Source organism: Nyctereutes procyonoides, unplaced genomic scaffold (genome assembly GCF_905146905.1).
Source record: "Nyctereutes procyonoides isolate TBG_1078 unplaced genomic scaffold, NYPRO_anot_genome, whole genome shotgun sequence".
Lineage (NCBI taxonomy): Eukaryota > Metazoa > Chordata > Mammalia > Carnivora > Canidae > Nyctereutes > Nyctereutes procyonoides.
The window spans coordinates 5,460,922-5,749,279 of NW_026575032.1; the positions used below are offsets into that span (position 1 = coordinate 5,460,922).

At 35.0% G+C, this 288,358-nt stretch overlaps 2 pseudogenes; one reads left to right on the forward strand and one right to left on the reverse strand.

Moving 5' to 3' along the window:
* Positions 1-89,275: 89,275 nt before the first annotated feature.
* LOC129504330 (60S ribosomal protein L13a-like) lies at positions 89,276-195,717 on the forward strand (annotated as a pseudogene).
* Positions 195,718-283,227: 87,510 nt separating this feature from the next.
* LOC129504448 (U2 spliceosomal RNA) lies at positions 283,228-283,329 on the reverse strand (annotated as a pseudogene).
* Between the last annotated feature and the right edge of the window lie 5,029 nt (positions 283,330-288,358).

Genomic DNA, 288,358 nt, shown 5'->3' on the forward strand with positions numbered 1-288,358 from the left:
AGGAGATATTCTTGCTCGTAAGGTCATGTAGCAGCTATAAAGTGGCAAAACTGTCTCTGAGTAACTAACTGCTTTATTACCAGTGACGCTCCAAGACCCACTTGGTTATAATCCTCTGTCACTGGGGATATCCAGTTGTTAAACCACCCTCACCTCATGGCAGCAGCCATCTCTACTTTATCTTCCTTCTTCAGATCTTGTCACAGAAACAACTAACCTACGCTTCCTTTAGTCTCCTCCCCAGAATACCTCAGAGGGAATTCAAATAGTACGAAAGATGTTTTCCTCCTTCCTCTTGTTCAGTGCTATTCCATGGTTCCCCTGGAATGTCCTCCTTCATTTCAGAGTCAATAAATCTGAGTTTGTCAGGGTACAAGCTAGTGCCTAGTGGGTCTTTGGCATTAGTAGTTTCCTCAGATTATGAGTTGTCATCATGCACATTAATGCTTCTCACTAACTCAGACAACCACTACTCAATTCCCTCCCATGATAGACTCCTCCATTCCATCACCGCTTCATCCAGTTCCCATTCTCTCATACTAAGCACTCGCTTCTACTTGTCTTTGACTCCCATAATTGCATTAGATTATTAAAGGTTGTTTGGCAAAGCCATCGCCTCTATTCTCTGATATCATGAAGCTCTTTGGTCTTTTCTGCTGTAAACCACTTTGAATTTCCTACTTGACACCTCATCTTGAATATCTCATAAGCACCTAAAACTTGATATGCCAAAATGTAAAGTCTTGAGTTTCCAACTGGGATTTGATTTTATTCAGTCTTTCCCATTTTAGTTCTACTCTATATACTTGGTCAAGCTAAACGCCCAATGCTTTCCTGAAGCTCAGTCTCTCTTCACTACCTCCAAACCAAGTCTGCCAACTCTAGCTGTAGAAGATAGATCTTGAAACATCCCCTGTCCCCCAACTTCCCTGCACTGTCCAAGCCACCCTTTTTTCTCACCTGGTCTTTTAGACGTTCTCAATTATATTTCTGATTTATTTTAGTTATCTCACATACAGATTTTTAACTTAAAAATATTTATATCATTTTTAATTAAATAAATTATAACTTTTAAGATTTTATTTCTTTATTCATGAGAGACACACACAGAGAGGCAGAGACACAGGCAGAGGGAGGAGTGGGCTCCCCATAGGGAGCCTGATCCAGGACTTCATCCCAGGACCCTGGGATCACAATCTGAGCCAAAGGCAGATGCTCAACCACTGAGCCACCCAGATGCCCCAATCTTTTTTCTTTATGTTTCAATCTCTGTGATAGATACTTTAACAGACACTACAGGTACATGATGAAGTGGTATACTTTCCCTATCCACTGGATCATAGAGAAGTCAAGGATTAGAGCATGAGAATACAAAGGGATAAATAACTGAATGTGTAATGCAAAAATGTGTAAATGCAGGTGAAATACAGTAGGAATATTTATAAGGATACTTAGAGGGAAGCTAATGAAGCTCAAGCTAAAAGACTTCTCACTCACATAAGCCCATTTCAAAGCCCTATGAGGGTATTCTAGAAATCTGTTTGCATGGTCATATGTTTTTGTAAAATGTGCAGAAGTAAGATATTTTAACCACGAATGTAAAGACCACTGACTCTTCCATTCAGACTTACCTCAGACACACATCTTTCATCTAAGGTAGCACAGCAGTGGCCACAGACACTTTGGGGGATCTGGTAATAGGAAGTTGGGTTGGAAATACATTGTTTTAGTTAAGTGGGATATATTTTTGTGGTTCACACTTATTTCAATGTATAGTTATATTCTTGCAAGCCATTATGCAATAATAATGACTGCAAAGAATGCACTTCCCCTTCACTATGCCAATTCACCCATCATCCTGATATAAAAATCAGGACTACAGATTTTGCCATATATATATACTGAATTTTAGCAAATTAAGCTTAAAATAAATTCAATAAAAGGGTTCCCAAATTTAGATCATAAAAATTACATGACATTACCAACAACAAATTTTAAAGTAGAAAACATTTCAAAATGTCAATGATAATAATTTTAAAAGAAATTTGTAATTATTTTCTACTCTTATAGGAATTTAAGATTATTACCATATGAAGAGGCAATCAAAGAGGCTGAAACTTGATTGTTTAAAAAGTATCATAGATTTACAACAGTTAATTATTGTATTATTTTTACAAATACTGTGATATTTATAGTATTAGCCTTTAAATTTTTGTTTTCATTCCAAAGAACTGTAATTATGTCTAATAGACAAGTAATGGAGGAGGGGGCAAGGAATCCAAACTATCATTTCAAGAAGCACTAGACAGTTGTCACAGGAAAGAGAAAAGAAAGAATCACATTGTGGATGACAGAGGAGGATACTGAGGAAGTTCTTACTTTATTTTCTAAGAAAATGGATAGCTATTCCTATTCACTAAAAATAGAGAGGGAACTTAAAAAGTAATGATGTAGCACCATATTGGAAGAATAAATGCTTGGAGTCTCTGATATATTACCAGTCAGGAGTGAGAACCAGATCTTTCCATGTTTGTATGATTTTTCTTCACAATTCTTATGAACTGTGGTAGGAGACTATTAGTTATGGATTAGAAAGCAAAGGGAAAGTTTGAGAGTAGCTAATAGATTGTGAAAATATTTGAGTCTCAGGGTGGCTAATTGTAGATATTGGAGATATAAAAATGAGTTAATAAAAGCAGAGAGAGTGGTTAAAATGAAACATTAGAATATAATTTTCAGAGTTGGCTAAATTAAAGTTATTGACATGATTGAAGTTGTTCATAAGAATTAATAGCCAAAGGATGTCAATTCAAGTCTTAGTGGTAGATAAGGAAAGGATATACCACACAGACAAAAATTGGATGAACAAAGGCTTATTCCATTAAAGAAATGTGTTCCTTCAATTGGTCTCATCTCATTTCCCACTTGGAAAATTAGATAAATAAAATTATTTAAAATTTTAATTTTTTAATGAACAAAGACTTTAGACCAATATTTTATTTACTTTTCAGCATGATGAAATTTAAATAGGATGTGACATTATTCTAGGGAACCCTAATTTGAATATTTTGTTCTCATTAGCTCTGATATTTTAATTATTAAATTATTGAAATATTGAGCTTCTATTATATTTGCCAAACATGAAAATTGCCTCTCTGAGGTCTCTAATATCTAAAATTTATCAGAATTGCTTACTACATGCACAGAATACCTTCAAAATCATCCTCCCTAGATCTAGATGTAAGAGTTAGTCTCTATATGCAGTAGATACAATCACATATGAATGAACAAGAATGCCAAAGGAGGTGATACATAAGATGCTACAAGAACTGAAAATTCAAATTACTGTTTTGTGTTTACTGTTATAATGATTTCCACTAGTATTTATCTTATATTGAGTTTTGTTGTTTCAAATTTTTTATGTCCCTGTAAATTTAAACTTTTCAATTAGTGAAAATGGTTTTGTCTAGAAAAATGGTTCCCAACTTTAAAACCTGGTCATTAAAAAAAGTTAATGTATCTCAAAACTCTTAGATTTTGAATAAGCAGGGAGAAAGGTCCTACTGCTGAAAGAATTTAGGGCTGAATAGGTTGGATAAATGCAAATTAAGAAGAAATACAGTATATTCAAAACCTTTGGTTTTAGTTTGAAAGTAATGTTAATGACAAATATAAATCTCTGTGAATTTTCATATCACATTTTCGGTCAATTGTCTTAATGAGAGCATCCCCTATGATGTTAATTTTGCCTTTGAAGAAATGTTAAATATTAGGGAATTTCCAATATATCGCAATGGTGAAGAAGCCTTTGCTGTCTGCTCTTTGAAGGTAGGTAAGCTGAAAAAGTTGTGTAGCTTTCTGACTATTCTTGATTTTATTTTCAAGTCTGCATCTGGGAAGAAATCTTCCAGAGAAGTATGATATACAACTTGGTCAGGAATCAAAGCACTTTGAAGTGGCTCCTGAGCCAGTGAAAGAAACCATCTGTCTGTGAAATATCTGTGAATGATGTCTGACAGTAAATATCAGGGAAGTGACTGTTATATGGCAACATATAGCCACACACAGTTACAGTACACACTAAAATTTCCTTCTGTATGCACATTCAGATGGACATCTAATTTTACTGATGAATAGCAGTGATTGCTTGGCAGATCTAACCCATCACCAAATGTTTTTTGGCATCTGGGTTGGGATTTATGTTGTTTAACCTCTTTAGAATGATCTAATGGGAGTGGACAAGAGCGAATGTGGAGAAATTAAGCCTGCTAGACCAGATTATTGAAGGAGCTGTCCAGGTCAAGAGCCTCTCAAGAGGTCCATTCCTTTTGATCAATAGATTCCTATACGTAGTTCAACACCTACACTTGGTGATGATGAGGAGTGCTTCTTCATCTTCTTCATTCTATATTAGAATCCCTTAGTGCTACATTTGGGAAAAAAGTCCTTATTTTACTTCCAGAGATAAACCTCATTAATATGTTTGTAAAATATCTTCTGGTTTTCAATATATGTAAATACACACACACACATATATATATGATACAATATATATAATTTATATAATATGCTTTTCTAAGTATATTACTTTTAAATAAAAAGGCATAAATATGTATGGAATAAGTATTTGTAACTTTTTCATACAACATTATATGGAATATATTATACTATCGTATTATTTAAAAAATATAATTTTAATGCCTACAAACTATATATTTAATATTTTACTTAACTATTTTTTCTTTCCCTGTTATTAAATATTGTAAATATTTTATCTGATAACTTGCATAACCATATTTCATAATATCATGAAAAATATTTTGATCATTTTTTCAATTATGTCCTTAAGGTAGGATACTAGAAATGAATAAATTAGTATTTGATATGACTCTTAAAAATTTTAATAAACATATATTTCTAATAGTAACATATGACATTGTTTTATATAATTATTCCAAGCCTAACTGTATTTTAAATTTCTGCCAAATTATAAGTAATATTTATTGATACAATTCTCATTACTATGAATATTTGTGAGGTTGGATAACTTGGCTTCTTTCATTTCTTTTCATGGGTAGTGTTAAATCATCATTTATAGATATGCATAATATGATACACATATAACTCACACAACATAGTATTTATTTTCTGGGCATTGTTCCATTTTATCAGTGTAACTTTAAATATTTGTGATGATAATACATTATTTGCCAATTGTATTTATACGTTTTAATATTTGGTGATATAAGTATCTCCCCATTATTTTCTTATAAGATTATCTTGGTCTGGGACACCTAGGTGGCTCAGCAGTTGGGTGCCTGCCTTCAGCTTAGGTCATGATCCCAGGATCCAGGATCAAGTCCCAGATCAGGCTCCCTGCGAGGAGCCTGCTTCTCCCTCTGCCTATGTCTCTGCCTCTTTCTCTCAGTCTGTGTCTTTCATGAATAAATAAATAAATCTTTAAAAAAAATAAAAGGATTATCTTGGCCTGTTTTGCTCATTATATTTTTCTGGAATTCTTTAAAGTTCAATTTCACTTTTTATAAAAAAACTTACAATCAATCCATTATAGGATATTTAGGCTATTTCCAGTTTAGAGATATTATGAATAAAGGCGCTATAAACATTCATATATGAGTTTTGTAAGAATATGTTTTATTTCTTAGGAATGAATGTCTCAGATTTCAAATATTGGGTCATATGATGGATGCACTTTTAGGTTCCTTATGAAAACTGTCAAATAATTTTCCAGAATGATTTGGAGTATTTTATATTTTCACCAGCAATTTTCTCTGCATCTTCACTAGAATTTGGAGTTGTCATTATTTTTAAACTCAGCCATTGTGTTAGGTATACAGTAAAGTACTAGTATGTCATGGTGGTTTTAATTTGCATTTCTCTAATAGCTAAGGATGTTGAACATTTTAACATGTGCTTATTTTCCCCATCTGTATATCCTCTGTAGTGGAAGTTTTCTTCGTGTTTTGTTCATTTTCTAATTGGAATGTTTGATCATTTTAATGCATTTGAGTTTTGAGAAGTGTTTTATATATTGCAGATAATAGTTCTTTGTCAGGTAGGTGATTTGCAAATATTTTTCTCCCAGAGCTCCCAGGAAAAGCTCATTTTTTCATCATCTTAGAATCCTTCACAGATCAAAAGATTTTAATTTCGATAAAGCCCAATTTATCAATATTTCCCTTTATATATCATATTTTAGTATGAAGTCAAAGAATTATCCCTAGCCCAAGATTCCAAAGACTTTTTAATGTTTTTCTCTTTAAAAAAAAACATTTTTTTGTAATGTTACTCATTAATCATAGTAAGTAGCCTTCTATTTTGCAACCTTTTATAGTGCTCTCTCCTCTGCTTGGAATACCTACCCTTTTAGATAGTAACAAGCCTCAAGGGCCCTATAAGTATTTGCTCAACTATCACCTTCTCAGTGAGGTCTTTCCTGTCCATCCATTTAAAGTTTAAAATATATTTGTATGACCTCTGACCTTCCTTATTAACCTTTCCTTTTGTATTTTTCTTACAGTACTTATAATTTATGAAATAGTATGTTATTAATTTATTTTGATATTCTTATGACCTTCTGTGATAATATAAACTCTTATTTACTAAATTAAATTCCCAGGGCTTAGTACAATGTCTGTTACTTAGCACAATATCAAATATAATAAATAATCTGTTGAATAAATAATGATAATGTCTTAATGATAAAAAATAAGTTGATGGCAATTAAAAAAAATTTCTACATATAAATCTCACAGTCATCTCATAGATGCAGGTCCCTTGCCTAAGACTTGGCCATGACTCTTAAATACCCTTCCTTCCTATTATTGGAAAGTACATTATCTCATAAAGATGAGTGCTGGCCTTTTTATGTGCAATATTGATTGAATGAACTTAGGAATTCTTAATGGATGATTAAATTACCGTCTCTTTATGAACTGTTGTTATTGTCTGTTCTAGGTGTGGAGGGTAGAGAGAACTGTGAAATGAAGCACTGTCATGAAGGACAGCATATTATAGAGTATGCTACATCAAACACTTTTGTGCTTAAATGTAAACGTTCTCTGTTATTTCATCATTTCCAGTTGCTTATTTTGCAAATATTAGTGAACTTTCTGGGAAAATATATAATATCTTAAAATGCTAAAATATAGATAAATGCCTTTTTCTTCCAAGGAGATAAGCTTTTGACAGAGTCCAAAATATAGCAAGTATTATTATGTTTAAATCATGATTTATCATTGTATGTGGGTGTACGTGCATGAGAGAGAGACAGAAAGAGAAAACCACTGATGTATAATCGGTAATACTCATGCAGTATGGAAATGGGAATCTAAGACTTCACCCAAAAAGAACATAATTATTTTGCATGTCTATTATCCATTATATTAATATTCTGGGAGACAGTGCTGTTTTACAAAGGAAAGAGAGTCTCTTTTGCCTTTTATTGTATCAAAAACTAAGTCACATATACAATAAACTAATAAGTTTAATTTTATGCCACAGTTTAAACCAAAAATTTTTTTCAAAACATTTTAATTTTCTTAAGTCCTTGTAACAACATATGAGAGAGATACTTTACTATTCCTATTGGCAGTAGCAAAGTCACCAAGTTGTTAAACTGGGAGCCTTGGGTTGAACCCATGCAATCTGATCCCCATGCAGTTGTCTACTATACTATACTGCCTCTTTTACCCCCTAAAAATATATTATCAAAATTAAATAACAAACATCATTATACTTTTGTATTTACTGGTAAAAAATAAGAATAAAATAATTCTTTAAGCTAACTTTATAGCAATAAGCCAGAGTCTTTTGATCAACAGTGGACATTTCAATCTGGTTCTGCGTGTATGTGCATATGCATGTGTGCACACACATACACACGAATGCTTGTGATAAGCCAGAGTTATAAAATAAGGTAGAGAGGGATGAAGACTTGGAAAAATAGCATAAAAATATAATCCAATATGATAAGGGTTCTTTGTAGGTTTTCCAAGGTGTTTTATATTTACAAAAATATAATAAATAGATGTTTATGGGTAATCTTCAATGCTTGTTTTATTTTATTAATTATTATCATATATCAGATATTTTATCACATAAGTAAAGAACTCTGTCACTATGATAAAAGCAAGTAGTCAGTAATATTAATAGGGAAAAATAAATTTTGTTTTCATATTCTAACCTTGTTATATCGTGTGCCTATTATGTAAGTCATACATCATGGTGTTCTTGGGGTTTCTAAGACAATTAGCTAGCTCTGACAAAGTATAATGCTTATATATTTTCACAGTGGTCATCTTACATAAGTCTATAGGGAAACATAGTCATCTTCTCTGTGTGGATTATTGTGCCTTATGTATATCCTATCAAATCCAATCAATATCTTTCCATAATCTGTCACATATAAAACTGCTGTTTTTTTCAATTCCTTGTTTTGAAACACATGTTAATTGCTAAATTAGCCAATAATTCTACCTACCTGATTTTCTCTACTTATGAGAAAATGGTTTTTACCAAAAATGGACAGAATAAGCCAATGAAAGTTTTCCAGGCTTTATGTTTTGTATCATGTACATTCCGCTTACATGATAAATTGTAACATGTCACATGATATAAATTGGGCTTTATCAAAATTAAAATCTTTTGATCAAAATTAATGATAATCTTCTATCGTTCTAAGGAAGTACTATTTTGAATATTTCTTTATTGTTGAGACAAATAGTCAAATGAAGTATGACACAGATGTAATAAAATGTATGTAACAAAATACATTTTATATCAATCCCTTTTCATTAAACTCAATTATTATAAATTATATAAATTCATCAATTGTATAATCTTAAATTACAAGTATTGTTACTCAATGCTTTTTTCCCAGATTCTAAAATCTCTGGGGAACAAGGATGCCTGGGTGGCTCAGTGGTTGAGCATCTGCCTTCAGCTCAGGGCCTGATCCTAGGATCTGGGATCAAGTCCCACGCAGGTCTCCCTCTGCCTATGTCTGTCTGTCCGTCTTTCTCTCTCTCTTTGTGTGTCTCTCATGAATAAATAAATAAATCTTTAAAAACAAATTTCTGGGGAACACTTCAACTTTATAGGTAATTCAATATAGGTAAAACCCATGACACTAAGAACTTGATACATGTTATGTGCACCATATTTTCAATCTTGGTACTTCACTGTCTCAGTACTTCCTGCCAGAGGAATCTTGGCAGCTTACAAAACACATATACATAAAATAATGACACACCAGAAAGAAACAAAAATTTCAGACCAAATATCAAAATACTGGCCCTGGAATAAAGTCAGATTTCTGTTTAAAGTTGTAGATGAAGGGCCTCACATAAGTGTTATAGTTCAGTTTTATATTAAATTCTGAGTTTCTTGGCAACCAATACAAAATACAATTTATTATATGGGGCTCCACTTAGGAGGGCACTAATTGAATAGCGGAAATCTTACAGCAACTGGAAGAATGAATTGAACGTCACTACATTTTAGAGATCTTCAGAAGAAAAACCTACAGTAACAACACCAACTCACAGCACAGTAAAAAAGATTATTCAGGAAATTATGAAAAGATGAAGTTAGTTATTGCTACAGAAATCATTCTCACTGGGGCATTTTTAAATTTGTAGAGCTGAAGGAGACATATACTGGTGTTTTATAGAAAGAGGCTAGGGATAGCAGACATGCTCAAATGTACACAGCAGTCGTGCACTATAAAGAGTTAGGCAGAAAGCTATCTGAGTTGTAAATGCCCTGCTGGACACTCACCTACATGGGACATGTATTTGTTGATACATTTAGTTTAGATGTTAACTATGTGTTACATAAAAATGCAAAGTATTTTTCACAATTTACTCTGCACAGAAGGTAATTACTGTTAAATCAATAGAAAATTTTGTTTTGAAAACATATTAAGAATTGTTTTTCCATTTTGGGAAAAGCACATCACCATGTCAAAAAAATATCTGAATCGCCAACCTCAAATTTGCATCAGTCTGGGTCTGTACCTGTTCCATTTGCCCTAGTTTCTGGCTCAGTGAGAGGTACAAATGTGTGCCTTCTTCATTATATCTCCCAGTGTAATCATGCCTACACATTTGCACACTTAAAAGTATTAATTTATTATGGATCACTTCTTTTTTATTTATCCTTTATGTTAGAATTACAGCTTTATATAGGGCTTATTCCTTTTTTAAGTTATATCAGAGTAAAGTTACACTATCTAGTAACTTCAGTAAGGTGTTTGCTACAAAACATTTGATGTGAGAAGGAGGCTTTTGCTCTGTTGAGCTTGAGAATCACTGAGTTAACTTAGTAATATTTTTCATTTTTTTGATACTTAGCTGAATATTAAATGCAGAATACACAATAAAAAATGTAGGAAAGTGCACATTCTTACAGTGATTTCCCCAAGGTATGCCCACATGGCTCACTCAGTTGGGCATCTGACTCTTGATTTCGCTCAGATCATGATCTCAGGGTCATGAGATCAAGCCCTACATCGGGCTCAATACTCAGCAGACTCAGCAGGGAGTCTGCTTGAGATTCTTTCTCTCCTTCTGCCCCTTTCCCACTCCTCCAAAAAAATAAATAATAAATATGTTTTAAATTTTTTTTAAATAAAGTGACTTCTCCAAATTATCATGTCTTTCAGTTTTTAAATAAGGTTTAGGTAACTAATAATTCAAATAAATATTTTCTATTAAGTCTAGAAAGTTATGTTCTCTCTTGCTATTGAGGGAAGATTCATCTGTTTCAATAATATTAGATTCAGTTCTGTGAGCAATAATAATCAAAACTACTGAAAATAACAAACTTGAAAATGTGCAAATATGCTTAGCAGAATTAGAACGTGACGCTTAATGGAGATATTCACCATTGAAGAAGATTCTGAAAACAAATCATATAATTTGATTTAAATTATTATTTCTTCTCAAATATTTCCTTTTCCAGAATTAGTACTTTTTCCATAAGATTATCTGATACACTAGAAATAAAATGACATAAAAAATAATGGATAACTGTTAAGTATATTTAGAAGGGGCAATTTTCATTTCTGAAATTTTCAGCTCTCTTTATCCAGACATAAGTTTAAATCTTAAGAATTAATAATTTCCTAGGAAATGATCCTAGGACTGTCTCATTTCCAAGAAAACCATTTTTAAAAATAAGATTATAAGAACTGTCACAAATGCAAAACTGTGTATCTTCAATGTTCACTCATAATAGCACAAATTTAATTGTTCCTAAAAATAAATGTGCCATGTTTCCTTTTTCAAAATTTTCTCTCAACTGTGGGCAAGTATGGAGTTTTCCACATTCAATTTTAAAGTTCATTGGAATGTTTGGTTAGAAAATGTAAAGAAAGTATAAATCTTTGACATGGACATGCACAGATGTTTTCAATAAGTGTATTGACATAATAAATGATAATTAAATTTTCTTTGGGGGAAAGGTTTCCTGTGCTGCTATTATTATTATTTCTTAATAGTTAAACTTAGGTCCTAGGGTATGAGCAGGTACCCAGTAGGGAGTTCCAGCAATTGAGCCTTGCAGAAATAACTGGGTTTATTGTTTTAATTTTTATTTTTCTTTAAAATGTGAAGGTAAAAAATAAAAAATAAAATGTGAAGGCAAATACATATAGTATTCAATCATGTATCAAATGCTACTTTTTATTTTTAAAGCAATAAATGACTCCATTCTTGGATCAAATAATCAAATAAGTAAAAGAGGCTCTACACACAGAGCCACATATCCTTCACACATACTGTACTATGTGTGATATTGTGAATAATATTTTGTAATGTAAACTTAAATTATACTCTGAAAATTCCCACATTTCCCCATAATATGTATTGGTTATAATCAATTCATTGTAAAATTGGCTAAGAAACTAAAATAATAGTTTAGAGTTTCTAAAACCAATATCATTAGTTTTTCCAAAATTATGTAACTTAGAATTTCTGCCAGAAAATATAGGTAAAGCAATCTTGAAGTTCTCTTAAGGATGGGAATTGTTTGTGTATCCATAAGCCAGAGTTCAATGACATCTTAAAACATGGGGCATTGGGTAGAGTCTTCAAATGAGCATTGCTTTAGTAGTTAAGCCAAATTAATCTTATATTAACAATTGATCTGAACCAGCCTAAAGAAGCCTTAAGACAAATCTTAAAATAAATGAATTGTATCCAAGTAATTTAAGTACATATCTGAACAACCTAAACATTTAACAGGTACAACAAATTTCAGGAATCAACAATTTAAAATTACAATGCCTGGCATTTGGTGAAAAACAACTAGAAGTGAAGTGAGCAAGAAAATACAACACAGAAAAATATAAAAATAGTATAGGTGATGAAATTAGCAGACAGCAGTGTAAAAACAGCTACTATATAGACTGCATATATTAATGAGGTAGATGGAAAAATGAATATGATGAGAAAAAAAATGTAAAAACTAAGACCTAAGGAGAAGTTCCAAAATGAAAAGCATAATTACTAAAATAAAAAGAATTAATGGAAATAGTGCATATATTAAACAACATTTTTCAGCAAAATGGAAAATTATAAAAATATAAAAAAAGAAATATAGACCAAAGACTTAAAAAATATAAACCTAGATACCTGTGGATGATATTGAATATTCTAATACTAATTTATTTGGAATCCCTAAAAGGGGAAGGGAGAACATAGCACATATGCTTAACAAATGAATGACAAAAAAGTAAAATCTTCAAATTAAATAAAAATTACAAAAAAAATTATAATCTCACAGATCCAAATATTTCAATAAGCTCCAATCAGAAAGAATAAAAACAAAAACCTCAAGATGGATTAAAGACTTGAACATAAGATCTGAAATCATAAAAGTCCTGTAAGCTGCCTGACACAGGTCGTAGGGATTTTTTAAAATCGGAAACCAAAAGCAAAAGCAACAAAAGCAAAAATAAATAAGTGGGACTCTATCAATAAGTTTTTGTACAGCAAGGACAACCATCGACAAAATGAAAAGGCAACCTACTAAATGGGAGAAAATATTTGCAAATCACCTATCTGTTAAGAAGCTACTATCCAAATATATAAAGAAGTCATTATTATCATGTGTGGAATATAAGAAACAGCACAGAGGATCTTAGGGGAAGAGAGGGAAAAACAGAATCGAAAGAAATCAGAGAGGGAGACAAACCATGATAGACTCTTACTATGGGAATGAAACAGAGTTGCTGGAGGGGAGGGCATAGGGAGATAGGGTAACTGGTGAAGGAGGGCATTTGATGTAATGAGGACTGAGTATCATATGCAAATGAATTACTGAACTCTATATCTGAAACTAAATATGTTCTATATGTTGGCTAATTGAATTTAAATAAAAAAAAATAACTCAATAGCTCAACAGCAATAATAATAATAATAATAACCCAATTGAAAAGGAACAGGAAAAAAACAGGTGAGAGACCTGGATAATTTTGCAAAGAAGACATACAAATGGCCAACAGGTACATGATTTCCACTACATCTCCATTAACCTTACCTATATGGCTTTGTAGAAGACAGGTGGATCTTAGAGAATCACCGTGAATTATCATAAGCTTAACCAGTGAGTGACACCAATGGTAATCATGTACCAGGTGTGATTTTATTGCTTGAGGAAGTTAACACATCCTCTGGTTGCTGGTATGAAGCTATTGATCTCCCAGCAATATACCTTCACAGTGTTCCATCAGAGACCTAAATCATAATTTAGTTTGCAGAAATCTTAATTGCCTTTCACTTCCACAATATATCACACTGGCCCATTACACTGATGGCATGCTGAATGAACTGAGAAAGCAAGAAGTAGCAACTGCTCTAGACTTATAGGTAAGACATTTGTGTGACAGAGGGTGGGTAATAAATCTTACAAAATTTCAGGGGCCTTCTTCTACCTCACTGAAACTTCCAGAAGCACAGTAGCATGGGACATATGGAGATACAACTTTGAAGGAAATTTTTGCATCTGGCCCTTCCTACAACCAAAAAAAAAAAAAAAAAAAAGGATAACATCTAGCAATTTTCTTTGAATTCTGGGAACAAACATACTCTTCATTTGGATGTATCAGCCAGGCTCATTTACCGAGTGACCCAAAAAACTGCCAGTTTTTTAGCTCTAGAGTAAGAGAAGGTTGTACAACAGGTCCCAGCTGTTATGCAAACAGTTCCACCACTGTTTGGAATGCTATTTAGAGCTTTTAGAAAGCCCCTGTAGGGTGATGGAAGTACAGGTCCCTACGATCTTGGAACAAAGCTCCGCCATCCTCTGCTGATAACTATTCTCTTGAGTAACAGCTTTTGGCCTGCTACTAGGCCTTGTAGACTAAATGTTTAAACATGAGCCACCACCAAGTTAAAGACATACATTAAATCTTACTGGTTCTGTTTCTGTGGAGAACCCTGACCAATACACAAGATGTGTATTACAATACTCAAAATAACTTTATTTAAATTAGTTAAAAACTGGAAGCAAATCAACCAATGAATGAATAAACAAATTGCAGTGAGATATTCTCAGCAGTTAAAAGGAACGGACTGTGAAAACATGCAACAGTCTTGATGAATCTCAAACACATTATGTTCAGAGAAATAAGTCAGACACAAAAGATTACAAACTATATGATTTCATTTATATGGCATTCTGAAGAAAGCAAGACTATAATTAGAAATCAGGTAAGTGGTTGCCATGGGGGCTTAGGGGAGTAGATTGACTCTAGGGGGACACATACAACTCACAGACTGATAGGAATGTTCCATATCTTGATTCTGGTAGCAGATACATAGCTTCATACCTCAGTCAAAACTCTTTGAATCACACATTTAAAATGGTAAATTTTATTGTATGTAGATGGTACTTCAAAAAAGAAACTTTAAAGAGTTGTTCCCAAATTTCACATAGAAAAAAAAATGAAAAGTTTAACTAGCCAGTTAAAATAAAAATATATTTTTTAAATTAAATTGTTAGGGATTTTTAAAGTATTGTTCATAAATTTCACAAAGTCATTTACCAAAAAAATATTCTCCATTTATGTATAGCTGCATTTTCATCATTTTTAGGGATAGTATTTAAAAGTGAAAAAATATATCTTTTTACATAAATGACCAAAACTGAATTGGCAAATCTGAGTAAAATTAATTGCAGGAAGTGAAATGGATCAATATGATGCTAACTCAGGGCAAGTCATGTCATCTTATGTGCCCCAACTCCCTAACAAAAGTCAAATATTGCAGGATGGGCCGAGTCAGTTTAAGGGAGAAAAAAAAAAAGATTATTTGGTATGTACTTTGGCAGGATGTGGGTAGCATTCTAGAATAACACTATCTATAAAACTAGTTGGCAGTATTTATAAGGAAAAATATCTGCCATTTTAAATTATGTTATACATTTCTTTTAAGAATGCCTATAACAGAATGTAATACTACTTGCCTTTCAGAAATTGCCCAACAGATGCTTTATATTTATATTTTGTTCAAGTACAATATTTCATTCATTCTTAATTAAATGTTTATATGGCTCGAATTTAGGTTAACTTGAAATTATGTGTTTTATTTGAATCCTGAGAGTAGGCAATGCCCCATCCCATCATAGCATAATGTAAAAGGCAAATTACTTCAAATATTTTCTAGTGAAATAAACCTTTGTGTTCTGCACAGAGCGTTTTATTAGCACTTACTGAGTACCATGCTCAGCAATTAAAATTCTCTATTTCTGTGAGCATTATAAAGAATTGTAATGATTATTTTAAATCTGTCAACAAAAGGTTATTTTAATATGTCATTTTTGACACTTAAAAAATAAAAGTTCTAGAACTCTAGACAACATGTGGACACCACAAGGCAGAGTCAAACCGAATTTTCAAATTCAAGCTTAATTTAACTTAGAAGGACTAAATTGGTGAAATTTATGAATACTCATTTCTTAAAAGTTTCATGGCAATGCCGTTACATGGTGTCCTTATAAATAGCTTTCCGTGAGAATTGCAGATGATTTGGAGGGGAAATAAATGAAAACAAATAGTGAAAGTAATCATGAGGGTCCTTATAATAAATTTGGTGAGGAAATTTAGTTTCTTAAAGTGGATCCTCAAAATCTGTCCAGATAGTATACAATACTTTCATTCTAGTAACTCCTCTTGGAAGATACTTCAGTAGACCTTGCTGAGCAACAAGTATGTACTATGGTGTTTCAAGGAGGGGAAAAAGGGAACTATATAGTGAGTATGATAATCATCTTCCTTTTAGAAGTGGAAATGGGTTTTCTTTTCTGTTTCAAGTATAAGCAAATAACAGTGAGATGAGATATAAGAATGACAAAGATCCGGGCCATTAAACACATGTGTGTGTAACATGCTCAATCCCACAGCTCAGAAAAGCAACAGGTTTAGTCTATCTCACCTGAATAATAAAAGAAAAATTTTAAATTAACATTTACATGACATTATTACATCTTTCCTTTTATGTGACTAGATCTGTCATTGCAGTCTTTACTCAGCTTCAGATAGAATATTACTGTAATTATCTTAAGTAATATTTAGAAAATCTTTACATTCTGACCCTGCTGTCCTGATAGAGATATTATAACTAATTGGAAACAAAGAAAATAATTTACACTCTCTCTGTTCTTGTCTCCCTTTATATCTTCCTTTGTATGTGTGTGTGTAAGTGTATGGGTGTGCTATAGAAACATACAAGCTAACTAACTGAATTTAATAAAAAGTTGAAAAAAATGAAAAATGTATCATTCTTGAAAAAGAAAAAAAAACAAGCTAATCACTTGAATGCAAAGAGAGATTTTTTACAGAAAAAGGAAAGGTCTCATTCTAAAGGTGTTTATTAAAGGGCAAAACTCCCAAAGTTCTGTTGGGTGAGGAATAAGCTATAAACGTGGCTGAATTAGTAAAGCAAAATATAACACACAAGAGCAGAAGGATTTGATGCTAGACTTAACCTGGGTGATAAGCTATTGTAAACATCACTTGTAGAACTAGGAAAACAGACAAAAGCAACGAAAGTAAAATGCACTGCTCTCTTGGCAGTCAGAAGATCTCAAAATGGATTCATATTGGATTTGGCTACCACTCTCATACAATAAATCTTCAGTTTTTGTTGACAATTTAGAGTCTATCATTCAAAACAAACTAAAACAAAGAACCAAAATGCTATGATATGGGGTTTTTTGTTATCAGTATAAAATAGAAGCACATAAAACTTCTTCCCCCCAAATTGCTTCTTACATTGATTGAAAAATATCAGAGCAAAAGAACCAGGTAACCTTATGATAATGTTTCTACTGATTATAAAGTTGGTAGTAGTTTAGAAAGAGAGGTTAACTGGAGAAACTAGACTTGAGGAAATGAACTTTTGTTATAGCTTTAGATATTTTGCCAAAAATAATATAATGACTTTTTTCCCCAGGAAAATGGCAAAGAATTTTTTTCTAGCTATTCTTTTTATTGCATTTACTATTTTTAAAGATTTATTTATGTATTCATGAGAGAGAGAGAGAGAGAGAGAGAGAGAGGAAAGGACATAGGCAAAGAGAGAATCAGGCTCCTCGCAGGCAGCCTGAAGTGGGACTTGATCCCGGAACTCCAAGATCAGGCCCTTGAGCCAAAGGCAGACACTCAACCACCGAGCCACCCATTATTTCTTTACTATTGATCATTCTGTCATTTTATGGGGGTAGTTTCTCAGCTACTTATAAATACCAAAAATTATTTACTCAACTAATTATTTTTCCTGGAATACATTTTCTTTAAAACATATATAATTAATTGCTTGCCATGTTTTTTCTCCTCTGGGCTTCTGAAAAGAAAAGAGAAATTTGAATAATCCAAATATCCTCCAACTAGAGACTGGAAAAGTCTTTCTTCAAAATGGTATGCATTGTCTTCATGGTCCTCTATTAATATCAGCATTTTCTGATTTTTTTTCCTTAATGAGAAACTTAAATCCCCCCCAAAAAATTCATCGCAACTTAAAAACATAGGCAATAATTTATAATTATTATAAATTACCTACTTAAAATCATCTCATACGTTCCAGTATCTTGTCATTGAAAGAAAAATAAAACATATAAAAAATAGCATTGCCAGAAAAAAATAGAATAATAGAACAGATCCTGTGATTACCAGAAGGCAACATTTAGGAAATAATGTTTTCCAGACAGAACAGTAGCCTACTGCCATTTGGAAAAGAGGAAAGAAAGGAAAAGCACTTGTAATATATGGCAGTATGTATAAAAACATGAAGAACTGTATCATGTTGGATGTTGTTCTGGTTAGTTATTGTTATAACAACGAATGATTCCAAAATTTAGAGACTAAAAACAATGAAAAGTATTTTATTTCCACTCATGGTTTCTATTGGATGGGTTTGGCTGCAATCTCTGGCTCGGGGTCTCTCACATAGTAGCTGTCAGATGGCAGCTGGAGCTGGGACAGTAGAGAGGGATGTAGAGGAACAGGGTCTTTCCAAGCACCTCTTTTTCCTCCAGAGTTCTCTGGACTTCTCCATTCAGTCTCTCTGTGGGGGCTGGTTGGGACTTTTTCACATTCCAATCCTCAGGACCATCAGACTCCTCACACAACAAATCAGGGCTCTAGTGCAAGTATCTTATGAACAATGTGGTAGATGCATGCTTTTTTATGACTTGCATTCAGAATTCATCTCACATCATTCTCTCTATACTATACTCCTGGAAATAGTCATAAAAACCCACTGAGTCCTGACTGTCAACTTCACACTGTAGAAGAGCATGTAGGATGGCAGTTATACATAAGAAGAGCATGTGGTATGGCAAGTTATCTTTGGAAAATACAACTTTATTAAAAATTTGTTCATTTTTTTGTTTTATTAAAAACTGATGTCAATTTATAAAAGGTTTTACTTTGATCTAAAAGTAATCCAAAGAGAAATTCTAAAAATCCCAGCAGAAAATAATATGTCAAAGAACCACAAATGTCATGATGAACTTTTTATTTCAAAAGTCAAAAGTACTGACAGACTTACTGGGCATTAGCATGCCTTGACTAGTAGTTTCATATTTTTGTTTGGTGTTCCCCTTTCAAAAATTACAATATCCACCAATTGTTGCAGAAACTGTGCATTATAGCTCCAAGACAAATTGTTACACACATCCTCATTCAGTCTTCATTGCTTCCTTCTGAAGTAAGTAATGTACCAATGTTTATAAAATAAGTAAAGGGAGGCGGAGCAGGTAATTGTGAGTCCCTAAAGGCACAAAGTTGGAAAATGGCAGAGATTGGATTAAAATTTAGATAGTTCTGACTTTAAAGAATAACTCCTAATTCCAGGGTCACCAAAATGTGATATGGAGAAATTATTTTAGGTAGCACATAGACACATACTCTAAGACTTTGACTCAGAGAACCTGAAAATGATTTGTGTTTTACTTCTCTTTATATCCTTCTGTATTAGTAGTCAAGGAAGGAGCCATGGCATGAAAATACCTGCCTTACATACCTCTCTAATACATGATAACTCCCCTTTCTGGGAAAGAAATAGAAGACCTCATACTAGAATTTTTGGTAGGGAACAGGATCTATAAAAATGTTTTTATTTATTTCATTTTATTATATTTATTTTTGGGTATATTAGTGGGTATTGGAATTAGTCTTCTTTTTGCCAAGAAAGCATGCATTACAATTTTCAGGTCTCAAACAAGTTAACCTAAAGGAAACTACTAAGTAAGTGGTAATGAAGGTGGTATGTGCACATGTGAAATGACTGGAGAAGAAGGATTCACCTGACTGCAGCTCAGGCTACCCTACTGCCTTACATACAGGGCGAGGAGGGAAGTAACTATCAGAAAAGAGCCTTAAAGAATCTCCAAACATTCACATTTTCTGTCAAATATCATTTTATAGTTTTACTTAACCCTCTACCCTAGATTTTGTACACTTAAGTGTTTCCCATTGTCTTCCCTCTTTAACAATGACAAATGCAGCATCTACCCTGCAGCCAGGAGACAGATGGATGGAATCTTCTTGGACTGCTATAGTCCTCATGAATAGTAGTCTCCGGAAGGAATGCCAGGAAACGCGGAAATCAAGTACTATGCATACACTTTTCTCATTTGGCAAGCTCCCTGAAGTCAGAGACCATCACCAATTTAGCAGTCATGGAATTAGGAGGAAAAAGAGGGAAAGAAAAAAAATGTGATCGTTCCTATGATGACTATTTTATAAAATAATAATAGTAATAATGCATTAAAAAAAAAACAAATAATTCCTATCATTCACTTGCCAAGGAAACAGTTGGCTTGTTTAAAGTCCTGGCCATCCTTTCCTGTAATTATTACTTTCACTTGTATCTTTAGAAAATAATTGCTTGATATATTAATTTTATAAATTACCAAGGATTATAGTAGTATACATCTCAAAGCATCATATTTATTTTAAGAACATTGACATAAGAGTTAGTTCTTAATTGAAATAATCTCTAAGTTCCAAAAATGTGAACATCAATTTTGGATGTTCACAACCATAAAATGCCCCCAAGCTTTCATAGTTACCAATGCTGTATGTGTGATCTGGTCCTTTTAGAGCCCCTCATATTTAGAATACAGGACGTTGGAAATTACCTGCTTGAGATCAAGGTCAGATTGACAATTTACTGAAGTATTTTTTTGTTGTTGATACATTACAAAGTTAAGCATTGGATCTTAAGTTTGGTGGAAGTTCTTCCAATTTCACCTTAAAACAATAATAATGACAAAATAGATAATTATTACAAAAATATAAATCACTTACTTATCTATAAATTTTGTGGATAGTTCTAAGCAAAAGTTCTTCACTATTTGAGTTCACATTGAGCATATTTATACTCTCTACCCTACTCACTCCTGTAGCAGAAAATATATGAGATGCCAAACATCTAATGTGAAAGGAATTTAAATATTCTAAAAATACAAATGTACAAAATACGCTATACATATTTCACATGGAGCATTTATAGAACACTGTTCATCGCAAAATGTTTACAGGTTATTACTGTAAGACAGTCCTTAATATATAGAACATAGGTGGTCAATAAATTATTTTCCTAAGCCTTGTGAATGACGTACAGAAAATCCACCGTGAAAGACCAGATGGCTCAGCAGATTGGCAATTTATGAGCTAACTTTAATCTCTCACTGGACAAAATGACTAAAGGTCATTGTCATCTGCCATCTGCCATGTGGCATGTGAATAATGAAGTGGTGGGCTTAGTCTTGTTACCATAGACAGGTGCCTACCATAGAAGAAATGAGTCTCTTTCCGATTGGAAATAATTTATTTACATCTCCAAAGAAAAACTTTTGATAAATGGTGAAAGCTGTGTCTCTTGACCAAAGTTGAAAAAATCTCCAGGTTCAATTTAATAGAAAGTGAGGGACCAACAAAAGTGATTCTAAACTTTATATTTCAAAAGAGGATATCTATTTCCCCACATATTTTCATGACATTAAGTCCATACATCTTCAGAACAGGAAGTTATGATTTACAACTTAAACTTTTAATTTGGTACAACATTTTCCAGAGTAATTATGTATAGGCACTAGATTTATATTCAGGAAACATGAGGTATTAATCTGTGTGGCATAATATATATTACTTTATTTTTTTAAAATATTTTTAAAGATTATATTTATTTATTCATGAGAGACACAGAAAGAGAGAGAGAGGCAGAGACACAGGCAGAGGGAGAAGCAAGCTCCATGCAGGGAGCCCAACATGGGACTCGATCCCAGGACTCCAGGATCACACCCTGGGCCAAAGGTAGGTGCTAAACTGCTGAGCCACCCATGGATCCCTATTACTTTAAATTTTAAAATTTTATTTCAAATATACATGTATGTAAGTGAGATTTCTAACTATGTATGATTAAGAAAAGGAAAAAATGCATGCTTGAGAGAATGAGTGAGAAGGAGAGAGAAAAACAGAAGAGAAGAGATTTGATGGAAAATTTTCATAAACATAATCTTGTTACCCAAATTTGAAAAACCCAAGTATTTAAATGTATTTGCCAACATATGAGTTTTTAATGTTATAATTAAAGATAATAACCCTAAATATCAACTATTGGAAAGAATCTTGCTAATATTTGAAAGAAAATGTTGAGTAGAAAATTTGTGGTTAGGATTTCTCTGTCTGTTATTCATTTTTCCTTGAACCTAAAGTGATTAAATTTTGCATGCACTGAGGCATCTTTGCTCCGTGGATATCCTGCCAAAGTGGGTTCTGGTGATTCTGGAGAAGATCTTAGGGGATGCAGAATCATTGTACTTAAATAACTTTGAACTACAGAGCTAAGAAATTATTTATTTTCAATCCTTCTGATTATATAATGGGGAAACTCATTAGTATTCCTCTAAACATGTGCTAATCTCCTCTTTTAACAGAACAACAACTAGGGTAATGTGACAGTAAGGAAGTGGGAAAATGGGAGAAATTGACTTAAGTAGGGTGGTCTTAATAAAAATGATGATTTGGATAATATAGGTATACCTTGCTCAGTTGTGCTTTACTTTATTGTACCCTGCAGATATTGTGTTTCTTAATAAGTTGAAGGTTTGTGACAACCCTGCATCAACCAACTCTATCATTTTCCAACAGCATTTGCTCACTTCATGTTGCTGTCACATTTTTGGAATTCTAACAATATTTAAAACTAAAATATTATTATATTACATATTTTATTTCATGATTATAGTATATTATTACATAGTTCAATAATATTATATATTATCATATTATATTCATTATTATTGTATCTGTGATTGGTGATTATGACTTAGTATAAAAGCTCAAATGATGGTTATCATTTTTAGCAATAAGATATTTTTAAATGAAGGTATGTACACTAGTTTTTATAAACATAATGCTACTATACACTTAATAGACTACAATTTAGTGTAAATATAACTTTATATGAACTGGGAAACCAAAAAATCCAATTGATTTGCTTTTCTGCAGTGATCTGGAACCAAACCCAGAGACTCTTTTTCAGGCCTTGAAGAACTTCATGGAAAATGAGTTTCATATATATTCAGATGGGTGCTACCAAATTTTTAATTGAAGGCAAATAAATTTATTTAGCATTTTGTCAGATAAAAACCAAATAAAATGAGGATTCTGTATACCAAAATTTGCAATCTAATAGGGTTATCAAGATACGTAAGTAGAAAAAAAATCAGCATCTTAAAATAATGTCCAACCAGTTATACACATATACATTTACCCTTACAAATGCACAACTTAAGATTTAAAAAATGTTAAAAGAAAAGTGATACAAAAGGCTAGTTATAGCACTGGAAGACAGAATAAGAAACTCTTCATGTACAGATCAGTTCTAAGTGGCAGAAACACATCAACAAGGCAAGTATAATGAGAACATGTAGGACGTAATTACTAAAGGTACAGAAAAATAAAAGCATAATTTCTGTCCAGAAGTTTTATGTAAACCATTTGGATAGTAAAAGAAGAATTCAAATGGTATAAAGTGTGAATTAAGCAAAGCAAAGTAGCTCTGATAGGTTGGTGCTTAGAATAGGTATTGCATATATCCATTACATATACATTAATTTTAGATACTTATAAAAATAAACACACAGTGAGGTGATCTGATGATTCAAATTCTTTAGAGACATTTTCTCAATATATAAAGTCTGTAAAATATGCATTAAATACCTAATATCTAATTTTAGAAAATATAAATTAATGTCCTTTATAAAAACATATTAAAAGAAAAAGCTAGAGAAATCCTCTTTAGTAACTCAGTGTGCAAATGTAGCTCAGGTGATTAAAAGCCTCCAAGAGTCAGTAGTTACATATCTAAGATTGTCTTGAATTACTTCTATGTGACTATTTTAAGAAGATAAAAGTTGGAGAATGATATATAATGGAAAAGTGCATTGTTCTTGCCCAACCCTCAAAATATGACACTGAAAGATCATCAGTACCTGTTCTAAGACTATGTGCAGGGCTACTAAAAAGGAAGGAAAACAATAGCCTTAGGATCATTGAGCAAATATACCCAGTCATTCTCAGTGACTTCAGTAGTCTTCAGGGAAAATACATTGTGTTTTTAAGAATAATAAGACATCATGGCTTAAACCATTAAGTATCTATAAACTATTTTTACCTATGTGTAGTAAAAGATAGAACTAAACCTATGTTTGAAATATTACAGTTTAATTGAATAGGGATAAAAATTAGGACATTGTAATTCTCAGTGGTTTATCTAAATGGGAATATTAAATCTATGGTTCAGATACCATTAAAAAAAAAAAGTCAGGAAATTAGACTTACTGAATATTCCCAGGGTGATATAGCCCATTTCTTAAAAAAAAAAAAAAAAAGTAAGCTCTAGTAGCTTTTATTCCTTGAAAACTATTATTTTCAAGAATTATTTTTACAGGGATCCCTGGGTGGCGCAGCGGTTTGGCGCCTGCCTTTGGCCCAGGGCGCGATCCTGGAGACCCGGGATCGAATCCCACGTCGGGCTCCCGGTGCATGGAGCCTGCTTCTCCCTCTGCCTGTGTCTCTGCCTCTCTCTCTCTCTCTCCCTGTGTGACTGTCATAAATAAATAAATTAAAAAAAAAAAAAAGAATTATTTTTACAAATACTAGGATTATCTTAGTTAAAAAAATAAACTGGTGAGGAAAGACTTTTTTTTTAAGGATTTATGTATTTTAGAGAGAGAGTGCAGGGGGTGGACAGAGGGAGAGGGAAAAAGAATCTTAAGCAGACTCCTCACGTAGAGCCCAACACAAAGTTGCATCTCAGGACCCTGAGATCCCAACCTGAACCTAAGCCAAGAGTGGGGAGCTTAACCACCTGTGACACCAAAAGGAAGGGCTTTTTTGATGGATGGATGAATAAAAACAACAATCATCACCACAACCATGACAAACTTTTATAAGGCTTTCAGGCATAACCAACTGCTTTTGCAGCTGCTTTGCATTTGAAAAAAAAAAACATTAAAAATATTTGCATATGCATTCATTTATTCAATAAATATCAAGTACCTCCTATGTGCCTGGCAGAGTTGTAGGGACTAAGAATCAAATGGTAAGAAGAGAGCATCCCCTGCTATTATAGCAGTTATAGTGCTATTGTGGGGAGACAGATAGGAAATAAGCAACCAAGCAATTTCAGACAGTGACATACCTTCTCTGCATACAATTAAACATATTAAAACAGAATGATTGGGATAGGGAAAGAAGTACTTCCTGACTTACAAACTGGTGCAGAAAGCATTGTTGAGGATGTTAAGGGAAGAGAGTCATCCAAGAGAAATTCTGAGAAAAGAAAGTTCTGGGTTGAAAGAAGCCCAAGGGCCAAAGTGGGAGTTAGAGATGAGCCTGGAATGGTCAAGAAACACGGAGTATTCCCACATGGTTGAAGTGCAGTAAGCACGTGAAGAATCTTATGAGGCTGAAAAGATAGGCAGGTGCCAGATAATCCAGCTGTAGGCCTCACTGTGGAATTTAGATTTCATTCTACAAGCTCTGGGAAGTTGGGAAGAGACCCCTAATTGCCACCCATCTATGTACTTTACACTTCATGGTGAGAGAATGCACAACTACCCAAATGTTAAGGGGATAGATTTATCAGTCTCTCTGGCAGCTAAATAGAGCCGTGAAATAAGTTTGCACCAATGGGATATAAGCAGCTTCATCAACTGGTAGTTCAAGCAACCTGCCTTAAAAAAATAGATGTTTCATGTCTCCTCCTTTTCTTCTCAGTTTCTTTTTTTCTCCTAGTGGCTGGAATATAGATGTGATGACTAGAGCTGGAGAAGCCATCTTCGACCGTGATTGATCAATCTGAGATTTTGAAGTCACCCACTTTATAATAAGAAAGAACAAAGGAGGGTTCTGAGGGCTTTGTGAGACCAGTCATGATTCAGCTTGGACCCCCCTTACCTTTCTACTACTGCCTGAGATAAAAACTAAATTTGCTCTCATTTAGCCTACGGATATCATGAGGCTTTTTTACTCACACACAAATCTAATCTTTTTTCTTTGAAGTGTATGATTTCTACGTCTGCCAGCATAGTAAAATGTCATAGTTTGAATGAAGCCTTAAGTCAAGAATGATATGTCTCCAAGTATCTCCTACAAGTTAGGTGCTGTTCCACTTTATTTGTGACTTGGCAAAAATGACAGAAAACTGTTTTATCAACACACATTTAGGGGAACAAATGGATTGATGTTGAAAGATAAGAGAAAGAAAGAGAGGGTGTCTTTGGATTCTGTGATACTGTTGGCAGTTTGTTGTTGCTGACTGATGCTTCCAAGTGGATGAAAATGCTTCCTTCAAAGGACAGTGGAAGCAAAGTATGTGTGATTGTTTCTTGGGAGAACAAGACACTCTACTATCGTCTTAAATATTATTAAGCTGGAGGGTGATAACAACCCAACAGGATGGGACACCTGGGTGGCTCAGCGGTTGAGCATCTGTCTTTGGCTCAGGGCGTGATCCGGGAGTCCTGGGATCGAGTCCTACATCGGGCTTCTGCCTGGAGCCTGCTTTTCCCTCTGCCTATGTCTCTGCCTCTGTGTGTATGTATCTCATGAATAAATAAATAAAATCTTAAAAAAAAAAAGGAACCCAACAGGAATGATAATTTGTGTGGCCTGAACCACTGTTTGCTCAGATCTTAATGTTTTTATTATTAAGGAGCAAATGAAAGGAAAAATAGAATCATTCAAAATGTCAGAGGAATTATAATTAGACTTTTTCAGTGAGGACATTTCTGGGGAACTTTGAAAGTGCTCTACTAAAGAGTAAGACCTAAATCCTGCCAGGAGAGCACCTAGAACAGGTTACAATGCTGTCAGTGAAGTCAGACCTCTCTTGCTTATTGCTTCTCTTCCTTTCCGTGATCTAAATCTGGAGGATCCAAAGGTAGTTGACGGTAGGAAGAGAAGAAGAAGTAGAGCCACAGAAGGCAAGACAGTGAAGACTCCTTCCAGGTCCCATGCTGCTGCTTATTGCATGAAGCAAACCCCAGGATGAGAGAGAGAAGAGGCTTTTCAAAAATACTGTTTTGAGTTTTTACTGGCTATTTTGATAACTACACTTAAGAATTCTTATGATTAAAACTGACATTCTCTCATCTAAATGTGACCAAAAAAATATGAAGCCTAATTTAAAACTGATTCAAGGTATAGGATGGATCTAACTTGAAGAAGAATTTAAAGAACCAGGTACCTTGGTATTTGCTGTGTGTGTGCTGGGAGGGAGGATGTCTATGTATCCACATGTTTGGAAAGGGGACAGAACTGTTTTTTGGGGTTTTCTTCACTTGCATCCTATTGACCTCTGGTCTTTCAACACATAAATAATCTAATTTTTAAAAGCACATGTTGAGGGATGCCTGGGTGGCTCAGTTGTTGAGCATCTGCCTTTGACTCAGGCCGTGATCCTGGAGTTCCAGGATCGAGTCCTGCATCCGGCTCTCCAAGAAGAGCCTGATTTTTCCCTCTGCCTGTGTCTCTGCCTCTCTCTCTGTGTGTCTCTCATGAATAAATAAATAAAATCTTTAAAATAAATAAAATAAAAGCACATGTTGACTGCTTGGACTGTAGGGTTGCATCAGTAAGAGCTTCAAGACAATTTCTAAGAGTCCATGGGAGCGACCAGGGCAGTTTGAACTTTAGAGAAGGCAGGCAGTAGTGGAGGGAAGTAAATTAATTCAGTGCATGTTTTAGAGGTGGTACCCAGAAGATTTTTGGATACAGAGTCTTCACAGCAGCCTGTCTCACCAAATCTGACACAGTTTTCCCTTAGGGAGATATGCTAACCACTCACCCCCTTTTCCATATTTTTTCAGTCATTTTAACATAGACAGGAACTACATATTTACCATTCTATTATACTTAATTCCTGTGGATCCTAGTACTTTGTCATACTCCTTTTCCAAAGCGATTCTTGGATGTGAATTTCTTATCATACATTCAAATAGTAATAGATAAGTTTTCTTTTGGATGGTTTTGAGAAAGACTTTCTTAATATTTAAGAAAATCAGTTCATAGATGAACATGAACAGTGGAATAAAAATTCCGTATATATATATATATATATATATATATATATATATCATATATTATATATATATTGCCTACATGCATTATCATACAGAGAAAATTACAAATGAATAAAATGCAAAGACAAAAAATCTTCATAATTTACTACAGTGCAGGTTACACGGAACAAAGTTATTTTTGAAGAAAATTGTTACCCAGAATTTAAAAAGCCCTTTTGTTTTCACAATGTTATTCTTAAAAACAGTATCTGAATATAAAACTATATTCCGAAATCTATTATAAAAACAAAAACAAAAACCTGACCCATCAAAAAGCTGGGAAGTAAGATACAGGAAAACTTCCAACTCTATTCTAAAATAACAAAACACCCAAATTATTTCTTTTAAATAATAGCATCTTTGAATAATCTTTTTCATAGAATATGCAAAGCTGTTCAACATTTTATTTTTCATCTCAAGGACATGTGAGCCAACTGTTATGTATGATGTATCTTATAGGGATTTTGAGACTAGCATGACTTATGTTCATAATATTTGGATGGTTTGTATTTTTCTTGGACTTATCTACACATTTGTGTCAGTGGCAGTAAGGGAAAGGGTGAAAAAGAATTTGATCCTCATTCTTTAATGTTTAAAGTTATAACCATTCTGGTCCTTTGCTTTCCTGTTGCAGGACAGAATGTCTATTTTTTTCATTGAGTGAACTAGGTGTATGTACAACTCTAACAATGTCAGCCTAATGTGAAGGGCATACACCTAACAGCAGCACCAGGGCACAGAGAACATGCTGCTTTTGACTGACAATGGCAAGAAGCTAACAAACCATCCTTTTGTCTAGACACTCTCTTCCTCCCAAACTTCAGAATAAACAAACTCAAGACGTGCAGCTGCACTGGCGCTACATACAGACAAGATGGTAAACACAATCAGACTTTCTCCCTGTCAGACTAGGCACAAATACCGAAAAACACGTTTCCTATGCTGTACATACCACATTTCATCTGCCAAAGGAAAGACCCAAAGAACAATGTGCTCATGCCTCTGTGTGTTATGTGGACACATGCCACATATTTCTACAGGATTATATTCTCTCCCATTCATCATAGATGCACTCACCACATTTACATTGTTTTAATTCACCAATATTAAACCAAGAGCCTGCTTAGAATCAAGATTGCTTTTATATTTTTCTGACATCATTCCTTTTGGGATGAAAGAATAAGCAAATTGAATTGGACAGAACAAAATTCCACCTGTCTTTGTAGAATATATGTATTTTCTCTCTGTGTATAGATAGATATTGATATAATAGATACAGATAGATTATATATTATTGTATATATACACGTACATACATATAACAAATCTGGGAATATGGCAAACTGAAATATTATACTCTAATTTGTCATTCCATTGTTAATGTAAACATATTTACTTATATTTTTCAGCAGTATTGTCCGCAATCTTAGGAAATACATCTTGCTGCTATAAGACTAACTAGGGATAAAAGCACATGGTCATTTTGCATAAGTGATTCCAAGTTCATTTTATTTTTTTAAAGACATTATTCACTTATTAGAGAGAGAGAGAGAAAGAATGAGTGGTGGGGAGGGGCAAAGGGAGAGAGATAGAAGTAGACTCCCCACTGAGCAGGGAGCCCAATGTGGGGCTTGAGCCCAGAGATGCAGAGATCATGATCTGAGCTGAAGGCAGGTGCTTAACTAGCTGAGCCACCCAGATGCCTCAGTGGTTCCAATTTTAAACACAAATTTTATGAATGGAGGAATTTAATTTGAAGTGCACATACACACACCATAGAGGTTTCTAATATGTAATCTCTAGTATTTTATGTTTTATCACATATTTTATTAATATATTTAATGTATTTTAATAACCGGATGTATACATTTGATTATTGAGATGATGCTTTTTGTTCTCCATGTCACATACTCTTCGAGCCACCTTGTAATTCAACTCTGCAGGAGCGTGGACAATTCTGAATGTGTAAACAGTACCTCATCACCAGCATGCGCTGTGGCTCCCTGCTTTTCTGCATTGGGGCCTTCTGGGAAAATAAAGCACATTCATCCTTCCAGTGGCTCCAACCCAAGAAGGCAGTGTGACAGATGAATGTAACACCTCTGAGGACAATTTTCGATTTTTGAGAGATGATGGAAGTCAGTATGGAGGAGGCAGAAAAACATTTTGTATATTTCTCAGTAAGTCCCCACAGAGTCAAGCACTTGTGTGTTACTCATAAAGTGACTCTGACAACAAATCTTTCACTTGGCTTTTCTTCTTCCCTGTCTCACTCCCCCAATTCCCTCACCTACTTCTCTGATCAACTTTCAAGACAGTACACATTTACTCAAGTCATCTAACTCTCTCCATTTGTGAATCCCAAACTAGGACAGTTATCAGTGAGAGAATATGCTACACAGAGCAGGGTAAAATATACATCTCATAATAATCCACTTAATTTTGTATCAGTAAATTGTGGTATGTATCATTAATGCATATTAGCCCTTTGAGACTCTTAAACAGCACTTGAGAATCTTTTTTTTTTCGCATATCATCCATTTTATAGCACTTGAGAATCTAAAAAAATATATAGACCCTCTGCAGAGAAAATTTATCAGGAAGTCCCAAGAATATTCCATAAATATCAAATTGAGAACTTCTGCTCTAAAACTTTATAATTTTTTCAATAAAATGTTAATTGTTTATTACTGTCTGCTACATTTTGCACTGTGTAAGCAAATTCCTGAACAAAATGTCAAGAAGCACATTTTTTGGCAAACACTGATATAAAGATGACACTATGTTGTCCTTTGTGGGGAAGGCCGCAAAGATAGTCTCTCTTTCCCTATATCTTCCATATCCCCCATGTATTGGCAAAGTGAATACTCTCCCCCAAAGGCTAACACCTGAGAATCAGCACAGGAGGCCCCTCCCCCAGCAGACCAGCTAGACCGACAGGGGAAAAACAAATTATTGACCAAGCAGCACTGGAAAGTTCCAGGGGAAGTCAAGGGATTTACAGTATACAGAATCAGAGGATACTCCCCCTTGTTTTTTTTTTTATTTGTTTGCTTCCCCCCCACTTTTTTTCACTCTTTTCTTCTCTTCTCTTTTTTTTTTCCTTTTTTTTTCTTCTTTCTCTTCTCTCTTTTTCTCCTTTTCCCAATACAACTTGTTTTTGGTCACTCTGCACTGAGCAAAATGACTAGAAGGAAAAACTCACCTCAAAAGAAAGAATCAGAAACAGCCCTCTCTCCCACAGAGTTACAAAATCTGGATTACAATTCAATGTCAGAAAGCCAATTCAGAAGCACTATCATAAAGCTACTGGTGGCTCTAGAAAAAAGCATAAAGGACTCAAGAGACTTCATGACTGCAGAATTTAGATCTAATCAGGCTGAAATTAAAAATCAATTAAATGAGATGCAATCCAAACTAGACATCCTGACGAGGGTTAACGAGGTGGAAGAACGAGTGAGTGACATAGAAGACAAATTGATGGCAAAGAGGGAAACTGAGGAAAAAAGAGACAAACAAAAGATCATGAGGATAGATTAAGGGAAATAAATGACAGCCTGAGGAAGAAAATCTACATTTAATTGGGGTTCCCAAGGGCACCGAAAGGGACAGAGGGCCAGAATATGTATTTGAACAAACCATAGCTGAAAACTTTCCTAATCTGGGAAGGGAAACAGGCATTTAGATCCAGGAAATAGAGAGATACCCCCCACCCTAAAATCAATAAAAACCGTTCAACACCGCGACATTTAATAGTGAAGCTTGCAAATTCCAAAGATAAAGAGAAGATCCTTAAAGCAGCAAGAAAAAAAATATATATATATAAAAAAAAAAAAGGCAGCAAGAGACAAAAGATCCCTAACTTATATGGGGAGAAATATCAGATTAACAGCAGACCTCTCCACAGAGACCTGGCAGGCCAGAAAGGGCTGGCAGGATATATTCAGGGTCCTAAATGAGAAAAACATGCAGCCAAGAATACTTTATCCAGCAAGGCTCTCACTCAGAATAGAAGGAGAGATAAAGAGCTTCCAAGACAGGCAGGAACTGAAAGAATATGTGACCTCCAAACCAGCTCTGCAAGAAATTTTAAGGGGGACTCTTAAAACTCCTCTTTAAGAGGAAGCCATATGGAACAATCCACAAAAACAGGGACTGAATAGGTATCATGATGACACTAAACTCATATCTTTCAATAGTAACTCTGAACGTGAATGGGCTTAATGACCCCATCAAAAGGCGCAGGATTTCAGACTGGATAAAAAAAAACAGGACCCATCTATTTGCTGTCTACAAGAGACTCATTTTAGACATAAGGACACCTACAGCCTGAAAATAAAAGGTTGGAGAACCATTTAGCATTCAAATGGTCCTCAAAAGAAAGCAGGGGTAGCCATCCTTATACCAGATAAACTAAAGTTTATCCCAAAGACTGTAGTGAGAGATGAAGAGGGACACTATATCATACTTAAAGGATCTATCCAACAAGAGAACTTAACAATCCTCAATATATATGCCCCGAATGTGGGAGCTGCCAAATATATCAATCAATTAATAACCAAAGTTAAGACATACTTAGATAATAATACACTTATACTTGGTGACTTCAATGTAGCACTTCCTATACTCGATAGGTCTTCTAAGCACAACATCTCCAAAGAAACGAGAGCTTTAAATGATACACTGGACCAGATGGATTTCACAGATATCTACAGAACTTTACATCCTAACGCAACTGAATACACATTCTTCTCAAGTACACATGGAACTTTCTCCAGAATAGACCACATACTGGGTCACAAATCAGGTCTTAACTGATACCAAAAGATTGGGATTGTCCCCTGCGTATTCTCAGACCATAATGCCTTGAAATTAGAACTAAATCACAACAAGAAGTTTGGAAGGATTTCAAACATGTGGGGGCTGAGGACCATCCTGCTAAAAGATGAAAGGGTCAACCAGGAAATTAGGGAAGAATTAAAAAGATTCATGGAAACTAATGAGAATGAAGATACAACCATTCAAAATCTTTGGGATACAGCAAAAGCAGTCCTGGGGGGGGGGGGGGAATACATCGCAATAGAAGCATCCATCCAAAAACTGGAAAGAACTCAAATACTAAAGCTAACCTTACACCTAAAGGAGCTAGAGAAAAAAACAGCAAATAGATCCTACACCCAGCAGAAGAAGAGAGTAATAAAGATTCGAGCAGAACTCAATGAAATAGAGACCAGAAGAACCGTGGAATTGATCAACAAAACCAGGAGTTGGTTCTTTGAAAGAATTAATAAGACAGATAAACCATTAGCCAGCCTTATTAAAAAGAAGAGAGAGAAGACTCAAATTAATAAAATCATGAATGAGAAAGGAGATCACTACCAACACCAAGGAAATACAAACGATTTTAAAAACATATTATGAACAGCTCTACGCCAATATATTAGGCAATCTAGAAGAAATGGATGCACTTCTGGAAAACCACAAACTAACAAAACTGGAACAGGAAGAAATAGAAAACCTGAACAGGCCAATAACCAGGGAGGAAATTGAAGCAGTCATCAAAAACCTCCCAAGACACAAAAGTCCAGGGCCAGATGGCTTCCCTGGGGAATTCTATCAAATGTTTAAAGAACAATACCTATTCTACTAAAGCTGTTTGGAAAGGTAGAAAGGGATGGAGTACTTCCAAACTCATTCTATGAGGCCAGCATCACCTTAATTCCAAAACCAGACAAAGACCCCACCAAAAAGGAGAATTACAGACCAATATCCCTGATGAACATGGATGCAAAAATTATCAACAAGATAATAGCCAATAGGATACAACAGTACATTAAGAAGATTATCCATCTTCATAACTATCTTTAAAAGACAGTTTGATACAGTATCTTCCAGGATTGCAATGCCCATCAGTGAGTAGAAAAGAGAGTTAATGAAAAGTGTGCCTACCTAGGCATTAAAGTTCTGAGTCAAAACTTTCTTTTTTTTCTTTTTTTCATTTTCCTTTCCTTTTTTTTTTTTTCCAAATTCCTTTGTTAAGGTTGAGGAAAATAAAATAAGAGACTTCTGAACAAGGAGAATTCTGAACTGTCAAGGTATTGTTCTACAAAGAGCTTTTATTTTAACTATTACTAAAAAAGAACATCTTCCTCCTCAACCCTGAAGTTTGCTTATAACCAAGAATCATAAACCTAACTTCCGCTACCATATTTTAGTGAAAGAACAACATTGTTCTAAAAATTTTATTTGGTTCTTGGTAAAGACAAACACTATTTTCTCACAGTCAAAATGTGGAAATTCTAAAATATAATGGCTCTGTAACAGCCACAAGCCATTTGATGTGTCATCAAACTGAAATTGCAGAAATTAAGACACATGACAATGTTTGTCTTCCAAACATTTAGATTATACTGTTCCTAATATATTCCCATAAAATTCATATTGAGAACTTCTGGTCTCAATTATTTTTATAATTTTTTAAAATAGGAATGCCTGGGTGGCTCAGTGGTTGAGTGTCAGCTCAGGGCGTGATCCCAGGATCCCACATCAGGCTTCCTGCATGGAGCCTGCTTCTCCTCCCTCTGCCTATCTAGGTCTCTGCCTCCCTCTCTGTGTCTCTCACGAATAAATAAAGTCTTTAAAACAAAACCAAAATAATATTTTTTTAAAATAAAATTTTAGTTGTGTATTCTTGTCTGCTTCATTGTATGCTGTGCAGACAATTCCTACACGGTGTAAAATAAAATGCATGCAGGAAACACTTGGTGTGAGAAGCAGAAGTATTTGGTGTGAGAGGTTTGGGATTGTACAGGCTGAAGTTGACTGTTATTCCGAACTGAACAAGCTAAGATTGGTAAAATATGTTACTGAGAAGTGTAGGGATCCTCCAGAGGTTTCAGTCCATGTGAGTAGGATGAAAGATGTCCCAAAAGGGAAGGAAAATTAAAATGGCAGAAAATCATTTTGAAGTCAGGCAGATCTGAAGGTAAAAGAAGCAAGGTTAAGAACCTAGAGCTATGAGGACCTTCATAAAGCACATTAAAAAGAAATTATCTTCCCAAATAATTATTTCCTTTAATTACATGAAACCCTTGATTAATGTCTGATGCAGCTGTAGAGCCAAATGTAAATTATTTTGATGAATAAAGAGATTAAATATTAGAAGGAAGCATGGTCTAAAATGAATCAAGGGATTAGCTTTCAGACAGAAGAATAGCCTGGGATGCTTCGATGGCTCAGTGGTTGAGCGTCTGTCTTTGGCTCAGGGCAAGATCCCGGGTCTGGAGATGCATCCCACATTGGGCTCCCAGTGAGGAGCCTGCTTCTCCCTCTGCCTGTGTTTCTGCCTCTCTCTCTCTCTCTCTCTGAATAAATACATAAATAAAATTTTTAAAAAAGAAGAAGAATAGCCTTTGCCACATTTTTCTTTGCATCATTCCTCTAGGGAGAGATCACCATCCTATGCACCGACATGCCCAGGGGTTTTAGACATGATAATCATTGATATAGTGCTTATAAGCAACACGTTAGTTTACACCTAGAAGTCTTTTAATTGATGCAAAATATATTAACTTCACTTTTCATTCTTAACCTGAAGGAAACGTGGGAGAGTAAAAAGGGGAATAAAATTGATACTGTAGCATGCTTAATTAAAATGTGGTCCCTTAGAAATCCATCAGATTTGAAATCCAAGGTTGGAGTAAAGGTTTATGCAGAAAGCATGAGAAATAGCATGGCCCCGATGGGTTGTAAGCGTGGGGAAGCACAGGGAAGGCACAGACTTGTGTTTTCCAATTTTGCTTTAGGTTCCTCTAACCCTTTGATTTTTAAATTTGAGATTTTGTGCATTATTGAAGGAATTTCCGTCTTCAGATTGCAACTTTTAATTTTGTCAGATCAGGATGTTAAAATCATTCAACCAATCAGTTAAACAATTGAATTAAGTAAATACTTAATAGATACCATCATTTCATTAAAAATAAGATTTTTAACCATTGCCATATTGATATGTGTGTATTCATACAATCAAAGTTAGTCTTTAAAATTTACCTTTAAGAATCATCATCCTCTTGTTTTCTGTATTTGTCACTGAGTAGATAAAAAGTATCACAGATCAACATCAGTCCTCAAACTGAAATTTAGAAATCATTGCACAAGCTGAAGTTCTTTCTCAAATTATGAATGTAAATCATCTTTGGCATTTCAGCTTCTAGACATCAGGGATTATAACAACTTGAACTCAGGATAGGCCCTCCTCACTGAAGGAGAGTGAAGAGCGTGAACTCATGTTGCATTGAGTAGTTTGAATATTTAAGTCAAGTTGCTTCAAAGTTTTAAGGTCAGCAGGTGAAAAACAACTTAGATAAGTTTGGAATAAGGAAAACTGTATATCACATCGTAAGTCCTTATTATGTAGGAATGAATAACAGTGAGGTGGGGAAGTACAGGTAGATATAGACTCAGAACAATTGACATTTTGAACACCAGCCAAAACTATTTTTCTTACAGAATTTTCTGTAAGAATTTTCTCTAAGCACTCTGTAATTTTAAGAAATACTTTAATATATGTTCTTTCTATACTCATCTCTGAAGAGCTCATTTATCCAATGTAGCCTCTATCCTTTTCTTTGGTTTCATGCCATGTGATTTCTGAAAAATAAAATCACCCAATAATGAGCTCATTTCATACATCTATAACTAAACTCTCTTCTATGAATAACAAATGGACCCTTCTTGTAGCAAATCTTGAACATAAGGGATATTGTTATGATAGGTTTCCTGTGGTTGTTTTATCCTCTGTACTCCATACATATCGTTTTTAAAGGATTCAAATTACTTTAAATAATAGAGGTATTGGCTGTTCATAAAGAAATCAAACACACTTAACTGCTATTTTCAAGTTTATTTTATTATTTTACAGCTCATATTTCTTTTTATCCAGAGTAACTCATGCCAAAAATTTCAAAAGCACTTTTGGCAGATATGTAAATACTTTGGGGAGCAAATATCCAATTAATAAATTTTGGCAGATAGTCTTTGGAGCAGCTTGAGAAAAGAAGGATATTTTAATATCCTTGACCAGTTCATTACTACTGACATGGTTCTGCCCACACATAGCAAACCCTCCAGGTTTTATTTCAGGGGAGCGGGACTCGGAAAATCAGGCCGCTACCAAAGCCTAAATGTTCGGATAACATGAAAGTGGTTTTCTTCCTTTCAACCATCCTACTTCTTTCTAAAAATAAATTAAATTAACTTTTTGTTCATTTACTTTCTTCTGTCTGAACACTGTTCTTATTTTTGGTTACATATTAGAGGATGAAAACTATTTCAGTTGCCGAGGTCTCACATCTGAGAGGCAGCCAAGGACAGGAACCCAACTGTTTGTTCTCAGAGTCCTTTCTCTTCCCAACCCTGCTCTTTGGTTTCATAAATCTGTTCAAAGCACAGACTGTTAGCTGCCTATGTGGTGACCTAATACAAAGTATTTGTTTTTTAATTAAATGTATATCAATTACAGATCCAAAAAAACCCTGTATTATTTAATCCACTAAACGCTACCTCTTCAACTTATTTCATTGCTTTGTAAATCATAAGCAGTGCTTTTCATCCACTAAATTTGAGTTCCTTCACAGATAGAAATTATTGTAAGAAGTGAAATAAAAAGATAATAAAAAGAAGTTGAAGTCATAAAAAAAAAAAAGCCATTGCTTTTTTCAGGAAAAAAAAGCAATGGCTAATACTTATAAGCTGAAACAAGATGACCCAGTCCAATTGTTTCCTCTTGTGGAGGAAATGATGAGACCTGGAACAATTCCTGAAACGGAAAAGCCAAGACCTCACCTTTTCAGTGAAAGGAGTTAATGCCAAAGCTTAATTTACAAAGAGAGCCTCCATTATTGAAAATAACTTTTTAAAATTCAGTCTCTTAAAAAGCATACAGAACTTCTGTCAGAGGTGGCCACTTTATGCAAAGCATCTAACAGAATTTTAGTTTGCTATTTTTTGCCTTTCGCTGCATTAATAGCTTCTGAATGCTATATGCAGAGGTCATTTTCCAATATTATGAGAACTAATTACTTTGAGTGTTCCTGGCTACCTCTAAGAGGAAGAGAGCATTGGACACTGTGAGAGTGAGTAGTGAGACTCCGCAGAAGCCCCATGTGCTTGTGTCTTCAGCAGACCATCAAATCTGAGCAGCCTTCCGGTCATCTGACTACTTCACTAAGACTACAGAAGCCCCTCCTCATTAAACCTTGATCCTTTAAACCATAATGAGTGTATGTGGGGACAGTACACGGGCAAAACTCTTCTCTCTAGAATCCACTGTGGTAATGGAATTTTGACTTGTTTCTGCCTAATTTACAACCACATCTAAAACATCACTTGTATATTTTAGGTTCTACTGCTCCATCCGTTGTAAGATGTTTCCTGAGGCTGTGGAAATGCATATATATACAACATGCACACACATGCGCATATACATCCATGCACGTCTCTATCACACACAGTATGTTTATAAAGTACATTTTTGTTTGTATGTGTTTATATACATAGCTATACACATTTCATCAGTCAAATAATTTCATGTTCTGCGATTGTAATCATTACTGAGTAAGGATCTTATTTAATCATTCTTAAGTTAAACAAATATTGAGGTCCTACTTTGTATCAGTCCCTTTTTTAAGCAGCTTTATTAAAGGCTCATTTACATTCCCTAAAATTCACCTATTTTAAGGGGAAAATTAAATTATTTCTAATAAATTTACAGAGTGTGCCAAAATCATCACAGTCCAGTTTTTGAACATTTTCATCCCCCAAACATCTCTTCTGCCCATCTGTAGTCCACCTCCAGCCTTAGGCAACTTCTATCCAACTTGCTGTCTCTTTTTTGAACATTTTATATAAATGGAATTGTACATATGGTATCTTCTACACCTGGCTTCTTAGCATAGTTTTTCTAGGTTGATCCATGTGGTAATAGGAATCAATAATGCACTCCTTTCTATTGCTAAATCGTATTCCACTTTATGAATATAGTATATTTTATTTATATATTTACTAGCTGATTGACATTTGGGTTGGTTCCAACCTGGGGCTCTTACGGATGATGATGCTATGAACATTAATATACATGTCTTTATGTAGACATATGTTTTTATTTCACTTACATATATACCTAGGAATAAAATTGCTGGGTCATATGGTAAATTTAACGTTTTAAGAAACTGTCAAACAATTTTCCAAAATCATTGTACCATTTTACATTTCCACCAGAAATGTATGAGAATTTCAATTTTACCACATCCCACCAACGCTTGCTTTTTACATCATCATGATTATAGCCATCCTACTTAGTGTGAAGCAGTACTTTGTGATTTCGAAATGCATTTCCCTAATGATTAATTTTGAAATGCAATTCCCTAATGTTGAGCATCTGTTCATGTGCTTATTAGCCATTCATTTATCTTCTTTAGTTAAATGTCTATTCAAATCTCAGCCACTGCTTTACATTAAGGGATATAATACAGAATAAAATAAATGCCCCATCCTCACAAAGCTCACATTCTAATAGTAGAGAAACAGACAACAAAAGCATATTACTATGTCAAATGGTGTGTTATGCAGAAAGGGAAAGCAATGTAATGTACATTAGAGCATCCCAGATTGGGTGTGTGATAACTTAAATAAGATTTACATGGAAATTCTCAGTGATAAGTAAGTTGCATAAGGACCCTGAAGAAAGTGAGGAATGGATCCATATATATTTATGGTGGGTAGATGTGCTTGTTTTCCCATTTGCATTAAAACAGGTAGTATCGTGAGCAACTATTTAACCTAGAGATCAATATCACTTTCAATCCTCCTGCCAACTATACTGTAATTTAAAGGATCACTTGAGGGGTGACTGGCTGGCTCAGGTACTAGAGCATGAGACTTGATCTCCAGGTTGTGAGTTCATGCCCACATTAAGCATAAAGATTACTTTAAAAAAAAAAAAAGGATAGCTTGAGCTATTGATAGAAATACCACCATTATTCTGAGCTTGGATTTTTAGTGCTTTTTAGAATCACTTCAGCAACCGCACATAGCAAATTATTGTAATATTTATGTAATCTACATTACATTGTTAATGAAGTGACTGAATTTTCTCAAGTTATTGCTGCCGTGTGTGCATTGCTTTTTAATTCTGTGTCATGGAAATATGATAGCTTACATTCCATTAGATAGTAATCCATTTCTTATACTATTAGAAAGTGATCTCTTCTCACTAAAACAGCTACAAACTACTCACATAATACCCACCACAGTGTCATGATGAAAGGGATCTTGGATAACCCAGAAGGATGCATGCATAGAGGTTCTATTTAGATATTAGAGCACCACACCAATTTTGTTGTTTATTAAAAACATATCAAGTTTATTAAAAATTATCAATGTTCAGGACATACTAAGGAACACATATTGTTCTGTGATAAAAGTTCAGAATTAGAATTACACTTAGAATAAGACATATGCCAAAAAATTCATGTAAGGTTAATAAGAAGACACTAGACACTCCAGCACTGCAGAAGCAACATGTGTCCTACATAGGAGACTAAACTCTGGGCCAAAGATCTATTCCATTATCTGCACCCAGAAAGGGTTAAGCAGTATTGGCAGTTTGGCATTTAATTCCTGACTTCAAATCATCTCTCCTCTACTTGCTGAGATTTTCGAGTTTGTTTTGTTGTTGTTCTTGTTTTATTATTATTCTTTTTGAGACCGAGAATGCCTGTAGGGGATCCCTGGGTGGCGCAGCGGTTTGGCGCCTGCCTTTGGCCCAGGGCACGATCCTGGAGACCCGGGATCGAATCCCACATCGGGCTCCCGGTGCATGGAGCCTGCTTCTCCCTCTGCCTATGTCTCTGCCTCTCTCTCTCTCTCTCTGTGTGACTATCATGAATAAATGAATTAAAAAAAGAAGAAGAAGAAGAAAGTGCATTCCATGACATGATGACTATGTAATTACTTGACCTCTTGGACAGATGTTGGCACCTGCCTCTAGTGTCAGGAGGAAACTTCCAGCATATGCCAACCCTCTGGTTCTTGTTTTCTTTTCCCTTGGGGCTCTCCAGATGGTTATCAGTGACTGAAAATGCTGCATGACATTTTGCTGCTCATTTTGGCCATTACTGTGTACAACAAAAGGATCTGGTTAAAGTTAGTCATATGCATCCAGCCACTGCCCATGCAACAGTAATTTGGGATCAAAAGCATTACCCACACTGAGCATCATATTTTAAGGATAAGAAGGATGAGAATGGCAGAGAGAGGGGAAGGATGTACAGTAAAGTCCTTAATTTTTAGTTAGTAAGGCTAGGAAAGGATTGAAGTATAGACTAAAGTGGCAGTAATGTATGTCACAGACAAAAAAAATTGGATAAAAATTCTGAAACCCATAGGCATTATACTGAATGTATACCATTGAAAAATATGGGCATGGTCCCTGGACTAATAAAGCTTATAACCCAGTATATAAGACAAGCAATAAGGAATCCAGAAAAAGAAACCATATTAATGCTGGCTGTATTACTTTCTCTGAAGGTAACAACTGAGTAATATAAAAAGTAGTAGTCAAGCCATCTAGATTAGACTATGGAATCAGAAAAATCCTGAGTCATGGACTAACGATGGGGCCTAACAGGTGAAGAGCTAGGCTGATTGTTCAATGCCGAAGGTACAAAAATCCTCAGGAATAAAAGCATTTGAATTGTGCCACGAATGAAAAAAAAAAAAAAAAACAGGCTGATGCAAGGAAAGCACATATAGAGAAAGCACATATAGAAAGCATGTATATAGTAGTATAATGAGTACTGGATCATGCACAAACGATTAACTAATGAGAAGCATTTGGGATTTCATTTTAAATTCAATCAGAAATAATTGGATACTTTTAAGCTAGGCTAACATAACCTTCATTATCTTTAACCAAGATCATCCTAGTTGCTGGGTGAGAAATTCATTAGACAGAGGCCCTTAGGAGTCTCACACAATACCTCAGAGGAGAGAGGACAATGATGTGGACTAGAGGGAAAGCAGAGAAAATGGAAATCAATTGAAGGATTTGATATTTGCCTTGGAAGGGAACTCAACAATACCTGGGGATGAGCTGTGGGGTAAGAGACAGGCAATGGAAAGTAAAATTGCCAAGTTCTTGGTTTATGACATTGATGCCAATTAATCCTGAAATGGGGGAAGTCTAAAAGAATCTCAGACTTGAAGGGGAGGGTCAAGAGCACCATTTGGGGCATCTGAATTTTGAAATGTCTCTTAGTCATTAAAACAGATATCAGGTTTACCATTTAGATATAAAAATGGAAGTCAGAAGAAAAATCAGAGAGAAATTATAACAAAAGTTTTCAAAAGTAGACTGTATTTTTAAGACATAGGAATTGATACACTTCTTTTGAATAAGGGTATGTAATGAGTAAAGACTTGAAAATATCCAAAGATTTTAAAGGATGGAAAATGAGAGGAAATGGAAAAGAAAAATGAAAAAAGAAAAACATTAAAGATACAAAAGAAAAAACAAAAATGGTGTCACATTAGGCACTAAAATGGAGAGTTTTCACAAAGAGAAGGAGAGAGAGAACTTTTTAAATACTTGTGAAAGTTGAGAATACACACAGAGAATTAAAAACTCTACATTGGATTTAGCAATGTTGGACTTCACTCGTGTTTTAACAAGAATGCTTACAGTAGACTGAAGGGATCAAAGGCTAAATGAAGTGGGAAGTAAGGAAGCAGATGCAAATAACTTAAACAACGAACTTTATGAGTTAAATGTGGTGGTAACTGGAAAGATATGATTAGAAAGCATTTCTCAAAAATGAGAGGCAGTGAGTCATTTTAAAATGCTGATGGAAATGACCCAGTAGAGAATAAGCAGATGAAAATCCAGAAGAAAAAACATATTTTGGTTAGAAGTGGTCTGGTATTTAATTGGGCCACACTAAACCTAAAATTGTTTCACTCAGATTGAATCTCCAGATTGGGTCATAAAGGGAGAAAGATAGTGGGACTGACAAAGTATGAACAGTAGTAGCCCATGATTTTACTAATGTCACATAATGGAAGTGCTTCAGAGTTCACTATCTTACTTAGTCCCATCTGATTACTAAAAAATTTAAAAATCTTTAAAACATACAAAGGTGACTGTGAGGTTTTTTGGTGTGAGAACCAGGTATGAACTATAATTGGGAAATACTGCCTGGCTCCTTAGAAGTATTGAAGGGAAAGAATCTTTCCCCCTGAGGGGGAAAGGTGGATGTGGCAAAGGATGCAGGTCAAGTCAAGGGCTTTAGAGAAGATCACTAAAGGGTTGGATGCTAAATCGGCCCAGGGCAGGATCCCTGCATCATGAGTGAGCATTCAGTCTGCCTCCCTTCCCCATACAACCTGGCAGTCTTTCTATCCTTATCCTGGGTTTCTACAATGTCTGTAATTCTCTGCTCCCATATAATAAAAAAAAAGTATATAAAACTAAATTGTGAATTCAACATTTGCCTCCATTATTACAAAGTCTTCACCGAGCTTTTTGAGATGTAACAAGTATAGGTTATGGTGTCTTTAGAGATTTTGCGGTTGTAGACACAAGAAAATTAAAGAGAATTCTGTGTTTTCAGAAATGGTTAAATTGGAGCAATATCTTTGGAGAAACAAATTTGTCATAACAATATGTTCAAGGATGTAAAAATAGAGCTCCTTTTAAAATAATAATAAAACTATAATCAGTAATGAATGGTCTTGAATCACCTGCTGACTCAAGTGATGGATGGAGGTCTTGAGAATGGAAACCTCACCGAACACTTTTTCCCATGAGATTTCCAGTAGGCTTTGGTTTGTGCCTGGCTTGGAATTCCAGGACTAAAGCCTTTTCTGTGGTGGCTCCATTCTGTCTTTTTTGGATGCAGCCAATACCAGGAAATGGACTGAGATGAAGAAATACAGTGTATTTTTGTTGTTGTTTTGGTTTTGGTTTTGGTTTGTTTCGCCTCTGAAAAGCTACCATCAAAAAAAGGAAGGCCGCTCTGTCTCAGAAGAGAGTTTACAAAGGTTAAATGAATTTGTGTGCTCAAAATAGTTCTACGGTACTGAGTTTTTAAATTAAAAAAATAAAATGAAATACCATTTGCCCAGTAGGAGACTTATGAACCCACCAGAATTTGCAGTTGCCAAAACTCTGGAACCTTACACTAGATTTAGCTATGGGGAATATTTGACCTTTGGATTGCTATCTGTATATTAATGTGTAGATATAGGTACTACAGAAGTGTGAATGGAGTTCCCATAGGACCTGATTTAGGGTAAGGAGACTAGGAATACAGTTCTTCTCTGCATCAAGGAATTTAGAAACATCTTCTATTCACTACAATGTGTAATTCTGCTTATTCAAAATGAGGAGAAAATTGAGTTTACTTTCTGTGGTCTGAAGCCCTCCCACTTTGTTCTGGGACCCCATAAGCAGGAAACTAATAGCCTAAAAGTGTCTGTGGCACTCTTTGGACACCCAAGGAGAGTAAGTCTGCTTAGAAAGTGATATTAAAATTTCAATTACAAAGCCATTTTGCAAATAAGTTCTGAGTTTCTGTCCCCAAGCTACGTTAAAGAGGTCACAGTGTTGCTTTAGGTGTTGGGTTTGGGATAAGAGGTAAAATTTGAGGTCTTTTTGCTTTTGTTTTTTCAAGAAAAATAAGGTCAGCTCCTGGTTGTCTAACCACAATCGGTTTCATATTAAATTCCTTCCTGAACTTTCACCTTCTTACAGAGAGGTGCTCTGAAATGGTTTGAATCATATTCCATTTTGGAAAAAGTTGCACGTTTTGAATATTAATTTCTCTACAGTCTCATCTTTGTTTTTAATCTAGGTCTTTGCAGTCCAGTACACATTTTCCAATAGATATGCCATATCAATATTTTATATGTTAGTAACATATTTTATTATCAATACTGTATCATACTGATTTTGATTTTAGCTTACTTTTCCTGTACTTTTAAATTTCCTAGTTTTACTAGGTAAAATTGTGGTATTTTAGTTAAACTAATGTGTTTACATACACACACACACACACACACACACACACATTCATACATAAAACTGAAATCTTGTTAAAAAATCTTTCCATAACAAAATTTTGTCTCGACTTACCAAGATAAACCACTTAATAGAAGCTCAGGCTGGAATGTACTTTAAGCAAGAATATGACTAGTTATATTAGCAAATTCTCTAACCATTTCACTTGCATTATTTGCATATGAGATCCTATTCTCAGCAAATCTTTTTTTCAAGCAAAATAAATATAAAATTTCATTTTCTTAAAAGATTTATTTATTTATTTTAGAGGGGGGAGGAGCAGAGGGAAAGGGAAAGAATCTCGAGCAGACTCCCAACAAAGCGGCAGAGCCCAAGGGAGGGCTCCATCTCATGACCCTGAGATCATGACCTAAGTCAAAATGAAGAGTTGGATGCTTAACTGACTGAACCACCAGGTGCCCCAATAAATCAAAAATTTTAAAGGTATGTTATGTGTATCAAAACAAGGTAGAGATTTTCTTGTAGAAAATGAGAGGGAAGAAGGAGATTGCAGTGTGATCAAGAGACTGTATGAGATTAAGTGCCAGTAAATCAATGTACCTAAAAAAAAAAATTCTTAGCAGAAAATAGAGATTGGACAAGATCGTATTGCAGATCTATTCCAACCCTGAACATTACCTTACTCTTAGCAAATATTGATTTCTTTGCTGTCTTGCTTAGTTTCTTTCTTTCTCTTGCATCATACATGTGTTTATTTAATTTTGCTTTTATGTATTCCTAACATGCTTGTATTGTTTGTGAACATATATTTTAATTTACATCAGTGGCAATATGATATTAGCTCTCCTTTATTATTTCATTCAGTACTGTGTCAGATTCAGCCTGTTTACATCTGATGTTCTGCTCTGAACCACTATACACATAGTATTTCATGATTTAAATTTGGTATATTATACATACTTATTTTTCCAATTATGAACACTCAAAGTTCCCCCAAACTCTTCACCTTCACAAGCATTTCTGCAACCCTGAGCACTCTATAAACACGTGTGAAAATGTCTCGTAGATAAATACCTAGGAATGGAACATCTGGGCGAGGCATAGAGCAGATCAACAATTAGACAGATTAATGCTATGATTTTCTCCAGAATTACTCAAGCCAGAATATACTCTCATTGGCTGTATATGAGTTTCTATTATCCCACATCCTCACCAACATTGGCATCAGTCAACTTTCTAATTTTGGACAATCGAGCAATATAAAGTGAAAGTCTTTATTTAAATTTCTGTTCCTCTCATGACCAATGGGTTTGAACACCATTTCATATTGAACACCACTTTATTGTATTACCTTTCGTAATTCTGTGAACCTATTTGGAGTTCACCATACCTATGGTGATATATTAATAACATATCTTGCCAATAATTTTAAATTAAATGATTTGCCATGATTAGTTTAGATACACAAATAAACTATTTCAATAATACTGCTTCAGAGGATATTCTTTCTCTTACTCTTTATAGTAGTTTTATGGTGAAAAATATTTTTGCTACAAACTCATCTTTCTCTAAGGATGCCAGCTAATTGCTCTCATAAGGTCATTCTGTAGAGGAGAAAGGCCCTAATCTATGCTGGGCACAGTGAGTTTAAACAGCCCAGAGGCGATGAGACATGGGCAGAGAGTCTTTGGACCCCTTAGACACTGAATTACCCATCGTTGCTGCCACTGTCCACCAGACAATCCTACTGCTCAAGGATCAACTTCGAACCCTCAGAAGAAACAAGAACATATTCTAAAAGACAGGGGAATACATATGACTTATCACATTGCCTGTTGGACAGCAGGATCTGATTTTCTGTTATTATCATGGTAACACTGGCCTAGTAGCATGTGAATACTGGCCTGAAAGCCTGATAATAATCACGGATTTCAATGCATAAGAGACAGGTGATAATTACCCCAGGGCAACCTGGGAGAGTTCTACAGGAACATAGAAAGCTTTCTTTCTGTTCCTTCTGCTTATTGTCTTCCTGCTGCCTTCAATTTCTCTCTGCCCCACTTTCTAGCCATCACCTCTGAAAAATAACAGTTTAAGATTACCTTTATTCTGTCCAGGTGCTTCTCAACAGCAAGAACTACACCTGACATTTTACATGGTGTTTCGATTTTCTACAGAGCACACTATTTCTTATATATTAACTCATTTTATTTTTACAGCAATCTCGGTGGTACACAGAGTATTAATCCTAGCTTTACAAACGAAGACACAGAAGCTTGAAAATGAACACAAGGCCATATATGGACATAAAAATTAGGCTTTTTGACTCTGCTGTTGTTTCAGCTATTATTATTGTGAATGATCTTATTATTTTTCTAGATATTAACCGTTTCGTAATTAAAATATTGTAGAAGTACACATAAGAATGTATTCAACATGTTAACCTATAAATTATTTTGATATACCTATTCTAATAGATATGAGCGGGAAAAGATACCTCTGAAGAATTTCCAGATATGCACAAATGATTGAGAGAGCAGAGGATGAATGAGAAAGTGGTAGAGACTGATGTTTCACACAACATTCATAATATTCACATAATCATTTACTAACACACACTTCATACCCAGCAATTACAGCCTGACCATAAATTTGAAATAAAAGGAGATTTTTGTCATGAATAATGTATGTATTCCCATACATATATGTATGCATTCTCATACTCAAATGAATTCCATATTTGGAATATGCATGTATCCCAAAAGTTACTGCATATTTTCCTAATGTGATAAAATTGTGATACATATTCTACTATGAAAACCATAGCTCTGAGATTTTCCTAAGATAGTATATAATCCTTTTAGGCTATGTGTATGTATTTCCATTATTTCTTGTTTCATTACATTTCAAAGCACTGCGTTAGAATTATGTCTTAAAAATCACAGTCTTTAAAATGGTTTTTTTCATATTTTTATGTGCAAATTCAGCAGTAGAAATATTTTTGGTATTATTATAAAGAAAGAACAATCTGTGTATATTTTGTATAAGTTTTCATAAAGTTCTATATACTTTTCTTTTCTCTCTCTCATTCCCTTTCCTTCCTTCTTCCTTTTTCTTTTATTGTCTTTCCTTCTCTGGCTACCTACATGTCTATTGATCTACATACCTATCTACTGCTTATATACTTCATATACAAATAAATGATTTTTGGCATCTAGGGTTAAAAGCCTATGCTAGTATTTAGTCCAAACCAAATGTGTTTGAGTGTGAGGAAAAAAATATTACTATTCTTTTGGCATTGTTTTGATTACCAAGATTAATTCTTAAGACAAAGCTAGCTTCCCATGTTGAATTCTTATAACAAATTTATTACAGTACCAGAATTTAAGAAGGCAAAAACACGGCTGTTTAAGATTATTCAAACTTGTCATAATTTTGACAAAGATAATCCTTTCAGGTTGAAAATTCCCCTGCTGATTCTTGACCATGAGTATTACCAAAAATGAAGATTTTTGGAGTTCAGCTGTCTTTATGTTACCAGCGCGCAAAAATGGAAAACACGATATTTAAGAAGTTTTCATTGTTCTCAGCTTTCTCAACTGTTTATATTTTAATATACATTTGAACACTGGTTGGTGGAAATGTCCTAGCAAGTCTTTAGTCATACTCTGTGTGGCTTTTCAGATACCAACAATATTGCATTAACTTGAGAAAAATTTGCTAATAGAGCTGGTATCTGCTAACAATTTCTGCAGATTTGACTCAGACACAATTATACCCTGATGTGTTTATAAATACCTAATGTTAGGATTGTCTTCTGAAGCATGTTTAAGTACATTTTCCTAAACTATCTATATGATGATTACAATAAAAGTATGGCCCCACACATTGTAATTAAGTCTTCTAAATGATAGTTCACTGATTTTCTTCCATTTATCAGCTCAGCTAATATAGAACATTATAAATTAAAATTAAAACTCTATTTCATGAGTTCTGTCTTGATTTGATTCTCAATTTCAGGTAGCATGATACTTTGATTAGTTTAAATGAACACGTGATCACTTTAGAACTAATTCCACCAGAGAAAAGAGGTCAAGAGTGTGACTGTGCTTAGCTATTGCTTGAGTGACCACCTTGGGTGACATTAAAAGTTCTGTATAGAGCAGCCCGGGTGGCTCAGCGGTTTAGTGCTCCCTTCAGCCCAGGGCCTGATCCTGGAGTCCTGGGATCGAGTCCCATGTTGGGCTCCCTGCATGGAGCTTGCTTTGCTCTCTGCCTGTGTCTCTGCCTCTCTCTCTCTCTTTCTCTCTCTCTCTCTCCCCCGCCCCCATCTCTCATGAGTAAATAAATAAAATCCTTAAAAAAAAAAAAAAAATATATATATATATATATATATATATATATATATATATATATATAATAGGGTTTTCTTTCAGACACTTTGATTTTAAAAAGTAAAATATTTGGGAACATCACAATATTAAAACATACATGGAAGTTATTTTCTAGTTAAATCTGAGTTAAACCTTTATATCAGGAATAAAACCATCCTAAGGACTCTTAAAAGGACAAGTATATACCCTTTGGAGTATGGCTTCCATAAAGTCTAATTACTTTTCCTATTTAGAAGGAATATGTATCAAATTTATGAATCCTTCGGTCATTATCCATGATAGCATGCCAGGTAGTCACAGTTTATCACTGTCATGACAATTCAAAGGTACAACCATGTACAGTGAAGAAATACCTAAGTAGGTTGGAATTTTAAATCCTAATTTTTTAAAAAAGCTATATTCATTTATTCATGAGAGACACACAGAGAGAAGCAGAGACACAGGGAGAGGGAGAAGCAGGCTCCGCCTGATGCGGGACTCAATCCCAGGACCCGGGATCACGACCTGAGCCAAAGGCCTATGCACATACAATCACTGAGCCACTCAGGTGCCTCCAAATCCTAATTTTTTATTTTTTTATGTAAACTCCTATATTTGTCGGCGTGGATGTTTGTTTCACTATTCTGTCAAGAAGTATACAACTCCTAACTATTTTAAGGTCATAAGAAATTTGTAAGTCTAGACAATGATTTTGAGTCATAGCATAGCAAGTATATTTTTATAATTATTTCTAAGACTTCTGATTTATTCTTTTAGTGTAATATCTGTAGAAAGAAAATAGGGTTTAATGATTTGGCAAATACAATGAAACATGTTTGTGTATTTGGTATTTTCCATCATTATCCTCATTTTGAAATCTTTGAAAAATTGAATGAATAGTACTTTTTTAAAAATTCCTGTTCAAAGCATTAGTGTGTGTGTGTGTGTGTGTGTGTGTATACATGTGTAGTTGTGTAAATATATCTAGAGTAAATTTCTAAAAAATCATGGGCATGACAAAATCATTCAAAAAAATGTGCACTCTTGGAATCTAAGACTGAAACAAAAGAACAGCTTCTTTTAAAAGTGACAGGAAACTTGAGAACATTTGGTAACAGCAACCTTGGAAACGCTCATAGGAACACCTTACTCAATCAGATTTGGATCCAAAGGCCTCTGTAGTTCAGGTTTGGGTTGGAATAGATTCCCCACAGATGAAGAAACATTAAAGTAATCCTTCACTGATTTTCACTCACTAGGCAACCACTTCCTAAATCTGACTGCAATACCCTTTGCTATGCCTCATTCTTTCCATGTTACTTTTGTGCATGTTATGTATCAATCCTGCTGTAATAATACTACCTTTAAGTATTTTAAGGAGCCAAAGAATAAACATGCATTGATAGTTTTCTCAATATATCAGTGCCAAGAATCACCACTCCTGAGCAGGTAAGATATGGAAAATCAGAATAAAACTTTAGTGATACATTTAATTTGACTCTACACATATTAAACATCCAAAGTCTGGCCACGGTGGTAGGAATAGGAAATGGAAATCATAGTCCTTTTTTTTCCCTAAAATGTTACAATACAGTGTGTGTACAACTATATAATTTTCTAACGTGATAAAATTGTGATAAATATTCTATCATGAAAGCCATAGATCCAAGATTTTTCTAAGATAGAATATATACCATATTTTCTGTATTAGCTACCCCATCATTAGTTTTTGTACCTTCTATATCTTATATCCAATTTTTGTTTTATAAGTGTATTATTTTTTTTATTTATAAATTAATTTTTATTGGTGTTCAATTTACCAACATACAGAATAACACCCAGTGCTCATCCCGTCAAGTGTACCCCTCAGTGCCCGTCACCCATTCACCCCCACCCCCCACCCTCCTCCCCCTCCACCACCCCTAGTTCATTTCCCAGAGTTAGAAGTCTTTATGTTCTGTCTCCCTTTCTGATATTTCTCACACATTTCTTCTCCCTTCCCTTATATTCCCTTTCACTATTATTCATATTCCCCAAATGAATGAGAACATACACTGTTTGTCCTTCTCCGGTTACTGTGGCCAAGTTCAAAAAGGGTGTTGCCTGAGTTCTCCTCTGGGATTTTGATGGAATCTTGTCTCACATTTAGATCTTTCATCTATTTTGAGTTTATCTTTGTGTATGGTGCAAGAGAGTGGTCCAGTTTCATTCTTCTGCATGTGGATGTCCAATTTTCCCAGCACCATTTATTGAAGAGACTGTCTTTCTTCCAGTGGATCGTCTTTCCTCCTTTATCGTATATTAGTTGACCATAAAGTTCAGGGTCCACTTCTGGGTTCTCTATTCTGTTCCATTGATCTATGTGTCTGTTTTTGTGCCAGTACCACACTGTCTTGATGACCACAGCTTTGTAGTACAACCTGAAATCTGGCATTGTGATGCCCCCAGATATGGTTTTCTTTTTTAAAATTCCCCTGGCTGTTCGGGGTCTTTTCTGATTCCACACAAATCTTAAAATAATTTGTTCTTACATATCTCTACTGGAAACATAAAAGTGTGCTAAGGGTAATTTGAGAAAGAACATACTAAATCCTGCTGAGGGACAACTGAAACCTACAAAAGCTCCTTGGAGGAAGTCAAGTTCACTGTTCAAAAGTCAGCCTATTTAAATAGAGATTGTTTTTCAGGTTTATGTTAGAGAATTTAAACCTCCAGCTACACACTCATGGCTTGATTGTTATTTATGACACTTATTTTTTTTAATAGAAGCAACAACCTAGTTGATGCCACTCAAGTTATGTTGAACTCATATAGTATTTTTAAGGTATTTAGATTCTTCTAATATAAAAAAAATCAATATTTCACTTAGAAACCTGCACTTCTATCTTCATTAAAATCAAAGCTTGTGGCAAAAGAAAACCCTCGTTTCTACTCAGCAAAAGTTGGCCAAAGCGCAGTCCTTCCCATTTGCTTACCTGGTCCATACCACTAATTGCACATGGGCAAGATAGTCATAGGAGTTTTACCCCTGCATGAGAAATACGGGAAGAAGTGTTTGCCTCCTTCATTCAATAATATGTATGTTTTAATTCTACATTATACATTATAATCCCATACTATATATAATTCTATATTATATATTAAAATTATATAATATAATTAATATAATCAATTAGTTATAATTAATTTAGTTAATATAACATTATCTTGTGAAAAGAGTAAAACACTTCCCACAACAAATAAAAGAGGTTGAAGACAGTCTTATCCAAAATGGTAAAGGATAGAGTTACTCACTTATTTGTAATTTCTGAATGTTTAAATTCTGTTTCTGATAATAACTGACCCTAAATAATTTAATGGAGATGGATAGAGTCTCTTTATAAACCCTAGAGAATCTAGTTAAAGAATATGCGAGTAGATGGGAAATAAATGTATAAATAATGTCTATTACAATCAAATAAGTCAGTATATTCATTAGAGAGTTTAATATGATTGGCCTAAATTTAAATTCCCATGATGGAAGCAGGAAGCAAACCCAATTATTTTCAGGTACCAGTATATCATTTGCTAGATGAAAGGCTCAAAATAATCCAAATGAGACAGAAGATTTTCAAAAACACTTAGAATTCATTTTATCTTAATCCCCATGATGTGAAGGCCATTATGTTTAATCTATGGAGCCCCTATTTTGGATCCTTTTTTGCTTCTATTAACCATGGAGACTTAGTTTTTCTTCTAAACTCCATTCCCTCAATCACCAAAAGGGTTTTTATCCCTGCTTTTTGTGTTTTATTGCATCTTCCTGACAAAACTACCTTCCAGGAATTATACACTGGACTTCTCTCCCTTCTATTTTCCATGCTAGCTAGCCAAGGTTTAATTCCCATAACTAAGTGAGCAGTTTATGCCAGCACCCCAGGATCTGCCTAAACACTTTGTCTGTATTACGATGTACTTTCCCCAGGAACATGATTCTATTTTTAAAAAGCACCTTTTTCGGGGTATGATAGTGTTCTTATAATCTCCAAAAATGTATCTAATTTCCCAGGTAAAGCATATAAATTATAAATTGATAAATGAGTTATCAATATGCTGCTCATTAGTTCAAGAGAGCTCAAAACTCAAAGCACTTATTTCTGATATTTTTCTATTAAAGGAAAAGTGTCTGAATTAATGTAGATTAAGACTCATACATTGGGATGCCTGGGTGGCTCAGCTATTGAGCATCTTGTCTTTGGCTTAGGGCATGATCCTGGGGTCCCAGGGTCGAGTCCCACATCAGGCTCCTTGCATGGAGCCTGCTTCTCCCTCTGCCTGTGTCTCTGCCACTCTCTCTGTGTGTCTGTCATGAACAAATAAATAAAACCTAAAAGAAAAAAAACTCATACAGTAATTATTTGCTTTAAAGGTATTTTTATATTTTATTTCTTTAGAAAGTTCATATTAAAGTTTAAATGTTTCAGCAAAAGAAATCTGAAGAGGATCTAGAGTAGCATCTCTTCAAACATGGTTCTTGCAAAGTATTTCTGAAAAATGTTAATCTGTGTTCAGCAAATACAGTTTTTGTACAAAAAGGAAAGAGCTCTGCCAACTACTACTCATCCTAAATAAAACTGATAAATCAGAGGTAGCCATTTTTCAATTCTTTAATTCAAATGAAAAGAAATGAAACTTTTATTACAGGTAAATATGTTAATTTGATTCTTTCCTATCCTTCCTAAAGTCTATCTGAACACACTGCTTAGTGAACCTGACTAATTTTGATATTTCAAATATAAGTCAAATATATTCCTTTAGCCTAAAGATTGAGGGGATTCAATAAGGAGAGAATATTTGATTAAAAAAAAACACGAGACCACCTCTACAATGCTTTCTGTTATAGTCTGAATCTAGAAAAGCACCGCATTATTGAGTTTTCTTATATAGTGGAATTATCTCCTCACTTTCTGAAGTTACAGCATTAGATCACTTGTGTATAAAGCCACAAAAGAGTACATTTGGACATTTGGTATTGAAACATGATGTATAATGTATACGGTTTCTTAAAAAGGTGATATATTAAGTATATATTTGGAAAAAATAAGGAAGGATAAAATATGGGTTTTCTTCTTAGGAGAAACATATCTAATGTATATTTTCTACCTTTATTACATTGTGCAGTTTTTATTCGCGCCATTATTCCATGATCCCAGCTAGGTATCTAAACACAAGGAAGGCAGACTGTTTTCACAGCTGCTCTTACAGTTATACCTATGCACTGGAGACCACACAGGGGGATCACAATTGCTCAACCATTAAAGCGATACCAAGACTCAAATGTATTTAATCGCCCTGCTTAGGGTAATTTCTGTGTACATACACTCATCAGTATGGGAACATATCAGTAAGGAGATTTACTTTGAAGAACTGTATTTTGTACAACATGAAAGAGAGGAACAGTACATAGCAACATTATTAAATAGCTAAAGCCCCGTGTTCTAGAAAGAAAAAAGGTGATTGATCATGTCCGTTGTGCCCAAGAACATGCCCATGACATCTCAAACACACACTTAAGATAAGAAAGAAATAAGTGTAAGCAGAAGCCAGAGTGTCATCATGGAATTTATATTCTGCTTGCCAAAGTAACTTCTCAGTACATTCAAGTGAATCACACCATTTCCTTGTTTATTATTCAGTTCAGATTGTCACATCCATTACACACACACACACACACACACACACAAATACACACCTCTCACAACTGAAACGTATCATCTGTCAATACAGCAAGGGAAACAAAAATCAAAAAATAAACAAAATACACAAATACAAATACACACCTCTCACAACTGAAATGTATCATCTGTCAATACAGCAAGGAAAACAAAAATCAAAAAATAAACAAAATATTGAATCTAATATACATTGAGCATCACTAAAGTCAATATCCATCCCCATGATCAATTGCATCTTCCACTCAGCCTTAGAACAAACATCCCCTATCTTCAAGAGGAGAATGAAAAGCCTTTAGACATTTAAAAGTGTTAAATGGCATGCTCTACTATTTTTTTTAACTTTTAACTTAAGAATATGAAGATATATATATTTCAAATGTAATGTGACTTCTTGAAGGCTGTCTTTAAAAATGGCTTTTAAGGGGCACCTGGGTGGCTCAGTCGTTGAGCATCTGCCTTTGGCTCAGTGGTGATCCCAGGGTCCTGGAATCGAGTTCCACAGCAGGTTCACCACAGGGAGCCTGAGCCTGCTTCTCCCTCTGCCTAGGTCTCTGCCTCTCTATGTCTCTCATGAATAAATAAAATCCTTTTTAAAAAATAAACAATATGGCTTTTAAGAAAATAAGAAATCAATTGATTCGTAGCTATGAAATATCAAAACACAAAAAATAACACTTTGATTTCTATTTCACTATTTCATTGAAGATTCAGGCTGGTTTACAGGCTTATTTGATTCCACACATAAGTGAGGCCAAACCACTAAAGAGGAAAACTATCAACTCACTTTTTAATGCCAGATTGCTTCCCATAATCCCCAAGGAGGCATTATACAAAAAATGTGCAGCCAGACTCATTTGCTTTATTAAGGGCACAAAGAACTCCTAGATCCTAGTCAACTACAACAATATAAAGTTTCTTTGTAAATCAACTTTCCAGTATGGATCTCTCTCTTCTCACCTGAAGAATATAATTGTGTATGTAATTTACAAAGCCTGACAGACATGCTTATTTTTAATCAAAGTAACTGATATTTGTTACATTTTCACCCTTAAGTCTTTTAAATGGACCACCATATTTAATTTGAAAACCTACACGATGAAATATATAAAATTAAAGACAATTTAAAGATGAGAAAGTTGATTCAAAGAAAGCTTAGGTTCTTTCTAAAAGTCATATTGCTAGTAAAGCAGCAGAGTATGAATTTGAACTCAAACAGGCTGGCCTATGAGCCTATGGTCATAACTACAATGCTAATCTGCCTCTCTGATTAGTGTCCACTCTCTCAAAACCCTAACAAAAGATAATGCTAACTGTGGTCTGCAAAGAAAGGCTATTTGATCCATATATATTTATCCTGAACATCAAAAGGATTCTGAATGTGCTCAGAGTTGTATAAAAAAAAAGTGAAATGTTCTGGCTTATGTCTGAAAATATAAATATAAAAGATTAGGATAACCAAAGGCTGGGAGCAACATGCTAAGTCTCTATCTGAATCTAGAGGACTTGTGTAAAATCAAAAAGATATATATGTGAAAAAATGAAAAATAATAGGTAAAATTCAAACATTTTCCTAAAACAGGTTTACACAACATTACTAACATTTTTCAGCCGAAACTATGTAATGGTAATATTTAGAATGACACATATAGTGAGTGCGATGTTTTATAATTTTTTAACTTCATTTACAAATATACCACCAGTGGAGCCTCACAGTTCTATATGGTGGGAAGATGGAGATAAGCCTTCTTACAAAGGTAAGAAAAGAAGTATGAAGACAGTCTATAGCTTACTTGGTAACATATTTTCAATCTTTTATCATGAGTTATTTTTACCTAAAAATACTTTTTGAAAATATAATCCTATGTAGTTTAAGAAAACATAAACATATACTAGGAATAATAAGTAGCAGAGCTGCAGCCATGAACTTGATCCATTTCAGTTTGAATCTTCACAAATTTATTTTGGATTCTTTTACATCAGGAATACACAATATTTTCCCAAAGCGAACTTTCATCAATATTTACTTGTAACTTGATCTCCACCACCTCCTTTTACTTTTTTCATCTTTGTCTAATATAGTTAGATTCATTCCAACAAAAATCAACTTTATACAAAGACGTCTATCCTTAGACTTGAAAACTTCAGAATATTTGTGGGTCCGAAGGAAAATATCTGCAAGTTTGAATTTTTCACATTTCACTTGGATATTTAGCATCATACAGGCATAGCTGGGGATCCCTGGGTGGTGCAGCGGTTTAGCACCTGCCTTTGGCCCAGGGCACCATCCTGGAGACCCGGGATCGAGTCCCACATTAGGCTCCCAGTGCATGGAGCCTGCTTCTCCCTCAGCCTGTGTCTCTGCCTCTTTCTCATCTCTCTCTGTGTGACTATAATAAATAAATAAATAAAAATAAATTTAAAAAAATACAGGCATAGCGGTATTCCAGAGGCATGACAATAATTTTTATTTTAAATATTTTTGTGCCGATTTTTCAATTCTTAAGGAGCCTTTTTTTTCTAAGACCATTTTCTTCCTTTTTAGCTAATTTCAAAGAAGGGTTGTATTTTTACCAACCCAAAGCAGATTGTAATTGCAGAAGTGTTTTTTTTTTATTATTTTAGATCTATCAAGATTTCCTTGTGGGTGTCATGCAAGTAAAAGTGTGCAGAATTAACACCTTTTCTTGTAGTTGAGATTTTTCTGAGATAAAATTTACCTACAGTGAAAAACAGAGAAATTAAATGTGCATTTCAATGAATTTTGAGAAATCTATATACCAAAATAACCAAACTACTGTTTGATATACTGAACAATTGCATCACACCAGAAAATTTGTTTTACCCATTGTTAACCTCCATCACCTACTGACAAACACAATTTTGATTTCTACCACCATATATTTCTGACATCATATAGTATTCCTGAACTTAAGATAATTGATTCTTTTCAAATTAATGTTGAGTATGGAATAAAGTAGGAAAAGAGTGTTGTTTTTTCTCATTCATTTTTCCAGTTTTGTAAGACCCATATGTTAAAAAAAGTCTTTCCTTTTATATTTTGGATATTAGCCCCTTACTGGACATATCATTTGCAAATATCTTCTCCCATTCAGTAGGTTGCCTTTTTGTTTTGCTCTGCAAAAGCTTTTAATTTTGATGCAGTCCCAATCACTTATTTTTGCCTCTGTTTCCCTTGCCTTAGGAGATAGATCTAGAAGAATGCTGCTCCGCCAATATCTGAGAAATAACTGTCCCTGTTCTCTTCTAGGACGTTTATGGTTTCAGATCTCATGTTTAGGTCTTTAATCCATTTTGACTTATTTTTATGCACAATAATAAGAAGTGATCCAGTTTCATTCTTTCATATGTAGCTGTCCAATTTCCCACTACCATTTGTTGAAGAGACTCTCTTTTCCCCCATTGTATATTCCTGCCTCCTCTGTTATAGTTTAATTGAGCATTTCATTGTGGGTTTATTTCTGGGGTCTATATTTTGTTCCACTGTCATATGTATCTATTTTTGTGCCAGGGTTTATTTCTGGGGTCTATATTTTGTTCCACTGTCATATGTGTCTATTTTTGTGCCAGTACCATACTGTTTTGATTACCATAGCATTGTAGTATATGTTAAAATCTGGAATCGTGACACTTCCAGCTTTTGTTCTTCATTCTTAAGACTGCTTTGGCTATTTTGGGTCTTTTTTGGTTCCATACAGACTTTAGTATTATTTATTATAGTTTTGTGAAAACTGCTGTTGACATTTTGATAGGGATTGTAGTAAATCTTTAGATTGCTTTGGGCAATACGGGTATTTTAAATTAAAATGGAAATACCATATGATTCAATAATTCCACTACTGGGTATTTACCCAGATTTGAAAGCTACATGTACCTCTATGCTTATTGTAGCGTTACAATAGCTATGATATAAAAGTAACCATCAATGGATGAATGGATAAGGAAGACTGGCATATATATATATATATATATATATATATATATATATATATATATGCAATGGAATATTACAATCATAAAAAGGATGAGTCCTTGCCATTTGTGACAACATGGATGGACCTAGAGGGCGTTATGCTACATGAAATAAGTCAGACTAAGAAAAATAAATACTGTATGATTTTACTCAAATGCGGAATCTAAAAAAACCAAAGAAACAAAAAACAAAAATATACCCCCAAAACAAATAAACGAAAAGCAGAATCAGACCATAAATACAGAGAATGGGTGGTTGTGAGACAGGAGGGAATAGGGGAATGGCAAAATGTGTAAAGGACAGTGGGAGAAATAGGTTTCCAGTAGAGAATGAATAAGTTATGCGAATAAAAGGAATATAGCCAATGATTTTGTAATAGTGACATATTGTGACAGACGGTAACTGCACTGTGGTAAACATATCTAAGTCATCAACTTGTTAAATCATTATGTTGTACCCCTGAAACTGATGTAACATTATGTGTCAACTATATATATATTTTTTTTTTTTTAAAAAAAGGCTTTCTTTCTTTATAGAACTGACTTTGTGCCTAGGCTAAAAATTGACCGTATAAGGATATACTTACGAATTCTCTATTAGTTTTACTCATCTATTTGTTTACTCTTATGCCAAAAGTACACTCTTCTCATCGTTATAACTTTGTAGTAACCCTTGAAATCATGTAGTGCAATTCTTTAAACCTTGTTCTTATATTTTATGATTATTTGATTATTGTAGACATTATGAATTGAGTTCTTTTAGAATAATTAGCTTGAAATTTTCTATTGAAAAGTCTGTTGGAACTTTGATTGCAGTGACTCAAGTTTCCACATCAGCTGAAAGACAATTAAGTTATTAATAATAAGGAATCTTCTAATTCATGTAATTAGTATTTACTTAAGTCATCTTTAATTTATCTTACCCATTTTCTTTTTATTTTCAGTGTATAGGTCTTACATATATTTCCTAAACTTTACTTAACTATTTCATATATATACTGATGTGCTTTAAAATAGTAATTAAATCACTTCAATTTCCATATGTTCTTTTCTATACTATAGAACTAAAGATAACTTTTCTTTCTTTACTTTTTATCCTATGATTTTACCAAGTTTAGTTATTCCGTATTGGGGGAAGTAGGAAGCAGGAGGCGGGAATTTACTTAAAATATTCTTATGTTAAAAAAAAAAATAGGGATCCCTGGGTGGCGCAGCGGTTTGGCGCCTGCCTTTGGCCCAGGGCGCGATCCTGGAGACCCGGGATCGAATCCCACGTCGGGCTCCCGGTGCATGGAGCCTGCTTCTCCCTCTGCCTGTGTCTCTGCCAATCTCTCTCTCTCTCTCTCTCTCTCTCTCTCTATCATAAATAAAAATAAAATAATAAAATAAAAAAAATATTCTTATGTAACAAATCACATGCTTTTTTTTTTCACATGCTCTATCTATAAGAAGGTGCTAATTTTTCATTCTAATCTTTATGTCTTTATTTTTTCCTTGCTTTATTAACTTGTATACAACTTTACTGTTGGGTTTTTTTTTTTTTTTTAAGATTTTATTTATTTATTCATGAGAGACAGAGAGAGAGAGACAGGCAGAGGGAGACGCAGGCTCCATGCAGGGAGCCCAACGTGGGACTCGATCCCGGGACCCCAGGATCACGCCCGGGCCGAAGGTAGACAGTAAACCGCTGAGCCACCCAGGGATCCTGCTGTTGGTTTTACAGATGTATTTCATCACACTGAGGACATGACCTCTATTTCCAATTTGTTGAGAACGGTTATTAAGAATGTATGGTGAATGCTGTCAAATGCTTTTATCTGTATCTGTTGAAAAGGTAACTTTTTGTTGTTTATATATTTATACTGAAATGTTTTTGAATGGAAAACTAGCCATGTGTTCCTGAATAATCAAATTGGTTATGATAAAAATCCTAAAATTTTATCAAGAATGTCTGTTTCTATAGTTAAGAAAGATGTCACCTTTAGGACACCATGTAAGTTCATGTTTTTCATTTTATATGTTACATGAGATATGTATGCATATGTGTGTGTATTTTTGTTTGTTTTTTTATTTTCTAGTCAGTTTTAATAGTTTCTTAGTCTAATTCTAAGATTAAAACTAGAGCAATTTATTTTTTCAAAATATGGGTTGGTATTTAATAGTCACAGAGCATAATGAATACCTAAGCCAGATGTAAAGTGGATTCAGGGCTTTTCAGGATGGAGTGAGGAAGACAACAGTTGAACCTTAGCCAAAGAAAGGATTTCATGTTCTACCTGAATCTTGATAACAGTGGAGAAAAAAGAGAATGTGAACAAATTAGGTGACAGCGCCTATAGGTCCCCAAATATCTTTGAATCAAACTTTACCATCTACTCCCTGGAGAAAAACAGTTACTAGCCAACAGGTTCCAGAACATGCATCAGTAATGGCCTAAATCAAGATGTGTCTTTTACTACTGTGGAAAAAGACCATCACCTCTCCTGGCTCTTTTCAAGAGGAAAGTGAATTCGAGATTGTGGAATCTGGTCCCAAGGACATTAACCAAGAACTTAGGTCATATCTTCAAAGGTGCCAGGCTGAAAAAGATTGGGATGCCTCCAGGCAAACTGTGACTCACCAGGCATTTTATAAATATACAGCTAAAACCCATCACACATTCACATTTCAATGTTACTTAAATTCAAACAACTGCATTAATGTTAAGTTGTACTTGCCAGTTTCATATCTAAGATGTGAGGATTTTACTCTAGTGTACACTCCAGTGAACAATGAAGAACAGTTTCATACCAAAGCAGATTTTTGGTATTGCTGTAATTTGCTTATTTAGCCAATGCCCCAGATGAGGAAATTAAAAGTGTCCCAGACAATACAGACCTGAGCATACAGGTTTTCTGTTACTTGCATCTGAATGAATGTTGATAAATTCACTTTGTTACTGTAACTGACTGCTTTAGTGGAACCGTGTGCTCACAATGAATAGGCAACATTACACCCCTACAGCCATAAACCTGGGGAGCTAGTCACAGCTGAGGGCTCAGTGTGAATACACCAAGGTGAATACTACTTGCGTAAAACTTTCTGCAGCAGGATAACCATTCTTTAGTCCAGATTCTCTGCTTTGCCTACACTGTTGAACTTTTACTTTACGAAGTAAACACATCTCCAGTAGGAAATTATTTGCAACTACTTTTTTATCTTTTCTGAATATTTACAGAAAGAGCAAGGCATTTTCTTCTATCTCCCTCACACCTACACACATACTTGTTCTTGACCTTCATCTGAACTGGTAAAATAACAAGAATTTTGTAATACCCTCAAAATACAGGGCCTCATTAATTTTTTTTGGTATTTCATTCAGGCTGCAAGCTGTCATTATTGCACCTGTTAGAATATCTTACACACATAGTAGTAGATTTGACATTTTGAAGATAGCTGCTGTCAATAAAAATTATAGATATTTATTTTAAGTAGTATGGTTGGAAAGCATCCAACAGATCTTGGAGAGAACTAGATTAGAATGAAGGCAAAGCATAGAAAAAATACTCCTTTTCCATATGGTGCCAGAAGCCTAAAAAAAAAAAAAAAAAAACCTTAGTACATACATTTTAAGCTTTATTAAGTAATGAATTAAAATTAATCTATACAAAATATTTATAATGACATACATTAATTTTAAAACAGTTTACTAAAATGTTTTTCATTACTTTATCTCTGTTATAGGTAATATTTCTGATATGAAATTAGCTATAATTCATTGAATACTGGCAACTGTCTTCCCTAACCCCTACAAGGCCTGAATATGATTACCTGTCTCAGTATTTGTTGGTGTGGTAGAGGAATACATCATCATTTTGATTTTCTTAACTTTAATTAGGTTTGAGATTAATCATCTTGTATATATTTACTGCCATTTGTTTATTTTTTTCTCCTTCTGTGAATTAAACTAGGAACATTTTGGCCCAATTTTTATTGCAATGTTTATATTATTACTGATTCACGGTAAATCTTTATAAATTAAAGAAACTAGTTCACCTTTTGCTACATTAGGCTCAAGTACTGTTTTTGTATTTGGCTAAGCTTTGTCAATTTCATTGATCTTTCCAAAGAATCACTTTGGTTTTTGTTAATTGTCTATATTCCCTTCCTATTTTTAGTTCCAATGATTTGTAATCTTTATTACTTCCTTTCTTATGCTTGTTTTAGGCTTTTTCCTAACTCTAAGTCCTAAGGTGGAAGCTTTGGTTACTGATTTTAGAGCTTTCTTATTTTCTTATATATGTATCTAAATTTTCCTCTACATACTATTTCCACTAGATCCCACAAATTTTGAAAAGTTATCTTCTCAATTACCCCCTTCCTCCTCATGTTTCTAATTCATCTGGACAGGAGTTTTTAATCATCCATATTTCTCAGTTTACTAGGAGTATGAATGACCATCCTTATTTTCAAGCTGAAGTTTAAAATAAAATAATTTGTCATCATAATTAGACATATATAGAACTATTTACATAGAAATGTCACTGGCTTCCTGCTCAACAGGGAGTCTACTCCTCCCTCTCCCTCTGCCCCTCCCACCCACTCGTTATTTCTTTCTCTCTCTCTCAAGTAAATTAATTAATTAATTAAAATAAAATCTTAAAAAAAAGAAATGTCACTAAAAAATTTTCTGTAATTTCTAAATTGGTCTTTTTAGAAAATCAGTTAAAATGTCAATGTTTCCAAAAACTTTTGTACCTTCAATGAAATATTATTTAAGAATAAATTTTTCTAAAGTAAATTATTTTACCATATGGAACTTCATGATCTCAGGGTCCTGGGATGGAGCTCAGGCTCCCTGCTCAGGGAGGAGCCTTCTTCTCCCTCCCCTCCCTGCTTGTCCTCTCTAGCTATTTCTGTCTCTTTCTCTCAAATAAATAAATAAAATTTTTTTTTTAAATCTGATCAGTGATGGAATTCAGGCTTACAAAAGAACACAAATTGCTAGAGAAATAAAGAATAAAGATGAAAATTCAGATCACAGTAATTTTAACAGGAAAATGAGGATTAGAGTTTGGGAGTTTTCTCTCTACCTTGTACACTTCCAAACTGACTTTACAAATTCAGCTAAGGGTTTATTCAAAAAGTGAAATGATTTTAGGAAAAAAAAAGTTCTGTCAGCATAGGACACATTTGCAGAGAATGCCTTGAACTGGATAAGATCAACTAAAAGAACTAAAATGAAAGAAAGCAATGTTACTTAGGAAAAGGGGATATAAAGGTAGCCACATCCATCTAGCACCACTTGTGAGAAGTAGCTACCATAACAGTATAATATGTACCAAGTTGGCAAAGTATACCTCAAGTTAATAGGCAGTTCCACTATTGGAAATCTTTGTATATTATGTTGAATTTAAGCAGAGTTATTTTTGTAGATTTTTCTAAGAATTCTTATAAGACAGGTGTATAGCTAGAGACATGGCAGGTGTTTAGAGAACTGAAGAATAACTTTCCAAAGGCCTATGTTATCAGTGTGTTACAGACATCATGGTAAGTGTGAAAGGATAGGTCATGGGATTTTAAGGGCCAGCTTCCTAATCTGTACTCAGCTTCCAGGAAAATAATGTCCAGGATAAAGATTTGGGGACAAAAAACAAATTCTTAGAAACATCTTTAATCTTGATGTTTAATTTTGATGTTAACCCATTCAGAAATAATTTTATGCCTTTCACCAAACAGATTTAACCATAAACAACATTATGTTTTACCAATATGTCTTCTGTCACAGTACCGGGCTCTTTCCCTAAGTAGCAAAATAAGCCAGATCCTTAAAAAGGGAGTCTCGAGAAAACCCAAAAGGCCTTAACTGAGTTTATGTTTAGCGCAGAAATTTTCGATTTTAGAGGCAACACACATGGAAGAAACTTTCTCAAAATGCTTCCACATTAACTCCAAGACCCACGCTTAAATCCTTTAGGCAACTGAGTGGAAAATTAGAGAACACAACAATTTCAAACTCAAGTTAAAGAATAGTATCCAATCAAAACTTATATCAAATGGCTTCATAATTAAGGAGATTCTAGCCCTATTATTTTCTATTTGATAACAGGTTTGAAAAAAATTGTTCCAATTTAAAGATAAGTGACAAGAAGAAAAACTAATCCAAATCAAGGCAAAAATTCTTCATCAAGAATTTAGAAAGAAATAGGAAAAATGACATATTTAGATCCCTTTTTGGTGAAAAATAGTATGTGTTCCAGAGAACAAATTAAAATTTTACAAATTGTTTTTAAGTGTCAAATAGGCTAATTGTGGAGGATGAGAAAAATCAAGGCCATTCTACCTCAAGTTTAGCATTAGCACAAGTACAGCCATCTTAGGCCCCTGTGAATAAGAGCTGAACTTTACAGGAAAAACTGCAGAATGTGGCAGGGAATCCCATTATCAGAAAGACAATAGAGCCCACGCCCATGGTAGAAAGTCCCATATTAGAATGAGAACAGAGCTCAATGCCCTTGAAAGCCCCATATCAGAATGTAAACAGAACTTGAGAAATTCCTCCACCCCTTCTGGAGGTCCTCTAGACCAGCCTATAAAAAACCCAGCTGTAACCCACTTCGGGGTCCAAGTCCCTGCTCTGCTGTGTCCAGTATACTTGGACCCAAGCTAGCTTGCAAATAAACCCTCGTGCGCTTGCATCGGTGTCGGCTCCTTAGTGGTTTCTCGGATTCGCAATCTTGGGTACAACATTATAAGACCCCCAAAATAAGATTAAATTAGTCTGTCAGAGTAATGTAAATGAATTAAAAGGGAAAATCTAATAAGAACATCTGATGGGTAAAGCATCTGCCTTCAATTCAGGTCATGATCCTGGGGTCCTGGGGCATGGGGGCTCCTGCTCAGGGAGGAGCCTCTTCTCCCTCTCCTCCCTGCTTGTGCTCTCTTTAGCTATCTCTGTCTCTCTCTCTTTCTCTCAAATAATAAATAAAATCTTTAAAAAAAATCTGATCAGTGATAGAATTCAGGCTACAAAGGAACATGAATTGCTAGAGAAATAGAGAAAGAATAAAGATGAAAATTCAGATCATAGTAATTTTAAGTTTTGTGTGTCAACTTGGCTAGGTTAGAATACTAGGTTATTTGATAAAACACTAATCTAGCAGTTGCTATGAAGTAACTTTGTAAAGGTGGTTAATATCTGCAATTAGTTGACTTTAAGCAAAGGAGATTGTGAGGTGAGGGTCTCATTCAATCAGTTGAAGGCTGTAGAGGCAAACTGAAGCTTTCCTGGGAAGGGGTGGAAAATTTGCCTCAAGGCCGTAGCATCATTCCTCCCAGAGTTTCGAACACGCCAGTCTGCCCTGAAGGTCTGTGACTTGCACAATCTCGAAAGCTAATGCCCTGAAATAAATCTCTCTCCTTGATACTTAAGTAGATAGATAGATACATACATACATACATATATAGACATATAATTGATAGATAGGCAGTCAGTTATCTTCTTATAGGTTTTGCTTTCCTTGATAACCTTGATTGATACCATAGGTATAAAAGATAAGCAAACAAAGACCCAGAATTTTGATTGCCATATCTCAAAAAAATATATATTCAGAGATTCAATAAATACATTTTTTCCTAAAATGAAGGAATGTGTGTGTGTGTGTGTTTCAGAATAATATATCTTATACTGGGTCAGGAAAAATTAATGAAAGGCAATCAAGTAAGAGACATATCCTCATGCAGTTATGTATCAAAATAATGCTGTAAGTATACTAGAAGATTAACTGGATCATTCATAAAGAACAGAAAATAAGAATGATCACAGCCCTTTTAAAAATAGAGATGTCAGAGAAAGTGAGTCAATGTATATAGAGTTCTGATTAAAGCAAATGGTGTAAAACAAGAATTCAGAGACCAAGCTGGTCTTTTTTTCCCCAAGAGATGTGTATTGTCCTGTAAGAAGAAAAAGGAAGTATATTATTCATATACTTTCCCTAAACTATGAAATCAGAGAAAAATCTACACTTAACTATCTGAGCCAATCCTTGTCTTTCTCTGTGTAAAACATCTAAAAACAACCTGTTTCTGTTAAAAGCTAGCTCTGGGGAGCCCTAAATTGTAGATGAATGCCAGAAAATATATACATAAGATTGATAGATTTTATCATTTAAGATAAATGTTCATTGAACCTGTTAAAAAATCTAAGAAAACCTAAAATAATGAACTGGTAAAAAATAATAGTAATCATGTGGAAAACATTTTAATTAGAAAATAGGCAAATACTTTATAGGAAAGAAATACAAGTGAACTCCACAAATAACAACTCTTTAAAACAAAGAAAATCCAAGGAAATCACTGTATGTATCTCTTTTGCTCACAAAATTAAAAACAATAAAATGTTTGCCAACTTCAGGGTTAGCCAGGCTAGGAGGTAATAGAAGATATCTTTGAATTATTAATAGGAATATAGCAGACACAATCTATTTGAAATCTTCTTTTGCAATATTTGTTATCTAAGTTTAAAATGTGAACACTTTTTGTCTCAACATTTCCAATATTAGAAATGAATGCCACTGTAGGTAATAGCATAAGTTGGTAAGGGTGGCTGTGTATAACTGTTCTTTACAGTGCTACTTAAAATAGTGAAAAGTTGTAAATATCAGTTAGTAATTTATTAAATAAATTACAATACAGCCATGAACTAGAGCATAATGTAGGCATATTTATGATGAATACCAATACCTGTTTATGGACATAAGCACAAAAATAGCTTTAAATAAAAAAGATTTGCAAAGCAGCATCTCTGGAAAAATAATATTGCTTAAAATATGTATAAAGTACAGAGATATCTAGAATAATGGTTACCCCATCTCCTTCTGTATGATTTTCATATTGCTTGCATTTTCTATAATGCACATGTATGCTTTTTATGATCAAAACATTTCATTTAAAGAAACTCTAAACACGTTGGAGATGGGACTTGATGATTTAGCTAAGATAATTACACAGAAATTTTATTTCACAATATAAAATATGTGGCTTTCTAAATCTAATCTTGTGAGATTCTATTAAATAGTAAATATTAAGAAGGAACTGCAAGGAACTATAACCTAACATCGTGTTTCAGATGCTTAGTCTTACTGTGATTACAATAATTCTACATTTTGATGGAAAAGTCTCCCAAAATGCTTTCCCAAAATCTGAAATGATGAAGGAAGGGCAATGATATAGAACCAATAGAAAACATTTGAATAGTGACAAAACAATGACTCATGTTGCAAAAATTAATGAGATAATATTTTAGAAGACAAAAAAAAAATACATGACCTGAGAGACCATTGTTTTGGCTTTGTAATTAATTTTACAGAAAGCTCATCCCTGCCTATGACTTTCCTCTATCTTTTTGGGAAGAAAAAAAAGACACAAATTACCTGAAGACCTTTTCAGGACATTAAGATCTAGTATATCTGCTGAGGTTGGTATTCTTATCTCTTATAGTTTAGCAATTTATACCCATCAAAGCACAGTATTAAAATAGAGTCAAACTGGAGCATAATTAAAAAGCTGAAATCTATTTTTATTTTATCACATGCCCACTGGGAGAATAAAAATGATGATTCCAAGTAACAAAAGCAAGAAAATTTCCAGTATTATTCAAGAGTGAGAAACCAAACAGACAAGAATCTTCTAGTTATTGAAGAAGTCAATTTACTGTGAGATAAGATGATTCATCTGACCTCCATACAATATAGTTGAAATATCACTCAAAATTATTCTTTTGTTATACACTAACATCTCAATAAAATATGCTGAGTAATAGAAAGAATGTGTACAGTCACCTGGCATAGAGGTAGGCCTAGAGGGCCTTAAAAATGATAAGTTTTTCACTTATATTTTCAGTAATTTCTTGGTTGATTGAATACCTCTCAAAGGACAACCTTTTTAAATGTTTTGTAACTTGGTCAGGAAGAAGTGTATGGCTGTTAACCACATAAACCACCACCAACAAGTTGTCAGGATCAAGAAAATGTGGCCCACCCATAATAACTTCATAATGACTCGTAACATTGCAGTCCAACCAGATCCTGATATTCCATCTGGACCAGCTGTATGAATGTAAAGGTGTATATTCACAGATCTGGACCAACAACATAAGTAAGCGAAAGAATTCAAAGTCAAATGGGATGTACATTTTCCCTCTAATTTATAGCCTCCTTATATAAGAGGGCAAAAAGAAAGGTGGAAGCAAGTGGTTGGGTTGAATTGGTTTAGTGAGTGTGAAGGTGGCCTCTCACAGAGCAGGGGGTCGGCCAGTAGTCTGGAATCTATGCTGTAACTGTAAAGCAGCCTTTTCACTGTGCCTCAGGGGTCACTTTATAGGTGTTCTATAAACATTTTATAGCTATTCTCTGGCTGTTCCTTTTTTATAACTGCCCATCTTATCCCTCCTGGAGACGCTGACCCAGCAGGGGGTGAGGTAATGACCAGTTATGGAGATCAGAATGGATTGCTTTCTTCACCCATTCACATTTCACCTACTATTTAATGACCACCCAACTATTTTCAGCACAACAAAGAGAAATCAGCAGGAGTAGCTCTGAGAGGAGAAACTAAAGGAGCTTTAGACCTGAAGGTTTCCCCATTGCCACTCACTGAATGAATGGTCCATCCCACTGTGCTTCCTTCAATACAGGCAGGTTTGTATTTAATCTAGAAAAAAATGCAAGGGAATCTGATATGGGAAGAACCATGGGAAGGTACAAAAAAGACTTGATAGGGCTCTCTCCTTTTCATTCTGATAGATAAGTAAAATTCTTTGTGGAGTGCTCACAGTATAGTTAAGAAAAAATCAGCACCCAAAGTGCAATTCTGAGATTATGTGTCTAATCAATCTGTATTACAGAGGGTAAAATCACATTTAAACCCATGACTTCTCTTAAAATACCTGAGAATTTTTAGTTTCTTTCAAATCTAGCCCTGATCCACTAAAAAATTCAGGAAATACCATGGATAAAATGCACAACAAAAAGCAATATTTTGGTTATTGTGATGATTAGTCTTATGTGTCAACTTGAATAGATTATAGTACTCAGTTATTTAATCAGACATTTATCTAGGTATTGCTATAAAGGTATACTGAAGAGATAATTAACATCTATAGTCAAGGAGATTACCCTTGATAATTTGGATGGGCTTCATTCATTCAGATAAAGGCCTGAAAAAGCAAAAATTAGGTTTTCTAAAGAAGAAACTCTACCTCAAGACTTCAGCATAAAATTCCCCTGAGTTTCCAGCCTGTTAGGCTGCCTGATAGGTTTCAGATTTATCAGCCCCCACAACTGCATGAGTCAATTTCTAAAACCAAATCTCTCTCCCTCTATCTCTCCCACCTTCATTCCTCCCTATCTAATTCTGTTGTTGTTGTTGTTGTTGTTGTTGTTGTTGTTGTTTTTCTTAAGAAGCCTGACTGATCTAGCTATTAAATTTTAAATTGATCAAAAATATACATAAATTTCCTTAGGAATAAATTTAATGAAAGTGCAAAATTTATACACTGAAAAAAGTGTTGGAAGAAAGTAAAGGAGACTAAATTAATAGAATAATACCTCATGTTCATGAACTGGAAAACTTAATACTGCTTAGGTACTATATTTCCCAAATTTATCTACAAGTTCAAAACAATCCCTACCCTATCAAAATCCTAGCTGGTTTCTTTGTAGAATTTGCTAGCTAATCTTGAAATTTCAAGGAATCTGGAATAACATCTTGAAAATCAAGGACAAAGTTAGAGGATTCATGCTTCCCAATTTCAAAGCTTATGACAAAGCCATAATAAGTAAACCATTGGTAAACAAAACAAAAGCGAAAGTAAATATGTGAGGTGACAGATGTGTTAATTAACTTGAAGGGGAAATCCTTTCACAATATATATGTAAATCAAATCATCACGTTGTACACCTTAAACATCTTATACTTTTATTTATCAGTTATACCTCAATAGAGCTGGAAAAAAGAAAGATATTAAAATTAAAAGAAAAAGTGGCACTGATATATTCCACATAGTTCAGTGGAATAAAATTCAGAGTCCAGAAATAAACCCTTGTGTTTAGGATCAATTAGTTTTTAATTAATGGTGCCAAGACAATTCAATGAGGAAAGAATAGTCTTTTTAACAAATGGTGCTACGACAACAGGATATCCACATGCAAAAGAACGAACTTGAACCTAACCTCATACTATATAAATAAAATTAACTGAAAATGAGTCAAAGGTGTAAATTTAAGAGCTACAACTCTAAAACTCTTGGAAGAATTTACATCTGTGTAAATGTTCATGTCCTTGGGCTTGGGAATGTTTTTTTTAGATATGATACCAAAGTACATGCACGTGAGAAAATTCAATATTCGAATTGATCAAAACTAAAAAAAAAAAAAATTGCCTCATAAGGTAGTAACAAGAAAGTGAAAGACAACCTATTGGACGAGTAAAAAGATTTGCAAAGCACATTCCTGAGAGAATAGTAGTCTCTCATACAAAAATAACTTATAACTCAAGAGTAAAAAGACATTGCATTTAACAAATAGACAAAGGAATTGAATAGGTATTTCTCAAAAGATGATGTACAATTAGCCAATAAGCACATGAAAAAATATTATCCAGTAACATTAGTTGTCAGGGAAATGCACATCAAAACCACAATGGGATACCATTACATACACTTCATAAATTAAAAGGACGCATAACAGCCATAAAACAAAACAAAGCAAAAAAAACCAGATAATTATAAATGTTGACGAGAGTGTGGAGAAATTTGAAACTTCTGGTGGGAATATAAAATGATGCATCTGCTTTGGAAAATAGTTTGACAGTTCCATAGAGTTACCACATGACTCAATAATGCCACTCTTAGGTATATACCCAAAAGAAATGAAAATATTTGTCTGTACAAAATTTGTACATGAATATTTATAGCAGCATTATTTGTAACAGCCCAAAAAGGGCAAAAAACCCAAAGGTCCATCCTTCAGAAATGGATAATTAAAATGCAATATATTCATATAATAGAATATATTCAGTAACAAAAAGGGACAAAACATACATGCTGCAACAAGGATGAATCCTAAAAACATTATGCTAAGTCAAATACTGCAGACACAAAAGGCTACATATCGTCTGGTTCCCTTTATGTGAAGCACCGAGAATAGACCAATCCGTACTAATAGAAAGTAGTGCAGTGGTTACCAGGGACCGCGGTGTGGAGGGGAGAAGAGGAATGACTGCTAACTGGGCAAGTAGTTTCTATTGATGTTAAAATTAGGGTAAGAAGCATGTCATGATGTTAAGTAATTTCCTGACCTCCGATTTGAGACTTATTGGATAGATTTGTAAATTATTTTAGATGTAGAACAAAGATAAATTCAGTCATACTTGTTATTTTTGTTTTTTTCCGAGTAGACACTTGAAGGCATGGTCATAATATGGCTCTTATTCACACAACTTGGCTTTGATGTGATATTATAGTCTATAAGTTTTCTCCTCTCTTGCCTACTTCCAATTCCACCTCAAAAGTACTCATCATGCAGCTCTTTCTAACACAAGCTGAGGAGAGCAGTAAGACATGCGGGACGTGCCTTGTTGCCTGCTCCAGCTAACCCCCTTCTCCTGAAGTGTTCCTTTACCTTTTTGGAAATAAGAACACAGGGAAAGAAGAGATAATAGAAAGTGATAGAATTAGGTCAAGGGGTTTGAGTTTGAGAGACATGACAGTCAATAGTGGTACATCACAAGCACACTGCTGGCAACTTTTGCAACACAGTAAAGACAACTGTCTCCTTTTTATAAACATTCTGTTAATGGGACACAGGGTCCTCTGCCCAAACTTGCTACATATTTTTATTGTTAGAATCTCTCAGTAGAGGGACGCCTGGGTGGCTCGGTGGTTGAACGTCTGCCTTGGGCTCAGCGCATGATCCTGGAGTTCCAGGATCGAGTCCCACATCAGGCTCCTTGCATGGAGCCTGCTTCTCCCTCTGCTTGTGTCTCTGCCTCTCTCTCTATCTCTGTCTCTCATGAATAAATAAAAATATTTTTAAAAAGATTCAGTAGAGATAGATACAGAGTTTGGGTCATATTAAACAACTGCATTTTCACCTCTCATTTTTCTATTACCTTCCTAACAAGCAATTTAGAAAGACAGATATATACAGATATTTATGTAGAGGTAGAGGGAGATAGATAGGAACAATAAGGGATACTAAAACTGATACAACATTGCTGTCTAACTTGAAACAGTACTAGCAAATACATGAATATCTCTAGTTTATTTATACTCTTAAAAATACATTTATAAGCATCAGAATCACCCTGTTCTACTCTGTGTTCTCTGCCCTAAGGCTCAGCATGGGTCATCTATCTATGACCATGTGTTTGTTCTGGGGCTAAGCACAGGACTATGGTCTCCAAGTCAATGCTATTTTCATCAGACATATGGGAATGGCAGAAATAAGTTTGGTTTTGTTTTTTCCTCATGAATTCCCAACCTCAATTGATTTTACTTGTTGCAAAGCCATGTATTAGAGTAATTGTTTTCATCTTATATCCAAAAATGGAGAATTTCATAGACTAAAAATCTCTGAGTTACTTTCAGTGCTGTATTTTTCTTCCTTTTGTCCTAGTTGTCAGTCTTCCTTTTGTCCAGTTGTCATTCCTCTGTTTTAGAATGCAGGTTTTATTATTATTCTGAGCTAGTGAGGCCAGATCAGGCAAGGAGTGCCATTGAAAAGGCAGTTTGTTATTCACAATTCCCAAGAAGATGGGAGCACATCATGCCATCCAAAGCCATTTAACCTTGCTAAATAGAAAGTAAGGCCAAATGAGACTTTAACAGGATTTAAAAGAAAAAGAAAAAATATAATTTAAATATATTAATAACTCTGTACTCTTTCTTCCCTTCTTCTTTGGAGAAGCACCAGGACTGTCAGGGGACAGAGGGAGCCAGGGGAAAATGTGTTGTGATTTTATTTATTTTTTTATTTTCTAAAAAGATTGTATTTATTATTTGAGAGAGAGAGAGAGAGAGAGAGCACACAAGCAGAGGAAGGGGAAGAAACAGGCTCCCTGCTCAGCGGTCTTGGTCTATTGCAGGGCTCAGTCCCAAGACCCTGGGATCCTGACCTGAGCCAAAGGCAAATACTTAACCTACTGAATCACTCACGTACCCTGTGTTGTGGTTTTAGAAGGAAGGAAGGAGTAAGGCAAGGTAAGTCAGTACCTGACCCTGTGATGATTAAGACAGGGTGATATTGGCCCAGACTATAAGAGGCCTCAAGAAGTGTGTGTATGTGTGTGTGTGTTGGGGGATGGGCTCCATATTGTTTAGTTTGTATACAAAGAGTGTACTTATAGTCTTAGTCCTTTACTATCTCTAGGAATCAGCTAGCCCTGGGAGGGGTAGTCTTTCCAGGGTCCAGAAGGCCCAGGAACTGAAATATAAGAATCCAAATACATAAGTAACACACCCTCCTGTACTGTCTGTACTTCAACATCTACCCTCAAATGCTTTTACTTTAATGTTTAAATGTCTGACATATTAAAATGTTACCATCCCCAGGAGAGAGCACATATAGGCAGATCTCATCAACTAAGTGCATTAAATACTTATTATGTAGGAGGTTCATGCAGAAGCTCCTCACCACTGGAGAATTAGACTGCCCTACTCTGTGTTTCCAAAAATCACAACTAAGGGAATAGTGAACATAGTGTGAAGTGCACTTCAAATATCGCCTTTTTGCTCTGTTTATTTCATAAGTCTTCTTTGCAATGTTTGAAACTTCTTTGTAAATGAGAAGCTAAACCAAATGCAAACCAGCATCCTCAAATAAATACACTGGCAATAATACTAGCCTTATCATTAGTTAACCACCAAGCAAATACTTTAGGTTCTCTTGATGATTTTAGGCAAACACAAACCTTAGGAGAACTAAAAAAAAATATCCCCATGTTTCTGACCCTTCTCTTCTTTTAAAATGTTTGTTACCATGCCCTTTTTGGTAGAGAGCATTTATTTTATTATTTTTTTAAAGATTTTATTTATTTGTTCATGAGAAACACACACAGAGAGAAGGAGAGACACAGGCAGAGGGAGAAGCAGGCTCCACACAGGGAGCCTGACGTTCCTGCTCAACGTGGGACTCGATCCAGGGTCTCCAGGATCAGGCCCTGGGCTGAAGGTGGCGCTAAACTTTTGAGCCACCTGGGCTGCTCAGTAGAGAGCATTTAAAACAAACAAACAAACAAACAAACAAACAAACAAACAAACAAACTTTTTCCCTAAACGCTTTATAAGAGCTTATAGCTACTGAAAATGTTCTGCTACTTCCATGTTCATTTTACTTAAACTTAGAGAATCAGCCCTGGAAAGTATGGCCAACCATAGCATAGCATAACTATAAGAACAAAGTAGATTTGGTTATAGGATGAAAGGCCAAATAAGACTTTAAGAAGATTTAAAGGTCAAATAAAAATTATTTAATACATTACCAACTTTATCCCTTTTCCCAAATAAAAAAAAAATCACACACACACACATATATATATATATGCGCTTCTGTATACACATATTTATATGCTTATGTATTTACATATATATGGTATATATATACATGTATACATACTACAGTAAAAGCCTGCATTCTTGTCCATCCACTGTTTTAATTCTTAAATACAAGACCTTTCCTTTTAATTGTCCACTCATAAAGTTTTAATTAGCCAAATTTCTAAAACATGACAATCACACTGCTGAAAATCAGCCACAGTTTTGATTTACAGGTCTGCAAAGAATTACTTGGTAGCAATCAGAATGAATTGCACAACCTATGTCCAAAGCTTTCTCATATGGTATAAACACAAGCAAATGGTACGGTAATTCTCCTTGATTGCACTAGTTGGGGGAATTTAGCAGAAGCAGCCAAAAGCTAGCTGAAGGTATACTATCTGCTGGGCTACATATCATAAAATAGCTAAGCACATGTACCATTGATTATATATAAAATTAGAGTTTATTTCTAAGCTATATCACTAAGAAACAAGTGCTATTAAGAATGCAGAACCATCTGGTATACAGATACTGAATTTTAAGATTTGCCTGAGCTAAGGTGGAATTTAGCACATTTAGTATAGCTTTATAATTCTCTCATAGCATAGTGCTGTACTTTGTATGATTTTGCTGTTTATAAATTTTGTGGATAGTTAGGGACAACAGAGTAATAAAATGAATAAATGAGAACAGACTATACCATTTTAAAAATAAAACTCTTGCTCCAAATTAAATGTCTATCAATATCTTTTGTAGACAAATTTTATTATTTTTGCATCAAATGAAACTTCTAAAGAGAACCCCAAGTGATGCCCGGCTAGCGCAGTTGGTTTAGCATCCAACTTTTGATTTGGCTCAGGTTTTGATCTCAGAGTCATGAGATCCAGCCCTTTATCAGCTCCGTGCTCACCAGGGAGTCAGCCTGGGACTCACTCTCTCTCTCTCTCTACCTCTACCTCTACCTCTACCTCTGCCCCTCCTGCTTGTGTGTGCTCTCTCTCTTTCAAATAAATAAATAAATAAATAAATAAATAAATAAATAAATAAATAAATCTTTAAAAAAATAAACTAAAGAGAACCCCAAGGTGTTAGCAGCTCATAGCTACCAGGTAAAAAATAATATCTCTAATAATATCAGCATTAATATCTCTAACATAAAGCATAACACTATAAATGCTAATAACACAGTGCTTAGATTCAGAGCAGGATTTTAACTTTCAAAACATATCCCTTATTCATTACCTGGAGTTCTGAAACCTCAGGTTATTCCTTTCAGGAGTCCTTAACAATATAAAAAAGGAGGTTATAGGGATCCTTGGGTGGCTCAGCGGTTGAGCATCTGCTTTCGGCCCAGGGCGTGATCCTGGAGCCCTGGGATCGAGTCCCACATCGGGCTCCCTGCATGGAGCCTGCTTCCCCCTCTGCCTGTGTCTCTGCCCTTCTCTCTGGGTCTCTCGTGAATAAATAAATTCTTTTTTTTAAAAAAAAGGAGGTTAAAATTTCTAAGCCTGGGGATTTTCATATTAGGTTCTAAAATATATCGTAAGCCATAATAGTTATATGATGTTAAAAAACTTCAGGTGAAGTCTCTATCTCCCGTTGGAACTAAGGCTACTTCTAGGATCCTGTGGTGCAGGGGTAGTGGGAATAACATGCGGTAGGAAAAGAACTCTAGCAAAGATTATGGGAAGAATGATTACCCTCCTGTAAAAGATTAAAACAACAACGATAACAAAATATAAGGCAAACATAGTAACCTAAAATAAATGAGCATTTTTTTTAATTTTTATTTTATTATTTATGATAGTCACAGAGAGAGAGAGAGAGAGAGGCAGAGACACAGGCAGAGGGAGAAGCAGGCTCCATGCACCAGGAGCCCGACGTGGGATTCGATCCTGGGTCTCCAGGATCGCGCCCTGGGCCAAAGGCAGGCGCTAAACCGCTGCGCCACCCAGGGATCCCTAAATGAGCATTTTTTAATGCTGAAAATAAACTACTTATCTATTTTTATTCCTTGTGTTTGGGAGAAAAGATCACATCTCAATTTCCTAATATTTAACATGCACAAACTATATCCCAGGCTTTATGCTATGAACATTATAAACATCATATCACTTATTCCTAGAAGAACTCTAAACCATAGGAACTATTAAAGGCTTCTTTTTACACAAGCAGTAATGGAATGCTAGAAGTCCAAGTCCAATCTACTAAGAGATTGAGCCAGGATGTGAAGGGCTCCAAAATTATTATCTAGGGGTGACATCTAAAAACATACCCAAATGTTCTTGACAATTTATACTTCATTAAGAATAAGCTTCGGTGCAATTCTGGAAGGCCTTTTTATATTATTAAATTTTATTTAAAAAAAAGAATACCAGCAGAAATTAGCTTCCTCGAATGCTATGTAAAATAATCAGGTTGAGACAAATCCGTTGTCATAGCTTAAACTCTGAGGAGGCATCTTCAGTAGCTTTTTAAAATAGGTAATTCATTTATGTTCAGCAACCCCTAAGTCAGTTCACTTTAGAAAAACTGTTGGAGGGAGTAGGGGATTGTTTTTCCAGTGGTAGAGGTTACAGAGGAGGGAGGAAACAATAGAAGTTGGAAAGGTTTACCACAATGCTGGTTAATGCCTTATATGGAAAATTTCTCTCTGTATAGGGATGAATTTTGACCAGAGTCAGTACAAAATAACTTTGAATCTTGAGAAAATTACAGGGTTTATCTTACACTCTTGGAAGGTACATCTGTCAGGACACTCAATCAACCCATCATGTTACTGCTATGTCTTGAGGAAAGCCAAGGAAATGAGTATACAGGGATTATGTCAATTTAAGCATAAATTCCTATCCAAAGCTCAAAACTGGAAGAAAACAGTATAAAACTTTCCTCCAGGCAGATGGTGTTTCTACTATAATGGCTAGCTTGACGGTGGAAGGGACGATGTGAAGACAAGGTGAAGGGAAGGTAAACTTTAGACTTTCCTGGTTTGCCGTCACGACTAAGTGTGAAATCTTAGGCAGGATGTTTTTTGATCTGTTAGAACTTTTGTGTCCCTATCTAAAATGAAGTATACACAGTTTTAAAAATTGTTACATATAATACTTCAGTGGATGAGAGCTCCAAAATTAGGAGCTCCAATTATTATTAAGGCAACTGAAGACTTAACTGTACAGCTACTTTTAATGCTTACTTTGGGTCCCTTTTTAACAGTGCTTCCTCAATATTATTTCTCAAAATATTAGATCTCTAAGATAAAATAAGGGTCCTTTAAAATAAAGTTTATATAATAATGTAAATGATGAATTTCCTAAAACAGGAGTATAGAAGAATGATATATAAACGTTCCCAAAATTACTTTAATTGTGATATCTTTTTATTTTTCCTATAGGGTATTGGTTGAACCCTAAGAAAACACAATTGAAATGAGCATATATTACTTTTCCCCAGGAGTCTTTCCTCAATAACCCAGCAGAATAATCATAAATTAACTAAGTGTCTCAGTACACACTGGCAGAAAGTAGGGAATTATATAGGCACAGGCTTAAATCGATCTAGAAGACCCCTAGTCATCTTTGAGAATAAAACTGTGCTAAGCTTTCAAACTTCTGAACTCTGTAATAAAGCAAAGGCTTAGAAATTTCTCTCTTCCTTTCCGTTAATTCATATAACCACTTCTAACAGATATTCAAATAATAGAAGTGGAAAAAAACAATTTCTTGTTCAGAAGCCTAGAGACTTCAGAGTTAAATAAAGGATAAAACCGCTTAAAAGGGTAGAAAAGCTCCTTATCTCCATCCTGTTTACTCACCATATAAGAATATCCTTTGATATAAGCACAAGTCTATCCCAGGGCAGGAGGAGGGAAGAGGAAAAAAAAAAAAAAGAAGGCTGGATGTTTTCTTTCAGCAATGTGTAATTACTGTATGAATTAAAATAAAAAATAAAACTTTTAGTGGAAGATTATGGGAAGAACACGTAACCTATAACACATATTCATTCTTTTGATAAAATCTGAGTGCCTAGTATTATTCTAGGTATTAATCTGAGTGCCTAGCATTATTCTAGAGCAGTTTTGAAAACTGAAGCAGTTTTTGCATGTGCCTAATATCTGCTTATTTTGCTTAGAAACCAGAGGCATAAGGTGAAATAACTAGAAAGATGATCCTTGGGAGAAGAAAGTGGAAAGGTAAGGGTCCTGAAATGTCAATATTTATTTTGTCCTTCATTCATCATTGGGCTTCCCACAGTGTCAAATGTTGCTGAGAGAGAAAGGAGATGAATGAAAGGTGAATTACTGAGAACAGTACTTACTGGGGTGATAGCCCAGAGGCCACTTTGCAGTGGGTTGAAAAGAAAGTGTTAGATGGAGAAGTGGACACATTAATTATGAGCATCTCATTTGAGAAATCTGGCTCTGAAGACAGAAGAAACTAGGGCAGTAACTGGTGTTTATTTTACTTTAACTGGATAAGTGTAAGCATTTAGCAGGGGAATTTGAGACTTAAAAAAGTAAGTGCAGGGAATTGTAGTTGTAAGAGAGAAACTGAATACACTGGAAAGAGAAGGAACAATCTCAGTGTAAATTTCTGAGAAATTAGGAGAAAGAAAAGAAATACACCTTATAGAAATATGCCTCTCTCTGCTTTTCAAAGGAGAGAAAGAAATGATCTGTGCCCTCATTTTAATTCTTTTCTAATTTTAATATCCACAAAAACAGCTAGGAAACCTGTGAAAATGCAGATTTCAATTCAGTAGGTCTGCATTTCTAACACATTCCAGGTGATCTGCCAGTAAGCAGAGCACCCGTGGAGTAGCAAGGCTGCATTTCTATTTGGTACTGAGAAATGAGGAGTTCTCAGCATCTGGCTATAATTTTCTATTAATTAGAAATGGTCATCAAACAACTGGAGGGAGGAGAGCAAGGGTGGTTAGAGTGTTGACATAATTTTTCAGAAACTGAGTGAGTTGATTGAAACTTAAGAAACATGGCAAAAATTGTGAGCAGTATATTGAGTGAGTGGCCATCAATTTCTAACAGAATTTGTCTTTGCTGATGTGCCTCTGCCCATGTGCTCTGCTGCAAGTCCAGAGAAAATGTATGGCGGGGATCATGAGGATTAGGTTGGTGTGGGGAGATACGATATAAAAATAACAGACAAGCAAGAGTGTGTGTTATTACTGAAACTGTATGTAAACTGAGCTGGGTAAAGAGGGAAGTTAAGAACAGATCTATTTTTTGTTTTTGGTTTTATTTTTTACTTTTCACATGTATTCACACTTTGCTATTTAGGTAAGCTGATTAGAGTCTGATTCCATTAGCAGACATTAATTAAGAAGCATAAAGCTGGGAAATTCCCATTTCTGTTCATTAGTAAAGAGCTTGCACCTGAAGACCCAGATTCTAATGTCATTCTGCTCCTGTCGGAATGTAAGAGGTAGAGTCCCAAAAGGAGGTTTTTGGGTTTAGCATTTCTGCTAAAGAGCTAAGACATTGGCTAAATGACTACAGTAGAATACTGGGGGGAAAAGACGAAACTGGTATGATCTCTGTCAGAATCAAGTAAGAGTATTACTAAATTAATCAGCTAAACAGGATTCAGAGTTCATAGTAAAGAATAAAGTTCATTACCTGAAGAGTTGGTTTAAACTTTATTTAGCAGATACAGCTGGGATTATAGATCATGCTATAGGTCAACATACCAAACACCACAGATCTGCTAAAGACCACCAAGGAAGCCTTTGGCCTTCTCTTCTGAGAAGCATTGACCCATGCAGATCATGCGACTCAGACCAGATTGGCTAGCAAAACAAAAGTGGACATCAGAAGAAAAAGAGTACTGCTCAAAAACAAAGTGCCCTCGGTCTACGGCTAATATCTGAAAGACAAGAACTCCCTTTGTGGAAGGCTAGCCACCTGGGATTTACCAATATCTTTTTTCTTCTTTGATGAACCCTTTCTCCAAAATAAACAGACTCCAACCATCACAGAATAGTAGCCATAATTTAACACAAAAAATATTTTATGAATTGATAAACATTTTAAGGCATCACCTAACAATTAGGTAGCCAAAAGGTAGGCTGTATTATTAAATGCATTTAGTTTAAAGGAGAATATTTTCTTTTGTAGTTTTACCTCACTGCTTTCATAAACATAAATAATCAGTACACAGACAAAAGTTGGGAACCATCCCTGATCTGTGTCAAAGAGTCCTAAGATTCTGTCCTAAAGATCTGTGTCCACCAATTAAATTTAAATAAAATATGTTTTCAAAGCCACATGAATGCCTATTCTGTCCCAGCAAAACAACATCAACCTTTCATTCCGAAATACCTTCTTTTGTTTTCCAAAACTCCACACAAGTTTCTTGATTTGAGTCTCTGCTATTTTTCTTTTCTGTATCAATTCCTATGAGCCTAAAAATTATCTGAATGACTGCATTGCACTGGATTAAGAGCAATGATTATCAAGCCAGTCAACCTGTGTTCAAACCTCAGCTCTGCTCCTTCCCGGCAGGATTCATCTTGGGCAATTGGCTTAATCACTCTGGGTCTCAGTTTCTCTTCCATAAAAAGTAAAGGCAAAAACAGTATCTCTTTTATGAAGTTCTGGTTTTCAAAGTCTTGGCAAACTGTGAGTGCTATGTAAGTTTTGTCAAAGCAAAAATTCTATTGGACAAAGTTAAATAGGAAAAGGAACTTTCTTCAAGGCTATTGCAATAGGAGAGAGAGGTTAGAACTCAGTCTGAACTCAACTCTGCTGAAATAAAAGGTGGAAGGGTTTTTAAGTACTGAGGTGAGCTAATGAAATCATACTGGAGGACTTGAGAGGGGGCAATTGGTCAATGAGTTGACTGAGTTGAGTTGCAAAGTTCTTCCTGAGTTTGCAAATAGGTTTTTGTTTTTTCTTTTATTTTTCGTCTATGATTAGACTATCTTTGTTTGCTAATTGTCACCTTTCAAAGTCAGGCTCCAATCTTCACAAAGAGACTGAGATAAGGGCTCCATCAGAGACTGAGATATAGGATTTCTATCTTGTGGTGAGTATTTTTGACTGTTATGGCTCCCTGGCCCTTGAGGAAAATATTATGGGTTGTAAAACTGGCAAGAGACTTTAAAAAAAATATACTTTAGAGGAATAGGGAAAGAATCATAGCAGGTTGTTTAAAGTAATAGAAGTCAGGGTCTATAATTAGGAAGAAACCAGCCTAAAGTTCAGTTCAAGTGAAGGAAACTTTAAGACCTTCCTGACCAGTGTTTATTCTTACTTTGATTATTATTATTATTATTATTATTGTTATTATTATTATTGTCATTTTGAAAGTTTGAACCTCCTCTACCTGGTTACTGAATACATAAAAGTAGGTTTTTAAAATATTTCTGAGATGCTATCAAGTGATATTAATATAACTTTTTTTCCAGGAAACCTAGAAATGTCTGAATTTAGCCTAAAACCCTTATCTTCACTAACATTTCCCAATTTGTGACATAACCATGAAAGACAACGGCAAATGGAAACCAAAATGACACACATCTGTAGGATAAACAACAATCCCAATGACGAGAACTCTGATAAATCAGACTAGGTCTTATGGAGCAACTCATTTCCTAAACAATTAAAACTAAGTAGAATCTAATCAAGGCAGACTAAGCACTCTGAGGACTTATGTTGTCTTTTCCAGCTAAACCTCACTTACCTTTGGGGAAAAAAATTAGTTTACATTTTATCATCTATTGGCCACCACACACACAAAAAAAATACAATTTATGGAAAGGGTTTGGCCTCTTTACAACTCCTGTCATGAGTGACTAAGATCAGAAGAGGAGACAAATCTCTGTGTTCTGGCTTTTGATTCTCAGTGCTCCCTAGAATCTAAAAATGCCACAGCATTTCATCTTTAAAGGGGAGATTATCAGACACTATAGGAATTTGTAGAGCACAGAAAAAAGGTAAAACATATTCTTTAAAGGCAAGACCCCTTGATTAGTATTATTTCTCCTTTTTACCCATTGGGCTAGGTAAAGAAGAGAAATTATTCAGGACCCACTGGCAGTTGATAGGTCAATATTTAAAGAAATGAAGACTTGGCCATCTCCTATTGTTTCTCAAAGAGGGTTAGGCTTGCTTTTAGGCTCTGAAAACCTTTTCTAAGGCTCTCTAGTATTTTATCTCATTAGTGTGTCATCTTCCACTATTCTTCCTTTCTTACATTGTCTTTAGTTTCCCAAATTTATCTAGCCTGCTGGAGTCATTTTCTTCTCAAAAATTAAAATAACAGCTCAAATAACCACCTCATGAACAGTTTTTATTACTCCTAGTAAATATTACCAGCAATAACTGAGGATTCACATTTCTTCTTAGCAATTCAGTCCATGTTTTTATACTCCTACTGTATTTTCAAGCCTTATCTTTTTATTTTATGTATTTTATGTATGTATTTGAGAGAGAGAGAGAGCACAAGCAGAGGGGAGGGGCTGAGGGAGAGAAAGAAGTAGATACCCCACCAAGCCTGACATGGGGCTGCTTCATCCCAGGACCCCTAGATCATGACCTGAGCCAAAGACAGATGCTTAACTGACTGTGCCACCCAGGTGCCCCTCAAGCTCTTTTCTGAAACTAACCATAATTAATGACCCTAAGCTTGAAGATCTCCAAAGAAGACACAGATGATGATGATATAAAAGTAAAAATGGCAAATGTAAATCTAAGCCATTAAAGGATGACTTGTTCCCATCATCAGGGAAGTACACTGGACTATCCCATTTTCCTAAGTTAGTTAGACATAAAAAGTTTTAGTCTCAACATCCAATCTATAATTGGATTAAATATATATGAGACAATCAGACAAGAAATGGAACTTATGAATTGGCAAAAAATCTGGTAAAAGTAATATCTAAACTAAAAACTTAGGAAGTTTCTAAGGCTATGCATTTGTAGTTTTCTAGAACCAGATACAAGTGGAAAAATTGGGAAGAAAAGTGCCATGGCATTTCTTTTGGTGACTATGTTGTAACATAAAGGGACTGTAAAGAGAGTTATATATGATTTAATCAAATTATTTAGAAAATACATAATAGAGTAGCATTTGTGTTGATCAATAAGTGAAAAATGGTTCTGCATAATTCTGTTATCCAATTAAATGCTTTATAATGTTTTTTTATAACATCACAATAATATTAGGTTTAGCTCTTAAGCAGGATATGGATATTTAGAATTTGTACTTACTCTGTAGTAAAAAAAAGTTAAAAGAACACAGTAAGCAGGATATCCTCAACTGACATAGTATATCAAAAGAGAAAGTTACAGTAAAATACAGAGAAATGGGAAAAAGTGAAACCAGAGCTATAAGGGAGGAGATTATACTGGGAGTGCTAGAAAAGAACCACTTTCACTGAGATAAAGCATTAGGGTGGAAACAAATACACATAAGTTGGGATATAAAAGATGGGATTTTTGAGCCACATCCAAACGAAGGCGTATATTTTCTATGTATAGCAGGATGGGGATGATTTGCAGGAATGAAAGCATTAGATATTAGAGAAAAGACCTTAGGAAACCTTAGATTAAAATAGATGGGCAACTGAGAGAAGGATTTGAGAGAGGCGACAAAGTGTTTTATGCATTTTTGAAAATCCACATGAAAGTGCAACTATAAGTTTATCATGAGACAAATCCATCGGCCATGGGCTTATCTCCATTTCAGCTATCAGATTTTGGGGCAGTGTTTCACCAGGAAGGGTGGAAGGTGAACTAGTCATGGTGGGGGTCAGTGAGGATGAAGGAATTTGAAGGTATTGGCAGGAGGAAATGAAAGAATATATGCATAGCCTGGATGGACAAGAAAGTGAACGACAACTGAGAGAAAGAACAGATGGATGCGGTCATCGCAGAACATTAGGGAATAGAATTAGAGCACAAGAAATGGATTGCCCATGTTCAGAGGGTGAGAGAGTAATATCGGAAGTTTCAACAATTAAGTTTCATATTATGGGAATTTGTCTTTTCTTGAATTTATGACTCTCTTCTTATTGATGTTCTCAACTCCCTTCTATGTTGTCTCCTTAGCTTCCTTACAACATTTTCCTCATTTCCCTTGCCAATATTCATACTGTGAGGTTTAAAGGTGAATTCAACTCTTTCATTTGTCAAGAAGTACTTCTTTCTCAAATATGAGCTGATATTTGAATATTAATGAATACTTTTCATACAGAAGGACTAAATATCACAAAAGCAGCAGTATCTCGGGAGTTTAGTATTATCACCAGTTATAATAGCCATATTTTCACGTTTGGCTTATTAGATACTACACCACTGCTGAAAATAATTAAAATACGACAGAAAGCATAAAGCCTTTTCAAATAAATTGACAATCTGGCAAAGGATACTAAGAGGCAAAACAATAACAACATGTGATTGAGAGATGGAAATAGTGTCAAAGGTGGATTTTTCTTTGGGAGATTTGCTGAACCCTGGTGAGTCTTCTTTGCAGGGAGCAGAAAGACAAAACATTCTGGGCTTGCCCAAAGTTGAGGATGCAAAAGGAAACTCCACACTTAACTCAGGATAGAGGGTAAGCTAGAAATATATCTGACCCACATAAAAAAAAAAAAAGCAAGGGAAATTGCTTGTCTTATACCTTGCACAGAGTTAAAAAAAGGAGAGAAGGGGGAAAAAACACCTCTCCCTTGAGAATATGATCCCATATGATGGCACTCACGGATGTTTATAGCTGAATTTTATATAACCCTAGACATTTCAAGCTGATTATTTAGTTTAAAATGGTCAGGGTGTTGTACTCCTAGGAGCACGGTAAAAGATTCTCTCAAGAAAGCCAGCACTGTTAGCTTTAAAGAAGCCCCACAGACCCAGTTCTAAGAATATAATGTGGCATAACACAGGGGAAAATGAAGGCCAATTAGACAACCAACAGAAATAACACAGTTGAACTTTTAAAAACATGCATAAAAAGTTAATTACTTATTTTGTTCTTCTCATTTATATACTAAGATCATCCTCATAGTAATCCTAACAATAGCTTCTTTGGATCCTTAGATCTGGGTTACACATGTTAGCAGATGCAAAACATTTCTGGCTGTACAACACTTTCAGGGCACTAACTGTACTTGGTCCAGAGCATACAGAGATATTGATTTACAAGTATTTTGTTGGGGGGAATATTCCCACAGAGCTATCACACTATTGGGAAGAAAAATGTACACATTAAAATCAAAGTAAATTCAGCATTATAAATAATAAATATGGAAGATTTAAGCTTAAAATTTCTTTTTAAATATCTTCTTTTCTTTTTCTTATTTTATTTAAATTCAAGTTAGTTAACAAAGTTGTATGAGTTTGGCTATTGTAGACATTGCTGCTATAGTGCATATGCCCCTTCGAATCACTATATTGGTATGCTTGGGATAAATACCTAGTAGTGCAATTGCTGGGTGGTAGGGCAGTCTTACTTTTAAGGTAACTCCATACTGTTTCCAAGAGTGGCTGCACCAGTTTGCATTCCCATAAAGAGTGTAAGAGGGTTCCTCTTTCTCTGCGTATGCCAACATCTGTTGTTTCTTCGTTGTTTAAAACATACCTTCTTTTCTATGACTACTGACATAAAGTTAACCTATTGTTCTCCTAGAATCACTGAATAAGTAGACAGACTCTGGAGAGAAAATTGACCAGGTCCATCCTGCTTATTTCTCTTTCCAAAAATAAAAAGGGTAGAATTCCAGTTCTTCAGAATATTTTAAAGGGCCATCCTATCCATCCCAGTCTCCACCTTGCATTTTTGTATATCTTCTTTAATATGACACTACAGGACCAACTAGATGAGTACTTCATGCTCAACTCTGGTAGTTTCTGGTTTTCTCTATCTCTTCCCCAGATCTGGTGCTAACCAAAGTATTAACTAATAGTACACTATACCCTATCACTGGCATTGCACTTTGGCCTGACAAATGACTAGCTCCTTACCCAGCATTCTTGGAAGCAATGAAAGCATCTTAGGTAATCTTTTAAAATTATAGCTTAGGGTTACATCACCAGACTTTACCAGCAAATATTTTTCATGTCATTGAGTCGACTAACAAAACTACATTGCAATATGCTTCTCCTTAGCAAGAGATTCCAGTATTCATTATCCAACTATGCTCCCAAATTAAAGTACTGGTATGCAGGAATATGTAATAGGTCAGAATGTCCTTGATCCTCCCAGTGATATAGCTTCCAGCAGAATAAGAAGAGAGCAGCTCTTTAAACCTTGGAAGAAAAACAGCTTTCCTCTAGGTCATGCATATGGCATGTGTATTGTTTCATTAGGGATGCATTTAATAAACTCATTTTCATTTGCTAAATGAGGTTGAAAAGACTGTCTTTATTTTGTGGATCTTGATCCCTGTGACTCTAAAAGAGAAGGTAACTCAAACATCAGGGATAGTATAGCTCTATGGTAGATAGGATTGCTCTTTCAAAATTCTAGGATCAGGTATGTCTTTGCGTCTAAGGGTGGCATGCTTCTATGGTAATTGAAGGAGCAGGACTAGGTTTTAAACTCTCAGTGTTCACAGCTAGCCTTAGTGCCCCTATTTAGTGAATAAAGGCTGAAAGTGAAACCCTAATTTCTGTTAGTAAACAAACCTTGTGTCACTTCCTTGATGAAATCACTTCCTGATTTTGATTCTTAAGCCAGTTGTCCCCAATCTGGAATTTAGGCTGTTTTCACTAGAGAGTGTAAGTACTGCCTTGCATTTGTGACTTAGAATGAATGGCTAGCCAGTGTGTATTTATTTAAAAATGCCTGTAGCTACCTCAATATGGGTCTCCTGCAGAAGATGAGTATTAGTTAATCCTTGGGGAGAGATTTTCTGTGCCCAAATATCAAGTAACCTTCATTAAGTTCATTAAGTGTTACATCATTACAGTAATAACCTAATTTACTGTTTGAAAATTACTCTAATTCAGGAAGAGACAAATTCTGCTTTTTCCTAGACATCAATAGTTTTCAAAATGTTGCACACAGCCCTAAAGCAATTAAAAATGCCTTAGGGGCTGCTGTGAAAATAAAACAGCCATCGAAGAAGATGAGGTTCCCCCTTGCCCCCATCCCACACACTTCAACCACAAGACCTTTTTTCTTATCTGCTTCATCTGTGCAAGATTTATTTGAATAAAAGATGTCATTGATCACAAAAACAAGTAGAAGAAAAAAGTGAAAACCACTGTTCTATTTAATCAACTAAAATGATATTTTTAAATGAATTATTTGGATAATCGTAATTGTGCAGAGTTCCTTTTGTGTCCAAATAATAAATTTGTAAAGGTTTGTCTGAAACCATAACAACAAAACAAAGCAGCATTGTTGTTGTCCCTAAGTTACCAACGATGACCGACTACGCCTGGTGGGAACATGCTGTATGCATATGTGCGAATGCCTCATACTATACGACTATGATAATGAGAGCCTGCACATAAAGTAATGCATAATAGCAAATTATGCACTAACATTTCTAAATGTGTCAGCAGAGCCAGTAGGTTTTGATGGAACTTACTGGTTGCTGTCTTCTGGTGAAGTATGATGGAGATCAGTGATGACAAACAGATTTTGTAATTTTCACTTCTCGCTTCTATCAAAGGTAGAGATGAATTTTTAGGTAGTCTCTGAGCAAGTTTAGCATATGAGCACAATCTCTTGCAATTGAGATTGAGGCGTACTGTCTAAGAACTCCTCTGAATCTCTCCCAAGCTGTTGTCCAGATTTTGTGGGGTCTTGGAAGACATACGCTCCAAAATCAATCTGATGTTCTTGATTGCTAATGTTTGCTTTATGGCCTTAACACTAAACATGTGTATACACATGTGGCCACTTAACAGTCTAATGTCTCTGCATTTGTGCAGACTGTCAAACTGCACTTAATTCACCTAAGGGGATCTTTCCTGTGAGATGGGTCTTTCATCTTCACAAATTTGAGATGATGGAATTGAATAAGTTGTATGACTGAATTTAAGAGCCCCCCTTTCAAAGTGTTCCATTTTGAAGATCATTTGAGGACAGCATGAATACAATCCTCAGCCTGCACTGATACATGTTAATGAAGAAAATCTGTCAAAGGCTACGTGACTTATCTCACATCTGATTATTTACATTGGCCATTTTCTCATACAAAACTCTATCAACAGTGAACATGCTATGTGCAATACCCCCCAGAGTAAATATTTTAAGTTAAAATAGTGTTACTCTGCAAAATTGCTTCACATTTTAAAAGAAAAGAGCATTTTTAGAATGTTTAATTTAAAGCAAACTGTACTTGCACACTTTCCACATCTTCATTTTCTCCCATTTCTCTTTTGGCTAATAATATCGAACATTCTTTTTGTTATGAGCTAAGTATAAAAATATTGAGTTGTACTATCAATTCTTTTTTTTCTTAAATATTTTAGAACTAATATGAGTTGCTTTACCACGGGATTAGAAATAAAAGCAAACTGCCTTAGTTCACTCCTTTGTTGGCTTTGATGTTTATATCAACTTGACTTCCCTGGTAACATAGAAATATATGATACTCATGTAGAATTTTTATCTCATTCAGTGCCAAATGTATCTCTAAGAGATCAAAAATATATATTCCTATTATAGAATATTGTCTTGTCTTCGTGTAAGAAAAATGATAAATAAATAATTAGTTGCTTTCGATTTGTTTTGTTAAATTTCCTGGAAACGTTCCAAAATGAGTGTACATCTTAAATGTTTGAAAGACTCCTATAACTTCTTTCCTAACCTCTGTTTTCATTGAATTTTCTCTCTATTACTAAAAATATATATGTTTATTTTTGTCTCTTTTATTTTTGGTTTCTCGCAAGTACAAACGTTTCTAAATGACTTACTATTATCCACTTCTTTATTTATATAAAATCTGATGCTTACTCTTTCCTCAAATATAAGAGAATTGTATTTATTTCAGGGTACTCAATGATTTTATCTATTGATTGGGCACAGGTATCCTCAGAGTTAAGTTCTGAATAAATCTGATAGCCAGTGAATCTGATTTCACTCATATCACTGAAGTCAAATCAATTATATGACAGCATAACCTTTATCTGAAGAGATCATAACAGGAAGACTGATATGGTGTAGCACATTCATTGTGTCCATATGGATATAACCTAAGACTGAGAAATCAGATTAATCAGAGAACTTGTCAAATTATCCTTTTCAGATCTTGCATCATTATTTAGATTCAACTAAGCAAGAAAACATGTTGTGCAAACCTTTAAATTGTATTTCTTGAACTTACACTCATTCATGTGTTCATTTACTGAATATTAAATGAGCATTATAAGCACCAGACACTGAACAAGACCTTGGGGATATGTGTGCTATATTTCCTACTCTCTTGGGGTTTATAATCCTGGCCCCACAATGTGTGAACTATTCTTTGTATTACTTAACTTTTCTGCCTTATTTTCCTTATCCTTAACATGTGAATCATAATGGTATCTACATAATTTTGGTAGTTGAGAAAATTAAATGACAATTAATATAAAATGTTTTAGATCAGTGCTGGGATGGAAATGTTAGCTCTTAGTAGTAGTAATAGTGTTAACAGTACCATCTAAGAGAGATAAATATATGAAATAATTATTAATCATAAATGCTAGAAGTGTTATAAAGATGTACAACAGCTTAGGAAGTATATGAGATGATCTCAGAAATATAATTATTCTACTCCAGATAATTTCCCTAAACATGTAAAAACACAAATGAGACTATTGTATATCCATGACAAAATATTAAATGACACTAACATTTATAAATGAAAACATCTGTAGGTATATCTTCATTCATTCATATTGTTTTTTTTTTCTTCTAGAGATTCATCTTTAATTTTTCTCAATTTAACTACTACTGGATAAAGAAAAAAGTCATTATAAGCTTCAGTATGTTGGGGAAAATGATCAGGTTTCAAATACAAAATAAATAAAAGAATATATAAAGACATATTAAGATGGGTTTTTCATAGCCATGGTCTCAATAGCAATAAATAAGCCATAAAAAATCCAGTCAGATCCCCAAGACTCTTAGTAAGTTCACTTCTCTTAGATGTAATTATACCAAAGAAATCAGTGATCTAATTATGTGGAGGAGTTCTACATTTTCCTAAAGTATGTTTGAAAACCTGTTTATGAAAAAAAAAAAAGAAAGAAAACCTGTTTATGTACTGATAGTTCAAAGGGCATTAAATCTCACAAAACATGTCACCACAGTTTACGTATTAAATGCTTAATGAATGTGTGAGTAAAGGAATTATACTTGAATTGCTAATAAAGAAATTTTTAATACTTGTTTTTGAAATAACTTTCTATGTCCAAGATAGAGCCACTCCTGCTGGGAGTGCCTCATCAGCAAACCAAAACTTTTATGTCCCTGTAAATGTCCAGTGAACCAAACCCCAAACTCCAAGCCATCTCTGAGTCTGCTACTCACCCTATACAATGATGATGTGGCCCCAGCCAATCAGATATTTTCTATTTTTCTCTTCTTCATTCTTTATTCTTCACCCTATAAAGGCGTCCTTCATTCTGCCTCATTGGCATTTCTCTAAAAGGAGACTGCTCGCTTCATGAAAAAAAAGTTTATTTTGTATCATCTAAATTATCTTCTTTTATCATTTTTAAAAGATTTATGTATTTATGTATTTTTTATTGAGAGTGTGTGCATGAGAGCATGAGTGGGGGGAGGGGCAGGGGAAGAGAATCTTCAAGCAGACTCCTTGTGAGCTTCGAACCCCAGAAGGGCTTGATATCAGGACCCATGAGATCATGACCCAAGCCGAAAAAAGAGTCAATGCTTAACCGACTGAGTCACCCAGGTGCCCCTTCTTCAATCATTTTTTAAATTTTTGGCTGTGAAGAATGAGATCTGATGTTGACTGCTGAGGGCCTAAAGGACAAGTTGCATAGGCAAGGCACCTACAATTTGAGCTCAGTGTTCCTCTTGCCATTACTGGGAGCTGTGTATAAGTCAGTCTCAGATTGAGTCTCACTTCCTTGTGGGAAGCTCTCTGATAAAAACAAACTTTACTTAAAAAATAAATAAAGAGAAATAGTGGTCCTGGAAAGGTTCTGTGATAGTTTCACTGGGAGTCCACAATAGGTGACAGCCACTAGGGGATTCATGAAGCATCAAGGTAAGTCCTGGAATAAGTCCCTGGAAAACTTGGAGGCAACAAGACAATAAATTTGGACTATTTTCACCATCAAAGTCAAAGTCTAAATAGACACAATTCAGACTATTAAAAGCCATCTGGGTGTATACTACTATAAAGAAGTCTTCTGAAGAAAATAATAGCCCTGTTGCTAAGGGGAATCTGGGAAGCCAATTCCTTTGGTGGGTAGGGGTTGAGCACTCAAGCTCTCAGAGTCCTGGCCACCTAATTCAAAGATACTCACACTAGAATCAGATGGTCACAAAATGGAGTAGATTGATACTAGGTCACTTGCCAACCTCAAGAAAATCTCCATGTAACAAGGTGCACTGTAAAACATCACAAAATCCTCAACCCAGTAGCATATCCCTCATAATTATTAATTCGACTCCAAGACCCAAGACTTAGCTAAAGAAATGAGATCTTCAAGTTTCACAGAACTGAGAACACCACAGCAGGTACACCGGCTTATTTTATGTCTAAGAATATATGGTTCTTAGACATAAAATGGAAAAATCTTTTTAAAAATGGAAAAATCTTACTAAGTCAACCTAAAATTACAATGGACACTATGGGGAATATTCCAGTTAGACAAGATTGTTCATTTAAGAAGTACACCTGAAAGCACGGATTCTCAAATCAAAAATCAGAATGCAACACCTATTTCAATTGGCATGCAGAAGCCACCAAAGTCTTCAAATTTCCCAAGTAGCTTTATCAAAAGATTCATTGCAAAAGGCTAAAAAAAAAGATCCAAGAGGTATCTAAAACAAAAACCCAAAAGACTGATGTGACCCTTGCCACCCCCCTCTATCCTCCTTTACCTGAGTCCTCAGTCTACTAATCCTGTTTGAATTTTAAAAATTAAAATCAGTGGAAAATCTTGCTAAATTCGGTAGACACCAGGGTTACACTCTCTACTTTAAACTTTAAACAAGATATTTGAAAGTTTTCTTTTTCTTTTTGTTTTTCCTTTCTTTTCTTTTCTTTTCTTTCCTTTTTTTTTCACTCTTTTTTCTCTCCTTTTTGAGTAGCTCCATGGTCAGAAGTTGGCCAAATGGGAGGCTGATATTCAAATCAGATAGGATTTTTTAAGGCCTGCTCCCCTAAGCTAAATGAAGCTGTGTAGCTAGAGAAAAAGAAAAACATTCCACTTAACCTTACTGATTCTGTCATCTTGAGTATTTATATTACCGAAAATGTTGTGTTAAAAGATTTTTATCAAGGTGTTTATCATTTTCTCCTTGTAGTCTTGTCAATTTTTTGCCTTATATAATATGTTGAAGATACTTTACTATGTGAATAGAAGTCAAGAATTAGTCGTTCTTTAATGGTAGCCACATTCATTTTAATATACATTTTTAATTTAAGATTAAAGTCTATCTATACATTTCCTTTTCATAAGCAAGAAAAGATATTAGAAGCTTTTATTTGCTTACCCTCTTATACAATGTAGAGATTAATTACTACACAAGATTTTTATGTTTACCTTGTTTTTTAAAATATTATACAAGATTTCAGGTTTGTTTTTATTTTTATCTCTATAAATATGTATGTGAAAATATACATATTAAAATTGGTTAGATTGATCTACAAGTGTTTTTGTTTGTTTTTCACTTAGAAATTCCTTTAATGAGAATTTGTTAATGTGAAGTACCTCAGCACTTTTTGTCTGGGAATATATTTAATTCACCTTCCTCTTGAAAATGTATATGCAGTTATAGATTGACACTTTGTCCTTCAAAGGTACTATTTCACTGCCTTATGTCTTCTTTTGTTGCTTTTAGGAAGGAAACAATACGTGGATAATCTGCCCAATCTCTCTAGCTATCTTAATATTTTTTTTCTTTAGAGTTTTTTTTTTATATATATTTGAAAACTTTCAATATCTTGTTTAAAGTAGAGAGTATAACCCTGGTGTCTACCGAATTTAGCAAGATTTTCCACTGATTTTAATTTTTAAAATTCAAACAGAGGATTAGTAGACTGAGGACTCAGGTAAAGGAGGATAGAGGGGGGTGGCAGGGGTCACATCAGTCTTTTGGATTTTTGTTTTAGATACCTCTTGGATCTCTAATTTTTCTTTAGCCTTTTGCAATGAATCTTCTGATAAAGCTACCTGGGAAATTTGAAGACTTTGGTGGCTTCTGCATGCCAATTGAAATAGGTGTTGCATTCTGTTTTTTTATTTGAGAGCATTATTTCTCTCAATAGTGCCACACCTGCAGTTCCTTTTTTCTCACCTGAGACTTAGATTAGGATATACCAAAACTTTTGCTATTCCATATGTATTAAACTCTATTTTTCCATTCCTCTTTCTCTGTTATGTATTCTTTAGTAACTCAGTCAACTGATTCTTTTAATTGTTGAGTTCAGCTTTATCTCTAAGCTACTACTTAACTGATATGTTCTTTTCTTATCAATCATCATTTTATTTCATTTCTAGAATTTTAACTGCTTCTTCTTCAAATTTGCCCAATTTTTAATACTTTTAATCCTATTATATTTTTTACTTTTCTATAATTCTTGAAGTTGCTGATGATGTGTGCCATATAGATCTAGTTGAAGAGAACTCACAGCAGAAAGCACTCTTGCTGCTGCCCCTTTGGATTCTCTAGAATATTCATACTAATGACATGTTCCCCTATTTGACTGGGTATAGTGGAGTTACTAAACACAGTGCATTATTGTTCTATGAAGGACTCTTCCAATGAGTGACTCCCCATCAGACTAGCAGGGAGTTCCTCACACACTTAATATGGTCTAAGGCTTTTCCTTTTTTTTTTTTTTTAAGGCTTTTCCATATCCAATTCTTCCTTCCCTCTTTTATAGGCATTACACAAGCCTGTTCTTGATCATTCTCCTTTACCCATCATCAGTATTTCCACCCATAAATCTCTTGCATGTCTAAATCTGATTTGGCATTCAAGTTGCAAAGTATATTGAAAACTACAGTATTTGAAGTCTTTATGAATTAAATTCTGTAATATATAGTTATTCTCATTTAATCTGGCTTTTTTCTTTCTGTGTTAGTAATTTTTTTTAAAGGATAAGGATTTTTTGTATTTTCTTTCTTATGATTTTCTTTCCTTTTTTAAAAAAAATTGAGTATAGTTGACACACAATGTTAAATTAGTTTCAGATGTACAACATAGTGATTCAACAACTCTATACATTATGCTATGCTCATCACAAGTGTAGCTACCATTTGTTACCAAGCAATGCTATTGCAATACCAATAACTATATTTCCCAGCTGTACCTCTTATCCCTGTGACTTATTCATTCTGTATTTGGACATCTGTATCTCCCATTCCCCTTCACTAGTGTTGTCCATTCCCTCACCCTCCTCCACTCTGGCTACATTAGTTTGTTTTCTGTATTTACAGATCCAATGCAGCTTTTGTTTATTTTTCTACTCGTTTGTTCTGTTTTTCTGGATTCCACATATGAGTGAAATCATATGGTATTTGGCTCAGTCTGTAAAGCACCTGCCTTGGCTCAGGTCATGATCTTGGTCTTGGGATCGAGCCCTGTGTTGGGCTCCCTGCTCAGTAGGGAATCTGGTTCTCCTTCTACTCCTCCCCCTCTCATGCTCTCTCAGAATAATAAATAAAATATTTTTTTAAATTGACAGAGGATCTGAATAGACATTTCATCAAAGAAAACATACAGATAGCCAACAGACACATGAAAAGATGCTTAGTATCACTCATCATCAGGGAAATGCAAGTCAAAACCACAATGAAATATCACCTAATACCCGTCAGAATGGCTAGAATAAAAAAGACAAGAAGTAACAAGTATTCATGAAAATGTAGGAAAAAAAGTTGTAGAAAAGAAAAAAGGATGTACCTCATGCACTGTAGGTAGGAATATACATTGGTAAAGCCATTGTGGAAAACAGTATGGAGGTTCCTCAAAATATTATAGATGGAAATACAATATGATCTAGTAATCCCACTACTGGCTTTTCCAAAGAAATCAGAAATATTAATTCAAAAAAGATAATGTGCCCCAATGTTTATTGCAACATGATTTACCGTAGCCAAGATATGAAAGCAGTCCAAGTTTTCATCAGTAGATGAATGGATAAAGAAGATATGTTTAGTAATTTTTAACTAACTGCAATTTTAGGTCCCATTCTTACAGTAAACAACTGTGCATTAAATATCCATTTGAGACAGATATTGTCAAGAATACCTAAGTAGGGCCCCACATCCGTCTGTCTCCCTGCTGAGCAGGGAACCTGCTTCTCCCTCTGCCCCTCCCCCTACTCATGTTCTCTATCTTACTCTCTTTTTTTTTTAAACTTTTTTTTTAATTTTTATCCATTTATGATAGTCACACAGAGAGAGAGAGAGAGGCAGAGACACAGGCAGAGGGAGAAGCAGGCTCCATGCACCGGGAGCCCGACGTGGGATTCGATCCGGGGTCTCCAGGATCGCGCCCTGGGCCAAAGGCAGGCGCCAAACCGCTGCGCCACCCAGGGATCCCTCTTACTCACTCTCTTAAATAAATAAATACATCTTTATTTTAAAAAAGAAAAAAGAATACCTCACAGTAGGAGCACATAGGTGGCTCAGTCAGTTATGTACCTGACTATTGATGTCAGCTCAGATCATGACCTCAGGGTTGTGAAATGGAGCCCCAAATCAGGTTCCATGCCCAGCTTAATATTAAGATTCTCTCTCCCCCTTCCTCTGCCCCTCCCCTTACACACTCTCTTTCTTAAAAAAAAAAAAAAAAGGAATACCTCAGTAAATATAACAACAACAACAAAAATCCATGCCTTGTGGAACTTTCATTATATTGGGTGAGGAAAGGGATAGTGGAAAGATAATAAAATAAAATACAAGAAAACTCTATTATATATTAAAAGATAATGTATTCTGTGGAAACAACAAAAAAGGGTAAGGATAATCAGGATCAAAAAGTTAGAAGAAGCTGGTTGCAATTTTTTAAATTGTGGTAAAAAGCATATAAAATTTACTATCTTAACTATTTTAAATGTACAGTTCGGCAGTGTGAAGTATATTCACATCACCTTGCAACAGATCTCAAGAACATTTTATTTTCATACCCACTGAATGATTCTTTGCTTTCCCTTCCCTCCAGTCTCAGGCAACCATCGTTCTACTTTGTTTCTATGAGCTTGACTATTTTTAATATCTCATATAAGTGGAATCATACACTATCTGTTCTTTTGTGGCTGGCTTATTTTATACAACAATAATAAAGCAGCAGAAAGAGACATCAAAGAATTGATATCATTTAAAATTGTACCAAAAATCATAAGATACATGGGAATAAATTTAACCAAGGAGGTAAAAAAATCCATATTTCAATAACTATAAAACACTTACAAAAGAAATTGAAGATGGCACAAAGAAATGAAAAAACATCCCGTGCTCATGGATTGGAAGAACAAATATTGTGAACATGTCTATATTACCCAAAACAATCTACACATTTAATGCAATCCTTATCAAAGGGTTTTTGACAGAACTAAAACAAAAATCCTAAACTTTGTATGAAACCACAAAATACCCCCAATAGCCAGAGCAATCTTGAAAAAGAAAAGTGAAACTGGAGGCATCACAATTCTGGACTTCAAGTTATACTTGAAGCTGTAGTGATCAAGGCAATAAGAGACTGACATAAAAACAGACACAAAAACCAATGGAACAGAATAGAAAACCCAGAAATTGATGCACAACCATATGGTCTACTAATCTTCAACAAAGCAGGAAAGAATATCCAATGGAAAAAAGACAGTCTTTTCAACAAATGGTATTGGGAAAACCAGATAGCAACATGCAGAACAACGAAACAGGACCACTTTCTTACACAATACACAAACATAAATTCAAAATCGATGAAAGTCCTTAATGTGAGATAGGAAACTATCAAAATACTAGAGGAGAACACAGGCAGTAACCTCTTTGACCTCAGTCATAGCCACTTCTTCCTAGACATGTCACCACAGGCAAGAGAAACAAAAGCAAAACTAAATCATTGGGACTTCATCAGCATAAAAACCTTCTGCATGGTGAGGGAGACAACAAAACTAAAAGGCAGCCTATGGAATGAGAGAAGCTATTTACAAATGGCAGATATTACAGTGATATTATAAAATATCACCAAAATCTATAAAGAACTTAATCAAGATCCCCCAAAAACAAATAATCCAGTTAAAAAATAGGTAGAAGACATGAAGAGACATTTTTCCAAAGAAGACATACAAATGGCTAACAGACACATGAAAAGATGTTCAATATCACTCATCATCAGGGAAACACAAATCAAAACTACAATGAGATATCACCTCACATCTGTCAGAATGGCTAAAATCAACAACATAAGAAACAACAGGTGTTAACAAGGATGAAAAGAAAGGAGAACCCTCTGACACTGTGGGTAGGAATGCAAACTGGTGCCGCCACTAGGGAAAAGAGTAGGGAAGTTCATCAAAAAGTTAAAAATAGAGCTATCTTATGATATAGCAATTGCACTACTTGGTATTTATCCAAAGGATATCTGAAGGGACATGTGCACCCTGATGTTTATAGTAGTATTATCAATATCTAAGATATGGAAGCAGCCCAAGTGTCCATCAACTGATGAATGGATAAAGAAGAGGTGGTATATATACACACAATGGAATAATACTCAGCCATCAAAAAGAATGAACTTGTCATTTACAACAACATGAATAGAATTAGAGGGTACTATGCTAAGCAAAATAAGTCAGAGAAAGACATATACCATATGATTTCACTCATATGTGGAATTAAGAAACAAAACAGATGAACATAGGGTGAAAAAGAGAGGCAAAATAGGAAATAGACTCTTAACAATAGAGAACAAACTGAGGGTTTCCTGGGTGGAGGAACCGATTAGATGGGTGACGAGTATTAGGAAGGGCGCTTGTGATGTGCACTTGGTGTTGTATGTAAAGGATGAGTCCCTAAAATCTACACCTGAAACTAAAATTACATACACGTTAACTAACTGGAATTTAAATAAAAATGTGAAACAAATAAAAAACAAAATAAAATAGTATAATGTTCTAAGGGTTCATTACTATTATAGCATGTCATCGGATTTCATAATTTTTAAGGTTGAATAATATTTCATTGTGTATGTAGTGTATGTATATTACATTTTGTTTATCCATTCATATGTCAACGGGCATTTGGATTGCTTCTATCTCATGGCTATTGTATTTTCCACAATAGCTGCAGTGAACACTGTGCAAAATCTCTTTGATATCTGGCTTTCTATTCTTTTGGGAATACATTAAACTTCAAAATGTTGGGGTCTCAAGGAAAGAGTCAACAGAGTTAAAGGCAACCTATGTAATGGGAAAACAACATTTGCAAATATCTAATAAGGAGTTGAAATACAAAATATATAAAGAACTCCTACAACTCAACAATGTTAAAAAAAAATTACCCAGTTAAAAGCAATGAGCAAAGGCCTCGAATAGACATTTCACTAAAGAAGATATACAGATGGTCAATAGGCAAATGAAAAGTTGTCCAACAGCACTGATCATTAGTGAAATGCAAATCAAAACAATGAGCTACACCTTACACCCATTATCATGGCCACTATATAAAAAAAAAGAATAGAAAACAATGTGTGAGAATGGAGAGAAATTGGAACACTTGTGCACTGTTGGGTTTGTAAAATTGCAACTTATATGGAACACAGTACGGTGGTTCTTCAAAAATTAAAAATGGAATTGTTATTGTGATTTAGTAATCCCATTTCTGGGTTACAATTTTAAGTAGAGTGGGTATGATAGAGTTCATTAACAGGTGACATTTAAGCAACAACTTGAAGCTGCTAAGGGAATCAGCCATAAAGTTGTCCGGACAAAGAGTATTTCACTCGAGGAACACCTAATGCTAGATGCTGAAATGCACCTGGAGTCCATGATAACCTTCCAGAAGACCAGAGTAGCTGGAGAGAGTGAGCTAGGCAGCAAGAGTAATAGGGGGTAAGTTCCTAGGAACTGACAAATAACTGATGCTCCTTTGAGGCCTATTAATAATACAATCTTTAAGACAGTCTCTGTGTTGCCTCAGAGAATTGCGTCAGACAGTCATAAGTGAATACTTGCTTGAAGGTTTTCTGGAATCTAGGTACAAGTACACAATTCTTCATGAGGACTCGATTCTTTATATTCCTTAATTATTCATACTTTCTTTTGTTTGATTAAGTAATGCTGCACCAGAGTTCACTGTAGATGTTACAGTAAGTATGATCATTGTACCTTGTTATCTCTATAAACTCTTGCATTTCTGAAAATCAAGATATCTGACTCCAGGGTTTGAGATAAGAGGATAGGAACCTCCACTAAAATGTCTGACTTTTTTCTCTTCATTCCTCTTTCTTGAGATGGAAATGAGTAGTTACTAAATAATTTTATCTCTCAAGCTTTATTTTCTGGGAACCCCAACTTAGACATAACATGTTTTTAAGTTCACTTTCTTATATACTGCACTAATTTACAACATAAAAACCAAGTTAAATTCCTAATCTATGTTATACTATAAGTGATTCTGCCAATAATGATTACACTACTGAATACTGAATCCTGCCGGACTGTTTCATCCTCGTTCAAGGGCAAGAATTTCTGCCCCACTCTATAACTGACCCAGTGAGGAAATATATCAAGAAACTCATCCTTTTAAATAGCTAAGACTTGGACTTCATTGTGTTTCTGAAAATTAGACTAGAGCCAGAATCAGTAACAGGTCCACAGCTTTACAAAGCTTTCTTCTGGGTTCCACCTCCTTTCATAGTTTTACGATTATTCCTCCACCTGGTTCCCCAGGAATATATTCCAGGCCTCTGGCTTGACCTCCATCCACCCACTAGGGCTGGATCCCTTTTCTGAATCACATCCAGCCTCTCTGTGAGCCTGAGCCCTTTCCCAGATGCTATGTATTCCCTTGCATTCAAGACTTGGATCCTTCCCCTGTATAATCTAGCTGGGATCTTTCTCCAATGAGATTACTAACAATTATGCTGTCAAGCACCTTATTAATTATTTCACACGTGCTCAGACTTCCACTCTGATGCCCTCTAACCTGCTCAGATATCCTTGGAGATACATACCAACTCAAGTCACATTTGAGGACTTGTGGCTAACTCCATAGTAAGAGAATATCTTAAATTCTAAGCTTTTCGCATTCCTACTTTTATTCCTTTCTCACAACTTTTAGAGACCCCACACTCCATGGCCCTAAAATAACATGGGTTTTGACATACATATATTTCCAAATAATATCTAAGAGCTAAAGATGTAAAGCCTCTCATACAAGATACATCATTTTCACTCTGTTTAAATATTTATAAATCTCAAATAAGAATGATGTTACCGCTAACAGAGTACTTCAGCATATGACCCTTAGTGATTTGGTAAAGGCCAAAAAAACAAGGAATGGGTCTAACAGACCCCAAGTTGTTTTATGGTATATTTTACAAGATGTGCTATTCAAGTAAGGTTAAACCTGATGTCCCGATCTTTAACCTATGTTAATTTATTACAAATATGTATGAATTTCAAAAAGAAAGTATGAAACAAACTACACTGCAAAGCATAGTTAATGAAGGTATCTTGAAGTTATGCTATGAGAATGAAGTTACACTGTGAGAATACTCTACATGGCAGGGGAGGGGTGTAGACTAGCCAAACTGAATGAATTCACTTCACTATCCAACACTATTTTCAAAATAACCTTTTGCTTATCATGTATCTTTGTCCTAACGATCAGCTTAAGATCTCTTGATTAATAAGAAACATGATTATCCAAGTGATTTTCCAGCTATCCAAATTAGTTTACCATCCTAATCAGAGTACAGTTAGAACCCCATTGGAATTGTCTACAGTCACTACAGAAAATATTGTTATTATTCTTTCATTTAATTGAATGCATAGGAATCAGCTGGATTGTCTCTAGAGCCATGCCTATCTGAGAATATTTGACCAAAACACTTGAAGATATTCAATAAACTTCTTACAATTCTCTTTTGATGAGTAGAGAGAACCATAACTAATCCTTCGTGAATATATATGTCAAGTAAAATCATTACAATTAGTGGTTAATCTTAATATAAAAGAAAACTATCACATAAAGACATTAGTAAATCAAAACCTCCCCAAAGGCTTGATGGAATGGAAACCTGGCTCAGATTTCTGGAGACAAGACACTGTAGTAGTTAAACTTATGGGTTTGGGGATTAGATTAGGTCATTTCAAATCTTGGCATTAGTATTACAGTTATGTGATCCTGAGTAAGTTATCAAGTTCATTTACCATAAATGAGAAAAATTAATGCCTATACCACAATATTCTTAGAAAGTTATATACATGCAATAAGCATTCAATAAGGTGATTATAAAAACTTTTATTAATTTTTAAGCCAGGCTCTTTGCTCTTAACTATTCCATTTACTCTGACTCAGTGATAATATAGTTATATGCCGTCCCTTTTAAAAAGTTACACAGTAATTGTCAATGAAAAGATATATGTTAGAAAATAGTACACATGAAGAGGCTGGCATATATTAAATTATTGATCATATAAAGTGTGGTTACATAACAGATACAGTGCGGAGACACCCTATATCTCCTATTATATTGCCAATCCAACCTCAGTGTGTAATTGTCAACATATTTATTTACATCTGTTCTGTGTTCTAGCACAGATCAGTTTTTGTTTTTTTTTAAGATTTTATTTATTTATTCATGAAGAGACAGAGAGAGACAGAGACATAGGCAGAGGGAGAACCAGGCTCCATGCAAGGAGCCCGACATGGGACTGGATCCTGTGACCCCAAGATCACACCCCAGGTCTAAGGCAGGCGCTAAACCGCTGAGCCACCCAGGGATCCCCTCAGTTTCTCATTGTTCATTTTCTGACTGTGCAATCTTTCTTCACCCTCCTTTGCAGCCATGCTGTGCCACTCGCCATATTACTTTGCATAATAAATAAGTTAAATATAGTGCACATCAAATATATGTATATGTATATTAAGCTGCTGCTATTCTTAATAGGAGCTCTCCAGATTTATGCAAAAAAGAAACTAAACTCTATGTTCTTCAAAATGCTTGATGTCTGTGAAAATTTTATCTAGACAAGCTGTTCAGTCTTGTTATGCTGCCACAGAAGGGATTTTACAAATTTACCAGACTTTTTTGAGGGGAGATATAATTTCTAGGCTGCATATTATTTGGCAAATACCACAAACTGTTGAGATGAATGTCTATGGACATTCTATATTGAATGACTTCTGTTTTCTAGATTTTCATCCCATTGTGTAGACTACATTTACACCTGCTCAAATAGACAGAAGTTTCTTTTCTCTTTCTTTCTTTCTTTCTTTCTTTCTTTCTTTCTTTCTTTCTTTCTTTCTTTCTTTCTTTCTTCTCTTCTTCTTCTTCTTCTTTTTTTTTTTTTTAAGATTTTACTTGTTGGTGTGCCTGAGTGGCTCAGGTTATGATCTCGGAGTCCTAGGATAGAGTCCCATATCCCTGCTGAGCAGGGAGCCCGCTTCTCCCTCTCCTCCCTGCTTCTACTGTGTCTCACTATCTCTGTCACTAACTTAAGATTTTACTTATTTATTTGAGGGAGAGAGAGAGAGAGAGCAAGAGCAGTGGGAGGAGCAGAGGGAGAGAGACAAGCGAACTCCACCCTGAGCACAGAGGCTGTGCTTGGCTCATCTCATGACCCTGAGATCATGACTGGAGGTGAAATAAGAGTCAGATGCTTAACCAGTTGAGCTACCCAGGCACTCCTAGACAGAGTTTTCCATATCGTATTCCAGAAATATAAATCACGCACAAACATGAAGAAAATAAAAATTATTAATTGCTTATTTTTACAAACTTATTAGTAGTATGTGCAAAAAAAAAACTTTACATAGATGAATGCTGCATCTCTAATCTATACCTGGAGTCTGATATGTAGATAATTTGAAGGTAAGATATTTATTTTAAAACTCCATGCTTAATCAAGGTTTTCAAGAAACATAAAGGAAGAGAAACACTTCTGTATTCTATTGTCAATATTTACATCAGTAAAATAAAATTAATTATATGGGTACTATAGTCCCTAGTATCATTTAAAAAATCTTGAGAGTATTTTATCTAAGGTAAACTTTTCTCCAGCCAGAATCAGATAGTCTTTTAAAGAATTTTTATTAGCGAAAGCTAAAGCTCCAATTAATTTGTCATCTGAGTGGACTTCATAAAAACCAGCCAATAATGCAGCTTCTAAAATACATGTTTCACAAACAAATGCATGTTTCAAATATGTCTTTTCCAAAATGCACATTCCTATTCCTTAATTTTTTCAGTTATCAGATACGAGCTCCTTTTGACTAATAAATAATTTTACATTTTCCTTTCTACTATGCTGAAATGAAATTCAGAGATAAAATTAGCCTTTACATATCCTATTACTACCATACGATATGTAATGAAATAATCAAATGCTTTCACCAATTTATAATGGATGTGTTTTTTTATGTAAGTGATAAAGCCCAGAAATTATTCTGCATATGAAATAAAGGAAAACAAAATACAATTAAGTGTATTAAACTTTTATTAAAATAAAATAATTTATCAAACTTTTATTAAAACTTATTAAAATAAGTATTGGTAATCTAATCTTACTTGTACATAATGAGAAAGGGGAAAATAAAAAAGATATCGATTCAAATTTCCATCTTATTTACTACAAAAGTGAAAAAAATTAATATGCCAGTACCCATCTCTGTGGTCAAGTATTAAAAAACTAATAAAAGTAAATATGTATGAAATATTTATCAAATTCTTACCCAATCAGTATGAATATTTCACTTTCTAGTTTACTTACTATTAATGTTATGGCATCAAAGTTATGCACTTACTTATGAACTAGATGTGATGTCTTTAGTGAATTCAAATGTCTAATAGCATCAATCAAATCCCTTTAATTATTTTATCTATATACTGACTTTCTCCTAAAGCAGTAGACTTTATTAAATTTCCTGTAATTTTTGTTATCAGGTGTACAGATGCTTAACTTTTGAGATATGTCTTGGCCACAGCATATTTCTAAGTTGTGTGATCTGTGAGAAAATTTGTTGCTAAGCAAGACTGTTCTATGCATTGCATCCCTGGCATTTGCCCACTAAACGAACCTTTCCTCAATCATTATTACCAAATATCTCACTGGTATTTTCTACATTTCCCTCTCCCATAGGTGTGCTGCCCATTTAAAATCACTCTTCCACCAGACACTGGAAACTGAAAAAGCTGTTAAACATAGGGCAATATCTGACTTGGGATGACTTGCTGGAGTAAGAAAAGACTTTTGAATTTCTTTTTAAACATATGTACTACTTATATATAATTTTATATATGTATTATTTTAATACATATATTTTTATAATTATATATATATTATTTTCATATATATATATATATTCACATCTCACAGAAACAGGATTTGTCAGAGTGACAGAAATTTTTACCAAACACTCCATCCTAGTACTAAACTCTTCCTTCTCTTCGTCCAGTCCAGTGTCTGATTTCTCACCAGCCTTCCTTTACTTGACTTCTTTTCCTTGATACTTTCTAGTTTTCTCTCAATCTGGGCTCAATGTCTTCTCTCCCAAAAGCCACACTATTTGCTTGGCTATCTCCCATGTTCATTCAGATGTCATCCTACAATCCCTCCCTAATAGAGGCCTATTCTGGATCAATCTGTCTTTGGCAGCCATTTTGCCTAATTCATGGCACCTCCTCCACCATCCAACAGTCATTCCCTATCTTATCACCCTATTTTCTTTCTGTTTCAGCATCTACATCATTTTGTTCCTCTCTCACTAGAATGTAAGGAAGGCAATGACCATTCCTGTGTTGTTCAAAACTGTGCCCGCAGTGCCAGGCCTATGTTCCTGGCACATAGGCAGCCCCATAATAGGGACCTAAGTGAATCTCTCACTCTTTCAAGAACACATAATCCCCCAAATCCTATCTACAACTGCTATGTGGTTTTCATTTGGATGTGAAAAAGAGCTACATATGTGGGGATGGGGGTATTGTCACAACCTCCAAATTTATTTTAAAAAGTAATGTTGACATTCATTCCAAAGGTTTCTTTGCCCTCCAAATGTTTGCCTTATATCTTCCTAAAATATACAACTTTTAATTATTTGGATTTTTTTTTCCTAGAAAATGTTATATGGTTGAAACTTCAAAATATGCTGGTGTTATTTATTCACAATTTTGCTTAATATTTTTTTTAATTTTGTTTTGGTATAGTAAAGTAATAAAAAATTTCCCAAAAATAAAATCGAAATATGGCCATTCCTGGTAGTCAACTGATTTTTCACATTAGTTTTCCTTTCCAAATGCCATGGTTTTATATAGTGTAAATGATCCTCTCATTACCAGATGGTATGAGAAAGAAACTGCTTCAGGGAGGTATATGCTGTATAAGCCTGTACATTGAGTAGCTATAAAAAAGCAAAGCTTTGTAAACTATCCAGTAAAGTATCTGAACTCAGCAGTGTGGATTGGGGAATGCAAACACTGAACTCTCCATCTGACCAGATGTGGACATTCCTAATGGATGATAAGTTCAGTCAACCAATAAAATGTTTTCAACTTAAAGCTTAAAGTGGTTATTACAATGCTAATGTTCTCTGCCTAGAAAGTATAACTGAAGCAGAGAGAGATACAAAAAAGAAAAGCAAATTATCTTGCAATCCAAATATTTACCAGATCCTTTATTTAGTCTATTTTTAGAATTCCACAACTTGCAATATGCAAGATATGGAATAATTACACAAAGATGAAGATAACTGTGGATTATATTTCATTATCACTCTAAACCTAATCTGAATCATTAGTTTAATTGCAGTGATTCTAAATGTGATTGTAGAAGAGGGATTTATCACATAACTGTTTATCGAAATAACTCCCAAATATTTGCCTCCTCCTGATTTGAGATATTTTCACGTGAATTTTCTACTATTAACATCAACTTGGCCTGTATACAACTGAATACAATCACCTCTTTCTCTCTGAATAGATTCTTTTGCTGTTCTGTTCATTTTATCATTATCACAGACATAAACTCAAAAAGAAGAGTCATTCTTTGACTCCTTTGCTCCAGCCTTATGCCTTACTTGTCATCAGTGGATTCATTATTCTTTTCCATTTCTTATCTCATTGTTTCATGCATTTAGCTTCTTTTCCACTCTCATTCACGGGGGAGGACTTCATCAGTGGATATTTGAACTACAGAATGAACTTCAGACTTCCAATTTTTTAATGTATATAAAGTGTATTGTTAATTGAACCTTTAAAGCCATGTGATCTTCATAGCATTATTCTCTTCAAGAACATTAATATCTCCCTTTATCTCCCCTATGGAATGAGTTAAAATACACCAAGATCATCAGGATCTGCCACAATCTAGCTCTAAATATTCAATCTAATTTTTCTCCAAAAATCAATGTGGACTTATATCCAAATGTGATATCTCTCTCTTTTTTTTTTTAAGGTTTATTTGGGAGAGAGAAAGTGAGTGGGTGAGCAGGGTAAGGAGCAGAGGGAGAAGGACAAGCAGACTCTTTGCTGAGTGCAGAGCCTGACCCAGGCTCGATCCCACTACCATGAAGTCATGATCCAAGCTGAAATAATGAGTTGGATGTGAAACTGACTGAGCCACTCATGCACCCCTCACATCTTTACTTACTATTTTTAAGCTCCTAGAGATTGGGAATTATGGCTCTTAGCATCTTCCCCAGCACTATAGCATCTAAAGAAAAATATTTATAAATAAGTTACAGTCCTTTTTTCAAGATTTTATTTTCAGGATTTTTATTTTATCTCTATATCCAATATGGGACTTGAAATCACAACCCTGAGATCAGCAATCGAATGCTGTATTGAATGAGCCTGCCAAGTGCCCCCAAATTATAATCCTTTTTGAAAAATTTTATTCCTGTCTATCAATACTAGAGGGGGTATTGAATATATTGAGTTAAAAGCATAAACTAACTTTAACGTAATTTAGTTGGTGCTATGCATTCAAAATACACATTCAAAAGTATTAACTCCTAGATGTGTCAGAAATTATTCTAATCACTAGAAATATAAAGGTAAAGAAGACATGCCAAATTATCATTGCTTCCTGTTGCTATCTACTCTGAGTCTTCATGTCATAGATAAAACCTTGAAATAGATTGATTTCATATATATTTTATATATATGTATATATATTATACATTTATATATATATACACACAATTTTTTTCTGGATTGCAAAAATAAACTGTGTCAAAGGACAGTGTGTTTTTTAGTTCACTTCATCCTTTTTACTGACCAAGTATATTTTATTTACCAAGATCAGCATTTATCATAAAAAATCTTCAGTTGCCACTTTACTTCATTTCCTTATGTTGAATCACAAGTGCATATTACTTTTAAATTTTTTATTCTAATTCACTATTCTTTATAAAATTATCATAAAAATTAAAATATTGTGCAATGACTATCTTGAATGTATGGTCATTAGTTACGTGATTTGAAATATACAACAGAAAATGTAAATGAACTCAGACAAAAATGCAAACTGCTCTAGATTGGTACTAAAAAACAAGAATTTGGATCTATGTCAACATTAAATTTCATTTGGATTTCCAAATTCATTAAGGAGAAAAATATAATATTTATTCAACTAACTTGTTCGGGGAGATACTCTTCCCTATCCCATCCCCATTTGGAATTGGAATAAAACCAACTGTGAATGAGTATTCACAGTACGCATCCCAACCATTATGGAATCCTCACGCATTTTTAAACTCAAATTGTTTCCATTCTGATCCTGTCTATTCTTGGCCATCCATTTCAGGTTCTGTGACTCCTATTCAGATCTTTTTTTTCTGGCCACTTACTTTGTGGACTGATCTAAAATTTTAAAAATTCAACTTAGTAAATAGATTTTACTTTTCTTTCTAATTCTTGGGACCAGTGAAATTAATTCTTTCTCTGTCTCCCAAGTTAAACATAGTCAGGATTTCACCCTACCTGTGCTCCCAAGAGGGGAAGGGACTCACACAATTGATGAAGATCCTATTGATTTAAAAACACAGAAGCCTCCCAGGTAAAATCTAAAACTGGCCCCTGTATATAGAGGGTAAGTAGAAACTGAAGAAAGAATCAGATCACTCAACATTGGTAGGTAGCAAGTTTAATAAGCAAGAGAACTTACATATGAGTTTTGCCTAGGGTAGCCACAGACAAGCTGCCATACCTGCCTGACAAAATCTTAAAAGTTTATATAGAGGCCTTGTCTGGGTTCAGTTATGTATGCCATACAGATGACCTCAAAAACACATTGTTTTCTAAGGCTGTGTCCTTGGAAATGATTCCCACTACAGGAATGGTGGGAAGATCATACGTTTCAAGGAGAAGAGGAGGTTGGAGTTAGGAGCCTCTGGGTCCAGTATGAGGGTCAACCTATGGTCATGTCCTCTCTATAACCTCCTTTACTAGGTATTAAAATGATTCATTTTATACTTCATAAGAGAATCAATTCATTCTTAATTTACTGACTATGCTTCTTACAATTAAGTAGAAAAGTGTGACTACAAATAAGACTTATCAAATCCTTATTAACTTCTTCATTCAGAGTAGACCTTTCATGAAGTTTGTATTCTTTAAATCACTGATGTCTCTGACATAAATGTGGACATTGATAATATTAATAGAAGTGATGGACCATATAATGCTCTCTGGGATCCATTTATTCAACTGAAGAAAAAAAACTTCAAAATAATTAGTTGAACCATAGGGAAGATTATCTATCTAAATAATGATAATTTTATGACTAGCTCAATATTAGTTAATATTTTCAGTCTTTTAAAGTATTTCTAAATGTTAGCAAATTTTATTTAGAGTCAAATTATAGCCCTCAAAAAGATTCATTGATCCTTTTATGCAGGCTGCGGATACTAAAACACAAAGAAATGTACTAAATTATAAGCAAGCTTATAATCTAATTTGGAAAGTAGAATATATATATTTTTTTTAAAAAAACTAAAACCACCAAGAAGACTATTCATCATGTCTATGATGATTTTAAAAACAAATGATAGAGATACTTCTAGAGCAAACATTGGAGAGAGTTCATTTGGGCAGGAAAGTAAGACCTCATTTAGATTTTGAAGTGAGATTTTGAAGTGAGCCTTGAAGGAACATTGTTCATAATTTTTATTTTTTTAAAGAGGGAGATAGAGACAGAATTTCAAGTAGTAGAAGCTGATCTGTTTAATAGGTAAATCTTTGAGATGCTAATCAAAACAGACTTGAACATCACTTATTTATGAATTGAGTTCTCCCTTTTTATTAATTTGAATATATATTTTTAAAATATGAGTTGACCACCTCAATTTTTCCCAGGTGGGTCTCATTTCATCACATAAGTATCTACTCTGACGTACATTGTTGAATTACCTGCTTTACTGAAGCAGAAACAGCACAAATTTCAAATTGCTTCTGTTATTTTAAATTCTGAGAATCCATTTAATTTGGAGGAAGTAAATGGAGTTTGTTGTTTAGATTTTTAAAAATAAAATTGGCTATTTGAATTCTCATTTTCTGATGCTACCTCCTTCTTTCATTGTCATTATACAATGACTTATTCCTTTCCAATTCCCCTTATTGTTTTTAGTAAGCTTAATGAACATAAAAATTTTGACAGAAGTAAAAAAGAAAAAAGTTTATAGAAGTCATACACTTATACAATATTGTAATGTGGGATCCATGTACTCACTGAAGAAAAATAATGCATAAGAATTAGTCAATTCTCAGGGTGACTTTCAATCTGAACAGTCAATTCTAATGCTATGCTTGACAAATCTGTCATAATCAAACAGTGAGAATCAGGAACAAGATTGAAAATAGTTATTAGGTTACACAGTAGTATATGGTTGGGGCTTAAAATACCTATTATTAGTTCTTTCCAAGTCTATGCTTAAAAATAATTTCCATCATCTAAGTTCTCACATTCACTTTCTCAGATCTCTTATTAACCCCAAGTTTCTGAACAATGTTGGATAGGAGGTTAAAAAAAAATAAATGCTAACAAAATTAAAACATTTTAAAACATTTTTTAAATTTTTCAAAGCAAAATTAAAGCATCAATGTCTCATGTAACTTGCAAAGTAAAAAGAAGATAAATACAATGGTTTCTTTTGAGGGGCTGGGAATTTCTATAATTAGAAGGAGCTCATGGTTATAACTCTATGAATCTACTAAAACCTACCAAACTATATACTTTTAAAAGAGTGATTTTTGATAATACTTAAATTGTATTTCAATAAAACTATTACACAAAAGAAGAAAGAAGGAGAAGAAAAAGAAAAAGAAGAACCACCATCACCCAGATATCCAGCTTATGCTTAATTTTAAATGATGGGACCTAACATAAGGATACCACAACATGTCTAGGGTCCAATTACAATGTTTCACCACTATGGTATCTTTCATCTCTTTGTCACATTTAATTCCTAACAAAGGATTTTATTAGGTTGGTTGATTACTATCTGGATATGGGTAGGTCTTGTTAGATGCAAGGAGTATGGCCTATAAGTAGGAATTTTAAAAAGAATACCAAAAGCAAAGTCAAAAACAAGTCTATAAAAACAAAGTGATCTGCTGATATTCTCTCAGATATCAGCAAACTATGGCCTAAACCCAGACTGCCATCTGCTTGGGCAAATAAAGTTTTACTGGAACATAGCTGTAGTCATTTCTCTATATATTACTTGACTACTTTTGTACTACAATTCCTAGGTGAGTAATTAGGGCAGAGACTTCATGGCCCACAAAGCCTAAATATTTTCTATTTATCCCTTTACTGAAAAAATCCACCAATTCTTGGTATATTTTTTGAAACAGTTTAAATTGAATAAAATATATTTATTTTTAACTTGAATTGTCATATCTTCATAACCCATTCTCTGTTCTTGATACCTTTTTTTTTTCTAACTATCTTAGAGTATAGGAAGGATTTGGGACTTTTCACTTGGTCAGTTAGTGGGAACAAGAAAAGTTAGCAGAGTAAGTAGCAACAGAATTCCAATTATCCTGGTTTGTAATTTATAATTCAATTTTTCATTTCGATTCGAACGGTGTCTAAGCAATGCTTAAAAATTTGACCTAAACTCAGCCACACTGTCTCAAGATTGTGTCCCTGAAGTGTCCTCACCAGTGACTGCAACACTTCCATAACCTCAACTATGAAGTTCCTTCTGTGTGATTGGAGCCCCCTGTCCCCATACTTCCTTCCTCCTAAGATTCCACCCCAACAGTTGCCCCCCTCCTCTCCAGTCCCATCATCTGACCCAGTCAGATTTCAGGACCCCGCACATTTTCACACACCTTTACCCTCCTGCTAGCTCTGCCCCCAGGCCTATGGTTTATGACCTCTCATAGTGAGCCCTCTCACACCCACACCATCGTTCTGCTCATTCCCTGGTGTGACTACCTAACTAAATCCCTGTTCTCTGTTAGAGCCCAAGTCTGGGACCCTGGGCAGGCACCTGAGTACTGAACTTGGCTGGAGAAAATCTCAGGTTGTTGGTGAATCCACTTCAAATTGCTGGACAATCCCACACCCGAGACTCAGGCTCTCATCTCCTGTCCCCTGGAACCTCCAGCCACACTTGAAATGTCAGATTATAAATGTTGATACATAATACATTCATGTAGTTAAGTAATAAAAATGTGAAACAGGATAAAAAAAAAGGAAAAGACAAAAAAAATTGACTGACACTGACAAATGTATTAGAACCTAAGTGACAGGAGAAACTAATGCACATTTACTTAGATTCTAAATCTGGTTTCTGATGGTAGAAAAGATGGGCATGTGTCCTGAAAGAAAGAAAAACAAGACCTTTTTTTTCCCTCTGGAATATTCCCTATAATTTCATGTTAATTTTTCCATAATATTGGATCCTGATGTATAAAACTTGACATCAAGTCCTAGGCCTAATCAGTCAACTATTGCACCTTGCTAAGAAGAATGGAAGAGGGTAATATGAAGTATAGTCCCAGGAGAATTACTGCTTTCCTATGGCTATGGTAAATGATTCAATATGTCTTCCCTGTGTTGTTGGGGGTTTTTTTGTTTGTTTTTTAGGGAAAAAAATAACCTTTTAAAGTTTCATGATGAGGACTTTGGAAATTTCTGACATGCTAGACTAATTTAAATCTATTTCTTTAGCAAAATTACAACTTTGGTTGCACGTTTTATAAGGTCTTCTTCTAAATTTAGATGGAATAGTCTTCTATTCCAGGCAAAATCATGTTATACTTCTCAGTTTTCCAAGATGGAATTGTAGCTTGGTTTTCCAAAGCTGAGGAAATAGCCTTACATCATCAGTACAGATGAACAGCTCTTTAGGCCGTAACTAAACTCTGCTATATGGTTATCAGAAATCTGGCTGACAGAATTATTTAGGGAGATGACAAAAGGAATATTCTTTTTCTTTGTTCTTTTAAGTACCTACTTTTATTAGTGGAATTATTTGTGTAGAAGGAATTATACTATATTCGTAGGCCACGTTACCTGAATTTCATAAGCATCATTTTCACTAAAACTTATCCTATAAAAAATCTTAAAATATCCTTGAAAAAATGCTATAGTTCCAGTATTTGATACATACTTACTATAAATACTATATAGTTACAAAACTGGAGAAACTGTCTAATGTGTCTCTTGGCACTGTAGTATCCCTGTGGAAAACTCTCTTGGGCTTAGTATCAAGGAAATTTTTTTCTTCCCTGAGATATCAGCTTGTTTCCTCCTTTATAAAGAGAATAGTGTAACATCACATTTCTCCTTTTTCCTTGACTGCCAGATATCTAAAGTCTCATTCTTAGAAAATCTATTGACTATTAGTGTCAGCATACCACCTTTATATTTTTGCCTATTTTTCCCACATTTATTCACATTTTGATCATGTGCTTTATATGACACACTGGTCACTGTTGGGGTTTATTCTGAAGTTTCCACAAACCCATTTGGAAGTATGGCAGAAAAAAAAGCACAAAATAAAACTGCAAGCAAGTTAAAAAAAATACATGAAGAGTGTGCATTGCATATTAAGTGCCTTTCTAATTCATATGGAGGCTGCATGAAAATGATGACACTTTGATTGACCGTGGTAACAATAAAATAACCAGATTAATGATTGTTTTTTCTTCATAGAACTTTTTAGTCCTAAAAAGAAAAAAAAAATTAGTTCTTGTTTAATTAACACGGAAGCTAAACTTAGAGATAATATCACTATCTTAGATTGAGCGAGAGCATGGAAAAGGAAATGCTCAGTTCAAAGTCTCACTGTCAGGAAATGGCACAGCAGGCGCAAGTGCTTCCTAGGTCAGCACTGTCTTCTCTTATGTACTGTTTTTATTAAATTCTTTATTTAGGGTTTGTAATCACAATCTAAAAGTTATTCTTACCTCTTTTAAATGAAAACAAAATTATCGACCCCATAGGAAATTATAAATTATAAAGTAACTTCAAAACTTCGTTTATTACCGTAGCATAGTCTCAAAATGACCCTCCAAATGCTATATCTACCAACTTTTAAGTTTTATTTTAAACATGATATATTTACATGTTACTTGGCATTTTACATAGAAATATACAAAGGTTTTCAAACCCTGAAACACACCCTTTGCATCTGGAGAAAGTTTATGCTTTTACAATCAGTTTGTAAATAAACTTTCATTTTTTTCTCCTTCTAAAGGAGAAAAAAAGCTAGTTAGCTTCTTATAAAAAAAATTAGAACTCTTTTTGCACAGAAAATATTGGGTAAATATATTTTTAAATAAACTACTTACATATTTTAGTGTTTTACTATACGCTTTGTAATCAGTATTTTAGTATTCTTTTGTATTAGCAATTTTTCAGATACAGTTTTAAATTCACAGAAGTTCTATTAACCTTTTGTGAAAAGGTTAATTGAGAAAAGAATATCTATTCACAATAATATTCACTTGAGTCAAGAAGTTTGAAAGAAGAAAATGACATAATGAATAATGTTCTTTGAAGCAAGATACTGTATAAAGTCTGTGATGCATTTGATCACAATTGTATTAATTGGGTCTTAACAGTGATTTCCCCAAGTTCAAATATAGCTCAAAAGTTTAAAGAGTCTGTTGCTTGAGTAATCTAGTATTTAAAAAGCCTTTGTCAATTTTCAGAAATGGAAAGGAAGAGAGGTAGAAGAAATCTAACTTATAATGATCAGACCCAAGCTCTGTTGGGGACTATATAGGTGCACAAATATCTTGTCATTTAAAATCCTGGTTTGTACACATTTTGAAGACCAATTAGTTGAATATATAGAGTTCATATTAAATGTTTATAAGGATTTGATTATTTGTTATATGATGCTTTAACATAGGTACAATAACAAAGAATATACATCTATAACTACTGCAATTGTTTTAGATATTTTTCTTTCATAATTTATACTGTAAAATGTATACATACATATCTATATACAAAGGAACATACATGTGCACATATACATATATATGAGAAAGTTTTTTAAATGGTCTGAGTATGGGACTCCTGGTTGGATCAGTGGTTGAGCATGATCCTGGAGTCCTAGGATTGAGTCCCACATCACGCTCCCAGCAGGAAGCCTGTTTCTCCCTCTGCCTATGTCTCTGCCTCTCTCTGGGTCTCTCATGAATAAATGAATATAATCTTTTTTTAAAATAAATAAATAAATGATCTGAGTAAATGTAAATTAGATTATGCAATGCAAATTTTAAAACACAGAAAGAGAACTAAGGCAAAGAAAGGAACCTCACCATATCACCTGGTATATATATTTCAGTTTGAAGAGATTTAAGTTTTTAAATCACCCAAAATACATGATCAACTAGAGTAAAGAGCTGTTGAAGATTTTCCAATTTATTATTTTCTAATTATTTCCAAATATTCTGAATGTTTTCAGCTATTTTTTATCACAATGATTTTTTAAAATGCAGTAACAATGATTAGTGTTTACTGAGAACATACAATTTGTTAGACGTAAGTAAATCATATACATTTTCTGATTTTACTGTCAAAACAAATCTTAGACACAGATAACTTTAGCATCCCATTTTAAAGATGAGTAAACTGCACTACATAGAAAAGATATACAATTTTCTCTAGGACACACACTAATGATATTGGATCTATGTACAAATCCTTAAAATCTGGCTAAATCTTATTCTCTGTCACTTCTCCATACAGCTTTCTTGATTATCAGGAGTTTCTGGCTCATTTGATGTTTTATTTTAATAATGCTTAGTGCTCAAACACCACCCTAAAATGAAGAACTACAAAGAGCTAAAATCTTGAGATCCTTTCATCTAATTGATTGATCTTCATCCTATGTGGAGTTAGAATGATGTTGCTATTGTGCAAAATGTGTTTCAAAGGATACCGTAAAAATACAATATTTAAAATCAGGCAGCATAAAAAAGTTTATAACATTTTGTGTGTGTGTGAATTCTGTAGAAAAAAACATATATCCTAAATTAATAACATATAAGAACATGTATCTGCATTGAGGTAGGGATGATTAAGAATGTACACATGCAGCTCTAGATATTTCCTGGAAAGAAAGACTTGGAAGGCTCTGGCAATTAAGAACAGTTCAGAATAAAAAATAAAATCATGAGTTCTTAAAAATACATTGAGGGATATGAAAGAAAGGAAGGAATAATACACTTGCCAGCTCTCTTGTTCAAATAATTGTCTCAGGGTCCAGGATGGTAGATACATATTTTCCCTGAGGGACTTTTACAAATCTTCTCTAAATCTTTACGTACTTATTGTAGGTATTACAGAAAGATAAGAGCAATCCTGAAGTAAACAGAACACTAAAAGAGAATTTACGAAACGCTTCCTTAAAAATGTATAAAATTTGAAACCAGATAAGTGCAAGTGTTCTTCAAGCAAGAAATCAAGCCATAGCCTGAGATAAAAGCAGGTTATGTTAGGAATTTTAAAAGTTGCAAAGTAAATGTTAATAATAATCCTGAAGAGAGAATGCCACCTCTCCTCCAAAACAACCAAACACAGAAATAAAACAACTCAGAAAAAAGAGAAGGAAATAGAGGAAACAGAAATGCACATTGATATGAGTCTGTAACATTGATATTTAGTTCGAGATGATCTGAGGTTTTGCCTACATTCACGGTGGGACAGAATTACAAAATCTTTTCTAGATCTTATTTTTCTTAGAAATATGAGGAAGGGAAGGAGAGGGAAGTTATAGGGCTAAATATTTCCAAAGAGAATGTATAAATGTAGGCCAGGCATGGAAAAACCCATGGTAATTCGGATATTTTGTTTGATGTGATTTGGGGAATGGATACATTCATAAACACATAGTACCAGAATTATGCATTAAAGGATTCTTAGAAGTTGAGAGATTATCTTCCACATAGTCATTCCCACACATACTTAGTTATCCAATAAAGTAAATAAGGCCACTAGAGTTTGGGAGAATTGTCTAAGATCACACAAATGATCAGCTGCACATCTGCAGGGGAACTCACTTTTCCTGCCTGGCCTGGCAGTTTCTTCCAGTGCTTAAGTTGAGGCCTTGAAATCAATCAAGTCTGAACTGTCTTCAAGGCAAGCACCAATCAGCAGATTCCCCCATCAACCTAAAAAGCACCTGGGAGATCCACATTTGTCACAGAATCATGTAAGTCGTTTGGAAATGTGTTTTAATGAGGTGCTTGTCCTATGGGAAGAAGGCTTGATTCTAATTAAAGATGAAGCCAAGATACTTTTTTGCAGTTTCATTTAATGATGACTTGGGAGGTCTTTTCAATTATAAAAGCTACATGACTCTGCATTTGGACAAACTTTAGGCAGGATTTGCAGTATTACCAATATGTACTTAAATGAATATTAAGGAAATTTATATCTTACTTCATGGAGAGAGTGTTCTCAAACAGAAAGTTTTACTGTTCATAGATGCATGTGGATTCTAAATTTTTCAAATTACTGTAATTTGGAGTTTTAAAGATCCAAACCACTAAACTGTTATAATAGCTAATAAATAATAGCTAAAGAAATCATTTTAGAATGTCTTTCATTGGAGTAGAAGCTTGAGCTGTGCAAATTACAAAAATATTTACTTGAATCTCTTACTCTGCTTCTATATTTACCTAGAAAGGACTTTTCAAAAGTTATATTATTCCAGAGCTGAAGACAATTTTAAGATGAGTTCAAATGTTTCAAGCTCATTTCTAACTTTAGAAGCTATTATACTTGTACCATTAGTAACATATTTTTCTCTGGAAAAAGCAGCTCTGCTTTCATACTGTCCTTAACTTTTGTAATTATTGAAATGTATAATATTCTAGCATATGTGGGTCTTTGGTTTTATCTTTTTATATCATGACACACATTTTTAATTTTATTATTGAAAAAAATAAAGAATTAAGAAAAAGCTCAAGAGAGTATCTAATTATCATACAGGTAATTTTACTAGATTAATATCAGTCCCCTGCCAATTTTGTAATTCTTAACTTCATTAAGTATCTGGGCCAATTTTAATACTTCTCTAATTACCACTACCAAACTAGACAACATAAAGGGAAATGCATGTCTTTATAAAGACTTTATGCCCAAAAAACAAAAAACCCAGTCAAGAAATGGGCAGAAGACATGAACAGACATTTCTCCAAAGAAGACATACAAATGACCAATAGAAACATGAAAAAATGCTCCACATCACACAGCATCAGGGAAATATAAATAAAAACTACAATGAGATACCACCTCACACCAGTCAGAATGTCTAAAATTAATAACTCAGGAAATAAAAGATGCTCACAAGGATGCAGAGAAAGGGGAATCCTCTTATACTGTTCGTAGGAATGCAAACTGGTATAGCAACTCTGGGAAACAGTATGGAGGTGCCTCAAAAAGTTAAAAATAGAAATACCCTATGACTCAGCAATTGCACTACTAGGTATTTATCCAAAGGATAAAACAATGATTCAAAGGGGCACATGCACCCAGTGTTTATCGCAACAATGTCCACAATAGCCAAACTATGGAAAGAGCCCAGATGTCCATCAACAGATAAACTGAAAAAGAGGTTGTGGTATATATGAATATGTATATGGGGTGTGTGTGTATATATATATATATATATATATATATATATATATATATGTGATGTATATAATGGAATATTATTCTGCCATCAAAAAGGATGAAATCTTGTCATTTGCAACAATCTGGATGGAACTAGAGGATATTATGCTCTGAAAAATAAGTTAGGCAAAGAAAGAAAAATATCATATGATTTCACTCATATGTGGAATTTAAGAAACAAAACAGATGAACAGAGGGGAAGGGAAGGAAAAATAAAATAAGATAAAAACAGAGAGAGAGGTAAACTATAAGGGACTCCTAACTCTGGGAAACATACTCAGGATTGCTGGAGGGGTGGTGGGTGGGGAGATAGGGTAATTGGATGAAAGGAATTAAGGAGGGCACTTTATGGAATGAGTACTGGACGTTATATGCAACTGATGAATCACTAATAATACACTATACCTTAACTAACTTGAATTTGAATTTAAAACAGATGTTATGAAATAATAGAGTCTCTCACTAATTCATTACAAAATTGCAGCACACATGTTGCTGATTGAGCATCTACCACGTACCAAGCAGCAAGCAGACACTGTGATAGCCACTGGACTTAGAGAAGTTATCTATGATTAAGTTTTTCTACTCAAGGAGTTTAAAACCTAGTGAAGAAGACAGGTTTATACACAAATAACAATTTTTATTAAAGTATATATCATAATCCCAGAAGGTCACAAGAGGATATTTATAAATTATAAGAGAGATTAGAGAAAGCCTCTTGGAAGCAATGATGTGTTACCCAAAAACCGAGTGGGATTTTCCAGAAAGACCATAAGAGAAAAAAACAGGAAGATAAACAAGCAGGTGAGAAAAAGGCAGACACAATAGGGCAGGTAATTTCTTATGGCCTTTTAATTCAATGTGTACATATGATAGCAAACTGACTTTTAAAGTGGTGGGGGACAAATATTACTAATAAATGTGTACTTTATTCTCTGAGTAGTAGGAACATAAATATGACAGGGCAAAATTAGATTGCCCCTGTAGAAAGATAAGCACAGGAATGAGAAGATCGCTCCTGGTGTTTTGGGGAAATCTGGGACAAGAGAACCTAATGTAAAGGCCGTGGAGATTAAAAGAATGAGATCTGAGCTTGACTTGAGTCTGTCTTCACAGGTTTGAGGAGTTCAACACAGAATGGTACATGAAAGAATTCTTTTTCAATAATTGCCACCAAATTTGTATTAAACACCCTACTTTGCTGGGTAGAAAGGCTAATTATGCTTACAAGTCAGTGACATCTAAGTCTATTCCAATAACTTTCCCAACAATTTTAGCTTAAAACTTCAAAACTTCAAAACCTCATTTAAGACCATTCAAAATGTCCTCTCAAAGAGCTTATGTCGAATTGCCCACAAATATAATGAATGAGCAGTTACCTGTAGAAAGAGCTGGGGATGGGAAATATTTCTTGGTTCCTTGAAGGTAGACTTTCTCAGTTATAGTAGAGTACAATGCTATTCTTTGATGTGACCTATTAAGAGGCATTTGCATGCATACTGATGATTTTAGATAACAGGGTTTTCAGATACAGAAAAACATATGCATTTAAAATTATGAATAAAATTATAAGCTGAAAAATAAAAGTTATGAAAAAACATGAGAAGATTTTAAGGACCCAGGCTGATTTCTATAAATGAAGCAATATTAGCCAGAAATTTATAAAATAATGCCACTGTATATGTTAGTTAAGGTTTATTAAGAAATGAAGAGTAACTACAAGTGCTGGTAAATAGAAATTTATTATAGGAAGTATATCTTACACAAATATGGAAGGTGCTAGGAAAGTGAAAGACTGTAAATTGATGTATAATGACAAAGAATTACTGACCCATCTGCCTGAAGCATGAGCACCAGTAGAAAAGCAGGAGTTCAAGGGCAAACCCAAACCTGAAGCATATCAAAGCACTAGATTGGAGACACAAAATGGGAGACCACAGAGCAACTATGGTGAGCCCCTTCTTCTTCTTGTGAGTCCACAGTCAAGCATCCAGTGGCTGGCTTCACATCAGTCTTAGCAGGGCCAGTGTTTGGGAAAACAAACTGGACAATAAAGAGAAAATAAACTGGGACCCACTGACCACCTATGTGCCTGTCTGAGACTTATCTGACCATCTGAGAATGATGACCACTTCCACCCTTAACTTCCACCCTTCCAATGCCCTTATGCATGTTTCTGTTTTTGCCAGCTCTAATTCATACCATACAATCTAGCTATACCAGCTTTGAAGCATTTTTATAATCATCTTTTAACCATATGTAAATCTCCAAAATAGATAACATCAAAATTATATTTCCACCACTTTTATGTGATTCTCTGTCTTACAAACACTAATATGCTGACACTTAGGTAAAGAGATTACATAGAGTCTCACTTTATCCATCCTGAGTAAGGCCCTCCATCTAGTTGAATCATCCTCCTTCTTTGGTAGTCTACAACTCAAATACTGAGATAGAAGGTCAACAGCTCTTAACACATTTCATGTAGTGAAAGAGTGAGAAAGGAAAAAAAAAAAGAAAAAGAACTAGGTAATACACACCCACACACATGCATTCACATCAAAGAATAAAAATAACTACTAAAATTGTTTTTTTATTTTTTCCCTACCACTGGTCACATGGCCATAGGTACTATTTAAATATTGTTTTCTTTGTCCTCAGCAAGCACTTCATGGGCTAATGGTTCACTGCTTGGTATATTTCCAAATATTTATTCCTTTTTTAAAAAGATTTATTTATTTGAGAGTATGGAGAGGGGTAGAAGGAGAAAGAATCTTAAACAGACTCCATGCTAAGCATGGAGTCTGATGAGGAGCTCAATCTCACAACCCTGAGATTACAACCTGAGCTGAAACCAAGAGTTGGACATTTAACCAACTGCACCACCCAACCACCCAGGTGCCCCCAAACCTTCATTCTTGAAGAGTCTGATCCAGCCAAAGTCTTGTCTCTATTTAGTTGTGTTTTTTTCTATTGAAATTTATCACATGATAAATATCATATGGTAAAAAAACAGATGCACTAGGAAGTCTCTCAGAAAAGTCCCTTGCATTCCAGACTCACTCTTCCTTGGCCCCAGAAATGAAATTCGGTGTATTAACAATCCACTTTGCCCTTAGTAACCAGGATGACCTCTTCTAGAAAGTAACTTCCTTTTTTGTTGTTTATTGGTTCAGTGGCATGATAAACCCAAAGCAGGATGGCAGTTTCAGCTTCTAATTTAGTGGAACTATTTCTTTGTCCCTTTGTGAATGTAGTCCTCCCTTGCAAACTAACACTTGTAAACTATCATAGCCCAAAGGTACAAACCCAGGCAGCCAAATTTTTGTTAGAGAATCTTAGGGGTAATTGTGATAAAATCACTCCCTTTGCCATACCAGGATCCCTGAATCCATAGCTCCTGGTTTTGAAAAAAACAATGTCATATATGGTTGCTCATTCGGAGGCTAGACCACACTTTTAAGGACATTATTTTAAACAACATACAGCTTTTCACCTGAAGGCATATATTGTGTCTTCAAAAAGCAATTAAAATATTCTATCAGGCTAACTGCTGCAGGTGATGAGGTACATACACCAGTGAATTATAGGAGTATGAGCTCATTTCTAAAATTCATTGACTTTAAAATAAGCTCCCTGGTCAGAAGCAATTCTCTGTGGATGACCACAGTTATAAACAAGACATTCTATAAGTCACTGATTGGTAATTTTGGCAGAGGTATTGTGAGAAGGAAAGTTATATCCATATCCATAGTAACTGTCTATTTCAGTGAGAACAAAGCATTGCCCTTTTATCATAGAGATGTTCTAGTGCAATCAACATGCTACACATAGCAGGATCAATGTTGGTCCCTCTCGATGGTACATGGGTACTCAACTATGTTTAGGGTTTTGGGGGAGTTTGTTGTCCTTTGGGGGTAAAAAGCCATGTTCCTGAGCCAGTATAAGCAATAAGCTTACTTAGTAAGACTATTAAGCAAGAACAAGGGTGGCTGAGGCAAGAGTCAGAGTAACATCTGCTGAACAGGTCATCTTAACTATCTGATTAATAGCATTCTCTTCCACTGTTTGTTCTCTGGGCAGTACTTTGTTTCATGAAATAAAAATACTTTTAAACTCTGCCCATTTAAAAAAGACCATCCAAGTCATCTTTCTCACACTACCTTATCACAATTTTCCAGTTGTATTCTTTTATGTCTCTAACCATCCAACCAAATCATTACCTACTGCCAATAAATCACTAAAATCTGTATTTCTGGCTCACAGTCCAGATAAAATAAACAATAAACCCATTACTCAAAACTCTGCCATTTTGACAATTTTCTTTTACTATTTGTTTCAGGGCCACCCTTGAGGCAATAGTGTTGAATTTACCCAATTTAGGGTGGAGCCAGCATAACCATGCAGAACCACCATTAAGCTGTGTCTGATGTTTTTTTTTTTTTCTTTCTCAGCCAACTAGTCATAGGAAACTTTCCAGAAGCTATAGCTAAACATTGAAAGAGGAGAGAGTGAAGCAGGAGGAGAGATAGTGAAGAACATGGTAGGAAACATACTTGCTCACATAATTTACTTATAGTTTTCAGTTATGCTCAAGCCTAATCTCATTTATGACACTGCATAGGCATACCCAACTGCATGCTTCATAGATACATCACATACATTTCACAATGAGTCTCTTAGGTCTCATGGGACCTTTATGACTCTTGTTTAAGTGTTGTTTCTACTAAATCACAGTAGTGAGAGATAAGTTTTGTTTTGTTTTGTTTTTTGTTTTGTTTTCCTCAAATGAATAATACCTACAGAGGATAGCATTGGTTTTTTTGTTTGTTTGTTTTTGGGTTTTTTTGGCATTGACTTTTCCATAAAGGTCTGTGTTATTGCTGGCATATAGTGCCAGCCAAAGGCTCTACACAGCATCTTTATTGGTTACTGATACTCCAAACACAATAGTATCTGCTGAAAATATACGAACAAAGTCTCATTGATTGGATTTTGGAGTCCTAGAAAGAAGAGAGAGAGGAGCTAAGGGGAAAATATAAAAAATATAAAATAGATAAAATAAGGGCTGAAAACTCCCCAAATTGGGAGAAAGACATAAATTTATAGATTCAAGATGCTTGATGACCACTAAAAACTAAATTTTTAAAAAAGAAAGAAAAAACATACCAAGTTACATTATCGATACCCAGAAAAACAAAAATCATTACTTCTTAAAATACAGAGGAATAAGCATTCAAATGACCAAAGGGTTCTGATCTTTCAGAATTCTAAACTGCCTGAGAGGCTGAAGGGAGTCACACTGAGGAAAACATCAAAGTCCTGATATAAATTTCATCCAAATCTTTCCGTGATTCCTAAAATGCTTGTACGTAAGATTAGAATCCAAGGAACTTTGCCAAAAGCAATATTTGAAAGGTTAGCTAATCTGAATAGAGAATTTAACAACCACAAGCTGCTGGGGAGAAATAATTTGTTGGAGCCCTGTTGGAGTTTGATTGGCTTAATAAGCATATCATATTTTCCAGTGAAACCCTAGAAGGTATATGCCTCAGGAACAAGAACTATATGGCTAAGGGATATGATATAAGATTAAGGATGCATCTAATCAAAAAGGTTGAAAACCAAACCTCCACAAGATCATGGTGATCCAGGTATATCATTCTGTGCTAGGGCAAAACTAAATACTATTTGAGAGTCTCTATAATGTATCATCTACAAGTCTGGCATATAAAACAAAACTTAGCAACCATGTCAAGGAGTAAAATAGTGTGGCTCATAATCAAGAATAAAAATAGACAATATAAGTAGACCCATAGGCCAATTGGTAACTCAGGAGTTTAAAATGACTGTGTAAATATATAACAAAAAATTACAACAGAAGATCATTATAATGGGTTATAAATGATAAGTAACCTTAGGTTAGTTATAAATCATTATCTCCCTGACAGGAAGAAAAAAAAAAAAAAAGCCTTGAGAGAGTAACTTTTAGAGAAAACTTTAAGATAACTTCACATATGTTCTATATAGTCTCTAACAACAGATCTTTCGTTTGTATTCTAATTTTTCTATACTATACACTTTTCACAAAGATTTAATTTGTGTTATTTATGTTACAATTTTAGATATATTCCAAAACCATCTACAACCCTGAAGATGATTAGCTCTAATTTCCACAAATATATAAAATATGTTTAAGGGCATGCAGAAAAAATGAAGTCCATTATTTTCCTATTTCCATCATATGCCATAAGATAATATTCTATATGTCTTAATAATGGGAAGTATATTAATAATAACAACTCATACTAAGACCACTTTGCTATTTGCTCACTTTGACTCACTAACTTTGAGCAACTCCAAAGTTGATTCCCTTAGTGCTACAGCCTTATTTTAAATCCAGTATATTAATACCATAGCATTCTGATAATTCTTTCAGAAGTATGAGATTGACAAGACAAATTCAAACAAAAAACTAAATGAATTTAGATTAAAAAGGTACATGGATATATTACAAATAAAACGAAACATCATCCCTATTTACTAGCAATCATCACAGTAAAAATATTGGGAAAAAATAAGTTTTCATTAGTAATAACAAGCAGTCTTCTATTTAGATATAAAGTTTATGAAAGCTGTGCTATGAAAAATTAAGTTATAATTTCTTATGGAAAATTTAAAATAAAACATTAATAACTGGATAGACATACCATATTCTCAGCTAGGTATACTTAAGTGCTATACAAATATCTGTTTTTACCATGTTAATTTATAAATTTAACATATTTCACATTAAGTCTTAATGGAATTTTTAATTTACATAACAAAATTCTGAAATTTATAAAAGGGTGAGCAAGCAAGTATATTCAATTTTATTCTGAAGATAAGTAAAATTGTTAGAGAAAAAGAGATGAAGTGAGATTTACCTCAGATTATGACCTACTTTATATGTTTAAATCCAAGTTACACCATGTCGATAGAGAAGATCAATGGAGAAAGGTTGTGAATTTATAAGCAGACTCAATTTTTTGACAAATGGTTACCAAGTAATGAGTAAATTTTGAGAAAAAAATAAATTCTGAAAGGAGTCAAAATTAATAAATCCCATTAAAAAATCTTGATAGTGATACAAGGGGGAAATATACATATTAAACTATAAAAGACTTGTAAAGAGGGGAAATTTTATATATTTTTTAATTTTTTTATATTTTTAAGAGGGGATAATTTTTAAAGTTAAAAACTCAAATGACAGAAATAGAAGTTATATTTCTTACCTTCTTTCTTCTGAAATAAAACGTCTTATTTTATGAATCCAAGTAAAACTGTAACAATCATTGATTGATGAACATCCAATGTATATTCTGAACTTCCTTAAAATAAAAAAGATTATTAGTAAGCTAGGCCATAGCCTTGGGAGATATATATTTATATGTATATATGTGAGGTATATATACTAATATATGCTATATTATACATTATATTAATAAACCACTCAAGAAGAAAAAAGTAACAATAAATGTCTTATTACATAATTTTCAAAGACAAAATATTAAATGCTAAGATAAAAAACTTACTGAGGTATTCTTGTTTTAAAAATTATAACCATTTTTGAATGTTTGAAAACTATTCAAGGGAAAAACAGATATGGCAAAATCTTATATGAGATATAGTGCTGGGATAATAATGAAAAGATGGCTTGATAGAGCAAGCCAAAGCTAAGTCTAAATTAAATGCTATGTGTGAGTGAATTTTTATAATGATGAATTGTGAGAGGTCCATACTGGACTGTAACTGGAAAAGCATTTTTTTGTAAAGATTGTATTTACTTATTCATGAGAGACACAGAGACATAGAGAGAGAAGCAGGCTCCTCACAGGGAGCCCTATGAGGAACTCCATCCCCTGACCAGAATCATGCCCTGAGCTGGAGGCAGATGCTCAACCACTGAGCTACCCAGGTGTCCCTGGAAAAGCATTTCTAAATCAGAAACATGATAATGTGAAAATTAGATAGGTTTAAGACCAGTGAGTGCAACATGTCTCCATATTTCCACTATTTTTTTTTTTGTAAAGCAGAATCACTGTCAAATTGTGAAATATGTAAAATGTTGAGTAGAAATTCAATCTTTCACTCTACAGGAGGAGTAGGAGGATGCTGAGCTTCTCTAGACTCTCAAACACAGCTAAATAGTTATCAAATTATTCTGAACACCCAAGAGGTCAATCAGAGGTCCTGAGAGAACAAAAACTGCAAGTCTACAAATAGAAAAGCGACCACTTCTGGAAGGTAGGAGGTATGGGAGCTATAGCTGTGGAGGTGGCAGCAGGGAGGGAGCCTGCGTACATTGGCTACAGCATAGTATTAGAAGCTGCAGAATGCAAAATCTGAACTTTTAAGTTCATTACCATTGGGGATGTGCCTGCATGAAAGGTGCTCAGGTGGCAAAGAGGGGCAGAAAACCAGAAGTGACAGGGTGGTCTAAGGATCCCCTGGGTTGCAGGAAGAATGAACCACGCCGAGGTGCTGTTCTATTCCCAGGCATAGGAGCGGGGTTGCTGGCAGAGAGCAGTGGGTCCTGGTGCTAGATTTCTGCTATAAACTCCGAATTGCCCGGTGATCAAATGACCACTTGCCTGGGACTGGCCAATAAGTGTGGTGAAACCATCCCCCAGAGGAACTGTGTGAGCCCATGTCATGGGTGTCCCTGAAATTTGGAGTTTTGAAACTCAGTCACACACCTGAGATAAAAAAGGCCTTGGACATGGGCAGGGTAAAGGCACGTTTCAGATGAAAACTGGGGAAACAAATAGGGTGACCAATTTCTTTTCTGTAAGGGCTCACTGAGGAGTGAGGGGCCCAAACTTTCAGCTCCAATGTTACGGAGCCCAGTGCCATCAAATTCATCTAGCCATCAGAGCTGAAAGCTTTCCAGGAGCAAAACAATGCCACCTAGTGGAAGCCAGAGCCACATATAAAGCCCCACCGGCCTGGACCTTGGAGACATATCTCCCCTGAAACAAGTCCACCTGAGAATCAGTGCAACAGGCCCCTCCCCTAAACAACTAGCTCACACTGAGTTTATTAATCATAAAATGTTGCAAAGCTTCAGCTCTAGGGGAAATAGGATCGGCTTCATTTTTACTTTAATTCTTTTATTTTTATTATTCTTTCATTTATTTTCTTGTATTTTCCAATTCCTTTTTGTTTATTAATTTTTAAATTTATATATATATAAATTTATATATATAAATTTCATATTTTTAAAATTTTGTCTATTTTCATTTTATTTATTTTTTGGGGGGAGGAGATCTTTGTTTTAACAAGCAGACCAAAACACACCCAGAATCTAATGGTTTTTTTGGTTTTGTTTTGTTTTGTTTTCTTATTTTATTGCTTTTTTGTTTGGTTGGTTAGTTTGTTTGTTTGTTTGTTTATTTGTTTTATTGTCCTTTTTTTCTCTTTCTTCTTTTCTGGACAAGATGATGATGTAAGAGAACTCACCCCAAAAGAAAGAACATGAGGTAGAACTCAATCAGGGATTTAATCAATACAGACATAAGAAAGATGTTTGAACTAGAATTTAAAACAACAATTATAAGGATACTAGCTGGACTTGAAAAAAGCATAGAAGACACTAGAGAATCTCTTAGTACAGAGCTAAAAGAACTAAAATCTAGTCAGGCCAAAATTAAAAATGCTATAACTGAGATGCAAACACAAACAGAGGCCGTAAAAAAAAAGGTTGGATAAGGCAGAGGAGCAAATCAGTGATATAGAAGATAAAATTATGGAAATAAATGAAGCTGAAAAGAATAGGGAAAGATAAGTAATGGATCACGAAGATAGACTTAGAAAATTCAGTAACTTAGTAATACATAATAACATTCATATTATAGAAGTCCCAGAGATGAAAAGAGAGAAAGAGGCAGAAGGTTTATTCAAACAAATAGTAGCTGAAAATTTCCCTAATCTGAGGAAGGACACAGACATCAAAACCCAAGAAGCACAGAGAACGCCTATTAAATTCAACAAAAGCCAGCCATCACCAAGGTATATCATAGTCAAATTCACAAAATACACAAAGAAAGAATCCTGAAAGCAGCAAGGGAATAAAGGTCCTTAACCCACAAGGGAAGACATATCAGGTTCACAGGGAATCTATCCACAGAGATTTGGCAGGCCAGAAAGGAGTGGAAGGAAATATTCAATGTGCTGAATGGGAAAAATATGCAGGCAAGAATCCTTTATCCAGCAAGGTTATCTTTCAAAATAGAAGGAGACATGGAGTTTCTCAAACAAAAACTAAAGGAGCTCATGACCACTAAACCATCCCTGCAAGAAATGTTAAGGGGGATTCTGAGTGGAGAAAAAAAGAACAAAAGCAACAAATACTAGAAAGGACAAGAGAACATCACCAGAAACATGAGCTCTACAGGTAACACATGGCACTAAATTCCTATCTCACAGTAATCACTCTGAATGTAAATGGACTAAATGCACCAATCAAAAGGGTATCAAAATGGATTAAAAAACCCAAGATCCATCTATATGCTGCCTATGAAACACTCACTTTAGACCTAAAGACACCTGCAGATTGAAAGTGAGGGTTTGGAGAACAATCTACCATGCTAATAGATGTCAAAAGAAGGCCGGAGTAGTCATTCTTATATCAGACAAACTAGATTTTAAAACAAAGACGGGGGACACCTGGGTGGCTCAGTGGTTGAGTGTCTGCCTTTGGCTCTGGGCGTGATTCCAGGATCCCGGGTTGAGTCCCGCATCAAGTTCCCCACAGGGAGCCTGCTTCTCCCTCTGTCTATTTCTTTGCCTCTCTTTCTGTGTCTCTTATGAATAAATAAATGCAATCTTTAAAAATAAAAAGAAATTAAAAATAAAAAATAAAACAAAGACTGTAACAAGAGATGAAGAAGAAGAGCATTATACCATAATTAAGCAGTCCACCCATCAAGAAGATATAACAATTGTAAATATTTATGCCACCAACTTGGGAGCACCCAAATATATAAATCAATTAATAACAAACATAAAGAAACTCATTGATGATAACACAATAATAGTAGGGGACTTTAACACCCCATTTACAGCAATGGACAGATCATCTAAGCAGAAAATCAACAAAGAAACAATGGCTTGGAATAACATACTGGACTGGATGAACTTAACAGATATACTCTGAACATTTCATCCTAAAGCAGCAGAATTCACATTCTTCTCAAGTGCACATGAAACATTCTCCAGAATAGATCACTTACTAGGTCACAGATCAGCCCTCAACAAGTACAAAAAGATTAAGAGCATACCATGCATATTTTCAGACCACAACACTATGAAACTGTAAGTCAACCACAAGAAAAAATTTGGAAAGCCCTTAACTATATGGAGGTTGAAGAACATCCTACTAAAGAATGAATGAGTCAACTAGTAAACTAAAGAATTTAAAATATACATGGAATCAAATGAAAATGAGAGCATGACAGCCCAAAAACTTTGGGATGCAGCAAAAGCAATCCAAATAGGGAAGTATATTACACTACAGGCCTATCTCAAGAAGCAAGAAAAATCTCAAATATACATCCTAATCCCACACCTAAAGGAACCAGAAAAGGAATAGCCAATAAAGCCAAAAGTCAGCAGAAGAGGGGAATAAAGATTAGATCAGAAATAAATCACACCGAAACAAACAAGCAAGCAAACAAACAAACAAACAAAAGCACAGTAGAACAGATGAATGAAACTAGGAGCTGGTTCTTTGAAAGAATTAATAAAATTGATAAACCCGGAGCCAGACTTAACAAGAAGAAAAGAGAAAGGACCCAAATAGAGAAAATCACAAATGCTAGAGGAGACATCACAACCAACATCACAGAAATACAATTATAAGCGAGTATTATGAAAACTTATATGCCAATAAATAGGGCAACCTAAAAGAAATGGACAAATTTCCAGAAACTTGCAAACTACCAAAACTGAATAGAAAGAAGTAGAAAATTTGAACAGACCCATAACCAGCAAAGAAATGGAATCCATAATCAAAAATTCCCCCAACAAATAAAAGTCCTGGGCTGGACAGCTTCCCAGGGAATTTCTACCAGACATTTAAAAAAGAATTAATACCTATTCTCCTCAAACTGATCCAAAAAAAAAAAAAAAAAGAAATGGAAGGAAAACTTCCAAAATCATTTTATAAAGCCAGCATTACCTTGACTCCAAAACCAGACAAAGGCCCCACTCCGAAAGGGGAATTATAGGCCAATACTTTGATAAACATGGATACAAAAATTCTTGGTAAAATGCTAGCAAGTCAAATTTAATAGTAAAAAAATTATTTACCATGATCAAGTAGGATTTATTCATGGGCTGCAGGGGTGGTCCAACATTCACAAATTAATCAATGTGATACACCATATTAGTAAAAGAGGGGATAAAAATAATATGTGGTCCCATCAATAGGTGCAGAAAAAGCATTTGACAAAATATAGGATCCTTTCCTGATAAAAACCCTCAACAAAGTAGAGACAGATGGAACATACCTCAACATCATAAAGGCCATTCAAAAGACCCACAGCTAATATCATCCTCAATGGGGAAAAACTGAGTCTTTCCCCTACAGTCAGGAACAAGACAAGGATACCCACTCTCACCATTGCTATTTTACATAGGACTCGAAGTCTAAGCCTCAGCAATCAGACAATAAAAAGAAATAAAAGGCACTCAAATTGGCAAGGAAGAAGCCAAACTTTTACTATTTGCAGATGACATGATATTCTATGTAGAAAACTCTAAAGACTCCACCAAAAAATTGCTAGAACTCACACATGAATTCAGCAAAGTCACAGGATAGAAAAGCAATGTGCGGAAATCTGTTGCATATCTATATACCAATAACAAAGCAGGAGAAAAAGAAATCAAGGAATCAATGCCATTTGCAACTGCACCAAAGACAATAAGATACCTAAGAATAAATCTAACTAAAGAAGGAAAATATCTATACTCTGAAAACTATAGAACACATATGAAAGAAACTGAAGATGACAAGAAGAAATGGAAAAGCATTCCATGCTCATTGATTTGAAGATCAAACATTGTTAAAATATCTATCCTACCCAAAGTAATCTATACATTTAATGCAATCTCCATCAAAATACCACCTGTATTTTTTCATAGAGCTAGAACAAATAATCCTAAAATTTGTATGGAACCACAAAAGATTCCAAATAGCCAAAGCAATTCTGAAAAAGAGAAACAAAACTGGAGGCATCACAATTCTGGATTTCAAGGTATATTACAAAGCTGTAGTCACAAAGACAGTATGGTACTGGCACAAAAACATATAGTTCAAGGGAACAGAATAGAGAATCCAGAAATGGACCCACAACTATATGGTCAACTAATCTTTGATAAAATAGCAAAGAATATCCAGTGCAAAAAAGACAGTCTCTTCAACAAATGGTGTTGGGAAAACTGGACAGGAACATGCAGAAGAATGAAACTGGACCACTTTCTTACACCATACACAAACATAAATTCAAAATGGATGAAAGTCCTTTTTTTATTTTATTATTTTTTATTTATTTATGATAGTCACAGAGAGAGAGAGAGAGAGAGAGACAGGCAGAGGGAGAAGCAGGCCCCATGCACCGGGAGCCCGACGTGGGATTCGATCCCGGGTCTCCAGGATCGCGCCCTGGGCCAAAGGCAGGCACCAATCCGCTGCACCACCCAGGGATCCCGGATGAAAGTCCTTAATGTGAGACAGAAACCATTAAAAATACTAGAGGAGAATATAGGCAGAAACCTCTTTGACCTTGGCCATAATAACTTCTTACTAGACACATCACCACAGGCAAGGGAAACGAGCAAAAATGAACTACTGGGACTCCATCAAAATGCAAAGTTTCTGCATAGCAAAGGAAACAACCTATAGGGGATCCCTGGGTGGTGCAGCGGTTTGGCGCCTGCCTTTGGCCCAGGGCGCGATCCTGGAGACCCGGGATCGAATCCCACGTCAGGCTCCCGGTGCATGGAGCCTGCTTCTCCCTCTGCCTGTGTCTCTGCCTCTCTCTCTCTCTCTGTGACTATCATAAATAAATAAAATAAAAAAAATAGTTTAAAAAAAAAAAAGAAACAACCTATAAAACTAAAAGGTAGCCTACAGAATGGGAGAAGATACTTGAAAATGACATATATGATAAAAGGTAAGTTTCCAAAAAAAAAATAACCCAGTTAAGAAATGGTCAGAAGACATAGACAGTTTTCCAAAAAAGACATCCAGATGGCTAACAGACACATGAAAAAATGTCCAACATCACTCATCATCAGGGAAGTACAAATCAAAACCATGATGAGATGTCATCTCACACCTGTCAGAAGGGCTAAAATCAACAACATAAGAAACAACAGATGTTGGTGAGGATGTGCTGAAAGGGGAATCCTCTTGCACTGTTGGGAATGCAAACTGGTGCAGCCACTCTGGAAAACAGTATAGAGGTTCCTCCAAATGTTAAAAATAGAACTACCCTCTATATCTATCTAAGTATATCATATATGCAGTCCTAGGTATTTACTCAAAGGATATGAAAATACAGAATCAAAGGGATAAATGTACCCCAATGTTTATAGCAGCATTATCAACAATAGCCAAACTATGGAGAGAGCCCAAATATATGTTGACAGATGAATGGATAAAGAAGAGGTGGTGTATATATATATATATTATATATTATATGTATATATATATATATATAATATGGAATATTACTCAGCCATTAAAAAGAATGAAATCTTGCTATTTGCAATGACATGGATGGAGCTTAGTATATACTAAGTCATGTCTAGTGACAAAAGCCAGTCACAGAAAGACGAATACTGTATTATCTAAGTCATATTGGAATTTAAGAAAGAAAACAGATGGAGGAAAAGAAAAAAAGGAGAGAGGGAAACAAGGTTGATGGAGGTCAGTGGGGAATGGGCTAGATGAGTGATGGGCACTTATTATGATAAGCATTGGTTGTTGGATGTAAGTGATGAGCCACTGAATTTTACTCCAGAAACCAATATTGCTCTGTGTTAACTACTTAAAACTAAAATTAAATACAAAAAAAAAACCCAAATTCAATATTTCACTCAAAAAAAATTAAAAAATGTTGACAATTACAGAATATATATTTAACTGTAAAAATACACATACGCTGTATAGAGTCCTTTGTTAAGGTACCTACTAAGAACTTTTGATTCTACATCTTTTTAATGAATGAATTAATGGGAATTTCAACTTTGGAATTTCCTCACTCTTGCATGCTTAATTTCTCAATGCTAACATTATAACACCAGATCTGAACGGTACCCATCATGAATACTTCTATCTGTTCAACAGGTTTTTAGACAGTAACATTTAACCTAAAAAAAAAAAAGATTTGAGGATGAAGTGGCAAGAAAGCAGAAACAGTGAGAATCTGTTCTGTTGATTAGCTAGAGATAGCTTCATTAATAGTTGGATGAGAATGTGAGAAGGAATAAACAGCCACAGTAATGACAGGAGGTGGAGAAATGACAGAAAATTAATGATTATATATGCAAAATGTGTGAAAAACTTCAGATTGTGGGGGGAAATGTCCAAATGATCCAGGTTAAAAATTAGTATCTGAGATAAAAACACGGGACTTTATATTAATAGACTTACACTGACAAAATAAAGCAAAAGCACCTTTTGGGATAATTTATGTACATGTAAAATAGCTGCCAGGATGAAGTACAGTGCTGATGGCTGGAACCCAGGGAAACTTTTAGAATATCAGTGTGTCTACCTCATGAAGGATTTGGCATAAACAACATGTGGAGGTGCATATATATATGACATACATATATATATATATGACAAACTTTGCTTGTTTTCTGTTTAACTGTTTAAACCAGGAAAGTAAAAATAAATAAAATAAAATAAAATAAAATAAAATAAAATAAAATAAAATAAACCAGGAAAGTGATAGAAAGATTGTATAATTATGGTTTGAACTTATTTGGAGACTGTGGAGATTAATTGGAAACTTTACATTTGTAAAAACTGAGGCTCATAAGAGTTTACTTTCACCCTAATCAGGCCCTTGGAGGAATCCCAGAACAGATGTACATGAAAATGATACCACTTACATAGTTTGATTATGCCGACGGGGGCTTCCTGACTCTTGCTTGGCCAACTCCTTGTCTTATTGGACACTATTCCTTTTTCTCTCAAGCTCTATATGTTCAATATATACATTTAATTTCCATCTCTCTCCCAATAATGATTCAAATGATGAGGAAAAGTTGAACAGGCATCTTAAAGAAAGGAACATGTGCATTAGGATTCAATATCCCAAAGTTGTTGATACAGTAGGAAAATATTCTTAAAAATCATTCACAATTTTTCAAATTTAAAATACTTTTTACTTCTCCTGCAGCCTGTTTCTTGAATTCAATATGGGTAGAATATGTATTGAATTTTTAACTAAAAAAAAAGAAAGAAAAAAGTGTTTGCTTGTAGGTGTATGATGCATTCCAGTGAATTAAAATAAATTTTTTAAATACTGAAAAACTTTTGACAGTAAGTTCTAATATGGAACTTTAAAGTCTAATTTGTTCAAGTGGAACAGGTAATTGCTGAATTTTATCACCAAACTTGCCTTAGCCATCAAAAGAGAAGTGCTTTGAATATAAAATATATTATTTTAGTTATTACCACTATATAAACATTTATTGAAGAGCTGGTGGTTCAGAAACTATAAACAGAAATACAGACTGACATTCGTTGCCACTATAAACCTAAACCATCTAGGGAAAACTATAGAATGCATTAATTGAATGTCTATTTATTCTGTCTAAACAAAATAGTGAAGTAGGCAATGAATGCTTGTCGTGTCCCTTCCTCACTCTTTCTAGATGTTATGTCTCCCTTCAGAAATGGTCAACTCCTTGTTATCTAGGAAGTGTTCTTTCCCTCAGATGCTGTTTGTTTCTATAGCACCGAACAGCATGCTTTTGGAGTTTGCACTGTTCTCTTTCCCTCTAATTATATCCAAGTAATAAAATATTAATTAAATATTCTACTCTTTATTGTGATTACAGAGAAATATTTTTAAATTTAAAAATATCACAATCATTGCTCCCCCAAATTTAAGTCCAAGAGAAGACATATGAATGCAAATAGTTATAACAAATTAAAAAATAAGATCAAAGGTGTTACTGGAAACTAAAGGACAACAACATACAGACTACCAGAGATGAGAAAAGATATGCTAAAATCAGAAAAAGCAAAATAAGTAATATGTGGACAGAAAGATTCAAACTATACATGGAGAATAGATTGGCAGTTGAAGGGAACAGTCAAAGTATGTCTGATACAGTATTCCAATTTTAAATCATAATAGGTCCTGAATATAATAGTGAGGCAATTCAGTTTCTCTTGTAGGCAAAGATAGGTAAATGTTTTTGAGCAAGGAATACAAATGATTAAATTAATGATTTAGTAAGATTTTTCTGGAAACACTCATAATCAACTTGATCACATAAACACAAAATATTTGCTACTGAAATATTTATAACAATTTGGTAATAGCTAATATGAAGTTCTCAAATTACTAGGGGTAGAAAAGGAATGTATGCAATGAATGTGAGAAAATTTCAAAAAGCAAATCCAAAGATAAAAATACAGAAGAGTTTAATGAGCTTCACAGAGTCCCACTAACTCATTGTGTGACTTATGGTAAAACCTGTAAGGGAAGAATTATGCTTCCTTACACTGATTCCACATTGTCTAGAAGAGCATCTTAAACATAGTAGGCATATCAGTGAAAGAAAGAAAGAAAGAAAGAAAGAAAGAAAGAAAGAAAGAAAGAAAGAAAGAAAGAAAGAAAAATGTGGAATGAATTAATCTAGACTATAGTGATGAATGAAGCTTTTATGCTAAATAATATCTAGGTTTCTCTGGACTCAGAACTGTACTAATTATAACCTGATTTTCAAGTTCTCTATCAAATGATTCAAATAAATAAATTACTGTCAAAAGAGTGATACTGACTGTAAGTATAAGCCATTTCTAAGCACTATGGCACAAAGATATCTTAGATAGGCTTTTATGTACTTTTATTGTTATTTAACCTGCAGAAAACTTACATTTTATTTGGTCAGACAAGTCAAACATTTTTATTCATAGTTTATAAAATTAAAATCTTAAGGATAAATGCTACTAGTAAATATCTTTTTAAAAAAATCATAGGTTCCATAGGCAGTCAGGGGTATCTGAATCATGTAGGCACAACTAAGTGTATATATTTCCATCTTTTCTAGAACACATTTGCCTAACAGAGATCAGGAATCCAATCTCTTCCCAAAATAATACCTAAGGACTCGTGAAACTGTTTCCTTCTGTTTTAATTATCATTCTATTAAAGATTTTACTTAAAACCTTGACTCGTATAAGAAATATAAGAGATATAAAATTTCAAAAGAATTATAAGAGTATTTCAAAACTTAATCTCTTAGATTAGTTTGGAGGGCAGAAAAAAAAGGCAATATGGTAAAAGCCAGCTTCCATGCCCCTGCTCCCCCCATGAAGATCAATGACTGGACAGATTCCCTAGCAAAAACAGTTCCAAGGGACCTCTACAAACTAGGACCTTAGCAGCACTGTAGGACAAGCAAGCAAACAAAGAAACAAACAGAGAATAATTAAACATGAAGAGAAGGAAGACAACTTCATTGCCTGCATCATCTCATCCCCTAAACTAACATCGTTTAGCACCAACAAGGAATTTCCCAGCTAGAAAGAATTCCCCTCATCAGGAAAGGAAGAGTAGGGTGAAGAGATAGCTTCTCTACCCTTTTGGGGCACTACACAAAGGTCCTGCTTTGGTTTCATGCTACAGAGACCAACAAAGCTGAGACTCTGAGGCAGCTCAGCCCAAGGGAGAAAAGGGGAGGCTATTATAAGCAGACATGTAGTAGGATTGAGCATAATTCACAAACACTTGCTTTGCAGACAAACTCAGAGATTTTGCCACTCATGAAGCACACAGCACTGCCACCATGGGGCCTCCGTAAATCTTGCTATCTTTTCCTTTACAAGTATTTGCCATCACTGACACTAGCTGCCTGAGTCCCTCTCTACCCCCAGCAGAGCCAAAGAGCTACACTTGGCAACCAGGTTAAGTTTGTGAAGCTGTGCAAGTGCAAGACACCAACGTGGGCCACCTCGGCTGACCCTGACCACTGTGACCATGCTTGAGCTGGTCCTTCCAGTCATGCAACTGCGTGCCATTGGCCTGACATGTGTCATCAGCCTCCACTGAAGCACACAGGCACAGGGGTAGAGAGTGCAGTTATAGGTGAATACTTTAATAGTGAGGGCCCCCGCAACTGCTTGCAGGCCAGGTCAGATCCTGCTTTCTCTCACTGGCCAGCACCACTGCACCAAAGTGTAGATAGTCTCTCCACCTGTACGTCTGCATGCCCCCAGTCCAACCCATTACAGTGTGCATTCCAGAGACAGAATATGTAGCCATAGGAGATGACCAAATCCTCTGCAGCTGTCAGGGAGTCCATAGTTGACCCTGACCCTTACTATCTATCTGTCTTAGCCTCCATCACTGTGAATGTATCTAAAATTGACCCCTGATCCAATCAAAAGAGCAAAAGGAAAAAAGAATGAAAAAGAATTAAGGAAGCCTATAGGACTTATAGGATATACCATCAAAAAAATATGAGGTATAAATCATTGGAGACCCAGAGGAGAAGAAAGGTTTGAGAAAGGGATAGAATGCTTATTTAGAGAAATAATGGCTTAGAACCTCCCAAACCTGGGAAGAGTTCATGAAGCTAATAAATCACCACAAAATTTCAATTCAAAATGACCTACTGCAGGAGGCCTAGGTAGCTCAGTGGTTGAGAGTCTGCCTTTGGCTCAGGGCATGATCCCGGAGTCCTGGGATCGAGTCCTGTGTCAGGCTCCATGCAGGGAGTCTGCTTCTCCCTCTGCCTATGTCTCTGCCTCTCTCTCTGGGTCTCTCAGGAATAAATAAGTAAAATCTTTAAAAAAAAATGACCCACTGCAAGACATATAATAATAAACTATATAAAAACAAAGACAAAGAGATCATTTTAAAAAGAGCAAGAGAAAAAAAATATCATTCATTCAAGGGGACCCCCTAATAAGGCTCCAGTGGATTTCTCAGTAGAGAGCTTGCACCCAGAAAAAAATGGGATGATGTATTCAAAGTGCCAAAAGAAACTGCCAACCAAGAATATACAGGAAAGCTTTCCTTCATAATTGAAGATGAAATAAAGACCTTCCCTAATAAACAAAAGCTGAGGGAATTCATCACCACTAAATGTGCCTTATAAGAAATATTGAAAGGAGTTCTTCAAGATAAAACAAAAAGATGCTAATTAGTACTATGAAAACATATGAAGAAATACAGCACACTGGTAAAGAAAACATAAAGTCAGATTCGAAATGGCCCAACACTGTAATATGGTGATGTGTTGACTACTTCAATCTAGTATAAAGGTTAAATAGATAAGTTTCAACAATTTGTTAATGGATACAAATTACAGAAAGATATAAGTGGTGACATCAGAAATATAAGAGGGGCGGAGTACAGTGATAGTTTTGGTATGTTATAGTTAAATTCATATCAACCTAGAACAGATATACGCATATTTATATAATGTTTTGTGTCTCATGGGAACCATAAAGCAAAAATTTACAAAAGATACACAGAAGATGAAGAGAAGAGAATCAAAACATAAAACTAAATAATAAAATTAATTTGCAAAAGAAGGGAGCAAAAAGGGGGGGAAAAAGAAAACAGAACTACAAAACACCTAGAAAACAATTAAGAGAACTCTAATAAATCTTTACATATTAATAATTATTCTAAATGTTAATGGATTGATCTCTAAATCAAAAGGTATAGAATCGCTGGATGACTAACAAAAAATAAGACCTATATGCTGCCTGTAAGAGATTCAATTAGCTTTAAGTTACATGCTTTAGGCCTAAAATGAAGGGATGACAAAAGATATTTCATGCATGCAAGTGGAAACCAAAAGAGATCGGAGGTAGTTATACTTATATACAATCAAATAGACTTGAAGTAAAAAAAAAATAGTAATAAGAGTAAAAGGTGGTCATTTTATAATGATAAGGGTATCAGTTCATCAAGAAGATGTAACAGTCATATATTCATCAAAATTGGAGCACCTAAATATGTCAATCAAATACTAACAGGTATGAAGAGAGAAATAGACAATTTAATAACTTCAATACCGCACTTTCAAAAATGGATAGATCATCCAGACAGAAAATCAACAAAGAAATGTTGAACTCAAACCATAATTTAGACCAAATGGAGTTAATATACATATATAGAACATTCCATCCAACAGCAGCAGAATACACATTCTTCTCAAGTTCACATGGAACATTCTCCAGGACATATCAGATGACGAGTCACAAGATAAGTTTTAGCAAATTTAAGAAAACTAGAATCATACTAAGTATTTTTTTTTCTGACCACAATGGTATGAAACTAGAAATCAATTACAAAAGGAAAGCTAGAAAATTTTTAGAATACTGGAGATTAACCAACATGCTCTTAAACAAGCAATGAGCCAAAGAACAAATCAAAAGGAAATCAAGAAACATCTTGAAATAAATAAAAATGGAAGTGCAATATATCAAAGCCTATGGAAGGCTGTGATAGCAGTCCTAAGAGGGAAGTTTACAGCAAGAAAGACCTACATTAAGAGACAAGAGAGATCTCAAATAAACAACTTCACTTTATAACTCAACGAACTAGATAAAGAAAAAAAAATAAGCCCAAAGTTAGTATAAGTAAGGAAATCACAAAGATCAGAGGTAGAGAAATCGAAATGAAATCAAGAGTCAGAAAAACAATTTAAGAAACAACAAAGAAAGAAGCTAAGAACTGCTTGTTTTGTTTGTTTTTTTTTTTTTAAGAAAAGAAATAGGCAAAATTGACCAATACTTAGCTAGACTATGAAAAAAAAGAGAGAAGAACAAAAAAATAAAATCAGAAGTGAAAGAAAAGACATTAAACTGATACCACGGAGGGCAGCCCAGGTGGCTCAGTCTGGTTTAGCACCACCTTCAGCCCAGGGCATGATCCCAGAGACCTGGGATCGAGTCTCACATCGGGCTCCCTGCATGGAGCCTGCTTCTCCCTCTGCCTGTGTCTCTGCCTCTCTCTCCTTCTCTCTCTATATCTCTTTCTCTCTCTGTCTCTCATGAATAAATAAATAAAATATTTTAAAAAGTTTTTAAACTGATACCACAGAAATAGAAAGGGGAACTACGGTGAACATCCACTCTTCTATTATGCCAATAAACTGGATAACAGAAAAGTGGATAAATTCCTAGAATTATATAACCTACCAAGACTTAGTCTCACAGAAATAGAAAATCTGAACAGACCAATAATGAGTAAGGATATTAAAGCAGTAATCAAAAACATCCCAACAGGGATCCCTGGGTGGCGCAGCGGTTTGGCGCCTGCCTTTGGCCCAGGGCGCGATCCTGGAGACCCGGGATCGAATCCCACGTCGGGCTCCCGGTGCATGGAGCCTGCTTCTCCCTCTGCCTATGTCTCTGCCTCTCTCTCTCTCTCTCTCTGTGTGACTATCATAAATAAATAAAAAAAATAAAAAATAAATAAAATTAAATTAAAAAAAAAAAAAACAAAAAACATCCCAACACAGAAAAGCCCAGGACCAGAAGATTTCGCTAGTGAATGCTACCACACTTACAGAATTAATGCCAAACCTCAAACTTCTAAACAAAATGGAAGAGGAGCAATTACTTTCAAACTCATTTTATGAGGTCAGAATGACCTTAATATCAAAACCAGGTAAGGTACTACAAGAAAAGAAAATTAGAGAACAATATCCCTGATAAATACAGGTGCAAAAATACTCAACAAAAAATTGGCAAACCAAATTCAATAGCACATTATAAGAATAATTCACCATCGTCAATTGGGATTTGTTCCTAGGATGCAAGAATGGTTCTATATGCACCAATCAATAAATGTGATATACTGCATTAATAGAATGAAAAATAAAAAATCATTTGTTTTAACAATTGAGAAAATATGATATCCTTTCATGATAAAAATACTCAAAAACTTAAATATGTAAAGCACATACCTTAACACAATAAAGACACATATGATAAACCCAGAGCCAATGCCCTACTTAATGCCAAAAAAATCAGGAACAAGACAACAGTACTCTAACCACTCCTACACAACGTTGTATTAAAAGTCCTAGTCAGAGAAAACAGGCAAGAAAAAAAAAAAAGGCATCCAACTAGGAAAAAAAAGGAGTAAAATAGTATTTATTTACAGGTGATATAATCTTACATATAGAAAATAAATTTAGGGACACCTGGGTGGCTCAGCAGTTCGCCATCTGCCTTCAGCTCAGGACGTGATCCCAGTACAGGGATCGAGTACCACATCAGGCTCCCTGTGAGGAGCTTGCTTCTTCCTCTGCCTGTGTCTCTCTGCCTCTGTTTCTGTGTCTCTTATGAATAAATAAAATCTTTTTTTTTTTAAAGAAATCAACTTTTAAAAATTCCACCAAAAACTATTAGAACTAAACAACAAATTCACCAAGTGAACTAAAAAAAACAAACAAACAGAAAAACAGACTAGAATTGTGGTTCCCAGGAATTGGGGAATGGGAGAAATAGGGAGCTATTGGTCAAGGGGTACCAACTTCCAGTTATAATATTAACAAGTTCTGGGGATCTAGTGTACAGCATGGTGATTATGACTAATAAAACTGTTATATATTTGAAAGTTGCTATGAGAGTATATCTTAATTATTATCACCAGATAAAAGAAATGGTAATTATGTGACAGGATGGAAGTAATGCTATGGTGGTAATCATTTTATAATATATAAATGAATCAAATCAACATGTTATACATCTTAAACTTATGACCATGTTGTCAACTATATATCTCAACAAAGCTGAAGAAAAAAAATACAGTCATTTAGTCCGTTAGGGATGCTAAGATATTTTAGCTTATTTTTTCTGTTTTTATGGTAAATTTCTCTGAAGTAGTTTTAGAATGATATTAACAGTAAAATCTACTTTTATTAAAAAAATTATCTCTTCTTCTTGAACTTTATTTGGCAAGTCACCATAAAAAAAAACATAGCATATTTTACAATCTGGTAGTCTTATCATCAAAACCTGATAGAAATAATTGTTACTCAATTGCTACCTTATGGAGTTTGGATTATTGCAGTTCATCAGAATACAAAGGCTAGCTCATAAAACCTCAATAGATAGACACCTTCCGAAAGCTAATGTCTCCATTTAGTTGGATCTATGATGTCAGGGTCTGTTCTCCACTCCATCCATCTAACCACTCATTCACCATGTGCCAGGAATGGAAGGTGCTAAGTATATTGTGTTAAATAAAGCAGGATCCCTGCCTTTGAAGGATTTAGAGTTCAGGTAGTTTCCCCTAAAGACTTCCCTAAGTAACTTTGAACCCTAGCAAACATATGGTTGTTCATAGTCAGTATGATTTCAAAATCTCTCACAGCTAGTTTTATTAAAACAAAGGTGCACTCTTTGAGACTAAATAGAATACTTAATTCTACAATGCTAAAATAGTAGTCCAAGAAGTTCTGCTACCTTCTGGAACTACATATTAAAACAACATTTTAAAAACATAAATCTGAGCAAATAAAAAGAAAGCAAACAGTGGAATGATCTGAAATTCCTTTAGAATAATTCCAGAACTGGAAGGACACTCAGTCCTTTACGTAGAATTAACAATGAAATTATGCAGTACAGGAGATAACTAGAATACCAATAGATTCAAAGATTCTAGCTTGGATCTAGGCTATTTTTTTTATTTATTTATTTATTTATTTATTTATTTATTTATTGGATCTAGGCTATTTTAAATTGACAAAAAGAAAATTCAAAATTTATCTAGTATAAAATTATTGAATAGTCTCAATAACCATCACCAATTAAAAGGTATATAACACGTTACATAGATTATGTGTGTGTCTATACACACACATACACACATATCTGTATCCTGATAAAATGTAGAGTTTTAAGAGAGTATCATAGGCAACATAAGAAACAATATATATTAAATCTAGTGTGCATTTTCCACAAGTAAATCATGAGGAACTCTGTTCTACTGACAATCTGCTTTGCAATGTTTCTGGACTTTCTCAAAAGAACCCTTAGAAAATTCTACCATAGCAACATTATGCAGTGATGCAATTGTATGAATTTTTATTTGTTGTTTCCAACATACAAACTGACAAGTGACTTGCTGGAGAACATACCAAGCATAACTCTAAGTAGCTACCTTCAGAGTACATGAAGAACTATACCCTAGAAATGATTTCAATTATATGACAACCAAAAAAAGCCCAGAAGTACAAACAGATAAGGCTTATAATAGGTTTTAAAATCCAATGAAGGACAGAATTTGTATTGATTGTAGCCACTATCCAGTCATTTTAAACACACATCCTCACAACCTCATCTACAAATGGCAACCTGCACATTTTTGACTATTACATCATTCTGCAGTTATGTTTTATGTCTGGGTTCACTAAAAAAAAAAAAATGCCTGAATTTACCTTTGAAGTTAGAAAATGTTCTGGACCCTATAGATTATTTGTTGAAATCCAGCAAAGGCCTGGAATATTTATTATTATTCCAGTATTATCAGACACTTAACCACCAACCCCCTCTTACTTTGCGGTCTCAAGTGCAATTTCTGGTATTTCACCTAGCACATCACTAGCTACTAACAATCTGGTTTCCTTTTTTTCTTCAAATTTCTCCTACACTTCAGCACTTGGTTTGCTTGCTATCCACAGGCTGATCACCACATGTTAACTGGTAGAGCAACTCCTCTCAGAAGAAGAATTAAATTCAGGAAGTTAGGACTGACAAGGGGATGGAGCAAAGCATTATTCTCCTCTGGCTAAGAAAATCTGTAGGCATGTTTTAAGTTGTGTGTGGAAAAGAATTGTTCTGTGCAATAAGTTTACATGGCATAAGAGAAAAAGTAGGATTTCAAAGAAATTAAGTAAATGTTTCAGAAATTTACAAATATTTGGATTTTAATTTAACATTTTAACATACTACAGGCAAAACAGTTGAACTGCCTTGTTTTACAGACATTTCAAATCCTTTTTAAAAATTTCAAACTACCAGTTTCATATTAAGACTCTGAAAATAAAGCTACATTGATGAAATGCTTAACTAAGTTTGGACCAAGTTTGACGAAAGCTTTCCAAACATTTGTGAAACTTTTTACAATCTTCCTTACATGTGGGATCGGTAGTAAAACCTGATACCAGGGCAGCTTTTCAAGAGATTTCAAAAATAATAAGACCTGTCAGTGTTCCATTTGAATCATTAACTGTGTACATTGTCCCTTCCCATATTTACCAGTGGCTTCCTTGCACACTTGTGGCTACTCCTACTGCTATCACCTCCTACTGCTAAATGCATTCCCACCCCATTATACCCATCTGCCTATTGTAAAATACTTTGAGTTCCCTGGAAATACATTTAGAAGAATCAAAGTAGATTAAGAATATTTTTTTTTGCCTATTGCTAGTATTCAATTTTTCATTCACACATGATCATTCTTTCCAGGTATTGGAATAGAAAGAATACTGAATTCAGAGCCAGAAAACCTGTAGACTATTAATAAGAAGTAAATTAATTATAAATAATAAATGACTCTAAAATTTTTGTGACATGGAAAAAGTCAAACTAGAGTCTTAGGTTTTCAATAGTACATTTTGCACACAGGAAGTGATTGACAGGGGCTCAGGGATGAAATACAATTTTCATTTTGAGTAGCAACCTCAGTCAATGGTTGTGGATGTCTGGGGTGCTGGTCTGCAAACAAATATATTAGGCCCAGGAGCAGGGTCTCAAGACTTATTGCATATGAATCTCATGGGCATGGGCTTGTGAAAGTTGTGGCAATGCTGCCATCTCTGCTCAAGATAATACGTAAGGTTGCTTCCAGCTCGAACAGCCTATGATTCACTTATTCCTCTCTCCTAAATTATTTCTACCACCCGAGGAAGTATTTTTATTCTTATTTTTACAGCTGGAGAAATACTGTCAAAGTATATTTTGAAAGTTATAAAGTACCCCTTGTTCCCTTCTTAAATGGACTTTTAGTGATAATGTTTATACTCAAATAGAAGAGTGAGCTGATTATAAAAAAGTAAAATAAAATAACAGAGGAATAAAAGGCTTTGCCAGTACATGAGCTCAGATAATACTTCCAATTTCCATAATAAAAAAAATCAATTTCTTCCACAACAATTTGGAAACATGGCCCTGCTAACCAAAATTACTTTCCTTTTGCTATAGCAGGTAGATTTGCCTAAATAGGAAATTGGGATAAAGTCCTAAAAATAACTCATTGTAAAAACTGCTGTATCTTTTATGAAAGTTTTTATTTTGACTAATGTATGGATATATATTAAAGGAAAATCATTTTAGCAGACTCCTAATAACATGGAGTCCTCAGAACCTACTTTGGAAAAGATTTATATAAGAAGCAAAATTTTATTCCATGAAAATAATACTAATCTTCACATGAATTCTGATACTAATGTAATAGTGATAGTTGCCCTCGTAAGAGCTCATATTTACCATTTACTTTGTGCTACTGTGCTAAAGGGTTTACATTTATGGATTAATTTTCACAAGTTTACATTCACGGATTTTCACAATAGCCTTAATGTGTTCTAATATCATCATAATTTAAGATGAAGAGTAAAAAAAAAATGTCTCAGATTGTTAAGCTTGTTGAGTTAATGATTGAAATACAGAAATCTGACCCTATGATACTTTAACTGGAAAGACACAGGAAAGGCACAGCAAAAGAAAGGCACGGTACTTACATCTTACGTGATACTTATTAAATTGACATTGGAATAAAAAGACAAAATTGTAGAACTATGGATCTTGGTTTATTCATTCAAGAAATATGTTTTGAGTGCTTGCATTTGTTAAACGTTAAAACAATTGCTACCAATACAATCATGGGATAAGATACAAGATTCCTCATTACACAGAATCTAGAGTCTGATCTACTTCTAGGTAAGATACTAAGCTGAGATGTAGATAAGGAACAGTATACTACCTGCAATATGGTAAAGTATGGTGAAGCAAACTAATATAGAGTAAATTATATAACTACTTACTTAAGCCACACAAAAATTACAGTTTAGTGATCTTAGATTCATAAAGAAAAGAACAGGCCAAACTCTCAAGAGCTTCACCTGCACAATTGGCTACATTTTCTAATTGTGAGACATGTCAGGATCCTAGAAAGAAGCAACTGGGATTCCATTTAGCACAGCACAAATGAAAGGCAACCCAGAGGTGTAGGTAGCAAATGGACAATCTAAGCTGTTTAGTGACTTCAGTCAATGCCTGAACTAAGCAATGTTCCTCTTGTAAGGCTAAGATGGTCACTGAGTTGCTGGAATTCCTAACCTTTCACTCCATTAAATTCTGTTGGAAATAATAACAGTAAAAAAGACCCCACTGCAGTACTTGATTTATTTGGCTCTCCAAAACCATCTTTAGGTAAGGTATTTCCTATATATAATAACTCGATCATGAACCACAATCACTTAGGATAAGAACATGGAGTTTCTGCTTCTGCAGCTTAAGTAATATTGAGTGGGAAACATTAAAGAGGCATTCCTATACCGAGAATTTTGCAAACTTAGTTGCAATATTGGTATTTCTAACACTTTGCAAATAATTACTTCAGTAATGCCACTCAGATTGATGTAGAAATGTCCGTGTGATTTCTGAAACAATGTAAATTCTCATTTTCATTAATAAATACAGTCATCACCTTTATTCGAGGTTTCTCTGTCCACAGTTTCAGTTAGCCAAGGTCAACTGGTGTTGGAAGCAGATAATCCTCCTTCTGACATATCATCAGGAGGTCAATAGTAGCCTAACACTATGTCACAATGCCTATATGATCCCTCTCACTTCACCTCATCACAGTTTATGATCTCACATCATTGCAAGAAGGCTGAATAGAGGACAGTAAGATAGCTTGAGAGAGAAAGATATTATATTCACATAACTTTTATTGAAGTATGTGGTTTTGTTTTATCATATTGTTATTGTTGTCAATCTTACTGTTCCTAATTTATAAATTAAACTTTATTGTAGGTATATATGTATAGAAAAAAATATGGTATATGCGGACATACCTTGGAGATAATCTGGGTTTGGTTCCAGATCACAATAAAGCAAGTATCACAATAAAGTGAGTCAAATGAATTTTTTGGTATCTCAGGGCTTATAAAAGTTATGTTTACACTATCCTACAGCCCATTAAGTGTGCAATAGCATGTCTAAAAAATAATTTACATACCTTAATTAAAAACTTAAAAATAGCTAAAAAATGCTATTGATTATCGGGTTTTTCACCCAGTCCTAACCACTAATGAGAGATTGTCACAACAAATATAATAATAATATAAAAGATGGAGATATTGTGAAAATTACCAAAATGTGATACAGAGACACGAACTGAGCCAATGCTTTGGAAAAATAGAGCAATAGGCTTGTTCAACTTGGGGTTGCCATAAACTTTAAATTTGTAAAAAAAAAAAAAAAAGAGAGAAGAAGTGATGTCTGCAAAGTGTAATAAAGTGAAGTGCACTAAACTGAGGTATGTCATATAGGGTTCAGCACTATCTGCAGTTTCAGGCATCCAGGGGGTCTTGGAATGTACCCCCATAGATAAGGGGGGATATTGTACAGTTCTAGTGCGGGCCTTAAAAATGTGGTAATACAAACATGCTTCAGTGTCTTTCTCTTTGAAGTAGAATTTGAGTTAGAAAAATATATATAGCAATTATTAGAAACAGATGATTTTTTTTGATACATACAGATTGGACCATCACTTAGTTTTCTCTTTTAGCTCTTTCATAATCACTCATGATGTGTCATTCACTGGCACCAGTGTTACTCTGCCATTGTCAGTGACCCACAACTAACCTTTCCCAAAGAAGCTTAGAAACCTCTTTTTTTTTTTTTTCCTTTGGGAAAATCAGAGGTCAGCTGAGAGTTTGCTTTGGTAGAAAGGGTTAAAATTCCACCAGCTAAATCTCCTGAGGGCTTACATAATTCAAAACAAAGGAAGTTAAACGTTCAGTTTACTGAAGTATGTAGAAAAACAGAAAAAGCATTTGTCTAGAAAGAACCCCGTCCCCATGATTATAATCCACTTTCTTGTTGTTGACTGGTACACTGAATGCCTCACTGTAGCCTTTAACTTGCCAAGGCTAAGGAGCAGCCTTCCTAAGAACCCAGACTGTACAAATATAACTTGAAAGCTGGCTGAGACAGAGGGTGTAAATCTCTCCTTCAGCCCACCAAGATGACACCATACCTTCTGCCAAGTCTTAGAAACCCAAGCAGACCTAGGAGATGAGTAGAAATGTAAATTGAAGCTCCTTCATATGTAAGCTCTTTCCTTTATGGTTCTTATTGCCACAGATGGATGAAATTTTTACTATTGGGGAAGAACATTCTTTCTTAGAAACATATTCATGTAACAAAGTTCAAGTCTCACTTCTCCTTCATTTACTCTTCAGGGTCTCTATTTAATATCCACTGCCCTCTCTAAATGTGAAGCTAGCAAATTTGTTCATTTGGGTAGGTTTGGTTCCAAGAACACCAGGGGGCTCTTTGGCCTTGTGTTTACCTTTAAGGTCAAAGCTATGGAAAGCCTGTCACACAGCTTCTTCCTGAACATGTTGCCTCATTTATTTCAAGGGTTCCATATTCCCTGGGAAGTTGTTCTTTCCAAAGTCAATTTTAAGGTTAAGCAAATATTAGTGCATCTAGCAGTATGTCCCATGTGCTTCCTTCTTTGATTTCTTTTACGTGCAAAATCCTAAGACAGTGTCATGAGTTCTATAGAGAAAAGTAGCTCTGTACTTCTAATAAGCCAATTTTCCTTTTAGATCTATTTGTCCACATGTCAGGGTGAATGGATCTTGAAGATGCTTTCAGAAAACTGTAATTGATGGGAGCATAATCCTTGATTTGCTGTATCACTAAAAAATATTAATAAAAGGACTAGATTCCTCATTTTCAGTTGACGGTGATAGATTAACTTATTTACAAAAAGGAGTTTTATTTATGAAAAGCTAGCTAATGCTTTATTTATGTATTGCTATAAGGTTCTTGCGTATTGAAATTAAGGTATCTGAGAAAAGTGATAATCTGACAGCTTTGTCCATTTAATTATCTGGAATGACAATATCCTGAATAGTATTTAGTAACATTAAACCATGAAGAATGCTGCTTACCACAGTGCATACTCCATTTCTTAAAGTCAACAGCTTTCATACTAGATTATCTATATCTATCATGTTTTATAGATATACAGGCAGATACAGATATATGTGCATAGAATATATAGATGCACAATGTATATATAATTATATCCACATGCCTGTATCTATGTATTATTAAAGCACCTATCTCTTATAAATTTATACTTTAAAAATATTTATACGAGGGGCTCTGCTCTACTTGCTAGATGGGATGCTGTCCAATTCATGAATCATTTAATGAAGCCAATTAGATCTTCCAAAAAAATATGTTTATACCTTTAAATGAATTTATGCTAAATATTATCTTAAATATAAACATATTTTGCATTATATATTTTACTCACGTAAGACTGTGTTTAAAGGCTTTGTTTTTAAATATTTAAAGTCAGATGGCCTAGGTTCAGGTCCTTATACTGCAATTTATCAGCTTTCCCTTAGCATTCCTGAGTCTCATTTACTAGCGCCATATTTTGAAATGTTGTCACTATTATCTCTTTTAGATTAAAACTGTGCCTGCCCTACATGTTTGTTGAAGGCCCCAAATTCGATACTAACTTGGGAAAGAAATCATTACATGCTCAAAATGAACTTAAATTTAATTAATCATATACAATCTCTAGCAAACATATTTAACTTTAAAATCATGCATATTTCTATTTTTTCATTATTCCTGAATCACTTTTTAATGACAGTAATTTGTAAAGCATTGATATATTTCTAAAGCAGCGTTTTATCCATGTTTTATAGCCAAAATGTTAGCTTAAGTATTTTCATACAAAGAAACAAAATTCAGTTTTTTGGGTTTTTTTATTTTTTTAAGATTTTATTTATTTATTCATGAGAGACACAGAAAGAAAGGCAGAAACATAAATAGAGGGAGAAGCAGGCTCCCTGTAGGGACCCCAATGTGGGACTCAATCCCAGGACCCTGGGATTATAACCTGAGCCAAAGGCAGACACTCAACCACTGAGCCACCCAGGTGTCCCCAAAACTCAGTTCTTAATATTTTAAATAAATTGTACGTGTTTTGAAGATCTTGAAGGAACATGAAACATAAGTGATAGAAAGAGCTTATCATTCCATTGATTATAACATATATAACATACAGTCCATTTTTTCTGAACCCTGTGGAAAAGATTGCTTCAGAGTCCTCATGAGCTTTTCACCTTAATAAGTTATGTTTCTTGGATACAGCCTCTCTTCCAACTATTGGTCTCAGTTTCCCCAAAAGTCCAGGGCAGAAGACATGCACAAGTAGTCTGGAAGGTATAATTGATTACATAATTCATTAATTAGTACAGAAGTCTGAGGTATAAAGTCGGGTGAGACTTTAGTTATGCTACATGAACTAATATGAATAAAACAACTCTGCTACTGGTAGCAATAAACCAGGAGTTAGCTCTCTTTGTATTTCTCTCCAATATTCCTCAGGCCAGTCCATGCTTTCACCATTTTCTCTTTCAACAAGTACTGCTGTATCATGCCTGAGCATAAAAATGAGCATCAAACTGATTAATTTGTTTACCTTTCCTCAAGTTTTCTCCCAAGTCAATGACTCAATTTAGTTCCACAATATGCAATCAATCATGTCTCTCTTTGGTTTTATTTCTTTCTGTTGCATAACAACATATTAAATGTTAAGATTCTTACATGAGTGTGGTATTGAGATTTTATGAGACCTTAAGTGAGGAAATTCAAATTTATGATTCCTTCAGTAAGCACAAACTGGCTCTATTTGGACAATTCACATATGTACCAGAATGGTTTCTGTATAAAGAGGCTTCAGAGACTCACTTTTTTATACTTTGGAAAATACCAGAAAAAAAACCTTTGTGCTGAAATGATAGACACAGTTTTTGTTTGTTTTAATCATCATCATCACCATCAACAAAATATTATGAACTCTCTAAAACATTTGGAATGTGATCCATTTCAGATTCAAGGTCAGGGCCTATTATGATTTTAAAAGCTATTTATTGGTATTAGGTCATTTCATCTGGGGTGGTGATTAGTATGCTAACCCAGATCTGTCATTGCCTGAACAAATCTCAAAAACAGAGAGCATGAGGACCTTGCTTATGAAGAATCGTTAACTTGTGTTCCGGTTATGGATTTATAGCCTCACAAAGTGTCTGCCCCTTAACAATTTTTGATGAGATATACAGAATAAATGATTTCTCAGACTCCTTCCTTCCTCCTCAAATCAGCTGATTGGTTTGGGGGTTTATATCCTGTATGAGAGTCTATTTCAACACTTCCTATGTTCAATACTGCTGCTTGCTCACGATGCTGACTTGCCGTGCTATATGCCATGCTTTCCAGACTAGCAGTGGTGACTGGCTAGCGTACTGATTAGGATCACCTCAGTGTCTCTGTCACTATGACAATGACCTGATCACTCAGAGTAAACACGTGGAGAGGACACCATCATGAATGTGTGAAGCCTTTTCCAAGCCATTTGAGTGTATCCTGCCTGCTTTCTTTTCTTATACTCACACTCCCATCTCTGTTAAACATTCTGTCCTATCAAAACACATTTTCATGAAAAGATCTGGTTATCTCATCACACTGTGATTTATAAACCGTGGTGTGTTGTCATTCCCAGGTGCATGTGAATTTTAACCTCAGACGAGGAGCTTTAAATCAAAGGAATGACTCTGTAATTAACTTTAATAATTTATGGTCTCTGTGAGCAGGTGAGATGAATGTAAGAAGTTCAGGGGTTTCTTTTTACCCCTGAAATCATATTTTAATAAATGCTTACTCTACCCTCAGTGCTAATTACCATTTAGCTATCAAATCATTCACGTATTTTCTATATCTGTTATGAATGTATAGAAATCTTTGCCTAAGATTTCATAAGGGATGATCATGGGGATAAAGACTTTTATATAATAGTCAAGTCAGAATGAAAGGAAGAGTAAACTCTCAGATTTGAATATGTACATAATGCCTTGGAGTTTCAAAGTTCACATACTTTACCTCAAAAAAAAAATCCTAGATGTCTATGTCTTATCAATTACCCCAATAATAAATAGAAAGACATAAAACTAAAGGTGAATATCTTGCTATCCATTCCCAGGGAAGTCCCCTGCTGGATCTGTTTTCTGCTTGAATGACTAAGTAGAATAACTCTGAAGGGGATCTCTTTAAATTGGATGTTAGGAGAGTTACAAAGTCTAGGTAATAATTTGTTGGTCTTCCAATGAGTCAGTCTCTGGGATATCTGAATAAAGAGATCACGGGGGCTTCACCACAAAGTGAAGACTGTCATGACCCTGTTTATAAATCTTCTGAGACTAATGGTACTTCTAGAATTGGACATCCTAGAACTGTAAGGAGTAACAGTGTCATCTGTGGCAAAAGAAAAAGAAAAGAAAGAAAAAGCAAAAGAACAGAAATAAAACAAGGCCTCACATCTTACGAAAAGCCCTGGAGATCTGATACAAACCCATTCTTGCCATTCCAAAGGTAGAAGTGGAATTTAATTTCCATAGAAGAAATTGAATTGTCTAATTAGGAAAAGCCTAGTATTTTCAATATAGGGATGTCATCCAGGTCAGGGACTTTTGAATCAATAACACCTTATTCCCATATACGCTTTGCTAAAATCTGTCATCACCATTTATTGGTTCTGCTGTGACCATGAGTTAGTTATGTTACAGCCTAGAAACTTAACTTTCTCTACTACAACTGGTGATAATTGTGATTTTACCCACCTTATAGGACAGTTGTGAAAATTAAGTGAGGTAATAATTGGAAACTTTCTGACACATTATAAATGTTCAACATTATTGTTGTTGTCATTTTATCATCCTTATCTCCAAAGCTAATAAATTGGTAAAACATCATTTATCAACTCTTTTAAAGGAAGAGATGAAGAGAAAGTAAAACATCTTTCCTGTTATCACAAGGGTAAACATAATGCTATGTCATTAGTTCAAGTTTAAGCTAAGACTGCTCCAAATTTCTACAATGTTGAAACCATACTTGACTTTGGCATTAGGCAATGTCATTTAATATGTTCATATGGTCCTGCATGCCGTTAAGCATGCACTGTGTATTATTTTATGATGTTTGAGTTGGACTCACACTTTCTGGGTGCCTGTATTTGTTCTTTTTTTTTTTTTTCAGATTCTGTGAAAAGCTGGAGGAAACTGTTTCCAATTTCATGACCGTTTATCACTAATCCAAAATGACTGCAGCATTACCTACAGACCTACAGACAGGAAGCTCTAAGAATTGGTTTTATCATATATTTGCCCAGAAGCTCTGCTAAACCAGTTTTATGCTTACATAGATGAGGGTAACAGTCTGGTGGGAAAATGGACAAAGTATTATACTGAGCTACAGAATGGGAAAAAAAATGTTAACTTATTTAATGCAATGGAAGATTAAAAAAAACATGAGGTTGGTGCTTTCATTAATTGCTTGATTGTTTGAACACTACTGTCTCTCTGTTTCTAATAGTCTCTTTATAATCATCCTCAGCTGCAGTATTCACTCATGATCAGATTTAATATAAAGAAAGCCAAACCATGGTTTTCACTTGGGATAGTTCTCTAATCAGACATAAAATGCATTTTCCCTGGAAAATCTTCAAACAAGTTTGAAAATATTGCAGCTGTAAAGTAATTAAGGTATTTGGAGTTTCTCAAGCAATTTATGTGACTATAATCACAAATGTCATCATGTTAATGCTCAAAAGCAACTTGTGGCATCCTGAAAGGTTCTTCCTTAAAAACAAATATGGTTGATCTATGATGGAAAACTTATTTCAATATTTTCATTCGCTTGGTCATTCACAAAGATATCTGACATATAACTACGTAAATGATCTTTTACTGAAAGCAATTCATTTTTAAAATTTAGCTTAGTTGCTCCATTTTTAAATGTATTCTCCATTAATGATATTTTATAAGCTACTTTATCTTTAAATTCTCAAGGTCTATGACAAGATATTTTTAAGAGTTTAGCTTCCTAAATGTAAGAAAGGCTTTTGTACAGAGATATTCATAGTAGCATTATAGGAATTGGCTAATAAAAAGAATCAAATAAAAATTTAGTAAATATTTGAAAAGGCATTGCCATACTCTGGACTCATAAACATAAAAATGTTTATACAAATTAATTAGACAGGAAAATGCTTATCCTGTAAGGACAATTGAAAACAAAGTACATCCTATACTATGATAAATTTTTGCATTAAAAAGTTAGAAGTGATGCACTCAAATGCTATTTTTGTGGTGGAACTAAAAAACTAGCAAATAATTCTTCTACTTAAAATGCTTCAATGACCTTCTATTTCTTCTAAAACAAACTCTCTATCACTAACTATTCTTGCCTCATTCTCTAACCTGATCACATTGACATTCTTTCCAAGATTCCTTCTTGCTTTAAGAATTCTATTCCAAAAAAAGAAGAAGAAAGAAGAAGAAAGAAGAAAGAAGAAAGAAAGAAAGAAAGAAAGAAAGAAAGAAAGAAAGAAAAGAAAGAAAAGAAGAAAGAAGAAGAAGAAGAAGAAGAAGAAGAAGAAGAAGAAGAAGAAGAAGAAGAAGAAGAAGAATTCTAGTCCAATGTTCCTTATAAATGGAATGCTTTTCCACTCTAGCTGACCCTGACTTCCTTGGGCAGTGAACTTGTAATAACTCTCAAATATTAGTTAATCTTTTATTCCTCTGGAAACCTTTCTAATTCAACTCAGGAGATAAGGTTTCCCTGGAATAAATAGTCTCATGTCCCCTTGAAATTCTCTTTCATAACCCTTTTGACAATTTTAACTAATATTTGGGTATTTAATATCTCTCTCCAACAGAACATATATTCTATTAGATGAGGGACCAATTGCTACCATTTAGCACAGTATCTGATACAAAACTGGTACTCAATATTTCATCTGTTTGAATACAAGCTGTACTTCTGGTAATGATGCAGAAGCTTCAAACAGGAAAAACCTCCTCGAGAAAACAATGATAAACACGGAACAAAATATACATTTACGCGCACACGTGTGCACACACACACACACACGGAGGCAAACAAGAAGCAAGCAGAAACCGGTGAGTAGTGAACACTTTGGCAGAAGAGAACAGCACTCACCAAGTTTCCCATGTTCATAGCTTTTCTCTTGAGGGCAGTTTCAGTCACCACTGTGAAGGCCAAACCTTTGCTAAAAGCCTGATCTCTTACTGGCTTGAAGAATCACAGAGGAAAGAAAGACATCTGGGCTTCCACAGAAGCCCTAGGGTAAAAGGGGAAGGTCCCAGGAGAGAGCAACAGAGGTTGAGCCCACATTTGTGGCTGGTCCCTGAACCCAAAGGGTGCCTGGGACAGACTTGAAACAGCCCAGCTAAGGTAGAAGAAGGGAACATATATTTTAGCCACTGCCCGCTGCAGAAGAGCACAATTTGGAATTTATGATTAGCCAAGGCTAGCTGCCTGCTCAAACAAAAAATCAACACTGTTTTGGCCTGGGATTTATATTCACTATGAAACTGTCTCTGAAGAAGCAGCATTTATGTTGATACATGGGGGTTTGTGGGAGTTAGGAGGAGAGTAAAATGTTTCTTTCAGAAAGAGGAAAAGCATGTGTGAATGTCCAATAACTGGGAAAACTGGGCATATTTTGAGACACAATAAAGACTAATGTAGCCGATGAGTAATAGGGAGGAAGACAGTGACATGTGATAAGGTTCTAGTATTAAGCAGGGGTCTTATTTGTCATGTTACTTATTCTTATTCTCTTCTAAGCACTTCAAAAGATGTCAAGGGTTTTAAGTGGTATAACGGCATGATCAGATTTTATTCTTAAAAGGTCATTCTGGCTATAATATGGATAAAACTCTGCTACAGGGTAGAGGTAGATAAGGAAAAACCAGATTCTATAATTGGATGTGAGGTGGGAGTTGGTAAGGTGGAGTAGAATATAAAGATTGACACCCAGGTTTCTGGCCTGAACATTAGTAGTGCTAGTTATCAAGACATAGAAAACTGGAGGTAAAGAAAGCTCAGGGAAAAGATTAGCAATTGAATATTCAGTATGTTGATGATGTCACTTGAATATATTGGCCTGGAAGCAGTAGGGGATTATGGTTTAACACTATAAATTTGGAAGCCATTGCTATAGCTTGGTATTTGAAGCCATGGAAGTAGAAGAGAGTATAATTGGAAAGCAGAAAGTTGAGACATGAAGCGGACCCAAGAACAATCTCTGAATAATTTTAAATGGAAACAAAGAATTAAGAACTTCTAGGGAGGAAATAAGGGAGCTAAGAGAGTGTAGTGCCACAAAAGCTAGAGGAAGACGGGTTTTACGAAGGGGGAAGAGTATGTGGCTGAAACTCACCTTCCCACAGATGACAACTATAAATTATTAACAATATTGTTTTAAAAACTTGAAGGCATGGGAGACCAGCCAAATATAGGCATTCATTGGAAGAGTCTATCCATTACAGGTGGGAACTGAACTAGTTGAAGGTGGGCAAGGAGGCAGTAAGATACTCTGATTACTTCCAGATATTCTAAATTTCCAATAACATATATATCTGTGTGTATTTATATACTCTTTTAAAAGATTGGCTTATCTCACCATGTTTAAGGTCAATCAATACCTAGGGCATTAAGAGCTGAAGATGTAGGAGAAACCGTGAATTAATGGACAATGGATAGTCCCAGAGTAAGAAGGATACTAGCCAATTGGATTTTATCATGCAAGGATTATAAAATACTTACCACTCAATTAAATTCCTATTTACATTAAATTCCCAAACTTTAGATGCCAGTATGTCTACCTCGTATCCAAAAGGAGCCCATAAGATCAGATTAAAAAAAAAAAAAAACTAACAGGAACACAGGAGAGTTTGATGCAGTATACAATGCAAATGACAAAATTTCAGAGATTTTTCAATTCTTTCACAATAAACATCTATGGAAGATCATCACAATATGAAAAAGCACAGAACCAGAGACTAGCATCCCTATCCCTTAGGAATGTCACTTAGGCAAATGACTTAACTTCTCTAAGTCTCAATTTATTTCTAAAATTGTAATGATACTACTGCTTACCCACCTTCCAAGCTTTTTCGATCTGAAATAATCAGAGTTCCTGATCAGAGTTTAATAAACATGTCAGTGATGATGAAGGTGATTGATAATGATAGCTCTGAGATAAAACTCAGTAAATAGAAATACTATATTTCAAAATGCACACATGCACACACATACACACACATATTCAGACACAGAAGACTGGGAGTAGCAATGAAGAGATAAATAGCGCAAAAATAACCTGTTAAGAGCAATAATTTCCCTCTTTGGTCTGAAAAACACAAATAACAATGTCTAGTAATTAAAAGTCTATTATAATTTAAATGTCATTTAATTTGAACTTTGTGTTCATCATAATTAGATGTTCAAACTCTAGAGACAATTTTTGTGGCTTTAATTTTCAGCTCTGTCATTCACTTGTAAAACCTGGGATATGTATGAAATTCTTTGCACTTTAGTTTCTCATCTGTGAAATGGGGATAATTATAGTACCTATGTTGTGAGAATTAAACAAACTAACAGTAAAGTGGCACAGACTAGCTAGATGTTCACCAACCCTACTCTTAACTTCCTAGGCTCTGAAGATCATATCTTCCAGCTTCCCTTTCATTTAGGTTAGGGTGACACCACCCTAACCTCTCTGCCAAGAGTGTGATTCGAAGTGATGTATTCCCCTTCCAGGTTTTGCCATAAAATGCTTGGCATGGTCTTTGTTCTCTTTGCTTGTTGATCATTTCAGGCAGAGTTGGAAAGAGACAGCATCTTTGATCACAATGCAGAAGGCCGCCTCCTGAAACCCAATTAAACTGTGACATGAATGATAAATACACCTTTATTGTCAAGCCACTGAGACTCGGCAGTTGCTTTTTACAGCGTTGGTAATAATTTCCCTAAGGAAATACCACAGCACTTGGAGCAGTAGCTAGCTAGCACATAGTAAGTGTTCAATAACTGCTAGCATTTAAAATATTGCTGGGCTTCCAAGAAGCCAAATGTCAGAAAATATATTGACTAGGAAATGATGCTCTAAATATCCACAGTAAGATTTCTTAATGCTGAAAACCAAATTTGACCTTGAAACCAAGCATAGAAAATATATTGTGTTATCTGTCATATCAGTAGCAAACTGTATTTATTAAAACAAGGTTCCAACAACAGAAAGGTAAGCTTACAGGTTAGTATTATTAAGTAATTTTATTGCCCCTAGCCATTTGATTCTCTGCTGTGTGCCATATGACTTATTGTGTGGATTATCCTAAATTCAGTAGCCCTCCAGGCTCCACATCTCTTCTAGACATTATTACCATTCACTCACTTATTTTCTCTTTCTCCAGGTAGAAGGAATATGGTTTACATATATTTTTACAAGCATTGAAAATGTATTGCAAGCATGTATGTACAAGTGAGATATATATGAAAATATATAAAAACAATGAAAATGTGCTTATTTGTCTCATATTTAAAGAATATATTGTGGTAGAGCACCAGATATTTAAAAATAAAAAATAATTACTCATGTGATATCACCCAACATCACCCAAAGCAGCATATAAATTTCAAATAAACAGCTTGAGCAGAAAGTCTCTACTAGAGCAGGGCTACACAAATAGATTTTTTCCATATGGGAAGAAATTATGTACATTACAGCCATTTTATTGTTCATTGCAGAGGGTTGTGCAAGCACACTGCATTGAATTTTTTTTTCCTTTAGAAACTAAACCTGAAGTCTTGTTTTTGTTTTTGTTTCTGCAAAAACTGCATATAGATTTAGCACATTCATTGAACCTTTTTACAGGCATCTTTTAACCAGAGCCCATAGCTGTGGACTTCTCTTAATTGCTAACTACTTGATGTGTTTTAATAGGAGACTCCCAGAAGCCATAAAGGAAATCGCCCCTCACTCTCGCTGCCCATGACTGACCTTGACATTCAAATGTCCATGTTTCTATATTCTTTCCCAAAGTGAGGGTGCATGAGAAAGCTTCTAGTCCTCTTGTGTTTTTATTCTTTTGTCTGGAAGCCTCCAAAACCAGTAATAGATTATAGTGATGTTCAGGTAATCACTAACTTCTTCATTAAAAGGGACCCCTCCTAGTGATATAAGTATTTCCATTCCGTTTTAGGTCTTTTTCTCCCAGCTGAACATGTTGGAACTATTCTAAGCACACAGGAAAAATAATCCCGGGTAATTCTACTTCAGAATCTCTGAGTAATGCAACTTTTAATGACATCCCATTACCTCAATATGTTTTTACCAATCCTAACATAAAGGTTAACAACAATTGAAAAACCAAACTTCACGACTAGAACTGAATTTCCCTTATCTCTTTATTAAATATGTATCTGTGCCCTGCATGAAATTCCAAGTATCATTCATTTAACTTACTCCATTAATGAGTATGAGTGTACCTCACACTCCAGAAAATATGCAAATGTGGAAGACAGAACCCTGACCTTCATTGAGCTCACAACTGAATTAGGAAAAAAAAAAAACAGATAAGGAAGTCAGTGATTATTACCCATAGTGACTAATAAGTGATAAATAATATTGTTTGATGAGAATTATAGTAAACATATACAGATAAACAGATATTTTTTTCATCTGGTAAGAGGGAACAAGAGGTCAGAAAAGAGCAATTCTTGAGATCTTGAGATTAAACTCGGAAAATAGAAAGGAATTGCAGCTAGAGCTAGAGCAGTATGTGCAAGTGCACGGCAACAGGAACAAGAAAAATACTCAGGATCTTGAAGTCAGGACCTCTGAGTTAGAGTAAACAATGAATATAGCGTGTATGACAGGAGGAAGGAAGGGGGATCTTACATGACATTTGAGTATTCATTTGAGTATTCAAACTTAAATAAGAAGAGATTTTCCTGAATGTCATATCCTCTTGCTTTTATGTGAAATTTTTTAAAAATACACTCTATTTCTCTAGATAGAGTCTATTCTAGAAAGACAAGAACACAACAGAGATAGCGATTCTATTTGATGGAATGAACCGAGGAGAAAATTTTGAGCCAGGCATAAGGGGCAGAGCATCCGTTCCCAAGATTAGAGAAAGAGGAAAACCAGTATCTTTGCAAAGTTTTGGTATTCCTTTATTTCTCTGATTATGATAGCATAAAGAGATCATTTGTGTACACTGTGCTTATTCATTACAAGTGGGATAGAGTTATGACTTATTTTCATATGTAACTTCTATTCCTTTGACTGCCATTGTTAGACTATACCTGCTTGACATTGCAAAGGACCTGAAGCTTTCTGGCGCCCATCCAAATCCTCCTTTGAAGTCCAAGGCCCTCAAAGAAATAAGGGCACTGGAACCTCCTCCCACATATTCAATTTATTAACTTTAGTCTTTGTAAAATAAAACAGCCTGGGGTAAAAGTGTTATTCTCAAATTAATTTTACTACTATTTCTAGAGGTTTATATTAGTTTGGGTTTATTTTATAATAAGAAAGAATGAAATAAAAACTTATGATCACAATTAAATGTGGTCTCTGGGAATGACAATGAAGTGTTCTTTTGCATGTTACCTTAGTAAACCTTCCCTAACTGGGTTCACTTCCAGTCACTTGGCAACTTCCTCCAAAGAGCCAAGTCAAAAATCATGAAGCTCAGTTGCTGTGACAGTCCATGAAACTAGTATGGTAAGCAGGACAGCTGCAGAAACCACAAATTATGCTGATAAAAGGAATTATTTGCTCAGTAATCTTCAGAAGATAAATCTGGAACAGAAGAAGTAATACTCCATAAATATTGTTTCTTTTATCCTATTATATAGAGTGTCAGTCCTTTGAGAATTTTAAAGACTTTTACCAAAGATGACCTGTGAAATAGGTATTGTCGTATCAGTTTTAAGAGGGGATAGAGCATGCTTCTCAAATATGTGTAGAATTATAGTGCTGGAAGGGATGAGAAATGTATCATGTATCAGGCCCAACTTTCCCTTCTACATATAAGAGTTGAAATGGCTCCCTCCAAGTCACAGAGCAAATAAGCAGAGACAGTCTCAGAACTCAGGTGCCCAGCCTCCTAGTCCCACCACTTTACTATACCCTATAGCTGCACTGCGTCACTAAATATTCTGAAGAATATACAAATTAAACACACAAACACATACGCACTTATCTATACCCTAGCCAATCTGAACTATTTCTCATACATAAAAGCACCTACCTAAGACATCGAAACCATCCTTTTAGGCATATGTTTGCTGCCAGATAGGCAGTTCCCAAAGTACAGTATTTTCCATAGTTACAGAAATAATTATAATTTCAGAAGGCCTCACCTCCTTGAAGAAAAGAGTATTTATTCTAAAATTGTTGAACAACTGGTATATCTTTTGGTGATATAAAAGCATTCTAAAATTTAGATTATAGTATCAGAGCATGAGATTGAAAAAAGTATATTAGATTCCATGGAACTAAGTCATTTCATGTATGAAAAAATATTAGGCCTTGAATTATATACTTATTAGCTAAATTGTGCTTGACATATAATCCTTGTAAACTATTCATGTAATATACTTATTAGCTAAATTGTGCTTGACAAATAATTCTTGTAAACTATTTGTGTAATATAGATGCCTTAATTCAATGTAAATGTTTCCATGGAGTGATAAGTTGTTTCCCATCCCCCTACTTCCATAGAGAAAACATAAGAGTAAAAATGGATATAACTATTCAAGCATAATTTAATCAAATCTAAATCAATTTTTAATTGAAGAAAGTTAGTTTCAGACATTTGGCCCTTAAAGTTTATTATATACCATGACTTCTCTGCACACTTTTTTTTATATTTTCTAGACTCAGCATGCTTTTTTTTTTTTTTTTTGATAATCAGCAGCACTGCTTGAGTTTCCATGATGTATGACATTTTAGGAATGCCAAAAGCATACAATACACACACACACACACACACACACACACAAACTTGTGACTGAAATTAAACACACACACACAAACATACACTGCAGTTTCAAGAATGGAATTTGATTCTCTCCTAATTTGAGTGGTAAATTAATCTCCCTGAATACTAATAAGAAGATCAAGAAGTAACCTGAGTAGGACAGTCTGACCTATATTAACTTTCCTAAAATGTACTTAAAAAAACAAGATCCCTTTATAGTATCAATGACTTAAAATGTTCCTCAAAAAATTGTATGAGCAAATATGCTTTATATTATATCAACTGTTTTGGAAACCCACAATGAATTAGAATATCAGAGTTCTTGAATTGATAATAATGATGAGTAAAAATACTGTTGATTTTTTTAAAAAATTAAGGTTTTCTTGAACTTATTTTATCACAGAATGCTCTTCTTTGTTATCTCTCTTAAACCTAGAATGAAACACTAATTGTGCTACAGAAATTGTGATTGATAGAATACATGGTCAATGCTACTCAATGAAAATGTAATACACTTGAAATTATACAACTGTCGGGACACCTGGGTGGCTCAGCAGTTGAGCATCTGCCTTTGGCCCAGGGCATGATCCTGGAGTCCCAGGATCGAGTCCCGCATTGGGCTTCCGGCATGGAGCCTATTTCTTCCTCTGCCTATGTCTCTGCCTCTCTCTCTGTATCTCTCATGAATAAATTAAAAAAATCTTAAAAAAAGAAAAAGAAATTATACAACTGTCAAAAACTACCTGACAACTTAATTTTGTAAAGAGTATTTCTCAAGCCTCTTTAACTTTTCTTAAACCTTATAATAAGATGTATAGAGAATTGTCAACTATAATTAACTAAATGTCTGACAGGTGGTTCCTAAGACCTATGCAATATAAAACTAAATGCTTCAACTTGAATATGGAAAAGTTTAAATGATTAAATGAAGGTGTGCATTTATTAATATTTGAACTCAGTCTGAATATTAGACTATTATTTGGGTAATCATAAATCACTGTTAAACAGAAGTCGCTAAATAACACTGGAAGTGGCACATGACAAAATATTATACTCAGGGAAAACTGCAAACATTTGATTTAAATCTTAACTGGCTATACAGATTCAGATCCAGGAAAAGAATTTCTTAATGAGTCGGTTTTGCCATTTTGCAGAACTATACCAAATTCTATAAGAATTATAAGGAGATCATTGTAAAGAGTTAAATTTTCAAACATATTATGTACCTATCTATATGGGTACCTAATTAAATACCTAAATATTAAAATATATATAAATATATATCCCCAGTAAATTGTGAGTCTCCCAATTCTTCCATGGTGAAACTAGTAGAGTGAATAAAGGAAAACAATCCTAAAATTGTAATTCTGTAGCTTCTTTAAAAACAAATATTGTTTTTTAATTATATAATCACCTCAAGTAACAATCCCTAAGTCAGATTGCTGCTTATTCAGGCCCTACTATATTTTGGACATTAGAAAAGAAAGGACAAAGATGAAAAAGCATTTGACATAATACTCTCATTGACAAGCTAAAAAGTAAGAATAAATACACGATAAAGTGAAATATAATTGAATCATTTAAAACAGTGATACAGGGGGGAGGGGCAAGATGGCGGAAGAGCAGGGTCCCCAAATCACCTGTCCCCACCAAGTTACCTAGATAACCTTCAAACCATCCTGAAAATCTACGAATTCGGCCTGAGATGTAAAGAGAGACCAGCTGGAACGCTACAGTGAGAAGAGTCCGCGCTTCTATCAAGGTAGGAAGACGGGGAAAAAGAAATAAAGGAACAAAAGGCCTCCGAGGGGGGGGGCCCCGCGAGGAGCCGGGCTGAGGCCGGGGCGAGTGTCCCCAGGACAGGAGAGCCCCGTCCCCGTCCCGGAGGAGCAGGAGCTGCACCAACCTTCCCGGGCGGGCGGAAAGGGGCCCGCAGGGAGGTGGAGCAGGACCCAGGAGGGCGGGGATGCCCTCGGGCTCCCGGGGACACTAACAGACACCTGCGAGCGCAGGAGAGTGCTCCGAGCTCCCTAAGGGCTGCAGCGCGCACGGCGGGACCGACCGGAGCAGCTCGGAGGGGCTCGGGCGGCGGCTCCGCGGAGGGGGCTGCGGGGCGGGAGCGCGAATCCCACAGCGCAGGCCCCGGAGCACAGGGCGCCGGGACACAGCCCAGGATCCGGCCTCCCCCGGGACAGGCAGAGGCCGGGAGGGCCCAGGACAGCGAGGACGCTCCTGCCCCGAGCTGAGCAGATCAGCGGCCCCGCCCCGGAGCCTCCAGGCCCTGCAGACGGAGAACCGAGAGCCCCGAGCCCCGTAGTTCCTGCGGAGGCTGAATCCAGGCTTCCAGAGTTGCCATAGCAACTGCTGCTGTTCCTCCTGGGGCCCCACGGGGTAAACAACCCCCGCTGAGCCCGGCAGCAGGCAGGGGCAGAGCAGCTCCCCCAAGTGCTAACACCTGAGAATCAGCACAGCAGGCCCCTCCCCCAGAAGACCAGCTGGACGGACCAGTGATACTCCCCCGTGTTCCAATACAACTTGTTTTTGGCCACTCTGCACTGAGCAAAATGACTAGAAGGAAAACCTCACCTCAAAAGAAAGAATCAGAAACAGCCCTCTCTCCCACAGAGTTACAAAATCTGGATTACACTTCAATGTCAGAAAGCCAATTCAGAAGCACTATTCTACAGCTACTGGTGGCTCTAGAAAAAAGCATTAAGGCCTCACGAGACTTCATGACTGCAGAATTTAGATCCAATCAGGCAGAAATTAAAAATCAATTGAATGAGATGCAATCCAAACTAGAAGTCCTAACGACGAGGGTTAACGAGGTGGAAGAACGAGTGAGTGACATAGAAGACAAGTTAATGGCAAAGAGGGAAACTGAGGAAAAAAGAGACAATCAATTAAGGGACCATGAAGACAGATTAAGGCAAATAAATGACAGTCTGAGGAAGAAAAACCTACGTTTAATTGGGGTTCCCGAGGGCGCCGAAAGGGACAGAGGGCCAGAACATGTATTTGAACAAATCCTAGCTGAAAACTTTCCCAATCTGGGAAGGGAAACAGGCATTCAGATCCAGGAAATAGAGAGATCCCCCCCTAAAATCAATAAAAACCGTTCAACACCTCGACATCTAATAGTGAAGCTTGCAAATTCCAAAGATAAAGAGAAGATCCTTAAAGCAGCAAGAGACAAGAAGTCCCTGACTTTCATGGGGAGGAATATTAGGGTAACAGCAGACCTCTCCACAGAGACCTGGCAGGCCAGAAAGGGCTGGCAGGATATATTCAGGGTCCTAAATGAGAAGAACATGCAACCAAGAATACTTTATCCAGCAAGGCTCTCATTCAAAATGGAAGGAGAGATAAAGAGCTTCCAAGACAGGCAGGAACTGAAAGAATATGTGACCTCCAAACCAGCTCTGCAAGAAATTTTAAGGGGGACTCTTAAAACTCCCCTTTAAGAAGAAGTTCAGTGGAACATCCACAAAACAAGGACTAAATAGATATCATGATGACACTAAACTCATATCTTCAATAGTAACTCTGAACGTGAATGGGCTTAATGACCCCATCAAAAGGCGCAGAGTTTCAGACTGGATAAAAAAACAGGACCCATCTATTTGCTGTCTACAAGAGACTCATTTTAGACAGAAGGACACCTACAACCTGAAAATAAAAGGTTGGAGAACCATTTACCATTCAAATGGTTCTCAAAATATACCCTAAAAACTACAGAACACTTCTGAAAGAAATTGAGGAAGACACAAGGAGATGGAAAAATATTCCATGCTCATGGATTGGCAGAATTAATATTGTGGAAATGTCGATGTTACCCAGGGCAATTTACACGTTTAATGCAATCCCTATCAAAATACCGTGGACTTTCTTCTGAGAGTTGGAACAAATTATTTTAAGATTTGTGTGGAATCAGAGAAGACCCCAAACAGCCAGGGGAATTTTAAAAAAAGAAAACCATATCTGGGGGCATCACAATGCCGGATTTCAGGTTATACCTCAAAGCTGTGTTCATCAAGACAGTGTGGTACTGGCACAAAAACAGACATATAGATCAGTGGAACAGAACAGAGAACCCAGAAGTGGACCCTGAACTTTATGCTCAACTAATATACGATAAAGGAGGAAAGACGATCCACTGGAAGAAAGACACTCTCTTCAATAAATGGTGCTGGGAAAATTGGACATCCACATGCAGAAGAATGAAGCTGGACCACTCTCTTGCACCATACACAAAGATAAAATAGATGAAAGATCTAAATGTGAGACAAGATTCCATCAAAATCCCAGAGGAGAACTCAGGCAACACCCTTTTTGAACTTGGCCACAGTAACCGGAGAAGGACAAACAGTGTATGTTCTCATTCATTTGGGGAATATGAATAATAGTGAAAGGGAATATAAGGGAAGGGAGAAGTAATGTGTGAGAAATATCAGAAAGGGAGACAGAACATAAAGACTTCTAACTCTGGGAAATGAACTAGGGGTGGTGGAGGGGGAGGAGGGTGGGGGGTGGGGGTGAATGGGTGACGGGCACTGAGGGGTACACTTGACGGGATGAGCACTGGGTGTTATTCTGTATGTTGGTAAATTGAACACCAATAAAAATTAATTTATAAAAAAAAATAAAATAAACAGTGTTACCAACAGAAAAAAAAATAAAAAGAACTGATATAAAATTAAAAAAAAAATAAAACAGTGATACAGGTGCACAGAGATAGAAGTCACCAGCTCACACTAGGGAGGCTGAGAAGGTACATAGTCACTGATATTTGAAATGAATATTGAAATGCAAAGTTCCATGTATATAGGAGCTTCCAAGTAGAGAGCTATTATAAACAATTCAATGTATAGCAAGTATCATTCCAGGAAAGATGAAAACATAAGATCTATAGGAAATTCAGGTAATAGAAAGTGTCTGTGTGTGGCTGAAGTAGGTGAACTACCAGGCAATGGGGCTGCAAATACAAGGTGGAGTCAGATAAGAAAGAACCTTACATGCTATGCTAAGGAGCTTTATCTAGAGAAACTAAGGATACATCATTTATAATCAATTAACTGCCATTTCCTTAGCATTCCTTGAATGTTTCAGAGATCTGTAAAGTCAGGTTGATGCTACTTTCCCAAGTATCTCCTTCATTCTTCTTTCCCTCCTGGCATTATCCAAAATCTGGGATGGGATAGGTATCCCATCCTTACTGCTTTTCAGTCATGGATTTCTGCCTTCTCTAAAACATCAGAAAATCAGATTGATTGATTGATTGATTGATTGATTATTTATTTATTTATTTAGAAGCATAGCTGTCATTGAAGTGTAATACTTCAATGCTAATAGTTAAAAGTTTGCAGGAAATGAAGACAACTCTTTCAAGAGAAGTAAAATGTTCTAAAACTATTTTATTTAGATTTCAGAATTCAATTCTTGAGTTTGGGGAATAGAAATAAGAATCCTGGAAAAGCTATGAAAGTCTATAATCCCTCATGAAAATTTCTTAGTTGCAATGATATACAATCTTGGATTTTTACATTTTAACTATCGCCAGATCCTGATCAATTCATCCCTGCTACTTTAAATTTTTCTAAATCTTTTGGGAAAAAAATCTGGCTGGAGTCTTGTAAAATGTCTTTACATGTATTGCATTACTCTTTCACAGCTTTATATTAAGTTATTTTTCCTTTATGTCTGGAAAGGAGACTGAATTCTGAGAAACATGGGGGTAATATATGAATCTGGCATGATATTAATAAGAGAACTGAGCCAGTCCCAATTCCTGAAGTGGCAATATCTCTTTGGCTTCATGGCACAAGGCCTTGGTCTTTGGCCTCAGAATCCTTTCCAATATGTCAATAACTCAGACATTCATATGTGTACTTTCTTTAATAAAACAGCTAATTAGAGGCAAAAAATGTAACAGTTTTTTTATGAGAGATCTTATAAAGTACCCTAATTGTGGTATGCAATTATTGATACTGACATGTAGATTTTGCTTTATATGGTATCTGGTCTTACATTCACCATAAAGCTCAAATGTTGGGCTTATTCTTTACAAATATAGTGTACAATTACATAATGAGCTTCGCTTATTTTGAATTAAGTAGAATTTTACATTGAATATTATAAAGATAAACCAAAAAAAAATTCAGAGCAAATAAAACTCAAAGGTTTTATACTTTTGCATTTAGTCATTCACCATGATAGATGACTCATGAGATCTCTTAGAACACAAAATACCATAAGCCACCCTTGTGAAATGTTTAACTGATTGTTTCTCATATTCTTTTTTTATTTGTATGATGATAACTTAGGGTAATCTTTTTAAGAAAGCTTCAAACATTAAAAAACAATTACTCAATTTTTTAAAGATTTAATTTATTTATTCATGAGAGATACAGAGAGAGAGGTAGAGGGCAGAGGGAGAAGCAGGCTCCCTGTAGGCAGCCTGATACAGAACTCGATCCCAGGACCCAGGCAGAGGGAGAAGCAGGCTCCCTGTAGGCAGCCTGATCACCCTGGGATCACGCCCTGAGCTGAAGGCAGATGCTCAACTGCTGAGCAACCCAGGTGCCCCAATTTACCCAATTTTTATAACTAATTATCATGCTGTCATATTATAGGAATTGTTACCCCATTAGAGATGAAGTGAGACCTCAACATTTATATATATTCATACATATATGATATATATGTTCATATATATACACCTAAGTTTCTATACATGCATACATACATCATATTCATATATATGAGAGCCACTTTGTATAGGTATCACACAGAGATTTACAATACTTGTAAATTCTTAAGTTTGTTTTTCTGAGACTCTACTTTTTTGTTTTACAAAATCTGTTCACCTCCTATCACTGAGACTTGATAATATCCAGCGCAGTATCTGTGGAAATAGAAATGGGAGCCAGCTAAGGAAGGGACACGGTTGTGGCCTTCCCTGAATTCTCAGAATTATTACAGTAGTAAGAGTCTTTCTGTAAATTAGTAAAGGGGCTTGGTGTAAGCCCATGGAGCTATATTGGAGTGCTGCCTTTATCACTGATAAATTGTGTAACTCTGAGGAAATCAATTAGTCTCCTTAATCTTTATGATTGTGAGAAATAAAGCATTTATGTAAAAGCATATTTTAAATAGAGCCTCCCAACCATGTTAAATTGGTTTGATTATTGAAATTTGGTATTATTTTCTGAGATAACTTCAGAGACAGCAACTATCTTATCTTACAAATTCTTCTTAGTGAATCACCAAAAGCTCATGCTCTATCAGTCATAAAAATGTTCAGGCTATGAATTATATTTGAGTATACAGCTGAAGTCAAATATAATAGATAGATTTCAGTTTTCTGCTACTTGGGAGGCAATATAATTGTGATTCAAGTGTTCTGGGTGGCCTTCTCTTACCCTATAGACTCTTCTGTTAAAGTATCTGGGAAGTCTAGTTGACAGACATTTATTGAGTATTTTTTTTAATAAATTAATTTTTATTGGTGTTCAATTTACCAACATACAGAACAACACCCAGTGCTCATCCCGTCAAGTGTCCCCCTCCGTGCCCGTCACCCATTCACCCCCACCCCCCGCCCTCCTCCCCTTCCACCACCCCTAGTTCGTTTCCCAGAGTTAGAAGTCTTCATGTTCTGTCTCCCTTTCTGATATCTCCCACACATTTCTTCTCCCTTCCCCTATATTCCCCTTCACTACTATTCATATTCCCCAAATGAATGAGAACATACACTGTTTGTCCTTCTCCAATTGACTTACTTCACTCAGCATAATACCCTCCAGTTCCATCCACGTTGAAGCAAATGGTGGGTATTTGTCATTTCTAATGCCTGAGGAATATTCCATTGTATACATAAACCACATCTTCTTTATCCATTCATCTTTCGATGGGCACCGAGGCTCCTTCCACAGTTTGGCTATTGTGGACATGGCTGCTAGAAACATCGGGGTGCAGGTGTCCCGGCGTTTCATTGCATCTGAATCTTTGGGGTAAATCCCCAACAGTGCAATTGCTGGGTCGTAGGGCAGGTCAATATAAACAGAACACTGACCTGAAGACTGAAATTTATACAAGCTGTGCTGTCATTCACTTGAGGAAATTCTAATATTTTTAATAGAGAAATCCATACAAAGCTAGAAAAGGTAGCCTCCTGTGCATTCATTTATTCATCAAGTTATTTGTTCAACAAATGTTTCTTGAGGATATCTCATATATCAGACACTTGGAAAATAAAAACAAGAAAGATATTTCCTTTCCTTGAAAACATTCAGTGGCATAGATAAACTAGCAAGTAATGCCACAAATGCAATATAGCAAGAAGAGTCATTTTTTAAGGGAATAATCATGTAAGTAAAAATTGGACCTATAAGGTCTCTTCCAATTCCAAGGTATTTTAACATCCCTATTTTAATTAAAGTATTATACTTCTTCAAATTTATTTATCTACATTCCAAATAATATTTATGGTAGGCTCTTATAGTCCTTTATACCATGCCCATACACAGAAAAAGTAACAAAAGAGACATTATTTTTTTGAGACATTACTTCTAATTACTCTAAGTTTCTTATTCCATCAAGTTATTAATCTCTATTTTAAAAATATTTTCGGTATTACAAAAATAATATATACACATAATAAATATATTGAATTAAGAAAGCACATATAAAAGTAAAAAGAGCTGTCATCCATATGTCCAGTATCTAGAAATAATCACTATACATATTTTGATATATATCCTTTCAGAGACTTCTGGAAAAAAGGCAGAATAGAAGAATCCTAAACTTACCTCATTCCACAGACACATCTAGATAGCAGTCAACCAAGAAAGTGACTCAAACACTGACACACAGACTTTCTACAGTTAATCCTAGAGAGGAGGCCACATGGAAAGGGTAGAAGAGGAAGAGATGCAGTAGGGAACCAAACTCCTGGAGAAACTAACCACAGATGGAAAGGACACCACAAGCACAGAGAAGAGACAGGAGCAGACTCTGCACTAGGCAACTCAGGCAGGGACCTGGACTAGGAATATGCAGCTTTGAATACCAGTGGGGCTTAACTCTAGACACTTTGAAAATCAGCAGGCTTAGTTCTGGGAGTGATGGAGGGCAATAGGAAACAGACAGCAAAATAAACAACCCCATGGAGATACAGTGTAGAAGAAATAGTTTGAAAAGTACCTGGGGTCTACATAAAGATCTTTTATTTATTAATTGCAGAACATGTGCTGGAGGAGCAGAGATCTTTAGGAGACATCTCCAAGAACAAAAAAGCTTATGGGAACCATTTCTCTCCTCCTCATCCTGCAAGCCTTATAGCCTGACATTTCCAAAACCAGCAAAAACAACCCCCCCCATCTTGCTAACATCACACACACTGCCTGTGTTTTCTCCTACAGATCTGTCCCATTGAACCTGTCCCATCCAGAAGAAGTCCCTCCAAAGGAGCTCTTGTCATGGCTCATTTTCCATGCTGCCCCAGCAGGGACCAGCACCACTCCAAAGTTATTTCCTCCTGGGGAAAGAGGAAGATGGCCCTACATACCAGTCTAACTACAGCCCTAACAGCCGGATCTTATAACTGGCAAAGTACAGAGAATGCCCTAGTGATTGGTGCCTCTGTAGCCCTAGCGGATGGAATGGGGCTAGGCACCTGATCTGGATGTTGGCCCCACTCACCAACAAAAAGCACTCAGGGACAGCATATACCTACAGTTCAGGGTTGCTGTACCCCAAAAGATGGATTGGGTGCAGGCATTTGGTCTGACTGCTGGCCTACCCACCAATGAGAACATCTCAGGGAAGAAGGCAGGGTGAGCACTCTACAGGTGAGTACTACAGCCCCAACAAATGGACTGATGGAGTCTGGCCTAACTGCTGACATTGCCCAACTATAAGCCCATGGTGAACCCAGATCAGTCCCAACCCTGCTAAAGTACCCACAGCAGACAAAGTAGGCCATTGTAACTGACTGGACTAAAGGCAAATGCAGCTCAACCACAACAGTACAGCACACACAACCCCATAGGTGATAATCCTGAAGACCTAGTTCTGGCGAACAGGGGCATTGTGCTACAGGACCATCACAGGACCTGTTCTTCATAAGGCTACTACTTTCAAAATCAGGAGATATAGTTGTCTTGCCTAATACATAGAAACAAACAGAAAGTTAGGCAAAATGAAGAGACAAAGGAATATGTCCCAAATGAAAAAAAATAGGATAAAACTACAGCACAAGAGCTAAATGAAATGAAGATAAGCAATATTCTGGATAAAGAACTCAAAAGTAATGGTCATAAGGGTACTTACTTGGCTTGAAAAAAAAGAGTGAAGAACCTCAGTGAGACCTTCAATGAAGAGAAAGAAATTTTCTAGATCTGTCTCCTTTGGCAAGGACAATAAAAGCAAAATTAAACTATTGGGACTATATCAAAATAAGAAGTTTCTGCCCAGCAAAGGAAACAATTGACAAAAGTCAATGTACCAAATGAGAGAAGATATTTGCAAATGATATAGATGACAAAAAGTTAGTGTCCAAAATATATAAAGAACTTATACAACTCAACATCAAAAATAAACAAACAAAATAATCTGATTTAAGAATGAGGGGTGCCTGGGTGGCTCAGTCAGTTAAGTAAGTGTCTGCCTTTGGCTCAAGTCATGATCTCCGGGTCCTGGGATCAAGCCCTACATCAGGCTCTCCACTCAGCAGTGAGTTTGCTTCTCCCTCCACCCTTCCCCCTGACTCATGTTCTCTCTTTCTTTCCAATAATTAAATAAAATCTTTTAAAAAAATGGGAAGAAGACATGAATAGATATTTTTCCAAAGAAGACATACAGATATACAGATTGTCAACAGACACATGAAAAGAAGTTCGACATCACTAATTATCAGGTGGTAAATGATATAATCACCTATACCTGTCAGAATGGCTAAAATCAAAAACACAGGAAATAACAAGTAGTGGCAAAGATGTGGAGAAAAAGGAAACTTCATACACTGTTCCTGGGAATGCAAGCTAGCATAGCCACCGTGAAAAACAGTGTGGAGGTTCCTCAAAAATACAATTATGTGATCCCTTAATTCCACTATAGCTATTTGCCCAAAGAAAATGAAAATATTAATTAAAAAAGATTCTAACACTCCTGTGTTTACTCCAGTATTATTTACAATAGCCAAGATATGGAAGCAACCCAAGTATAGTCAATAAATGAATGGATAAAGAAGATGTTGCTCATGTGTATATATAACCTGTACATATATATGTATGTATATAAAACTCAGCCATTAAAAGGAATGAAATCTGGTCATTTGTAACAACACGGGTGTACCTAAAGGATAAAATGTTAAATGAAATAAGTCAGACAGACAAATACCATACAATTTGAAACAAAAACAAAACACATGAACAAAAAAGCAAAACACACAAAAAAAGAAGAAAAAAGGCAAAAAAACAACAGCAACAACAAAACCATACTCTTAAATACAGAGAACAAACTAGTCTTCCCAGAGGGGTAGTGGGTGGGATGATGAGTGAAATAGATAAAGCTGATTAAGAGTACACTTATTTTGACGAGCACTGCAAAATTGCATATAAGTGCTGAATCATTATATGCTATACGTAAAGTGAAAATTAAAATTAAAAATCCAAAAAGAGCACCTGAAAAAAAAAACACACACACACACAAAGAGCACCTGGGTGGCTCAGTGGTTGAGTGTCTGCCTTTGGCTCAGATCATGATCCCAGGGTCCTTGGATCGAGTCCCATTACGAGGAGCCTGCTTCTCTCTCTACCTATGTCTCTACCTCTCTCTCTTGAGAAATGAATGAATGAATGAATGAAAAATAAATATATAAATAAATAAAATATTTAAAAATATAAAAATGAAACATAAAAAACAAAAAATATGTGTATCCTTTCAATCACAAATGCACCACACACCCTCATTAACACTCATACACACATACATTGCTAAATTAGAATGACGGTGATAGTAGATATAAGGTTCATGAGGGAGAGCAAAACTACATCTTTATAATCAAAAGATAATATAGAAAGATATCTCTGGCCTCCCTCTCCAAACCTGCTGATTATAAAGTTATAAAGGAAGAAGTACCAATTTTTCTATCACTCTCAACATGTATGAAAAAAAGAGGGATGCTTTACACTAATCTCCAAAGAACCACACTACACATAACATGGACGTAGGTATTGGGCAGTTGATCATAATTTTGGGTTTATTTCTAGTGTAGCAAAAGCTTAAGAGATTTGTGTCAGATATCTCTAGTGAGCAAGTTTATGCAAAAACATCTGTTTTATTATCTTAAATATGCATATATGTCACATTCATTAAGCATGTAATCCCTTTGCCTTTTTTGGAAAGTCTAGATTTAAACAAAAGGCTCCAAGTAATCGGTGAAAAAGATGTATCTCACTGGTCAATATCACTTAATAAAAGAGAGCTTCCAATAATTTCTCAAAGCTGTCCTAATGACCGTATTTACTTTTGCAAAAGATTCATATTGAAATAACAATGCTACAAATTGATCTACTGCTATTATTTGCTAGTGACACACAGGTCTAAAGGAGGAAAACAAATTGTTTTGTAAATATTGAACATAAAAGAAACCTCAGCAGCATGCATTTACCTTGAACATCCTGGAGGTAAGACAAGTAAGAAAGAGAAGAAAAGAGAAAGTATTATTACTGTCCAGATGCTTTTTTCTAAACTCAGATAGGTTTTAAAGCATATAAAACAGGATTTCAATCCCTATCTGCTCAAAATACAATGGAGTAAAGTTTTTCAAGTAAAACACGCAAAGACATTTAAAAGTACCAATTATTTTTTGGTGAGGAAAATTTTAATGATCTGTTTCTGGGATATTATATATAAATTATATATGATGAAGTTTGAAATATAGGTGAGGTTTGGTGGGGTGAGTTCTGAAGCTGATGACCAAGAAAGAATTCTTGAGACATCTTTGGTGCAAAATGGTGGTTTTATTAAAGCACGGGGACAGGACCTGTGGGCAGGAAGAGCTGCTGCCTACAGGGCCTGTGTGCGGAATGGCTGATTATATACCTGGAAGTTCGGAGGGGTTTGAGGATAGGGTACTCTCTAAGGAATTTTGGAAGCAAGATTTCCAGGACCTTGAGGGGGCTAGCTATTATTGGGAAAAGGTCACTTATTACCGTTTAATAAAACCTGAGTCATGAAACCCTTCAGATGTACATCGGTGGGCCGTGCTTGGGGGATGATTGCCAACATGTATCTTGGGGGGTAGAGATAAAGGAAATTTCTAAAGGAATTTTTATATGTTAAAGTAGACTTACAGGATCCTGGGGGTTGGGCTAAGATTGCCTTTTGCCCTTAGCAAAGTATTAGCATCCAGGCAGTTGAGTCCTAGAGGAATGTCACTCTGCCTGTTTCAAGGACTTATCAATGTGCTGCCCTGGGCTCCTGCTTTGTCTTCAATTAGTCTTCTGTTCCCTCATTTTATATATATAATATATAAATATAAATATAAATATATATATATAATAAATTTTCATTTCCATATATATGTATAAAAATATATGTGTGTGTGTGTATACATATATATATATGTAAAAAACAAGATAAGTGATAATCCTTTCAAAATGTTTTGGAATTCACTGCATGCTAAAAAAACAAAAAAACAAAAACAAAAAAAAAAAACACTGAATGCATACATGTTTACATAAAAAAAAAAAATACCTGTTCAAGCCTTGTGTATTTTTTCCCTTGTGTTCCATCTTTAGATCTCATCCTGACAAATTCTTGTTGAAACATTTCCAAGGCACTAACTTTCTCTCTTATCACCTTTATTTTAGAACTCTTTCAGACACTCCCTATTCTTCAGATCCCTGAAATTTACCATCAGGCATCCAGAAATGGACACACTACAGTGCCCTGACCTCAGCATAATTCTTAAGATATCATTCTGATGTATTCCCAAACTCTTTTGCTAGAAAAGGGGAAGTAGTCACAACACATAATACTCTTGATTCTAAACCAGTTAGTTAGTGCTTAGTTTGTTTCATAAAATTTCACAAAAAGTCCACAACTGGTAATATATTCCCTAAATGATTTCTCTTAAATATGGGTTTTAAATAGCAATAAAATCTTATACAAAAAAAATGTCAGAAAAATCAACTTAAAAAGGCAAGAAACAGTGCTCCACTTTGGAGATGTTAATGTACTTATGTTCCTTTATCTCTGATTATGACATTATCCAGAAGTATCAAGGATTATACAGATTGCCAACTTTTTAGATGTTATGCCCTAGTGCAAAGGAAATGTGTTTTCCATATAAAACCACTACATACACTGAGCCATATTTCCAGATACCCTTTACCAGCACTCCACTTTGGCTTTGCATTAAAACAAAATTTACTTAGAGGTCCCACAAATAATAGCTCTCCAGTGTCCAATTATTGCTGCACAATTCAAGGAAACATCTACTTATGGAAAGGCAGTGAGCCAATCACAAGTTCAAGTAAATAGTCTTTGAAAATTCAGTCCTATATTTCGTTAGTTTTCCTATGAAAACATTCAGCAGGACACCAAATAAAGGTTAAAAAGTTACATTGTCATATGCAAAATAACATAAGCCAGGGTAGTATGTTATACACATAAAACTCAATATCAATACTTCCGTGTACATATACATAAATAAACACACATATATGTAACTATAACTAATTAATTATGAGTTTTGAGAAATGGGTAAAACTAAGCCTATGGACTTGGCTTCTAGTGTCTGACAAGAACTAGCTTGAATTGCTGCCTCCCTCCTCAAAAATCTATCACAGAGAAATGTCAATAATTCAAGAACATGAAGAAGCATGAATTTTAGGAACTAATAAGATAAACTGTGAGAATCCACCTTAAAATGTCTACCTTTGAACTTGAGAGGGACAAATGCATTGTCCCAAAATACTGTCAAAGAAGAAATAACAAAATATGTAATCTTGGGTATTTAATTAACAACTTATTAAATGGTAGAATAATCAGGCAATAAAGCAGGAAGTATACAGAATAAATAGCATGATTACTATATTTGACCTAGTTAACAATAAAATAAATGAAAAGTATGTTTCTTTAAAATGCACATAGATATATAATTGAATATATGCTGACTCATAATGCAATACTAAAAAAATTCATTATACTTAAATCACAGAGAATATGCTAATAAACCTGAAATGCAATAATAACAAAAAATTAGAAAATATCCATACATCTGTAAATTAGGCAAAGCAGTTCTTAAAGTGGAGGCTTAAATTACTGATCTATTACTTTTAACTGCATCACCCAAATTTTCATATGTTGAATTTTTATTTTCATTCTCCTAAATTTTCAAGTGTTGAAATTTTATTTTCATTATTTAAATTCCTTTGAATATTCCCATTTGATCTATGCATTCTTTAGAAGTGTGTTTTTAAATCTCCAAATATCCAGCAATTTTTCAAATACATTTCTGTTACTGATTTCTAATCAAATTCAGTTTTCTGCTATAAACATATTCTGTATCCTTTTTTTAAAAAAAAAATTATTTATCTATTCAAGAGAGAGAGAAAGAGAGAGAGGCAGAGGGAGAAGCGGGCTTCATGCTGGAAACCTGATATGGGACTCGATCCTGGGCCTCCAGGATCACACCCTCGGTTGAAGGCGGCACTAAACCGCTGAGCCACCAGAGCTGCCCAGTATCCTTTTATTTTTTTAATTTAAGATTTGTTTTATGGACCAGAATACAGTTTATCTTGGTGAAAGTTCAACATGCATTTGAGAATAGTGTTTGTTTTTTGTTTTGTTGGGTGTGTAGTGTTCTATAAAGACTAATTAGATCAATTGATAGTGTTGTTCAAGTCTTCTATATGCTTACCAATTTCTACATATTTGTTCTATCAGCTAACGATGCTGGAGTTTCAAATCCTCTAATTATAACCATATATATTTTTTTTCAGTTTTATCTTTCTATTTGATATATTTTAAAGTTCTGATTTAGGTGCAAATCACTTACAATTGTCATGTCTTAGAAAAACTGACTTTTATTATTATGTGGTGACTTTATCCCTATTTATTCTTTGTTCTGAATTATGTTTTATCTGATATTAATATAGGTATTCTAGTTTTCTTTTGGCTGGGGTTTGCATTGTATATTTTTTGCCATGCTCTTAACTTTTATTCTATCTATATCTTCATATTTGAAGATAGATTTGTATGGACATCATATAGTTTGATCTCTTGTTTTAATGTAATCTGACAACATCTGCCTTTTAACTGGTATGTTTAGGCCATTAACATTTAATATCATTTTGATATATTTGGCCAAAATTTTTCATCTGTACAGCTGTTTACTATTTGTTCCATCTCTTTTTTTTTGCCTATTTTTTTTCTTTTGATTTAATTGAGCAACAATTATTATTCTATTTTATTGCCTCTATGGATTGCCATTCTTTTAGGGAAAATTAGTGATTTTCTTAGGCTTTACAATACATATATTTAACTAATCAAATTAAATTTTTAAATAATACTTACACTGCTTTACATGTACTGCAAGGGCCTAAAGAAATTTTAAATTTTTCTTATAAAGTATGTCTCTAGCAATAAACTCCCACAGTATCTGTCTGAAAATGTCTTTCTCCGCACCCTACCATTTCTAAAAGGTATTTTCCCGGGGCATAGAATTTTGGATTGATGATATACATTTTTTTTTTCTTTCACCATTTTATAAATGTCTCTTCATTGAGTACTAGCTTTCATTTTTTCTGGAAAAAAAAAGAAAGTCATGGATTTTAAGTAAGACATGGATCAATGAACTAATGACTGGGTACTTAGTGATATATGAAAACTGGCTCACTATATAGAGAAACTAAAACTGGATTTCTATTCCATTTCATGCAAAAATGGTACACACTCCCCAAATCAAAGATATCATAGTGAGAAATAAATCAATAAAGTTAATAAAGATTAATAAAAGGTAACAGATGAAAAGCACATGAATTCACAGCATCCAATGAAGGCTGTGTGTCAAGAAAAAGATATGATGGACAAAGTTAATAAACCTGTTTTCTATTATTCACAGATGATATCTGCAATATCTAAAAGCAACAAAGGTTTAATATCTAGAATATATGAAGAACTTTTGCTAATACATAATAAAAATACAGCAAATCAAAATGAGAAAATAGATACAGGATGTGAACAAGCATTTCACAAAAGAGAAGGCTCAAAAGAAGGCCACTAAGATGAAGACATAATAATTTATACTTAATACAGTGGGAAAATATTAGAAAACTAGATAATTCAAGTGTCTAAGGAAATGGAGATATGAAAAATCTCATGAACTACTTGTGGGAGTTTAAATTGGCCCAGCCATTCTGAAGAATAAGGTGACAATTTTAAGTTAAATTCAATGTAGGGTTATGCTGTGATCTAGATAAAGTCATGTCCTGGATGTATGTTCCAGAAAAATTCTTGCATAAGTGTGAGAAAGTATACATGAATGTTCATCCCAGTGTTGTTTTTAATACAAGTAACTTGAATGCAACCCAGGTGTACATCATCAGGGAAAATGGGCAATAAAATGTGCTGCATGAACACTCTAATACTGTGCATCAGTTAGGGAAAAAAGCTAGATCTAAACACAGAAACATCAACAGATATTTAAAACATGGTTCTGGGTGGAAAAAAATAGAATGAGTTTATAACATAATAGCATTTATGTAAATTAAGTGTATATATGCACATAAGCAAAAGAATATGCAAATAAATTATTCAAATGATAAGAATTCCAATCAAATTATCTCCTACTTAGGGTAAGACAGGAATGTAAGTAGAGAAAGCATTAAAAGAGAAGGAAAAGAAGGAAAGGAGGAAGAAAGAATGGACTGAAGGAAGGGGAAAAGCAAAAGGGCATAATTTTCTAAGTGTCCTAAGAACTTGGAACTATAATCACTCTATCACAAGTCCAAAATAAATTAATAGATGGACTAATAGGTATTAGTTTAAATAGATTTGTAGATAAAGGAGAGCTAGATTAATGCATGTGATTGGTAAGTGAGTAGGTAGGTAGATGGGGGGAGGGATGGATGGATATAGTAGGGTAGATGGATGATACAGACAGATGATAGATGATATAGAGACAGACATACATACAGGTAGATAGAAAGGAGACAACACTTTTTCTGAATTAAGCGCGCAAGTTAGAGCTAGAATAGTAAACTTTGATGAATTATAATACCTCTTAATAATATTTCTGAAATGTAAAATTTATTTTAAATATATATCCAGGGGGCAGCCTGGGTGGCTCAGCAGTTTAGTGCTACCTTCCGCCCAGGGCCTGATCCTGGAGACCCAGGATCGAGTCCCACATCAGGCTCCTTGCATGGAGCCTGCTTCTCCCTCTGTCTGTGTCTCTGCCCTTTCTCTCTGTGTTTCTTATGAATAAATAAAAAAAAAAAATCTTAAAAAAAATATATATATATATCTCCATTGGGAGCCCAATGGGTTAATTCCTCTTCCAAAGGCCTAAGGATATGTTTTTCTAATAAGAAGGTGAACTTTTTCCTTTATAACATTCTTGTATCCCACCCTATATCCATAAACTAGCTCCTAAGTATCTGGCTACAGATTTTACCTACAAGTTGCTAGCATAAACTCCCCCTGGGACAAATAACAGTATTTTCAAAGAATAGCCTGATGAGGTATCTTTTGTAAACATAAAAAATGACTACTTTTGTATACTGCCTTTATTATGCTTTTCTTCAAAATTCTATTAAACATGCAATGCTGCATTAATTTCAGGTATACAATATAGTGATTCGACAATTCCATACATCACCAGTGCTCATTATAAGTGCACTCTTTAATCCTCATCACCTATTTCACCCATCTCCCCATCCACCTCCTCTCTGGTAACAATTGGTTTGTTCTCTATAGTTAAGAATATGTTTCTTGGTTTGTCTCTTTTTTGTTTTTTTTTCCATTGCTCATGTGTTTTGTTTCTTAAATTCCACATATGAGTGAAATCATATGCAATTTGACTTTCTCTGACTGACTTATTTCTCTTAGATCCATCCATGTTATTACAAATGGCAAGATTTCACTCTTTTTATGGTTGAATAATATTCCTCTGTATGTGTATGTGGTATGTGTGTGTGTGTGTGTGTGTGTGTGTGTGTGTGTTTGATATAACATCTTCTTTAGCCATTTATCTATCAATGGACCCTTGAGCTGATTCCAAAACCTGGCTATTGTAAATAAGCTGTTAAAAACATTGGGGTGCATGTAGCCCTTTGAATTAGTGTGGGTTTTTTTTTTTTCCTTTTTTTTTTGGTAGGGGGAATACCCAGTAGTGTGATTAGTGGACCATAAGGTAGTTCTATTTTTAACTTTTGTGGAAACTCCATAATGTTTTTCACAGTGGCTGTACCACTTTATATTCCCATCAACAGTGCAAAAGAGTTCCTTTTTCTCTACATCCTTGCTAACACTTCTTGTTTCTTGTATTTTTTATTTTAGTCATTCTGAAAGGTGTGAGGTGCTATCTCATTGGGATTTTGATTTGCATTTTCTCAATGATGAGTGATGCCGAGCATCTTTTCATGTGTTTGCCATCTGGAGGTCTTCTTTGTAGAAATGTTTATTAATGCCTTCTGCCCATTTTTATTTGTTTTTAGGGAATTGAGTTGTAAGTTCTTTAAATATTTTGGATACTGACCCTTTATCAGATAAGTAATTTATAAATATCTTCTCCCATTCTGTAGGTTGCCTTTTAGTTTTGTTGATTATTTCCCTTTGCTGGGCAGAAGGTTTTTATTTGGATGTGGTCCCGATAATTTATTTTTGCTTCTATTTCCTTTGCCTCAGGAGACACATTTAGAAAAAAAGCTGCTATGGCCAATGTCAGAGAAGTTATTGCCTAGGCTCTCTTCTAGAATTTTTATGGTTCCAGGCCTGGCATTTATATCCTTAATCCATTTTGAGTTTATTTTTGTATATGGTGTAAGAAAGTGGTCCAGTTTAATTCCTTTGCCTCTAGCTGACCAGTTTTCCCAACACCATTTGTTTAAGAGACTGTCTTTTTCCCACCGGGTAATCTTGCCTGCTTCGTTGAAGATTAATTGACTATATTATTCTTTCCCTTTGCTACATTGTGCAAACATGCAATTATCAAGTATAAACATCATAAATATCTTATAAAGGTTCATCATATATGAATATATTTATTACCCACAGGGATGATATAGAAAATTAAAATTCACAAATAAAATTCCTTTCTTCTTAATACCAGAGACCCAAGTTTAACAAAAAAATGTTGGATTATCCTGTTGAGATTGTTTTAACAATGACTGTTTCAATTAATACTACTTGTACTTTCTTTCAATGTGTTTTGTTCCTATTTCTTCCTGTGCTGAACAAAACAGAATGATCCAATTTGAGCTGCATGCCTGTTTAGCTAAATGAGATTATTCAGTGGTCTAGTTAATCTTGAGTCATCAGAAGGCCTCAAATAGAATGAAATAATATATTCTATCCCCACTAGCCCAGCGCCTTTTATTTTTTTCCCAAAGAAGAAAGGTTTATGCTGAGAGAGAAGCAGAAGGTCTTAGATCATAACCATGAAGCACTAGGATAACAGGGGAGACTAGCCCGCCTGTATGTATGAATGTGAAATCCTATCTGTGCAGGTCACTGCCAGCATTGAAGGAGACAAGGGCACCGAATTTGTGCAGGAACTTCACTTTTTACTTCATCCAACTGGGGAAAAAGGGAATGGTGATTATAACCAATGCTACACATGAATCTTCGGTATTTTACTAATCTTTCCACTATGCAGAGGCACTTTCTTTGACCAGCCAACAGACTTTCAATGGTCATGTCCTCTCCCTTCAAATCTCTTTTAAACTGTTAAAGACATAGCCAGCATCCTGGCTCCTATCATCCTCCCACCCCTCTTCTCTTACCTTTATTCTTGGTGAAAGCTAATTTAAGGCTCTCTCTAGTCAAGGGACAGTGCTTTCAGGGAAAACACATTGGGCTGTATATACACTTGATCAAAAACATTTGAAATGTGTACAAAGGCAACCAAGTCCGAAAAAGAAAAGGACAGCTGCATAAAGATATCATACCTATAAAAGAGCTAGTTGTAAAAGCTCTGGCTAACCAAACAGCAAGTTAAACAAAGCACAATTATGGGTATCCTGTCCCCTTTCCCGTTTCTTTCTATCTCTGCATATAAAACTCACTAATTAGCATTGCATCGTCGTCCTAAATTCTAATTTCTCTTCATTTTCCTGACAAGCCTGCTTTCTTTCATGTCTGCCAACATTAAAAAAAACCTCAATTTTCTAGGGTTCTTCCACTTTTCGCATTATTTTACCCACTTTTCTTTCCACAATGTGCATTTTTACGATGATTAAATATTTTAAAATACACATTATGTACCATAACACACTATTCTTTCTCAAAAAATTCACTGATTTTTTTTTAAATGAAAAATATCTAAAGATATTCAGGGACTTCTCTGAATAACTTACTGGCAGACTTCATAAATTATAATTTAGATATAAGCCTAGGCAGCATTATTTCACATTCTATAAGCTTGAAAGAAGCAAACATAACAGAAAAAAAAAACAATAGTTTAGCTAATTTGTCCACAAAATGCCTCAAGGTCATGCTAGGTTGCCTACCAGTACATTCTCATCACTGACACACTCAATAGAGTAGCACTGGACTATGTAGCATGGCAGTCCCAATGCAGCAATGACGCATAGAAGTCTGAGCAGAATATCAATGATTAAATACATTAAAATATAAGAAAGCAAATTCCAATGTGCAAGGCAAGATCTAACATAATAAGGTAATGAAAACATTCATCAACAAGGAAAAACCATGGACTGCTCATGATAGGAAACCAAAGCACAAAGCAACCACATGGGAATAACCTTGAGATCTAGTCAGGCAGGTCTCTAAATCTCAGTCACTGTTGGACTCTTCTTCCTCCTGGCGAAAAACAATCCCAATGATTGTTGCCTTAGCCTCCTTGAGAATAAGGGTAGATGGGTTTGGAAGTCTCTAGGCCTTTCTCTAAAGGGATTTCTAGAGCGATTTCTCTAGAGAGATTTCTCTAAAAAGAGAAACTAACCTGCTACTGTGATCTCCAATATTGTAATTGGAGAAATCTAAATGCACAGAAGTTTTATGATACTCAGAGATACAGGACAACTTTGTATAAAGTCTGCAAGTAAAACATTTATGTACTCAAGATTATCAACTACATACCTACCTACCTACTGACCTACTTACCTAATCTAATCATATTCTCTAAAATGATCATAATTCAGATATTTTTGTCAAAAACACAAAACTACATGACTTTTATTTTGGGATGTTATTCATATCACTAGCTCACATCATTTAATACTTGAAAGAGACACACTGATGTGAGTATACAAAACACAGTTTCTATTCTGGTTATAATCATGAAGATTTGATAATGTCTCCAGTAAATCATCACATGGTGTTTAGATGTGTAATTTTTATGTAGTTTGCATTATTATTTTTCATGTCTATTAATAAACATTTAAAAAATCTATTAACATAAATGTTTGCATTGTTCACATGTAGTAACAAATGTTAACACTTTTTGAATTGACACTTGGACAACCTTGTTTTTTCCTTCTTCATTCAACTTTCATATGTACTTTTGCTTTCAGGAAACATAATATTCTATTTTTAATTCATTATTAAATATTTGACTAGCTGGACAATTGGCTAGTTATGATGAATGTAAAAGTTTTTGTTTCTAACAATATTATAGCATTATTGCATTTGGTTTTTTGTAACAAAAGAAATGTGTTAATATTTTAATGATTTTTAATAGGGTCTACAATTCAAAATTCAAAAGGACTTGAATTATGTAATTTTTGAAGGAATTAGGTTTTTGGATTAATCATTTACATCTTAAAATTATTTTTATTAAAATATTTAAAATCACAATTTCCTCTTCCCCTATTTGAGTAAACACAGTATATTCTTTGGCCTTGGGGTCTTACAGTGCCTTGAGTCATCATTTGTTATCTCTTACATTCTTGCTTAAGAGTATGAGGTTTGGGGCACCTGAGCGGCTCAGTCCATTGATCATCCAACTCTTGATTTTGGCTAGGGTTGTGGTGTCAGGAGTCCTGGGATCAGGCCCCATGTTGGGCTTCTTACTCAACGGGGAGTCTACTTTAGACCTCTCCCTTTCCCTCTGCTCCTCCTTCCACTTGTGCTCTCTAATATAAATAAGTCTTAAAAAAAAAAAAAAAGCATGAGGCTTAATGCATAGTGACCAATAAATCTCTGCCTCGTAGATATATTTTTTAAAAATTGCATCTCTCTCATAAAGAGAATGTCTGCATCTGTTTATACACACACACATAGTAATGTGTACATAAACATCCTTATCCATATTTAGAGACACAGATAATTTATTTCCTAGTTAGCTGGTTTCTAGATAAAGAATTTATACTTGTACATCTTCTAATTGTATATTACATCTCATAATATCCTATGTACCTCACAACTATCATCAGATTTTTCCTAATTATGTATAGTGGTCTATTTCTTAGCCATCACTATGTAGATGTTTTAGGTATGACATAGTTGGTTTCATTCCAGAACCATAAAATGATCCCTGTGAATTTATGTAGTAACATACCTCAGCATTCATTATATATTCTACTACCTTATTGATAATATTTTAATCACTTCTTCTCAATCTCTTTAAGAAGGAAAACAATCCTCTTGAATTGACTACATAAGTGATGATTAAAGTCTAAGCTTATTAAATAGTACTGGATAAAAATTAGAATTGGGGATCCCTGGGTGGCGCAGCGGTTTGGCGCCTGCCTTTGGCCCAGGGCACGATCCTGGAGACCCGGGATCGAATCCCATGTCAGGCTCCTGGTGCATGGAGCCTGCTTCTCCCTCTGCCTATGTCTCTGCCTCTCTCTCTCTCTCTCTCTCTCTCTCTCTCTGTGTGTGTGTGTGTGACTATCATAAATAAAATAATTTTTTTTAATTTAAAAGAACTGAGATAAAATGATAGGCATCCAAGACATAGCAATTAAGATATATATGATGTGACTCTTTCTTAATTTTACAAATTTATTTCATTCCACATATCTCCAAACCTGTTTCTACTAAACCCTGTGTCTTACAATCTTAAAATTCCACCTCATTTTCAATGTTTGGTAAAAATGGCATTTTACTTACAAACCCTTTAAAAGTAAAGTTGACTATTTAATACATTGCTCTATTGATTAGTCATCTGTCTCCCCAACCACACAACGAGCCTTGAAATTATGGATGATATTCTTATCACCTTTCAATCCCAGGCAAGCATTAATAATAGAAGCACAGGAGGCACATATTAGAGAACTATTAAATGAGTGAAAATGAAAAATAAAAATAAAAATAAAAAAATAAATGAGTGAAAATGTTAATAGCTAAATGACATCTAATTCTCTCAAATTTAGATAGGGGCTCTATTTTATAATTTCCAATTAGTGAAAGTATGAGATTGAACTGAGTTTGTCTAAGAGCATATTAACAAATTATAGTTTAAGTGCTAATAAAAATAAAATATCTGTAAAGGAAAAGTATCCTTTTCTTCTAAAAAAGAAAAGCTGTATACTTATTACAAAAGTAATCAATGAGGGTTGTATAAATTCAAACAAAAAAGAGATGATAATGCAAATGTTAATAATGCCCACTCCAATTATACTTTTCTAAGGTAACTAATATTAATAGTTTAGTATGTAGGATTCTATACAGATATAATACCACCTTCTTGGTTATTTTAAAATAGGATATATGCATATATTATTTAATTATGCTGTACTCTGAACAAGTATCACAGTTCCTTCAACCATTACTCCTTGTTGAATAATTAGGCAGGCTGTTTTAAATTATTTTTTTTATATATTTTGTTACAGCTACTATAAAAAAATGTGGCAATGGCACACTTGCATATTGCTTTTGTTGCTACTGAATAGATTTTTAGAAAGGAGTCTGATGTAGCAAAATATATGTGCACATTGACATTTTGATAGTTACTTACAGATTGTGGCAATTCACAATTCTACTAAAACTGTATGACTTTGATTCCTGGACCTTGACAATTCTTTTTGTTTTTTTAAGATTTTATTTATTTATTCATGAGAGACACAGAGAGAGAGAGAGAGACAGAGACAGAGACACAGGCAGAAGTAGAAGCAGACTCCATGCAGGGAGCCTGAGGTGGGACTCGATCCCGGGTCTCCAGGATCAGGCCCTGGGCAGAAGGCAGCGCTAGACCGCTGAGCCACCCAGGCTGCCTGACCTTGACAATTCTTGAATTAATTTATATTATTTTGTGAAGAAGTTTTTTTATTTAATAAGATTTTAAATTTTAGAACAGTTTTTAAGAATTATATCAAAGATAACAGATTTATCCAGTTGTCCCTAATATGAACATCTTGTATTAACATGGTATATTTATAATTAATGAACCAATACTGATACATTCTCAATAACTAAAATCCATATTTTATCTAGATATCCAGTTTTTGTTTTGCATGCTTATTCTTTTCCAGGATCCTATCCAGGATATCACATTACATTTAGTTATCATGTCTCCTTGGGGTTCTCTTGGCTGAGAACTTCTCAGACTTTCCTTGCCATGAGTTCATAATGATACAAATAAATGACTGAGTAAATAAGGGAGGATATGTAATTCTCCCATACAGAAGAATTTCCAAATAACTTATATAGGTATTCCACCCTCAAGTAGGAGGAATAGAACTCTTTATTGCTCCAGAAAGTATTTTTTCCAAAAAGGATTATGAAAAGGGAGGGAGAGAAAAAGACTAGCTTAACTGTAGTAAACTTGACAAAGACTACCTCAAGCTGGGTGATGATAGTTAACATAAACAGTGATAAATCATGCTGATAGCATATACTCTTGATATGATGTGTTGAAAATGGCACTATTCCTCTGTGGTCTCCCCCAAAACCTATAACCCTAGTCTACTCATGAGAAAAACATCAGACAAATCCCCAACTGAATGATATCCTACAGAAGAGCTGATCAGTAGTCCTCAACCTGTCAAATATTCTTAATGTTTTCTAATCTAATCATTGAAAAACAATGATGTTCCACTAGCTCTATTTCTTAGAGCACATAAGATCTGAAAATTGAATTACTGATTTTCATAGTACCTTTCAGGAGGTGAAAATTTATTAAATGGGTGAATGAATAAGCTGTTGCTTAGTACTTCTTAAGGAGTCTGTATCTAATGTGAATTTGTTATGTTTCTATTCTTGTCACAAGTGAACATTTCTAGGCCCTTTAACAACCATTAGGGGGAGGGGTCCTGTTCTTCATCCTAAAGGTTGTAAATCTGATTCCCTTTTAAAGGTAGCTGTAGTATTCGGAATATTTTTTGTAAACTTCAAACTTCTTATATCTATTTGGATATTTACAGGCTGTTCTAAGTACCAGACCGCAAAATACTTGCTTAAAATCATGCACACACATTAAAAATCCCATAAACAAAATTTTCCAGTTTTAAACATACCAAGACACAAACAATATCACATATGGGATAACAAATGGAGAGAGCTTTTGCCAATGCCTGGGGCCTTTGGCAATATTAACACTTGGTACAATCTTTTGAAGAATTCTAAAGCATGTGGCAAACTGTTCCCATGCAAATGTTATATCCAGGGACACAGCGGTACTGTAATGATGGGTCACTTGGAATGTATGTAACTCTCCTCATTCTTCTGATTTACTAAGCAACTTGCATAGTTGTCTCGTATCTCCACTCAAATATCCTCTTACAAAAGGGATATTAAAAAGATGAGTGAAATCGTTTTTGCAAAGTACTTTAGGTTTCCAAACAGAATCACTGGACAAATATAGCTGATTATTATGATTAAAATCACAAAAAATTCACTATCCAGATCCCATTGTAATATTCATAATTATATTTGACTTAATTGTTATATCATACTTCCCACCAGCATAAATATGAACTAGTAATTTTTTTTATATCATAAAGCCAAACTTAAGCTCTGGGTTAACACTTATATATTCATGATAACAGTAGCAGGCTTTTTCATAAAACAGACCCTGAATAATTCTCTTTGTTGTTTTGGCAGTTTCTAAGAGTTTTAGGTGGCTAACTCTCACTAGAACTTAACTGAAGGCCTATTCATTAGTTATGTATTTGTGAAAAATAACAAAAACATCAAACAAAAAGCAAACATTGAAATATGCTGCCAAGAGGAATTTGAAGAAGGAAAAGCTGTTTCTAACATTTTCAAGAGTTAAGAATGATCTCTTTCAATTTGATAAAAACATCATTATTGGTTCTATAGTTTTAGTAAAAATACAGTCTGCATACCTTCTTCCTTTTTCTTTAGTTTGAAAAAAAGCCAAAGAAAAATCTAGAAGTAGTGTCCTATCTTTGCTCGTTTAAAAAAAGTATGTCTCTGGGACGCCTGGGTGGCTCAGCAGTTAAGCGTCTGCCTTAAGCGTCTGCCTTCGGCTCAGGGCATGATTCTGGAGTCCTGGGATCGATCCCCGCCCCCCGCCCCCTCCCCATCGGTCTCCCTGCATGGAGCCTACTTCTTCCTCTGCCCATGTCTCTGCCTCTTTCTCTCTCTTTCTCTCTCTCTCTCTCTCTCTCTCTCGAATAAATAAATAAAATCTTTAAAAAAAAAAAAGTATTTCTTTTAGATTAATGTCTTAGAGGTTCCTGTGTGAGAGGATAAATACACCATCCAGGTGGATGCTAAAGAAAAAGACCTGAAAAGTTGTGCTGAGTTTGTCTCCCTAAAAGACCAGGATTGAAAAGTATAAAAAAGAGCTGGGAGGAGGAAAAACATAATTCCATTTGATCAGATCACCACTGAGGACTTGAATGAAGTCTTCTCAGAAATCAAACTGGTCAAGGAGTATCGCTATTGGCCTGACAAGCCAATTGAAAATTTATAAACTTATTCTGGGGAAAAGCTCTGACCTTCATATTATAAACACTGGATTTTTAAAATAATGATATAAAAATAAATTTTAAAAATTACACAGTAAACATATGTATTATATATGATATAAATATATGTATACACACACACATATATAGTGAAGTGATTACTGAGATAAGTATAATGAACAATCTGACTTAGTGTTGGATTTTCTTTCTTTTGAATATCATGAGACACGTCCAGGGGTCCTGGGCAGGGACAGGTCCAAGTAGTTAGAGTATGGGGTTTCCCAGGAAGATAAATAGGGTGCAATCAGAGTCTGCATGGTGAACTGTATGTCATCAGGTGTAAGTGCAGATCCCAATGGAAGGGCAGGGAGAGGATGTCTGGGATGCACTAAATCTCAAGATTGGGAAACAGAAAGGCAGAGTAAGACCTGAGATACTGCAGCTCCCACAGATCAACCCAATGGAAGCCTAATCTCACAGGATGGGTGGAATCCAAATAAATCCAAAGGGTTTTCAAAGATCACACTTAAGTTTAAAATACTACTTAAGATTCTTTAGCCAATAAAAGATGAGGTGCTAATACGATCTATATTAACAAGTTAATCACAATGTGAAGATCATCCAGCATCACTGACAGATAAAGGAAAATGACTTTTCTAGAATCTTAATAGTGACTGGAATTTTTCACTTCTAGAGTGTCTAGGATTCAGAGACCGGCTATGAACATGGAATAGCTCTCTATTTTCAATATATTTTTTTCTAACAATTAAAAACAAATTTTGTTCATGCTATTTCTATTCATGTAAGAACCACAGGAGGGTACATGAAATGATTTGGAACAGACATGTGGAAAATAAAAAATATCTTACAAACTCATCTGAAGATACTCTTCCTTTCAAACCATGTTCATTTGACCAAAACTTTTATATAACACATAATGGATCAATTTACATGATGGAAATGGTAAACCTATATTTTCATAATTCTATGTATATTTTTTATTTTGAATAAACTGAAAGAAGTTCCAGGTTTTCAATTTTTCTCTCCCCCTGACTCAAAGTACATTGTCATTTAATATAGACTTTTTAAAAAAATCTGCTAGAGTGAAATTTTACATAACACATAAATGTGCTAATATTTCAAAAGCACAAATGTATGTCCAAACTAGGATAATGAAGCAAGAAAAGGAAAGAGAAGGCATCCAAACTGGAAAGGAAGAAGTAAAATTATGTTTATAGGTGACATGATCTTATTTATACATAATTCTAAAAACTCTACCAAAAAAATAATAACCTGTTAGAACAAATAAACAAATTTGGTAAGTTACAGAACACGAATTGATAGATGAAACTCACTTGTGTTTCTATACACACTGAACTATTCAAAAAGGAAAGAATATTATCTATAACAGGATCAAAAAGAATAAATATTCAAGAATGAACATAAGCAAAGAGTGAAAAACTTGTATGCTGAAAACTACTTTGATGAAAGAAATTAAAGACACAAATAAATGGAAAGACATTCTGTGTTCATAGATTAAAGGCTTAATATTGTTAAATGGCCATACTCCCCAAAGCAATCCACAGATTTGATGTTATTCCCATCAAAATTCTAATGGCATTTTCACCACAGAAGACTTAGATAACTATAGCAATCTTAAAAAAAAAAAAAAAAGATGTAAGTATCACACTTCCTAATATATATTACAAAGCTATGGTAACTAAAACAGTATGGTATTGCCTAAAGATGGACATATAGATCAAAGAAACAGAACTGACAATTTAGAAATAAATCTATGCACAATGGTCAAGGGTGCCAAAAATATACAATGGGGAAAGGATAATCTATTCAACAAATGGAGCTGGAAAAATTGGATAAAAAAAAGAATGAAATTGGACCCTTATCTCACACCATAAACAAAACTCAAATCAAAATGGATTCATTATTTAAATGTAAGACCTGAAATATAAAAGTCCTAGGAAAAAACATAGACAGGCAGCATTATGACATTGGTTTTGGCAATTATTTCATGGACATCTCACCAAAAGCACAGGCAACAAAAGCAAAAATAAACAAGTGGGCGACAGCATCTAATGAAAAAGCTTCTGTACAGCAAAGGAAACTCCAGAGTGAAAAGACAACCTGGGAGAAATGGGAGAAAATATTTGCAAACCATATACCCAATAAGGAGTAATATCCAAAATTCAAGAGCTTTTCTTAGGCAGTAGCTGAAGATGGAAGAGGGGCAGTCCTGGTGCTCTATGGCCAAGGCCATCTCCTGGGCTGCCTGGCAGCGGTTGTGGCCAAACAGGTCCTGCTAGGCCAGAAGATCATAGTTGTGTGCTGTGAGGGCATCAACATTTCTGGCAATTTCTACAGACACAAGTTGTTTCTGGCCTTCCTCCACAAGCAACCCATCCCATGGCCCCTATCACTTCCGGGATGCTCAGCCACATCTTTTGGTGGACAGTGGAAGGCATGCTGCCCAATAAAACCAAGCAAGGCCAGACTTCCCTGGACTGCCTCAGATGTTTGATGGGATCCTACCACCCTACAACAAGAAAAAGCAGATGGTGGCTCCTGGTGCCTTCAAGGGCGTGCAACTGAAGACTACATGAAAGTTAACTCACTTGGGGTACCTGGCTCATGCTGGCTGGAAGTACCAAGCCGTAACAGACACTCAGGAGGAGAAGAGGAAGAAGAAGAGAAGAAGGCCAAGATCCATTACTAGAAGGAAAAACAGCTTGTAAGGCTACAGAAACAGGTCTAAAAGAACATGGAGAAGAAAATGGACAAATACACAGAGGTCCTCAAGACCCACAGATTCCTGGTCTGAGCCCAATACAATGTACTGTTTATTCCTCATGCTTGGTCTGGCCTGCCTTCCTCCATCTTGCTGTAGGATATAGGGGACTTCCAGGGGCTGCCATCCAGATGCTATAGGCAGCCTGGGGCTTAGAATGCTGGAAACATAGAAAGGGCCTTAGTAACTGCTATTAAGAAAGGTCTTCTAAGGAGCTTAAACAGTTCTAAGAGTTTTGAGGCATCATTGCCTGTGACCTGAGTATTCGTGAGAGTTTTAAGAAATGTACAGTTGGAATAACTAGTGCAGTTTCACTATTTGCAAAAGAGATCTGGTACATGATTGGAGGGGAACCCTGCACTGTGAATGGGGCATGTGTAAACTCCCCACATGGTCAGGTTCTGTACTCCTCAGCTGGTAGGGCATGAGGGTATTGGGGACCAAGCCTGGTGTTATACAAAAGCATTTCCTGACGTGTATTCTGAGAAGTACAGCCAAGGGGTCACAGGTACTGCCCTCGTGCTTTCCCAGTATTTTGTGCCAAAACTAGTAACTTATTTTTAAAGAAAAAAAATACAAAAAGAACTCCTTCAACCCAATACTAAAAACAAAAAACAACAAAAAACAGATTTAAAATAGGCAAAGGATTTGAATATACATTTCTCCAAAGAAGACAGACAAATGGCCAACAAGTATATGAAGAAGTTCATTCTTCACTAGAAAAGCATTAATAATCACCAAGGAAGTGCAAAGCAAAACCATATTGAGGTAGCAGCACCTCACATCCGTCAGGATAATTTTTCTTTTAAAGATAACTTTAGGTGACATTGTGGAGAATTTGGAACTCTTTCACACAGGTAGTGGGAATGTACAATGGGGCAGCCTTCTCCATTTTATTTATTCTTTTTGGAATTCCTGCTATTCTAATGTTGGACTTTTGGGGAAAGTCATCAAAAGGATGTGACCTCTGATTGACCCATAAGCTGGACCTGGACACCCAGAGGCTCTTCACCCCCACCCCTATTCTTGGGATGTGGTTTCTGCTTGCTTTTCCCACTCCAAGGGACATAGCCTTGAAGTAGTGATGTGGTGTTAACACCTGTATCTGGTGTACCAGACTGAACCCAGTTAAAAGGATATTTATAATAATTCAAAATTAAACTTTTAAGATTTGGAGGGTGGGTGCAGGGATATATTTGTCTCACTATCACCCAAGACAAGCCTCATATGTAGGTTCCTTTTTTCATTAAAACCACCACCTACCAACCTGGAGTGGCCTACCACTTTCTTTGGCCTCTCCCGGCCCTCTAAGTAGAGAGGCCAATTTCAGATTACATCAGAGAAGCTCCTGGAGGGCTGTGAAACAATAGACATCTTGAATTAATCATATTCATGTTTTAGATTTTCTCTCATATTTACTACCCTTGTCTTTTTGCCCTACTTTTCATAAAGCCATTGACTTCATCTATCAATTTCTCATTTTTTAAATTGTTGTGGCTTATTTTTGTTTAATTGCAACATTCATGCATTTAATTTCCATGAAACTTGCCTTATTTTCTGATCTATTTTATAGCATTCTGTATTTTTTTTTATGATAGTCATACATAGAGAGAGAGAGAGAGAGAGAGAGAGAGAGGCAGAGACACAGGCAGAGGGAGAAGCAGGCTCCATGCACCGGGAGCCTGACGTGGGATTCGATCCCGGGTCTCCAGGATCCCGCCCTGAGCCAAAGGCAGGCGCCCAACCACTGTGCCACTCAGGGATTCCAGCATTCTGTATTTTTAAAGGAAGAGTCTCTCAGATTAATGAGACTAATTAGGGAAGAGTTAAGGTTTTTTTTTTTTTTTAATATTCTATTTATTTGAGGGGATCCCTGGGTGGCTCAGCGGTTTAGCCCCTGCCTTTGGCCTCGGCATGATCCTGGAGTCCCGGGATCAAGTCCCATATCAGGCTCCCGGCATGGAGCCTGCTTCTCCCTCCTCCTGTGTCTCTGCCTCTCTCTCTCTCTCTATGTCTATCATAATAAATAAATAAATAAATAAATAAATAAATAAATAAATAAATAAATAAATAAATAAATCTTTAAAAAAATATTCTATTTATTTGAGAGAGAGTGCTGCGTGCATGATGGGGAGAGGAGCAGAGGGTGAAGCAGACTCCCCACTGAGCAGGGAACCCAACATGGGACTGCATCCCAGGATCCTAGGATCGTGACCTGAGAGCAAGGCACACACAACTGCTGAGCCACCCAGGCACCTCAGGGAGATTTTATTTATAAGAATTTTTGACTTTGCTGTTTTTGCTTTTATCTTAATAATATCTTTTCTCCCTAAAATATTTACTTCCTACATGTCATATTTTTCTATCATTTATCTCTGTCATTCTCTCTTATATTCCTACTTTCTTAAAACGAATGGCTATCCTAGGTTATACATTCATATTTAAGAATAAAACAATAACAATAAATGTGTGTGTGTGTGTCATTTGTTTGCTGATGGACATCACCAATCTTGTAAGTATATAAACCTTCCCTCAATTTTGCCAGACCACTAAATAAGAGGACATTGAACTTTTACTTTGGCTGTTAAACAGTCACATAGATTTCACCAAAGTATTCATTAAATTTAAATGATGAAGCCTCTTTGTTTGGATTTAGTTTAGATTAGTTTCACTCTTTTTTTGGAGGGGAATTTTAAAAAATTTCTAAGTGAAGTATATTTGACATATAATATTACCATTTGTTTTAGGTGTACAACATAGTGACTCAAGAATTATATACAAAATACTCACCACATAAGTATATTACAATATTATTCAATATAACCCCTATGCTGTACTTTTCATCCCCGTGACTTATTTATAACTGGAAGTTTGTACCTCTAAATCCCCATTCACCCATCCCACATTCCTCCCCTTGGCAATCATTAATTTGTCCTTTATATTTCACAACTCAACAAATAATCCAATTAAAAAATGGGCAAAAGATTTGGACATTTTTCCAGAGAAGACCTACAGATGGCCAAGAGACACATGAAAAGAAGTTCAACATCATTAATTAGGGAAATGAAAGTCAAAACCACAATGAGATATTGGCTCACATCTGTCAGAATGGCTAAAATAAGAACGCAAGAAATAACAAGTGTTGGTAAGGAAGTGAAGGGAAAGCTCTTGCACTGTTGGTGAGAATGTATATTGAAATTATGTATGTATGTATAATATGAAAAATAATAGAGAAGTCCCTCAAAAAAAAACTAAAACTAGAAGTACCATGTAATCCAGTAATTCCAATTCTAGGTATTTATCCGAAGAAAATAGCAACACTAATTCAAAAAGCTGAATCATTTACGAGCAAAATTTACAATAGCCAAGATATGGAAAATAGACGCATGGATCATCAATAGATGTGTGGATAAAAAAAGATGTGATATATATATATATACACAATGAAATACTACCCATAAAAACAATGAAATTTTGCTATTCACAACAACATGGATGGATCCAGAGGGTATTATGCTGGGTGAAATAAGCCAGACAGATAAAAACAAATATCATTGTATCACTTATATGTGGAATCTAAAAAATAAACCAACAACAGGAGAAACAGACTCTAGTTTCTTTGTTTTGTTTTTTATCTTTTTCTGTCTGTGGGGCAGACTGCAAGCAGAGATTTGTGTCAACTATTCTTCATACAGATTTTCCAAATACTTAATGCCTTTCTCTTCAATCTCATGCATTATTTCTACTCTTCATCCTGACAGATCTATCACTTGAAAGGCTCCTGTGTTCCCCTGGACATGTTACTTCCCTCCAAGACCACGGTAGCATGACTGAGCCATCCTCTCACCAGTTAACACTCATGTATGCAGCTTCTTTTCACCAGAAAGTATCTAAAAGCTGTCTGGTATTTTTATTGCCATGGGGTTTGCAACTCTAGATATTTTCATAGCTGCCAAACAAAAAACTTTCCCAAAGCCAAAGATTTTCAGCCCCCATTCACATGGTTAGAATGTGTCCAGGAGGTGACTCAATAAAGTGAGATATTGCACAAATACATGCCATAATTGGAGCTCTCTGAATCCAGATGGAACAGTCCTGGATATACAAAGGGAAATGGTCTCTATTAGTATACTGTCTGGATTCAGACCGTTGGGTGTAAGAGACCACCACATCCCATTGAACACTCCAAAATTTTTAAGTAAAAATGATGCATATGTGTTGTGAGAGTGTGTTACTCTCTTTCATTTTCCATTGGATCACTTGGTTTAGCCATATAGATTTTCTCAATGTATCACATTCTATATTGCTATTCTCACATTCTATATTGACATCTCTGGTTATTATGGCCCATTAAAGAAAATCTAGCCATTTTGTTCATGTATCTTTTCCTTGCCTAAGATTTAAAAATCCTAGGCAGCCCTGGTGGCTTAGTGGCTTAGCTCTGCCTTCAGCCCACGGCGTGATCCTGGAGATGCTGGATCAAGTCCCACATCCGGCTCCCTGCATGGAGCCTGCTTCTCTCTCTGCCGGTCTCGGTCTCTCATGAATAAATAAATAAAATCCTAAAAAAAAAAAAAAAAAAATCCTAATCTCAATTGCTCTTAGACCCCATTTTAACTCATTAGCTGCTTAGTTTATTCGAATTCATGAATTAGACCTAGTTTCTTTCATTCTTATATAGTAAACTTGTGCTTTGGAAAAAAGCTTCAACCTTCACTACCATCAAGAATTTCTCTCTCTCTTTCTCACAGTAGCATTGGATTCAAATACTCTGGGCTATCAGAATACTTTTCCAACACACTTTGTTGAACAAGGATAAATATAGGGTTATATAATTCTTAGCTACTATGGATGCGACTTTGAAGATAGCTTCAATCTCTCAGTCTTATGTCCTTTCTTTAACACAGTATGTGCATATGTTTCATCTAATACCCCCTCACTAGAAATGCCTGCATCTGGGAAGCTGTAATTTCCAAGAAGCCATTTCAAATTCTTAACTCTAATTAATACTGAAACTTTAATAACTAAAGGGACTTTAAAATTTTCCCTTTGGCTTCTATAGGGATATAGTGAGGAGTTTTTATCACTCTATACATTCTCCTTAAACTTCATTGTTTACTTCCACAAACATATATTGAGCTTCTACATGTAAACACTTTTTTTAAAAAAATTTCTTGAGATCTATGGAAAATCATACAAATCCCTATCCTTTCAGGCTTAGAGTCTTATCATACAAACAGAAAATTGAAAGCGATACAAAAAAACGGAAATATCTAGTTATGTTGTGTGTTATTAAAAAAAAAAAAAAAAGCAAAAGTAAGGGGAGCCTGGGTAGCTTAGTCAGTTAAGTGTCTAACTTGGCTCAGGTCATGATCTCAGGGTCCTGAGATGGAGCCCCACATCCAGATTCCTCCCTCAGCAGGGAGTCTGTTTTTCCCTCTCCCTCAGCCCTTCCTCCACCTTGTGCTCTGCCCTCCCTCTCTCTCAAATGAACAAATAAAATCTTGAAAGAAAGAAAGAAAGAAAGAAAGAAAGAAAGAAAGAAAGAAAGAAAGAGATCTCAGCGGTCAGTCTGCCTCTCATTCTAGGTGAGATGCTAAGCTAATTAGAAGTGTGCAAACCAAGGGAGTGTTGTATTTAGTGTATGTTTTTTTTAAAATCCTTTTTTTTTATTGCTTTGAGAAAAATTGCCTATGGAGGGCAAGATTGGAGGCAGAAAAGTTATGTCTTCTCAAAAATTCAAGAGAAACTATAACGACTTTGATTCTTCTATGTCTGATGACGCTAGTCCAAGACAATGAATGTGGTCATCTTTTGAAGATTAAAACACACTTTGAAAAAAGTTATAGAACTTGCATTTTATATGTTTACAACAAAGTGAGAGGGAAAAAAATGTGGTTTCTAGGATTTTTTCCTGGAGTAACAAGTAGTGCCACTATTTGCTAAAATATTAAAGGGGAGTAACAGGCTTATCAATGGGTCATACACAGTTCTGTTTTAAATGTCCTGAATATTTATTAGATATCTAAATGGAGATGCAGAATAGGGAACATGTAAATACATAGTTCAGTGGTCAGGACTCTAAGATAAATTTGAAAATCATCAACATATAGATATGATATAAAGCCTTACCCACATTAAGATCACATATGTAAATAGAGAATAAAAGACCAAGGTCAAAACCCTGAAACATTAATATTTAGAGGTGAAGAAGGGAAAATACCAGTGAAGATGATAAGGAAGGTAGAACCGAGGAACTTACCTATCAAAAGTCTACTTCAAGATAAAACTTACTTTTTTAAAAAAAAGGGTCTTTCACTTATTTCTCATATAAATTCCGATAATAAAGGACATGAGTTTATATTTCCCTGAGTTCTAATAGAATGACATGGACTCTAAGATCCCCCTATTGGTGTAATTGGTGTAATTTAAAAGTTCATACAAATTTGCAAAACTTACCACAAAGGTAATCAACAGCTGGGATCCAAGCTTTTTAAAAAAAAATTTTAGTTGAAGTACAATATATACACATTAAACACGTGAAGTACATTGATTTTAAGTGTACATCTTGATAACTGTTTATATATATGCAATGTCTTTTTTCCCTGACACCACCTCTAATACCAAATTGTGTGATTTTCTGACACCAGCTCAGTGTCCAACAATTCAGTTCAATTCTGACATAAACTCCCAGAGTTAGCACAGACCCCACGGGTTCAAGATCAGTTCTGCAAGGCCACCCCCACTACAGGTACCAGTCAAAAGGGAGAAGGGAGAGACACCTGTACCTCTGACCAACTAGCTATAAATCAGGAGTTCCCACAAACTCTTTCTCAAGTTCCATAATTTATTAGAGTGTCTCACTGAACTCAGAAAAACACTTCATTTACATGTACTCATTAATCATAAAGGATACTACACAGGAATAGCCAAACGGTAAGATGTGTAGGGCAAAGAATGTAGAGGAAGGAAGTGGTGCAGAACTTTTATGTTCTCTCAGAGCACATCACTCTTGATATGTTCACCAACTCAGAAACTCCTTGAACCCTAACCTTTAGTGCCCTTCTGGAGGTTTCATTATATGGCCATGACTGATTAAATCAGTGTCCAAAGTTTGTTAACTTCAATTCCAGTCCCTCTACCCTCCCTGGAGGTCAGAGGGTGAGGCTGAAATTTCTAATCCACTAATCATGGCTTGGTCTTTTTGGTGACCAGCCCCCTCCCTGAAGCCATCAGCCATTCATTAGCATACAAAAGGCACTGAGCACTGAAAAGACACTGAGCCTTTTAAGAATTGTGCTGGGAACTGGGTAAAAAGACCAAATATTTTATTTTTTATTATACCAACACACACACACTCTGGAAGTAAAACTCAGATCAAGATACAGAATAATTTGGGAACTTGTTTCCCCAGTGTTAATAATTATTTCAGGCCTGCTTCTCTTCTGGCTCCAATATCAACAGTCCCAGCGGGCCTATTAAGTATTCCCCTGACAAAGCAAGACTGAGATTCTAGTGACATCTCAAAAACAAATTTGTGAGAGGTTTTGATTTTATGCAACACCCTACCATACATACTAAATCTCCATTAGATCTTTGGTTGTCTATATTTGATAGAACAAAGAGAATGGTGACAGAAATTTCTCAATCTGATTTTACGCTGCTAAGAAACAGTGTAGTCTACAGAAATATCAGAGCAGTGCGAAAGAATCCTTGTCAACCAAAGATTTCAAACTTATTTAAGGCAAATTGTTAACATAAGGAGACATTTTTATGTTTCTTCCCCCACCCCCAAAGTTCTCTAGACTATTTTCTAAATTCCAAGATTTCAAACTATATCAGATTCTCCAACCATTGTCTCCATTGGTATCTAGAAGAAAATGGACTCCAAAAATGCCCTGAGGCATTCTTTCACTCCAATAGGTCAAACCTAAAAGGAAAAAGATTTTCTAGTGAGCCTTATCTGGTATTACTTCTTCCATAGACACCCCCCCCCCCCAGGCTGTGACTTAACATTAGGAAACAGGAAGGCATTTGAGGATCCTAGAATTAGGAGCAGCATTTCCACCAATCTTGATCCCTTTTGTTCTGTCTTACTATAAGAGCTGTTTTTCATTTTCTCTTCTGATTCATTCTCCACTTTTTTTTTTTTTTTTTAAGGGTCAGGGGGATTTGCTGCTCTGTGACTTGAAATGACAAGGAGGTGTGAACTCAAAGACTACTTCTCCCCCAGTTACATTGCCCTCTGACTTCAAGTTGGGTTCAGCCAATGAAAGTTTGGCATAAGAGGACAGGAGGTCAGAGATGTCATGAGGGCTTCCTTCAATGGCTTAAGGTTTCATAGGCTCTGGTAACCCTGTTTCCATGTATTATTTAGTCTTAGTTGTAGTAATGGTGATACGGGAGAGCTTGGTTCTTGTCTCACAGAGTCAAAGAATGAACCTCGAGGACATGGGAGAGTGAGTAAAGGGATAGAAGTTTATTAAATAAAGATACAGAGAAAGCTCTCAGAAGTGAGAAGGGGTCCCGACAGGGTTGCCACTGAGGGTTTGTAGGGTTGGTCTTTTATTGAGAGCCTAATCAGGCAACCTAAATCCTTTTAACATTATCTATTGACATCATCATTGAGTAAAAATTATTGATAACATCTTCAATGGCTTACTTCTTCTTTGGGGTCTGGTTATTCTTTGTAGGTCAGGGATGAAGGTCATAAAAAGACACCCTCCCTGCCCACACCTAGGGCAAGGTGGTCTAGCCTGTTTCCTGACACCTCAGCATTTTGGGGATTTTTGTAAGCCCTGCTTCTGTGGCCCTCTACCTAGCCCAGCCTAGCCCTGTTTGTCCCTAACTCGATGGCTTTCCATTGTTGCTATTTCCTTGACATCTCCACACCCCTACTGGTTCCCTTAGTCCTTTCCTATTTAAATAAGACTAAATGTGCCTATTGTTTGCTGTTGGGATCTAAAGTCCTCTAGCCTATAGTTAATTCTTTTTCAAATTTCTTATATACCAACATAAGTAGAAATGTTAATGGATCCTGATACCAAGAGAAAATATCATTGATTAAAAGTTCCTTAGTACATTCCCTTATATCATTGGCTCTTATTGTTCACCGTAGAATTATATGCAAAGGTTCATGTGTTGTGATATTCAATCTACCTTACTCTCAAAATCCCCATCCTATCCAAACTGTTCTCCTTCCCTGCAGCTTCTTCTTTAATTTATCTTACCTTACTGTGCTGCATCTTTCCCTTTATGTCTCTAATTAGTGAGGAAAGTGTGATTGACTTCCTGGGCTTGCTGAATTCCACCCCATGGGAAGCATAAACATAGGCAAAACTGATTTCAATTAGTGAAATAACTTGGGACAAAATCTCTTAGATCTAACACACTCTTTCAACAACATCTATTATCTTTCTGATCCTGACAATTATCTTTGAAAGCTTCTTTGCTAAAAGAAAAAAAAAAAAGGAAAAATTATTTTTCTGTGTTTCATTTACTATTTGAATTTTTTTCTTCCCTCTCACATGTTCCATATGTTTGAATAAGATTTGAGTCTTTAGTATTGATAGACTGATAGGGTTCAGGGCAAGCGTCCCCAAAATATGCCACTTTGGCATACTGATTATTTTGAATTAAAATTACTTAAGATATAGTGCAAGAATGTCACTCTGACCCACTCCTTTGTTGCCCTGAAAGCAGGAAATAAATTCACCAGTGAAGAGTACCTTTCCTGCACCTGTCATGGAGAAGGCATCCTTATCACCAGAGATAGGAAATTCAGGGCCAAGAAGATTATATAAACAAACCTTGTTATCCTTCATTAATTTGTTTCCCAAAGCCCAAACTTATTTTGCCAATTTGTCACAAATTGTTTAAAAGATATAAAAACTGTATCCTTTGGTCACTTCTGTAAGTCTCAGATTTCTATGAACTCCTTTATATACAAAATTAAAATTTATTTGGTGGTTGGTGGCTCAGTGGGTTAAGCATCTGCCTTTAGCTTAGGTGATGATCCTGGGGTCCTGGGATAGAGCTCCACATTGGGCTCCTCTGCCTCTGCTGCTCTCCCTGCTTGTGTTCTCTCTCTCTCATTCACTCTCTCAACTAAATAAAATCTTTAAAAACATTTTTAAAAATTTAATTTTTTTTCCTCCTGTTAATCTTATTGGTCAGTTTAAATATGAGGCCAGCCAAAAAAACCTAGAAGAAAGGACAAGTTTTCCTTCCCTACAGTATGATAACATCCAGCACAGGTTGACTACTGTCCAATTAAATCAGCACAACTTGTGATAGTGCATTTGATTTTCATATTGGCAAAGATTGTCCCATCAATTTGCAATGCTCCTTATAGACTTTCCAAAAATTGAAGCAATCCAATTTTATGTTAAGATTCCAGATTACTCAGTGCAGAAAAACCTTTTTTCATAGACAATAGTCCCTGGAAAAATTGAGCTAGATAGGATTCATCATATAAATTCAAATATTAAAGCATAGTCCAAAGGCTCTGACTGAAACATGCATTTTTAGCTTTAGCTCACTTTCCCTTATCCAACCACTTCAAGGGCTCTCCTCTGTTTAGCACATCTGTCTCCACGGTATTTTTCTCCTTGTGAGAGGTTATTCCTATTACCATATCTGTTTATCCTGGACAAATTCCTAGTCTTAGAAATCATCCCAGTGACAGTTTGGTGATATGATATACGGTATCTAGCTTGTTTCTACAGTGAATGCTGATTTAAGCATGCCAGACAATCATACTAATGTCAAAATCCCAAAAGGTAACATTCAAATACACAACGTGATATACAAATTCTGAAAAGATATACAGGTATAGTTCCTACTCAGGAGGGAGGTAAAAAGCAATCTTAACATGAATGCATCACAATCACGCATGGAGCCAGAAGAGGGTCCACGCTTTTCTTTTCTGGATTGTCATTCGTACATAAATAGAAGCCTCAAGTTGATATACAAAAATATCTTCTCCTTTTGGACTGTATCTTCTTCTAGTGCAGAGTTCAAGTCCAGATAGACTTGAAACAGACTTCATTCTGGGAAGGCAGTAGTGGAAAATCACAATAGGTTACAGAACATAATATTTAGGTCTTCACAAGAGAGAGCAAAGGACAAATACTTCTATTATATTAAAAATCCTTATACAGGGGAGCCTGGTAGCTCAGTTGTTTAAGCAGCTGCCTTTAGCTCAGGTTATGATTCCAGGGTCCTGAGATCAAACTGTGCATCAGGCTCCCTGTTCAGTGGGAAACCTGCTTATCCCTCTCCCTCTGCCCTTGCCCTCTGCTCATGCTGTCTCTCCTCCTCTCAGATAAATAAAGTCTCAAAAAAAAAAAGTCCTTGTTCATTCAAAAAAACAGAAAGACCAAAGGAGATTAAGAACATAAATCTCTTGTTTATAAACAACATAGAAATGAATATTATGTCATTTGTTTATAGATCAAATAACTAATTTTATTTAAATTTAATAAATGAAAATTCAGCTTATCTTTCAAATGAACTATCAGTGATTTAATTTTCAATAGTGTACCATATTTAGATTTTAACACCAGTTTTGGGATTAAGGGGAATCTACATCTACATGAATTTATAGTCCCATTACCTATGAATATATCATCACGTTTAGCACAGTCTGCGTATGGAGCAAATCAGTATTCCCAGGGAAATGCTTCAACCAATGGGATATTGAAGCCACTGGGTAAATGCTCACAACTTCTGCAACTTAATGAGTTTCTGGAGATATTTTAGACAGTTTTGAGGAAATCCCAGTAGAATTGAGGTCTCTTGCCACCAGAACAGAATTGATATTAAACTCTTATCTTTTCCTCCCTTTTCTTAATCTCTTGGCCCTCTCACTTCTGCTTTCTAGGATAATCTTCCAGGTATACTACTTGCATCCAAATTATGTTTTAAGCTCTGCTTTGAGTAATGAAGTAGACATAGAAAACAGTTGTTTATAATGAAATTCTAGAAATATATTATTCAATGGGCAGAAAGCAAAAAAGAACTCAAACTAGTAAGTGGGATGATGATAACTCTTATCTTGAAATACTCTAATTATTAAGACTAATTTTACCTTGTGGCAGATTGGGATGATATATAAAGTAAGAGCACTGATAGTTTTTATAAGTATGGATACACATACATTACATGGATTTCGTGAAACTGGCAGGTTTTGCTAACCGCCTAGAAGCAGTGAAGAAGAAGAAGAAGAATGACCATTAGCTGAAGTTAGCCAACTATTAACTCAGAAAATGATGCTAAATCCGGATGCTAAAATCTGGCCAAGGATTTTTTTTTTTTAAATATATTCATGAGAAACGCTGAGAGAGAGGCAGAGACATAGGCAGAGGAAGAAGCAGGCTCCTCACAGGGAGCCTGATGTGGGACTCAATCCTGGATCCCGGGATCATACCCTGAGCTGAACGCAGAGGCTCAACCACTGAGCCACCCAGGCATCCCCTAGCCAAGGATTTCATCTTAAGAGTGACAAATGTACAAAAGGAACTGAAAGTACAACCTTAAATAGTCTTCTATGCTAAAATCAGGGCCCTAGGAAGAAAGAGGTAGAATTCTGAAACCAAAAAAAATGCCTATGTATGTGTGAATAATGAGAGCTCTGAGCCCCTATACTTAGTCTTACCATTCTACCACAGGCAATCCCTCCTCCCTTGCTGGAGGACAATGGCCTGATCTTCTTGCCCAGAGACTGTTCAATGACTTCATCTAAGCCAAACACATTACAAGGGGACTTGCTCCTTAAGATTCAGAGCTCATTGCCTCCAGAGTAATTAAGGGGAATGTCGTCAGCACAGACAAAAGGGGAAATACAGTCTCTATTCTGGGAGTATATAGTTTTCTCACAGATAGAATTATAGGAACTCAGTATGTAGCTACAGAGCTGAAAAAAAAAATGACTAGAAGTGAGTTTGTGGATGTTGCACTAAAGAAGATGAAATATGAGGTGGATAGAAAAGAACAAACAATCCAATGATGAAATGGGCAAAAGACATGAACAGAGATCTCACAGAGGAAGACAGACATGGCCAACAAGCACATGAGGAAATGCTCCACATCACATGCCATCAGGGAAACACAAATCAAAACCACAATGAGATACCACCTCACACCAGTGAGAATGGTGAAAATTTACAAGACAGGAAACCACAAATGTTGGAGAGGATGTGGAGAAAGGGGAACCCTCCTGCACTGTTGGTGTGAATGTGAACTGGTGCAGCCACTCTGGAAAACTGTGTGGAGTTTCCTCAAAGAGTTAAAAATAGACCTGCCTTATGACCCAGCAATTACACTATTGGGTATTTACCCCAAAGACACAGATGCAGTGAAACACCGGGACACCTGCACCTCAATGTTCATAGTAGCAATGTCCACAATAGCCAAACTGTGGAAGGAGCCTCAGGGTCCATCAAAAGATGAATGGATAAAGAAGCTGTGGTCTATATATACTATGGAATATTATTCAGCCATCAGAAAGGATGAATACCCACCATTTGCTTTAACATGGATGGAACTGGAGGGTATCATGCTAAGTGAAGTAAGTCAATTGGAGGACAATCATTATATGGTTTCACTCATATGGGGAATATGAGAAATAGTGAAAGGGATTATAGAGGAAAGGAGGGAAAATGAGTGGGAAAAATTAGAGAGGGTGACAAAACATGAGAGATTCCTAACTCTGGGAAATGAACAAGGGGTAGTGGAAGGGGAGGCAGGCAAGGGGATGGGGTGACTGGATGATGGGCACTGAGGGGGGCACTTGATGGGATGAACACTGGGTGTTATATGTTGGCAAATTGAACTTCAATAAATAAATAAATATATATATATATATACACACACACACACACACACACAAATACATACATATACATATATGAAGGTGGATATAAAAGAGTTTTCCTGGGCACTGCTGGCTAGTTGGTAGAGCATATGATTCTTGATCTCAGGGTTGTGATTTCAAGCCCCACACTGGGCATATAAATTATTTAAAAATAAAATCTTAAAAAAAAAAGTTTTCCCCCATGATTAAATACTCACATGCTGCTGGGAGAGTCCTAGAAACTTGGACATAATAATGGTCTACAGAAAATCAGATAAGATAATTTGCCTTGGCAGAGAATTGAGCTCAAGTAAACAGGAATGTTAAAATGAATCTATTATATAAAATCTAAACACTTTGATGACTATGTTTATTGGGAGTAAGTGGTATCCAAAGATGCTTGCTTTGCTATGGCTATAACGAATTCACTTTGTTGAAAGGTACTGGGGGCTGCCTGGGTGGCTCAGTTGGTTAAGCATCCAACTCTTGGTTTGAGCTCAGGTCATGATCTCCCAGTGGGAAGATCAAACCCCATGCTGGGCTCCCCACTCAGCGAAGAGTCTGCTTCCCCTCTGCCTTTCCCTCCACCTCTGCTCACATATACCCTCTCTCTCAAAATAAATAGATCTTTTTAAAGAGAGAGAGAGAGAAGCATTAGGATCTTTGGTCTAAATGGTTGCTGTCATTTCTAAACTAGAGTTGACATTAGGAAATATTTGTATAGAACTGGACTCCACGTTGTTATTGGAGATTATAAGATTCATGGATTAGTAGACGTCAGGTCATAGTATGTAACTGTCAGAAGAAAGGTAAACTTACTAAAATATTTGGGAAGCAAAGATGAAGTTACAACACAAGTGCCTAGAGCCATAGGAATTTGTGGCAATGAAAAATAGATTAGATTGATAGTGAGAGCAAGTTAGGCAGCAAACAAATAAGATGTTGTCCTTGCATAAAGGACAACAGACAGAGACCAAGAACTGAGGAGATAAACTTGAGGTAAGCTGCAATGATAGAAAAGTGGAATCTCTCATCCAGTCTCTAGATCTGGAATCATTCTGAGATCATAAGCCTTTTACATGAAAAACATGCCAGTTCCCTTTGAGAAAGAAGACTAAAATGCCAAATGGACGTAAAGTTTTCCTTTCCCTAATGGAAGTAAAGCTATTTAACTCAGGTAAAGGAGAATATAAAATTGACAGAGTCCAAACTGATACTGTTACTAGAGTTACACCTACATGGTACACAAATTACAATGGAGGCTTTTGGAGTCCAGTCTTGATTCAAGTCTATTTCAAAGTGAGTCCAGTTAGTCCATGAACTTATCCTAGAATTATTTCTATAGTCCACAAAGTACATAATTGTGTTGTATACATTTATCAAAGGGGAGAGCATTTGATTGTCTCCTGACCTATGGATTAAGAGACATTATGGCAGGAAGGGCCAAGTGGAAGCCCTTAAAATTGCCCCTGCATTAATGCAAGATAGTCCATAGGAAGCAATAGCACATGCTGTAATGGATTAGAGAATTTAGCAACACCCTCATAAACTGAATCGACTCACAAGTGTGGTTCCTGTCATTTGCAGAAAGATTCTGGGGCTGCCATTGAAAATTTATGTAAAATTAAAAATCCCTAGAAAACTGACATTAGAAGAAAAATAAATCTGAATAATCTAACATCCATTGATTATGAAATTATATACATTACAAAGCATTCAACAGGTCCATGTAGCTTCACAGTGAATTAATTATTCAAGAAAGGAATAATACCAATCTTACACAACTTTTGCAGACTTGTTTTTATATGAAAATTATCAAGATTTATTCACATATTTTCATGATTTTAAATCTTAAATTTGTTTACATATAAAAATTTTGATATTTTTGCATATTGGATTTATATCTAATGATTGTACAGCATTCATTTACTAATTCCAATAGATTATCTATAGAATTTATAAATAGATTTTATAAATAGACAATCTTGTTTTTGTTACTGGGTTTTATTTCTTCAAATTCTTAAACCTTTAATTTATTTTTCTTATTGTACCAAGTAGGAACTATAGTAAGATGTCAAACAGATGTGGTAAAAATTGACATCCTCTCTACTATGTCAAGGAAAATATTTAAAATATTTTATTGTAAGAAAGAAATATCTATGGGACTTTACTGATATTCAACAGATTAATAAAGTTCTGTTCCATGTCCAGTTAAGCTCTTTATTATTTTTTTAAAGATTTATTTATTTATTCATGATAGAAATAGAGAGAGACAGAGGCAGAGACACAGGCAGAGACTGCATCTTTGGGTCTTCTTTAATATACATGGCTTATGAAGGTGATTTATAGCCTTTAAAATATTTCAATTTATTACTTATGAGCTTTCATGCATCACTATATCTTCTACCTTACCTTCAAACTTAGCACATATCAAATATTATAATTATGTATGAGAATTCAAATGTCTAATATTTTTCATCAAATTCTCAACAATAGTTCTTCTCAAACCTATAATATAATCTACCAAGTTCACTATTTTATTTGTAATAAAAAGGGTTAAACTTTCGCTAAGAGAATATAGTATTTGATATTTAAGAAGAAAGATGTTATTTTCCATTATATGTAGCTTAAGACTAAAAAATACATTTATTGTATTAATGTAATTTTAAAAACACATAAGGAGAAAGTGGTCACAGATACTTAGATATTTCTTAATTTAATATTTACAAATAAACATTTCCAAAGCTATAAAAATATTTTTTTGACTTTCAAATAGAATTTATACTTAATTTTTAAATTTATTTTAAAAGCATAGTATCATTCCTCTGATAATTTATATCTAACTTTTTCTTAGATTAGCCCACTGATATCAAAGTATTGGTTTCTATTCATGTTGTAGATTTAAAATTTTCAGAGAGATAAATACATATTCTCATTTTGTCATCTGGTGACCAGTATATCAAATGTGCTCTAATCTAGGCATAAAAGTCAAGTATATTGTCCTACCGTGGAAATTCTGTAATGCTTTCATAAAATCAACTAGTCCATTAAGTTTACTTTCCATGACGTTGGCCACATTGGTAAATTTTCTAACCTACATAACTTCATAATTTTAAAACCATCACTGTATTATAAAATCATACAGATATGTTTGATATAGCTGAACATATTTTGTGTGTTATATATATTAATCATAATAGGCTAAATGATAGTATGATAAAAAAAAAAAGCTCAAAATCTCAATCACTTACAAAAATGTAAAAAATTTCTTTTTTGCTCACATCACTGGGTAGCCATTGTTCTCTTTTTTTATCTTAACTCAGAGACCCTAGCACCCTGACCAGCTTCTGAAACAGCCAGTCCTCATGTCATAGGAAAAGAGAGTCATGCTGAACTACATGCTGGCTCTAAAAGCCTCTACTCAGAAGACCCATATCACCTTCATTCATCATTTTTGGCCAAAGCATCAATGGCTGAGTCTTACCTATGTGTGGTGAGAAAAAGGTTCCTCCTGCCAGGCGTATCATAGTGCATTCAGGAAACCATAATGCAACCTTACAACAGGTAAGGTTAATCTCAATGTCCTTGAGATATTTTTAGTGAGTATCACTTAAAAATATCATATTTGCTTATAATAGGGGCAAAAAAAATTACCTAATTATCTTTCTGTAAACTCAATGTATTAAGTTAGGAATTACACTGTTATTTTGTTAGCCTTAAAAAGAGTGCATGTTATATAAACTGTTGTGTTTGTAGTAGTTTTCAGAATTTTTCCATAATAAGTAAAAGAGATCAAAGACTCTTTTTGTGCAAAATAACCTCAAAATTACTGTTTGTAAGGTGTGGTGTGCCTAAACTTTCGTATTATTTAGATAGTGATTTAATAGATACATTTGAACACTGAGGTTGCTTGGGATTGTGATGGACATAAAGGGATAGTGGGATAAGAATTGTGGCTGCTCTAATTTCTGTGAAGCTAAGAATGACTCAATCTTTTTGTTGCATATTATTACTAGACTTTTTTGAATGATAAATATAAATGAATGGAAAAATATGTTTTCATTATAACCCCTAGGCTTTTTCCTCTCCCCATTAAAATTCAATTAGATGATTAGTAATGTACCCCACAACTCATGATGACATTTTCTTTCCTATTGCACTTGCATTCTAAAACAGAAATTCCTGCTGAATTTTAAAAAAATGTGTTTCTTATAACTGAAACAGATATTTCTTCAGTATCCTAAAATGATAAGCCAGACCCGATATGGGGGGGGGGGGAGGAGGAAGAGAGTTACAGCATAAATGTAACTAACAAATGAGTAAAACACTCACCAGACACAGGTCCTATTAGATTTCTGCATCAAAACTCTTCAAAACGTGTGTCCACACAAATTGAGTCTTAATTTCCAGTCCAAAAGAGGTAGTGCAGAAAGACTCTATCTACCCAGGCATCTGTGACCCAGATAAGTCAAAGATGGTGTTAGGCCGACACTGGGCTCAATTTCAATGATTCCATGAGTCAGGATTTTATTATTTCCACTCTTCTTTTGATTATCTTTTTCCATAGAAATCTCAAAGGCATCTATGTTTATGAGATGAGTATGGATTGGCTCTTGTTAATCAATGTAGCATTCCACCAGTATTTTACGCACACAGTACCCATCAGGGAAGAGAGTAATATTAAGAGAACTTTTCATGAGGGCAAGAGTTTTGCCGCAGAAACTGTACTCATAATTAATAAATCTCAATGGGTGGGATATATATGTGTTTAAATAACATTTTATTTTAGTGTAAGGAATCAATGTCTTATAAGGCTGACATGCTTTTAGGAACATAAAGTGCACTATATAGATTGGGAAAATGTTGTAAGCCCCGTAAAACTCATGTTGAAACAATTTCTAATAATTTTTATTCACTCATTATTTCTCATTAGTTATTTGCTCTTTTGGAATATTATTTCATTGTTCTCCATATAATTCTTCTACAGATTGTTTCAGAGCAAGGAAACCTAGAGGTACTAAGGACATAGTGAAATTAAAACCCCATCCAAAAGTAGTTAGCCAACAATGTCATGGAGAGAGTCCTGGAATTATTTTAAGAAGTTGTATTTTAGAACTCCTTTGGAACCCCTTTAAGCAGCCTGACACTGAATTAGCTTTTATTTATTCATTCTTTAAGATCTTGCGGGTCTCATTTTAATACAATACTTTCTGTGGTTAGTATAGGTAGCAGCACCAGAATTGTGTTTCAGGCCCTGTAATCTCTGAATATATGAAGAGTTTATCTGATCAAGATTTTCCAGCTATAAGCCTCAGTTTCATGATAGCTACCATTTCTTGTGCCCTCGCTATTTGTCAGGCTCTGTTATAAATGCTTAATCTTCAAAACAATCTAGGAGATTACTACTCCTATTACTACTATTACTACAGTTGTTTCATAGGTAAGAAAACTGAATGTGTACAAAGATTGCTAGCTAGTAAGTATTTAGCCAGAACTCACAATTGGGTAAATTTGTTCAGGACTGTTAACCACTACCATTTTTAATTATAGAAGATTCTGTACAAATAAAACATTCTATCTAAAATTTTTCTGGGACATTCAAATAAAAATAATAAATATGAAAAGGTAAGTTTTATCATTTATTTCTTATTTCTGACAAAGCATGACTCATTTCTTTTAACCATCTCTTTATATTGCATAATCCCGGAAGGAAAAGTATGCATTACACTATACTAACACATTCAGAAATACAGTAAGTAGAATTATTTAACCATATTGTATTCAGAAGAGACTAAGCACTTATGTGCCAAGAATTTCTCTTCATACAGCTTGGTTCATACTAGCTTTTGCAAACTGTATTACCCATTGAAAACATATCTGTGAATAGTATATAGTGAATAGAAAATATTTTTGCAGATGTTCAGTAGTATTCATAAGTTCCTGCAAACACCCGCAAACACCCACAAATTTTCCCCTGAGTCTTGGCTAATTTTCACTTCACAGATCTGTGAAATATTTTAAAATAAAAGAAACATGTAGGAACTCTTTGTCTGATTCCTTCCTTCTTGGCTCCTGGTATTTTATCTCTTACTCTGTTTTGCCATATTTTTCTGTGCGAGAAATAGGTGTATATTCAGTTTATTTAACATTTTCTTAGGAAAAAATTTCTGACACACAGAAAGTTAAAAGAATTTTAGAGGAAACATCTTTAAATTCATCCCTTATGTTTTGTCATTAACATTTTACTACATTTGTTTCATCACATGCCTTTTCATCTGTTATCCATTCATCAATCTTATTTTTTGATGCAAAGTAAATTGCAGATATCTGTAACTTGCCACTAAATGTTTCAGCATGCATATTAAATGTAATTCAATATTGTTTATAGTGTTTTTCACTTTATGTAAAATTTATATGACAATAAATTCAGAAATCTGTGTTGTACATTTGCCGAGTTTTGACAGTAGACACATTTGTATATTGCAAACTTCTATCAAGAGATTATTACAATCACCACACATGCAAAGCTTTTTAAAAAGTAATTTTAACCTATATTCTTTTTTATCAACCTTCTATGGCCTGTAGCTAATAAGTCTTGAAAAATATATGGTGCTTTTTTGAATACTATGACTAACCAAATTGAGAATTATCTTAAAAATCCTATTGTTTCTCACACAAAAAGCTATCCAAAGGAAAGCCTTAGGAAGCCTAAGTTTATTTCTTGGATGCAGTTCCTGGAAAATAAGAATCTAAATGTGGCCCGGTGATCTCAATGATCAGAGGAAAGAGAGATCAGAGGTGGGAAGGAAAAGATGACTAGGATTTGCGGGACAGGAGAGGGAGTCACAGAGACAGCAAGAATTCCAAAATTCTGCAGGGGAGTCCAATCAAGCCTTTGGCGGAGTACTAATTTGTACATACTTAAGAGAAAACTACCCAAGTTTGGGGAAAGAGCCACTGGAAAATAAGCTGAATAATTCTAGGAGTTCAAAAGAGTGAAGAACAACTTATTTTGTCAACAGTCAGGATAGAAAGATCTTGGGGCACCTGACTGGCTCAGTCAGTGGAGAATGCAACTCTTGATCCTGGGGTTATGAGTTTGAGCTCTTCAGAAGGTGTGAAATTTGCTTAAAAATAAAATCTTAAAAAAAAAAAAAAAAGAATAGAAATACCTTCCAATACATGGGACATGAACAAGAGTTCTCTGAAGGATACCATCTTAATTGCTTGGGTAAATTAGCCTCCAACTACAGGTGTTTTAGGCTCATCTTAATGAAGCTAAGAGACAAGTTATAATAGGGTCAAATTGATTTCAAGTAACTTAACTGCCTTCCAGAAAAAAATCTAAAATCATTTAAGAAATAAATAAAATCTAGTACCCAATATCCCAAATTAACAATGTTTAGCATGCAGTTAAAAATTACCATTCATGCACAGAAACATAACTCAGAGGAAAAAACTCAACCAACCAAAACAAAACCAGAAATGACAAAGAAGATAGAATTAGGAAAAAAAGACCTTAGATAGCAAATATAAATATATTCTATAAATATATCATATTCTATGGTCAAGAAGATTGAATAAATTATGAACATATGATAAAAGAAAGATATTTAAAAGATCCATATGAAGCATATGGAGATGAAAAAACATGTGAAAAATATACTGAATGTAATTAATAGCAGATTAGATATTGCAGAAGGAAAGAGCAGTGAACTTAAAGATATAGCCATAGCCAACTATTCAAAATAATGCTCAGAGAGGATAAAATGATTGACTAGAATATAAACAGTATATCAGAGATCTGTGGGCCAGTATCAAATGTAATGTTATTAACACTTAACTGAACTTCTAGAACAAAAAGAAAAAAATTAAGTAAATGAAGACCAAAAGTTTTCTAATTTGAAGAAAAATTTAAACCTGCAGTTTCAAAAGGCACAACTAAATCCAAGGAGAATAAACTTATTGAAAACAACTCTAAGGCATGTCATAATCAAATCACTGAGAACCAAGAATACAGACAATGCCTGCAAAGCTACCACAGAATAGACACATTATACAGAGAACAAAGATATGAATTACAGCCTTCTTGCTAGAAAAAAAAAATCACATCTTTAAATAATTGAAAGAATACATATCTTTCTATTCCTAGTGCTGGTTTTCTTGAATTCCTAAGAAAACTTTTATTGAATGAAAGAATAAAAAGATGAATAAATGAAAAAAATAATTAAAAGGAAAACACTATCAAATTAGATATCTATATTCAGCAAAAAGCAAAAATTAAGATTAAATACTTCTAGACAAAAAGTTAAGAGAACTCTTTACAATAGACTGTATTAAAAAGAGATGTTAAAGAAGTTATTTAGATACATAGTATCAGATGGAATATAATACCACATAAAAATTTGGATTCATACAAAGGAATGAAGACTGCTAGAAAAAGCAAATATATGGGTACCTGTAAAAGACTTTTTCTTTTTTTTTTTTTGACTTTTTCACATATGTTTAATCTCTGTAAATATTATGTATAGTTTAGGGTGAAATTAAGAATCAATTGTGTATTTGTTAACATACAAAGTGTAAAATGTCTGGAAACAATACAAAGGACAAGAAAGGATCAATGGAAGGGTACAGCTGTTTCTTACACCATATGTGAGGTAGTATATTATTTGAAAGTAAACTGTGATAAGCTATGATGAAAACTGTAAACTTAAAACAACCAATAAGATACAGTAAAAATAAAATGAAATGAAATAAGTAAATTGAAACAGGGAGTTATTACCATGAAGATAGTATTTAAAGGGGAACGGTTGAAAACACAAAAGAGAACCCAGGAACTGAACCACGGGGCCTCTTAACATTAAGACTTTAGGAAATAAGGAGAAGCAGCTGATGGAGAAAGCAAGGGGAAAAAGTAGAGACAAAGGAAGGCAAGATTTTGCTCTATTGAACTCCTGAACTTGAGCATTTGATAATGGTGGTAAAATAATTTCATGGATTCTCTCCCATGAATGAAGGTCTATGTTTTTCTCAAAGGAGTTTTTTTTTCCTGATGTTCTTAGAAAGGGATATGTTTATTAAATATATGTATTTCTATTATTTTATATATATTTGATGTTTCTTATGCTCAAGTTAAAATTATTCTTAAAACTTATAATTGTGTTTAGAGGTAAGTTTGTCCATATTTCTATCATCCTATCAGCTTCTATCATGTACATAAATTTCAGTATCATCTCATGTAAAAAATAAGCATAGTTTCTATAAGTATCATATAAGAAATAATCATTTTAAACATATATCACTTCAATATCAGTTTGGATAATGTTTCAACAGATAACATCAAAGGAACTCAATTCTTTACAAACTACTGATTATAAATTAGTATATATTGTAAAGAAAACACTCAAGACTTCATTGTGAACATGCAGATCTTTATATACATAATGGCTGCTTTTCCATCCTCATTGTAAATTATACATAGTTTGATGAAAGGAAACTCCAAAATGTGTTTAATAATATGATAAAATATGTTTATCCTTGATTAAAAGATAGTCATTCTAATTACCTCTAAAACTATTGTGAAATTTGAAATATTCAGACATTAACAATAAATTCACATAATATGCCTTGTATCACTGTCTTTAAGTTTAATACATGTGATAGCAGCTAATTATGACTTTGAACATAAATAAGCTCACATATCAGAAATAAGTTTTAAAAAGTTATATAAATGAAAGATTCAATATTAGTTGACTATCTAACTCACATATTAACTATACTAAATTCCAAGAAGCATTTTCTTTTTTTAAGAGAAGGAGCAGGGGAGGAACAGAGAGAGGGAGAGACTCCTAAGCAGACTCTATGCCCAGTGTGGAGCCCATCTCCCGGCTTGATCTCACAACCCTGACATCATGACCTGAGCTGAAATCATGAGTCAGATGCTTAACTGACTGAGCCATGCAGGTTCCCCAAGAAGCATTTTTAAAGAAACTAAAGAAGTTCTATTATTTATGTGAAAATATAAATAGCCAAAATAATTTTTTGAAGAAGAAAACTAGAGAACTTATATTAGCTGATTTTAATGTTTGCTAGGAAGCTATGTAAAAAAGAAAAATGTACTATTGGCCAAAAGACAGATAAGACATATGGAATAGGGACACCTAGGTGGCTCAGTGGTTGAGCGTCTACCTTTGGCTGAGGGCATGGTCCTGGAGTCCTGGGATCAAGTCCCACATCAGGCCCCCTGCATGGAGCCTGCTTCTCCCTCTGCCTATGTCTCTGCCTCTCTCTCTCTCTCTGCCTCTCATGAATGAATAAAATCTTAAAAAAAAAAAAAAGACACATGGTACAGAATTTAGAGTTCAAAGCTATGAATGCACTGATACGATTAATTTTTAGCAAAGCATCAAAGCAATTCAAAACGGGGAAAGGAAAGTCCCTTACCTCACACTTTACAAAAAAAAAATTAAGTTGTGATGGATCAAACCTAATATGAAAGATGAAACCATAAAACTAGAAGGAAACACAGATCCTTAAATCTGGACTAGGCAAATATTTCCTAAGGTAAGCAGCAGTTGTAAAAGAAAAAAAATCATAAATTAGACTTCATCAGTATTAAAACATCTGCTCTGCAAAAGGTTCCATTTAAGAAAATTAAGAGTAGATAAATTGCTAAAAGAGTAGATATTAAAAGTTCTCAATACACACAAAAAAGGTAACTATGTGAGGTGATGGATGTGTTAACTAACCTTATTGTGGTAATCATTTTTGTGATATGTATCAAATCATTGCACTATACACCTTAAACTTACACAATGCTGTATGTCAATTATGTCTCCATAAAGCTGGATAAATGGCATTATAAAGGAAAAAAAAGACACGATAAAATTCATAGACATTATATCAGGAGAAAGAAACCACATAAAAAAGAGCACATTCTTTGTAGCTCCATTATTATAAAGTGGTAGAATAAGTAAAGATGTTCTAGGGGGAGAAATAATTAGAAAGCATCAGAGAGGGAACAGACTGGGAAAGGAGATGAAGAAAACTTTCAGGGTGAGGAAAAGTTCTTGGTCTTGAGAGATTTGTGTGTCACATTGCATTGGATATACATATCACCTTAAAAACTACAAAAAAAAAAAAAAACTACAAAAAAAAAAAAAAAAAAAAAAGGAAGCCTGGGCAGCTCAGTTGGTTAAGTGTCTGACTTCAGCTCGGGTGATGATTTCATGGGTCCTGGGATGGATCCCACATCAAGCCCCATTTTGAGCCCCACCTTGGGCTCCAGTTCAGCCTGAAGCCTATTTGTCTCTCTTCCTTTATCCCCACTTGTGCTTTTAATAAAAAATCTTTTTTAAAAAAACTATAAAAATAATGATCAAGTGGGTAGAAGATGCTATAAGTGAAACAAGAATGGTAGAACATTGATAGTTGTTGAAATTGGGTAGATACATAGGGCTTTCTTACACTATTCTGATTTTTATATTTAAAATTTCCATAGGCATTTCCTTATGCTATTGTCTTCTTTGTATTTATATCTTTCAAAGAAAGGCCTTAGTTTCCTTGAAGTTACAAATCAAATTTGTCAAAATTTGAGGAAGAAGCTGAGATTTTATGCATCCAAACTCCATTTAGAACATTTTATTTTGTACATAACGTTTTCACTGCAATTAAATAGCTAAGATCGTAATTCACGTTTGTAAATCACAAATGCTGTTTGTTAAGAATTTTTGACACATTCACAAAACCATGAAAGAGCTCAAGTTTTTTGAGTGACTTGAATTTTTAATCCTAACTAGTAACCTCGGATAAAGCCACTTCATGACTCTGAATATCGATTTGGTTTCTCTATTTGTAAAATTGAGGTGGGACTATCATCAATGATCTTGTTTAATCTTCCAAATGACTTTGCATAGAAAGCAAGTGAAATGAATTTTCAATGTGGTGGGAACATTATAAATATTTAATAAATCTTAGTTTTTTCAAAATTACCAGTGTTTCAATCATTAACTTATTTTCATTTTAACAATATAAATTATGCTCAAATATACTACAGTATTATACTTTGAGATGGGAAGCTCTTGATATTTCAGAGGCAGAAGGTACCATAATTTTTATGTTATATATTCTGTTTTCCCGAGTGGTAGGAAGAAAATTTCTATGATTTACATGTCCAGTGCCTAGACAGAAAACATATAATCTTACACTGGCTAGAATAAGAAATGTACTGTCTATAAAAAATGCAGTCTATTTGAATGCTAATAGAAAAGTTCAATATTTTACTTTATAATAATTTCAAAAGTCCCTTAAATGGCATTAAATGTTTCCTTAAGGTGTGACAAATTTTGCAGAATGTAAATCAGATCATGTTGATTGTCTAGGCTTTTAATAATCCATATAAATGATATATTTTTAGTGTTTAATCTTACTCAGAATCAACTATTTTCAAGTTTCTTTAACCATGATTAGTTCTTGTGATAAGCAAATGCTGCACTGTCTGTAACATTCACTGAAATAACTTGATATACTTTTTTCTTATTCTTCTACTAATAGTAAACCCATAAATCATGACCAACATATTATTTGGCATTCCATTGTTTAATTTTCCAACATTTTATTTTTTTATTTTTGTCTTCATCACTATATCTGATCATTATCTTTTTAAGGATTTTTTTTTCAGAAGAAATTCACACCTTATGATTTTGACAGTTGTAGCAAAATCAATAAATAATAGCAGAAATCTTCAGAAATGACCCTCAATGGTCTCTGCCAAGGGTAATTAATGTCTTACATAATCTCCGTCTTTTAAGTGTGTCCTAGACCTAGTGATTCTCTTCTGAGGAAAACAATATGGCAAAAGTGATGGGATGCCACTTTGGGATAGGGCTACAAAATAACTAGGACATCTATCTTGCTTGTTCACTTTGTATCAGTATAGCCCTGTCTTAGAATTCAATCAATGGACAAAGTTGCTATACTGTAAATGGTTCTATGAAGATGTGCACACAGATGTCTCAGGCCAATAGCCAGTATATACTTTGAGTATTATAAGGACTGTCTTATCTGATCTTATCTGATCTGAGGACTGTCAATAGTCACATGATTGATACAGTTCCTGCAGAGATCTTAACTGCAGCTTCATGAAAGTCACTATGACAGAGACAGATAGCTAAGTCATGCTTTTCCCTTACCCACAGATATCTTTAGATAATAAAGTTTGATGTTTTACTCAGATAAGTATTAGGGTAATTTGTTCTGAGGCAATAGATAACTAATACAGAGGCTTAGAAAGTTGTGTTGATATGCAATGGTGGCAAGTCAACTAGGTTTCAAATATTAGCTAGTCATCAACCTCTAACATTAGCCCTTAGTATCTCTCACTCAAAAAGTTAGGTGTGGAAAAAAAAAAAAAAGTAAGTTTGAGTAAATTTACATATTACCTCAGTTATTAACCTTCAGCAAACATAAGAAAAAAAATTTAAACTATTAACATATTTATCACATCTACCTTAGTCAAAGAAAACATAATTCTTTTCTGATATTTGTTTTTAGAATGCTAAATTTGAATGATAAAAATGAACATGAACAACTTTCTTATATTCAAAAATAAAGCCGTAACTTCAGCTATGATACACTTTAACTACAGCGCCACATATTGGGATTAAAGTATTTTTTATCAAGATTTATTGGATACTAGAAGTGAATTGCACAATGTTCTGTTCAATCTCATTTGTCTGCACCTGCTTCAGTCATGGACACTGGTTATCACTGATTGCAAACATAATGCTCTGTGCTTCATGTATTTCCAGTATGCTTACCTTTAAAACAAAATGACCCCCTACAAGTAGTTGTACCATGATGAACAAGGAAAGTTCCTTCAGTGTTTGCTCTGCTCACACTTTCTCAATCCCTGGAAGTGTTACAACATGCAATAATTTCATTCAAGTGACTTGAACCCAAAGAGATATACAATTTTCCAGGAAGATGATAATTTTGTAATTCTCAAAACTAACTTAAAAATCAAAAGAAAAACTGACAAATGACAAATCAAAAGCTGAAGTGGTTTTAACTTTAAAATACTTAAAAGTTTTTTGTTGTTGTAAAAGACAACAAAAAAACCCCCAGGTTTTGGCATAAATGCAATTTTTCTACCAAGCAAATTCCAAATTCTTCTCTGTGTGGTACTGCCATCTAGTGGGCAGTTCAGTGGGGCTAGCTAATAATCCTATATTTGGTTCGGTATTGGTGAGCAGAACTAGTTCCTTCCACATTTATTGAGCACCTGCTATGGACAAGGCACTTTCTGATTAACGATGGGAAATTTTTTTTAATGATTAAAATAAAAAATGTATACCCTGAGTTCAAATATTCATTTATCGTTTTATCTATAATTTTAAAATCACAACCTGATATATTTTATCTCAGTGACTTGACATTATTTTAAAGGTACTTTCATATTAAAAAGGCAAACCCTTCTAGACCGTATACCCTCCTCCTTTCACCTAGTCTGTCATGAATTTGAAAGAAATTTTGAAGAAAACAAAGAATTATTTTGAGTCAAACCAGAGTTTTGGAGAATCAATGTATAATGTAAATGCTATTAATATTCTAATTTTTACTAGTATCTAGTGACTAGCAAATTTCCTCAAGAAAAGTTCGTTTTTCCCTCAGCAACAAAATCAGATGTGACATTTATTGTGTATGCTCAAGATTCATTTTATTTACAGTGTTTAAATACTTTAAAGAAAATTTAAAACAAAACAAAACAAAAAAACCCTTGTAATGAAAATGAATGTAAACCTTGGAAATGTAGTAAAACCTAAAAGGTGAAATAGATGTATAAGTGAGTGCAGTACAGACAGTGATAACGTTGAGTAATCATTTAAAAAACTGAATTTAAGCTAACATTTTAGAGAAAGTATTGTCACTAGTGATTTTCGTAATAGCTTGCTAGATTTAAAAAAAATCACAAGTTTCTGAGACATGGATACACATTTAAAATTAACAATTATAAAACACTATGGCATATATTTATTTTAATTACATTGGTGGCAGAGTTTTTAGACTGGCCATTGCAAAAATAAAAACCTCTTAATGACCAAAAATAAGAATACTTAGTGGATTCAGAATGAATAACTAAAAATTATTGCATTTATTCATGAGATTATAATAATATGTTTCTGAAGAGATCACTAGAAAAACTTAATTTCTAATATATCTCCATATCACAGTTAACTAAAAACAATAGCTGCAAATTTTATAGTACTTTGCAGCTCATAAAATGATTTCACAAACCTCATTTTATTTACACATCTGCGAGCAGATAGTTTTTTCTAATTTGACACAGGAGATATTTAGATTTCACAAAGCTGACAGGCCAGTATTTCTCTGGTCAATCATAGGCTATTATCTGGAAAACTGTTGTGAGCTTTTCACTAGATTTTCACTAGAAGATGTGATTAATCCTCTTTTTAGTGTAGTCAACGGGCTCACCCAAGAATCAGAGGGAAAGTCTCAATCTAATTGTAAGTACGTTCTTTTTTATATTTGATTTTAAAAACCTCGTTTTACTAACTGTCCTAAACTGTATATCTTATACAGAAGAGAAAAGCTAGCTTTGGGGATCATTTATTTCTTATTGCAAATTCCTCTTTCATCTATCCTTGTCTGCTTTATTGTATGTGCTAGATTTGTATAAGTACAATTCACCTGAATTTCCTGTGAAATAGTTCTGTGATCTCAAACTTACTAAGTCTTTACTTTGAAAGGCTTTATTTAAGTGTTCATTCAAGTGCATGCACAGTTAAATTCAGCTCATCAATTAGCATCAGTTTCCTAACCCGCCTACATTTGTTTTGTTTGTTTGTTTAGGTTTTGGCTTATCTGGTTTTTGCTTCTTGGTTTTTAGTTCTGTGCATGTTCAAGCATGAATTTTAAGTGGCACATGATCCTGGGGTATTTTTCTAATATACTATCAGTTAGTGCTTTCTCATCACCAATACTATCACTAGAAGCACTACACCTTTATGAAAACATAAAATATTTTAGTTAATGTTAAAGTTCTTTCATACACATATACAGTAATAATAATGTAGCATTTGACATAATGATGTCATTTAAAACATCATGGCATTGTTTAATTAAGTTAAATAGGTTCCGTGCCAGGAGATATTCTCACTGTCTATGTGGCCTCTTGTAAGTCATTTTCTCCTCTCGCAGTCATGGGTTCCTTATTCACAAATACAAGATGATAATGAAACATAGGACTTATAGGAGATGAAACTTAAATTATGTCTTAATACAAATATAAAATGATATACAAAATATGCCCTAACAAAATAGTTTATATAAGATATACACCTTTCAGATAATTTTATTATTCATGCATAAGTTTTTAAAATATTTACCACACTTAAATCATGCTTGGAAAAATGGGGTGTTTCAAGCTATGTGTAAGTAGCCTTTCTTATGGTTCTTTTGAATTATTCTTAAAGTATGTTTTCTTCTTAATAATCAAGCATTCCTTTCTTCTTGCTTAAAAATGATAGTCCACTTTGAAAGCAAAGATTTATACAACAGACTCTTCATTTAAACCTTATGTAAAGAAATAAAATCTTTATGTCCACACATTTTGAACTCCTACCTTCATGCATTTATAGTGTGTTACATTTCCCAGCTTTCTCATATTTAATGTTTTATGGCCTGTTCTCCAGATTCAGGTAGTAAAAGGTTAGAAGGTATGTTTAAATAGACAGAAGGGCTACAGAAACATATTTTAATTAAAAATAGCTTGGAATAGAAATCATTGCCCGGTTTCAAAATCGTTTGCACCAAAAGCTAATGAGCAAATAAGAAATCTGATCTGTTCTCCAAAGAAACCTAGACTGATATGCATGTGCTGTTGCATATTGGCCTAAAAATGGCTGCTTGGAATTCAGCCAAATTCCACCAAGTTTGTCTAATCACTGATGAGCAGTTTATCATTTGCACAGATGAAACACAATTGAAGCAAAAAATGTAACTCAAGCCAATATGTTTGGAAGAATAAAGACTGAACTTTGGAAGAATTATTTCTGAAAAATCTTTAGCAGAAGTTGTATACTGAATTAGCCCATCCTCTCCTTTAATAAATCGACGTTCTTCTGTACTCAGATATCTTGTGGAAAATTTCACAAGTGACTGTACAAATTAAAAGTATATCTCAGAGTGGGCTTAGGGCCAGATACTTTGCCTGCGCCGGCCCATTTTGACCTGTATTAGGTACTTAAAGATCAAAATATTAGGTACTGGGGCACCTGGGTGGCTCAGTCCGTTTAAGGGTCTGCCTTCAGCACAGGTCATGATCTCAGGGTCCTGAAATTGAGCCCTGCATGAGGCTCCTTGCTCAGCAGGGAGTCTGCTTCTCCCTCTCCCTCTGCCTGCTGCTCTCTGTGCTTGTGCAGGCTCTCTCTTGTTCTCTGTCAAATTAATAAATAAGATCTTAAGAAAATATAGGACGTACTTAAATGTCCCAGTTCCATGCTCATATGACATTCCTTTATTTACAGACAAAATAAAGAGAGCTACAACTTCCCAATAACCAGTGAGGGCTGGCTTATAAATGAGGAAAAAGCATTCAAGTATGAAACTATATCACACTTTGGGTAGATAGTCCAAACTCCCTGCAAGACTAACTCCTGTCCTGAAAGATGTATTGGTGACCCACTCATGGGAGATTAGATAGCCAGTTAGGCTTAAGAAGGATATTTAACATGCTGATCTCTTGAACAGTAGAGATCTAAAAACTTAGGATTTTGGGGCAGCCATTTTCTGCCATGTGAATCAAGTAATGGAGAAAACTCAAGTGCAAGGAGAAAATTCAGCAGCAATGAGAGAGAGAGGGCATAGATGAGAATCAGGGGGTGTACATTTTACATTCCACACAGGGTTTTATTCCTATTCCTACTCCTACTTCCTGTCAGTAAAGCCCAGTTGCACTTCTGTACTTGAGTTTCATTTAAAATCTTCACAAACAAAAACTCAGCATCCTTAAAGTAGATTTCTTTGTTGGTCTGTTTAAGCTGGCTTGAGTTGACCTCTGATATTTACAACTAGAAAACATTCACACACACCAAACCATGAGACAGAAGTGTGAAAAGCTGGGGATTAAAATGCCTATTCTAGAATTTAAAGTTCCCTTGTAAAAGTAAATCATAACATAAAGAATTAAAAAACAAAACAATATTTTCTCAGAAATTGATATCAGTTTAAGAGATCCATCTATCAACTATTGTATTTAACCTGTTTTTGGAAGCTCTGCTTTCCTCTCATTCTTATTCCACCAAAACCCCATCTAACATTTCTACTTCACAAGTAGTACATTTTAAATTATTAAATAGCCAATATAATATTAATTATTAATATAAGGTATTAATTAGATTTGGGTTAAACAGAGCAAATCATGCACTTACATTACCACTAATATTGGCAAAATTTTTGGTATGTATGTGGCCTATATAGTAGTTAGATGTGATACAGGCTTTTTCAAACACAGGAACATGATTTGACAATACTACATAATGCAATCTTTCATAAATGGACATTAAAAAGTAATGGGATTTACTTGACCATAATGCCCAAGGAGACTGAATACCCAGTGTTCTAAGGTTTGATATTTACATTTTGTTTTAATCTGAATGAACATCAATTATGCATGTGTCTTATGTGGTGTCAAATTTAATTGAAGAATGTGCATAATTTATTAATATAACCTTTAGATTTTTCAAATGACCAATATTTTCAATAATATAATTCACTCTTCAAGAAACATAAAGCCTTCTTTTATTTAAAAAACATTACTACATCTAAATCTCTGGCAAGATAAATTGAGTCCTGTTCTTTAGGTAGCACTTGGTATTTTTTTTTTCAAATAATCAAGAATTCTAGAATCATTCTGAGAAACAATTATATTGCTTAAGTTTACCTTCTGCTATGTGAGCATTCTTTATTATTACCTTTAGTTATTTCTATTTTGTTTTCATTATTGTCCCTTTTCACATTTCAAAAATATGTTTAATACATTTTAGAATTTTTATAATGAGACTTTCAGTAATGTGCTCTTACATAAACATATAGACAGATATTCTTCCTTGTTTAAATAAATTTGATGCAATCAAATCAAACACATTCATGAAATGTGTTTCTGGAGAATTATTAATTCCAGGACAATGTGTTCTATATTCAATAATATATGCATATTTCACCTAAAGGAATATCTTTCATTCATGAAATGTCACTTGAAAATTGGTCTTACCCAGTGCTCTAAGAATTTTCTGTGATGATGGAAATTCTCTATTTGCACAGTCCAGTATATTAGCCACTGGTTACATTTAGCTATTAAGCATTTGAAATATGTCTAGTGTGACTCATAAGATTTTTCATTTCATGTAATTTTCAATAATTTAAATGTAAAAATAAATAAATAAACTAATTAATTAATTAATTAAATGTAAAGTAGCTACAACCTAGTGAGAACTGGAGACATGGACTACAGAAGTATAATCAAGAATATTAGTTAATGTGAAGATAGAAAAACGTTTGGAAAAACTTTGAAAAAAGGCAAGAACCATGGTCTATAAAGTGTGTGTGTGTGTGTATGTGAAAGATGATCATACTGGAAATATTTAGAGAAAGGAAGAATATGAAGGAGTTCATCCAAAAATAAAAATATTTTAGGTATAAAAGACACTATCTCTGATGTGGCAAAAATCTAAAATTTCCAGAAGAAACAGAATCCACAGCAAATAAATTATTTCTCTTGGAATCATCTGAACTTTTCTTTCTTAATGCATGAACATTCTTTCTTTCTGAATGTTAAGGCATGTAAATTTGAAGGTAGAATGAAGGTAGAGGAAGAGAGCTAATGTTGGGTTCTTCTAGCCTATTTTCTAAGAGTCAGGAAAATAAGAGTGGCATTAAAGATTTAAGACTTGCATTTAAAAAACCTGTTAGTGCCTGTATTCTAGGAATTGTATATGAAGGTGGATAATATAACTTTCTTCCAGCACTTCAGGGACTTGTGGTCCAATGATGAAACAGACACTATGCAGCAAAATGCACTGAGAATCACTATCAGAAAGGTGTACAAACTGTGAGGTGGGCAGGGAGGAAGATGAAATTTACTTTCCTTAGGGTAAATAGTTAGGTTGATGGTTAGGATTAAGAAAGTTTAATGGAAGAGGTAACATAAAGTTCCATGAAATACAAATCAAAAAAAAGCAATTCTTATAGTATTAAATAACGTGTATTAAGCTATGGTATAAAGATTCCTAAATGTTATGTCCTAAGAAATGACTATAAAGGCTGTAAAATGTGGTTATTTCCAAGCTTTGGAGAGACTTAGTTTGGATTTGTAAAATTAACACTGAACATAGCAATCACCATTGATTAACTGAGTCCTTGCAATATTTTGGTTTGTACTATTATTATCCCCATTTTACAGATTTCTAAATTCCTTTAACCCTGATTCAGTAGATTGAGGATGAGGCCTAGTCATTGATAGTTTTTTCCAAGCTCCCTATGTAATTGTGTTATACAGACACAACTGGATTTTTTTTCATCAAGGGAAAAATTATAACTGGCTATTTCAGTCAAAAAAGTAGGGAGATGCTTATGGATTTAGGAAAATGAATGGCTCTCAGAAACATCTAAATCATGCTATCATTTATTCATTCAATAATTCTTCCACTAACATACTATGTGCTTGCTGGGCTACAAAGCTAGGCAAGACATTAGCAGAAAATTAAAAGAAATAAAATGCTATCTTTGGTTTCTATGCATATATAATCCATGTTAAAAGGTTACAAAAGTTCTAAGAACTAATCTGCCACTAGGTGCTAAGGTGGGTAAAATATATAACCCAGCATTCAAATTTTAGAAAATAAGAGAGGTCAACTAGGAGTGTGAATATTCATGATGGAGAAAGTTGGGCTTGAGGAAGACCTTAAAAAAAAAAAAAAAGGACTTTAGGCAAGCTGATAAACATAGGCTGGCCATTTCATTCACTGCAAGGAATGATAATAATAACCATGAAGAAATTGGCTTGGTAAAATAACAGATTACCTAAAATAAGAAATATATACCAAAAAATGGAAGATAATTCTAGGTTGATAGATTGAGTCCAGACTGTGAGGTCCATGAACATGGGGCTGAAGGATTATGACTTACCTTCTAGACAATCACACACAAACACATAGAACAGAATCACAGAGCTATAGCTACAACACAATTTTTCAGAGTATTGGTTTAGAGTTAACAAAATACTAGAAATAAACAAATATTATTGAAGTATACATTAACTTTGCTGCATGGCTTATATCCAATCTACAATCAGTCTGCATTCTAAGCCTTCACCTTTCTAATAAGGAACTTGTGATTCTGAGGGCTTTTTCCGACAACCAATCTTTGCTAGCTTTCACAATGCCAAGGAGCTAATACCCAAGAACAACTCTTAGCCAATTACAGAAAAAAAAAAAAAAGTTAGATTATTTACACAGCTTCCACAGTCCTCAGGAAGAATAATTTTTGAGTTGCACTCAATACAGTTTCAACAGAAGGTCCTAAATGGATGGATGTTTTAGCGTTCACAGTATTGGATTTCATCCCTAACCTCCCCCACTTCTCTACCCCTCTACAGATGCCTTCTGGGATAAAATGCCCCAAAAAAGCTATCTGTAACTCAAACTCTTATCTCATGGCCAGCTTCTAGGACCACCAAGCCTACCACAATTATTAGTGGAAGTGGTTCTCAGAAGCAGATTGTGGAATTGGGGCACTTATAACTCATAGGACCATAAGGACCCAATTGCTAATTATAAGTGGGGTAGAAAACACAGAGCCGGGATCCCTGGGTGGCGCAGCGGTTTGGCGCCTGCCTTTGGCCCAGGGCGCGATCCTGGAGACCCGGGATCGAATCCCACATCAGGCTCCCGGTGCATGGAGCCTGCTTCTCCCTCTGCCTGTGTCTCTGCCTCTCTCTCTCTGTATGACTATCGTAAATAAATAAAAAAAAATAAAAAAAAGAAAAAGAAAAAAAGAAAACACAGAGCCAATTTTTTTAACCATTTCTATTAGGTCATGAAGGATTTCACATTATGGATTTTGTACAAACCCTATGTATTAGGTTAGGCTAGATTTTGTTGTGGTAACGAACAACCTCAAATCATAGTGGCTTAAAAGCAAAAGTTTGTTTTTCACTCATGCAGGTCTACAACTGGTATCTTAGATTAATAGAGCATTTAGCATCACAAATGTTGCTGGTCACCATGACAAAGGGAAAGAAAGAATGAAATATACTCAGTGGCCCTTAAAGCTTTCTCTCAAACAACAAATATTGTATTCATTTTATTGACCAAATTAATTCATCTTTCCATAAGTAACTTCAAGAACGTATGAAAATACAATCCTACCATATGCCCTGTGGAAGAGCCAAAACTAGTATTTGGATGACACCAGTGACCATCATGCCTCAGTCCTGACTTCATGATATTTTCCTTTTGCTTCATCCCTCTTTGCCTCTATTTAATCTTTCACCTATTTTTCCACCTTTACAAGTTTTTAAAAAAATATTTATTATTTCTAGTCACCTTCCAATTGGGATTTAATCCTTTCCAGAATAAGGCTTGGTGAAGGAAATATATATATATAGACACATCAAACATATCGCTTATTCATCTTAGTTTTCCCATCCATTAAAAATTATCAAAGATACAGATGCAATGAAACGCTGGGACACCTGCACCCCAATGTTTCTAGCAGCCATGTCCACAATAGCCAAACTGTGAAGGAGCCTCGGTGTCCATCAAAAGATGAATGGATAAAGAAGATGTGGTTTATGTATACGATGGAATATTACTCAGCCATTAGAAATGACAAATACCCACCATTTGCTTCGTGGATGGAACATTTGGGGAATATAAATAATAGTGAAAGGGAATATAAGGGAAGGGAGAAGAAATGTGTGGGAAATATCAGAAAGGGAGACAGAACATAAAGACTCCTAACTCTGGGAAACGAACTAGGGGTGGTGGAAGGGGAGGAGGGCAGGGGGTGGGGGTGAATGGGTGACGGGCACTGAGGGGGGCACTTGATGAGATGAGCACTGGGTGCACTGGGTGTTATTCTGTAATTTGGCAAATTGAACACCAATAAAAAATAAATTTATTATAAAAAATTTAGATAAAATCTTGCCATAATTACAGTCACAATTGAATTGTTCAATAAATGAGAATTCTTATTATGCTAATGAGTCTAACAATAAGAGAGTAAATAACTACATAATGGCTCTTCTATACAATGAAATAAGATAAAATCATTAAAAATTATGATTATGAAGAATAAGGACACGAAACAGTATTCATGATAACATCTTAAAACAATGAGGATTTAAGATTGCATGAAAAACTTTACCTCAATTTTGAAACCTATGCAAGTATATTTGTTAATTTGTATAGAAAAAATACTGGAAGAAAATATATGAAAATATTAAACATGATTATCTCTGGAAAAAAAATTATCAAAGATAATCTTTATTTTCCTTCCATATACATTTCACCTCTAACACCTTTTTAAGTTCACTTTTGAACAGTAAAAATAAGAGGTTCTTTTTCTCTTAGGAATTGATCTTCTTTGTAAGCAAGGGTCAAACAGCAATGTTGGTAGAGTGGTTATACCATTGCAGTAGGACTTGTTCACATAATTTGACAATCTTTTGTCACATACATTGAGACCTATTAACTAGGAACTTCTTATTTATTGGTTTTGCTCAATATGGGGAAAAAAGTTTAGTAATAGGTTTTTAAAAGTTAATAATAGCATGGTTTACATTTGTTTTATTTTTTTTATTTTTTTTAAATCTTTGTTTTATTTTTTTTATTTTTTTTTAATTTATTTATTTATGATAGTCACAGAGAGAAAGAGAGAGAGGCAGAGACACAGGCAGAGGGAAAAGCAGGCTCCGTGCACCGGGAGCCCGATATGGGATTCGATCCCGGGTCTCCAGGATCGCGCCCTGGGCCAAAGGCAGGCGCCAAACCACTGCACCACTCAGGGATCCCTACATTTGTTTTAATAAATACATTGCTCTAACTGAAGGAAAAAGAACAAGCAGCCTCTTTATATTTTTGCTTCATTGTGTTTTTACTCTACACTTGGAATTCATTTTAATCACCTTTACTAAAGGAATTCAAATGCAAATTTTAACTGGCAACTGTCTCTTAAAAGCTGGCTTTCCTCTATGCCCAGGTGCAAGAAGAACTTGGGGTGATAAAAATTTGGAGTACTTACCATGACGGGTATGAGTTGATTATCCCATTTTAACCTTAAGACATATGAGGTAGGCACTGTAAAGGTTAGAATCAGCTCAAACCAATGTTATGGCTCTCGCCTCTCCCAAAATTCATACCATTTTCCCTCACCTGTTTAGGTAGTTTTCAATGTGTATGTTAATTTGTTGGCTGTATACCACTAAAGTAATATCATAATATATTTTTGTACTTTGGGGCAAAACATTTGTAAGGATAAATAATAGTAGGAAAGGAAGCAACAGCTTGGTAGAGGAAATGCAGTATAAACTGCAATCATTGTCCATAGTTTAAGATTTAAATGATAAAATAGAAAACTTTGTTCTGCAGATGTTTTGTAATTTCATTACTGCTATCTGCTAACAGGATGATTGCAAGGACTGTAGTGATCATTCAAAGGATAAACACACACATATGATAGGGTAGAATGTATATGGTGACAATTACAAAAAAAAAAATGTGTGTTTAGTTAGGGTGGAGCTGAGGAGTTAGAAATAAGCAATCAAGGAACCAATGCATTATGCTGACAGTAATGGCAACACTTTGAAGTTTAAAAAGAACACATTTTGCCAGAACACACAACTGCATGTAAGGTCTGATGTTTACCAATCAGTTGATTAAACAATAAGCGCATAAAGACAAGTGATGGAGAAAGGTGAGCTCCAAAGTCTAACAAGGCCCTCAGATACTAAAGGTAAAGCATTCCAGAAAAAAAAAAAAAAAAAAAAAAAAAAAAAAACTATAATAGAATATCAAAATGGTTATCTATAGTTTTGTTCTCTTGGGCACTCTCTGAAAATTGCCTAGGGACTTTTAGGTCACCCATTATTTGATACAATTACGTTCAGCTGGATCACAAGGAAAAACAAATGAAAATGGTTGTTGGGATTTCACAGGCAAACTCAAGGTCCTAATGGAGGCAGCTGTATAACGGGAACTTTATATACCTAGAAGAATGGAATTCCTGTTCCATTTAGGTGTCAAAGTAGTGTGCATCAGAGAAACCAAAAAGAAAACACATTATGGCTAAATGTTTAGGATATCTTATTTTTGGTTGATGATCTCAAGAATTGTCTTCAGTGTAGTTCTATATCCTGTTTGCAGCATTGACAGAAATAGGTCTTCAAAAGAACAAATTCTTCGTAAATTCACATTTCATGTTAATCTTATGGCTTTTACAACATCCTATCTTTCCCTTGTGAACTAGACAGATGTGAGAAACTCCAATGTCAGTAATTATTTAAATAACAACACATACATTATCTGTTATTGTCTTCTTGGCTGACATATATAACATTCCTTCATAAGCCAAGTATACTCCTTCTTGTCTTTTAGAGTCACACGTACTTAATTTCTAGCAAAGATTTTTTTTTTAACACATATGGCAACCTGTCCACCATAGTTTGGGTCTTTCCAAGTCGCCAGAAAGATTTTAATAATGGCATTTTGTAATTAAAATCTGTATCGTAAAATTTTGCAATGTTTTTAGAAAGACAAGATATCTGCTGAGTTGATGGATGCCCTTGTTGTCTGAATGAGGCAATTATATGAATTCTAACGAAGTCAATCAAAAGTCAAATACAAATATAGTTTTGTACCTGGTCAGTCAAGCCTGTGTGTGTATGTATGTGTATGTATATGTATTCTTAACTTATGAAAAGTTAATAGAGAACCCTGAATGCATGCACTGCGGACATTACCTCTTTTCTGATTTGGCTTGGCCTGGCTATCTATCTCCCACTCTGCGTTTCTTCAGTAAACTCCCAAGTACTTACATTCTGTACCTTCAGACTTTTAAACACTGAGTGGTAACAGAGGCTCTGCTATCCACTATGAAACGAGAAGAGATGATCAGCTTGCCCTTCTCTGCCAAAAGACCACTTCACGGACTAACTGAAAACCTTGAAATTGCACACAGGTTTACACAGCTATAAATGTAAAGCACTGGGGGGCCTGGGGTGGCTCAGTCAAGCATCTGCCTTTGGCTCAGGTCCTGGTCCCAGGGTCCTGGGATAGAACCCCATGTTGGGCTCCCCACTCAGTGGGGACTCTGCTTCTGCCTCTGGCCCTCCCCCTGCTCCTGCTTTCTCTCTCTCTCAAATAAATAAATAAAATCTTTAAAAAATATATAATGTAAAGCATTTAAAAAATGCTTGGTGCATAGTTAGCATTCAGTGTCTTAGTATTACTAAAAATACAAATAATAATATTATACATATTTTACTTGTGAGAAAATTATATAATAGTTCATAATGATATTGAATATAAGTAATATTGAATATAATTCTCTCATTTCAACCTTCAACTGAAGGTAGTGAGAAAAAATGCCTTTGTTGCCTCCAGATTGTTCCAGGGATGCAAGATGAAATTGGTGGGTATTTTCTCCAGGCCTATCCCAAAGGGCATGGCAATGTCTAGCAAAATGACACTTTAATATTACTATAGGATTCCAGCTAGGAAATATTCAAAAACAGGCAAAGGAAAAATATATTTTTAGTGATGTATACATAAATGTTAAAACTATTCTAAAAACAAAGTGATTTTTACAGGAGTCAATATAACGGCTGGGATCCTAGAGACTTTTGAGATTCTTTTAACTTCAGTGGTAGTTAGGTATTTTCTAATTATCTTTTAAGTGTACACACGTTTCATGCACTCTTTCACTTCTATATCTCACTGTAAAAAATAAAAACGTGGAGACAAAAAGTATGTTACTTAAACATCACTTCTTTCCCAAACTCTACTTGCCAGAAAGATTAGCCAGTGCACCCATAATCTTTGTCCATACCCTGACCACAAAACCCTCATCTTGTAATTTTTTCTGTCTCCTTCCCTAGACTCTGAGCTTCTGCTAGGAAACAATTACATTTTGGGGCCTTTGTAACTCTGCAGGCTAGGGTAGAGAACAGCATCTTGTGGCCCTTAAATAAATGCTTCTTGTTAAAGTGCATTAATCAAGCGAGCAAGCATTCAGTTTAAAGGAAATGCAGTGATCAAGGCTTAGTGGAAAGATTTTAGAGACAATACTTCCCACCACCTCTACTCAAATTGACAACAGATACCTTGCAGCTTTTGGCAAATTATTTATCTTCTATAAGCATTAGTTTTCTCAAAAGCAAAATGTGTGTAATGCATTTACCTCATGAAGTCCAGCCATTTCAAATGATAAAATATAAAAATAAGGTGACTATATAATTTACTGTCCATCGCAGGACAGTTTTAAGAGTAAAATGAGGCATTTTTTAAAAGTAAAATTAAGTAATTTTTAAAGATTGATTCACAAGGTACTTACTATATTGTTGATGTTACAAAATAGTCCTATTTGAAAACCAATTCCAAATTGAAGGTGCATGTCTATGCACATGAAAGTAAAATTTTAAAAACTTATTTTTATTATAATACAATGAAAAATCGTTATCCTTTTAATATATTTTGTATTTTAGTAAGTTTCTTAGCCACTTGTGATTAATACTGTCACTAGTATTGTTTTGAAGAATATATTACTTCTAGGCAAGAATATACAATGAAGAAAAAGCCTAGTCCCTTCAATAAGTGATGCTGGGAAAACTGGACAGCTACACACAAAAGAATGGAACTGGATCTCTTTCTTACACCATACACAAAAATAAACTCAAAGTGGATTAAAGACCTAAATGTGAGACATCAAGCCATAAAACTCTCTGAAGAAAACACAGGTGGTAATTTATTTGACAGGGGCCTTAGCAATATTTTTCTAGAAATGTTTCCTCAGGCAAGGGACCCAAAAGCAAAAATAAACTATTGGGACTACACCAAAATAAAAAGCTTTCACACAGTGAAAGAAATCATAAAAAAAAATTAAAAAGGAGGGGGCAATCTCCTGAATGGGAGAAGACATTTGCAAATGATATGTCTAATAAAGGGTTTATATACAAAATATAATGAACTTTTATAACACCAAAAAAAAGATCAAATGTTCTGATTAAAAGTGAGAAGCCCTGAATAGACATTTTTCCAAAGACACACAGATAACCAGCAGTGAGAAGCCCTGAATAGACATTTTTCCAAAGACACACAGATAACCAGCAGACACATGAAAAGATTCTCAACATCACTAATCATCAGGAAAATGCAAATCAAAACCACAATGAGATACCACCTTATACCTGTCAGAATGGCTGGAATCAATATAACAAGTGTTGGCAAAGATGTGGATAAAAAGGAATGCTAGGGATTCCTGGGTGGCTCAGCAGTTTAGTGCCTGCCTTCGGCCCAGGGCATAGCCCTGGAGTCTTGGGATTGAGTCCCACGTCAGGCTCCCTGCATGGAGCCTGCTTCTCCCTCTGCCTGTGTCTCTGCCTGCCCCCTCCCCTCTTCTCTCTCTCTCTCTCTCTCTCTTCCCCCCCCCTCTCTCTCTCTCTCTCTCTGTGTGTCTCTCATGAATAAGAAATAAAATCTTTAAAATAAAAAAAAGAATGCTCATGCAGCATTAGTGGAAGTGTAAATTGGAACAGTCACTGTGGACAATATGGTGTTTCCTCAAAAAATTAATAGATATACCATATGATCCAGTAATTTCATTACTGGGTATTTACCCAAGGAAAATGGAAACACTAATTCAAAAAGATATATGCAGCCCCGGGTTTACTGCAGCATTATTTACTATAGCTAAAATATGAAAGCAACCCAAGTGTCCAGTGATAGATGAACAGATAAAGAATATGTGTTACACACACAAAAAAAATTAATAATGGACTCTCACCCATAAAATGGATGAGCTCTCACCATTTGCAACAACATGCATGAGCCTAGAGGGTACTATGCTAAATGAAACAAGTCAGGCAAAAAAAAAAAAAATACTACGTGATTTCATTTCTATGTGGAATCTAAAAAATAAACCAAATAAACAAACAAAAGTCAGAAACAGACCCATAAATACAGATCACTAATGGCTGCCAGAAAGGAAAAGGTTGGGCAAAATGGGTGAAAAAGAAGGGGAGATACAGGTTTCCAGTTATGGAAAGAATAAATCACAAGGTGGAAAGGTACAGCATTGGGAATGTAGTCACTGGTATCCTAGTGGCACTGTATGGTAACAGCTGGTAGCTATACTTACGGTAAGTATTGCATAATGTATAAATTTTTTGAATCACTATGCTGTACATCTAAAACTAACGTAATGTTATGTGTCAGCTATACTTCAATTAAAAGTATTGCTTCCTTTTAGAAATATCATTTTTATCAAATGATATGAACACATTTTAATATAAAGAACATCCATTGAGCATTTAATACTTTATTTTTATGAGGAATAATTTGCATATAGGAAAACGGGCCAACATCAATTGTATTGATGTTGTATCGCTGTTGACATATGTATATACCATATGTACCCTCCTCCTCATGATATAGAATATTCCCATCACCCACTTTGCCTGTTCCTAGTCGACTGCCCTTTCAAACCAGAGGCAGATACTACACTGAATTATTTTTTATTTATTTATTTATTTATTTATTTATTTATTTATTTATTTATGGAATTGTTTATACTACTGAAGATTAGTGCAACCTGTTCTTGAGCTTCAGAACAAGGGAATCCTACTCTTTTATAACCATTTTTTACGTGGGGCTCCCTCCATTCTGAATTCTGTAACATTCGTTCATAGTTACTTATATCATTCACTCATCTTTTTTTAATTGCAGAAAGGAATTTCTTTGTATGATGGATCGTATTTTTCTTTTTACCCATTCTCTTGTTGACTGACATTTGTCTGCAGTTTCAGCCTTTCGGAATAAAGCTGCTGTAAGTATTGTTTTGCAAGTCTTTTAGAGAACATATTACATTAATTTATTTCTCTAAGATACATATTTAGAGTGGAATTACTGGGTGAGAGAGCAAGTGTTCAACATTATTAGAAACTGCAAACAAGGGGATCCCTGGATGGCAAAAGCGGTTTGGCGCCTGCCTTTGGCCCGGGGCGCGATCCTGGAGACCCGGGATCGAATCCCACATCGGGCTCCCGGTGCATGGAGCCTGCTTCTCTCTCTGCCTATGTCTCTGCCTCTCTCTCTCTCTCTTTCTCTGTGACTATCATAAATAAATAAAAATTTAAAAAAAAAAAAAAAAAAAAAAAAGAAACTGCAAACAAATTTTTACAATGTGATGGGATAATTTTATATACCACAAACAATATATGAGAATGCCTGTTGTTCCACATTTTTTTAAAACTATGCTTAACCAAAATCATATTTTGTCTAAATGTTGATATTTATATATTTTGATAAGTAGAGCCTTTTTCTGACTGGGAGAATATGAACTTGTTTGACTAAAATTATGAATTATGCGTTCACTGAAACCATTTCCAAGTTTTCCAGTTTAGTAAGAACATGTTTTTTACACTTGCCATGCTCTGCCATCTATGTACTTGCACTATCACTGAAAACACATGTAATTTATCCTAATATAAAATCTTCAATTGAATTTATAATACCATGTATAATAATGTCAGATATTTTACATTCAACAGAATGACTTTCTAAAAATAGAGGTTTGATTCTATGGTTTGGAATGGGAAAATTTTAATTATTTGAATTAATCTGATTTTCTATCAGAAGCATTTAATGATGCAGATATAAAACTTTGCAAATTTTTCTCTTAATGAGTTCACAACTGTTACATCAATTACTATATATCTACACATGAAAAACAGCTTTGAATAGGGGTGGCTGAGGGATGCCTGGGTGGCTCAGTGGTTGAGCATCTGCCTTTGGCTCAGGGCATGATCCCAGGTCCTAGAATTGAGTCCCACATTGGGCTGAGAAGAGTCTGCTTCTCCCTCTGTGTCTCTGCCTCTCTCTGTGTCTCTCATGAATAAATAACTAAAGTCTTTTAAAAAGAATAGGGATACCTGGGTGGCTCAGTAGGTTAAGCAATCGATTCTTGATTTTGGCTCAGGTCATGATCTCCAGGTCTTTGTGCTGGGCATGGAGACTGCTTGGGATCTCGCTCTCTCTCTCAGTCTGTGTCTGTCTGTCTGTCTGTCTCTCTCTACCTCTCCCCTTGCTCAACCCTTGCTAGCACACACGTGCTCTCTCTAAAGACAAAACAAAAAACACTGAATACAAAATAAGTAAAATTAATTTTTAAACAATTGTCATTTGATCTACACAAAAAGACAGACAAAATGCTATTTAAATATACCCTCTGTAGTAGGCCAGGTTAAATTGTTGCTGTGATCTTCTAAATAATTACTAACATTTAAGTACTGGTTTATGCCTCTTAGGAAGCATCCTGATTTTTGTGTTGTCACTGCAGCCCCTATGTTGGTTGATTAAGGTCAACAAATATTTTGTCAAGTTATACAAATCATCATCAGTTTCCTTGAAAAATCATTATTAAGTTTTTCATTATATAGGCATTTAGGTCTTAAGCATCTTATTGTGGAAAGGATTTATTGCAACATTAAAAAGGTTACTAGGTAATACATACACACATATATTGCAAAGAGGAATGGGGAGGACTGGTCAACTTACATATATTTATTTAACTACATGTTAAAATAAGAACTAACAGAAACTATGACAAAAGCTCAAAGAACAATATCGTAGTTACCAAGCCTATTCTAATACAAATGAATACTATAAGACTGAAAAATCCTTGACAAATGACAAATACCAGGATAATTAGCAAAAATAGGGGTTACCAGAGCAGACCCAGGTGTAAAGTTCACACATATATATACACAAACAAATATATTTATATTATATGAATATATTTATATGTATATTATAAATCTATTTGTACATTATATAAAAATATATTTATATGTATATTTAAACATATATACATATACTCGATTATAGGCTTGTGTTATACAATATATAACCATAGGAGTATAGCAAGAATGTTCAAAGTATTCTTTGTAAGCTTCACAGAAAAACAGCTCAACCCCACTCATCACATATTTCTTATATGCATAACCTATAATTTCCCACACTTCCCATCACTGTGATTACTGGAAGACTGAAATCTTCACGATTTCTCAGGCAATAGCACGTCCTCATGCTCTCAGGGCATGCCCTTATACCATATCCTTTAGAAATTAAATGCTGAGTTTCTTGGCAGCCCAGGGCCTTTATCTTGGGTCCTTGGTTACTAGAGTGTGCTGGCTTTTACTCCCTAGTCATCTGAATGGGACTACGTACCCCCTTGCTCACGCTCTTCATCTCCATCCACAGCTTCCATATGATGCCAACCTCAAGATGAGGGGCCATTTTAATGACCACAAAGGCCTCTCCATTACTTGGACCCAGACAGTGCAACCCTATGCTGGCGAAGGGTTAAAGACTGGATGGTGGGATCCCTGGGTGGCGCAGCAGTTTGGCCCAGGGCGCAATCCTGGAAACCCGGGATCGAATCCCACATCGGGCTCCCAGTGCATGGAGCCTGCTTCTCCCTCTGCCTGTGTCTCTGCCTCTCTCTCTCTCTCTCTCTCTCTCTCTCTCTCTCTCTCTCTCTCTCTTTCTCTGTGTGTGTGTGTGTGTGACTATCATAAATAAATAAATAAATAAATAAATAAATAAATAAATAAATAAATAAATAAATAAATAAGACTGGATGGTACCCAGGTTGTCACTTCAGCACCTGGCTCACACTGGACTGAAGGCCACCAGGACAGCTAACAGTCTAGTTTCCAGTCTTCCTACAAGAACACAAATCTCAACCTACCTCAACCTGTCTTATTTCTCTTTCCTTTCAACCCACTGATGAGGGACTTCTTTGGGACTGCCCACCTCCCACCAATCCACCAACAGGTTCACATATTTTTATAGATATTAGATATATTTCCCAGGCTCAATCACTGTGAAGGGGAAGGGACATTAGTTCCAGGTGCCCTTTTCTACTTATTTTCTTTTGTCTACCCAACATCACATCTTATGGATTATAAATGCTTTTTTCTGCAGCAAATGCTCTCTCTCCCTGCTTTATGGGACTCCTGTAGCAGCAAGAAATTCCAGGTTGTCTGTATTTGGGAGATATGTGAAAATATTACATAAGAGCAAATTCTGCTCGGCTGTCAATATATGACATGTTTTTGGTGATACTAAAAATGAGCAGTTCAATGGGGTTTATTTCTGTGGTCTAAGGATGAAGGAATCTACGTTGCCGCATTAGGTATGATAACTGGATGTCTAGCATTTTCCCAGCAGGAGTGCCTGGCAGCAGCTGGGGTCCTCACTTGTTTCCTTTCTAATAAAATAAAAACTGGTCACCAAACAAAAAACACCTCTTGCCACCACTGGAATAAGAAAGAATTAGCAGGCTCTAGCCATGTACAGCTGAGAGCACTTCATTTTATCAGCAAACTTTGTGTTTCCTTTGAATGAGTAGTTAGTTTGGATCTGTAAAGGGTTGTAAAGTGAGAATGATGGGGGTGGGGCTGGGGGTGGGGAAACTGGTCAACTTGCACGTTTAACTACATATTTAAATAAGACTGATTACTGCCAATGCATCTCAAAATTACCAGCTGAAACTCTAACAGAAGTTCGGAGAACAATGTGAGAATTACCAAACTCATCCAAGCTAATTTTAATACAAATTAGTACTTTAAGATAGAAAAATCTAGGAAAAATGACAAGCTAAATACCAGGATAAGTGGCAAAAATAGGGATTACTGGGGCAAACACACACAGTTGTAGTCACCCTATGCGTAGGGCATCTAGCATCTGCCTCGTAGTACTGTTTTCTATAGATACAAAGAAACAGATCTCATTAATGAAAACCTATTTTGACTATCTCCTCCAATATCCCCAAGAAAAATTTATATTAAATAACTTATTTTAAAATACACAATTTGAGTTAGTCTAAGAACTAAATAAAACCAAGCTCAGATGCTCAGTTTATTGGATTACTTGGATGGACAGTCTGAGAAACGAAAAACTAGCGATAAATAGATTGTTGCAGGTTTTAAAATGACCCAGATATAGAACATGAACTGCCCAGAAAGGTGAGGTCCATGAAGACCAGAGGTGGAATGATATCTGGCAATTTTCAACATTAGCCTGGATTGCATAACCCTTTTTTGTTGAACGGAGCCACAAAGCAGTTTGCCATTTGCCAGAAGTTACACCAGTTAAGAATATCATTTTGAATGTTCTAATGTTGCAAGGAATCTGTTACATTAAAAAAAAAAAAAGTTATTTTCAACTACTCCTTCCAACTGGCCAAGGAGATCTGTGATGCATCAGAGCTGCCCCATCATGTTTGGGATGTGCAGACAGCTCTCTGCAAGTCTTTGGCAGCAGCCTGTGAATCTGTGCTGAAGGGGGATCGTTTCAGGGTAGCCTTCTCTTTATTTTTGTTGTTGTTTCTCCAAATATGCAGTTTGCAGCAGCATCTGCTATCTCAGCTCAGCTCAGACGGTCCAAACAGATGTGCCATTACCTCATGTGATGAGCAAGCCCCTTGAACAAAGCTCCTGCTCTTCCTTGGCAGGTAGTCCTAGACGCTTTGTTCAAACCCCGTTGTAAAAATAGCCTGAATCCGCCAGGGAATGGGAACTAATGAGAGGCAATTTCTCTGCAAACTTGGTGAGGAAGATAATGGACTCCTTCTGAGTCCATGGTTTTATTAGTAGTTCCATTTCAGCAAAATGTGCTTTCGACACAGCTTTCAAATTATCACTGAATTTATCAAGCCTCTTTTACTTGATGTTGATGCGTTTGGTGAAGCAGATCAGGAGATGACTTCACTGGTTCTAAATACATAGTGAGTGTGAAGTGCGAGCAGTCAAACTATGGGATCTTCAGTCTTTGTGTCCTTACCGTGCACATAAAGCCAGCCAGCAGGGCCCATAGGCACAAAGGAGGCAAGGGAGGCAGCTCTACACCAAGGGTGCTGTACTGCCTGCGGATGGTGCTCTTCCTCCCAGAGAGGAAGGCTGTAAATGAGTACAGTGATAATCTCTCACATATACTAATTGTTGAGGAAATAATTTATTACCACCATCAAATTTGTTCCCTTCTGGCTCTCCTGGAAGCCTGTGCTACAAAGCTCCTAGTAGACTGAGAAGATGAACCTATTTGCTCATCCTTTCAGAAGCAGAGTGGTTGGACTTGGGCAATGTGGAAAAAATGGTTTACTCCCTGTGGGCAATGTACTATGTGGTTTTCGATATTTATATATTACATATACATTTACATACATCACATAGACATATACATTTTCTCATTTAAATTTCATACAACATAACTAAGTTGTATATTACTGAGTTTTACTGATGTGGAAACTGACAGGATCTTCTACAAGTTCCCATTTAGAAACTGGCAGAGAGATTAAAAAATCAGTTATATCTAACTCCAAATTACATTTTCTTTCTACCATGTCATCAGCCAGGCAAGGAAGTTTTGGCATATTACTTACAAACTCTGAGCCTCAATTTTTTTTTCCTCCATAAACTGGTTATTTTATAGACAGAATGAAAATATAAACATGCGCCCAGACACATGTGTGCACAAATCCAAAAACACAGGCTCACACTTATGCATAAGCACATATTGCTTAGCATAGACTCGGAGGCAAAAGTGATCATGGTAACTAATTTCAACTTCATATCTATAGTATTTGTAAAGTGTTAATAACTACTAACCACTTAACGCTTATCCATCTTGATGGTTACCTGAACTTAAAACAAGGAGCCTAAAAAGAGAATTATTTATTCCCAAATAATTATATTTTAAAGATTTACCCCCAAACAATGATACTTTTTGGAGACTCGGCTATTGACTACACAAGATTTTTGGAATAGGTCTGCTTCCCTGGAAGGGACGCACTGAGGACATCACCACAATGGCCTTTACGTTGGCAAAGCACCAACAATGGCCTTAGGCATGGAGGTTCATTCTGGACAATTGAAAAGATGTTGTGTCCAGTTGACGGGATGATAGAAAGCTTATTTTCTATTTTGTTTCTCTAGCATGGTGGTGTTGACCATGGGCTCTAAAGCAATTTAGTTGCTGTATAATCTTGAATAAGTTATTTAACAGTGCTAACCTGAAGCTTCTCTTTTTACATCGATAGGAAAAAAACTACCCGTGTATATGAAATGTCAAACATAATAGTATCTCAAATAAAACCAATATTCAGTAAATATTGGCTATTATTTTTATTTACAAATACTATTACTACTACTACTGATAAAATGATTCTTCTTATTTCAGTGATATTTGTTCCTTTCATATCTGTGGAGATTTCAAAGGTGGTCAAATACAGGAATTAAAATCCTCTAAAAAAGAGAAATAAAGTTTTTTTTATGATAGGTATAATTGAAACATAATTGTTTACAATGTCTTAAAATTATATATCCTGTGGCAAAGGGCCAAAACATTGCTGGAAGCAAGAGACAAAAAAAATCATATAATAACACATATCCAAAAACGAGAATTTTAAAAATTAAAGTTATTGTATACAAATATTTTTCCCTTCAGTTGGCCAATGAGAGAGTGCTAGAGAGAAAATAAGTAAGGAAGGCGGGAAGGAAGGGGTGAAAGAAGGAAAGGAAGGAAGGAAAGGAAGAAAGGACCTACAATTAACTTTTTTCTGTTTAATGTCTGCTTGACAATGTGTTTTGAATGATTTGCAGCTGCGTCTTCTGGAACTTCAAACACTTCTGGAAGGTATCTGAATAATAGTTCAGCTTAAGACAGTCTTTTTATGAAATATGACATAATTGAAGCTCAAGGAACTAATTGATTTTCTGAAGATATTTGTTGAAGGGATAGGCAAAGAGACATTTAGTAGGGTGAAGAGATTGGGGTAAGTTTAGTTTTTAAAATGACTTTTAAAATAATGTGGATTTTTGTGTTTTATTTATCAGAGCAAAGAATGACACACATACTCAGTTTAAATATAAGTTGTTATACACACACTTGCTGAGATATTTGGAGTTAAATTGAGAAAAGTACAGTTTTTCTAATATACTTTTTTCACTACCAATAATTCCATTCTGAATAGCATGAAGTTAATGTTTTAGGTTTTGTTTTGTAACATTCCTGGAGCAAGTTTCCTTTCACATATAGTAAATAGGAACATTGTCAAAATTTGTCAGTGGTCAACACAATTTCACACTTCAAAAATATTTCTTAGCTAAAAAGAAAAACAAAAAACCTTGATTACATCCCCTGCCCCCTTTTTTTAAGCCACAGTGTTGTGCTGAGTTATGAACATGGAATATAATCACAATTTTAAAAATACTGTGTTAAATGAGAGAAATCGTACAAAACACTGTTTTTCCTCATTGTAACATGCAAAGAAAAAACTATTGCCCCCCCCTTCAGAAGAGAAAAATAGTCAATAGTATGCCACCATCAAATACCTTCTCCTTGCATTTTGCTGGTATAGTCATAGAAAATAATTTGTTACCAATTATCATAAGAAGTACTTTCTAAGGAGATCCCAAGATTCCCTACTCCATTTTTACCAGCATACTTTGATTTTTTTGTTTTAACTGACCCTTCCCAGGGCTATGAATGTGGCCAGTCCCTGTCCTCCTAGTTTCTCCTCTTCTCACTTCCTTGTCTTCCATAAATGGGTAATTTCTTCCAAAGAACAAGGGTCCCTTCCTGGCATTATAGCATTTTTTGTAACAGCCTATCATAAACTACCAAGATTTTCCTTTTGGGGCACTTGGGTGGCTCATTTAAGTGTCTGACTCTTAATTTCAGTTTAGGTCATGATCTCCGGGTCCTGGGATTGAGCCCCACATTGGGCTCCACACTCATCCAGGAGTATGCTTCAACACTTTCTCCCTCTGCCTCTTGCATGTAGGTGCACTCTCTCTCTTTCTCTCTCTCAAATAAATGTTAAAAAAAAAAAAAAAGAATATTTTTTACAGCACATATTTTTTAGACAAGTTGGTGTAATAAAACAAACAAATGAATTGTAGTATTGTAATATCTGAAATTTTGGGCCAAGTAAGCAACAGAAGTCCTCAGTGAGAAAAGAGGGAGAAGCATCCTCCTAGAGACAACACAACAAATATTGATCACCTACTCTGTTTGGTAAAGTGCCTTCTTGGAGGTTACAAGGTAGTTATAAACAAGTCATTAAGCAATAAATTTAAAAGAAGTATGATGAACTTTAACCCAGCAAAAATGCATTGCAGTATGGGTATGTATAATCGGTAACATTAACTACTTTAGGAATTATGAAGTGATATTTAAACTGACCCCTGGAAAAGGATAGGATATGACAAAGTGAAGGGGAAAGAGAATCAAGTTCCTGTTTGCCAAAATTCAAAGCTAAGATCAGCGTCTATATTGTCAAATCCAGGAGAAAAATATTTAACATTACTCTTTTGACTTAGGGTCATTAACAAACCTTAAATAATTAAAACTTTAAATTCAATTTTACTGTAAAGCAATGAATGAGACAATTTTCACTCCATCTTTGGGCCATTACCCCTTCCTGACTGCTTTGCCTTCACTCCCCATTTCAGATGATTCTTCACCACATTCCTAAACCTTGTTGCTCCTTCCTCAACACCCATTCCTTTTTACTGGAGTGGGATACAGTCGCTCAAATAAAACAAAAGGTTTTCATAAAAATTACCAAGAATTTGCATTACAATTTACACTCAAAGCTACCACTGCAATTTTTATGTCCATACCAATTCCTTTTTTCTTTTTCATACCAATTCTTGTAAACAAAAGGCTATTTTTCTGATAGAACTATATAGCTTTTTTAAAGATTTTATTTATTTTTACGAAAGAGAGAGAGAGAGCAAGCTGAGCATGCGCAAGCATGAGCAGTGGGAGGGGCAGAGGGAGAAGCAATCTCCTTGAGGAGCAGGGAGCCTGATGCAGACTAGATCCCAGGTCCCTAGGATCATGACCTGAGCCAATTGAGCCACTCAGGTACTCTGAAAGAATTATATAGTTATAAGCATGTTTTTAGAATGTTTTCCTTGGAAGTAGCCAGGTTGAAAAAATATAAGGTATAAAAGGTTGAGAACTCACAACTAAATTAGAAGGATGGTAAGTGACTTTTTGCTATGTCAAATGGTAAATATGTAAAACAATCAGATCTAATACTAAATCTATTATAATTTCATGTTTTAAATTCTAAAATAGCCCAGTTTGCCTTTTTTATATTCTTTCACTGCACTCTGCTTAGTCTGTTCCCTTTATCATGCCAGCATGGTTTACTGCCTACATTTTTTTTCTCCCATTTTCATAAATAGTACTGCTGAGCAAACTAGACTTTCCAATTTTTAGTATAAGCCAAGAATTAACATCAATAAGAACAACTTTGGGCCAAAAGCATGATTCCCCAATGAAAGCACATAGTCAAATGGTATTTTCCCAAAATTCTCAGCTTGGAAAACCAAGAAAAATGCAAAGTAATTTATGGGAAGAAGAATCTTTAGTACTTGACATTGAACATTTTAATTAGAAACGCATATGGGCCATATGTTAAAACTATATTTCAATGTCTATCCAAAGAAACCACAGTATCTACCAGGATATAAGTTGAAAAAAGGGATAAATTGTCTTTGCATCTTTTAAAAATTCCTTAGAATCTCTGGAGAGGACATATACAATCCAACTAGATTTGGGTTGATGTAGTTGGACTCTTACATCTAGATATTAGCTCAAGCTTTCATGTTGCAAGTAAGGCACCTCTATCTCCAAGACCTTACTAAAGAATGTGTACAAGCAAGAGTTTTTTCACAGGCAAAGCTCTATGAAGACATGTAATGATATTTCTGCCTATCAACGTATCTCTGTGAAAGTGAAGAATCTATGTTGTTTATATCAACATAATCACACAGTAATCAAAGAGTAAAGGAGTCCACTTTTTCATGAGCGTGGTTGTAAAACTTAACGAATTTAGTAAAGTTTTTGAATCTGAATTCTGGTAAACCAACCTTGCATCTGTTTGACGACATGCTAGTTACAAGGTGGTGACAGAAAGAGCATTGGCTTGAGTTCTGGCAGTGACTTCAAGGTGAAGGACTTTGAGATTCCAGTTTATCCTCTTTGAGATTACGATGTTATACACCGCTGTTTGCCAAGATTCCTTTCTCCTAACAATATCAACCAATTTATGAACATAAAAGCTTTTTGTCATAACTCTAAGTGATGACTGCTCACCACTTACATCAAAATTATCTACCATGGTTGCTAAAAATGCCAATTCTTAAACCCCACCTCATCCTAGTAAGTTGGAGTCTAGAGAAGTAGATTTTTAAAAAATCTATCTTATATAAACATTCCAGGGGATTCTTCTCTATAGTTTGAAAACTATTAGTATATAGTGGATTATTCTGATAGCTCTAGAACATCCCATTATCAGTAGTATGTTTATTTTATAATTATAACAAGAAAAAAAAGACCCTTTCATTTACAAAGAGATTTATAATTACAACTTCAGATGTTTTTCCCCCTCATACAAGGAACTCTTTTCTAGTACATACTTTGTGAGAAAAAAAAGAACTCCTGAGTAGAGAGTAGTGAGACTTTGTGTCAGAGGACACTCAGGTAATGATGAGGCATATGAATGCATGGGCTATTCCACTTGCCTCCCTGCATGCCTCTTCCCCAGGATAAGCTCCACAGCTGAGCTATCAGAGTGAACCCCCAGACCCAAAGATGCCCTTCAACCTAGCTGGTTGTAGTAAAAATTTCAGCAGCCACATACTTGTAGCTACCTCAATCAGAAGTCTCCATGGCATGCTCCAGTGGTAGCACTCTAACACCCACAGCCACCCAGGTTTGGAAACCTTTGACAGTGAATCTTTCTGACAGCCTCTTTGCCACAAGGCAGTCAAGCGGAGGCTTTCTCCCCCTGCCCTTCCCACCCCCACTACTGCACCTGGATATGAAGTATAGGAAGCACTGCACACAGAAGTGGTGGCCCCTGGCTAGGAGGCACCAGTAGGCTTTGAGATGGTCCAGCACCACCGGTATCTGGGAGCGCAGGAAGAGCTTTGAGTACTTCTGGCTTCCCAAAGCTTCCACACCCTGCATACAGGTGAGTGTCCCTTCCAATGTCCTGATTGTAAGAAGTGCTAGAGAAAAAAGGAATACCCGATCAACCACCCGCAGCTCCACACCAGGAAGTGGCCCTTCCACTGTGCCAAGTGCAGCCTCAGTTTCATACTCAAGACAAGTTTTGTCAAGAATGACCATCATTTTGAAATATTTTCAAAATATTTCAGAAATACTTTCAAATACCGTTTCATAGAAGAATTGGTTGCTCATAGAAGAAGAATTGCTCTGCTCGGATATTTTTCAGTAGTCAACTGTTTTGGGTATTGTCTCAGCTACAGAGAGCTGTCTTATCCAAGGTCACATCACTATATCTAATGACTGCTGGAAGCAAGAGTAAAAATACCCAGCCTTTTGAACTGCTGAGTCATGAAAATGACTGATGTCAAGATCAAACCTCTGCTTACTGAGGACTTATTTGGTGGTAACATAATCAAGGATAGCTGCTTTGATGGACATCCTAAAGGGCCATTTGTATCTTCAGAGTGCCATGTGGTAGGGCTGAACTGTCAGACCTTTGTTACTGCTCATCTTTCTCTGCCCAACCCTGTTTCTTTTACCTACCTTCCAAAAGCACTAATTTGTAGTACTATTCTCTAGAAAATATCTGCACATTTAACATCATCTCAGTCTGTCACAGACCCAACCAGTTGATATTAAGAGTGGTCCAAGAAAGCAGGCATTCAGATAGGTCTCAGAGCTGGATCATTTGTCACCAACTGGCATCAAAGACCCATCACCTGTGATACGTAAGCACAGGATAGTCCCTGGCACAAGGTATTGGTTCAACTTGTTAAATATTCACTTGTGGGGGAGGCCAGGTGGCTCAGTGGTTTAGCGCCACCTTCAGCCCAGGGCATGATCCTGGAGACCTGGGATGAAGTCCCACGTCGGGCTCCCTGCATGGAACCTGATTCTCTCTCTGCCTGTGTCTCTGCCTCTCTTTTCTCTGTGTCTCTCATGAATAAATAAATAAAACCTTTAAAAAAATTCACTTGTTAATCAGAACAATATCCCAGTGGAAAGGAATGCACAATTTGTCAGTTGTTTGAAACATTTGGAGAATACAGGAAATTTAAGAAAAATAAAATTGAATTGGGCTAAACTCAATGTATGCCTTATGAAAAGATAACAAAAAGCTGGGATCAATTAACAGACACCTGAAAGTCACTGGCAGCATCTGAAACAGCCCAAACCCACCCTTAACCAGTAGAATATATCAAAAATAGTATTGCCTTGGAGGAGGAGGAGGAGTGATGGAAATACGTATCACCATTAAGGATTTTAAAAATTCCACAGTGTAGGTTCCTACACATCTCTACTTCACCAGTCTATTTCCTACATAAATAGAAAGATACTGTAGAATAAAAATAGATCACTGCAAACCTAACTAAGCAATAGCTCCAATTTCCACCCCCTGCCAGGAGTATTTTCTAGAGTAGATCATCATACAGTCTTCTGGACATGGCATATAATGATTGATTCGGTGAATGTATTCTTTGCTACCTATAACACTATCGGTAAAAGAGTCTCACTAAAACTTCATAATCGCATGGAACAGACAACAGAATACACTCACAGTTTTGCTCAAGGGCTGCCTTAACTCCCCAGTGGGGTGTCATAATAATAGTCCAAAGGGATCTGAACTACTTGGACAGTAGAACATCTCATTGATCCACTACCAGTGGCTTTGTTGAGACACATATATTACAGAGGTGAGACAGATAAACTTTTTTTTTTTTGAGAGAGAGACAGATAACTTGATAAGGATTCAAGATCTGCCCCATCTGCTGTATTTTTAAGGATCCAGTGGTCATGAGCATCCCGGGAAAAATGTTTCATTGTGCACCTCTCAGTTTAAAATAACCTTTTATCTTCCAAGAGCACTGAATCCAAACTCCTTCCTCTGACTTAAAATACAAAACACTGTATGATCCAGAGCCTGCCTCTCCTCTAAATTTCTCTTAAAAACCCCTCCTTGCTTCAGGATTCTGTATTAGTTTTCTACTATAGTGTAACAAGTTATTGCAAATTTAGCCATTTAATACATTTATTACCTTACACATTCAGTAGGTCAGAAGTCTCAGCATAGCATAACTGGCTCCTGGTCAGGTCTTCACAACGCCAGAATCAAGGTGTCAGCTAGGGCTGGGCTCTCATCTGAATCTTGAGCCCTCTATCAAATTCATTTAAATTCTTGGTAGATTTTAAACTCTGTGGTTGTAAGACTTAACTCCCCATTTCTTGCTGCTAAACAGATTGGCTTCTAGCAGCTGAGAGCAATGCTCAGTTCCTATCCATGTGACTCCTGCATAAGCAATTCATAACATGGCTGCTTGATTACTTTCAAGTCGATAGGAAAACCCATGCTGCTTGAAATCTTTCTAGATTCTTTTTAAGGGCCCATTTAATTAGGTCAGGCCCACCTAAAGTACTCTCCCTTTCTTAGAGTCAACTGATTAAGTTCACAGCAGCACCCACTTAGATGTTTGATTAAATAATTGAGAGAAGGTGTGTGTACACCATGGGGTGAGACTCTTGGGGAATATCTTAGAATTCCGCCTATCACAGTAACCAAGACCAACACTTGTCTGAGACTGTTCTCGTTTTAAGCCTGAAAACATCTCACATTCCAGGAACCCTCTCATTCCTGAGCCAAACGTGCCCTTCTAAATTCCCATCATGTTGACCTTCTTTGGTTCTTCAAAAACACTTAGCCCATTTTTCCTTAAGGATTTAACATTAGCACTTGTACCTGTAATGTATTTTCTTCTTGTCCTTCACATTTCATATTAAATGTCATCTTCGGAGTTTATATTCTCTGGAGAGGAGGCAGCAAACAAAGAATAGTTGTAATCAATTAGTAATATGTCATATGTTACAGGATGAGAAGTCTTATGGGGAAAAGTGAAACAAGCTAATGAGGATAGTAGCATTGCAATTCTAAATGAAGTGTCAGAGTGTATCCTTTGAAAAGGTGACATTTGAGCAGATATCTGAAAGGAGCAAGGGCATTAGCCAGGTGGATTTGTGGAGGGAGGATAGTCCATACAGAGGGAACAGCTGATGCTAATTCTAAGGTGGATGCCTGACATAATCAAGAATAGACAAAGAAGAAAATGCAACAGAAGCGGAGTGGGGAAAAGTATACTAGGAGATGAGTTCAGAGATGTAATGGACAACCACATCATGTTAGTCCTCTTGGAATATTGTCAAGATTTTGGCTACTGAGATGGGAAGTTGCTGAGGAACTTTGATCGGAAGAGGGACATGATCTGATTCAAATTTTACAAGATTCCCTCTGGCTTCTATGTTGAGAATAGATTGGGGATGGGGGAAAGGAGGAATTAGGGAGAACATTTAGGAGGCCTGATAATGGTCTGAGTATTTACGATGATTGAGTGTAGTCTGTTAACAGTGTAAGCAATGAAAAGTGATGAATGCAGATAGAGTACCAATTTGATGGTGCAACAGAGATAGGGAGGATGCTAGAATGCTATCCAAGTAGGTGAGAGGGGATAGAATCTAGTCAAAAGTGGAGGCATTGGCTTTAATTAGAAGGACTGTGTGTTCCTACAGGGTAAAAGGTAGAGAGAAACTATATGTGTGCTTGTATAAGTAGATATATAAAGCTCATTGTAGGAGTTGGGGAAAATTCTTAAAAAAAAAATCTTAATAAAACAGAAAGCAGGCCGTAAGATGGGGATTTGGAACTGGCCCACTCACCACTACGCAGACAAAAAGATTCCATCCTACTTGGTAGATTAGGGCACAGACAGTCCCTAGCAAAAGGTATCATCTCAGTGACTAAAGATTTCTTGGGGAAAGGCAAAAATACCTAAGGAGGATAAATAGTTGTAACAGAGTCCAAAGATTTTTGAATGTTCAATGTTGGTTAATTTTGTGTGTCAATTAGATTGACCACAGGGTGCCCAGATCACACATTCATTATTTCTGGGTGTGTCTGTGAGGAAGTTTCTGAAAGAAATTAGCATTTGAATTGGTAGATTGCCCTCCCAGTGCAGGTGGGCATCATCCAATCTGTTGAGGACTTGAACAGAACAAAAAGTAGAGGAAGGAGTATTATTTCACTCCTTCCTGCCTGATTGCTTCAGCTGAGACACTGATCCCCTGCACTCAGCATCCTGCCTGTCAGGCCTTCATACCTGCACTGGCATCTATGTCATTGGCTCGTCTGGTTCTCAGGACTCAAATTAACCAGTTTTCCTGTGTCTCCAGCCTGCAGACAGCAGATGGTGGGACTTCTCTCCCTTCATAATTGCATGAGTCGATTTGTCATAATAAATTTCTCTATACATATAGACAGAAACAGATATACGTCCTGCTGGTTCTGTTTTCCTAGAGAACCTGGACTAATAGACTCAGCCAAAGTGTCATGTAAAGGTCAAAGTCTTACTAAGGAAAATGTGGGATCCTGCAACATGAGAAAGGGAGGTTTGGATGTATGCACCTGGGGATGTTGGCTCAGCAGATCCCTCAAACCCCCCTAGGTTTAGAGAGGTGACCCACCCTTCTCTTGTTAAGAGCTAGCATTTCTACCATGCTGAATGATGTTACAGATCACACTTCCACCCCTCCACCTCCTGCCATGTAACAACCCCTCAGGAGCTTCTCCTAATACCTTTTCTGGCTTCCTCCAGCGCTACATCCCTTTCTAGCCTGTCTGGAGAGGTGCTGGCTTCATAAGTGATGAAACAGACTATCTAACCAGAAAGTTTTAAGAATTTGTTAGTTTGTACAAGTAGGAGCCAAGAAAACATTCCTAGGTTTGGAATTTGAGGATGGTGACTTAAAGGGGCTAGAATGTGAGACTGGATAAAAAAGAATTCACTTGGGCTCATTGTTCCAGAGACCCAGAGTTTAACATCCTGAAAAGGACCCTGAGGAATGGAGCAAACTCCCTACTAGTGTGGTTTAAAGAATCTTAGAAAAAACAAGGCCTGTGCTCTGTAAAGGGAAAATGCCCGAATTACCTAACAGATGTCAGAGGAAGGAATAAAGGGGCTGGGGTCAGTGGCTAGGCTTGAATGGATATATGTAAAAGGCAAGGCACCCACCTGAAGGCTAGGTTCCATAGGAGGGATGTGAGGACATACCATTCACCGAGGGCCTTAGGCACGCTCTGGTGAGAGGTGAGATGCACCTCATTCTAGTGACAAAGCTCAGGATCATAAAGAAGTTCACTGGCAACTGGCCTCTGTGGTCTGGGGCTGAAGCCGGTCACAAAGGTCACAGAGCTGAACTCACTAACTTCCATAGGGAAGATGCACCCCACTAACAGAAGCCAGATGGCACTATTTAATCACCAGAAGCCAGGAGGCTACAATTATAATTGGAAGGCAAGGGCAGTGGAGACACCAAGGGGGTATTATCCTCAGGGAGTTGGGGAGATAATTAAGCATAGCATCCCCAGGGACAAAACAGATGTGCTGTCAAGAAGGGTGTTGCTTAGCATCTGTAACCAAGAAAGGCAAAATGCAGGAGCAGAGGGATGAGGGCAATTGCCCCCATTAAAAAGTAACGAGCTCTTGTTCATTTCTCTGAGGCATTTTCAAACCTGGAACCCATTGACTAACAAAGTGGCCTGGTCCCTCAGAGAAAGAGCCCCACAGTGATTACATACTGTAATGGTTCCCCCAGTCCTTCCCTCAAAGGGAGCTATGATCATTTACTCAAGTCACTGCATAGTGAGGTAGGAGGAATACTGGAACAGCTGGGGAACCAGGGTCTGAGTAGACATTAAGGTATCATCATGGCATAAAGTGGGAGCTTACTGGAACCCTACTAAATGGAGTCCTGGCTAAAGTCCAGGTCACAGGGGACAACTAGGATTGACCAAATGTTCCTTTCTCCAACACCCAAGTGTATAATTTGAATTGTTATACTTTGCAATTAGAATAATCCCCCCACACACTTAGCATATAGGGAAGAGTACTCAGAGTAGGTAAGGCCAAGTGGAAACCTATGAAACTGCCCTCCCCCAACCAAGATAGTAAATAAAAAGGAATATTACATCTCAGAGGTAGAGAAGGGGGTTAGATGGCAGAAATTAACACCACTATTAATGACATGAAGATTTAAGAGGTATTGGTCCCAATCATATCTGCATTTAATTTGCCAGCCTGGCCCCTGGAGAAACTGTATATATCCTTAAGAATGATTTTAGACTACTACACTCAGTCAAGCAACATCTCTACATTTGGCAACATCTCATGCCAAATATAGCACATTCGTGGTCTTCCTTAGAGCTGTGTTAATGCTCTGTCCTCCATCATAAAACAGTACAAAGATATCTGAGCCACCTGAATATCACCTGCATACCACATTTATCAGTTATATTGATGATGCCATGCCAATTGAGAAGAACAAGCAAGAGGTGGATAGTACATTGGAGACCTTGATAAGATATACGCGCTTCATGAATAGAATGTTAAGACCTATGAAGGTTCAGAGGTATATGCCACTTCAGTGAAAATTAAGAGTGCAATAGTCAGGGCCTGCCCAGATATCTCCTCCAAAAAAAGAGGCATATTATGCATCTTACATCCGCTAGCACAAAGAAGGAAGCACAGGGTCTTCTAGTAGGCTTCTTTGGATCTCGAAATCACACACCAAGGACTACTGCCCCAGCCCATATACTACGTAAAATGGAAGGCTGCCAAATTTGAGCTGGTCCCACAGTGGTAAAAAGCTCTGGAGTTGGTCCAGGATACAATGCAAGCAGCCCTGCCTCTTAGGCCAAACAATTGTGCAGATCTGTTGTGTGGAGGCACCCCTGGTGGGAAAAGATGCAGTAGGCACTACAGCAAACAAGAGGATCATAATGCAGACCCTTGGGAATCTGGAGCGAGGCTATAGGAGAGAACTATACACCCTGTGAGAAACAGCTCCAGGCATGCTACTGATCCTTAGTAGAGATAGATACTTGACCAGGGGGAAAACCTGCCCTGCCAAATCATATGGACCAATGGGCCCAGCAATTCATCATAAAATGGAAATGGTACATCTGATAAGCCAGTCTCAGATTTTGCTAAAAATGTTAAAAGCCTTAGTTTTCATTTTCTTCCACATGTAACAAATATTACAAGTTTGTTTCTTTTTTAAATTGATAAGTTTTTATCTTTAAATCGATAATTCATTATCTTTTAGAAGCCATTAGTATTAATTAATCTAATGAACTTTTAGATTATGTGGGACTTTTTTGTACTATGCATTGTCAAAATAAACTAGACAAATGTCACTAAGGTATTTGTCAATACTTACAAAATATGCAACAGTTATATACAGTTCTCAAATGTTGTTTTATACTGATAGTTTTGTGTACTTGATGCTTCCCACAATCTCACAGCAGCTCTGTTAGCTAAGAACTTGTTCAAGAGAAATCAATCTCCAAAATTCCAAGATATCCAAAGATAAAGAAATACTTACATTTTAGTATAGATTATATAATTATGTAATGAAATATTATGTAACCATTTGAAAACATGTTTTTAAAGAAAATTAAATGGGGGGGGTGCCTGGGTGGCTCAGTTGGTTGGGTGTCCAATTCTTGATTTCCATTCTCATCATGATCTCAGGGTCTTGGGATCCAGCCCTCATCAGGCTCCACACTCAGTATGGAATCTGTTTGTTCCTCTCCCTCTGTACCTCTCCCCCTACTCGCACTCTCTCTCTCTAAAGTAAATAAAATCAAAAAAGAAAATTAAATGGTAATGGTATGAATAATTCTCATGGGACAATATCAAATTAATCTATATACACAACTTATATAATATTTATTGTGTTTAAATCTTTTTTTACATATGTTCTAAAATGGGTATCATTTTATAATATGAAAAACATATTATGTAAATATAAGACGAATAATTTTCTTCAAAATCACTATGGAATATTAAAGTTATATCATCTCTTATATTCATATATCATAAGGTTTTATCTACCATCTAGAACCTGATAGCAAATGGCATCATACCTGTCTCCCCATAGTTTTATCAAGTATTCATTTTGCTCAAATTGTCTTCATTGTAATAATGCATGTTGTATAATAGTATCACTATAGATGTTTACTCAGACAGAAGCCCTATCCTGAGAACACACAAAATATTATGATCATACCAAGGACAGCACTAAGAATATATTGCTAAATGACAGGCACTTCCTGCCCAAAAACAAAATGACTTAAATGAAGTCAATCTCCAGAGAATAAAATGTAAATATATTTTCAAATATACATAAGATACATATCTATATCTTGCAACTCTCTGCTTAGCATATTCATTCTCCTAGGTTTTTCTACTTATATAATACAATGATAATGCCTATTTTAATATTCTTGTCTATTAATTCTTATATCTCTGTCAGCTATGCATTGATTTCAAAATGATTAATTTTCTTCTTTGCTGTGTTTCATATTTTCTTGCCTTGTAATTTTCATTGGATGCCAGACATTGTAAATTTAGCCTTGTTTGGTGGTAGATATCTTTTTTATTTCCTTGTACATATTCTTGAGTTTTTTCTGGGACACAGTTGAGTGACTTGGAAACAGTTTGATTCTTATTGGCATTTAAGATTTTTTTAGGTAAAAAAAAAAAAAAGATTTTTTTAGGTAGAATGAGAGTAGCATTTCTTCTAAATCTGGTCATTCACCTTTACTGAGGTTTGTGTCCCTTCTAAAAAAGATATGTTGAAGTTCCAATACCCAGTACCTCAGAATGTGACATCATTGGGAAATACAGTCTTTGCAGATTTAAACAAGTGAAAATGAGGTCACTCTTCTACAAGAGCCCTAGTATGACTGATAGCATTTTAATTAGGGGAAGTTTGGATATAGACATGCACAGAAATAAGTATGGGCAGGGGTTGGAGTTATGTTGCCTTGAGTCAAGGAACACCTGGGGCCAACAGAAGTTAGGACAATGATATGGCACAGATTCTCCCTCACAGCCCTCAGAAGGAGCCAATTCTGCTAACTCCTTGATTTTAGACTTCTAACTTCCAGATCTGTTAGACTACATTTCTCTTATTTAAACCACACAGTCTGTGGAATTTTGTTGCTACAGCCCTAGGAAATTACTGTAAGAGAACTTTCTGAGCACTCTAACCCATATGAACAATGAGGTTTTCCAGTCTGAATGTGATAATAGGCACTGTACACTTTTTAAACTATAGAGCACAAACAGGGTTGCTGGAAGGTAGGTGGGTGGGGGATAGGTTAAAGGAGTGATGGGGATTAAGAAAGGCATCTGTTGTGATGAGCGTGGGTTGTTGTGCGTAAGTGATAAATCACTAAACTCTACTCCTGAAACCAATATTACACTATATGTTTAGTAATTAGAATTTAAAGAAAGACTTGAATCAAACAACAAAAAAAACAGGCACTATTCTTAGTGCTTCAGGAGGCCTGGTTATTGTTATTTCAAATCCTGCGAGATGGTTCTATAGCCTTGAGTAGTTTCCTCTCTTGCATATATTAATTTGTGCTCTGTGGAATACTTGGGTATATCTTTAGTCCTTCAGAGTTTTCTGTATGTCCAGTTTTGTTATCTTCTGTATTCTGCCCCTAGCTCTCAGCTCTGTCTCCTTAACCAGTAGAATCCACCATGTCCCACCTGCTTTCCCTTGATGCTACAACCTAGAAACTCTCTCAAGACTGTAAACGTAGTGTGAGTAATTATAGGGCTTACCCCATTATCTCTTAGGGATTACTGACCTTCATTACCTCATGTCCAATGTCTTGAAAACCATGTTTCATACATTTTGTCTAGTTTTCTACATTATTTCAGAGGTATGGGTAAAACCACTCTCTATCTGGAGTACAGTGGAACTTTATTCTCACATAGGCATTACTTGTTTTTATTGCTGGCATATTTTTATGCATTTCTCCTCAGTAATTTCTCCAGAGTATCCAGAATGAAACTTCAAGACTTTAGGACGTGCCCCATGCCACTGTACTTTGAGAGACTCTTAGAATAAAATCCAAAACCTATAGTATGTAAGCTCTCTTCCTTAGTCTGCTTCATGCCTATTTAGTTGACCTCATCTCCACTTCAGCTGTGATGCATCACCTATTGGCCTTCTTTGATTTCCTCACAGGCATAAGTTTATCCTCAGAGTGTTTACACTTGCTGTTCTCTGTGCCTGGAATGCATTTCCCAGAGATTTTCTCATAGTTGCCTGTCTTTCATCATTCAGGTCTCAGCCCAAATATTTCTTCCTTGGAAAGTATGTCCTAAGCCTATCTAACCTAGCAAACCTATCTATTGGCTCTGGTACCCTGTTTTATTTTATTTGTACCACATTTCCTTATCTGAAGTAAGTTATTTAGCTTCCCATATTCTCTCAGAAAATAAATTCCAGGAGAAATATGAATTCTGCTGTCTTGTTCAAAGCTACATCTTCAATGTACATATCAGTGTCTATGGAATATTAGTGCTCATTAAATGCTTTTGAGCACTGGATAAATTGCTTTCAGAAAAGAATGCAGACAGCTAAATATATAAATAGCATTTTTTACTATACACCCTCACACAAAAATAATATATTATTGTAAAATAATTATGTTTATGTTATCTGCTCATGTTGTAGTAGAAAGGAAATATGGTAACATTATTCTATAGGGATTAAAAATAGTATTTTATTTTGCACTACCGAAAAATATGTTCCTGCATTAAAGAGCGGAATAATCAGAAACTTCATATTAATATTAGAGTAAGTATTTATTATTCCCCATCAGCTCTCATTTCCATAACTATTATACCTATTATTGCTCTGCAGACACTTATCTTCAAATGTGACACTTGAGAAGGAAACATAGTTATATTCTTTTGTTGATTTAAAAATGGTAATGATTGAAAAACTCCAAGCAAAATATTTAGTAAATGAAATTCTTAGTATTATATAAAAGAGCTGTAGCTACAGTATATTGGTCCTAGAACAATATTATTCTTGTCTTGTGGGAAATAAGGGGAATGTGAAACAAGAAAATAGAAAGAGATGTATATGTAAATTTGTGCTTCTACAGTCAGAGATTTGAGTTGAAAGTCTCCCCTAATATAGAATACGGCTTTTATATTGGAAATAGGGAGCACTATTATATCCTTTAACGCAAATCAGTTTCTATAAGGCAAATGGAATCAATTGAATAAGTGTTCTTTTAACTGTTACTACAAACCAACATTAACGGGGTCATTAAAAAGTAACTTCGCATACTACAGGGTGAAAAAAGAATTCCATTAGAATCAGCCAGGGGCATCTTTGTCCTCCAGTTCTGCTAAGCATCAGCCCTGAATTTCATGTATGGTGCATAATTTTCTATATGTTGAATACTGTATGTCTCATGTGTAGTAAAAAGTATATAAATATGTTCACTGACAATTTCATTGTATTTATTAACATTTGATTATTTTCTCAAAGGAACCCTTTACTCGAAAGGAGGAAAGTGGTGTATGTGGAAATATTTCTTGGTGTAGATAGATAATGATGTTCACACTTAACAAATGTTGCAACTGGAGTTTCAGAAAAGGGAAATCCACATATAAACTTATTAAAATGGCTGAACAGCCTAGCTTTTTGAGGAAGGGGCTCATTGCCGTGGGCAAGTATTTCTAAATATTGAACTTCAGAATTATACATGCTTACATAGGTCAGGCTAGGAAACCAGTGTCTTCCCTGGCTAACTGATTAGAATATTTTCTCTGTGGGCAAGCCCACTCCCGGGAAGGAAGAGGAATGGGCTATACTACATAAGGATCTGAGAGGTGAACAGCTCAAATGGTAAGGACAAAACCTCCTCCACAAAGGAGGTGTTCCATCTGTGACTCCTATATATGCTATGATACTTTCTACATGTCATGGTCAAAGATAGCTTACTAATTCTGTATCTTTATTCTAAGCTATTGGAATGAGAAGTGGTGGACAAGCAAGTTCCTTTTATCGATATAATCCATAATTTACACACATCATTTTGTTAACATTTCTTTTCTTTACAGCTTAGTTGCATGGCCACAAATAGCCCCATAAAGGAGGCTTGGTGGTTGTGATATTGTGAAACATATTTGGTCTTCATCCATTGTTCCTGACACAAAGCTCCTAAAACCTTTGGGATTTCCTAAGTGTAGAGAGCAACAAAGGTGTCTTTTGTTATGTTAATGAGGTGAATTTTGGACTCTGTAAGGATGGGGTTGGTTGCCAAGGGAACCAATAATGTGATTAGAAGGTTGGAACTTTCAATCCCACCCCCTTGACCTCTGGGGAGGGAAGAAAGGTTAGAGTTGAATCAGTTTCCAGCGATCAATTATTTAATCAATCATGCCTGTGTAATGAAGTCTCCATAAAAACCCAAAAGGGTGAGAGCTTTAGGGTTGGTGAACATGTGGTGATTTGTGGAAAGTGGCACACTCTGAGAGCACATGGATGCATATTTTACCCTGTATATATCTCATCTGACTGTTCATGAGCTATACCTTTTTATAATAAATTGGTATTCTAGTGGGTAAAATGTTTCTCTGAGTTCTGTGAACCATTTTAGCAAATTAATGGAACTCAAACAGAGGTTCATTGGAACCTCCAGTCTTATAGCCAGTTGGTCAGAAGCACAGGTCACAATTTGGACTTATGATTAACATGTGAAATTGGTGGAGGGAGGGGCAGATTCCTTTCTAGGTAAATAGTGTTAGAATTGAGTCAAATTGTAGGACACCTGCTGATGTCTAGAAAATTGCTTCTTTGGTATGAGGAAACTTTTCCCTTACCAGCAGATGAAAATTAGAAGCAGAACCTTTATTTTATTTTATGAAAATTTAAAAAATAGAACTTGGTTCTTTATGAATTTACAATTTATAATTTAGACTACCCACAATTGTATCTTATATTTTTTTGTTTTGGGTATGCGATGTATATAATGTGAATCTACCAGTCTACAAAATGCCAGCTTCAAGTTCAAATAGCAAAGGAAACCACATCTACTTCCTGAGAATTAGTCATCTTTAGAATTCCCATGAGTTTTTGCATATCTCTATCATTTCTCTTACCAAATTGAATTCTAATTACATTTAAATCCTTTTTTTTTTTTTTTTTTTTTCTATTTAGGTGGTTGTGATCACCCAGAGTCAGAAATTATCTTTTTCTCCTCAGTTCAGTGCCTGGCAGATAATAAGTACTCATTGAATGTTTAGTGACTTGGTAAAACTTACAAAGAACAAAATCAGAATGTCAATTTATTACTTGTTACTTAAAATGATAATTAAAAGAGAAGCAGTCAAGTGCCCTGACAAGCTAAAGCTAGATTTTGTTGCAGTGACACATAACACCTACTACATTTTAGGGATTAACACAATAAAAATTTGTCACTCACACATGATCCACCATAAGTCGACACTCTCCATAATAGTTCTCTGCTAGAAGTAACTGTGAGCCAAGATGCTATGACTCTATCCTAGTGGCTCTACCATTTCAATATGAAATGAACATTTTTGTTACAGTAGAGGAAGGGATGAACCTAAGAACTCAACAGGCAGTTACATTGCCTTATAAAAGAGGTGCCTTATAAGGCACCTTATATCATGTTTGTTCATGACTGTTTCAACAGTCTAAACTGGCACCACTGCCTACCTAACTATATAAAGGAGCTGGAAAGTATATAGTCTTTACTTATATCCAAAAAAGGAAAAGGAAACCAAATATTGATGATTACTAATAGTGTCTACCATAAGAGTAAATCATAATAACTTAAACACATTGAAGCAAATTTTGAAATTAGGATTTTATAGTCTTCATAAAGGAAACTTTACTCTGCATTTATCAAAAAAAATGATGTGCATTTAATTAAAAACAGTATTTACTCACTCCAGGTAATTTTCAGAGATTATAATTTCAACTGTTTTATTGATAAAAACAATAATTATGGAGAATGGAAGTCCATACATTTTTCTAGAAATACAAATTTTATACTTTTATGAGAATAAACCATTTGAAAAGAACATATATGGACAGCATTGTTTCAAATCTTTTTACATTCAATTTATTGTGTCTTATATCAACATTATTCTACAGACCTACATTGAGTCATATCAGAAGAAAACATGATATAAACTCACTCCCTAGAATACCTATCTTAGGGATGTTAAAAAGACCTGTTCTCTCACATGAAAGTTTTCTCTTTATCATAATACATGAGAGAAATTGATTCCAGATCTTAGAAACAGAAAAACAAATAAAGGAAAAACAGATCTTCCAAACAGCCAGTTTGCTTATTCTTTTGAGTGATATAAAAATGATTATACTTTGTTCTCTGTTTTGATCTCATCCTTGTGCCATGATGTTACATCCTCACTTCTGTCAGCTATATGGGCCATGTGGTTCAATTTCTGTTCATTGATATATTTTTGGCTATATTATTTTCCAGACCATATTGTCTTTCTATGAGACTCTCATGATTTTTTTTATCTTTTAGAATTTTACATTTTTATAATTCTCTGAAATGGTGGAAGATGGTGAATAGATAATCCAGTTACTCCTATATTTATTTTAGGAAGACATATAACTACTAAAAGAGTTGACCCTTATATCCTCGAATTAGCCACTTTTCTCCTTATTGGCTTATTAGGAAAAACTCTTGTGTTTCTCCTCTACTACTCTTTCAGAACATTTCTGAAAGATATGTTTGTTTGTTTTTTTCCTACACTGACCAATTCTGATACCAGCTTGGTGTCCTAAAATTCAATGCAGTTCTACACTATGTATAGATGACACCATCTACCTGGAGTTAGCATCAGATTCCACAAGCCCTTAACAAGTCCATAAGGACTGCTCCCTCTTCACACTCCAGTCACAAATCCCAGGTTATCACCTGCACTTCTGACCAACTGGCTATAAATTATGGTTCTCATGAGCCTCTCTTTGGGTTTGATAATTTGCTAGAATGGCTCAGAGAATTCAGGGAAACACATATATTTACTGGCTTATTATACAATAAAGGATATGATAAAGGGCACAGATGAACAGCCAGATAAAGAACTACATAGGGCAAGTTCTGGAAGAGTCCCAAGTATAGGAGTTTATATCCCCCTGGAGATGGGGTGCACCACCCTCCCAGCATGTGAATGTATTCACCAACCCAGAATCTCTCCAAACACCATACACTTAGCATTTTAAGTAGGGTTCATTAGGTCATGTGGGCATGACTGACTCATGATTGACTCATTTTCCTAGCCCTCTGGTTGGAAGGGGGGTGGGAGGTGGTGAGGGCTGAAAGTTCCAGGCTTCTAATCTTGGTCTTTCTGGTGATCAGCCCATATCCAGAAGCCTGCCAAGAGTAACCTCTTTACTACAAAAGATATTCCTATTACCCAGGAAGTTGCCAGGGATTTAGGAGCTCTGTGTCAGACACTCCTATCACTCAGGAAATCACAATGGTTTGGGAGCTGTGTCAGGAACTGGGGTCAAATACCAACTATTAGCAAGAATTGGGGGTATATATTTCCTATTATTTCAAAACACTATAAATCAAAATCAAAATGCTGTTTGGTGATTGTAAAATGTGACTAAGAAAGATTGGTATATGATTTAAAATGCTAAACGGCATCAGTTTTTGTTTTTGTTGTTGTTTGTTGTTGTTGTTGTTTTAAGATTTAAACAACCTAATGCCTTGGTCCTTCAGTTATGGGCATAGTAACGGATTTGGTTCTTGGGCCTGATTAGGCTAGCTTCTTCCTGGACAGGTTTAAGAAGAGATGGGGGCATACCAATATTTTTATCTGCAATCATTTTCCAAGGTTTTCTTCCTAAATAAACCTCCTCTTTTAGATTTATTTGCTATATTCCTTCTTTAGATATGTTAAAATTCTTCACTCCGATTACAATCTAGTCATTCTGGTATGGAAATTACTTCAAGTGGTTTAGAGATTTATGTTTATCTCTATGCTCTTTCAAAATGAATTGATTCTATGTTTTAACTCAATGATGACGAACTTTTTGCTTATTTAAGCATTCCATTGACCCGTTTTACTAAGAAAGTAGTCTAGACTCAAACATCTCTGGAAAATATTGTCAAATTCCTTCCTTATATAACCTTAAACTTTCTTTTTCATGTTTCTTATAGAAAGCACAATTGAAAAAAAAAATCATAAAAGTTTCTTGAAAAATTGTAGTTTAATTTCCAGCTGAGTGTGGAAGGGGAATTTGATAAAAGGTCTGGTCGTTTCCTAAGGAAAGTGCATAGGGCAGCCCGGGTGGCTCAGCAGTTTAACGCCTCCTTCAGCCCAGGGCCTGATCCTGGAGACCCGGGATCCAGTCCCATGTCAGGCTCCCTGCATGGAGCCTGCTTCTTCCTCTGCCTGTGTCTCTGCCTCTCTCTCTCTCTTTCTCTCTGTGTCTCTCATGAATAAATAAATACAATCTTTAAAAAAAAACAACAACAACTGCACAATCATACATGTGTTAGTGCATGATTTCAAAGATCTTCTCTCATTATAATCAAAAATGTTTCTCAAAGAACACTGTCTTGGGGTATGTCGGTGGCTCAGTTGGTATGACTCTTGATTTCTTCGGGTCAGGTCATTATCTCAGGGTTGTGGGATTGAGACCCACCTCAGACTCAGAGCTCAGCAGAGTCTGCTCATCCCTCTCCCTCTGCTCCTCCCTTCAATTATGCCTACTCTTACTCTCTTAAATAAATAAGTAAAATCTTTTTTTTTTTAAATTACCAAAGAACACTATCTTTTCTCTAACAAAGTCTTTTTATTTGGCAATCCTTTATCTATTATGTCTATGCAAATAGCTTCAAAATCTTAGTCTCCACTCTTGAACCTTTTTTGATTTGCTTACAAGCATCTCTTACATGATGTTAGGTCTCATTTCCTCTGTTTCCTCTAAATTGCCATAGCTTTATTCTTTTACCCTTTTTGTGAAAGTTTACACTTTCAACTTTGCATTTGTGTCATCTCATCCAATAGATTGCAGTAACTGCATGGAAATTTAGAGAAGGGAACTTCCTATTCATGTTTACTAAACAATTCCTGACTGGGGGGAAAAAAGGCAGGGTGGGAGTGGGGGATGGAACCTATTCTCCACTTATTTTTTTTTTTTTTTACCAAAAAATGTATAATTCATATATAGAGCAAAACTTTCAACCAGTTTCCAGAAAACTAAAACACTATCAGGTAGCTTTGCATTAAAATGTTAAGTACTGGGCAGCCCCGGTGGCACAGTGGTTTAGTGCCTCCTGCAGCCTGGGGTGTGATCCTGGAGACCCAGGATCGAGTCCCACGTTGGGCTTCCTGCATGGAGCCCGCTTCTCCCTCTGACTGTGTCCCTGCCTCTCTCTCTCTCTCTCTGAATTAATACATCTTTAAAAAAAAATGTTAAGTGCTTAAAACATTTCTTCTGGACTATCAATTAAGATGGGTCCATATAGAGTAATGACCTCTCTCAATATCAGCTACATCTGAGATGCGCATTCCCATTTTTGACATTGGACATGCTTTTCAAAATGCCTACACATAATTCTAATAGTCTATCAGGTGAATTTAGAAGGTAACTCTAGAATTTTCTTACACATAATTTTGTTAAAAATATAGGGATGCCTGGGTGGCTCAGTCAGTTGGGCATTAGACTCTTGATTTCAGCTTAAGTCATGATCTCAGGATCCTGAGATTAGGCCCGCATCTGGCTCCATACTCAGTGAGGAGTCTGCTTGATATTGTCTCCCTGTCTCTCTGTCTCTGCCCCGCTCACATACTCTCTTTAAAATAAGTAAATAAATCTTTTAAAAAATTTCTATCATTTGGAAATGAAGGCATATTTTTCTATAAACATAACCCAAAACATTATATTTAGAGGTATGCATATTCTATAAAGTTTTGGTATTAAAAATAAAGAGGTATACCAGAAACAGGTTAAACTGGGAGACTTCTTGCTAATTCTTTCACTAGTAGTTAATAGAAACTAACTTGAGGTAATATAATTAGGAAAATTATTAAAAGGATAATGAATAACTCACAGAATCCAAGGATGAGCCCATCTACTAAGCTTCAGAAAGGGTGGTAATAAGAATCTTTTTAGAGATCTTGGCTGTAACATTCCCCATACGTTTCATAGAAGAATCACAGGCCTGTTTTAGCCACAAGTCAGAACCCAGATATTACTCTGCAAATCAAAATGCCACACCTTTGGGAGAAAGAATCTGATTGGATCTGCTTGGTTTACGTGTTCTGCTGCTAGGCAAATCAACTTGGGCTCGGAAAAGTCATGAAGCATGAAGCTGACTGCTTATGGACTACCCATATGTGGCAAGTAGGTTGTTCTTAGATTCAGGAGGTTTAGCATAACAGTGTCAAAGCTTTTCTCTATTCATTCTATCTGATTCATCTATAAATGAATGAGGGTAGATGATGGAACTTACTTTCCACTACTGAAACTACCCTAACTACGTTTATGCAGTAGACATATGCTGAGTTCATATTATTTCCTTTGCTTCCACATTTTTTCCTAAAGACCCGTAATATATTTCACAATCACTACTCAAAGCATAGCACTTGGAAACATTATGATGTTCTCATTTCAGAAAATTCTTAAGTTCACTTTAAATTAATCCAATGTATTTTGATGACACTGTTATGTAAAATGTCTTGAGTTTATTTTTCAAGTTAAAAGTAAGTTGAAGTTATTGGAGTAAGCTTCTTACAGAATTATTAAAATAATGCAATCTGAATGACAGGCAGTGGAATTTAGCTGAACTGTTATGAAAAGAGTTTGTTGTTTTGTTTTGTGTATTAAAAGATTGTAATTATTCCCATCCAGTTCTCTTTGTCTGCTTCTTTACAAGAATTTCCTGAGTTGTATGAAATATGGTTGAGGTCCTTAACATCTGACTTAAAATACACAAATATCTTGAAAAACTCTAAAGTAGCTTTATTTGGCTTTCATAGTTTTAAAAATATAAATTTGTTCAGAGATATACTTATTTTTTTCTAAAAGCTCAATGCTAAAGCATAGTTAGAATCAAACATAAAATTAACCTGGAAAAAACAACAAAATATAACCTGGTTGGAAAACTTTTATTATAATACTTGGTAAAGAATATACAAATGTATATATCTAGTTTCATGAACATCAACTACAGTATTATTACCAAAGGTAAATTTGAAACTTTATTCTTGCTTTTCCTGTCTTCCCCAAAACACAACACTATATTTTCAAAGTGAAATGGTTTGATTTGAATTGCAAATCTTATCACATATATAGTTTTATTCTTTTCTATCTGGATGAGTGACAGTGGTATATAAGAGTTAACAAACCTTATCCAGTTTTAATACATTTCTGGTATTGAAAGCTAACAGAGCTGAAAGTTGAATGGGAGAAAGCTCAGCTCCTGTATTCATTCTTTTATTTGTGTTCTGAAAGGGCCTTATGGAGGAAACCTGATAGAAATGTCATGGCATTACTAAATAGATCGAAGTCCAAGGTAGGAAAATAAAAGGTTGGCTTTGCTGCTTTTTTTGTCATTTTATAAGGAATGGATAGTGCTTTCAAAATGAGGGCCTGAGGCTATGCATGTCCTTTAATTTCTCAGACCCTGAGAAGAAGCGAATCCATCCCTCAACGGTCTACTGAAAGAAACCTTTAAAGAAACTCCATGTCCCAAGAACACACATCTCTTGTAAAGATGACAACAAAATGGGAGGAAAGTCTAAATGAAGGAGGCATATATCCCTGCACACAGGGATAGCCAACACCCACTTGAGAGCTGATCTGGTAGGATTATCAGCATGACTGCATAGGAATTTATTTTCTGTGATTTGTTGTGCTTCATTTCACTGGAATATAGGGTTCATCTTTAAATTGTTCGTGAAGTAGAGTGATAATTTGGGCGTCATGGGAGCTTATAGCTAGCTACATTGTTAACATATGATAGTCAAGTAAAAATACTGCACTTTGAGAAATTCCTAGGAAACTTAGCAATTTGTTTCACATTTGAAGCCACAAAGTATTGTAGAAAAGTAAGGTCTTTGGAGTGAGGCATTCTTGAGTTTATATACTCACTTTATTTCTTTTTGCCTTTAGATAGGTTAGTTAACTTTTGGGCCTCTGTTTCTGCCCTTCTTAAATGAGGATGGTAATGTAGACTATATTAAGCTCTCTGAAGAATTAATTGAAATAACATAGGTAAAAACATCAGTACAAATTAAACTTATAGTTCTAAAGCAAATTTCCTTTTCCCCACTGAAATTAATTTGGTTTTAACATGGATGGTTGCATTTACTTTTTTTAAACCAATGACAACAATTATAGAAGAATTTCAAGAATGATATAGAATTTTTGCCATTTAGAAAAATTTAAAACGACTAATTATTTCTTTTTACAGAATATAATTGTTAGTTATTAAGGAAAAATAACGATCGGGAGGTCAACTCTTAGGCAGAATAAATGCATGCTGCAACCTCTTCTTCAGTCAGTGAAGATTTAAGGAGCAGAATATGCTTAATGTATATCTGTCCTGAAATATGATAATATCTAAAAATACAGCAAACTTTTGCTTAATAGAGTAGCACTGCCACTTATAAGGAAATGATAAACAATTTTAGATTGAGAAAGCAAAACAACTACAGCTTTAACCTAAAATTAAGTAAGAAAATAAGGTAAATGGAAAAAAAAAAGAAAATAAGGTAAATGATATAGATGTTAGCTCTATAGTTTAAATGAGATAATACCTATAAACAAGTAACTATATGTCCCTGTTTTCCTGGGGCAGTCTTGTGTTACATTTGAAATGCCAACTGTATTATTAATAGGGCTTGCTCTACTTTTAAAGGAGCATTGTTAATATAATTATTAGAAGAAAACACATTTTTTATAAACGTATTTTTGGGAAAATCTTTCTAATTATGACTCAAAATCCAGATGCAATACAAGAAAATTTGGTAAGTTCAACTACATTAAAAAGAAAAGCTATCATATGGAAAAATACCATGAACAAAATTAGAAGAAAACTGAAAACATGGAAAAAGTATTTGTGACATATATTACAGCTAAAGGTCTAATATATAAAGGACTCTTTAAATACTGGAAAATAAAAAGACCAAATCCTCAATTTATTAAAAGGGCAAAATAATGTTCAAGAAAACTAGTTAGATTCATGAAGAAAAAAAGCCAATATATAACAACAGAAGTGGAAAAGGAGTAGTTACAACTGACACCGCAGAAATACAAAGGATCAAAAGAGATGACTACTACTATGCCAACAAATTGGAAAACACAGAAGAAATAGATAAATTGCTAGAAAAATAAGACCTTCTCTGATTGAATCAAAAAGAAATAGAAAATCTGAATAGACTGATTATGAGTAATGAAATCAAATTGGTAATTAAAAAACTCCCAAAAGGCAACAGTCCAGAACCGGACAGCTTTCCACAGGTAAATTTTATAAAACATTTAAAGAAGCATTGATACCTATCCTTTTCAAATTATTCCAAAATATTGAGGAGGAAGGGATACTTCCTAACTCATTTTATAAGGCCAACATTACCTTAATACCAAAACCAAACAAAGACATAAAAAAAAAACTAAACAAAAACAAGAAAACAAAAAAATAACAATAACCAAAAAACAGGCCAATATCCCTGATGAACACAGATGGAAAAATCCTCAATAAAATATTAGCAAATCAAATTCCACAATACAATAAGATACCTCAAAATCACATGAGATTTATTCCAGGGATGCAAGGATGGTTCAAAATCCATAAATTAATCAGTATGATATACTACATTAATAAAACAAAGTATAAAAATAATACAGTTAGGGATACCTGGGTAGCTCAGTGGTTAAGCATCTGCCTTTGGTTCAGGACATGATCCCAGAGTCCTGGGATTTCCCACAAGGAGCCAGTTTCTTCCTCTGCCTATGTCTCTGCCTCTCTCTCTGTGTCTCTCATGAATAAATAAATAAAATGTTGAAAAAAAATAATAATGCAATTATCTCAATGGATTCAGAAAGAGCACTTGACAAAAGTGAACCATTTATGATAAAAACTCTCAACAAAGTAGATACAGAAGGAATGTATCTCAACATAATAAAGGCTATACATGACACCCACAGCTTGCATCCTACTCAATGGTAAAAAACTGAAAGCTTTTCCTCTAAGATTAGAACAAGAGAAAGATATACATCCTTGCCACTTTTATTCAACATAGTATTGGAATTCCTAGCCACAGCAATTCAAAAAGAAAAATAAATAAAAGCAACCAAATCAGAAAAAAAAGGAATAAAACTATCACTATTTGTAGATGACATGATAATATATAAAATCATAAAATCTCCACCAAACTCTATTAAAACTAATAAATAAACTCAATAAAGTTGCAGGATACAAGATTAACATACAGAAATTGGTTGCATTTTTGAATACTAATAAAGAGCTACCAGAAAGAGAAATTAAGGAAACAATCCCACTTACTGTTACATCGAAAGAATAGAATAGCTAGGACTAAAACAAAAGAGGTGAAAGATTCATACACTAAAAACTATGAGATATTAATGAAAGAAATTGAAGACAACATGAAAACTGTAAAGATATACCATGCTCTTAGATTGGGAGAATTAATATCATTAAAATGTTCATACTACCCAGGGTAATCTACAGATTAAATCCACCTTCCATCAAAATACCAATGGCATTTTCCATAAAACTACAACAAAGAATCATAAAATTTGTATGGAACCACAAAAAACAAACAAATAAGCAAACCTAAATAGCTACAGCAATCTTGAGAAAGAATGAAGCTGGAGCTATTATCTTCCTTATTTGAAACTATAACGACACTACAAAGCCAGAGTTACCAAAACAGTGTGATATAAGTATAAAAATAGACTCATAGAGAATAGAGCTCCAAAATAAACCCAAGTGTATATGGTCAATTACTGTATGACAAAGGAGATAAAAATATACAATGGGAAGAGACAGTCTCTTCAATAAATGGTGCTGGAAAAACTGGAGAGCTACATACAAAAGAATGAAACTAGGCCACTACCTTACACCATATACAGAAATAAATTCAAATGTGTTAAAGAATTGAGTGCAAGACCTAAAGCCATAAAGCTCCTAGAAGAACACATAGGCAGTAAACTCTTTGACATCAGTCTTAACAATATTTTTTTTCGTCTAGTCTCCTCAGGCAAGGGCAAGAAAGGGCTAAAATAAACAAAAGAGATGATATCAAACTAAGTAGCTTTTGCATAGTGAAGGAAATCATCAACAAAACAAAACCTACTGAATGGAGAGGATATTTGAAAATTATGCTTCTGATATAGTTTAATATTTAAAATATACAAAAACTTACACAAATTCACATTTAAAATCCCAATTAAAAAATTGGCAGAAGACTTAAATAGACATTTTTTCCACAGAAGACCTACAGATGGCCATCAGACACATGAAAAGATGCTCAACATCACTAGTCATCAAGGAAATGCAAATCAAAGCCACAGTCTCACACCTGTAAGAATGACTATTATTGGGGATCCCTGGGTGGCGCAGCGGTTTGGAGCCTGCCTTTGGCCCAGGGCGCGATCCTGGAGACCCAGGATCGAATCCCACATCGGGCTCCCGGTGCATGGAGCCTGCTTCTCCCTCTGCCTGTGTCTCTGCCTCTCTCTCTCTCTCTCTCTCTCTCTCTCTCTGACTATCATAAATAAATAAAAATTAAAAAAAATTTTTAAAAGAATGACTATTATCAAAAACAAGAAATAACAAATGTTGGTGAAGATGTTGAGAAAAGGGAACTGTCATACATTGTTGGTAGGAATATTTATTGGTGCAGCCACTTGGAAAAACAGTATGGAGGGTCTTCAAAAAATTAAAAATAGAATGAACATATAATCCAGCAATTCCACTTATAGATATTTATCCAAAGAAAGGAAACACCAATTCAAAGAGATACATGTACCTCTAAGTTTATTGCAGAATTGTGTACAATAGCCAAGGTTTGAAAGCATCGCTTAAGTATCTACTGATAGATGAATAGGTAAAGAAGGTACGATATTACTTCTTTATAAAGAATGAAATCTTGCCATTTGTAACAGTATGAAGAGATATAGATGGATGTAGACGGCACTATGCTAAGTGAAATAAGTCAGAGAAGGACAAATACTCTATGATTGCACTTCTATGTGGAATCAAAAACCAAACCAAACCAAAATGAAATAGAAACAGACTCATAGATACAGGAAACAAACTGTTAGTCAGGGGGGCAGGCAAAATAGGTGAAGAAGTACAAACTTCCAGCTATAAAATACATAGGTCATGGGTTCATAATGTGCAGCATAAGGAATATAGTAATTATATTGTAATAATTTTGGTGATGGGGTAGCTACACTTAGTAGGGGGATCCTTTGGAATGTACAAAAATATCAAATCACTATGATGTACACCTGAAATGAATATGATATTGTATGTCAATTATACTTCAATAAAAAAGGACAACTTAATGATCAGCTTATGGAAAAAATGTTATGTAAAACATCTTTAAACATGTTAAAATACGCTCATTTTCACTCTTACTAAGAGAAATGCTAGGGGCAGCCCAGGTGGCTCAGTGGTTTAGTGCCACCTTCCACCCAGGGTGTGATCCTGGAGACCCGGGATCGAGTCCTGCATTGGGCTCCCTGCATGGAGCCTGCTTCTCCCTCTGCCCACATGTGTCTCTGCCTCTCTCTCTCTCTGTCTGTCTCTCATGAATAAATAAAATCTTTTTAAAAAATTAAAAAAAGAGAAATGCTAGTTAAAACTACCATAAGACACTATTTTTCACCTATAAAGTGAATAAAAATTCAAAAGTCTATTGCTACACTCTGCTGGCAAAACTGGAGAGAGAAACCTCCTCATACATTACTAGTGAGAGGGCCAACTGGCACAATCCCACTTCTAGGGTTTAACTGAAGATACTACAACAGATATAAAATAACACATAAACAAAATTATTCACTGAATTATTATTTGTGTAACAAAATACTGAAGACAACCTTACATAATCTATTTCTATGGAAGCATAAATAAACGTGTGTGGAATCTCTATAAACCACTATGGAATGGTTTCTGAGACATACTAGCTTAAAAAAATAAAGTGCAAATGCCTCATACTCCAGTGTTTGTAAGAAAGAAAAAAAAAATCAGAAGGCAATGTATGCACTTGTTATTTTTGTGGAAAGAAGACTAGGAAAACTGAATTATGATAATAAAAAATCATTACTCAGAGAGAGTGGGAAGTAATGTTATTAATGGAATAGGGCTGGGAGTGAGAATTAATGGAGTTTAACTTTCTCTATGGTTTGACTTTTGAACCATATTAGTATTCCACATATTCAGAAATAAATTTATAAAGGATAAAATAGTCACTCCCATTCCATCTACAAAAACAAACCAAACTTCATTTCAAATTAATAACATACATTAGAAATAAAATAAAGTCGAGTAACTTTTGGACACAGTCCTCTGGCAGAACAGTTAGTGGTAGACATACTTTTTTTTCCTTTTTTTTTTTTTTTTTAAGTGGTAGACATTCTAAGGAGAAAAATCACCACAAAGGAATTACAGATGACCCTTGAACAACATGAGGGGTTTGGGGCACCAACCCCCTGCACAGTCGGAAATCATATAACTACCAACTCCTCCAAGCACTTAATGACTAACGGCCTACTGTTGACTGGAAGCCTTACCAATAACATCAACAGTCAATCAACATGTAGTTCATAGGTTACATGTATTGTATACTGTACTCTTACAATAAAGAAAGCTAGAGGAAAGAAAATGTTATTAGGAAAATCATAAGGAAGAGAAAATAGGACTCACAGAACTTTATATTTAACAAAAATCCCATGTATGGGTAGATTCACACACTTCAAACTGTGGTGTTCAAGGATCAGCTATATTTTAGTTGGTTTATTGTTGGGGTATGAATGTAGTTAAATCTAAATCTTCCTTATGTGTGATATAGAATAGAGCACATATGTAAACATATTGATATCCTCAGGAACCAGAAGACTCAGTGTGGAAGAAAGAAGATACAGACATCCAGTGAAAAGTGAGGAAGAACTCTGTGGAAGATAATGTGTGTGTCCTAGTTCTTTAGGAAGAGCTGGGGGCAGCCTGGGTGGCTCAGTGGTTTAGCGCTGCCTTCAGCCCAGAGCCTGATCCTGGAGACCCGGGATCGAGACCCACATCGGGCTCCCTGCATGGAGCGAGCCCACTTCTCCCTCTGCCTGTGTCTCTGCCCCCCCACCCCCTCTCTCTGTGTCTCTCATGAATAAATAAATAAAATCTTAAAAAAAAAAAAAAAGAAGAGCTGGAAAATCCTGGAGGAGCCTAGAAGCAATGATACAACATTAGCAATATGTACCTCTTGAGCTGAGATCTTGATTTTAGTTCCCACTAAAGGGAACTAGGACTCCTTGAAGAAAGAGTCTTAAATAAGACTTAAGGTTTTCAAGTAATTAAGAGTTTATCAGCTTGAGTTTGTACTTACGTACACATTTTCAGCTATGTGACCTCGAGTGCATTTTACATATATGTTTGTAAATACAAGTAAATATATGTATAAATATATATACATATAAACTCATGTATATATGCATATATATATCTATTCCATTATCACAATGAGAATTATTGCAATAGCTAATGCTTAAATAGTCTTTACTATCTGCCAGACACTAGGATTATTTCTGTTGTATTGGTTTCTTGTGAGAAAGTTGGTAATATGAAATGCAGAAACTATACACTAAAAATGATATACTTTACTTATATAAGTATATTATAAACATAATTTAAGAAAAAACATATAAAAGTCATGACAGATAATATACTTACTTCCTTACACTTCAAAGAGATTTTGCAAATTAAGAAAAATACTATTAATGCCACAGAAGGAAAATAGCAAAGGAGATGAAAGGAACTTAACATAAAATAAGTTAAAATTACTGAAATAAGTAGGGGGAAAGTTTAAACTGACTAAAAATCAAAGGAATATAATAAAAAATGAGTTATAATGTGTCATTTTCAACTTAAAAATATTGAAACAAAATTATATAAATTAAAGGTAGTCAATCTTAGTAAGGGTTCATGCTAACAGCACATTCAATATTAAGCAGAACTGTAAATTGATATGAATTCCCAAGCAATTCATATAGGGACCTCAAAAATATATATAACTTTGATTCAGTAATTACATTTCTTAGAATTTATCCTAAGTAAATAATTAGGGTTTGTAGAAAGACACAGCTACAGTCATGTTCTCTCCAGGATTGTTTATAGTGCCAAAAACTTGTAAACAACCCAAATGCTCCAAAATGAAGGTGAATTAATTACTAAACATTCATATAGTGGAACACCATGCAACTATTACCAACTACATTAAAGGAAATTACATTCATTGTACATTTAATTTTTTTTAAGATTTCATTTATTTACTTGAGAGAGAAAGAGCATGATAGAGAAGCACAAGCAGGGTGCAGAGGGGCAGAGGAAAGAGAAGCCGACTCCCTGCTGAGCAGGAAGCCTGAACCCTGGGATCCTGACCTGAGCTAAAGGCAGACGCTTAGCTGGCTGAGCCACCTGGGTGCCCCTCATTGTACATTTTAAAATAATATATTTTATTTGTATATATTTATATATATTTTAAAATGTACATTTTAAAATAATATATTTTATTTTTATATATTTATATATATTTTATAAAATATAATACAATTTTTAAAGATATGTTGTATAATAATTTGAAACACTAGAAATCTGTATATAACAAGGTCAAAAGTACTTATCTCTAGATCTTAGTTGTAGGATGACTCTAATTTTTTATTTAGGTATGTGCAGCTTTAAGCTTTTTTTTGGTATTCTTTTATTATTGTAATGGACGTATATAACTTATGACAGTAAGAAAAGAAGATGTAAAAATAGATTCGAATTACTATTTTGGAAACAGGATCAAGTCTTCAGAAAAACACCCGAGATTCTAACATTTCCTCTTCTTAATCCTCATACAATTAACTTGCTCAATAAATTTTAAATTGTATTAGCACATCCTTTCAGAGAGCTGCCTTAATTGAAGAAAAATAGCTGAGTAACTTAAAACCGATTTTTGGGTATTCTGAGAGCTCTACTCTAGTGACTGGATGAATTTAGCTCAGTATAATGAAAGTTTATAACTCAAAATAAGGATTCGTTTGTTTCTTTTTAGCTAAACGAATTTGCATTGTTTAATTATAGAACATACCAAAAAGATTGAAGAATTAGAAAAACAAATATTAAAAAAGTATGATAAATAGTAGTGTAATAGGTTGGGCTGAGGGGGGATTGTAGAGAAAGCCTAAAGGCTGATGGGAGATCTAGTGTTATTTAGCCTCTTCACTAATTATATGAATCCAATAATAAGTAGAGTATATCTGAAAGTTTCTAAGAATATACAAGTAATTTAAAATATAACATATGAATAGGGACGTCTGGGTGGCTCAGCAGTTGTATGTCTGCCTTTGGCTCAGGTCGTGATCCTGGGGACACGGGATTAGGTCCCGCATCAGCCTTTTCTCCCTCTACCTGTGTCTCTGCCTCTCTCTCTCTGTGTTTCTCATGAATAAATAAATAAAATCTTTAAAAATATATAAATATAACAAGAATATATAATTTTTATGTATATTTATATGCATGTATTATATAAGGGTGTGTGTGTGTGTGTGTGTGTGTGTGTGCTGAGATATTAAGGACAGATTGAGAAATTTCAATGAAACAAAGGAGTTTTAAAGGAGACTAAAATCTGAATAAAAATGCCACATTCCTGGTAGGGAACCTTGAAAATTTAATCACCCTAATAAAAGAGATCTTGTTATAGTTTGCTGTTTGCTTTTAAATATCTTAAGTTTTTCTCTGCTGCTTAAAGAGATGGTTGTCTTATATGAGAATTCCACCACCCCCTATTTTTTATAAGGCATTACATCAGTAGTCTTGGGTAATGAAATTGTTCCACTGAGAAAATAGCAAAGTTCATGGTCATCAATTCTAAATCCCTAATGTGATTCCTCCATTTAAAAATAAGTTTAGGGGGGATCCCTGGGTGGCGCAGTGGTTTAGCGCCTGCCTTTGGCCCAGGGCGTGATCCTGGAGACCCGGGATTGAATCCCACATCGGGCTCCCGGTACATGGAGCCTGCTTCTCCCTCTGCCTATGTCTCTGCCTCTCTCTCTCTCTCTCTCTCTCTCTCTCTCTGTGACTATCATAAATAAATAAAAATCTAAAAAATAAATAAATAAATAAATAAATAAATTAATTAATTAAGGAATTCCAAGCAAGATTTATTACATGTATCAGAGTATTAGCTCCTTGGGGGCAGGGTTTTGACTTCTCACTCTTGTATGCCTAGTTAAATTTGACATTCTATTTCATTTATTATTTTATGGCATTAATTTTCTTCCAGATTATTGTGTTACTCTCTGTTCCTCTTATCCTACACCTTACTTTTCTTTGTTGTTTTTGTTATAAAGCAAGACAGAGTCAAATATAAAAGAAGTAATTTAAATTTCAATGTTTTAATATCCCTTAGTCTTAAAACACTCCAAAACTTATGTTTAATTACAAGGCCACCTAATGTTTTCATGGAGGATTTAATAATTCTTTTTAAAAATCTACTTATTTATTTTAGAGAGAGGGAGAGAGAGAACCCAAGCAGACTCCCCACTAAGCACACAGGCTGCCTCAGAGCTGATCCCATGACCTTGACTGAGATCATGAGCTGAGCCAAAACCGAGAGTTGGAGTCTCAACTGAGTGAGCCACCCAGTGCCTCCCATGGAGGATTTAATAATTTTAATAATGCCTACAGGTTTCAAAATACCTGAATGATCAGAATAATGAGTAGCAGCATTTTGAGCAAACATATGATTACTGATGTTCCAATCTATACCCAGCTAGTGATATTTTGTGACTAAAGAAATTACAGCTAAGGTGGACTTTTACTTTTATCTAAGAAAAACAGAAAGGCTACAACCTAGAAAACATCTCTCAGTCTGTGAGAAAACGATGAAGATCATCATTAAGAGTGATGATGTCAGCAAGAATGCAAATCATAGCATACATATGTGGAAGTGCTTTTAGTTCTGTGCACTTCACCCTGTCCTGGCACCATCCCTAATCCTTCCAACAGTGCTGAAGACTAGGTACAATTAATCCTGTTTTGTAAAAGGTGTTATTTCTTTCAGTAATCTCTATGCCCAACATGGGGCTCAAACTCACAACCCTGAGATCAAGAGTTGTGTGCTCTGTGGACTGAGCCAGCCCAGTACCCCCAATTAATACCATTTTGAATACGAGTAACCAAGTAGAGATTATGCAATTCACTCATGTATGAAGTGAAAACAGGATTGAATTTGGACATGTTTATTTTCTAATCCCATATTCTTTTCACTTTTTATCTCTTTAGTGAAATAAAGAATATTAGATGAACACTACAGTGATACTTCCAAGTTTTTGCAAAATGTACAATAAAAATAATAACTAAAAAAAATTAAGGGTAGCTTATAATTTCAGTCAGGTGAAGTTCTGCTGTATGCACTTTGATTCAGTTTAGGATAGTGTTCAGTAATATTCTGGAAAGATAAACTGGGCATCTAGTATCTTGTAGAGAGATCACATATTTTGATTTAGGACTTCCTGACTTCAGAAACAATGATTAATCATTTTCAGCTTATTCACATAATCTTTATTTACTTTTAGTAACTAAAATAAAATTCCTTATAAAAAACAAAGTCTTGGTATAAATAACTCTTAAAGTTTCTCCATATAGGCTTATAGTCTCTAATCTTGACTCCATAATAGTTTTTGTAGGTACTGATCAATAATTATGATTAATAGGGAGTAAAATTATCTTTTTTGTTAGAGAGAGGGAGAGCCTATGGCAAGCAGGCATGGGAGGGTATGTGGAGGGGCAAAGGGAGAGGCACAGAGAGAAGAGGGAGTCTTAAGCAGGCTCCACACCCAATGTGGAGCAATGTGGGCTTGATCTCACAACCCTGGAGGTCATGACCTGAGCTGAAATCAAGACTGGCACTTAATCAACTGAGCCACCCAGGTGGCTGGTAGTAAATTATCTTTACAACATCTCTATACTATTTATTTTATATAAAGAACCTCTTACACAATACATAAAAATATTGTTTTATGACATTCATGATTTTCTCTAAATATTGAATACTAGTAGTTTTTCAAAGCTGTCAAAATGAAGGTGTTAATTGTATCCTAAAAAATAGTTAAAATTTATGAAATATTTTGTAATGTTGTTCTTTCAAAATCCATAAGTTTCTAATACCTTATACTTTCCCATAATCTGGGTCTGAATTTTATTATAATAAAAATATAATTTCTTATTAATTAGATCAAAAAAACAACCCAAAACATCTGGGCTGAGTCTTTCTTTTTAATCTGCACTCTTGTGCCCATTTCAGTAAAATGTTGTTGAATAAAAACTCCAAAGCCAATCACACTGTCATATATATATACACACACACAGAGATACACACAGAGGAAACATAATAATTCTTTAAGGAATTAGTGTTGATGGGAAGTTTTATTTTAGGTTTTTGATGTATTGTCACCATTTGGCTCTAATTATAAACTCTTATAATTTACTGTAGATTTTGAATTAACCTTAAATATTGAACATGCACTATGATTAGTTGGTTTACAAATTTCCAGGCTTAGGAAATTTTGAGTAAAGTTCCTTTCACAAAATAGGTGAACAGCATCCAAGTGATGCTTCTGATACACCATAGAAAGAATAGTCTTGTGGTTCTCTGTAAACGCAGGTGTAGGGCACTGAGGAAGAGGACTCCAGAATGTTCTATTAACTTTTGATTAGCCTACAGTAACCAGATGTTGCCAGGATAAAATCTCCAACTTCCTTTACACACTTCTCTGGTGAATAACAGAGCAGTCTAATTAGACAGACATGATATGTCACATCTTAAATATATAACTTTTCCTCCATTAATTGTTGAGTGGCTCCATTACCTCTAGAGTAAATATAAGTATTTACATTGTTCCTAATGCAATGAAAATTTGCATCCCCAGGAATTGATTGTACTTTATAATGCATTTTACCTTGATTTTATTGTTAATATTAATAAATTCCATAGAGAAAAAAAATTAGCATCATTGTAAACTGTTCCTGATTATTATATGGTCGTATTTTGGATTTCCAATTCTTCTATTTTGTCCCTATATTTGAAAATTTATAACACAGGCTTACATTTCTCTGCTTTCTTAGGTCTTAAGTGATAAGATAGGCTTGCTTTGTGCATAACATGTCTCACTTTATTAAACTGATAAGAACAGATACTCCACTTGATCTTAGCCAAAAGGCCGAGAAGCAGTAATATATCTCACTTTAAAATGATGAGTTGCCCAACCACCTGCTCCAATGAAATGATCCTATAATAAGGCAGACCACATGCAGTATTTTAAAAACAATGGTTGTTTCTTCTAGCATAAAATTTAATGATATTTTGATCCATCCTGCAGATGAAAAGAAGTTGAAATACATTCCAACATTTCCCTTTCCATTTTACTTGATTTAATAAACCTGTCCAGCGGGTGAGACTAAGAATAGCCTCTTAGAAATATAGATCCATGATATGGGGCAGGAAATAAACTTGGAAGAGATTTTTCCAAGAGACACCAAAAAGCTTCCAACAGTTTGGAGTAAGGCAGATCTAGTCGAAAGTAGAGCACAGAATCTATTGCTTGCTAGCTTGTGACAGTGGGAACATTAGTCTCCTGGGGCCTCAGGTGCTTTATCAACAAAATAGGAATGCCGACTCAATTAGCTTTGTATTGCTGTGGAGCAAATTACCCCAAACTTAAGGGCTTAAAACAATGCCCATTTTAGTACATTATCCCGCACACATTAGGTGATGAATAAATCTAGACAGATATTATTCCTATTATTATTAACGGTTTACATGGATTTAAGCACTGAATAAAGACGTAAAAATAGAATTAATCAGTCACAGTGATTACGCATGATTCATGTAATCAGAGATGTGATGTGAGATTTATTTTCTAAAACAGAAGTCTGGAAACTTTTTCTCTAATGCACCAGATAGTATAATAAATATTTTAGGCTTTGTAGGCCATATGGTCTTTATTGCAACTCCTTAACTCTGCTACAGTGGAAGCATGAAAACAGCCTCTGTAAATACATAAATGAATACGGGTGGCTGTGTTCCAACAAAACTTTATTTACAAAAACAGGCATCAGACCAGATTTGGCCTTAGGACTGTTAGTTGGCCCATTCCTCTTCTAAAATAGGAGCTAATAGGGAAAAGTCTCCATCAGTTCCTAATGTTATTTGTACTAATAGATTTTTCATTTTCTTTTTTTGGAAAGACTGTCCCATTTTAATATCTTCACTAGATCACCAATTAATTATATGAACAGTATAGGCTTTGTGATTCATGATTCTATCATAATTAGTCTGGGGGTGGCAGAGGGAAGAATGTTTTTTTAAAAAGGAAAACAGAACATGGGAAGCTTAAAGATGTTGGTTTTGCTCCTTTTTCTGGCCAGAAATATATTACTAAATTTCACCGAGGTATTTTTTTTTCCCACCTAGAAGCTGTAGATAAAAAGTTGCCTTTTATATTTCTTCCTGAAGTGTTGTGACAATGATTCATTGTGACTGTTTGACATCTATTGAAGAACAAAATTAACACACAAAAAACAGACCCAAAGCCATGCTTTCATTCGAAGTTAGAATCCCTGGTGGCTCCCAGGCTACTTCTCCTTCAGTCCTCTTGTTGGTTATGAATCCTGATTGGATGATGTTCAAAATCAAAATTAATAATCCAATATAGGATCACTTCAGTTACATTATTATCGGTCTATATTAATTTATTGACATATAGCATTTCTTGCTTATGTTTCACTAAAGCTATTTGATTAGGTTTTTCTTTCCCTATTTCTTTCGTAGTAAAAATTTAGCAAAGTCCCAGGCAGAGTGGAGATAATGAAAATTGAAGAGATCATTAAACTTAATTCTGTCAAATGTCTGCAACAGTTAAGTAAGTCTGAGTTTAGAACCCCGAAAAACTGGGGGTAAATTCCATTATGTTTAAAGATCACTAAATATAGTGATCTTTGGTTTATTCTGAAGGAATATATAACTTCTAGTTGACAGGGTATTAAAATTAGTACTCTGTTACAATTCCTTGTATGTTTAGTTAATTGTAGTAAAAGGATTTTTTTTTCAGAAAATTTGTTTCAATACATATGTTGACTGATACAAACTTGTTAATATGTATTTGCAAACATTTGAATCATAGACACACAGACTTTCGTGTCTTTTATTTATTCTAAAGCTGTTACTCTTACAATAGTTGGTCTAATTAAAATGCCTTTCTGTTAACCATATATAAAACAGTCGTACCCTAAGCATCACAGGTTCTCAAAATGGGAAATAGTCCTTTGGTACAAGCACTGAAAGGTCTAGAAAATGATAGCGAGGAATGAAAAATAACGCTAGGAAGGGAGACTTTGAGGCGAAGATCAAAGGTTTTTTTTTTTTTTTTTTTCTCAAACACAAAGCAAGGATATACTGACAATGCCATTATACGGGATTAGGGATGGTGAAAAGAAAGGGAAGATACAGACCTGTTAACAAAACAGCTACATGCATTACTTTTAGGCATGATTTCTCTACTTTTTTTTTTTTTTTTTACTTCTGACAAGCAAATAAAATGCATCACATTCAATTCCCCTAACCCTTTAGCTACATATCCAAATACTGCAGACATACTTTGAAAAATGATATGAAGTGTCCCATGCAACCCACCACTTGAAATGACTGTTATTTCCAAATGTTTTCTTTTGTTCTAAGCTAAAAATAATAAAATAATGGGCTGAGCACAGTTTCAAATTGAACTGAACCATCAGGAGACTGTTTCAAATTAAACGCGAACCGCTCCAAATGCAGCCAGCATGAAGAGATAAGGGTTCATGCACCTCCGTGAGAGCGTTCACACACAACAAACCCCTTCTTGTTTACATGCCTATTAAGAGTTCCCAGCAGCTGAAATTATTTCACTCAATTTGATTCCATCCTCATTCTCCATGGCTCATTTACCAATTCCTATACAGGCCTATTCATGTTCCTTGGGAGAAAGTGAAGGTGAATATTGTATTTACAAAGGCTAAAGCCAGACAAAAAAGGATTTCAACAATTGCTGCTGAGATTCAGATCCCACAGTTCCCCTCAAGACTATCTTCTCTATCTGGAACTAAGCATCCGAGTTCCTTATTTCAGACTCCCAACGGCCAATGTCAAAATAGGTTGACGATAAAATTTCCAGCGAGGCACAGAGGCCAGATTCCCAGGTCTGAGGTCCTATTTTCAGAAGGGAGGCCTGTGAAGAACAGTAACCGTACTTTCAGTTCTATGACAAGAATATTTAGCTTATTTAATATTGCTTCCAACTTTTATAACCTAGTTCTTGCTTGCAGAATTTACTGCCTTTAATTGATGAAGCAATGGCTTTATGCAAACCCTAAGTCTCCTTATCTAATAAGTAAATGTAGTTAATCAATAGCTGCTTTTAGGAAAATAATATACGGAGTTAAAAGTCAAGACAGTGTATAAACTTTGGGCTGAGTAGTGCCTAGACGGGAAAACCAGGGAGACTTCTGAGGAATTGGTAATATTTTCTTTCTGGAACAGAGTGCTGACATCACAAATATACTCTAAGAAAATTTAGCATTCTGGACACCTGGATTTGTGCGTTTTCTGCATTATATTTTACCTTGAGCACTGGGTGTTATATACAACTGATAAATTATTGAACATTACATCTGAACATAAGTATGTACTATATGTCGGCTAACTGAATTTAAATAAAAAAAAAACAAAAAATAATGGTTCTTTTGACTTATGTCAGAACAGATTATATGATGTGCTGAAGAATAAAATGCGTGACTGCATGTTATGTAACCTGTAGTCTGCTGCTAAGTTGTTATGGTGATAGCAAGCATGCCTGTCTCTTCAAGGAAGTCCTTCCAATGCCATATTTTGACTTTCAGTAGGATATAGGCTTTCGGATTAAGACAGATTGTTTGACAGAAGAATTATTCTTTTATTCTTGTTTTAAGAAATGAGATATAGGATGTTAGAAATGAATTGAGATGTTTTATATATGACATATATTATAAATATATATTTTAAAGATTTTATATTATATATAACATGTTTATGTATAACATATGAACGTATGTAACACTGTATACATGTTACTTTTTTTTTGAGGAACAAAAACCAAGCTTTTTATTTGTTCATTTTTTGCATTTGAAGTATTCCTCAATGACATCCTTTGCCTGAGACTCTTTGCCATTGTCCTTAACCACCACACTGTGCAACCAACCACTTTACAGGGTTTTCCCTCTCTGTCCATTTTACAGAGGCCTACCCATTCCCCTTGATACTTGTCATCAACCTTGATTACATGGATTTGGTGTTTAGCACAAAGGGCCTCCACCATCTTGACATACACAAGCTCATCACAGTTGGATGCAAGCACACACAGATGGGCTTGGTACTTGTCTTAGGCTTTGGCAGCTTTGCGAATTCCACGTGCTAGGCCACCATGGTCGACATACCTATATATCTGTATATCAAGAGAGAGAAGAGAGAGAGAGAAAGCTTTTATAACTTGGCAAAATCTTTACAGGTAGAAATGTACCTACATATTCTTATCTACTATATTTATTGACATCATTACTGAGAAGAAACTATAAACTCAAAATGACAAAAGTTCACTATTCTGATGATCCACATAAGTTGGCCTGGAGTTGAGCAAACCAAATAAAAACCAGATAAAATATTGCCAAAATTATTCTCTTTGCCATTGCTAGTACCAGAAAGTTTGGTCTTACACAGAAAGAGAGATGAACAGAAGATCAACATTATTAATTCATGAATTAAACCTTAAGTATAACATTCAAATTTTCTCCACGTTCGTATATATTTGATGTGTTGAACATTGTCAGGTGATCAACATATGCAAAAATTTTCAGCAATTGTTTTATGTTAGTTTCCTTTTGATTTCTAACAATTTTACATATGTATTTTTGAGGCAGCATAGCACATATTTGAAATGTTATAAAGGATATATCTGCATTAGGAATTATAATTTTTATCAAAATAAAATTACCCATCTGTCTCAATTAAGGTTGATTGCCTTCAATTTTGCTTAACTCTCACTCATTCAAGATTGGTTAGAAATTGAAGTATTAAATAGAGTGGAGGCAGACAATAAGACTGAAGTCATTACTGACCTGGGCCAGCAATGAGTGCTAGTTGAAGTACACAAGCCCCTTGAAAGGGACTTTCCTATAAATTTCAAAGAAATATGC